This window comes from Polypterus senegalus, chromosome 6 (genome assembly GCF_016835505.1).
Source record: "Polypterus senegalus isolate Bchr_013 chromosome 6, ASM1683550v1, whole genome shotgun sequence".
Lineage (NCBI taxonomy): Eukaryota > Metazoa > Chordata > Cladistia > Polypteriformes > Polypteridae > Polypterus > Polypterus senegalus.
The window spans coordinates 129559001-129773068 of NC_053159.1; the positions used below are offsets into that span (position 1 = coordinate 129559001).

Genomic DNA, 214068 nt, shown 5'->3' on the forward strand with positions numbered 1-214068 from the left:
CCCTTCTCCCCACCATCTCACTAAAATATAAAACACTAATGCCAGTTATTCAGGAGATGTTGTACCAAAGCGTTTCTATTTGCAGAAACACATGTTTATGCTGCAGGAAATCATTGCATCTAATTTCCCAAATGACAAGCTTCTGTGAAAAAACATCATTTGAAGACGGCTGCTCAAGTGATGGTTAGTTTTTGAAACAGGTGATTTTCTGATTTTGGCTCCCTCCTTCATTTTTTGTTTCTATTTCATTTCTATTTTCTCCCTGCTCCCAGACCCCTAGGCCACAGACGGCATAGATTTATATTTAGTATCCCCTGGGGTAAATGAAGTCGGGATAAATGACTTAAGGGCACGAGGTCTTCTGAAGCCCAAGAGAATAAGACTCCATCTGGTCCACAAAGCAAACAGAAACACTGCCGCAGTCGCAATAGACAGAGCACCCGATCGGCGTGACATGTTTGATCAACGGTACCTAACTGGCATCCCTGCTGGGGATGCCGCAGTGTTAGTGGTGTCCTAACATCAAACCTCCAAGCCCCCCTAACCCCTCCATCCCCCCAACTGGGCCGTGAAATGTTAATAAACACAGAGTGTGTCGTGAAGTGATTATTAAATACAGTGTCTGTTTTTACTATTTTTTTTTTCTTTCTTCTTTTTGGGACACATTTAATTCTGTTCTGCTCATGTGGTTAGCGCTATTTTACAACTTGAGCTTTCTCCACTTTTCCCTATTTCCTGTTACGGTCCCATAACAGAAAAGCCTTTATATAGATCCGAATCCAGAAATGGTTTCTGCGTTTTGCACTGGATTATAAAAATGTTCCAAGGAATACCTTGGAAAGTAGATTCTGAAAACAGTTGGATGAATGAATCTGTTGTTTTTTAAAGCTTTTAGTACTGGTCCATGTCATTAACAATAATAGATGTAATAAACGTGCTTGGTGAGATATTTGAAATCATTGATCATAAAACGAAAAAGTAACTGTAAATTTAAGCCAAGAAAAGTATCTTTTGGGTCTCCTGATTCCGTCGATGCGCAGGCGTAATTGTGAACATTGCTAGCGTCAGTCTATCCATTTGCTAACCAGTTTAGTCTTTTTCAAGGTAATAGTGTCCAAAACGTAATTCTGGTGCATCTGACGGAATGCAGGAACAAAACCTGGCTGGCAACGGCAATGGTCCAGCCGCACTCACGCCCTCAACGTTCTCATTCAGGGCCATTTTAACGTTGCGAATTAACCCAACTGTAACTAATTATGATTATATTTCTTGAAAAGGATGGAAATATTACAGACATATCTGATGTCCACTTGCACTATAAAGTAAATTCTCTTGCGTGATAGGCATTATATACTGCAAAGTACAGCTTCACCAATTCACCAATTCTGCAGTTTTCCTGGTTTGGAAATAAAGGACAATGGCTTCGCAAGAGTTAAACCCAAGTTGACAGCTCAACAGTGCACGCATGCGCATTTAACACCCTGCGCTTCCCGGCTATGAGCTGGAAGTGAGCCGCGCGACAGAGAGGTTCGTCGCCGAAGATGATGCGCCTGCTATAGCGCGCTGCTCCTAAATGGCGTTAGTCACCGTACAGAGGTCTCCTACCCCCAGCGCCACTTCAAGCCCCAGCGTGTCGGTGAGTCCAGACGACTGGTTTCTTAATGTTTACTCCCTCTTCCATTTTTTTTTTATCTTTGGGTGGATTTCTCAGGGTTTGTATGTCTGTAAGGACTTTGCATAATAGTGTCCCGCCTTAGGTTTACTGCGCAGGCGCTTGACTGCGAGACCCTGGTCTGGTGATAAAATGTCTGATAGCAACTAAAATAATTTCGTTATCAGAATCTGAAGTGATGGAGTGGTAGAATAGCGTTTCAATAGTAAAAGCCGCGCTGGCTCCGTGAAGAGCGTTTCCGTTTCTACACAAATCGAAGCATTGTGGGTCCGGCAAATTACTGATGTACAGACTTGATTTTAAATGCAGTATCGATCTCTTAATCTTATAGAGTGCAGTGTTGCTCTTCAGCAAGCACTCAGTGTAATGCCTAAACTTGGTCATCAGTATGGTCTGATGGCAGAGGAGATGAGCTTGAAACCACACGTTTGAAGACTAAAATCACAGCTCTGTTTCATATCGTTTGTCCCCTGCGATCACATTAATCTACCAGAGCGTAAACTGTAAGACTCGTATCTGATATCTTATTGTGGCTCCTTTTAAAAATCGTTTTATAAAAGTTAATTTGGTTAATAACGATTGGCATGCTGCACTCCGTGTATCTCCGGATGTAGACTTTGCCAGTGTACGTGTAGAGCTTTGGTGTTTTTTCACTTTGATTCTCACAGTTTTCAAGGTATTTTACTGCTTTGCTAATTTTCAAACTGTTCAGCGTTGGGGTTTTCTTCTCGGGTCTTCACATTTGCCATCATCTTGAGTTTGCATCATTCTCACCTTGCATTTATCTGAATTCCAGTGCTCTATTCCAGGCCCTCTCACTTTCAGCATCACGAGTTGTCATTATTTTTGGCCTTCTGTGTAGAGTGGGTGTCTACATTTCTCTTCCCGTCTTTTCTGTAAAGCTTACTTGTAGCCACATTTACTATAATGACACACTAATTTGTTAAGTGAACCATTTATAATGTACACAATATTTAGGTACATTAGATATTTTTAACCAGTTTCATTTTAAAAGTATCCGTTGAAAGAGAGAACTCTTGAAATTTTTAATCCAAATTAACATAAATGCTGTGAAACAATATTAGCAGAGAATAAGAGTTGAATTCACAAAACTAACCACAGGAGCTGAATAAAGTGAACCCCCTTTTAAAGTTTTGACATTTATTTGACCACAAAGGTTTTTTCCCCAGAGCATAACATTAAAAACAGAGCAGCTTTGAATACCTGATCGCTACCTTTATCATGTACCATCTAGTATGTCTGTATACTAGATGATGATACAGAGACTGTTTAGTTAGGATTAAATACACAAAACTGTTTTTTTTTTTATAAAATGTATCAAGGATTCTTGTGGACAATAGTTGTTGCCATGTGTGTTGTCACTCTTTGTGTATCTATCAATCAATAAATGAGTGTTTTATTTTAACCAGTGAATTTGGACACATTTGTATCACTATGAATATGCATTATGCTCCATTTTCCCTTGGGTATGATACCAGCATGTTTCTTTTCTTTACAAAGACATACGGGATGTTCTTTATATATTGAGCAGCTACCTGCCATACTTGTATGAACCTTGATGCTCTGTTTCATCTTTTTCTTATATTGTCATTATGGGCAATCACTATTTTTGCATTCTGGGCCAGGTAGGAGAAGAACTTCTCCATGCCTCAACAGTGAGTCCTCACTTTGTTCCATCTCTTGACATTAGCTATTGAACTATATCTTGTACTTTGCTCCTCTTTCACTCTTTACTAATACTGACTCTTAAGTTTTTGTGACCACACATGTGATCTTGAACTCTCACCTTCCTTTACATTGCACTATCCATTTGAAAAGTGGATCCTTGATTTCATTGCACTCCCTCCTTTGATTGCAGTACCTGGTCCTCAATTGTATCAACTAATGTTATAGTCTGTTGACATGCATTTAATTTTAGTTGTGGCACATAACAATGATATTAAACATTCTGAATTTTTCAACCAACCTAGTTGCAGTAAGCACTCCAGTCACTTAATTTTCAATCAATGTAATTTGTAAGAGTGAACTGTGATATTAAATGTACTGATTTAAATTTTAATTGTATTTAAAACCATGGTGGTAATTCTTCTTTATTTAATACCATTTTGTATTGTTTTGCCAAGTATCTTGTGATGTTGCATTATAAAAGATAAATGGAAAATAAAAATGAAATTACCTTTTTAAACATTGTGCTGGCATTAAGACTTATTAAGGTTAGTCTCCTAGCTAATTATTGTTAGTGACTCTTGATAGGCTTGACCATAATGCAAGATGAAAAAGAAATGCATCAGTAGTTAAAAATAATTGTGAGAAAATAATGGGAGGATGTGGTTGTGGCATTTTTTTATCTTTCTGTCCAGATTAAATAAGTCTCATCTTGTCATCTCACTGCTGCTCTCTGACAGTGAGCAAATGGTGTGGACTAAGCCCTGTATTTGCTCAGTAACTTTAGAGGATGCTGCAGTATCATTTTCTATTTTTAAGAAACGGTTTTGTCCAAGAATGGAAGAAAACCTATTTATTTACACCTGGAATCTGCATTTTTTGTTTTTGAAAGGGACTGACAAGAAAGTAAACATTATCTTGAACATTAATGATGCATTATTACACTTAAGAGTGGGCCCATAGTACTTTGATTAGTGTTGCAGCCTTATAGCTCAGGGGACCCAGATTTAATTCCCAGCTTAGTTATGGTCTGTTTGGAATTTGAACTCTTTCCACGGCCCAAAGTTATGCATGCTATGTTAATCAATACTTTGAAATTGTCCTGGCTTTCCCCTAGTGTGGATGTTAGTATTAGTTTAGTTTTGGTTTCCTGTGATTCTTTAATGGACTAAGCAGGTTTACAAAACAGATGAAAGTATCCTATCTATCTATCTATCTATCTATCTATCTATCTATCTATCTATCTATCTATCTATCTATCTATCTATCTATCTATCTATCTATCTATCTATCTATCTATCTATCTATCTATCTATCTATCTATCTATCTATCTATCTATCTAATTTGGCTTTTAATGCATTTGTTACTGGCTGAGGAGCAAAGGGAACTTTAAGTGGAGTAGGAAATATCACAACATGAAGTAACATGACATTCTCAAACCCAATTAACCCAATGAAGTATATGTCTGGTTGTCAGAGCCAATCCTTGGAACACTGGGTGCAAAACTGCATTAGACTGGGGGGCAGTTGATGTTTAAATAAAGAGAATTAATCAGGTGTAGAAACAGATATTTAGTTCCCAGTTTAGCAAGTAATATCCTGTTTAGTGAAATTATAACAATATACAAAATTACATTTTTTTTTGTCTCACATTTTCTCACATCCTGTCCATCAACAGTAACTACTGTCATATTTTCCATTATATAAATTCATGCTGATTGGCTAAATTCCCTTCCTCTGCTTTCCGTGTGATTAGGCATTCCCAAGAGTGAGACCCTTTCTTTAGATTTCATCTTCCTCCACTTCCATCCTGTTCTGTGACTGTTGTAAATAGTCATAGGAAATTGGCATCAAGCCCTAAAAGTTTGTTTTCCGATAAAACTGAAAATGAGTACTTCAAATGCTGTAAACTAGTCATCACCACAATCCTCTGTATTAAAAGAAGTAACAGGTGTAATAATTAATTTCAAACAATTTCTTGTTTTTGGGGTTTGGGGTAGTACTACACACAAGACTCATCAAAGGTAAAGCACACTGTTGCTTTGATGGTTTCTTTCTTAGTCTCTGTAAGTTTGTAGGAACCACATTCATTTAAAACACCTTTTTAGAAGTGGACTCAATGTGATGCTTCATATGTCGAAGTAATATACAGTATGTAAAGATGTTAGTATAGAGCAGTAACTGAATAAGCAAAAGGAACTACAGCCATGCTGGCAGGATTTAGGTAGCCTTTAAAACACCTTTAGTGCTTACATTGTACTCTGAACCCACTTTTATTAGTTTGTTGACCTTGAGAGTCTTCTTTCTTAGAGAAACAAAGTGTACAAATGTTTTAGTGTCTTATTCTGTAGTCTTCATTTCCTTTCAACTGCAACAATAATGTGTGAAAGGTTGTTGTGACAGAAAAGAAGTTTGCAGTGCTCTCTTAAAGCACAAGAAGAATTACTAGTTTGGAATTACAACCTGCTCCCTTTATGTGTGTTTTCTTCTTCTGTCTGAATGTGTTTTCCTCCACTCCAAAACTCTAAAGACACATTTTTGTTATGGGCTACTTGGTAACTCTAAAGTGGAGCCTTTTGCGTGTGTAGTAATGGATTGGTGCAACTTCCAGGGTTAATCATTAGCTTGAACTACATGCAGTTTAGAGAGGCAGTAGCTCAAAACGACCCAGGGTTTAGGAAATGAATGGAAGTTTTGTTGAGAGAAGGCATACAAGATACACATATAAAAATAAATTAATTATTTTTTTAACAGATTCAGAGCATGCTCGTGTCGTTTTGCATATTTTATTGCAATTCATAAAGTTGTCAGTATTTTCTGTAAGACGCATATGCGTGCTGATCGGTTTATGATGCGCTTCAATTTTAACAATTAAGATAAGCGCATAATAAAGGGAACAAACGGGTAGTTTAGACGGCCTCATACGGGAATCGGCAACCACATTTTAGCAGGTGGTTGTCTGCAGCAACTTCCTGTTAGTACTTCTTTGTTTTTAATCATTTATTTTTAGTGGTTACTGTACGATTTTAGCGATCACTTCATGTGATTCCGTGCCGAGGTTCACTTCACTTTCGCACAATTATCGTCTCTGCTTTTTCGATGGGAGGCCGCTCTGCCAGCCTCGGGCTGCCGTAGCAACGCGTCCCCGAGACAATGTGTCTTTTTGCTTGCTGCGAGATTTCGGTGTATGACGATTACATTCTTGCTTTTTTGGAATATGTAGATTACCTAAAATATCGTTTCCCCTTTTATGCATTTTTTTTTCCATAAACGGTACAATGAATTGCGTTTTGCATATAGATTTAAACATTAATTTGCCTAAAGGTAGTTAACTTGTTCAGCAGGAAAATCGTGCAAAAAATAAGCTTTACTTTATTTAAGGATTTTTCCCATGTATGCATTTTTTCCATAAATGGTGCAATGAATTGCATTTTGTGTATATATTTAAGCTTACATTTTGCCTAAAGGCAGGGAACTTGTTCAGCTGGAAAATCGTTAAAAAAATAAGTTAAAATTTGTACGGAAGGGAGCAGTTATCCATTAAACAATGAAAAGTGCTCAGATTTCATTCCTTTCATTACCCTTATTTTTGTTTTGTGATTAAAAAAAACTGTGTGATCTAATACCATAACAGCGAAAATAGAATACTGTATTGACAATTCAGCTCCAGTTTTTCAGATGGGTTAATCCTTTTTCTTGCTTCGTCCTTCACCACTGGTCTATTTCATGGACTGGATTCCGCCTATGCATCCTTCTAATTTTTGGGATGTCCAAAATTTGCCAGAATATTCAAGCGCTGATTGGACAGCACAGACATACTAATTGGATGTCCCATGTGGGAAGATCCAGATTTTCAGTGGTATCATTTAAGTGAGGTGAATTTCATTCAGCAAACTGAATTTAATCAATAAATTAATATTGGGTGGGTTGAGAAAAACAGAGAGGAGGTAAATGGCTTAAAAAAATTGGCATCTGATCTGCTCCCTAATGGTGACCGTTTATTCTTATATTCTGTATATGCTGTCATCATGCTGTGTTCCTGAAGATTTCACTGCTCAGAGTGGTCACATGTTGGTTGATGGGTATTTTTAATTTGTACTTGTATGTGTGCACCTTGGTGACTTGCTAATGCTGCATCCAGGATTTCATACTAATAATTGCATAAAAGTAGGTCCCTTTTATAGAGATAATCTAGTTTACTATTATCTTCTGGTTTCACATCTACATTGTGGATCATTGATAGATACTGTATTTGACATTTATAAAAGTTATAGCTGTTAGTTTGAATCACTCATATGTCTTCTTGTGGCCGAGATTAATATCTGGTTATTTAGTGCATGTTTCTTACATTTTTAAGAGACAGTCCCGTTGTGTAGAAGACTTTGTCCTTTATGATGGTGGCAGATTCAGTTCATTTTGAGCAGCTGTTGCTGTAAGTTTTTGCTCTAACCAGTTTCTTGCTTAGTAGTTAATTCTTGCAATTAGTTTAATTACATTACTTGTTAAGGCTCTCATTCTACTACATCAGACATTTTTAAAATTGTAGCCTTTCCTTTTGTGGAAAATGTTTCGAGGACTGGAGCAGATCAGCATTCTTCACTTCCATTTATTTCAAGCTGCTTCTTATAAACAGATTTTTTAAGATGAACACATAAATTTGCACAATTAGATGGTTAGCATTGTTTTTATTTTTTACATCTTATTCTTGGCTTTAGGCTGGTTAAAAAGAAAATAATGTGTATTTTTATTTACATCGTTATTATTGTTTTTTTGTTATTTCAGTAGCCTCTTACTAATATCTGTTTTCATCTTTTAAATGTATTAATAGCAAATGATATTGTCATTTTGTGTGTAAAACATTGAGCTAAGTTCTGTGTATATAATGTTTATAAACTGTAAATAAAATTTATATTTACCATTATTAGACATTACCACTGCTTAAGAGTAAAATAAGCAATGGTGAATTATGTTATTTAATAAGTGAGTGAACAAAAAGTAAACCAAATAGTGTATTTAATTTTAGCAACAGTGATTGAATTCTAATTATGATATTAGTTGGAATAAAAACCTGCAGTAAATTTGGCACTCTCGGAGCTGGTGTACAAGGTGTAGAGCGTTAGTGTGGGCTGTGGTGTACATTGTAGCTTAATACAAGCACACTACATACAAACCGGATGCAAAATCCTTGGTAATTTATCAAAATTATTATTGAATAAAAATATGTATTAAGGCAGAAGCAGAAATCACACCATATCCTCATCTTTCTGTGGTTTATGTTTCAGCTCGTCAACAAAATTATTTTCAGTTTAAAAAAAAAAAACTAACTAAATATATCTCATAAAATTCAATAAAGTTTTATGTTTCTTAATCTCCCCAGGAACCAGAACTGGATAGGTATGTTAACAAATGTATGGGTGTTTTTTAAACATCGCCTTAGTTGGTACTTAAGTCTGATCACCTCCATGTAAAATACTGTGTAGAAAATTTAATTGTTTATTTTTTAATGACTTCTGTTTCCACTTGGTGTTTAGGTAACTTCGTATTCTTGTTATAGATGTACACATTGGTCTTTAAACTGTTTAGGTTAGATTTCCATTAGTTTCTAATTTTGCTTAAGGTGGTTGTTACCATTTATACTCTGGATTTGATGTTCATTATGCTCAAGGTTAATGTACCTCTGTTGATGTTAAGGTATGAAAATGATTAACTTTGCTTCTGTAGCATTCCTTTGATTATTGTTTGGTGTACTCTAAAGATAAGAGGGAAACATTTGGTGGAAATAAAGTTTAGGCTGAAGCAACTAGATTTCTGGAAAAGTCAGTATAGTGAAATTGTTTATTCACTGTGATATCAATGTGTTAATGAGAAGTGTAATTTTGGTTTTTATGTAACAAAGCATTTTCATTTTATAAGTCACTTAGATTGTGTACTCATCTCTTTTACTTCCATGTGGTGTACAGGGAATTATGGTATTCTCTATAAGTATGACTGCAGAGGGTCTGACCATAAATGCTGCATCCACATTTTAATCGACTACCTGGATTAATTTTGTTTTGTCACATATGACAGTGAAGTTTGATATGAAACATGCAATTTATAAGAATTGTGATAGGAAAATGAAGAACTCCCACAGCACTACAAATATAAAAGTTCATCTCACATGGCATCACTGAAAACTAATTTTAGACAGTGTATTGATGTTATTTTCTAACTCACTTAATCTAGACCAGGGTCACGGGGGTGCTGGAACCTATCCCAGCAGGCACAGGGCGCAATGCAGGAACAAACCCTGGACAGGGTGCCAATCCATTGCAGGACGAGTGTATGGATGCATTTCATGTATTTTAATTGAATATTCTCCATCATGTAGACAATTCCGATATTTTAGTTAGTTTTTCAAAAAATAAATGTAAAAAATGTGATAAAAATTTTTAAAAATGTATCTTATTAGAGGTAACAGATTTGACACAATTTTGCTCCAGGGTTACAGTTTGAACTTTAATTTTAGTAACATGAAAATAGGGGTACAAGTTGCGATGTAGCTCCAATTGCAGTAACAATACATGAGATATCAATAAATGTAAAAACAAAAACCTTATGATTACATTATGACCCAGATATCGTGATACAGTGGTGTGCAAAAGTATTCAATCTCCTTGAAAGTCATCATGATTTTTTGTATAACAAAAGATTTGTAGAAATATTTATACTTTCAGTATTTTTAATGTTAACTCTTATACTAAACAGTACATTTCCAAAGTCAAAATAAACTATTTTCTGTAGATATCTAACTGAAGAAGAAAAACTTCAAAAGTTAGTGTTTGCATAAATATTTAAACCTCTTTGATCTAGAAGCTCCAGGTTTATACAAATGACACAAGATGGCAGCCATTTGACCATAATTAAACATAATTAGGTACTACTTGTGAGTCCTTCATATGTCTGGATATAAAAAACACCCTTTATAAGGGCCGTAGTCTTTGTTGTATATATAATCACTGCAATAATGAAGACAAAGGAGCATTTGGCTGATGTTATAAACAAAGTTATTGAAATGCACAAGGCCGGAAATGGCTGCAAAATATCGAAGAGTTTGAATGTCCTGTTAAGCACTGTTGGATTCATCAGAAAGTGTAAGGTTAAACACAGCAGAAGAACAGGACGTCGCTCAAAAGTAAACATCAGAGCAAGACGTGGACTGGTGAGAGAGTCCTCTAAAAATTCATCTGTCTCTTCTAAAAAGTTTGCAGTGCTCTTCGGCTGAAACTAGAGTGAAGGTGCATGGGTAACAAGAAAGAAGCCCTTCTTTAAGAAGGTCCACATAAAAGCATGTATGACATTTGCTACATAGCATGAGGAAACCCAGTTAAGATGTGGGAGAAGGTTTTAAGGTCAAATAAGCCCAAAATCGAACCTTTTGGCTAGACTTCAAAGTAGGATGTGTTGCATAAAACTAACACTGCCCATACCTCAAGAAACACAACACCTACAGTGAAATGTGGTGGTGGGAGCATCATGCCATAGAAATGCTTTTCATGTGCTGGGACTGGGAATCTTGTCAGAGTTGAAACGGCAATAGATGGACACAAATACTGCACAATATTGCAGGAGAATGTGTTCCAGTCTGTTACGAATTTACAGCTCATGAGCAAATTCATCTCTCAGCATGATAATGACCCTAATCTTAAGGTCAAATTGACACTGGAATGGCTCAAAAACAGAAAGGTGAATGTTTTGGAATGGCAAAGTCAAAGCCCTAAGCTTAACCCTATTGAGAATCTGTGGCGCTATTTGAAAATTGCTGTTCAAAGGTGCCGTTCCACCAACCTACAGGATCTCTATAAATTCCGAACAATATGCAAAATTGGTACATACTTACCCGAAAAGAATTGAGGCTGTTATTGCAGCAAAAGGGTTCTTGACAAAGTATTAATGTGTAGGGCTTCAATGCTTATGCAAACACTAACTTCTTCTAACTTTTCCTTCTCCAGTTAAATATCTGCAGAAAATGGTTTATTTTGATTTTGGAGATGTATTGTTACATCATAAGAGTTCACATTAAAAATACTGAATGGATAAATATGTGTGGGAAAATCTTTTGTCATGCAGAAAGTTATCATGACTTTCAATGGGGTTGAATACATCTGCACACCACTGTATCATATTATGGTGTCAATGGCAATTCCAACCTATAAAAAATTACATTCAGATTCCTTGTAGAAGAAGTAATAAGTGTAATGAGTATATTCAGGATATTGCATGACGAAATTATGATTCAATGTAGGTTGGTAAAAGTTTGTCAATAAAGATCATATGTAGTGGAGCTTTTCATTCTGTATAGTTTAATTATATGTAATGAAAAGATATAAAACCACCAGCCACACCCTTTCTGTTTGTTCTTTTTGTTGTTTGGTATCTAAGACGCTACTTATTCTGTCACAGAGACCTTTACAAGACCTTCCTTAGAATTGTTCATAAGTGTTTCTCCACTCCACTTGTCAAAGTTTCCAAGAGTTTCATTATTATGGGTGTTCCTCACTTCTTTAGTTTAGAATTTGTTCAAATAGATCAGTCAGTGCCTTTTTTACAAGTTCAAGTTTAGCTTCGAGCATCTCAGATTGAATACAGTTGATGCCCTGTGGATTTGTTATTCTGTCTGACATAATAGCTTCCATCCTCTGTGTTTTGAAGGATTTATCTTAATTTGTAGTGATGGAAGGTTTATTATGCCTTTCAAGGAAGTGGTAGGTGGGGATCTGTTAACAGTTTTAAAATGTTTGACCTATCATTTAGCTTCGGTTGACTCAGTGGCCTGTAGCTGCTAATTTCATATGTGACAAATACTTTCAATGGCTTTGTAAATATTTCTTATTTCCTTGTAGCTGCTGCCTTCTCAATACATCCTGCCTTATTTACAACTTAGTTTTAACTTGGTGAACTTGGAAAAGCTTCATTAAGTAATAAATCCGTTATCTGCTGTTACCCTCTTCTTTAGTACTTTAAGTGTACTGTAGATGAATGTTTTATTTTGCTTTTGACGTGTAGATTTAGGGGATTGTTTCGTCTCAGCTCTCTTTTCAATGGCTTTTCACGTGTAGTCAGTTAACCATTGTTTGGAGGTTTCATTTTGATACCTATTACCCTTTCTGTAGTTTCATTATGTGATTTTTTTTTTTTTTTATGTTCCACAGGGCTGTTTGATCATGGTTTTCATTTCTTGTTTCTAAGCTTTATATACTATTTTACATCAGTTCCTGAGCTACAAAGAAATGTTTTGTTTTACTTGTTTCAGTGGTATACATTTGTACCTCTGTATTTTCTTGACTTATGTTAATTATGAAATATTTAATTAGTTAGGTGTTGATTTCTTTTGTTTGTTGAAATTAAAATGCCAATTTTAGCTTATGTTTGGGTTTAAAGAGTGTAACAGTTACTTCCATCCATCCATTTTCTAACCCGCTGAATCCGAATACAGGGTCACGGGGGTCTGCTGGAGCCAATCCCAGCCAACACATGGCACAAGGCAGGAACCAATCCTGGGCAGGTTGCCAACCCACCACAGGACACACACAAACACACCCACACACCAAGGCCAATTTAGAATCCTGCATGTCTTTGGATTGTGGGAGGAAACTGGAGCGCCCGAAGGAAACCCACGCAGACACGGGGAGGACATGCAAACCCCATGCAGGGAGGACCCAGGAAGCGAACCGGGTCTCCTAACTGCGAGGCGGCAGCGCTACCACTGTGCCACCGTGCCGCCCGTAACAGTTACTTAGTTGAAGTTATTTAGCTTCTCACCATTTTAATTTATGTTCCCCCATCCAATTCCCATTTTTGTGATTGTATTTGGTATTTATCAATTAAACAATTTGGTAAGCATTCCCCAGTGGCATGTCTTCTTCTGGAACTAAGTAAAAGGGTGTTTTTCAGGGGATTGTAGCAGAAATCCTTAGATTTAATCTACACATTTTTAGCTGGAACACAGTATTGTTAGTTTGCAAATATACATTTGAAATGTTATTGAGTCTTTTGTTAATTGCATTCTACTTTGTGAGAGATATAAAAGTGAAAGTAATGACTACTCCCTCCAAATACTGAGCTGTCTGTTCTTGAACAGTATAAACTTATGTATCTCTTGTGTTTTCGTCCTTCCTGTGGCTGCATGGTAACTTTATTTCATTTTTTAAGATTATGATTTGGTACTGTTTCCTCTCTTGACTAGTCTGATCTGTCTTGGAATATACAATACATGATCCACATACTAAATCTACATGTTTTGACCAAGGAGGTCTCTCATCATGTTTACAGCTTTGACTGACTTTGAATGGTAGATAATAATTATGTTAGTTACAGTATTGTGCATACTGACCCACTAGGAGATTTTAGGCTATATTTAGAATAAAGGGTTCTTAACCTTTTTTAATCTGAGGACTCAAATAAGAAAATCAGTACTGTAATGTAACCCCAAAAGAGGATTATTATTATAACAACAGCAGAGTCCTAAAGGGGCACATAACTCTGACCATATAATAAACTAAAACAAAGGTTTTTGTTTCCTTTTAAACATATTTCTCATATGACTATTGCTAAAAGAGAAAAGTGGGAAACAAATGTAATGTTTACACAATACTCCATCTATCCATTTTCCAAAGCAACTTACCCTGGACTTGGCAACAGTCTATCACAAGGTGAACACACACAAAAACTCCCTTCACATCATGGCCTATTTACCAATGGCAACCCACCTCACTTGCTTTTTTTTGGACTGTGGGTGGAAAAAAGAACACCTGGAGGAAACCCACTTACACACAGGGAGAACTTGCAGGCAGCACCTGAGGTTTAAAACTAAAACAATTAATATCACTCAAACAGGAAATAGACATATGAGGCACATTACTGCCAGATGAAATGCTCGGTAAAGCTGGGAGATGTACGTAAATTCTTTGGGTGTGGGACAAGGATGTGTTGATTGTGAAAAGGATAGTATTGAAGATCATTTAACTTAGTCACTTGACTCATTGTCCCAATTAAGGAACTAAGTAGTTTAAAAATTAATTAATCAATACACTTTATTTACTATGTCTTAAAATACTCTCTTTTTTTAAATAAAGTTTTTCCATTAACAATATTTTTTTCTGAATGAGTTCGGAAATAGTTTAACATTCCCCCAGTTACATTTAACAATTTAATTCACTGAGTAAAGCATAAAATGATAAATTGTAAACAAAAAACCCCCCTGCATTATTTGTATTTTATATATGTGATAGAATAAATCTTGCTGAAGATTTTCACAAACAGTCCAGCTTGAAATCTTTAACTCTGCTAACTGACATCATTCTGAATGCTTACAGCCTGTCTCACACCTTTGATATTTTCTAATATTCTTTCCATTTTCAGGCCAACAAATTCATCTTAGCAATACTAGCAATTAATGGCCATTTATTGAGCTACTTTTAAATAGTCAAGAATTCTTCTTTACCAAGGCATGTTAAACTTAATACAGATATAGATTCAATATATGCCATAATGGTGAACATATGATGAGGCACCAAGAGCTTGTTCATGTCCAATGAAACTGCATTTAGCGTGCAATACTGCCATCACACCATTGGTACTCCTACCCAATTCACTTACCCTTCATAACACCCAGAAAATCATCACTTTTTTGTTACTGACCTGTTTTTTCATTTTGACATTTGAGTTTAGGGCCACTGTCTCTTCACATTGCATGTCTGTCTGTCATTTCCTTCTCTCTTTTCCTTTTCTTATATGTGTCTTTGCTGTCAGTAATAATAATAATAATAATAATGTTATTATTATTATTATTATTTCAAGGAGCCTTTGTAAACACCCAAGGACACTGTATAAACAATGCAATCGTAAAGCTAACAGTAAGCAAACATGCATGTAAACATACACACATTATGTGTATATATGTGTATATGTGTATATATATGTGTATATAATATATATATATATATATAAAATTGAAAATAAACAAACCAAATAAGAATACAGTCTAAGGACATGTAGTGTAAGCTAATCTAAATTGGTGAGTCTTAAAACAGGATTTGAAAATGGATAGGGAATCAATATCCCAAATGTTTTGTGATAGTGAGTTCTAGAGATGAGGAGCACTATGACTAAATGCCCTGGAATCCATGGTCATCAGGTGTGGAGGGATGGGTGATGAGGAGACCAGACCAGATATGGAGGATGTAAGACTGTGGTTGGGGGTATAAACATATATGAGGTCATAGAGGTATAATGGAGCAAGGTTATGAAGTGCTTTGAAGGTAAGTAAAAGGATTTTAAAATCAATGTGAAATTTTATCGGAAGCCAATGAAGCTGCTTAAGAATGGACTAATATATTGTATGGAAGAGGTCTGAGTTATAATACGGGCAGCAGAGTTCTGAACAAGCTGGAGTTTATGGGGAAGTTTATGCAGGAGACCAAAGAGAAGAGAATTACAATAACCAATGCGGGATGTGACTAAAGCGTATTAAGGATAGTGCTGCTATTTAATGTGAATGAGGGTCACAGGTGTGCAATGCTATTTAGTATTCTCAGACTGATTGTTTAATAGGTTGTGAGGTGGGAGGTGGGAAATACTGATTACATTTTCATGCCACAGAAATGAAAGCTCTCAGTGATACATTAACAGCTTGTTTCACATACTACTACAATAGACACAGAATATTGTATACACAAAATGTACACTTGGATGAACTTAGCAGTTTTACTACACAATTGAGTGGTCACCCACCATAAACAAGTCTGTGACCTAATTTGGGTTGTGGCCCATAGTTTAAGAAACATTGATTTAGAGTCTTTTAAAATGTAAATTGGCCTTTTATTACTTTAACTGCTTTTCCCATGTAGGAATGATCACTACATGGTCTTTTCTTGTGTCTTTTTATGGTTTGATAAAAATGTCTGTCTGTATCAGATTCTTGAGGCAGCGCGTGATTTGACTGAGAGATCTCATGGCTTCTGTGTGATTGTGCTTGAGCCTGAATGCATGTTACAGTCACCTGATTTTTTTTTTTTTTCTTTCTTTCTTTAAATGGTTTGTCTGGTGACGCCATTAGCTATTGGTCTTTGTAGAGTTTAACATTATGGAGGAGTATGTCTGATTTCTGTGTTTAAGGCACTGAGAGTTTGACTGAGGCCATTGTTATAAAAGTGTTTTTGGTACCACATTAGCCATTGTTAACTCAAGCAAACAACGAGTTTGGTTTATTTCTTAGTAGTCCTGAGGAAGATAAGTTTTCTTATTTTTTAATAAAGAAGACTCATTGATGTTCAGAGGTAGAATCTGGATCTGTGGGAAAAAAAAGTTGATAAAGATTTTCAAATTAAGTGTTCTTGCTTATGCAGTTGTCTGGTAACAGTTGAAGTATTAGGAAAATTCAAGTTTTCTAGTGTATATTCCATTGAAACCTTGAATTGATATAATTTAAATTTTTCAAAAATTATCAGTTAAATAATTTTAAAGTGATTGTTTTATATATTTAAACACAATAAATGATGAGCATGATTAATGAGGATGTTGACAAAATGTTGCACTGTCAAATATTATCCCAGATGCATCCCACAATTCTTTATGAGTCTTGGAAAAAAATGAATGCGGAGAGTAAATTACTACAGGAATTGCAGAGAAAAGTGACTTATTGTAATACCTTTACTCCTAGTTGTGAATGAATCACATGCTTAGTCTGTATATAAAATATTCAGTAGATCTTCTTTCTTGATGTGCTATAGTGGTGAATTTTAAGATAATTTGTTATTCAGAACAGATTTAAGATTAAGCTTTCCCGATTATTTATTACACCAGCAAGACCAAGGAACTGGTGGTGGATTTTAGGAGGCCCAGGCCCCTTATGGACCCCATGATCATCAGAGGAGACTGTGTGCAGAGGGTACAGACCTATAAATACCTGGGAGTGCCGCTGGATGACAAATTGGACTGGACTGCCAATACTGATGCTCTGTGTAAGAAAGGACCGAGCCGACTATACTTTCTTAGAAGGTTGGCTTCCTTCAACATCTGCAATAAGATGCTGCAGATGTTCTACCAGACAGTTGTGGCGAGTGCCCTCTTCTACGCGGTGGTGTGCTGGGGAGGCAGCATAAAGATGAAGGACGCCTCACGCCTGGACAAACTTGTTAAGAAGCCAGGCTCTATTGTAGGAGTAAAGTTGGACAGTTTAACATCTGTAACAGAGCGACGGGCATTAAGCAAACTCCTGTCAATCATGAAGAATCCACTGCATCCACTGAACAGTGTCATCTCCAGGCAGAGGAATGCTTCAGTGACAGACTTTTGTCACTGTCCTGCTCCACTGACAGACTGAGGAGATCGTTCCTCCCCCACACTATGAGACTCTTCAGTTCCACCTGGGGGAGTAAATGCTAACATTACTCAAAGTTATTGTCTGTTTTTACATGCATTTTTTATTACTCTTTAATTTAACATTGTTTTTTGTATCAGTATACTGCTGCTAGATTATGTGAATTTCCCCTTGGGATTAATAAAGTATATCTATCTATCTATCTATCTATCTATCTATCTATCTATCTATCTATCTATCTATCTATCTATCTATCTATCTATCTATCTATTATAAAACTCTGTCTCACAATTTGTCTAAGAGTTTGCACTTCTATAATGTTAAAATTTTAATCTTAAAACCCACTTTTTCCTTTCTAATTTTAGGTCTGCTTTCTTTGCAGTACTATTGTAGTACTCTTCTTGCATGAATATTAGAGCTGCCATTTAAGTTTATTCATTTTTAAAATACAGTATATTGTCAGTATATTGTTTGTATAATAAAGTGTAGGCCCTACTATATTCATAGAGGCATCTGAAGTCCTGATGTTGAAGTAACACTGCACCACCCACCTCTACTTACCTTGGACAACAAACATGATTAAATAAACAAAAAAAAACAGGCTTACCTTAGAAATGAAGGCTTGGACCACAGATAAATAAAAGATAGAGCACAGTTTGCAATCAGCCGTTAGTTTTGTGTCTTAAATAGATTTTTCACAAGCAACTGCAGTCATGTCATTTAAATAAATGCTTAAAATACACATATCTCCAAACCTACTTTATTAAGTTTAGGGTGTAGATGGTGTGGAACTGGACCTGGACACAGACAGGCGGACATAGTTGTTTCACGCAACACACTCGTTTATTTACAATATTTACAGAGTAGTTCAGTGCACAAACCCAGTGCCTCCAGCACCGATCCCCCAAAGTCCAGGCCTCACAGTCACAAATTGCCTTTCTTCTGGCCGCCTCCATTCCTCTCCTCGAGCTCCGTCCTCTTCCACCCGACTCTTGCTAATGAACAGAGGGAGGCGGCCCCTTTGATCCCAACCCGGATGGGCTTCAGCTGCTTCCCGGCAACCCCCTGCACACCCGGAAGCCCTCCAGGTGTCCCCAGTCTTCTTCCCCCCAGCACTTCCTGGTGTGGCGGAAGTGTTGAGGTCCAGGGTTCTTCAGGCACCTGGGCACCGCCTGGTGGTGGCCATGGGCCCCTACAGGGTTGAGCTTCCATGCCCTCTACCCATGGCCCCCAACACAACCAGGGCGGTCGCCCCCTTGTGGTCTGGAGGAGGCACAAGCCCTCTTGCGGTCCTCCTGGGCATCCTGGCTGGGCTCCACCCCCAGCCGCATGCTACAATGGCTAAAACTCCTCATGGCAACCTCAGGTGTAAGGCATGAACCAACTATAGCTGGTGAACCTATACATTCTAGTGCCCACACATGCCTATTAATTTAGAGTCACCAGTTAGCCTAACATGTACATAGGAGAGAACATATAATTCCCCCTCCACACAGATGTCTGGCCCACACTTGCACTTGTAATTTTTATACAAAATTCTGGAGCTATGAGGCAGCAGTCCTTAACTCTAGGAAAGAAAACAATGTTATTCTGGTAGACTGGAATATAGTAGATGAATCCTTAAATACAGCTGAAAGTGCAGATATAACCCATACGAAGAAATATACAGTAAGATGAACCAGTTCTTATTTTAATCAAACAGTGTTCATTATAGGTTTGCAGGAGTTCATATTTCAATAAAAGAAATTATGTTATTTAAAGTTGAGAGAAACAATTTGAAATCAAGACTTGAAACGCAAGTGTGATTTTTGGCAAAGTCCCGTTGCACAGCTGCACTTGGGTCCTAATGCAGGTGGTTTGTCATGTGGTTGATGTAGCAATACGCTGTATCAGCACATGCTTCCAACCCCAGCCCCCCATTAATTACAGAGTATTATAGATGAAAATATATGAAAATCATTAAGTAATATGAAAACATTTTCAAACTCCCTTAATCCATTTCAGGGTTGTGGGAAGCTGGTGCCTGTCCCAGCAATAGTGGGCACACGGCAGGAAACACACTTAAACAGGGCTTAAGCCCAACACAAGACTGGTTATGTGTGTTTTGTAATTTAGAGGTTGCTGTGCAATATGCTGTATGGTATAATTCAGGCTTGTTGACAAAGTTGTGTGGACGTTTTTCAAAGAACAATATGTTTTCAAAATGTAGAAATTGTACAGAGAATTTTAAGTGTTGACATCATTCTTTAATAGGCTTCATTGTGAACCTTTTGTAGAAGTACTAATTTTCCATGCATGGCCCAGCAGATCCATGATTTTTTTTTATATATTATTTTATCAAATGCAGAAGTTATTTTGTTATACAAGCATTTCTAGCACCTAATAAATACAGTAAACTTGTGCCTGTTGGTCACTGTGACAGGGAAATCATTTATTAATCCAGTGATGTTTGTGTTGGAGTTGTCACATTTCATTTAGTTTATTCACTGTTTCTAGTCTTCTGATTTTATAACCAGTGATTTGGGCTCTGAGCATGGATATATTTAAAAAATCTCAGTTTAAATTATAGTGACTGATATAGAGCATGTAATTTGAACCCCAATGCTCAACAAATAATGCTCATTTACAGTCACATTGAATTAAATATTGTACAAGATAAGTTGTTGTGATTACATTAGTTTTTTGTGTTAATAAAATGTAACAATAAGTGATTTTTGAAGTATACTGTATGAAAAGAATAAAGGAATCTGCCCCACACAAAATTGATCACATATATACCAGTTGAGTATACATGTCTATAAGGGAATTAGGCTTATAAACCCCAGTGGAGCATTAATTATTGTTCTTATTGTTGGAATGTACCTACTAATTAGATATTAAATATCTTGAATTTCATTTTTTTGATCTTTTAATATAAATTAAAGACATATGCATTATACTTAAGAGTAAATCTGTGAATCCAACCATTTTTTTTTAAATCTTCTTTCCCACTACAAAGTTACAGATAGGAAGAGACTATTCTGTTAGTTGTGAAAGTTACCTGGGCACAGACAGGCAGACATGTTGTAATCCACCACCACACGTTTATTTACAAGTACTATTTACAGAGTCAGTGCACACAAACCCCTGTACCCCAAAGTCCTGGCCTCTCAATGCCCTCTTCTTCGGGCCGCCTCCACACTCTCTTCTTCTGCCTTGTCCTGCCTCCACCCGACTCCAGCCTCGAATGAAGGGAGGCGGCCCCTTTTATTAGCACCTGGATGTGCTCCAGGTGGGTTCCGGCAATCACCCGCCGACATGCCCCTGTGTGGTGGAAGTGCCGGCTGTACTCCCGGAAGCTCTTCGGGTGTCCCTGCTTCTCTTCCCCACACTTCCTGGTGTGGCGGAAGTGCTGAGGTCCAGGGTTCCCAAGGCATTGGGGCGCCCCCTGGCGGTGACCACGGCCCCTACAGGGTTGGGCTTCCAAGCCCTCTACCTGTGGCCCCCAAAGCAACCAGGGTGGTGGCCCCCACGTGATCCAAGGCGGGCGCACACCCTCTTCCGGTCCTTCATGGCGTCCCGGCCGGGTTGTCGCCCCTGGCATCCCTGACATAGTATTAAGCGTAAGACAGGAATGAACACTAAATATCACAAGACACACTCATGGACACATCACTTTTGTTGAAATTAGGCCAACACTGTTCGCATTGTGAAGGCGGTGCGGCTGGGGTGGATCATCTTTTCTTGCTGCTGGCGAGCTGCCTGTTATGTTTGTTGTGCTGCGTGTCGATCATTTAAAAGCCTGCCCTTTTGCCACTTCGTGTCTCTGCCTCTCGTGTTGTAATGGGGGTTTCGGGGGTTGGGGTTAGGGATGAACGAACACTAAGGAGAAGCACTTGGATCATCTGCTGGCTTGCTGCTGCTGGCGACCTGCGTGTTCTGCTTGTTGCTTCTCGTTGTTTTAAGAGCAAGTGCCTCTGCCAAAAGCATTCCAACAACTGCTAGGCTAGATGTCCGTGAACTTGTTTTAAATGTTGTCTCACGGACCGTCAAATCGTCTTCCGAGAAGATCACGTCTCGTCTCCCTAATTTTCCTCCCAAGATTTTTTTATAATAAAGAGATGTGTTTTCTGATTATTGTATTGAGTGGAAAAAGTATAATTGTTTAGTTATTTCTTTCTGTAAGCTCTGGCATTTCCTTTTCATTTTTTCATTACAAAAAATAAAAGTTATACATTGGAAATGTCTGTACAACTAATAAAAATAAACCTACACTGTATAAGCCGTGCCTTACTGTGTGCTCCTAAGTAAAGCCTCTTCACTGTGAAAACATATCTGTAAAGAGCCTCTTTAGGTAAAGATATCAGCCAAGCATTCAGGAGTAAAAATAGTAGAGAGAACAGTGAGCACTGTCTAATTTATGATGTTGCTATAAGTTCTTCAATTACTGCATTCTTTCAAATATTCAAATTATATTATTATAAACATATAAATAATGCATATCATTATAGTGTTGCTATGGTGCCTCGGCAGGGATAATATCTAGTGGTAACATGCAGCCCAGACTGGTCACACGTCACTGGGTATTGGAGCCATCCTGCATATGAGCTATAATATCAGACCCATCTAACTTTAAATGCCATTCGGCAAATTTCAAGTGGGCTGTCATATGTTCCTTAATTAAGAGTGGCTTTTCTCTAGCCACCCTACCATAAATACTTTAATTGATGGAGTCCTGCTGACATGATTGTCATTCTGATAGGTTCTTTCATCTCAACAGATGACTTCTGAATCTCTGCTAGAGTGACCATTGGGTTCTTGGTCACCTCCCTGACCAAGGCTGTTCTTGCCTTTTTGTTCAGTTTAGAAAGACTGCCAACCCTAAGAAGAGTCCTGGTTTTTCCAAACCTCTTCCATTTCACAGTTATTGAGGTCACTGTGCTAAAGAGAACACCCAAAGCTTTGAAAATAGTTACATACCCTTGCTCTGATCTATGCTTCATCACAGTTTTATCAGAGAGATCCCTGAACGTCATGGCCTGAGTTTTGTCCTGACATACATTTTGAATTGTGCTACTTTATATACACAGGTTTATGCCTTTCAAAATCATATCCAGTCAATTTAGCCTGCCACATGTGGACTCTAATCAGGTTCTGGCCACACCTCATGGATAATTAAAGCAAGCAAGCTGCATCTGACCACAATTTGGAGTGACACTGCAAAGAGCCTATATATATATATATATATATATATATATATATATATATATAAATGAGAGATTTCATTTTTTGATTTTAATAAGTTTGCAGACCTTTAAAAGCACATTTTCACTTTATTGTTATGGGTAATTGCAGATTGATGGGCAGAAAATGGCAAATGTATCCATTTAAAAATTAAATCTACCAAATAAAGTGTGGAAAAAGTGAAGGGGTCCATATATAAAGAGTATTATTCTATTATTCATTGTACAGTATATTAAATAAGAAAGTGCATTGGAAAGTATATTGCAAGCAGAAGTACTGTGCTTTTTATAATGTTGTATTAATTTAACAGCTAGTATCTTCTTTTTTCCTTCTTTGCTAGTCTATAGTGGCACATTCGAACATTCAACAGTAATTTTGAGAAGAAGAGCTTGGGTGATCAAATCAGCCTGACAAAGGGGCCTAAATTTGGAACATCTGATGAGCTGAAGTTAAATTACACCAGTTAAAATGTCAACTGGTTTATTGTTACAGTTTGCGATGCAAACACAAATTGTATCTGTATGTTTGAGAAAATTAAAATGTTGTTGTTATTTTTAATGCCTACATGTTTTAATTTTAAAGCCATTTAAAAATCTGCTTCCCTGATTTTTGCATAGTGATAGCCCTGCTGAGCCTGATGGTGATTGGTTGCAGCAGTGTCGTCTATGTGGAGTAGCACTGTTGCCATAGATACATGCCAGTATATTGAAAATGCATCAGTGGCTTGGGGTCACTGGTGGTCCTAGTCTATTGCTTACTGACAGGCAACATCTGCCACTGAAGGGGTTTGTGTCTGTGTGCATCTTGAACGGAGCCAGTACACACAAATCATTGTGCTAAACAGAGGGTTATGCATGCTGGAAGCCTTCGGCAGCTGTCAGGAACAGAATGTTTTTCTGCCTCTCTCTCTCTCGCTCTTGGTTTCTCTGGGGAGTGACAGAATTCAATTTTTTTATCCATGATACAGAATTGAATTCTCCTTTTTATCTTTATCAATAGGAAATCAATATTAATATCCGGTAAAACATATCCTTTTAGTTTACTCAGTGAAGAGGTAATGCCTCAGCCACCATAAATTTATTAATGGGGAATTCTGCTTAATCACACTATTCATTTATGAAATAAGCTTTATGAATACTCTAAATAATAGGAATTCTTATTTTTATCTAAAATGCATCCTAATAATAGATAACAAATATCTGATTAAAAACTGCATGAAAAATTACACTTTGAATACAGTACTTATACATAATGTACCTATTTTACACTCTGTGTTTGTTTGGAACAAAATATACATATCATCGGATTTGGTAACTGGAGATGTCTGATGTAGCAGTAATGGCTTAAAGCAGACATTTCCTGTACCTGTTGATCAGTGCTGCACATTTGGAGGGTATTTTGATCCCTGTCACTTTATAGAACTGCATCATCTTGGTCTGTTTTTCACAAATTCCTCAGTTCAAGTCATGTTGTAACATTTTATTTAGGTTAAGGTCATTACAAAAACATCATGTTTAGTTCACTTTAATAATTCTGTTGACAACTATAGTTTATTATAGTTGTGCTGCATGGCCTTAACTCTATTGAGTTACAGGTCACAACTGAAACATCCAGGACTCATTGTTCCCCTAGTGATTACAGGAACCCAAGGCAACATTGCTGCCCCATACCATTATATTTCCAACGCTACACTTCATATTTGTGATGAGGTTCTTAGTTAAAGTGTACTGTTTTCATTTTCTAGAAATATAATGTGACTCAATTTTTGTGTAAAAATACTCAACTTTGGTTTCTTTGTTGCACACGATAGTCTTCTGGATTATTCAGGTTGTCTATACCAAACTCAAAATGGATGGCAAGGTTCTTTATGGAGAGCAGTGGTTTAATTTAATTTGCTTATTCATATTTTTCTATCCTTGTTATTCCAAAATAGGTTCATTGGGGTTGCAATTAGTGGAATAAGAATGTTATCCTAAAATGAATACCACTTTTTGTCTGACTGAGGGAGGGTTGATATAGGCCAAAATATAGGCTAGACGACATTTGGAATGATCTCATATTACCTTCCTAAACCTTCCTACTTTTACATTCAGAATTGATCCTGATTGTGTCAGTGTCTCTAAATGTGTCTTCTGGTGCATGTTCCTGTCATTTGTAACTCATCTAAGTTATTTTCTGATTGCAGCATTTAGATTCAAACTTTATCTTGCTTGGGGAAAGAGATAAATACAATTTAGCTTAACTTTTAATGCTGTTAAATTTGAACAAACAGCAAGGAGCTCAGGCACCTCATCAACATCATGAAATGCATCTTTTTGATAGCAGTAACTAGGGCAAGATTTTTGTCTGAATACACACTTTATCTCTTAAACTGTATCCAGGTGGCTAGGCTTGGAGAAATGGTCAAAAACCTGGATGGTTCAAAGCCTTCAGTACTCAGATGTTAAACCATTGACGACACAATACATTGCTACAAGAAGCTGTTGTAGCTCATACCCTTTTATTTATTTATTGAAATATTATTTTAAAAATTTGACCAATAAGTGATACACCATTTTTCTTAGTCTAGAATATTCTGGCAGTTTCTAGATCTACAGCTGTCATTTTTTTTAATAACTTCTTTCTCTCTCTTTACATTTCAGTAGGAACCTTGCTCTGCAGCTCATATAGCATTCCATATTCTCATTATTAAGAGCTAAAATATTTATGTGATGTAAGCTAAATTGTACTTGTATAATATGAACATACAGCAAAAAAATATATATGCATGTCTGCATAACCATTTAAAGCCTTCACTGCATTTGAAGGTAGCTTGGAATCAAAAATTTCGAATCGGCTCTTTTATTAAGGACTTTGTAAACACAACCAGAACAGTGTTTTAGTTTATTTTAAAGTTTACATGCATTTCTGTGATCGTCTACCTATTTTTCTAGCAAGTGATTTTTCTGAAAAAAACAAGTGAGAATGAATACCCACAACTAAACATTAAAAAAAGTGTGCACTTATGTCCCCAATGAATATAAAAGGAAGTGAAAGATCAGAATAGGATTTATTATTCATTTATTTAATTTTATTCTGTTGTTCATTTCAGATCAATAGTCTGCTTGAAATCATGATAGAAAAACTGTGCAGCAAAGTCTTTTTTAGATTTTAAGTTGATCTATTTAGTCTAGCCGAGGTTTAGCCAAAAGGCCATTTTTTCTGTTTCTCCCCATGACCCTACATCCGCTGCCAAGTCAAGCTGATCTTAACACTGACAGAGACCATCTGGTTATCCACTGTTTTTTGAGTATGGCTTATTGTTGCAGATAGATATTAGGTGGATATCTCTGACATTTATTCATGTATTATAGCTGAGACATTTGATTTAGGCATTGACTGCATAATAGTAACATTTCAATATGTCTCTTTGCCGAGTTTATAGTAGAATTGTCAATTCTGACATTTTACTGAATATAAATTATATTTTCATTGAGTTATTTTACCTATTTTCATTTTTAACATTCTATAACTGCCCATATTCCTTAAATCGTAATTCATAGGTGATTGTCACCATCATAATTTTCAGCAGCCATTGTACATTACTAGTTGCACCTCGATTCCCTACTGAAATCACCTTCTGCATAAACATAGAAACCGTGGTGTTGATTTAGCTCCTGGAGATTTAGACCTTTACATTTTTTGGGGGGGCTGGGCAAGGCGGAGGTTTATTCCAGTTTCCACCAACTAACAAATGATGTACATTGGCATTCTATTGTCTATGTAGTATCTTTACACATAGAAGGTCTTCCTGCAGTCGTGTACCCAAACATTTATTTATAGTGATATTTGCTGTTTGTTACTGCTAAATTTGTAAAATACAGTCCGCACATGCTGCTTTCCTCCAAGATCTTTCAACATATCTAAATGGAAAATTAGTTCTAATTTTGATGGCTTTTATAATTTGTATTTGGTTTGTTCACCTTGTGATCTTTAGGGTGTGTTTCTGAAAAAACTGAATCCAGAAAGACATAGCTATGACCTTAATAACAATGAAGAATGACTTTTATTGTGAAACAGTAAGTGCACACCGGTAAAGTTATACACAAAGAGTGACAATACAGTGCAACACAATACACACAAGTAACTAACATCTGCCTGCCTCTGGTCCTTTCTAAACACAATAAAGACTATTTGGACCCCATGGGATGGCTGGTCCACTTTTCCACTTGAGCACATTTCTCAACTTTCTTTTTTACCTCCCTGTTTTCCTCTAAACGATAATTCACACTCAACTCCAAGTTCCCTTGAACTACGATGAGGAGATCTTTTTAAACCCCTGCCCTGATGCAGTTTTAAGCCAACCTGAGAATTATCTACAGGAGTAGTATTATCATGATATAATTCCTGGGGGCTGATCTCCCCCATTGGTGGGCACAGGCATCCCTAAAACCTCATTAGCCCTTTTATCAATACTATCCACTTCCAGAGCCACAGCGCCATACGTCACCGCAGTTGTAGACCTGCAGTTACAGACGTCTCTGTCGTTTCAGGACTGACTTCGTAAAATTATTTTTGGAAGGTTTCGGCAGGTCTCAGGAAAGCCCGGAAAGTAATGTCAATGTCAATTTATTTATATAGCACATTTAAAACAACATAGGAATGCTGTGGCCAAAGTGCTTTACAATAATAGAATAAAAGAAAACAAACAAATAACATAAAATGGCAATACATATTCTACACTGAATTATGCTATATATTAATTGCATTATATAGAAGTACTCTAGTTTTTGTCACTTATTATTATAAACGATCGGCCATCAAAAGAAAAAAATAAAAATACTAATAAGAACACAATTTATTTATATAGCACCCTTCCTTCCATCCATCCATCCATTATCCAAGCCGCTATATCCTAACTACAGGGTCGTGGGGGTCTGCTGGAGCCAATCCCAGCAAACACAGGGCGCAAGGCAGGAAACAGACCCCGGGCAGGGCGCCAGCCCACTGCAGGGCATGCACACACACACCAAGCTCACCCTTCCTATGCCCAAAATTCAGAAAGAACAACAGGACCTACGAGGTGTGGCAGAAAAGTAATGAGACTGATTTTTATTTACCAAAGTTTTTATTTTTTTCAAACATCAATGTTATCCCCTTCAAGGTAGTTCCCTTGGGCAGCTACACACCGATGGTGACGTTGTTCCCACTGTTGGTAGCAGCGCTGGAAGTCTTCAACCAGTATGGTCTTCAGCATGTCCGTTACACTCTTTTTTGGATGTTTTCTAAAGTCACGAAATGACGTCCTTTGAGGACATTTTTCAGTTTAGGAAAAAGTCACACGGACTGAGGTCAGGTGAATAAGGGGGCTGGGGAACCACAGGATAGGTTTTTTCGATTGTCCTTCTGCTCAATTGTGAGGTTTTTCGGCACCATTTTGGCACAGACCTTTTGCATGTGCAAATGTTCAGTCAAAATTTGATGAACGGTAAATCTGTTCAAATTTAATTGTTCACTCAACATTCTTAATGTTAAACGACGGTCTGATCTCACAAGAGTGTTCACACGTTCGATGTTTTTATTGGTTTTCGAAGTTGAAGGCCTCCCTGAAAAACTTGAGCTCGGGATAAAGAATGTTCCCCATAGGCCTGTTTTAACTTTTCAAACGTCACATTTGCCGATTCTCCAAGCTTAACACAAAATTTAATGGCACAACGTTGCTCCAAATTCGCTGTTCCATTTTGCGCGACGACAACCAAAACACAACTTCGCTAATAGCAGTCACAAAAATCACGTAGTTAACGGAAGGAGTTGAAACTCGCACTGAGCTATGGGAGGGTACTGATACACGTGCTCTATCAAGGACAACAGCGCAGCATTGCCAAATCGCTTGCAGTGTTGCCAGTCTCATTACTTTTCTGCCACACCTTGTATATAACATTGGCTACAAATAATATCTTCACTAAATGAAGATAAATACAGGATATACAAAACATTTAAATAGAATAAAATACAATAATGCAGACTAAAATACAACATATAATACTACAAAAAATTATTGAACAAATGACATAAATTGTGACAAAAATTCAAATCTTGTTGAAGTCCTGTTGTTCTTTCTGAATTTTGGGCATAGGAAGGGTGTTTTATAAATAAATTGTATCCTTATTAGTATTTTTTTTTCTTTTGATGGCCCATCATTTGTAATAATAAGTGACAAAAACAAAAACTAGAGCAGTTCTGTATAAGGCAATTAATATATAGCATAATTCAGTGTAGAATATGTATTGCTGTTTTCTTCACATACATGTTTAAAGATATTAGATTGGCTTAAATGTTTATTCTAAATTGGTTTAGAACAATATTGCATGCATGCATAGTACATTTTAAAAAACGTAATCACTTTTATTATTAACGTTTTACTTAACTCTAACGTGGTGCAAACATTGTAATTATATTGTATATTTAGTTTCATGAATGTAAATGAAAAACTGTTTTCAATTAACATAGATCTTGATGATTTTAATTTTGCCGACATGTTAAATGGTTCCCACAGACCCGAACACAACGTAAATGTTAATGGTGTATTTCATCCGTGTTGTTTAGTTTGATGTATGACACGACATGATGGCAGAAACCCTCTGAACTTTACAATGATAACAACAATGATACGTATTATTTGGTTTGATGTACTTTTTTCCTTTCTCATTTTTATCGGTAAATTTCTGAACGGGTCCTTCACCCGACGTTACTTTCTGGGCTTTGCCGAGACTTGCCGAAACCTTCCAAAAGTAATTTTACGAAGTCAGTCCTGAAACAACAGAGACGTCACTTCCGGGTCTACAACTGCGGTGATGTATGGTGCTGTGGCTCTGCGAGTGAATGCTACTCCCTTTTATACTAAAAGGGTCAGGCATTCCTGTAAGAATGTAAAATACTTAGGCAACTGTGCTCTTTTACTGACACTTTCTCTACTTTAGGTTTATTTTAATAAATATGTTTGAAGGAAATTTCAAATTAAAGGAAAAATTATATAAAATTTCAGCATTTTATTTTAAAACTACATTATAATCAATAATATGTAATAATATAATAATATGTAATAATATGTGTCTAGCCATAGAGAAACCTCATTCCTCCTGGAGAAGATGTAGCATGCACACACTCACTATGTTATTTTTGCATAACTGAATTCCATTTCCTACACAGTATATCTGGGTTATTTTTAGTCTTCTGTTTAAAGTCATTGTAGAATGAGAGCTGGACAAAGCAGTGACTCGCCTCCACCCCAAAGTGTTCAGATTGGTCTAAAATAGTTTTGATTGCATTACATCCATCCATTATCCAACCCATTATCCTAGCATATTACATCAAGTAATAACTTTTCCATGTAGTCCTCAAGACATATCGATATTCATAGAATGTGTGTTAAATTCTCAGATTTCCAGCTCCATATTTTTTACTTCCCAATTTTCTTTGAATTTGCAAGTGACAGAGACTCGTAACTTTGTCAAATCAGTTATGTCATTGCTTATCACAGCCACCATATTTCCTGTATTATTCTTTACATCATTTCAAGTTATAAGACAACAGCTTTTCATAGCGTACTGAGGCTCAAAATGCCATTAACCTGTGAAATCCATTGGCCTCAACAAATTAATGATTGTCCTTTCCTCAACATAGCTTGCTGTGCTAGATTACCCATGCATTCTGTGGGAGCACCCAGATGCATTTTGAACCACTGTCAGTAGAGTGTATTTGGTTCCTTTTAACCATCATAATGCCAGGATGGTAAATGAAAATAAATCTTGATATTGAAAATAACTAATATTAAGGATAATTTGTGCCCTCCACTGAAGGAAATGTTTGAAGTGATCTGTTATGTGGCTAATTATTTTCAGTAGTTCTTGTTATGTCATGAAAAATTCTGAATATGATCTATATATCTAAAGTATTGCCTGTAGTAAATTTAGCCCACATGGCGCCTACCCTCATATACTGCAAAGCACTGTTAAAACTCATGACGTGACCACATTTTTACTTTCAAAGTGAAAAACAGCTATGTTATTGCTTGAATGTGATAAACATATATACAAGTATATACAGTATACTGTATGTACCTTGACTCAAGGTCACATAAATTGTTCTTATAAATCTTATTTCTTTGTATATGAATAGTTTTTTGCAGTCAAGTTCTGTGATTTGGAACACCCGAGAAGAAAAGTTGTTTTTTTTTCTTTTTCAAATGACATATTGAGTTTACAGTCATATTTTATTTCATTTAAAACAGTGAATGATAATAGAAATAAGGTGTAATGTGGAAGTGTTTAATGACAGACCCGTAGCTCACTTACACAAGAAGAAAATAATGTATAAATGTAAAGTGTTAAGGTCTCTTTCTACTAGTCTTTCCTCTCAACTGTCTTTCTGCTAAAGTTGCTGCAGTCATGCATTCTGCTATTCTTAGCACTTAGGGCTAGTTCCTACAAAAATGCCTTTTCCTGGTTCATATATCAGATATCATCTGACAGCCCAGGTGTTTCATCGGCCCTGAATGCCCAGTGTAATGATGTATACTCTTTTGTACAGGCATTTTCAGGTCAGCCTTATCTTCTGTTTTAATTTCTTGCATTAAAAGAGTCTCTTTTTTTCCATTTGTAGATTACCTTGTGGGAGTGAATTGAAAGTTCATTTCTTACAATTTATAGCATGGGACTTATATTTTAGTTACAAGAAGTCATTTGAATCTGTAATGTAATACATTTGGAGCTTTTGTTTGCAGAGCAAGTTTTGTTTTTTTAAACATCTTAAAGTCTTCAGAAGAAAAATTTTCAGTTCACTTTTCTCTCTTGCACAGCGCTGAAACAAAATTAGTTGAATCATATTTTGTTTAGACGCAGTGCTCATCATCAAGTAATTATAAACTGGAAAAAATGTTGCTGAAGAAACAGTAAAAAAATTGCACTTGATTTTTTATAAATACTGTATAGTATAATTAAGTAACCAAATGAATAAAAATAAACAAATGAAAAACAATGCTGCCAAAGTGGAATTGTGATAAGAGCTATCTCAAAATATTTTTAGTTTGTTTATTTATTATTCCTAATGCATTGCAGAGCTATTCAGTTGTCAAGCATATACATTAGGTTGGTTTTAATAACTTGTATATATTTGGAGTTGGTACTGTGCAAATGTATTATCTAGTAAAATACAAGTTGGGAACGGGACTTGGTATTAGCAGATATTAAATATTAAATGACTTGAATTGAGATATCCCTAATTCAAGGAATCTATTCCATATGTTATTGATAATTTGGAATATACAATAGATAGAATGCAAAAGTTAAAAAAGAAGTTCAAATTTATTGTTATGTTTGCACAGTACAATGCGATTTTTTTTACTTGCAGTCTAATAACAATAGTATAATAAAAATAATGGACAGTGAATACAACACAATAAATTCAACAGAGGGTAATACTTCAAAACACAGACCAGGTATTTTAATGAAGTAATCTGTTTCCTTATAACAAAAAAATGTATCAGAATTTGTTAGTTTGAGTACTAGTAGTCCTGGACTTTTTGTCAGAATGGAAAATAGAGAAAACTGACTGTGAAATGGCTAAGGTCTTTATTATAATTATTTGCCTTATTGTAACACTGAGTGTTGTAAACGTCCTAGAAGAGAAGGCAGCTGTTTACCAGTAATATTCTGAATTGTCTCCATCACCTTTGCGGTTCTAATCAGAGCCGATGCCATACCAGAATGTTATGCAGGGGATTCCACTTTTCAACTTCATAAGTTGGTAAGAATAGACAGAGACAAGTTGGCTTTCTTCAGGCATCTGAAGAAATAAAGTCATTTATGAGCATTTTTAAAGATGGCTAAGATATCTTACGTCTACTTTAGGTCATCAGTGAGAGAGACGGCAGAAAACTTGAAACTGCTGACCCTCTTCACAGAATCCCTCCTGATTTCAATGGGAGTGTGGTCTGCTTCCTGCTTCTTGAAGTCTAGCTCCTTAGTTTTACTAAAGAGAGATTGTTGTCCTGGCAACACAGTAACAGAAAGCAAATCTCTCCTCTGGAAAAATCTCATTATTGTTGATAATAAGGCTTATAATGGTGATGTCAATACAAATAGTGATGAGGTGTTTGAGGATCAGTACATTGCCAATCTGCATGTAATATGATCTGCCAGTTAGAAAGGTAAAAATCCAGAGAGCGACACTTAGTCCAAAACTGAAGGGCTTAGTCACAATTCTTGGTGTTAAATGCTGAGCTATTCTCCATATACTATAGATTGCCATACCAGTTTTTTTATATTTCCCAGGCATTCCTGGAAATTAATGAAGTGCTATACAGACAGGTTGCAGTATCATGCAAAGTAGAGGTGGTCCAAACTATCTGGAGTATTAAATTAAATTAAATTAAATATGTAAATTAAATTTAATGTGTAACAGTAGTAGTCTCACAAAGTATTTTATATTTACTAAAAAATTATTTAATAAATCATTTTTAATAAAAAATAGCACCACTGGTCAGTAATTATTGAGACAGTCCACTTTTGTTTTCTTTGCCTGTATTGGCATAATTTCTGGGTTTTTTAAAGCAGATTGGAACTCTAGATTTTCTCAGTGAAGCATTAAATATGCCACTAAAACTTCTTAATAGCTATAGGTTTTTAAAACCTGCCCCAACACTCCATTCTGTCCTTCTGCTTTAACGTTGTGGAATCATTTAAAAATCCTTCTTGCAAATTCCACAGAAACAGGGAAGGCAGAATTATTAGTGCTGGAAGAACTTTTTTGTAGTGATCATGTAGAAAGCAATACTTTAATCCAGAATTGTTGATGGGACTGGATGAGCCTTTAGTTTGTAATCTTTAGGCATTTGTATTCTTTGCCACTTCTTAAGTAGATCACATTTACTGCTGTGTCCTGTTTCTAGCTTATCCTGATATTGACTTTTAGCAACTGTAATTGCTTTCCTGAGCTCTTAGCTGCACTAAAATGTATGTAAAGGAAAGACCAAATGATAAGAGTGAACCAGAAATCTAAATAGCTTCCTACCACTGTCTAAAGGCATGCTGTTAACTTTAATGGTAACTCTAAACTGGCACCATGTGATTGTGTTGTTTGTGTCATCCAAAGGGCTGACATCACATCCAGTGTTGGTTCCTGTCTAGTGCCTGTTACAGCCAGGATAGACTTCAGCAACGACCCAATACACAAAAAACTTGTAAAAATGGATGTATTGCTTGAGAGTTTAAACATTAATATTTCCATGCAATATTGAAGTAACGTCTTTGTTTTGAGTTTAAATGTGGATACCCAGGAAGCTTCAGAATCAGAAATGGAGCATGAGTTTTAGTGTAGGTACTCCAATATTGAATTAGATTTTATTTTGAGAAATGGGAATTGTAGACCTCACTTTGGCATTTGCACAAGCTTGCTGATAAAATGATGTGGGTATTAATATATATTAACTACCTTTCTTACTGGATCAGTTGTGCAAAATTGACTAAGCTCACTTAGCCACAGTGCCTGAGAAGGACTTGATAAATGCTTCTTCTTTGAGCTTCGCTGAACCATGCACCTTTCAATTTGCTTCCACTCATGGCCTTCATTTGCATAAACAGAGACGTCCCACTTTTTAGTGCAATTGATGTCAGCAGTCTGGTGAAACAGGGGACGTGATACGTTAGAATGTCTCACTTGCTAAAACCTTATTAGTAACTAATATCAATAAATAAAAATGTGTTGACCAATTTTCTTTTTTGTGCAGCATAATCAAAATTTACTCAAATCCATCAAGGCATTTTGAGTTTTTGGAGCATTTAGTTTATCTATTGTGTTTTTGTTTTTTGTTTTTTTTAACCCATTAATATTGATATGTCAAATTGTCCTTTCTTAGTGGATACCTACTGCCCTAGGTGTACAATCCTGCAAAATATCTGCTCTTTTGGTAAATGGAAAATAGTCTTTTTGTTGTTGAGTGAGTCAACTTTGGATATATATATAATATTAAATTAAAGCGGCATGGTGGTGCAGTGGGTAGCGCTGCTGCCTCGCAGTTAGGAGACCCGGGTTCTCCCCGTGTCTGCGTGGGTTTCCTCCAGGTGTTCCGGTTTCCTCCCACAGTCCAAAGACATGCAGGTTAGGTGCATTGGCGATTCTAAATTGTCTCTAGTGTGTGCTTAGTGTGTGTGTGTGCGCCCTGCGGTGGGCTGGCACCCTGCCTGGGGTTTGTTTCCTGCCTTGCGCCCTGTGTTGGCTGGGATTGGCTCCAGCAGACCCCCCGTGACCCTCTAGTTGGGATATAGCAGGTTGGATAATGGATGGATGGATATATATAAATTATGTATGAGTTTATTTAACATTAAGTAAATTTGTGTTGCAAATTAAGTCTTTATTGTTTCTCTTTAACAGACATTTTAAAAATATTTGCATTTAATACTTCATGATTATGTTTGTTTCGGAAAGATAATAGTTCATGTTATTTGAGAAAAGTTCCATTCAAGATTTACTGTAACTCTTATGCATATTTGTACAGCAAATATGGCATTATTAGTTAGGGATGTTCAACTGGTGGTCTTTGATTGCTTTGTGCCACATCAGCAGTAATTTAGCCCACCATGTTTGAATATCGTATATACTTGCGGATAAGTCGGGACTTAATTTTACTGTATAATTTCTGGTATTTTATAATGTCGGTCATATAAGTCGAATGTGGAAAATTCATGCTATTGGTCCAAGAGATTATGATATGCTAACGCCCACCTGAGAGAGTAACCACGGAGCACGCTGCCTTTTTTTTCTGTGTGGGTGCGGCATTGCGCTGTATCAGCGCGTGCTCCTAACCTTCCTCTCTTTCTCTCTCTATTGTGCCTACGTGACCACGCTGTAATACCTGAACTATTCTGAAGCGATGTTTGCACTGTTTTGTTTTTAGTATCTCACAACTTCATACACCTTTATAGTAAGAGCATCCCTTATCTACGATGGAGCGTTCGTTCAGGAGAAAATATGAAGTTGGTTTTAAATTAAACGTCATTGAAGTAGCGAAAGAAATTGGTAACTGCGTTGCTGCAACAAAATTCGATGCGTCTGAGAAACTGATGCGCTTTTGAACAGGTGTATAAATCGGGGTCTGATTTTATGATCGATTTTTCGGGTTTCAAGACCCGACTTATATGTGAGTATATACGGTAAGTGGTAAAATGCTGTTCTTTTTGTATTTACTCACACTTATCAGGACAACCCTGTAATTTCCTGACTTGATAGAAGTCACAGATGACAGTCTCATTTATTTGGTTGGGGCTCAAGATTGCCGTAAAATGACTATTGACCAATTATATCACCCTTTTTTTTATGTAAAGGAAAATTTATCTGATTTGCAAAAGTGACACACTGTTTTTTTTTATTTCTCCTTATTTAAATATAAAAATAAATGCATTAAGAGAATGTGAAAAATAATAGCAAAGGCAAATATAAAGCAGCAAGGATCCAAAGCCATGTACTATTTCTTGCACCCTTTGCTGTTCATGAAAGTTGTATAAACCCTAGTTTTGTCATCTGCTTCCTTGCATCATTAAAAGTGAAAAATGCTACCATTACTTAACTGCTTTTCTCCTCTGTCTGAGAGTAGCCTCCTTATTTTAGAGTTATATTCTTGTTTGTGAGAACTATTGTGATAGTTGAACACTTACGTCCACAAAGGTTCATATTATTGTCTGTATTGCCGTAAATTGAAAATTTTATCATTTTGCTAACACGTGAAAAGAGGCCACAGACTTCCAAGAAATAACATTTTTTACCTTTGAAATTACCCATATCAGTATGGCCATTCTTTATCCCCTACTTAATAATAAATAGTTTTTTTGTTGTTATTAAGTTTTGAAGAACAGACTGCTTTACAAAGATTGTAATTGATGAGGGTGATGGTGCTTGTAGAAATTTATAACACCCTGTCATTTTTAATACATCTGATTTACAACATATCACTATTTTGATATGAAATTAGACTATATGGAGAAAGAAGCTCCAGATCTGACTTGGCTACCGACAGTGCGACTAAATAGACTTGATGTGTTTTTTTTTGTTTTTTTTTTATCGTTTTTATTAATTTAAGTTACCACAGGTAGGTTCCAAAGGATGTAATTTGAAACATTCTTGAAAACCAGTTAATACAGGTAGTTTTAAAATACATTCTGAAAATGTTTAAAATCTTAATTTTCCTTTTTCATTACAGAACAATGGGAGAAGATAAGTTACTACTACTCTTTTTATGTATTTAATGTTTAGTTTGCACTTATTCTTTGAAAAAATATTATAAACCAAGACACCATTCTACTTTATCAAAAGATAAATATATGTGAACTGTCACTTTTGAATTAACAGACATTTTACTAAAGGAAACCAGTAGATAGTCCTTAGCCTTTGAATGCATGAATTTAAATTTAAGATTCAAATTTAAGACTTTAAAGTCTAAGATAGAGTAGCTTCTGTTATTTATGTGATTGCTTGCTAATGACAATGAAGTAACTACTTAGGGTGTAAAACTGTCCTAGTGAACCTTATGGTTTACACAGCGTGCCTAAAGAGAGCATTTTTCTTTAAGTGTGTTGTTATAATAATCTACAAAATAAAATAATAAAACATTAAACCTGTACCTCTGTGCTAATACTAAATGTCTGCAATTTCAAATTAATTTAAAGTGTAGCGCTAACATACTGTAATGGAATGTGTGAATTAAGCCTGTAACTTATTTGACCTGGTCTGCCCTGCCCTCCAGTGGCTAAAAAATACTTTGTTAATCTTTCTTCAGCATAAATTTATTTTGTTGGTGCCACAAAGGGGAAACAATTTTTGCCATAGATCAGGCAGAAAAAGAGATCTCACAGCTACCCAGTGTCAGCTACAAATAATTTAGCTGTACTGTACTTATTTTGACTGCAGTTTTGATGGCGATTCCTCATAAAGTGTTAGAAAGATTCCAGACCACAATCACATTTGATGAAAGTCACACCCTTTTACTGTAGCTGTGCTGAGTTAAATGTGAAAGAAATGTTATAGAAAGTATTGTTTCTAATGCAGTTTATTGGGACATGTGGGTTTGGTTGTTTAGGCATTTCTCTTGAATTTGGAGATTAGCTGTGGCTCCATGTTTTTGTTACAATAATTTTTTTTTCATAATCTTCCTTTCATGAAATTTGCCTACACCGGTATGTTGCCTTTTACAATTTTGATCAGCTAAATCAGAATTCCCCTATCATGCGATATTCGATTTATGAAAGTTTTAGAAAATTATTTATCAGAATTACAACTTTCATTTTGTTCATTAATTCATTCATATGAATTAATGTATGTAAAGGGAGAAGTACTGCTCAGATTAAATAGGCTGAAATCAAACAAACCACCAGGACCATATAATATTTATTTTCATGTTCTTAAGGAGGTTAGCTAATACATATATAAACTTTTGTCACATATTTTTAGGAAGTAACTGCCCATTGGGGAAATTCAGAAGGACTGAAGAATAGCAAATATCCTGTTATATAAAAAGGGTAATCGGAGAGATACAAGCAAATATCGGCCACTAAGCTTAAGGTGCATCACAGGTAAATTAATGGAAGGAATTGTTAAGGAAAAGATTGAGCAACACATGGCAAGAGCAGGGGTTTTTAGTAAAAATATTAGGTTTGAATACACAATGGGAGGTTTGAAAATCGAAGGTGCATCTTATGAGAAGCATTTGAGATTCATAAAGGACTCATCACTATCAACTGCCAGACAATGTTTGGAAGCCGTTAAGAAGGCTAACAAAATGTTAGGTTATGTAGCATGATATGCAGAGTACAGATTCAAGGAGGTTATGCTCAAGATTTATAACACACTGGTGAGGCCTTATCTGGAGTACTATGTGCAGTGCTGGTCTCCATATTACAAAACTGACAAAAAGAACAAAGCAGCATTAGATAGTCTAGAGAAGAACAACTATGCTGATTCCAGTGCTACAGGGGATGAGTTATGAAGAAAGATTAAAAGAGCCAAGCCTTTTTCAGCTTAAGCCAAAGGAGATTAAGGGGAGGCTGTTACTTTAAAATGTGTTCAACAAGAACACTGGAACATCAATGAAAAATTGTTAAGGGTAAATTTTGCACGAATGTAAGAAAATTTTTCTTCACATGGAGAACCATAGACACATAGAATAAGTTACAAAGGAGTGTAGTTGACAGTAGAACTGTAGGACCTTTCAAAATTAGACTCGAAATTATTTTAGAAGAATTAAGTGGATAGGACTGGAGAGCTTTGCTTGGTTGAATGGCCTGTTCTCATTGTTCTAATATTATTTGAACTGAATTCTTCTAAATTGTTCCAGTCTTGTATTTATTCATTCTACAAGACAGCAAAACATTTAATTATTAGTGGAAAAAATCTTATGGAGGAAGAGGTAAATGTGTCCAACACTAATAAAATTAATAAATCTAACAATTTAATTAGCAATAGATACCATCCTAAGTGTGAAGTATATTTTATGTTACATGTTCCTTTGCACAAAACAAAAATGACCACTGCTGAGGCCTCCTCAAACTAAATGCTCAGATTAGCAGGAAAACAACTAATTAAATAAAGAATCTTATTTAAGGCAAATATTGGTTTTTATTAAGAGATTGCTTGAAACAACAAATGGCCACTGGGGAAATCGACAGGCTTAATTTTAAGAGTTCCTGACCCTGTAGGCCTGACACAAAAGGAAATGCTGAACTTGTAGTTTGAGAAAAATTACAGCAGTATATTAAAACCATTTAAACCCATAATCTTTGAAGACTAGATCTCACAGTTTGACAGAACAAGTGACATGACTCTCTTTGAAGTGAAGTTTACTTAGCATGACTTATTTGGCTTTAACTTCCATTTTTAATTAAATTATTGAAGCTTTTAGCTTAATTTTCCATGAAGTAAAAAGAGATTGATGATTTTGTTTTCTTTTTTAGGAGGCAGACAGTGGGGAGGAGGAGCGACGGTGTCAGCCCAGGAGGTGGGTTTAATTGTTTTAATAGAGTGTATCAGTTAACCAAATTTTATTTCAATTTTATTTTTCACAATTTAAAACATCTTTGAGAGAATTACAATATTTTAGTACAGTACAAAATATAGAGATACATTATCTGTCATTGGTGGGTTTTATGACTGTGATTTTATGTTTTTAGAAGTATGCTCTATTATGTTGTGCGTAGCTGTAAGCAATTAATTTCAGTGATCAGTATATGTAGAAAAAAAGTTAAACCTTAGTACAAAAGTACACACAGACCTCAGAAGAGACTCTTTAATCAATTATTGTCAACTTAAAACAGCATGGACATGAAAGAAAATGCCTTTATCTCTTATGCTGTACATGAGTGCCTGTCCCTATTGATGCATATTGTGTTAGTTAATACATTGAACACTATGAGACTTAAGGGTAAGAGTATACTATTTTTACTTCTACAGGGCTAAATGCTCTTCTCACACAGTCAACACATATATTATTAATTAATTAAATATTAATATGTGAATAATGTCTTTTTAAATCCATTTTATAAAGTTTTATCATTTGTTTTTATCTTTAAAAAGATTGGGAGCTTACATTTTCAGTTAGATTCCATAAAATGGTCATTTATTTTTTAACCATAGTATTGAACTGTTGGTTCTTTGTAAAACTAATTTGTATGCTATTTTCCATAATACCAAAATATAGTACCCACTGATCAGAATGATTTTTTCTCCAATACTAGGATTCATTGATAAAGTTAAATACTACCACAATGCTTGTTAGTTATTTAAAGGAATACATTATTTATCAAATAAGCAGAATGTGTTCATAATTAATCATGATTGAGAATTTATGCACAAAAAATATTAACACTGATATTTACTATTAATAGTGTGGACTGTTTCTTTTTACTAAGAACAAGAGTCCTGATATACTTCCAACTATTGATAAGACAGAGCAGATTTAGAAAATTGTCCAATCGATGTATTAATGAATGAATTAATAAATGAAGAAGGAAGGTATGGTGTGAAGGGGTATATTGTGAAATGTGTTGGTTTATCTTAAAACTCCTGGGACATACACTAGTTAGTCTAGTGTACTAGTTATTGATTGTATAGAGGTGTTATTGTTCCTCACATTTTTAAACATGTCCATATGAATGAGAAAAGATAAATGAATATATCATTTTCAATAGTAAATGCAGAAAAATAAGGAATTTAGAGTGTAATATAATGGCAAAGTATTTAAAACTTTGGGCTCACATGTCTAGCGATCTTGGTTTGATTCTTACCTTAATCACTGCTGTTTGCTGAGTTTATATTTTCTCCTGATATGTGCATTTGTAGTTTTCTACCACATGCATTTTTTGGCAACTCCAAATTTATTGAGGGTGGATAGTTTAATTTTGAATGTATTGTATTACTGGATTAGAATTGTATCTAGTATTGCATCTTACTATGAGGGTATCCTCATGAGTCCTTTGGCCCTATAAATGGAAAAATGGTTGTAGAAAAGGATGGATTACCCAAAAGACCGTGTATTTATAGACACAATTAAAGGTTGTGACGGGACACTTTTAATTAAAAATAAAAAGGAAAAGTGCTGTGGTGATCCTGGGTACTGAACTTAATATTTTTGATATTTAGTAGGGGCACATAATAAAGCATACACTACCAGCCTGTAGATACAAATCTTGTAATTACCCAAAGATGTTTTGGAACTGGACAATTGGAGGCAGTGCTAGATCTTAAAAGTAGGTCACATCCTTCTTTGCGGATAACAAGAATGGAGAGCCTGCTTGTACGCTGAAGTGAACACACTTTTATCATGCCAAGACTTGAGTGAGGAAAGAATATGAGCTGTGATGTGCAAGTCATGTGATGTAGAGGAATGTACTGTGAGTTCAACACACATACTTAAGCCTGTTTATTTGGATATGTTGTCTCTCCAAATATGTCTTCTGGCTTTCTGGAAATACAGGAACCTCATGTTCATCTGTGATCCCATTACATCAGTCATCTGACTGACCTCACATCTGGACCACAGAAAGCATGGCCAGGCTCCTTAAGAATCCTTCTGATGTTTCCTGAATCCATTATTTTCTTTTTTTATCTGATAAAATTAAACACCCAGACAAAATGAAGCATCATAATGGGGCTTTTATTTAGTAAATAACCAAAAGGCAATCAATCTGTATAATTAAGAGGTTTCTCTTTAATTGAAAGAATGCGGTAACAACTAGAAATATATTAATGCATGCTTAAAGAGAGAATCATTTTAATGTTGCTTGTTTATTTAAATTATAATTACTTTTAGTTTGTATTTAACATGTAATGTGTCATACATACAGTACACTTTAACTATCCATCTGTCAATTGAATAGTTGAAACTCCTTTATCTGTAAAAGATATGGTATACATTAAGTAACTTAACCATTATCTTGATTTTTTTTCCTCTTATCATTTTATATATAAAGTAGTGAGAAAGATAAAGATGGGCACCAGTGGGGAATTCCACTGGCTGCTAGTTAGATGACACAACAGGAAGTCTCCTTGCCTTGCAGGAATCAGAGCTGTGGTCAAAGATTGATCCCAGGGAGAAAGTCTTATTTTAACTATGCAGACTCAAAATACCTGTGTTTGAAATTGAAGGTATGCACAATTACAGTAGAAGTCATGTCACGAAGAGATAAAAATTAGGTGCAATACAGACACACCCAGCTTCTACAAAAAGTATTTCCTTATAATACACTGGCTTAACATGTTTTAGTCAGTGTTTTTCTAGTTTTAAGATTTTTTTTTAAGTTTTAGTTCTTATTTAGTTTTAGCTTTTCACCATTTTGTAATTTTAGGTTTTACTTAGTTTTTTGGTTCTTCTTTTTTAGTTTTTATTTAGTTTTAGACTTTTTTAGCAATTAACTTTTAATTTTTGTCACATTTTATTAGTTTTTTATTACTCAGTCCACATACACATGAGGAGAAAAACAAAACTCCACACAGGCACTGACCAGGTTAGCAATCAAAAATAAACTCATGCCACAAAGTAATAATAATATATTTAAATGTAGTGCCTTCCCCCTGCTCAAAGCATTTCACATATAGTCAAAGCCATGCAATACGAATAAAAACAAGGATTACACTAATAGCACAGAATACAAACTAATATCAAACATTAAACACCAAATAACAGATAAATATTTGAAAGTCAAAGTTTTAAGTTAGATTTAAAAATAAAGAGGGCAAAAAGAAGAAAGCCAGGAACAAATAACACAATTTTTGTACATTTACCTGTATGAATGTAAATATAGGTTTTACAGTCACAGTAAAAAGGAACAATGAAAAAAGTTAAGAGCAGATTTCGTTGTCAGTTTCACAGCCAAACTCTGAAAGACATTGACCACTTAAAGGCTATCCACTTACACTGTTCAGTACAGATCTAACAGTATCAGCCAGATCTCTATGCAGCTATAAAGTGAACAGACCAGAGAAAGTGCTGCAAATTCCTCAAGATGTTTTTTTTTTTTTTTTGCATGACATATCAAGATTGCAGTCTGCAATTAATTCAGTGGTTCTAGGTTTTACAGTTGATGAGCTGCACAGTATGTTACAGCATAACATACTGTACAAGCCATAGTAATGTTAGTTAAAGAAAGTTCACTGCACACAGATTCATCGCTGGAGTTTATTTTAGTATAGAACAGTGCTGATGAGCTCCCAATCCTTGTAATACTGTGTAATTCTAAATATATTAAGATAATTGCAGACAATTCCATTTGCTATCAATGAAGCATTTAACATATAGAAGTTCATCACCCCAGTTTGATAGGAATACATTCTGCGACACCGCACCCCCACTTTTCAACATCAGTACTAATAACCTGATTAAAACAAAATGCATACATGTAGCATTGGCTTGATTGATAAAATTGATTAAATGCTATGCTGCACTGAACTGGTACCCTTCACAAACAAGTAATATATATGCAAATTAAGTGTGAAATTGCTGAAATTCCTACCACGTTTGGCATATAAAGCTAATATTTTTAGCTTAAATACTGACTGAATCTGAAGTGCGGGGATGGCTATTTGAGCTGGACAAATCCTCCATTGCTCTAATTTTTAAACTATGTAGCTGTATCTTCCAAAATAACGTGTGGCATGTTTGAATTTATGCACCTGTCATTGAAGTTTGGTGAAAGCACCCTGACATTCACTTTTAGTAGGGCATCTATGACTGTCGGTCAATTATGGCTAATGAAATCCAGAGAATAAGTCATTGACAAGTGATTAGGCTTTGGTAGTCACTCTTAAATAATATTTAATAAATATACCAGCAACTGCATGTTCGTATATATGTTATGGACAAAAACTAGAGTGCTGAAAATCTAAATTACGATTACGAAAACTAGTTTTGTTTTTGTTTTTATTTTCTCATTTTCAGAATTTCTTTTTTGTTTTAATTAAAAAAACATTTTTTACTCATTAGTGACAGGTTTTATTTTAGATTTTGTTAAGGGGAATAACACTGGGTTTGATCAAGTAAACACTTTTTAATAATACATTTAAAAAAGTGTTTTCTTTATGATTACAGTGATAGTTTTATTATTAAAGTACACTTTTCGTTTATGGAATTATTATTCATTTATTTTACCTGTTTTTTGAAGTGTATGTACCAATATATATTAGAGCTACATTTCATTTTATTTTGCTGTAATTTCCTGGAACACAATATGGGGTAGTGCCTTGCTGCTATAATGAATTACCTAGCAATTGCCAAGTCACTGATTATACTACAGTCTGGAATGGATTACTATATTATTTTAGGTTGGGATATTTTTTTTACATTCTTAAATTGTGAAGCTGCATCTCACTAAGTTAGAAATGCAAATCATTGCTAGGTTTAAGTGAGTTGTTCCTCTATTTGAGATGCATAAGTATGGTAGTAGATGTTGCCACCTACTTAAGACCCACAGCAGTTCTTAGATATAATTTGGGTAATAAATTATTTTAAATAATAAATTATTTGGTTTTTGAAAATGTTCACTATTGACACTTTTTTGAACAGTTACTGATCTCTTTTGTTTCTGCAGTAACCACGTCTGTGGTTAGCACCTGGAATACTTACAGTAGTTATAGTTTCCTGCTGAGTTAAGAAGAAGCTAGACATAGCATATGTATTGTTCTGTGCTTTCTAAAAAAGCTGTAATGGAAGTATAGTATCAACAAAGATCTTTCCTTTGTCTTGCATTTCATCATAGGCAGTGAATGCGTATTTACTCATGCAAGCTCAAACTGATAATGCATGTCGTTAGAATGTGAGAGGAAAACCAAAGTACCCAGAACAAAAACTGTGCAGACATGAGAGAATATGCAGTCTCCACACAGATGGTTACATATATAAATTCCAGTATCTCACTTCTCTCTTGTAAAGTTGTGTATCTTGAATCTCAAGTAAATCTGCTGTATTTAATGAGTCATGCTTTTTGTCATTGAAAATTCTTGTTTTATTCATCACTTGAACATGAGTTTGACTTGTTTGATGTTCATTCTCTTTCTTAATGTAGTATCATTTACAAACTTCATTAATTTACTTACTGTTGCTGAATCTGTTCTAGCACCAACCCAAGAGCTAATCCACAATTGACTTCATACTATGCTGAATACTTTTTTTTTTTAAGTTTCCTTGTAGTTACCTGTCGATCAATTACAGTACTGTTTTGTATTTAGTAACTGTTGCCCATGGTATAACAGACAGGAATAATTGTTTTTGCATTTGTGGATCTATAACAAAGACTGAAGACTATTCAGTGAACATTAATGAGGGTTAGCTAGAGAAAGAGCACAAATATGGAGTCACTGGAGTTTAGAAGTTATTAAAAAGTTCTGGCTACAAATTATTTAGTATGTTTCAGAGGAAACTGAGAAAGTGCCATCATATAAAAACGGGAGAATGTTTCAAAGTAAGTAAATGGCAGTATTGTATATTTAGATTGAGAAACACCACATAAAAGCAGTTGATTGTTTTCTAAATTTGTATCTATCTTCCATTGTATTTTTATCTAAACTTGCTTTATCATTGGACTCCTCTATTGTTTAAAAATAAACATCCAGAATATATTATTTGATTATGGTGAGATTCATTTCTGCATCTACATAGTTGTAATTTATTATTAAGAATATTACAGATAAACAGTGCATACTACACGTGGCTGAGTGCTATATAAACAAACAACTATTTGTATTTTTACTTAACATTTGTTTATCATGAAACAATTTTGTATGAGGCTGTACACTTTGCAGAATTTAATAACTGACTGCTTCTGTACCCATGAGCAAAATAAAAAAAAACAAGAATAGTTATTTCCACTTTTAAAATCTATGTTTTCATCACACCTCGTATCTTATTGTTAAAAAACAATTTGTGTAAAATTAAAATAATCAGGTTTTTTTTAATTGAATATAGGATTAAGATAGTTACCCAAGGTAATTTACAAAACATACAATGCATTAGAGTATTTTATAAGTGAAAATTATCAACATGAAATTATTTACCTGATATGTGCTTTCTTGGTAAAGCACCTTGAAGAGAGACCCACCTCTTATATTATAAATAATGCATGAAATTAAGAAAAAATACATGGAGGATGTAGGCACAAATTTTACAACCCCTAATAAAAATACTTAGAATAAAGATTCCTCCAAAACATAAAAGTGATATGAAAATCACTCCTATTCCAATTTTAGCAGTACCAGGTAATAATATGCCTTTGATAAGTTCTTTATATAAATGTTTAAATACAAGCACTTTGTCAACAGATGACTATAGTCTGGCTCTGAATCAAGTGAAGCTTGGTTTCAAGGTAACACAGGAGATAACTTTGTTGCATGGCAGTATGTGGACTCCAGTGGCTTTGATAGTGGAGTCTGCATTTTTCCTCATTCATTTTCTGAGGGGTTTTTGGTTTCCTGGTATGGCCCAAAGGCAGGCTTTTAGGTGTATTGTTGAATCAATGAGTGAGGCTAGTTAATGGATTTGAATACTATGCAGGGGTTGGTTCCTGTCTCATGTCAGATACTGCAGGTATGTGCTGTGCTAACCTTACTACCACAGCCTTGAACACTTAACCCAGACTTGATCTGGCAGTCTAAAAATAAGTATATTTTTCAGATATGTATATTAAGTTGTGGATTACAAACGACAAAGGTGATGAAGTTTGTGGTATTTCACACTCAAGGAGCAAGAGCTGTTTTTGAAGGAATAACAAAATTAAAAAAAATGTTAATTCTCCTGAGATTATTCAGGTGAGGATGGCAGATGTTTTGAGGTGAGGTAGGTATTTAAGGTTAGGAATAGGTAAAATAATTATACTCCTTAATCATGGTATGGCATTGTGTTGCATGTTAAACAGAGCATGCAAGTAAGAATTTCACTGTACTATGTACACATGAAAATAATGACCCTTTGAACCTAATTACAAGTTATTTCATAATTAGCAAATGGTTTTTCCTATCTTTTTAGATATGCCTCACCATTAAGGTTATTTTGACACTATGGTCACTTATTATTTTCATTTCCTAAATGTTTAGTTTCACAAGAATCATACAAGTGTGCAAAAGTATAGATCAAAAAATAATTTCTAACACTTTTTTTATATTAAACCTATTTTATTGTACTGCCTATGTTATACAGTCATATCACTATGAGTTTTTTATTTATTGAAATAAAATTTTTGAATAAATGTGTTTTGTGCTATTTACCAAGCTTACCATTTTTTATTCTGTTTATCTGTTTCTCCAGCTGATTTTTTTCAGTTGAGAGCTTACATATTTACAAGAGATGCAAAACGTAATGAATTTTTCTTCAGGATACTGTAGGCTTCATAATAAAATGGCTTTTTGAACAATAAAGCTTTGCTGAAGGTAAATGAGGATATGGAAATTATTGAGTCAAGCCCAATTACTGTTCATTCCCTTATTCTTGTGACAGTGTGTCCCAGTGTGTTCTGATGCAACACTTTTTATAACTGGTGATCATGTGAAGGGTACAAAGTTCATACCTACTTTTTATAAATTTAAATCATGCCAGAGAATGCTTGGCAACGTTACCAGGCCGCAGTGTAAACACAGCTGGTCTGGAGTGTTGTTGAGCAGCTGAGGAAATAAATGGGGGGGTACATTATTAGCCTGCAAGCAGCTTCTGAAATCACCGTCTAGAAACAAAATATTGAACCTTGGAATGCAATGTCCTTGATAAGGTCAGAAATGTCACAATAGTTTATTTACTAACTTACCAGGTATTTTTGAACTTCAGATCTATCAGACTAGTAACAATACTGTATATGTTACATGTATATATAAGTATAAAAAGATATATGTGCACAAACAAATTAGTATAAACAAACACATAGTTCCATCTGTATCTATAAACATTACCCACACACACAAAGTTATTTTCATATACTGTACTAACACACTTGTTTGTACCAGATAATATAGAGATACAGTGCATACGTGTTCATGGCTAAACTGTAAAATAGAAACACCAGAATTGCATAGGATATAGTTTTACCAGATGCCAATTAATAATACAGCAATTAAGAAATATGTGTCGAAGATAAATTCACCAATCATTAACAAATTTCTCTTCAAATCTAAAAGATATTAAAAAATGAGTAGTTTCTGTGGTCAAGGAATAATTTAGCTAGGTATTAATTCAGAACTGTTATAAAAATATATTAAACAAGATGTTTAATCAGAAAAACTATCTACAGTGTTCTTGATAAAATTTGATTACAGTAATTTGGCTAGGTAAACTGGGGCCTCATGTATAATTGGTGTGTACACACAGAAATGTTGTGTAAGAACGTTTCCATGTTCAAATTGCAATGTATAAAACCTAAACTTGGCGTAAAGCCACGCACATTTCCACGGTACCTCATACCCTGTCATACGCAATTTCTCCGCTTGGTTTTGCAGACTGACGGCATCCAGCGTCAAAGCAGTGCTACTGTTCCTGTGTGGTTATTCTTTCTTTTCCTGATGCGGTTTTATAAATGCACTGATATTAACCACATATCGTTTATTGATTTAATGCATCTGATTGTAATTAACCAGTAAAAGTATAATGGTCCACAGAATGGTCAAACTATTCCAAATACCATAGCTGCTTTAGCTTTGTTACTCTCACTGCACTTTCTTCTTCTTCTTTCAGCTGCTCCCGTTAGGGGTTGCCACAACGGATCATCTTTTTCCATATTACTCTGACTGCACCACTCGGAGCAGCTGATCAGAAAGAGAATTATCGATATACAGTATCAAGCAAACGCTGCCTCAGATATGCTTCCTTTTTGAACTGCTTCTCACATGGCAAACGTTTCAAACCTTTCCTGTACGGACCTCGCATTTCAGAAAGAGTTTCTAAACGCACTTAATCAGTCCATCAGCTGCTCCTTGTAGAACTGTTTGTACTTTAAGTACAATCACCTCACTGTAAACTTGCACTACAGTTATAATATTGCACAACCTGAGCCACTTTATAAAGAGTGTACTTGCATATGATGACAATATAATTTTTAAGATGAAATGCAGCAAAATATGTTGTTTATATTATACAGATAAAACTTTAACTTCATTTAAATAATCTATATTTTTAATAATTAAAGAACATGGAGTTGCTACGCTAGCAAGGATCTGCCGCTCTGTTTATGGATGGTTCCTGCCTCGCACTGTATGCTTCACTGGGACTGGCGTGAAGGATAGAATAATTAAACATGTACTATGACGATATTTCAATGTTCCTTAAAAGTTTTGAAGAATCGATGTTATAAGCTTACAGATTGCTTAACGTCCATTACAGAGCTGATTGTGTGGCGATCGGTTACTTGGAGAAAGAAAAGGAAGGACAGGAATTGGAGGTTAGTACGTTTGAAAGAGACAGTACTGCAGGGGTGGCCTTAGGCATGTGTAAACTGTGCACCTGCACAGGGCCGCCAAATCCCAGGGGCAGCCACACCAATATATATTGAATATAAAACAGAAAGAGAAAATAATGACACAGCTAAAAACGCAGCTGCAAATTTCGGCAAAAGTTAAACGTTTGTGTCAACAGCACGAGGCGGCTATGCAGTGTCCACAACAGACGTGGCCATCTGCTGTGCATAAGATACCATATTGACATTGGCGGGCAAAGGAGCCACCGATTCTTTCTCTGCCCAGGACCGCCTTGAGCCTAGAGCCGCCCCTGAGTACTGCTGCAATAAATTATTTCATCGAAGGTCACGCACAATCACTGGGCCATAAAAATGATATCACATATACATCTCAGTATTTTAGTTATTCAGAGAGCTGTAATATCACAAATGTAATGGATTCTGTGTCCTGTCAGAGTTAGAGAAAGCCCGTTTAAGGAGCATGTAGTTATTCACACACATAAAGCACATAAAAGAACACATACAAAACAAAGCATTTAACGTGCTACTTTACTTACGATGTGATTTGAGAAACTAGTTAAACGATTTTAAGATGAAGTTTATGATGTTCTACTTTAATGACAAAATAAACTACATGATTAAAGTGGAAATTTCAAGATTGAAGTTAACATTTCATGCTTTTTACCCATTGTATGCCTTTTTTTTTTCTCTGTACCCTAATAAGCTTTTATGACACTCAGATGGTGGGCTACGGCTCGCCTTTTGACTTTGATATCTGACTTCTTTTTTATTTCGGGCACTGTGCGACTTTGTGAACTTGAGCTTTTGAGTTTCTCCAACACGCTATGTCACTCGATCAGCTTCCTTTTGTAGTTTATACCACTGTTTAAGCCAACAAATTAGTACATTTTTCCTTGCCTCTACTTGGTATTCGCTGAAATTCTTCCATTTTCCCTCTTGCTTTTCCTATTGTCTTTTCACAGAATGCTGAGCTTAAGGGCTATTTATATTGATTTGCATATTCAAAGAGGTGTAATTCTGGGAGGAGTTGCGGCGGGACAGCAGGCGCGCGCACGAGCGTTATGTTTCACGCTGACAGGGATTTATGTAGAGGAAGAATGCGGAAGTTGATGAACGCACAGATTCCTGCATCTGGATTTTTCTGTGCATAAGCACATTTCTGCTTTTGTGCTTACGTCATGTTATAGTGCGAATTCTACGCAAGGTGTTATGCATGAGGCCCCAGGTGTTCTTGTAATCTTTATTTTGTAAAATAATTCTTAGTATAACTTTTTAAAATGTATGTAAGTAAACAAATGATACTTGATGTTACTTGATGTGTTATTGACTGAGGGGATGAGCTTGAGTTGAAAGTTCAGAAATTAGGTAGTCATATTTTACAAAAATCTATGGCAGTAATTATCTTTGAGGACCTTGATTTTAACTATATTTAGCTACTATATTCCAGTCTTTTTAGAGATGCATGCAGCCAAATATACAGTAGTAACACAGTATACAGTAATAATAATGAGTGCACCTGTAGATATTGACCTGTAGAGCTCAGGTGTCTTGGGCACATTTGAGGAAACAAGAAATTCCAGAGAATATCCATGTAGTTGTGGGGAAATCATGTAAACTTGACAAAGAAATTAACCTTTCTTGAAATTGAGGCTTGAGTATTATGAAGAAGTAGTAACAACCGCCAAGTTGCTGGTCTGCACAACTGAGTGAATACTTGCAGCATACTGTATATGTGAAACATTTGTAAATGGTATTATGTAAAATAAAGACTGTCTCATTGTTTCCAAGGTGCAACAGCACATCTATACTAATAAAAGGCAAAGCCCTCACTGACTGACTGACTGACTCACTCACTAACTCATCACTAATTCTCCAAGTTCCCGTGTAGGTAGAAGGCTGAAATTTGGCAGGCTCATTCCTTACAGCTTCCTTACAAAAGTTGGGCAGGTTTCATTTCTAAATTCTACGTGTAATGGTCATAACTGGAAGCTATTTTTCTCCATTTACTGTAATGGAGTTGAGCTCGAAAGCCGTGGGGGGGCGGAGTTTCGTGTGACATCATCACGCCTCCCACATAATCACATGAACTGACTGTCCACACAGTACCTAGAAAACAAGGAAGAGCTCCAAAAAGCGCTGAAGAAAACATGCATTATACAATTGAGAAGGCAGCGAAACAATAAGAAGCGAGCGAGTCTCTCATAGAACCATATTCATGAGTGCAGCTACTTCGGAAACAAAGCACGGTGTAAACCTAAACTTTAAATTAAGTTCATAGACAGGCTGCCGCTGGCGTTTGTCATGCCCACGGCTAATGCGGGATACAAGTTTAATGAGAGGACGCAGGATATAAACGAGAGTTTTGATCACTCTGTAAGTAAGTTAAAATTACTGTTGAAGGGCTGTGCTTATGCAAATTCCGAAAGACTGTCTTTGTGGGGGGATTGACAGTTAAGGCGGGTGGGAGAGTCACGTCATCATCTCCCCTCCCATTCACCTCATTTCGCTGTGATGTAGATGTATATGTATATATACTGTATATATGTGTGTATATGTATATATATGTTTATGTGTGTGTGTGTGTATATATATATATGACAGCAACACTCATGACAATGTCAATCATGTTACGTTATTATTAAAATGTTTCCTTTTCTTTTTCATTACTTCTTTAACACACTACTTTACTTGTGAGGCACAGGTATTTTGCTATATATATATATATATATATATATATATATATATATATATATACTAGCAGAATACCGGCTTCAGCGAGCAGTAGTGTGTTAAAGAAGTTATGAAAAAGAAAAGCAAACATTTTAAAAATAACGTAAGATGATTGTTAATGTAATTGTTTTGTCATTGATATGAGTGTTGTTGTCATATCTATCTATTTATATTATATATAGCAAAATACCCACGCTTCGCAGCGGAGAAGTAGTGTGTTAAAGAAGCAATGAAAAAGAAAAGGAAACATTTTGAAAATAACGTAACATGATTGTCAATGTTATTGTTTTGTCACTGTTGTGAGTGATGAGTGTTGTTGTCATATATATATATTTACACACACACACACAAACATATATATATACATATCTATACATATACACATACATATACATACACACATACATACACACACACATATATACACACAAATACATATATATATATATATACATACACACATACATATATACATACACATATATACACACAAATACATATATATATATACATACATACACACATATATAAACATATATATACATATACATACATATCTACATATATACACACACAGCTATTTCGTATCAGTGCAATACGCTGTTTGTTAAAACGGATGACACCCGCTCTTACGTGCAAGTCTGCGTGGATATTATGAACTATCGTATTTGTTCAAGTTCTATTTAAATTTTAAATAGAAGGAATTTTTATTTAGTCGACAGAAATATCTTTGGTAGGAATGGTAAAAACAGACAGGAATATTATTCCTGAATAAATCAACTCAAACCTTAAACAACTTATAATATTTTGCTCTCCATAAAAATATATCCTGTCTAAATTATACAAGTTAGAAATAAAGTAAACATTAAAAGAACAAACATTCAAATTTCTTTACTCTTATGTAATTTTATATAAAAATAAACTTAGATTTTAAATATCCCAAAAGATTTTGCTCTCCATAAAAATATATCCTGTCAAAATTATACAAATTCAAATATGAACATGCTGCATAACAAAACCTAGAAATATAAATAAAATGTGTTCCTTTCAGCAATAACAAATCAAATCATTCAGTTGTCTTTGCTCATATGTCATTTTAGAGCTGGACGCCTGGCATCTTTTTTTGGCAACAGGTTCGTTTCTGTTTGGTGTGAGGTTCTGTGTTGTGGAGATTCTCAGGATGGATTGCAGGTGCTCATCAGTGAGGCGACTGCTGTGTGCTGTTTTGTTAGTCTTTATCACTGAGAAGAGCTTCTCACACAGATATGTGCTACCAAACATGCACAAGGTTCGAGCCGCATGTAGACGGACTTTTTTTGTTCTTCAAAGTCACCAAAGCGCCGTGCAAACTCAGTGCGCAGTGCGCTCAGTTTATCAGCAAAGTGCGTATTTGGGAACACCGTAGTGACGACTTGGTTTAACATTACTTGGTAATAGGGAAAGTGGGGCAAGTGGTTGTGTCTCCCATAAAAGCAGCCTCAATTGAAATCACTTTGTGATTGTGCACGGTAAAACGTCCGCTGAAGTGTCAGATTCTTATTTAATTCTTCTGCTTTCTGTATCTTATGCATTGCATTCAGGTCTTTCAGGTTACCCTGATGTTTTGTTTAATTGTGCCGTCTTAGATTAAATTCTGTAATTACAGCCACATTAGCTCCACAAATGAGACACACGGGTTCAGTAAACATATACTCAGCCTCCCATCGGTTTTTAAAGGCTCTATTTTCAGAATCAACTTTTCTCTTCAGCATCGTGTGAGCTAGCTTCGCAATAACTTGCAGCATCTTAAGGTAGACTTGATTAACGCGGTAACTGTTCGGCAAGGCAGCTGAAGCGCTGCATTATGGGATCTGTAGTTTATTGTGTTACCAGCGCTTCATATACCGGGCTTTAATAACAATAATACAGTATATAAAATGATCTCGGGCGGATATAATTACACGCCGGGCGGATGTGGCCCGCCCTTGAGTTTGACACATATGGACTAAATAGAACTTGAAAAGATATATTTTTCAAATGTGATCGCGCAATTCAGATAGAGTTGACGCGCACTACAGCCTGCATGCCTCAATAAGTCATCCTCCCTTGCCCTTACTTTTTTACCGTTCATCTAATGAATACACTGAGTATGGCTTTACCAAAACAATCACTGATGGCGAATAAAGTATCCATTATTCGAGTATGTAGATCGGGTTATATATATATATACATATATATATACCCGCGTATCAGCGGAGAAGTAGTGTGTTAAAAAAGCTAGAAAAAGAAAAGGGAACATTTTAAAAATAACGTAACATGACTGTCAATATACAGTATTTGTTTTGTGAGTGTTACTGAGTGTTGCTGTCATCAAGGATTTGATTATCATTATTTCTTTCAATCAGGTTCGTATTTGTAGGATGTGTTGTGTTCAAGTTACATTCCGTGTTTGTCAATCGTTGTAAAGATGACAGGTTTCATTCATCGATTCGTTTCTTACTGCATCAATAAACAGCTCGTCTTCTTCTTTATCTGAGACCTGACACACTGCATGCACGGGTTTTTTTTACAGTCTTCCTTTAGCGGGACATTGACTTTTTCCAACGTGTGCTTTGTTTCCGCAGTAGTTGGATTTATGAATATGCTTGTATGTATGAGACGCTATATATTTTTTGCTGCCTTTTCAATTGTGTAATTCGGTTTTTGTTCAGCTCTTTGGAACTGTTGCTTTTTATCTGTGCACTGCGTCAGTTCACGTGAGCCACTCGGTGTACATTCATCGAAGGTTCCCAGCTGTGCTGGTGCCATCTCGCTATGTCCATGGCTGTATTTAATGTTACCTTAGTCCTGGCACTTAAAACTTTCTCTCGCAGTTTCGCTGAGTTTGTGTCAAACACCACCCTGACCATCTCATCTTCCTCTCCATAAGCACAGTCCTTCACCCGTGAATATTTAGTGGCAGTTTGCTATTGGATTGCCGCTGACGGACGGCCTTATATGGGCAGGCACTAAATTACAAACGCCAGCGGCAGCCTGTCTATGAACTTAATTTAAAGTGTAGGTTTACATCGTGCTTTGTTTCCGAATTAGCAGAACTCATGAATATGGTTGTATATGCCACTCGCTCGCTTCTTATTGTTTCGCTGCCTTCTCAATTATATAATGCATGTTTTCTTCAGCGCTTTTTGAGGTCTTCCTGGTTTTCTATGTACTGCGTGATTACGTGGGAGGCGTGATGATGTCACACGAAACTCCGCCCCACGGCGTTGAAGCTCATCTCCATTACAGTAAATGGAGAAAACTGCTTCCAGTTATGACCATTACGCGTAGAATTTCGATATAAAACCTGCCCAACTTTTGTAAGGAAGCTGTAAGGAATGAACCTGCCAAATTTCAGCCTTCCACCCACACGGGAAGTTGGAGAATTAGTGATGAGTGAGTGAGTGAGTGAGTGAGTGAGGGCTTTGCCTTTTATTAGTATAGATATATATATATATATTGTGGTCCCCGGCCGGGGCTGGAGCCCGGCTGGGATGCCCAGGAGGACGAGAGGAGGGCTTGTGCCTCCTCCAGACCACGAGGGGGCGTCCGTCCTGGTTATGTTGGGGGCCTCGGGTAAAGGGCTTGGAAGCCCAGCCCTGTAGGGACCCATGGCCACCGCCAGCAGCGCCCCAGTGCCTGATTATCCCGGGAGCCCGGCACTTCCGCCACACCAGGAAGTGCCGGGGGGAAGACGACAGGGGACACCCGGACGGCTTCCGGGTGCGCAGCCGGCACTTCCGCCACACAGGGGTGTGTCCGCAGGAGATTGCCGGGAAGCAGCTGGAGCCCATCCGGGTTCCTATAAAAGGGGCCGCCTCCCTCCAGTCATTAGCAGAAGTCGGGTGTGAGAGGACGGAGCTGGAGTGAGGACTGGAGGCGGCCAGGAGAAAGAGAGGCACAGGACTGTGTGGCCTGGACATTGGGGGAATCGGTGCTCGAAGCACTGGGGTTTTTGAGTGCACCAATTGTAAATATTGTACAAATAAACGTGTGTTGGGTGGAACTATGTTGTCCGTCTGTGTGTGTCCGGGCCAGCATTCGCAATATATATATGAATGACCTCTAAAGAGCGCGGAGACTTTTGATCATGTGAACGTGTCTGCAAAAAGTGGCGTCTCCTGCAAAAGTCGAGCAGCCAGCGTGCGCGCATAGTTGTGCTGGCCTTTGAGACGCTGACTGCGCTTCTGCCTTAAATCAAAGTGAGCACTTTTAATTTTTTTCATCCTCTCCCTGAGCTATAGCCCAGACAAGTGCAAACACGGGACCCCTTTTCTATACCGCAGCAAAATAATATTAAGGCGCTTCGCAGTTTCTTTTGCACGTATACGATTATGAGGTCGTCGGCTCGGATTATGAAGACACTCACAGGAGTGGAGAACTGACAGTGCCACCACAGCCGATTAATAGCTGGGACGTCTCACCAGTCTACACAAGACCCACCACGACTGTCCCCAAAAGGCGCTCATATCGTCAGCGAAAACATCTCTCTACACTATATAAAAGAAAAAGGCAACTTTCCTTTCTTTACACTTTTTTCCTTTTATCCCAAACCAAAGTCTTTCTCTCTTAACACTGCAGAGGACACAAAACTAATTTTCTTTAATTGCTGGTAATGCCGGTAAGGCACATTACCAGAGGCAGAAATTTGGACGTTCACATAGAAAATGTAATTTCTATACCACAGCCGTCGTGTAGCGCCTTTCAAAAGGGATCTACTACTGAGAGATGATCCATATATATTTTAGCTGCTGTTACTTACCTGTTCTGTTACACCGTCTTTAAAATGTAGTTTACCCGCAACCACTCCAGTAGTGCTCAATGTACCTTTACTTCTTAAAATGTTAGTGTTTTACTGTTTAATAACTTATAGACTACATTTTATTATTTTTCCCTTGCACTCAGTGACCAAAGCTATACACACACATACAGACACATACATATATATACACATATATATACCTGTGTGTATGTTTGTATGTATGTGTGTGTATATATATATGTATATATATATACATACACACACACACACACACACACACACATATATATAATTTGTATGTGTGTGTGTATATATGATGTAGATAGGTGTGTGTGTGTATGTAGATATGTATATAGATATGAAGATATGTATGTGTGTATATATATACCTGTATATGTGTGTGTATATATATATATGTAGACTCAAACCCATTATGACAGCAGCAATCCAAGCTGTGAGAAAACAGTAAAAAGGAGGCGTGTCAGACGTTGTGGTACATTTTCTGATGCAGCTAGACGAAAACAACTTTGTGACGCTGCCGCTAAATACACAAAACAATTACTTTGACAATCATGTTACGTTATTTTTAAAATGTTTCCTTTTAGTCTCTATCTATCTATCTATCTATCTATCTATCTATCTATCTATCTATCTTTTTCATAACTTCTTTAACACACGACATCGCTGCGAAGCGCGGGTATTTTGATATATATATATATATATATATATATATATATATATATATATATATATATATATATATATATATATGACAGCAACACTCATAACAGTGACAAAACAATTACAATGCCAATCATGTTACGTTATTTTTAAAATGTTTTCTTTTCTTTTTCCTTGTTTAACATGCTACTTCTCTGCTGCGAAGCGCGGGTATTTTGCTATACTTGATATATGTTACATTTCCTTTAGCCCATCTTTTTGGTGTCTAGGTGCTTTGAACTCTCAACTTCTATAAATGACATTAACTTGTTGAGTCAGTAGATTTGCATTTCAAAATGTAGATGAAACTGAATGTTGTGTACATATGAGTGTGACTTTTGCACATTTTGTAAGCAGTCTTCTCTTGAAGAAAGAGTAGGTAAAGAAATATAATTTTCTTTTCTTTATCATGCACAGGATTGACAGGTGTGGCTGTCAGTGGCATACCTAGACCTGTATTTTTAGGAGTGTTAAACACTGTATGTGTCATTTTGAGAGGTTATTTGATGAGGCCTGCTTTCATTTTATTTTCTTCAGCAGGTTTTATGTTGTTTTGTGCTTCTTCATTGACAACCTGTGTGTATGCATCTTTCTGTTTTTGAGTGTCTGCAAGTCACATGAGATTGGCAGGAGGAAGCTTAGGAGGTTTCAGCTGTGACATTTACTCAACAAAATGAGCTGAGGTTTGGTTTGAGGGAGATATCACTTTGAACCTCTAAGGCTATTTCTTGAAATCAGTTTTTTTTAGGTTACAGACTATTCTCACCTTGGCACACCACTGATTGATAGTGTGATGTATTTTAATATGGACATTCAGCTGTATAACACTGAGTTGTTAAGTGCTCCCAAGTAAGTGCCAAATGGAAAGTTAGCAAAGAAATTATCTCTTGTGGATGTTGGATTGGAGAATAAAAATTCTAAACTTATAGGGTTTGTGAACATTGGGGAACAAAGTTAGGCAAGTGAAACAAGTAGGTTCAGCATTACTTTGGTAACTTGTATGTGCCCATTTGCCTGGGGTAAGTTATGTGTATAACTTTATACAAACCTCAGATTTGCAAATAGAGTTTAGTACATACAAACATGGAAAGTTTGTTATTGCAGATATTAGCATGTACATACAAAAGCCAAAACACATTAAAGTAGATATCTTGTGGGTGCTGAAAACCTCAAGTAAGGACTTTGTGACAAAGTACTTGACTCATTCACTGACAAGTAGAGCAGTGTGACGTAGTTCAACAACAGCCCTCTAAAATAAACAGCAATAAAAACCTGCCAGTTTCCTGGTTACTATTTAGAGTGTATTGCAGGGTATGATAACTCATGACACTTTAGCTTGAAGGTTCAAGAAGGGTTGTTTACAGTTAATTTTTCCTTTGGTACTTTTGTGCACTCTGCCTTGAAACCTTCACAACTAAGCCCTCAGGAACACTGTGGAGTTAATAGAATCTAGGACTGATTTAGTGGAACTCAGTGCTGTAGTCTGTCAGCATATAAACAGGAAAAGGAGTGACAAGCTCAAAGGTGTGTGATTGATAAGTATGCTTCATGGTTCACTTTATAGATTTACAAACTGTGGTTAAGGTATGAAAAAAACTATAACATGTCATAGATTTTGTTTTCTAATATGTGAGTATTACAGCTTGCTACAGGTTTATTTATAGCGGAACTGCCCCACCTCATTGTTTACTACTGATCAAAACACCAGGCATGTTGGTTTATAGAAATTCAATCTCGAACACTTTCATCTTTGAACTAATGGCAATGAAAAGAGACAGACCTTCTTTTCTAGTGGTACTGGCTAGAACTTGCTGTTCAGCTGGGGCAGTAGTAAACAAAACTCAATCTTCAGTAGTAGAAGTTAAACACTTGCTTTCTGAGATACATTGAATGCTCTATAATCTGAAATTTATTTCAACCCTGCTCACCCCACCTCCTTTAATAAAGGGTCCATCTACTACCATCCACAAGCACCTTTTCCACAATTGTATTTACTTATAATACCTAAGTAAAGAACTACTCCTGGAGAAAGAAGGTGGAATTATTCTGAGACGATACGTAAATTTGACAGTTGCCTTTAGGTATTTGGAAGTAATGAACCTTACACTCTTATGAAACAGCCTAGGCGTTTTCAACGGATAAAGAAACCTGTCTTGTTAGTAGTGAGATGAATTGATTTAGTATAGATTTGATGTTGTATTTTAATGTTAAATTATTTTTCAAAGTAAAATTGTACTGCTCTGTCTAAAACAATTTTGTAAAATAAATAAAGGTAGGCAAAGGTTTTTGGAAAGGACTGATATATTACAGTAACTGAGAGATGAATTAAATGTACTGGAAGGGGTGTCACTGTTAGCTAGCTAATTGGCCAGAGGTGTGAGGCGTGTCTTTTGTCAGACAGGTTTAGTATTTGCCTCACTGACTGGGCTCTCAAGGTTTCCAACCAAACTAATACATATCATGTTTCTAATCATTTGGCACAAGGTTATTTATCCTCTTACCTGTTTAAAGAGTTTTTTGCCCTCTTGCTTTTGCTTCTTGAAGGTCATCTCATATTAATTTCTAGTTTTAAGTGCATCACAGTTTCTCCTCCCTTTAAAATTGATTACATTTAAACTTTCACATTTTGATATGGTGCATTTTTCAGAGACAGCTCATAAACAGCTGGTTCATTTGGGGCCTTTCAGGGAGATTCTTGTTAGGGCTTTCACTGTACTTTCTCTGAAAATGAAGATTTGAAAACAAGTGCCCTCACCACCATAATATACTGTAATATTGTTAGGTCTTTTAAGAATTATTCTGGAACAGTTAGTTGTTTTAATTTGTTCAGGTAGCAGAAAATAAATTTAATGCAGCCCTACACCATGAATGTTCCAGTTCTGCTTTTTAAAATGTTATTTCACACAGGAACAATTTTTTTCTGTATATATGCTGTACTTCACAAGGATTAGCCAGGTGTAACTCTAGTGCTACAGATGGAAAACAACCTATAATCCTGTTGAAACAAATGTAGCCTGTAAGCACTAGTTTGCAGTTTCACAAGTGAAATTCTGTTCAGCTCAAGATTCTGTTTAAAGTAATAGAACAAACGAATGAAGACTCTTTGCTTGTCCCAAGAGGAAATTTTGCTTATGTTAAGTATTAAGGCAAAACAACTTTTCACAGTAGTGATAATATAAAATGAGATTTCTAACCCTTGAAATATTTTAACATCACCTTTTTTTTTGTGAGTTGGACATAAACACACTTCAATGAATATATAATAGCATCTCTTCAGTTCTATTGCAGGTGGTAGTTCAGTGATTTCTTAGAGCAGTGGTTCTCAACCATTATGGTCTCAGGGCCCAGTTTTACTTATGTAAGGTCACTGGCAACTCACATACAGAAATCAAAAGAGGGTGGCAGTTGGTTCCCGCCTTGGTGAAAAGAGCACAGTTTCAAGAGCAGGGGATGATGTTGGTTTTCCCCATGGTGGACATGCTTCCCTATGCTGAGACAAGCTCAATTATAAGAGCAAAAGTTGTGTTACCATGAGCAAGTCAATACCTAAAATGGCATTTTGCCCAAAGACAGTGACTTGCGACCCACTGACATTGACCCAAAAGTGGGTCGCCACAAAGTGGTTGAGAAACAGTGTCTTAGGGTATTATGCTGTTCACACCTGAAGTGGAAGGACTCGGTGCCCTAGTGTGTCATGTTCAAGACCAGAAGCTTCTCAAAGGTTCCATTGTCTAGTCCATGCATCCTTTCAGTCTGAAATACTCTGATTCACTGAGTTCTTATGTCTTCTGGTAGGACGGATTTGCCCTTCTACTTAATATATAATATCAGTAATGGCGCACTGCACGATAATGTGCAGTGAATACACTTGACTTGAACATTCATAGTTTTCATACTCTTTCTCTGTACGTTTAGCATTTGTTTGCTCAGAGGTTGATACACTTGCTGCTTCCAGAGCAGCTCTTCTTTTGTCCACCCTAGCAGCCTGCTTCCTCTCTTCTTTCGTCAGCATCTTTTCGTGTTAAAAGTGATTAAGTCAGTGTTTATGTTGCAATTAGTTTGTACGTTTTCCTTCATTTTTCACTTAAGCTGGCACTTAAGTCTTCAATCTGCTTCAAGAATGATTTAAGATATGAAGAGGTTGGGGTAGTGACAGCAAAAGTGGTAGGGATGAGAACGGTGCCCTTATGCATATGCTGCCCTGCTGGCCGCTGCTGAGAGTTGATTCTAAAATTAAATAAAAAAGGAATAACCTTGGAGGTCAATCATCACCCCGAAAACTGATAGTAGACATCATGTAGTATATGTGTACCAAATTTCAGGTCAATAGGTCAAACGGTTTACTTGCTACAGGTGATTTAAAATCCTGGACAGGCAAACAGACAGCCACGGTAGTGTATTATTTAAGAAGATATTGTGGTCTTATTTGTATAATTTCTTGATATTTTTCATACAAAGAAACAAACATTTCAGTATTAAATATATTACACTTTTCAATTGCCTTCCTTCTGCTGGGCAGTGACCTCTCCACTCTCCAGAGGTGTGCTCCTTTAATAAAGAGTAAATTAATTAGCACTCACACACTTACCATAATTGTCTCTAATCCAATAAAGCCCTAAATGCTTTTGATTAAAGGTCACTGATTGCTGTAAGATGAAACATGTAAATTACCCTGCAAACCCTGAGTTCTTTGAATTGTGTCATGTTATTTATGTCTGTGATTGATTAGTGGTTTGCCTTCAGAATAATAATCTAATCAATGCCTAAGTAGTGCATTCTTGCAGAGGCTATGGGTGACATGAAGATGAGAAACAGGAAATAGACTGGAAGCTGTTAATAACACAAGATTTAATCATTTGTCTGCTTGACCTAACAATTACTGTTAATTCTCTGTGATATTTAAAAAAAATCTTACTAATAAATATGGACAAATAGCCAAGCTGTAATTTATAATATGTGTGCTGCACAGCATTTGTAGTGAGCAGCGTGCAGAATTAGCATTTGGGCTCCGGGGTCTGTTTCCTGAAAGGAGTTACAGTTTACACCAAAAGGTCAAAGAGCAGCTATCAGGTTTATTATTGTCCTGAAATGCTTTGGGTTGAGTGTTTATGTGGATCTGCTCTGTAATTAGCTGGTATACAAACCTGGGTGTGATACAACCTTGTTTCTTCTACTGTAAGCTACATAAGTGAACTGGATTAGGTGCATATTAAAATAAATAGAAGGTAGCAAAGTAAGTGGTGTGCTGCTTCACACTTCCAGCAACCTTAGCTTTGTTCCCAGACAAGTCTCTTTCTGGGTGGTGTTTAAACGATGGCCTAGTGTCTATATGACTTTTCTGGAAGGCTAGGGGTTGGGCTATTTATTTCCCATACCAAACAAAGTATATCTGTGTTAGACTGCCCAACAACTGTAAATTGGCCCAATATGAGTGAGTGGTTATGTACATAGGTGGACTCATATCTCATCTAGGGTTGCTCCATACTTTGCTGTCATGTCTGTCAAGAAAGGCTCAAGCTTTCTACTTAATTGTAATGAAAAGATGAACTTTGAAAAATGTGTGAATGAATGGAAAAAGGTTAAAGAAAATGCAAGATGGACAAATCACAAAATTAAATATTGAATGCCAAAATACAAAAATATGTTGAGGTCAGCAGTAAAGAAAAAAATATTTGGGTCTTGTTCAAAAAGCAAACACCGCCAATTTATTTCATGGTCCCTAAAGTTAAAAATTAGATTGGGTGCCTGACCTTAAATTTTAAAAGGTGCCTAATCTTAAAATTGTCCTTATTGTTGTTTGTTTTAGACTGGCCTGCCCTTACTACAAAACCCGAACTTAAGGTTCCTGGGGATAAGGCCAAATATACCAGGATCTGCTTTTGGCATTCGCTTTTTGAACAAGAGCCAAATATTTATTGCTATATTAAAGATTGTTGTAATTTGAAAAAATAAGCAATTAATTACATTTTTTTATTTAACAGGCACCTTTATCTAGTTAACTTTAAAAATTCAGAATACATTCAAAATATTTCAGTGTTTGGAAAAGCAGTAGAAAGTTAACAGGCTATTTTAGGATAGCACTAAAGTTAGTGCTAGTTCTAGATGGTGAATTATCATAATATCAACAGGAGCACAGTAAAGGAAGGGTTTATAAGGTCAGCAGAAGTTGCAGATAACCGGAATGGTAATTAAAATTAAATAGTTACATGATGCTGTGTTAATCTTCAAGATAGGAACATAAGAAATTTGACAAACAAGAGGAAACAATTCAGTTCATCTAACTATTTTGTTTAATTAATAGCCAAGACGTTCAAATATCTCACTCAGATATTTGCTAAAGGCTGCCAAGGTTTTTGGGTTTCAACAACATGACTCGGTAGTTTGTTCCAGATTCATTTAGCTTTTTGAGTAAAGAAGTATTTCCTGGCTTCAGTCTTAAATGTGCTTCTCCTTTACTTTTGCTGGATTGGGCATTTAGTCAAACAAATTCAGCTGGACCTACTTTATCAGTGTCTTTGATATGGTGCATCTTGAATGTCAGTAGACCAAGCGCTGATGTATCTGTAGTGAAATGGCGGTGTATCGGTCAACAGTGCAGACTTTGTATGCTTTGAATGCTTTGAAATGGAATGACCTCCTTCCAGTGATTGGTTCCTGCCTCATGCATGTGCTTAGATTTTATTCTGAGCCTGTTTTTTTATTATTATTATTATTATTTTCTGTGCCATGTGCACACACAGAAGTGCAAAATCACATATGTTTACTTATTACATGTACTGTATTCATTGAGCAATCGCTATAAACCTGTTCTTCCCTGTTCATGTAATTCCACAGTCGGTGATGGTATCATATCTGAAGAAAATGCTATTTAAACCCAGGTTATTACAAAGCAGCTGGTGTTTGTAAGCCTTTAAAGTAACAATGGATAAGAGTAAAAGAGGTGCATGGCTTTGATCATGAATCTTGGACTAGGCACTGCCTGTATGAAATTTAAAAGTTTTCCCGAAGTCAGCTTGAGGTGAGGGTTCTCAGTGTATTCTGGTTTTCTTCTTATATCCCAAAGAATGTTAAGGTTAATTGACATCTCTAAATTAGTATGTTCATGAGCATTCCTTGTGATGGATTGATGCTGTTTTCAAGAATGGATCCCACCTTGTGTCCATTGCTGCCAGGATATGTGGCTACCTCCACCTCTCACAACCATTCTTCTTTAACAACCTTCAATTGAACAGGTCAGAAAATAGATGCATGAATGGATGGAAAATAAAATTTCTATTGTATTATCATACATTACATCATGAAATGTGCTGTAACCCAGTATTTCATGTCATAAATGCTGTAACTCTGCATTATCATGAAACATGCTTTATTGGGGTGTGCATCATTGCTGTTATAACAGTGTAACCTGTATATGCTAAAATAACAAAACTTAAAACCTTTATCCTCTCAGGCCTTTTTTTTTTAGCTAAATACAGTTCCTTGTCATTGTAGTGGGTGTTTAATATACAGTATTAGCCTTTAACAGCTTCCAACACTACTCAGCTCCCTTCTGTTTTATTACTGACTAGCCACATTGCCTTTCGAAGACAGGTAACAAAGTATATTTAAAATAATTCATATCTCTTGTCTGACATGTACTTTCAGCACCATTCATCTGTATCTCCTTGTGCCTGAACCTCTCTGAACGAGTTCTTCCTCTGTAAAGTGCTTTCCTGTGAAGTGTACTTCTCAGACTGTTATTTCGAGGTTCCTTGTTTGCCCCGCATCTTGCTTTTGCACCCTCTGTCTTTTGAAGGTGACTTTCAGCATAGCTCATATGCCTTTACTACTCCTTGTGTCATACTTGCACTTCCACTTTTTTCACTAAAGCTTAATTGGTCAGTTTACTCAGAGGGATTGGACACAAACATAGACCTTGGCATTTTATTATATAGTAGTAGATATGAAACGTTTTTGTTGAATTCATTACTTCAAATGAAACTGTTTTCCATCCATCCATCCATTATCCAACCCACTATATCCTAACCACAGGGTCACGGGGATCTGCTGGAGCCAATCCCAGCCAACACAGTGCGCAAGGCAGGAAACAAATCCCGGGCAGGGTGCCAGTCCACCGCAGGAAACTGTTTTCTTATAACTAAAAAACCTTAGAAACTATATCATTCAGACTGGTCACTTTATTTATGTGTCAGTCATATCATATCACGTATATGCTGAGTTTTTCGGAAGTACTAATATATTTTAGCTAAAACTTAAATAAATAAATACAAAGGAATTGTACTAAACATGCTATTTGTATTCATGTTTTGTTTTATGACTGACTAATCCTAGACCATCAACCAATCAATGGTTATTTTTATATCACAAAAATAGAAATAATTTTAAGAAAATTATTATATTAATATATGGTGGATAAATGTTTTCTCCTTATAATTTTCTTGATTTTGTAGTATACTAATAATGTTTTCTCAAGTTGAGTGGCTGCTTCTTTCAAGTTTTAAATCAGAGTTTATGTCACAAGTACAGTTTGCAGTGAATTCTTGCTTGTCTGACAAGTATACATGTTGCTGCTAGAGTCCATCATGATTACTTTAATCATTAGAAATAGTTACTTTATAAGAATATTAAATGCTGTGAAAGAGTTAACTTCTGAATTTCTGCCAACATACTGTTTTTTTACTGCAAAACTAAAAGTCTTATGCCCAGGCTTTGCCTGTCTATTGTTAATATTCCATACCTCTTCTTCCTTTATGTGTTTTTTTTTTTCATTAGTAAAAAGTAAAAAGTATCTGGTCTTTCTCTGGTTTTCCTTCCACATATCCAAAGATTTACATGTTAAGTTGTGTGTTGATTCTGTATTGGTTCTGTGTGAGTGCAACAGTGTATGTATGTTTAAAAGTGCCCTGCAATGGACTGGCATTCCAGTGCTGTTTCCTAACTTTTACCCTAAGATTGGCACTCTTTTTTCAATTCTGAATTCTGAAAGTATGTTTGAGAATATTTTGTTGCTTATGTACAGAGGTTCTGACAAAAACTATTCACAAAACAATTAGCAAAAAAGAATAGCTTACAAAAGTAATGCCATGAATGACAGAATTGAAAGTAATTGTAAGCTAAAATCAGAATAATTTTCGTGGTATTTAAAATAAAATAGCAATACTAGAACACGTTGTTTTAATTTGTGTTACTTATACCATAAAGCCGTTGTAAATATAAATCCAGCAGAATCATAGTAACAAACATGATAAAAGAGATTTTGTTACTTCCACGTCTCCTATTAAGTGGTACGGGATGTCATTTTAAGGAAGAACGATTAGGAAAAGCAGAATATTTCCTGCGAATGCCAGTCCACACAAAATGATGTAAAAGCCAATTTATGAAAACTGTGAGAAAATAATTCATAAAAATACATTAAGAAAATTATGGCCATGCTTTAGGGTTTGTGTTGCCTGTCAGAGTATAATGAAACAGCCGGAAATATATTTCCAAATTGCGGATTGCTCTTTACGTCACGCCTTGTGGTAGGTGTGGTTAGGGAATGTATATTGTACCACGCCCTCCTCCATTTTGCCGGGTGAGCATGTTCAGCAAGCACCGCCTCTCCTTTTTTCTTTTTGCCCTTATCGGCTGCTCAAGTGACTTGTTTTAAGAAGACGTTTGCTTAGCGCAGCTGTGTAGTCGGCGAGACCGGATGGGAGTTAGGAGAATGAAAAAGTCGCTCTGATTTGCGTGTGAGGTACGAGACGCTAGTGGCTTGAACAATTCATCACCTTAATTATAAATAACAATTATCATAAGACAATGGAGACACTTAATAGGCACTCTGAAATTGGACGCGATTATGTTTTTTTTCTGTTATAAAAAACATATCTAAACGGAAACAAAGCTAAACTGCTTGTACAACTATACCGAGTGGCTGTTTTTATTTACCATTTCAAACTTTTATGGACGTTTGTCTCGTGTGAGCAAAAAATGGAAACTATACGGGATAACTGTGGAAGACTCTGTTAAGCAGATCTTTAATGAAGCTGTCCAAGTTGCCCCGATGACTCTGGGCAGCGTCTCCGACGGTGGGAGGTGTGAAGCCGGACACATCTGCTCTTGCTGCGGGGAGAAAATGATGCCCTACTTCTCTGAAAATGCAGTAATTTCCCAAAACACCATCAACCAGATGTAAGTACAGGAAACGCACATAAACTACAAGTATTCGAACGTTATAAACGTGTGTAGCTGTACCGGTTGCGTATATTGTGGAGCCAGTTTGACTGTGAATCATCTCAGCAGAAAGTCGAGATTCTCGAGTCATATAACAAAGTTAAAGCCGGTGTTTACCTCGCGCAGCACAATGTGAGATTTATATATAAACACGCGAAACTTTAGTAGTGTTTCATTATGTAAGGTTTTTTTTTTTTTTTTACTTTATTTTTCGCAAGCATTAACTCATTACTTAATACACAGGGCTGTTCTTATTAAATACATGAAGGCGATAGAAGGCTTATATGCCAATTTGATTGGGGTCATGACTAATATTGTCAGTTTACGATTCCCAGAATACAGTTAGCCACTGGCTTCCAGCATTTCTGTGGGCCAGAGGGCAAATGGTTTTATTCAGTTTTCAATTGGATTGTAACACATGTATAAATGCGCAATTACAGAAAACTTAATAAAAGTAGTGTTTTTGTAGCTTACACTAAATGGAGTTTCCTTTGTCCTGCAAATATTCCATTTTAATATCATGTTGCTTTGTAATATTGTAACATTTACCCTGCATTAATTGCATCATTTAATTCTCAAATGTCTCACAGTTATAAAAAAAAAAAATCTTGAATGACATGTTGCATGTGTTGATATATTAAATCAAGTTGATACAGAGAGTTTGATTTTTTTGTTTCCCTTTTTTTCCTGTGGACCATATAAACTGTTAGTGTTGAACATGCACACGTTTTCATAATGCTACTGTATTTTATTATCATTGACATATAAAGGTCAACCTGAATTCTGTGTTTATTACTGTCCAAAATACTTTGTAATATTCTTTATTGTGTGGTTAAAAAAAATTCTCTAGGCAAGGGAAAGGTTCTATGTAGTACATCAAATGCAGTATTATTGTCATTGTTCATTTGTATTGTAGATATTTTCAAAATATTCTTTTTGTTTGCAGTTTTATAACTGGCTGTAGTTTAGCAGCGTTATTTACTATACAGTGTACTTTATTTTAAGTATCTAAGGTATTGTGAATTTGCTGCTGACTAAATTCTGCATAAGGTATCCTATTTGATTTTCTGTACCTTCCTTCATTTAGCTGAGTAGATCAATGCATTTTTTCCTTTAAACACAAAATAGATGGAACAAAGGGCAGCTACTAGAGAACTTAAGATTGCACTACTCTTTTCCAAACTTTTAGAATGTACACAACAGGTGTGCATTCTAAGCACAAACATTTAATGAATCATAGTCCGATTCATCATAGTCAAGGGCAGTTTTTGTACTGAACGCCTTACATAGGTTTGTGGAACATTATGGCATTGAAATTAAATTTTACTCTGTTAGCCCTGTATGCTCAGTATATTTCATTGAGCATTTTATATGGTTGCATTTTCTGTTTTAAAATTTGAATGTGGTCAAGAATTATATTTGGTTCTTGTACAAGGGAAACATTTCTATTACCTTCTGTATAGAAATGTATTCTAGCTGTTTTATTTTGGGTCATGTAATACAGTATCCATATATAGCATTTACTAACTGAAATTAAGGTAATTGAAGAGCAAAAAAGTGATCAGCATTTATTCTTTTCATTAAACTGTCTTTCAAATTATATGTAATCAGCCAATCTGAAACTGTAGGATAATTAAGTGTTGAGACAATTAAGCAAATTCATCTTAATTAGAAAGTCTCTAGTAGATTCTTTGGTAGATATTGTACTTATTTTGTTAAGCGGTGCGATTGTTTTATTAACTTAGTTTATATTGCCCCCGTTTTTTAGATGGTGCTGAACCTCAAAATTTATGCTTCCTGGTTGTTTGAGCTGTGCACCAGGAGAAAGGTAGCAACTGCATGCTGTGACAGTATGGTTAGTTTGTTTATTTTGGTATGCTTATGAAGTATTTTCCACCTAGAATAAAACTACATTTACTACAGTAAAATGGAAAATTTCACCATGTCTACATTTTGCCTGATTTTTATGTTTGTGATTTTAGGGGAAAAGAGTTGATGCTTGGTAGGAATGCAGTTATTGCTGACTTTTATTTTAGTAAAGGTAATAAGGTTCAGGGGCAGAACTCCCAAATGCAGACCAGAGAGATTTGCTTGGCTTGCTGTATTTTGTTTGATTCATTTACTGCTTAATGGAAAGCATTGTTTGTGTTATGCTAGTGGTCTGATTCTGCTCAAAATTGTGCTCACATGGCAAGTGTAACTATGTTTCTGCTTTGATTTTTCCTGGAAGGGTTAATCTTCCAAGAAGATTCTCATTTTATAATATTTAGAATATTAAATCATCCATGGTGAGCATAACATTGCCTAACGATTACTGTGGCTTAATGCTAGTGCAACTTATCAAACAATTCTCTTTGGATGAAGTTTAGTGTAAATGAAATCATTATTGTAGTGCTAAGTCACCTGTGTTCATCTAAATGCTCTCAGTTTTTTAATTATCCTGTCATCGTTGTCATCCACTAAGCTGCTTGTTTGTCTTGCAGCAGCCTAACATTATATCTGAGTTTGTTTCAATACTTTCTGTGATAACTGAAAAATATTATTTTGACTGTATACAGTAGACAGGCTATTGGTTTTACCTTGCATTTTCCTGTACTTTTTAATTTGTGAACTCTGAAAGGCTGTGTGTCTTCCTTCTCTTCCCTCATGCTTCAAATTAGTAAACTAACTTTCCAAAACCACTTTGTCTGTGCACAAGCTGTTGAATGACTGGGCTTTGTGGTCCATGCTAAATCCTTGTTCTTCTTTCAGAGATTCTGGTGCTTGGATGTCCGAGGGAAAAAAAAGACATGTCTTCAAAATGTCAATAAAATGGAACAGTTTCTATTGTAATTTCCATATCCTGGTAGAGTTGTCATTCTTGTGTTGAAATTGGCCATAAACATAACTGTTTAAGCAACATGTTAAACACTTAAACTGGACTTGATCTTCTGGTCTTGAAAATAGATAGACAGACAAATGAAACTTGATTTGTCCCCATGATGCATTCACTTCTAGAAGTTCACTTCCCTGTCATTAGTTTAGATGCATGGATGTCATCATCAAATAAATATACAAAAGTGTTTTTTTTTTTCTTAAGACTGCTTTTTTTAAGTTCCAGTTTCTGTCTTGTAGATTACCCTGAGTGTATTTCTAGCCTTTATATTCCAAAGCATTAATTGAATATTGATCATAAATAGTGCTGCAGGTTTTTGACCTCTGGTATTTTAATCTATTTTCTTTCTTTGCTTTAACTGAGAAGCTATTTCAGGATTCACATTCACATACAAGTGAATCCCATTTCTTGTTGTAGTTTAAAAAAAAAAAAAAAACATTCTATTGAACTTTGACTGATTGTGCGTCCTTATACTTCCATCTTCTTTGTTCTTTTTAAATTTGTGATATTATTGGTTTACATCCTGTTTACTCTTTCTATTTAAGCTTACTATGTTGCACTATTGGTTATTAACCATTTTTAAAACTCATTTTAATAGTACTGTACTCATTAGGGAACAAAATGTAGTAATTATGCTTCCTGAGGTAAAACACACATTTTGTTTTATTTTTTTTATTGCTGTTTTGTTTATATTTTGTCATTTGCCTTTGGTACACTGTAAAGACATTTTAATAGACGCATGTGCCTCACTGCCAGATAGGACATCTGTGTGCATCATTGAAAGGGTCCTATTGTTTCAACGAGGAACTACAAATGAATATTACGTCAGAGTGACATGCATCTTTTATTTTGACATTAAGTTAGTTATTTTCAGCATATTGCATTTGCATACACTAGTTCTCCTAATCAGTTTCTCCACCTTGACTACTTTTAAACCTACATTGCAGTCCTACAATCTTAACATTTCCAACTATATCCCACTGTTAATGTTGGTAGGCTTTTAAGTTGCACTCTTTATATCAATACTGCTTATATGATTGCTAAAGATCACCAGTTGTCACAGATATAAAATGTGTAAGAAGTATGGTATGAATTAAAACATTTTATCTAACTGTTGTTGCACTTGAGTATTTTATTTGGATTGGGAAGTAATCTATAATTTCTTAATTTTTAATAAAAATCTATTGTGTAGATGTACATCTGTTTTTATACCTAATTGATGGCTGTGTTTTCATTTTAACAGTAAAACAATGTGTCAGTTGATATTATCAACTTCACATCCTTTATCTAAAATCTGGTCTGCTGTCAGTCTAGGAAAATGATGGGATCTAAAGGCAAAATAACAATGACAGTGACTCCTCTACTGAAAAAAGAAAGGAAAAAAAGGAGATAAAATGTTCTTCGTGATAAGAATCGTCAAGATCCCATCTACAGTATCAATCTGTTAATTAGGAAAGTTAATATTCCTTATTCTTTTTCTAATTCTGTTTCCATGTATAATTTTTCTTTCCCGTCAGTTTCCATTGTGGGATATGGCCTGCCACATGCTGAATAATATTTATTACGTTTCTCCTTGTGTTATTAGTATGTTGTTTGTATTTTCTTGCGAATGTGACTGTCTGGGTAATGAGTTGAAGTTTAAGATAAGCAGTTTTTGAAATTTCAGTTGATAGTGTGCAAGGGAGGAGTGAAAAGTACTTGAGGCTAACACTGTCCGCTCTATAAGCGTTTTTTTTTTTTTTTAACCTTTCTTTAGTCTTCTACAGACTGCACTATCACAAAGATAAGCTATTATTTGCCAGAATGCTAAATGTGGTTCCTTAGTTTCTAACTGTTGAATCGTTTTTGATGGTATTGTGGAAATTGTATTTTATTCTTCCTCCATGCTTCTATTCATTTATTTAACTTAAAACACTGATTATTTAAGTGCAGTATGTAACATAAAATGGATTTAATGAGGGAGAGCAGAAGTGAGTCTGTCTGTCAGGGCCTCCCAGTGGGTTCTTCCTCTCTCCTGTAATTTTGTAGTGAATGCACTTCAGATAGTAAGTCTAGAGCATGCCAGAACTGACTATATGAATGGCCTTTGGGGTCCGCTATTAGGCTAATCCACTTCTGACTTTCTGCTTTGTCGTGCTGAATCTGTAAAGCAAGATTTCAGCTATGTTTTGTTTGGTTCCTGTCTGCTGCTAATTTAAAGATGGCTATTGAACTATTTTCTAAGTGGTCCCCTAGTGTATAAAAAATATGATCCAGCTCACTAGCACCTTTGTTTTGGACAAGATTTTGATTATTCAGTTTTCTTTTAGGAGGGCTGCATCTACGTCTTTAATCCCAGCCCATATTCAACTGCTACAGTTTTAAACCATTTTATATTACACTTGGAGGTCTGCATATTAGTAATTGAGCTTATGGAGCCTATTTTGCCTGAGACTGCAATCATGTCCTTTTGTGGAGGACAGAGCAGTCTTTGTTACAGATGGTCACTGTTTCGGTGTGTAAGGGATCATTTATCTTTACAGTCTCATTTTTATGCTTCCTGATGCTATCTATTTACAATTGTTTTATTACCTGTGTTTATAACCTAAAAAAAAGAAGAAACTTTAAAAAGCTGCCCTCTTGAAACCAACCTGTTAATTCCTGTGTTACTTTATAAATTCATTACAGTATAAAGGAACGCCCCCGTTTTTGTGAAAGTGTTAATGCAACGTAGCAAACTTTTTTTTTTTTGTTTTTTTGTAAAATGCATGTAAACCTTTGTGGCTCTAATAAGGTGACTGAGATTCTTGTGTAATCCTGACATTAAGTCAACACCCCCATTAAATCCACCATGTTAATTAAATTCATTTCCAGATTCTGAATGTGTAGTTTGGTTGTATGGCTGTGAAACATGCTAAAGTTTTGTTGATAAAAGGGAACTGCTTTGCAGTTACACTAACTTGTTCTCATTCTTTTATAGTAGATGGCAAACCGTTTAATATTAGTCTACTCTATTCACCTATAAGAAATTCTGGATGTGTTCACCCGAAACAAAATTATACATGTGTGCATAAACCACTTTTTACAGAGAACATCTTCTTAATGTATTTTTCTACTCCACAGAGTTTGTAAGATCTTGGTTTGCATTTTTGCATTGTGGCTATATAAGCCAGGATGTCCAAGTGGCTCATTGCATAACCCCTTTTTTTGGTCATATGTTAAACCTGTTTTTTAGTATATTAAGTTGGCACATTTGAGGTCAAATATTTGTCAGTAAATAGTGTAAATCTTTAATGACCCTTTTAATATGTACAGTAGAGTGTGATGGTTAACATTAAAAAAACATATGGCAGGTACAGTTACTTTTGAGTGCACATACTGTGATTACTATTTTTTGTATATTCTGCTAGATTTTACCTGACAATAGCATCAAGCTAATATTATATGACATCTTAAGAGCATAACATATATTTTATATGTGATTGTGGTAGTCATCCATATTTTCTGTGTTATACTTTTTTTTTCTTTTTTTTTTTTTCTTGTTTGCTTTCATGAAGACCATTGGTGCATTGGTGAAAAAACATTTTGAGATGTGCAACAATAAACCAACTAACCAAATTTAGAACTTCTTTTTAAAAGTGATTGTGATTTCTTGAGCTGATTTTCCCATAACTCTGGATCAGCTGCTGTATGTTATGAAAGGGAAAAAAACAAATTCTCCTTAGATTTGCATTTGCGAGAAGTATTAAACTGAAACTTTTTTTTTTTTCACTTTGTTGCATACATAGTATAAAGAAAGTATAGGAATCATGAAAAAACTCAACCTCAAGATTTTGATCAATCTTGGATGTTTTAGATCTTCCTGGGTCCAAAAATACTATTTTTGAAAATATCTGTCCGTGTGTAAACACAATAACTCGGAACGCTTTGTCCTAGGTCAATGAAAGTTTTGTACACATGCTTTATATCAAAAATAAAGAATCCTATCAAATTTTGGGGCACTTCCAACAACTAGAAGTCGTACTTTACTTGAAAATTCGCCAAAGTATTCAGTTAAGGTATGATAGATGATTCAAATTTTCTACAGATATTTACAATGATAAAAAATAACTCGACTGGAAGTAGTATTTTATTTAAAGAACCATCCGAATTTTTTGTATCATGGAAATATAAATGCGTACACGATATTAAACTGTATTCAATATGACACATTCTTTCAGTGACTATTATTAATTTTATTTTAAATTATACATCATCACATGTAAATATAAAGATGTAATGGGAACAACGAGCTGCCGTGTTCCTGGTAATTTTAGGATTTTGTTTTTTCCGCCATCATTATCATAATTAAATGTAGCTAAATGCAGTTTTACCTATAGCAATTTATTGCAACAAATATTGTATAATACTAACACTTTGCCAACATTTTGCATTTCTTTTAACTAAATAAGCTGAATCTCTTTGCCTGCATCCAGAAGTGATATAGCATCTGTGTTGACAAAGGGTGTCTAAAATGTGCCTATTAATTAATTTCTCTTCAGTTAGAAATAAAATATGGCTACACAGATATTCAAGAAGAGAGTCTTGTTGTATTGTTAGGTTGATGTGGTAAACGTGTTTGTATTTTAATTTGCTTGATTTTTATTGAACTCGAAGGTACACACCAAAATTGGGGTTGGGATGGATACCACATTTCGTATCCTTATTGTTGATATGCTGTAATAATCGGCAATGTTTTTTTGTTTTCTGAATTGGCAAGGCCTCTTTGCTGTCCTGTTATAGACTACTTGGTTTGCTGAACATGCTAACTTGAGCCAAGACCTCTGCAATTAGTCTATTGCTTTTGAACATTTTCTTTCTAATGTCTTTCTATACAAGAATAGCCATGTCTGCCTGGACACTGAAAAATCCCCTTCATCTTTCCAAGGCAGATCAGTTACTAGCCGTGCTGGCTGAGCTTATTCATGATTTGTAATATTAGCTCGGTCAGAAGTGTCTGTGCTTCAGCTTGCTGTCAATAGTTTTCCTATAGCAGATCTTAAAATGTAAGAGGAAAGTGATTTAGAAAAGTTTAAGAGTATAGATATAGTTGTGTGTCATGAGGAATATACAGTAACATACAACATCAGATTAGAAGAATTCTTCTTTTTTTTTTTTTTAAATTGTGGAAACCATTATAATTAAGTACATTAACTACTGGAACAGAATTAAAATAAGTTATAATGTAGTAGGTGATATCTTTATTTGTGCTCATGTCACAAAAGATTAGCAACCCTTTGCCTCCTAAAATATGATTCATTAATAACTGTATATTAATACATATGTTTGAGAGTTGTTTTGTGTCCTATTAAGCCACATCATTAATTTCTTGATCTAGACTTTCATAATGGATTTTATATATCTGTGTGTAAAAAAGGTAGTATGCTACTTTATTGCACACAAACACACGCAGAGCTAAACATAGTGATTGGCTGTGCTTAGCTCTATAATTATCATTCATAGTCCAAGCAGGCCAGTAGCACTTACTAATATGGAGAAGGGCAGATGGGGTCACCTTAGCAGTACTTATGGAGTAGTTCAAAGTGCCAGGAGCTTGCTACTTCTGCCTCCTGTATTCTGGCAGGATTGAATCCATTCTCTACTTTACAGATATTAATTACTGTACTAATCTCCATGCTGTAAGCTTTGCTGGATGATGGCCATGTGGTTTTGGGTACTTACATACATGTACCCACAAGCAGATTTGCTTCCTTCTTCATCCAGATCACTGTTTTTAGAAGTTGATGTTATTTTTGGGGTTTTATTTTCCAGGTTAATACATTTCTTGCATGTGCCTGGTTTGGAAAGTGCTTTGTAACAAATAGTTTTAAAGGAAAGTGGAAATGTCTTCAAAGTAAACTAATACAGGTGCAGAGAAGACATTGCCTATTTTTCCTACATTGTAATGGTTGCCATACACATACCATATGCTGGTGTACATCTCTGTGTACTTCTAGAAGCATATTGGAGTTAATCTGAGCTAAAGAGTTTTCCAGTGTTAAGATTCGAACTGGTTCCTGCTTGGGTTTGTAATTAACGTTTATGCAGAAGGCACTATTTATCCATTTTCTGAATCTGTGTTCCCTATCCATAAGGTAACCGTGAACCAAAGCCTATACTAGCAGCACATTTGGCAGGAACAAAGCCAGATGACACACAAGTATACCACAGAGTACACACTTTCACTTGTACTAGGCTCAGTTGAAGTTTGCAGATTAAATTATTTTTCACATCTTTGAGTTGAGGAAGAAAGCAATATGAACATGTGGGGGAAGGGACCTCCACCCAGACAATGATTGTTTTTTGAGTTTTTAAGCAGCAGCATTAATATGCCATCCTACCACCCTCTACTATGTTGCAGTTGCAAGTGTTCGCTGATGGGGTTCTGAAAGTTCACCTAAAATAAATATGAATGTCTTGAGTAACTTGTGATCCTTTTCATTTTATTTTGCTCAAGACTTTACTATAACTTTTTTCTCAGCTAATTGTTTCTGCATGTTTCTGGGAAACTGTTCTTAAGAAACATTTTCGTTTGAGTCTAAGAAGAGGAAGTGACCTCTCTTCTGTTGTCTCAAACCTTGGACTCTTCCAGGCAGACAGTTTTCAAGAAGCTCGCAGTTTAATTGTGAAATGATGCTATGTATTTCTGTAGCTGAATGAGAACAGAGTTACTACCCATTGACCTCTCGGAAGGTTGCACCATATCTTCATTTAGTCCAGTCCTGCCTGTATGTGGAAAGGGATGATTAGTAAAATTGAGTATTCAGCATAACTAAATAAAATTTCATGAAATATTGCGAAACTTGATTAAGTCAGTAGCTGGCATTTTGAGGCAGGTTAGTAAGAACAAAGAAGTACTAGGTGCTTCCTGTTTAGCAATACTCCGTTTCCCCTTTCTTTGCCATGCTGCAAACCACAGCTCAACTTTCTCATGCTGTACCGGTAGATATACAGTTGCTTCATTTGGACCCGCCTTTGCTAACAGCTGTGCCACTACTTGTTTTATTATGCATGTTTGGCCATCATTTGATTGGTTATGCATCACTCCTTATGACTCAGTCCTGTGCTTGAAATCTCATTTTTACACATGTGTGGCTGACCATGTGACTTGAAGATATAACCCCTACTACTTCCTCTGTATCTAAACTACCAGGTGTGGCTGATATTAGCTGGGAGATATTTTTTTTCTTCTCTTTAACCCTACATCTGAAGTAACAGTGTATCGCAGTGTTTAACTGGAAGACATTTCCTCTTAATTTCCTGCTTATCTGAGTTTACCGGTTCTAGACATGTATATAACTGGAAGGTCTTACCTCTCCAGTTTCCTGTATGTAAGCTGACTAGTCTAAGGTTTAGCTGGAAGGCATTTCCTTTGTATGCTTGTACTTGTAACTGAGATGAACATTCTGCCACACCCTAGTTTCACATCACAATTCTGACCACATTGTGGTAAGTAGGTCCTATGTGATGCTTTTTGTAGTCAATAGCAGAGCTACTTTTTTCCTTAAGAAGCTAGAAACTTAATCATGCTACATCTTTATTATTGACCTATTATTATAAATAATAAAATATGGTTGAGTATATTTAACAAAACCAAACCATGCCAACCCATGCTGTTTTTGTATGTTTTTATTATTATAATTTTATTTTAAACGAGTAGTGATACTGTATCTGTTTTTCTGACTGCCAGAAAATGTAAATTTGCATGGTGGGCTTATTTGGGAGCTCTAGGGAGGTATTTTACTTTAGCTTCCCATCCTTAACGCCAAATATAAAAGAGCTTAATGCATATCTATCATAGGGTCCTGTTAATTGTAATGGTTTTTAGGGACTGCTGTTTTGCTTCCATGCGAGAAATGCTTGCATCTACTTACTACCATTTATTGTGTCACCACAGGAAGTGACTTGTCTGAATAGCTCTTTGGACTGTAACGTAAGCAGAGAATAGTAAGGAAGTGGCCTGCATGGGGGAATAGGTTAAGAGGTTACGGGAGAATGCTGCAGACTTTAGATTTTTTTTTTAATTCCTTTTATTTGTTGTTTCTAAAAATGGGGAGCATGTCGGAAAATATTTTGATATTTCATAGGATACCTCTGTATCTGTAAATTGTCATATTTCTACACAATCAAACATGTTATCTGTTTAGTATTCATTTGAATCCATGTTGCTATTGTTTTTTTATTTTTTAATTAGCAAGATATTAAAAATGTTTTTTATGAGTTGATCATTGTTTATTCTTTAACTGCCCATTCAATGAGAGGTATAGTTAAGGTTTGAAAGTGGATTTCATCTGTGACCTAAGTTTGTTTTATCCTTTGCAGCATCAGTGAAAGCTTCCTTACTGTGAAAGGAGCTGCCCTATTTCTTCCCAGAGGCAATGGTTCCACAACACCAAGGATCAGCCAACGACGCAACAAACACGCTGGTAAGCTGGCAAACTGGGATTCAAGGTATATTGGGGTCACAGTTTAAACAAGAGCTGCTTTCTCACAATCCATGCCAAGTATGAATGGGTCCAATGGTACTGTATCCAAATTGAACTAGAAAATCAGCTGCAGTCTTTATTTCTACACAAGTTGGTTGCAGTTTCTCTCCTTTAGACATGTAAAATGCTCTATTACCTGCCTTTCACCTTTTGCAACACAAATCATACCTTGAGGAAAAAGTTGCATCCTAAAAGAGTTGTTCAGTTTGCTTGAAATTTGATTTTGGATGGTTAGATATGCAGGTAATTGACTGCATGTCCATTATACTTACTGCTGCTACTAAAGCAGTGCTTCTCAATTATTTTCTGTCATGCCCCCCCTAGGAAGAAGAAAACATCTCGTGCCCCCCCCCCGCGCGACTATAAATAGTATCATTTGTCTATAAAATTGTTATAAGTACACCTCTGCATAACACTATTATATCCTTATTAACGTATAAGAGAATAAAAAAAGAAAGAAATATGGACCAATTTACAACAAAGAATAGCTTTATTAAATGTAACAGAAAAGATTTAAAGTGCATTCTAAATTCAAAAAAAATTTAAAAGAAAAATAAAAAAGCATGTTCCCCGAGGTCAAATGCGTCCCCCTTGACGGGGGGGCACACCCCACTATTTGAGAAACACTGTACTAAAGGGACGCTTTTTGATTTCTCCATAAACTTGTAATAAGTAGATAGGGTTAGATTATGAACCTTATGCTAGAGCATACCAAGAATTCCTTAACTATTTGTTATTTGAATTATTCAAACAGCATAGTTTGATTGGAGATGAATTGTTGGCCTTTGTGAGGTATGGTACTCAAAATATATAGTGTGATGTATTTTGTAGTCTGTAGTGGGATGTTAATGGTGAAGAAAGAATTCCAAGGCTCAGAAGGACACAACACCAATAAAAAGGGCATATTTATAACACTGTGTCGCAATACATTTATCGATACTTTATCTTTGTATCACTCTCCACTTTTTGTTAAATAAATCGTTTGGTCAAGGGCTTGTGATTCGTAAAAAGAGGACTCCATTATCATTTGCTGTTGACTGCTTACTGCTTTTAATTGCTTGTTGAAATCTGAGGGGCCATATTACTGATGATTGTTGCTTCTTTCCTGAGAGTTATGACAATCAGAATTGTATGTCAAAAGATTTATCACTGTGATTCTGCCTAGAAAGGTTCCAGAACTACAAAATTCTAGAATAGAAGATCTCACTCTGCATCTGAGTGGGGTGCCAACACCTGTGATAACCATTTGGCCACCTGTCATGCATTGCATGACTTTTCGTTAGAGGCTTGCATTGTTTAATTTTTCATTGGGACCTCACCTGAACAGTGACAGCTGTTGTCTTCTTAGAAAACTTTAATCACCCTTGTATTTTTCCCTACCCAGAAATGTAATAGTACTTGATGGCGAAACAGCTAGTGTAGGTCATTTTGGGCCACCAACTGCTCCACATATTCTGAAAATCATTGTTTCTCTGGAGAAGTGGTTAAGTAATGCTTAGTTAGATGTGGAGCCAGATAATATTTAGCACCTGTTTGATTATATACTACAATCCCTAACCATTTCTATTACAGACTGTAAGGGCTTTTTCAGATATTCATGACCATAATGTATAGCTCGATTTTTGTAGATATAATAATTTATTATTCTAAAACAATTTTCTACCCATGTGTTGTTAACTATTACATATGATTTCTTGCACATTGAATGGTTGCTTTTGCCAGAAACTGTATGATGTCTTACAAACTAGTTTTAGCTGAACCACTGTGGAAAGAAGGGACCCTAATATCCTACCCATTCTATTATGGAAAGAAAATTAGGAGAAAAGTGAAGGTTCATCCTGTGCTCACTTGAACTACAGTACATTTACCATTCTCACTCTGCCAACTTGGCTGAATATGGTTCTACATATCAGACAGCTTCTCTTTAATTCCCGGAGTGTCTTTTAATATCCTGACTTTTTTTTCCATTAGGAACATCATTTTAATGTTCTGTTTTGAAAAGTATCATTTTTGACAGGAATTCAAGATGAGTGTCAGAAATTGATAAATATTATTCTCAGAAGGGAGGCAATTAGTAGGAGAACTTAAAATTCTGCTTCATCATCTTATTAAATCTAGAGTATCTGTACTTATCTGTATTTGTATTTTATGAAATAGGACAGAAGCCCTTTTCAAAACATGGGAAATCTTACAGGAAATCATTTTGAGATATTTTGAAATGCATATGAAGCTATTTTGAGATATTTTAAAACTCATTCGAGATATCTGAAAGTGTTTTCCTGGTTTCGTAACACATAAAGGAGCTTATTCAGAATGAGGTTGCAATGAGTTTGATATGTGAAAAGCAGAACTGCATTATAAGATATTTGAAATTCATATATACACTGTATATAAAAATATGTGTTCGGCCTTGATTTACTGTTTTTCTTCTATATATTAATTTGAAAACTAGTCTATTCTTGATTGTTTCAGTTCCTTATTTTGCCTACTGTGCTTTTTTTGAGAATCTTTTCCTAATTTTGTGTTGTATTTTTTATTCTGTTTTAATATTTTTGTCACTATTTTTCTGCCAACATTTTATTCCTCCACCTTTTAGTATACTCCGTGAAAGATACTGTATAAATTTGTAATTGCAAAAAAGAAATGTGTTTAAAACCATCTACATCAGACGAGATTTGCACAGTACTTCTATTTTCTCTTAGTGCAAGGGATTTATTTACGTATTTATTTTTTGGTAAATGAGCACGTACGTACTTCTCCTCAGAGGACCTGTCCCCTGCAGCAGCACTCCAAAGCAGTCAAACCTGTTTCCTTGATTTTTATTTTGTTCCTTTCCTTTTTTTGTTGTACATAGATAGAGGGTGGCTCCTGCAGCTAATACAGACTGCTGTTGCTCCAGGGACATTCTTTGACCAAATTTTAGCACAATCTAGTAGCAGATACATTTATAGCTTAAACGTCACTTGATGGAAATTCTGTAGTGTGAGAATGCCTGTGTGTAATAAGTGAACTCTGAAAACCTCTGACCTTTTATCAGCTTTTTTTTTTTTTTTAAAATAATAAGTGACACTGATTAGAAAGGCAAACTCTCTTAAATTTCCTCATAAGCTACAGGCCATATGATCAGTAAATGTATTGCTTTAAGCGGGTAAACTAAAGGCATTACTTTTAAAAATCTTCAGCCAACAAAGAGTTTTGGTTACCGTATATACTCGCGTATAAGTCGGGTCTTGAAACCTGAAAAATTGATCACAAAATCAGACTCCGACTTATACACCCATTCAAAAATGCGACACTTCATTTATTTTTATTTTTTTTAACATCTTCTTGCCTCCTCAAATCTCGCATCAGTTTCTCAGACACATCGAATTTTGCTGCAGCAGCACAGTTACCAATTTCTTTTCCTACTTCAATGACGTTTAATTTAAAACCAGCTTCATATTTTCTTCTGATCGAACGCTGCATCATAGATAAGGGATGCTCTTACTATAAAGATGTATGAGGGTGTGAGATACAAAAAACACATAGTACAAACGTTGCTGTGGAATAGTTCAGGTATTACCATATAATCACATAGGCACAATAGAGAGAGAGTTTAAGAGCACACGCTGATACAGCGCATTGCCGCACCCACATAGAAAAAAGGCAGTATGCTCCGTGGTTACTCTCTCGGGTGGGCGTTAGCATGTCATAATCCCTTGTACCAATAGCGCAAGTTTTCTGCATTCGACTTATACAAGCGACATTATAAAATACCAAAAATTATACAGTAAAATCAAGTCCCTACTTAACTGCAGGAGAACTTATCCGTGAGTACCGTATATATGGTAATTGGGCATGAGCAGTATTATTTAAATTAGGTATGTCAGTAGTGTGGGGCATTTTGCTTTAGCAATTAACATTAAAAAGTTTATAATTTCATCTTTTTGTCTGTGCAGTCAGAAGGAAAGCTACACTGTTAAAACAGTGTTTGCTAATATCAGGAGTTAATCTGTATGTTGGTGTGAACATATATATTTTTAGTTTTTCAACAAGTGTTGAATGAAAGAAAAGCTTATCATTTTTGTTGTGAAGAAAAAATTTTTTTTTTCCACTGTGCTTTTTTTCAGGAGACCTTCAGCAACACTTGCAGGCCATGTTTTTGCTGCTACGACCTGAAGACAACATTAGATTGGTGAGTTCCTTCTATGGTTTGCTTTGACATAATTGTTTCATGTGTGCTTGAATGTGAGCAGACTGTCTTCCATTTTCTCAGTAGCTACTTGTGCTGTTTTGCATTTCTGGCTGTATGATTAGTACTCATTTTCTGTCTACAGCTTTTTCAACCATGCAAGAGGCGATTCTAAGTAGGTGTGAAAACAATTGGAACATCATAATGGCACTGGCTAAAGGAGGAGTAAAAAAGTATTAGTGCTAGATCAGTTGATTAGATTTTTTTCCAGTAAACTAGATTAATATGATGATGCTTTTCATTAGTATTATTTTTCACATACCGCTAAAAATAAATTCTTATTGAATCTAATCTAATAAGATCACAGATTGTCTCTTGTGATACCACCCCATTTCCAAAACAATTTGCTATGGTGTGTAAAATACAAAGTAAAGCAGAATGCATTGATTTCTTGATTATATACACCCTATATGTAATAGAAAAAAGTACAAACAAAATTCCTGAAACTGAGAAATTTCATTGTATTTTGAAAAATATAGGCTAATTTTGAATTTGATGGCAGCAACATGTTTCATAACAGTTGGGACAGAGGTATGTTTACCACTGGAACTGAGGAGAACAATTACTTTAGTTTTGAATGTGAACTGTTGTTCTATTCTTGCCTGATACAGGATTTCAGCTGCTCAACAGTTTTACGGTCTCCTTTGTCATATTTTTCGATTTCAAAATGTGTCAAATCTTCTGAATGGGTCTCGACTGCAGGCTGGCCAGTTTAGCACTTTAACTCTATTACTCTGGAGTCATATTATTGTAATATATGCAGAATGCAGTTTAGAATCATTGTCTTGCTGAAATAAGCAAGGTCTTCCCTGAAAAGGGCATCATCTGGATGGCAGCATATTTTGTTGCAAAAAACATGTATGTATCATTCAGTCATAATGGTGCCTTTCCAGATGTGTAGGCTACCCATGCTATGTGTGTTAATGCACCCCCATACCATCTCAGATGTTGAGTTTTGAAAATAATCACTGATAACAAGCTGGATGGTCCTTCTCCTGCTTAGCCTGGAGGATGTGGCATCCATGATTTCCATAAAGAACTTTAAAATTTGATTCGTCAGATCATAGGACAGTTTTTCACTTCTCCTCAGTCCATCTTAAATGAGCTTGGGCCCAGAAGGCGACAGTATTTCTGGGTGATTTTTTTGCATAGTAGAGTTTAAACATGCATGTGTCGATGCAGCAGCAAAATATTCACAAACTATGGTTTTCCTGAGCCCATGTGGTGATTTTCACTACAGAATCATGTCTATTTTTAATGTAGTGCCACCTGATGGCCCAAAGATCAAAGCCCATCCAGTATTGGTTTTCAGCCTTTTCCCTTGCATACAGAGAATTTTGTGGATTCTGTGAATCTTTTAATGATATTTTTGTACTGTAGATTATGAAATCCTCAAATTCTTTGCAAATTAACATTAAAAACATTATTGGTGTATTGTTGCACTATTTGCCCTCGTAGTCTTTCACAGAGTGGTGAGCTCCTCCCATCATCATTTCTGAGGGACTTTGCCTCTATGGGATTTTTTTTTTTACCCAGTAATGTTACTGCCCTGTTGCTGGTTAACCTAATTAGTTGTGAGATGTTCCACCAGGTGTTTTGTGTATGCTTATTATATATATATATATATATATATATATATATATATATAATATATATATATGCTTTTGTTGTGGCTCATCAACTGTTTTCAGGTTTATCTGTATTAGGTTTTATTCAAAACTACCCATACTAAGTTATAGTTAGCAGTTCCCTTTTTGTTATACTATCTCGATTTGTAGTGAATTGGATGTTTAGATTGCATTTGTGGTACTGCAGAAAATATGCCTTATCCATTCTCAGTCTAGAATTTATTCTGTTCTATAGGCTGTGAGGTTGGAAAGTGCCTATCAGAGCTGCACACGCTACATGGTGGTGGTTTCTACCAATGGACGGCAGGACACTGAAGAGAGCATAGTACTGGGGATGGACTTTAAGAACAAAGAAAGGTATTTATATACTTGAATATTATTTGATTGTATTAGAGGTTTAATATGATACTAAACTGACCCCTTTCTTAGTATGGTATTTTCTGGAGATGCCCTTCATACTGCATGAGGACAGTAATATGACATACTAGGAAGCCCATAACAAAACGTAACCATTTATATTTTTTCCTTTGCAGTAGCTGTTGTACTATGGGTCTTGTCCTACCTCTTTGGAGTGACACCCTTATCCACTTGGATGGTGATGGGTAAGTTCAGAATAATTAATCTGGAGTGTAGTGTTCTGTGACTTTAGAAGAAAATGTTTGCAAGGACAAGATGGATATTATGGGAGATTGACAAGCTTTGAAGCTGAAAAATTACAGAAACTAAAAGAATGTTTTAAAATGTTAAGCAATCCAGTAAATATTTACGAGTTAACTAGAGTCTGTTTTTGTTTCTAGCGGTTTTAGTGTGTCCACAGTCAACAGAGTCCACATCTTCAAGCCGGTTTCCGTCCAGGCCATGTGGTAAGAAATTGTATATAAAATAGTCAATGTTTTATGCAAGTTACTCTTGAACAGGTACAAGGGATCAGACAGCTTCAATTTTCCTTTTCTTGTAGTCACAAGTAACCGCATGAGAGTGAAGTGCTTTGATTTATCCATGCCATTTGATCTCCATATTAAAGTCTGGCATTTTGAAGTTGTTTTAGTCATTATCTAGAATTTAGTTATGTAGAATTTATTTTCCATTCTTTTTGAATGTAAAGTAGTATTTTTTTTTTAATACCTTACATTTGAAAAATGAGCCATGGTTCTGGCCAAGTTAGTAATTCTTTGGCAATACACATTACTTTGAAAACTGATATTTGCTACTTGCAAATGAGTATTAAGAAACATTTTAAAATGTAAAATAGGAAATAAAATAAATATTTTTTATAAGTAAAAGAAGTAATTAATTTGACTTTCAATGATGGTTTCTGTTTATTTCCATAATAAACAATAATGAACCGAAAAACTATGGAAAACCTTCAGGAAGACCGAAGATGTTTTAAGATATTAGATGTGAAAATTGGGGAAATCATATCTCCTTATTAGTGTTTTAGTTTTTTTAGGTTTGCTTTGCAGCACTGAAATTATTTTTTTGTGGTGAATTTATAATGTGGAGGTCCCTCAGTCAGTGCAGTTTATTAATAAGGGAGGCCCAATATGTAACTCGGCTCGGAGAGATGCCCCACCCTTCTAGTTTTTTTAAAACAAAGTATAAAGATAGTGGCATATTTGTTCTATATTAGGAATACAGGTCAGACTGGCGCTAGAGTTATAATTTAATTTTTCAGTTCATAAAGAGTTTGCCATGTGTGATCAGCAGTGTGTTTCTTACTTTTCGACTGAATCTCACTTTACTATTTTTGGTGGTGTCTTTCTTTTGTAAGTTAAGACTTGCAGTATCGCCAATCAGAATAAAATCGGCTGCTTATGTCAACTTTAGATGCCACAGTTAATTTTTGTCTTATAAATCCATCCATAATCCAACCTGCTATATCCTAACTACAGGGTCACAGGGGTCTGCTGGAGCCATTCCCAGCCAGCACAGGGCGCAAGGCAGGAACAAATCCCGGGCAGGGCGCCAGCCCACCTCAGGGCACACACACCCACACACCAAGCGCACACTAGGGACAATTTAGGATCGCCAATGCACCTAACCTGCATGTCTTTGGACTGTGGGAGGAAACCCATGCAAACTCCACCCAGGGAGGACCCGGGGAGCGAACCCAGGTCTCCTTACTGCGAGGCAGCAGCCCCTGGCTTATAAATGCTTTTTAAAAAATATATACACATAGCACATACTATTACTAAATTGTCTTCATCAAATTATAATACAGTCATTGTACAGTACAATATAAAATATGCTTTTTTTTATTTTATTTTTTAATTAAGCATGTGGTGTTTTTAGTGTGTGTGTGTGTGTGTGTTTTTTTTTTTTTTCCCCCCCCTTGATTCTCCTCATCATTGGTTCCCAATATTTGTTCTATACAGGTCAGCTCTGCAGAGTTTGCATAAGGCATGTGAAGTGGCTCGTTGCCACAATTACTATCCTGGCAGCCTGTTCCTTACGTGGACCAGCTACTATGAGAGCCGTATCAGCTCAGACCAAGTGTGCATCAATGAGTGGAATGCCATGCAGGATGTGCAATCTCACCGGGCTGACTCCCCTGTTTTATTCACTGATGTGTAAGTATTCTGCATTGTTTCTGCTAATTGACTGTATTCTGATTTTTTTTTTTCTTTTCTTTAGTTAGTTTTGTAGTATATGCTGAACAGGTATAAGTCTCGCTCTTACTTCTTTTATCTTTCCATTTATTGATGTATATTTAATGATGCACAGCTGTGGATTGTCCATATTCAAGGCTTTGGTTCTAGCACTACATGACATTGACCAAGATAAGGTTGGTGTGGATTTTAGGTGGATAGCATGTACTTTTTTTATATATGAATCTTGTAGGCCAATATAAAGATCAGGCTTAGTTGAGCCATGACTTTGATGTGAAAGGTAGGGGGAGATGATTGCAACCAGCGAGTGTTGAGTGAGGGAACTATTTTTACACTGTGAGATAAGGCAACAGACACTGGATCCCACTTTCCTTATTAGGTCTGCCTCTTGTAATACCTTTCTAGGAAAAGCAAGAGATCATTTTGAGCCTCCAGCCATAGAGGACAAGCAAGGAATATGAAGTTCAGAGAGAAAAGCATATATAGCTTTTCTATATTGCTGCCCACATATGCAAAATGCATACATAGAAAATGTCATTTTAGGTTTCACATTGTCTGAATTTGATTCCTTACTTTTCCTCATGCAGAATCACAAAGTAGATAATGGTTAGTGAGTTCATTTGTTCAATGGGGTTCATTTGGCTTTTGTAACTTTTCTCTCTGGTGTTTCATTGGCCATATTTTTCTTGGCATGCTTCCAAAATGCAGATTGGCCTACAGTAGATTAAAAGAACTAGCACTGTTCATTCTTCATGCTGTTGGCAATTTCCAGTTTTGCTAATACTATGTCATAACTTGTTGAAGTGATAAAAGAGTTAATTAATAGCCAGAATACTGCATAAACATAGCTTCTCCCACATTACCATTTCACAGTAACTGTTACTGTCTTTCTTGCTTGCTGAAAGTGCTATAAACAGTCTGGCATTTTCAGATCGTGGAGTTCAGTTAATCTTTTTCCAAAGGTTCACTCATGTAACTCGTGGAAATCACATTAACACATTCCATTTAAGCAACTAAACTTGTGAGGACCGTGAGTCATTTTTAAAAGCAGGTGCTCCATCTTGTGTTTTCTGTGGAGATTCATCCGTTAATCCATTTTACGTTCTAGACCAGCTGCTGAGATTAGGTTATTACATTGATTTACCTTGGTCTTGTCCACAACATAGCATCAATGCTGGAAGCAATATTTAAATATAATCGATTAAAACAGTCTGTCTTCAGGAGGTACATGACATTCTCTAAAGGAGCCAAAAAGCCAGTGTGATCTAGTTGAAACACTCAGAAAGGTGTCATTCATTTGAAGGTCTAGAGAGGTTTTTGTTAAGTAGAAATTGTGTTACTGCAAATGAAGGGGGTAAACATTTGATGTAGCAATAGCATCTGATTTTTTTTTTTTGGGACAAATGTTTCTAGGTAATAAAACTCAAGTATAATCATGTCCATTTTCTATGTCTTTACATCATCCTGAAGCAATCTTTTTATATATTTAAGTATTTCCTACTGCTTCATGTTTGGGTCTAACTTCAGTTTCTACTTTTTCCCCTTATGCTCAAAAGTCCAACAGAGAGGGAGCGTACAGAGAGACTTATTAAATCTAAGCTGAGAGAGATCATGATGCAGAAAGATTTGGAAAACATCACTTCAAAAGAGGTCAGAAGCTTGTATCTACCCTGTATTTTTTATTATTTTGGAGAAAATTAGATTCCCACGTCATACTTGGAAACCTTCATACAATTTTAAATTATCCAGACAGAGAATGAGATTCAGATTTTATTACAACAGTGTGGCCTTTGGAAACACTTAATATATTTTTGAATAGAAATTGAAGGTATGACTAAAAAATTAAATATGTAATGCTATGTATGCTATTGTAGGAAAAGTATTGTTATCGTCCGCTTTGATATAGACGGTTCCCTCCTGCTAATCCTGTTGCTTTCTCTTGGTCATATTTGCATATACTAGAGCATTAATTGGTAGCAAAGGACAAAAGAGAATATAGTTTTTTATTAACTTTTTTATTATTATGTAATTGTAAGTGAAAAAATGTAATATTTTGAGAAAATAACACTAAACCACATGAAAATCAATGGGTGGAAAATAAAATAATACAGTCTATGGCAATAAGGATGCTAAAAAATATGAAACGTTACATTAAGTAATTTTACATTTACATAAAAGTAATGGCATGTAGCCACCTGTGTAAAATATACTCTGTATTCTCTTGTCGACAATTTTTCCTGTATGTATAACATCATCTGTGATGGCATTTTTTGTACTGGATATTCATGAATATTTTGGACATGTTTTTATATTATTGAAAGACCCTCTTATTCTAGGACTGGTGGCATCCTTTCAATCATGCCTTCCTGTTAGATCGTCATTTATAGTCACTTGGCAGACCCTCTTTCATGTAGATTTGGATGATAACAAATGGTTAAAAATCTTGTCTGCTTCTGAAATTAATCCCATTGAACACCCAGTGTAGCCATCAAATAATGACTAGAACAGTGTCCTAAAGTGAAACAATTATAAACTTGTGCATAATTTAGATATTTTAAAATAGCCAAGACTGAGACTTCAATGGCTACAGCTTGTTGCCTTACCTTAAATTTCACAAGTGTGCAACCCCCAGTCTAGTTCTTACAGCAGTGTCATATTTTTTAAACTTAAATGGATAACCCATATAGCTTGTTGCGTTTTGGTCTGTTTAGTGGCAACATCACTTTACCTCAACATTATTATAAATATGTGTATGTAATATCTAATAGTGTTTATGTGTGTTATGTATGAATGTGTGTATGCATATAATAAAAGTTCTACAATACTTAATCTTTTTTTTTTTTTTTATTGGCAAACCTATCAGCTCAGCCTTGTCTTATAGCGCACATGTCTCTTGTTAGGATTGACGCATATATATTTTTTTTTTTTGCATGTTTATTAGCTTTTTTTTAAACTTTGGTTCAGGTGTGTTCAACCACTGATACCACAGTATTACACAGTAATAGATTTAAGAATGAGTACTTGTAATTTTCGTTAGAGAAACCAAGTGAAAAATCCAAGTCCGTGGTTCTCAGTTTCAGTTTTTTTGCAAATGTGGCTGCACATTTTTTTCCAAACATTTTCACACTCAGCGACTCATTTTATCTCTAATTAATCACATTGTTTTAATTAGCTAATTATTGTTTTCTTCTGTTATTTGGCATTCACAAAAGTGCAGTAACAAAGTTGCAGAAAAAGGCCTTATAGTCTACTAGCTGTGTCCCATGGCTCTGCCCACGTAGTAGTGAAAAAGGACCGTGAGGAGGGCCTTGCCTGTCTCCGCTCGACCCGCAGCCTCTGCCTCAGATTAGCATGAATATATTGTTCCTGCGATCAAACCATGATTCTTAGCTTGGTTGTAGAAGTTGCAAAATCAATCTGAATATTCAAGCAAATTATAGAAAAAGACCCGATCTAAATGCGTTAAATAGTTCTCTCGTTCGTTAGCTAGAGGTAAGGAACACGCCCCAAGGCTGACGTGTCGGCCCACTGTGTGCCTTTCGCATTTGCACAAATAACTTGGTACAGCAAGCGAACTATGACAGCACAATGAGAGAAGTTTCAAAGTCAACCGGAATGTTCAAGCAAATTATAGAAAAAAAACAATCTAAATCTGTTAAGTAGTTCTCTCGTGAAAAGCAGACAGACGGATAGACGTTGGATTTTATATGGTGTAAAATTTAGATTAGGGAAGCTTTGGTTCCACCTAGTGGTCAGTAGGTTAATGATAAGGTGCAACATTAAGCAGCAGTTAGCCTTTCTGCAGTTTGATGACAAAACTTTCTGGTTTCAAGAACATTTTCAAACATCAGTGCTCCCCACACAAATTCCTTCAGTTTGTTATTTCAACTTATCTGCCTCCTTTTGCCTACTTTTACAGATCCGCACTGAGCTTGAGATGCAGATGGTCTGCAACCTGCGCGAATTCAAGGAATTTATTGACAATGAAATGATTGTCATTCTTGGACAAATGGATAGCCCTACTGAGATATTTGACCATGTCTTCCTAGTGAGTTAAATTCTCTTTGACCAGTTCCTTTTTTTTTTTTTTTTTTTTATATAAATAATGTACATACTTGAGTTGGGTAACATACTGGTTGATCTGGTATTCTGGATGTAATTCTCCTTCTGGTATGGATTTTCATTAAAAACATGTTACTGCTATGCTAAAAATTAAAGGAAAACTTGTGAAGACATTTAACCATGCAAATCTGTACTTGCAAAAGGAGACATGAAATGTGCTTTTTTTTGTGTGTATGTCTTTAAAAGTTATGTCTCACACAGATAGGAAGAAGTCTTTTGTTGTTTTTTGCTTGGCAGCAGCAGCAAGCATAGAACAAATAACGGGTGAAAAAAAGCCTATGCTTTATTGGTTTGAGAGAGGTGAATACCTGCTATCAAATCTGCTTTGAGTAGCAGAGCACTAAAAAACAACAAGATGGATTAGATACGCAGCAGTGTGCACAATTATTCAGCACTACATTTTGTTTTTTGTTAAAAAGCCTGTTCTAGTCTGAAAAGAATACAAAGATGCATCATAACAGTATCATATGACACATACTGGTGTGCACCTGAAATGTACAACACTTAAGATATCCATTAGGTATATTTTATTGGCATGGATTGTCTAAAATTATTTTCAAAGTAACCTGTGAGGTTGAAGTTGATGCTTTTGGGTTTGTTCAGACCATTAATTACCAGAATTGATATTGCTGATTTAAAAGCAATTCTGGTTAGGTTTGAAGTGATTCTAAAGCTTTTCTTGTGTCTTTCTCTCTATTGGCTCCAGATAACTTGAAAGTTTGTAAAACATCTGAAACAGCTGAAATTGAAAAAATGTTCCAAGTTGTTCATCAGTTTATAGTAGCTCTGGTCAAAGGAAAAGCTTAAGTGCTAATGTGCTTAGAGGCACGTGTCGATGCAACCCCCACTTAACTTTATCCTATGCTTGAATTGTGCTCATTTGTAGGCCCAGCGTCTCAGCAGCTGGCTGTCAATTCCAGATGCCCTCACACTAACCACCCACCCCCACCCCATCTTCCCTCACACCTCCCCCGTTCATCTTTCTCCAGAACGTTTGCTTATGTTCCTGTGCTGCTTTTTCTGCTGGACTTCCTGCCAAATGAACTGGTTAGATACTGATGCTGTCTATTATAGCTTTGTTCATTGTTTGGAAAATTAGCTTTGGTTCATTTGTTTGGTACAAAACCACAAGTGTTTCTGTTTTGTTGTTTTTTTTTAAGGGTTGATATTTCTGTTGATGCCAGAAAATTGTCACTTAAATGAAGATAAATGCTTGCAGTTCTGCAAATTGATCACCCCTTCTGTTTTTGTTAGATACTTCAGTGTATTCAAATTAAAACCCTTCACAAATTCTTTTCAGCATACACACATCTTTCTTCCCAGTTCTTTTCCTTTACATGTTATTTGTTTCTGCAAGCTTTTTAAACACCACATTATTTCATCTGATAACTGTATGTCATCATATAGGGAATGGATAAATACAATGAAATCTATATATCTTATTCCTTGAACTTCAGGATTTGTTTTCTTTGTGGGGGCAATACAAGAATAAATTAAAAGTAAAAATCATTAAGGTCAACATTTTTATAGCTTCCTGATTATTGTCTCTGTGCTACTATAAGTGATTAATAGAGGTGTTACCTGGTAAGCACTGCTACTTCACACCTCCAACATTCAAATCCTAGGCCACCCACACTATGGAATGACACATTTTCCCCATTACTGTATGGGGTTTTTCTAAGGGCTCTACCAGTTTTCTGTCCACATTCCAAAGATGTACACATTTTGTGAGTTGGTGACCCCAACGTATCCCAGTGTAAGGGAGTGTGGGTATGCACCCGAGTATGTGGTGCACTGGCATACTAGCAAGGGTTGGTTACTTCTTTGTGCCTGATACAACAACAACAACATTTATTTATAAAGCACATTTTCATACAAAAAAATGTAGCTCAAAGTGCTTTACATAATGAAGAATAGAAAAATAAGAGAAACAGTAAGAAAATAAAATAAGTCAACATTAATTAACATAGAATAAGAGTAAGGTCCAATGGCCAGGGGGGACAGAAAAAACAAAAAAAAAACTCCAGACGGCCGGAGAAAAAAAATTAAATCTGCAGGGATTCCAGGCCATGAGACCGCCCAGTCCCCTCTGATGCTACAAACATAATGCCAAGCCTGTGTTGTATGAAAAATGAATAAAATAATGGAGTAGGTGGTGTTAATCAGTTTAAAATCTTTTTTTTTTTTTTTTTACTCCTGTGAAATTTTGTCCTGATATCCAGATCTCTTTTCTAAGAATTTCATTTAGTTATAATTATGAACCCTGTGTACCTTATTTGCATATTGTTATTGGATCTAATAATAAATCAGTAGTTGAACTAGGCCTTTTTGAGAGGAGCACAGCTTTATGGCTCTGCAGTAGATGCCAAGGTAAATTCTTCTGTTGAGCAATGTCCAAAGGTCTGATATCTGAAATTTACATTTGAGTAATTGCTAATTTAAGTTAATGCTGCTAAAATGGCAGAGCAGCTAAGCAAAACGTAGGTACATCTTGAACAAGCTACGAACGTTAGCTATGATGTTAAAATTCTTTTTGATCCTTTTGTAGGGCTCAGAGTGGAATGCCTCCAATCTTGAAGACTTGCAGAATAGAGGGTATGTCTTAAAAGTAATTTAATACCTCTTAAGGTTTTGACGAGTGGTATTTTTAAATTATTGGTTGGTGAGATAGCTGCACGTTTTCTATTGGCATAATCTATTTGGCTATATCCTGTAAGTATTTAAGTTGGAAGGAATTTATCTAGTCTTTGCCTTTCCTCCAGTTTTCTCATTTTAATTATTTTTGTAACCCTTTTCTTTTTTTAGTTCTCTGGTCCATGTGTGTCCTATTGATAACTGATGAGCTCCCATATCCTTAGACCATTATAGAAATGTTTTGCTGTTTTAATTGTTGGTAAACAGGGATTAATTAAGTGTTCTTATTTGTGTTCCAAACATATCTGACTTTGTAAAACCATTAATTAGAAATGTATCCTAAATTGGCTTGGCTTTTGTGAACCTTGTTTTAATCATCTTGTTGTATCCCTATTATCAGCAATTTGTGTGATATTCACAAAATCTCATAATAGTCTCTCTGCATGTTTTAATTATTTTACCTTTAGCAAGTGCTGCTGTTTTTTCAGCTATTTTGTCTTTTTTTTTTTCTTTTTTCTTATCATGCAGGGTTCGTTACATCCTGAATGTCACACGGGAGATTGATAACTTTTTCCCAGGCCTCTTTGAATATCACAACATTCGGGTCTATGATGAAGAGGCTACAGATTTACTGGCTTACTGGAATGATGCTTACAAATTCATCTCTAAGGCAAAGTAAGTCATGAATGCAAAGGCATATTTTTGCAGCATAAGGATCACATCCTAGATAGTGTAAACAGTACTTTTTTTAGTCTGCATAAATCCTTATATTTGTTTGAATTTTGGAATCATTCTTTCTTTTCCCTATTACATGAATGCATTTAGCAGGTCAGCAACTTTTCCATTTAGTTCAGAGTATCTGAATTGAGTTGTCATGTAAAAAGTCTGTCACCTTCTAGTGTGTACTTCTGTTTGCATTGACCTTTCTTTTGTAGAGGTGCTGTAGAGAGTGGTAATTTGTTTGTTTTGTAATTCATGTATTAATTTTGTACTTCTATGTCTTCTTCTGTTCAGGAAAACTGGCTCCAAATGCCTTGTCCATTGTAAGATGGGTGTGAGCCGCTCTGCCTCAACTGTTATTGCCTATGCAATGAAGGAATATGGCTGGAATCTGGAAGATGCTTATAGCTATGTCAAGGAACGCCGCACAGTCACCAAACCGAATCCCTCTTTTATGAGGCAGCTTGAGGAGTATCAGGGCATACTCTTGGCAAGGTAAACATTATGTTAAAGAAATATTAATCCTCAATTAACAGTGAATCATTATGGTCCATTAACACATGGAGAGAGGAGTTGCAACCCTGAAAGTTGCTTCCTTGGCTTCTATACACAAGGCATGCAATGAATATGTGATTCATCTGGCATCGATCTGGACCTTTTTTGAAGTTTTAGTTAACCATTCTCTGCTTCAGTAGAGCCTTGGCATGATGGAAAACCAAATTGTTATATTTTGCTTGCAAGTGCCCAGTCTAGCAGTTTACCACTTGATTTACATCGGTAGCTGTTACTACTACCTATGATTTGAATTGATGAGTCTGTAATGAAAAATACCTAGTGCACAATTCGATTGCACAAACCCCACGATAAATGTCACCTACTTTGAAACTCTGTGACTGAAATGTGTCAGTTGTGCAAGATTATCTGGGAGTGTGTTGATTGTTTGTGGTCACTTCATTGTTTGGATTAACACTTGGTATTACTAACCCCATTTATAAGACTGTAATATTTAATCTGATTATTCCTCCATCTTTCCTTTTGCGTTTTTTTAGTAAACAGCGGCACAACAAGCTTTGGCGATCCCACTCTGACAGTGATCTTTCAGATCATCATGATCCCATCAACAAGACTCCTCTTAACATGAACCTCAACCAGAAAGATGCAGATAATAATCCTTCACTGGAACATTTCTTGGGAATGGCAGTCCTACAAGCACTTGCAACTATGCCTTCAAGTATTGATGAAGATCCACCCACACCATGTGAGGACCATGACAGTCTGCAGTTGGATTTCCAGCCATGTACAAACGAAGAAAGTTTAGAGCAATCTGCTTCAAATGGCCTCTCAGAGTGTCCAGATTCACCCGAGACTACCACTGTAGTCTTCCCTTGTGTAGGAGACATGCCACTCCAGGAGGTTTCTTTAATTATGCCAACCTCACTGGTTGACTTGAGAGGAGATAAGCCATTGCTAGAACCAAAGCTTAATACACAAGAAAAGAATGCAATTCCAACAGTACAGTCTTCTCCCTCATTGTCCTTAACCACCAATACTAGGACATCAGATGTAGATGTCTCCCTTGATTTGAACACTGATTTTTTGGAGGATACAGGTGGTCAGCACAACAGCAATAATAACCCAATGTCCCCTTCTCATACTGTTCAATCTCCTAGCCTAAGTACAGATAGCATTGACTTCTTCAGTGCACGAGAAAAATTCCTGGAATTATCCCAAGAGGGTCGTGCTAGAGCACTGTCTCAGTCTAAAAATGAGGACTTGGTAACGCCAAAATTACTTCAGTCCAGAAGTCCTGGCCAGGACCTGCTTGATACAGAGGACAGTGTACACCCTGTTGAAGAACACACAAAAGTAAGTTGACTGTTTGATAATTTTATCTAGCCCAGTTCAGGTAGAGGGGTTTAGACATTTGGGAAGCCAGTGTGTTGAAAATGTAAGCACTTGGGAATAAAAAGGTATCACAGCCAGCAATTTTTAATTAATATATTTATTTACCCTCGTCTACCTCTTTTGAAGGCTTGCTTCATTTATACTTAAAAAAACCTCTGTATTTTATAATGTTAGATTTGTTTGCTTTATCATCTGCTGGTACGTGTTCATTAATATTCTTTTTGGGTTGGTCTGTTTTTCCATTCAATTAAGTGTAAAGTTACCAAATACTCCTCACATTATAAGCAGAGGCATTTAATTTTTAAATAACAGAAGATATAGAGCACCTTGAAGATATATTTAAAGTGACCTTTCAGAGTTTCAGATGATGTTGGTTTACAAAATTCATTTTCACATATTATTGAAATCTGTGTTTCTATTGCAAACACATGATCAAGAATTGCCTTCTGCTTCCCTAAGACCAGAAATGCAGTGCTTGTCTAAGTGTTTTGACACTGGACATGACCCCAAGAAAAAATTAATGTGCAGAATAATAGTGAGAAATAGCAGAGAAAAAACCAAGGATAACTTCCAAAGCAACACAAGCTGGACTCAAAGGTCAAGATCCATCAATGTCTTATCCCACCATGTGTCGCTTTTTCAGTGACAGTGGGCTAAATGAAAAGAAACAGGAGGACTCCCACTGTTAAAAGAAAAGAAAAAAAAAAAAAGCCAGACTGGAATTTGCTAAAATGCAGATTGATGAGCCACAATGCATCTGGGAGAATTTTCCTTTGGGCAGAGGAGACAAAACTGGAGCTTTTTTGCAAGTCACATTATCTCTATGTCCACAAAGAAAAAAACATCAAGCTTTCAAAGAAAAGAACGCCATACCTACTGTGAAACCTGGAGGAAGGCTCCATTATGTTTTGGAGCTGCTTTTCTGTGTCTGGCATGGCCTTGCGTCTGTACAAAGAATAGTGAAATCTCAAGACTATCGAGACATTCTGGAATGAAAGTTACTGACGACTGTCAGAAAGCTCCATCTCATTTGCAGATCACAGATCCTCCAGCAAGATAATGACCCAAAACACACAGCCAAAAGCACCCAAGAATGCCTAAGAACAAACAGGTTCTGAAGTGCCCTTCTTTCAGCCCTGATTTTAACCCTGTTGGGCATCTATGGAAAAAAACTAAAACATGCAGCCTGGAGAAAACAACTTTCTAATAGCTGGAGCTGTTTCTTCAAGAAGAGTGAGACAAACAACCTGTTGAGAGGTGCAGAAGTCTCATCATAAGTGACAGGAACCACTTGTTTGCAGCAATTGCCTCTAAAGGTTGTGCAAAACAATATTTGAAAAATTCAGTTGAGTCAAAACTGTAAAGCATAGTTTTTTTTTGTTTGTTTTTTTTTAATATATATAATTAAATACAGATTAAGCAATGATGGGTGCCAATTACTTTCATTAGTTTGAAGTTATTTCAATTAAAGGTTCTTTATTTGGTGGATTAGTACCAACACATTTGTCTGTCTGTAGTATTATCCCTGACCACTACCTAGGCAACATGAAAGTTACTACAGTATTTTATGAACAACAACTTTAAATCTATTTAAATATTTTCGGTCACATAATAAATCTGATGTATAATAATACAATGAATAATTAAAGGTAGTAATAAAATCTGAGGTAGATTAGTAAAATGCATGCATTAGGATTGAGGTGTAATTTGTATTAAATTGTTTAATCTCCTTCTGAGCAATTTTGGCCTAATATTTAAGAAACATATGTTTTCTTTTTACTGCCTAAATACAATAATAAAAAAATATATATTTTGAGCAAGTCACTCTGAGCCCACCTTGGGAAAACCTGCAAAGTTATATTGCTATTGTCTGTTGGCTATGGAAACCACCCATACACACTTCTTTGCACATTTTGCCAGAAAGTAAAATCATTCAGTTTTTTGGGAGGTCTTTTGGACAGAAGAGACCAGAAATTAACTGTTTGGCTGAAATTCAAAGTGTTACTGTGTGACACCCACTTAACACTGCCCATACTGTTTAGACACCATCCTTACAGTAACATATGGTGGCATCAACCACAAGCTGTGTGTGTGTGTGTTTTTTATGATGTAAAGGGATAATTAATGGACCATAGTATACGAAAACAATTTATATATAAAAAGCTTCAGAGAACAGACTAGTCAAATTAAGGTTACAACTCCATGATATGAAAATGATGGTCCACAAGCACTGTCCTAAAAATGAGCAAAATGGGTCAAAACTGACGAGAGGAAGGGACCGTCACTCCCTTATGTTGCATGTTGTTGGGACATAAAAGTAAGAATTTCACTGTACTTTATGCATACAACAATGCTGCTGCTACTGGTAATACTACTACATGTGTGCAAAGCTGGTAAGGTTGGTAATATGGGTCTAAGAATGGCTCAACAAAATATCTTTTCTTGCACAAGTGGCATATTACAGTTTTTGACTTGAAGATACCGTCTGAATTTTAATGAAAAAGTAGTGTTTCTTCTTTAGGGTTTGAATGTGCAATACAAATGGAAACTGGAAACATATAAACTGTCTACATACTTTGTAAGACAATGTGTATAGCTCACAATTGACCATCTTAGAAGGGTTAGTTCAAATGCCTAACTTGTTTAAACTTCTTTGTTTTCTCTGTCCCACTGATGGGTGATAATACCTCACATTGCAAAGGGAAAACTCACTGACCACTTATTCTTGCCCAGTATCTTACTGGTTCATATGTATGCATAATGGGTAACACCCAGTGTGCATTTTTAATGTACTTAAAGACTTGCTGCATTAACTACCTTTCACAGTATTTTTCTGTTTTGTTCACACTGTATTTATTTATTTCTCTCTCCTCTTAGGAGCAGTGCCTGGACATAACAGTGGGTGTCCCAAGATCGCAGTCTGAGAATGGAATCTCTGTTAAAGATATTGTAATAGAGCTGGAGTCCATCAACCAGAGCAGTGGACCGACCCCCTGCAAGACTGATTCCTCCACCACAGTCTCCTCTCCAGCCACAATGAAAAAGGCTGTGGTTCACAGTTTGCAAAGTGAACCTCCGGGAGACTTAGAACCCAAATCAATATGTGAATATCCCTCAGATGAGCTAAGAGACTTTTCCACAAGCCACTGCGAGGCCTCCCAAGACAGCCTCACACCCAAGCTGGAGACAAAAAAATGGTTGTCTGGTTCTGTGAGACGAGCCACTAATAAACTGGAACAGCGACTGCGGCAGGAGCAAGAGCCAGGTAACTGTTTAGGGATCAGAAAGAACTCCCGCCATGATGAGGTGCCTTCAATTGAGGTACATCCCCAAGAATGTGGAGACAATCAGCTGCACAATCCCCTACTGGAAGAGGGAACTATGCTTCCATTGCAAAAGCTGCCTAAGACCAGGGACATATCTGACAGTTCTGACAAAGAGGAAGCTGGCTCTTGTCACAGTGATTCAGCAGAGAAATTCTGGAAACCTTTGGAGTCAAAGCCCAAAGAAAAGGAAGCACCCATTTCTTCCACTGTGAAAGCTCCTTTTTTGTCTTGCAGAGTGGAGATTACTGAATTTGCCTCAAATCATTCACCATTAGAAACAGGAGGGAGTTGCCCAGTGTTTCCTTTAAATGAGAGAGAGTATCAGACTTCTTCAGATCATTCTAACCATGTGTATGTTTCAGATAAGGAAAGGAAGGATCCTAGTAGTGACCTCTGTGAATTTATCTTGCAAGAACCTGGGATGGGGACAAAGCAAACTGTTGATGACCTTTGCTACATCTCTCATCTGCAGAACCCTCCTCTGCTCACAGGGTCATTGAGCCCAAAAGCTTGCCTGCTTCTGGAGGGAGCCACTGAGAGCAGCAGCGACACAGATACACTGCCAGACAGGCCGACTGAGAGTTCTACTCTGCAGCGGAGTACAGAAGAGCTTCTAAAAATTCAAGAGACACTCAGTGATTTGCAGGCCTTCTTGAATCGTGTCACACCAACTGTATCCAGACCACCGAACTGGACAGGTCTACCTCACAGCTCAAGTAGCAGTAGTGTGTCTGAGCTGACTGTTGTTACCAAGGGCCATTCAGGTATGGTAAAGCAACGTGCTCAGGAGATTGAGGCTAGGATTCGTCAGGCTGGCCTGACCACTCCATCTCTCATGAAACGGTCTGCTTCCCTGGCCAAACTGGGATGTCTTGAGCTATCAACAGATGATTTATCAGAGGTGGGAAAAGCTGAATCAGGCCCAGCTAGCCCAGCATGCTCCTTTAGACTTCTGCATCCCGAGTCATGTAGGGCCCATCTAATGGCAGAGGATCCTTCAAAAAAATTCTGTATGGCATCTGAATCAACCCTGCCTGGGGAACAATCATGTCATTCAGACTGTGGCTCCTTAAACCAACCTGTCGAGCTGCCTTCCATCCTGCATACCAGTACATTCAGGGAAAGCAATGAGGGATGTCTGGAAAGCTGTCCGTCACTGTTACAGGCAACTGAACAGACAGTCCCTTTCTCTGGCGTAGCTCCAAGACAGCAGTATGGCAGGACACATCCACTCCGTAAGTTGAGAAAAGCTAATGAAAAGAAAAGGACAGCAAGCTTCCAATACAATACCATGTGACTCCGCCCTCCAGGAGGGGGAGGTGCAGACTGCCTTTGTATTTGTTTGGGGGCTGACTTCAAACATGCACTTTATCCGCCTTGCTTGTGGTGTTCTCTTAGAATTTTATCCTGTGGGTGGTGGTGTTTTTGTTTCCTTTTTTTTGTATTTTTTAAAACTGTTATATTAAAAAAAGGCCTTGTAAATGTTAGAGATTTTACCTTGTTCTCTAGCCGTCATAATTTGTCATATTTGTACAGTATATTATAAGTGCATTTAGTTTTTACGTTCACCTAGAATCCTTTTAAATTTTAAAGAAGGGCACAGATGCTGTGTGGATGGCAGGCATGGTCTGGCTTTGCGCTCACAATCAAAACTAAGGGTGTTTATTTTTATTGCATGTTCTTGTGGTTTTTCATCTCTTCCCCTAGTAGCAACCACCAGGTTAATGCTTCACCTTAATATCTTATGCAGATTCTATGGCTCCTACTTCATTCACCCTTTAGCATTTGCCATATTCTTTACAATTTTTCAAACTGCAAACATTAGGAGGTTAACTGTTGGCAGAAATTTCCTCCTTCACCTTTTGCGCTAAGTGCCACCTATACCCTTTGTATTTTAAAACTTGGATCAGGTGGACTTTTCTTGACTTTCCACCATCCTTTTTGGTTTGAAGATCTGGGCTACATTTTCAATATATATATACATATTCTGCAATAAAGTTTTACCTTAGACTGTCAAAATTGCTTACCCTATGTGCAGTACTCTATTTTATAAAGTGATGAACAAAATTGGCAAATAAGTAAAGAAGATATCAAGGTTACAAACTCATTTTGAACCCAGAGAAGGAAACCTCCATGCAATAATTGACCCTTTTCAGTACTTTTAAGATGTGTTTGCAAGCAGTTATTTTGTTAATTTCATTTAACAAACCAGTGCATTTTTAGTGTGATGGTGTGAGGACAAATATGCTAACACCTTGCCTTCCGTTCTTCTATTTGTGCCTTTCTTTAAAAGGGTACATCACGTTAACTGCACAAACTTGATTGTTACTTGAATAGCCCTGCTGGCCTTGAAAGAAAATTAAAAAAAGCATATCAAGCGCAGGAATTGTGGAGACAAGCATAAAATGAACATTGTAATTATTATTACTATTTAATAACTCTTGCTGCCTGTGGCTGCTTGGGAATATAGATTTCCAGCGATGCTGTTACCTGTTTTGTTTTAAATGAGCCTTTAATTATGAAGTGAAATGGAAGGCAGTTAAATTTTATTTCATTTCCACACCTGAATTTTTACTGTGTGTTTTTTTTTTTTGTGTCAAGAGCCACATTATTTGCATTGCTGCTGGATTGTCGATGTGTTTTATTCTGTTTTTTTTTTGTGTGCAGAGTGCACACGGTTAAAATGCAAAACATACATAAACCCAACTGGAAATAAATGTGGAGGGGGTGAGTGGTTCTAGAAGGTGCATCCATGTAGATCTCGAAAGTCTTCTTCCAGAGTAATCAAGTGTGTTTGTTATGCTCGGTGCCAAAGTATTGCCACCAACAACTGGAATGTTAGAGAGTTTAAAACACTTGAGGAGCTACCATGGTGCTATAAATATAACCCTTCTTGTCTCATCTGGATGTTAGGCAGCTGACCAGATGTATATGGCATTGCTGCTGCTACAAGGCAATGGTGTAGAATTTCCAACCACAAATTTTGAGCAAAAAGATAGTGTCATGTTAACCAAAAAGTGTGGAACAGCAGCTAGTTGAAGAAGTTACTACGTTGTTTTGCCGTCTGCCTTTCTCAGTTAGTCTCAGACAGTGTATATCAGACTTGTTAAAGTAGCATTGCGTGGCCGAATGCTGGCTGACTGCCTTCTTTGCTTTTGAGCTTTCAGCCCCAAGGGTTTTCGGAGATTAGGAGAAAGTCTAGAATGTTTGATTCACCATTAATAAAGATGCATACTCTCTGTTGCCTTGATAGAAAATGAATGGATGGAATGCTACATTCTTTTAACTTGGAGCTTTGTAGCCGTCAGCCTCAACTTTGTTGGCAACAGGAGATTTCCTGGCATTCACGCTTGACCGACTCCTGTTGGTGCTGGTCTTCTGTTCCAACACAATATCACTTCATTTTTCTTAGTCCTCACTCCTGGTTGTCCACCTCATCTTCAAAGATCAACAATTTTCCTCTAAAGAGCGTTTGGACTTCTTCTTTCTGCATCTCATGTAAATGTGTCAGCCTTGAAACCTAACGATCATTGGCGTACTTGTTGCTACCATGGTGTCTTGAATCCCCTAGAAAGCCTTGCTTGATTTCCTTTGTGCATTTCTAGAAGTAGGTGATGAAAATAGTGCATCATTACAAGTGGAATAGAGGGACAAATATGAGCCAATTCTATCTGAAGGTCTGTTATAAGTGATCTTTTTTTTTATTTATTTATTATGTGCCATTTTGGTTCAGTTGAACCCACTAAAAGAGAATTTTCAATGTTTTTTTTTTTTTTTATGTGACGAGTGCTTAAAGAAGGGAGAGGCAGTCAACCCATTTTGTTGGATCTACCAGCGATCTTGACCCTTATAGGAGTTGCCAATCCTTTTTTTGCACGTCGCTCGGAAATATCCCTTTACTGGCAAGTGATCCTACGGATTGCCCACCAGACAGTACTGCCCCTAGAGGATTTACAAGTTGACAGACCAATTTGTATTCCTGCTTTAAGCATTATGTGAACTACCTCTTCCAGGTTGGCTGTGTGGGACTGTTTTTGTCAGTGCTGCCATTGTTGCTTACGAGAAGGATTGATTCTGCCATGTGCACAAGTGTCATACCAGCTCCCGGGACCAGCAGAAATGGCAAAATGGGAGAAAAACCTGCAGATTATATGGATGTTCATAGGCATAGAAAATACCAGAAATGAGTGTTGAGATATCATGTTCATTCTGGTAGCGTACAGGGGTGGTACAGTTAGCACCATAGTGTGGGGATTTGTTTGATGGGGGATTCTTACTGTAAAAAAAAAAAAAAAATTCATTTTCAGTTTCTTTTGACCTGTTTACTAAGTAACTGCCTTTCCTCTTTCAACGTGATATTTGTTATTTCAGTTCCATGTGGCACCTTTTGCTTTTCTTCACATCAACCAAAGACTTCCAGTCAGGAGTTACCACATCAGGTGACCCTGCCCATCTCTGAGCAGAAAGGTGGGGAAGCAACCCTCCAGATGTGTTGAAAATTAAGAAAAAAATGAAACCACCTTCACCAAAACCCCCTCACCCCCTCTTTGGAACTTGGCAGTCCCCTAGGGATTCTACTATACAGATGTGTGTGTGTGTGTGTGTGCGTGTGTGTGTGTATGAGTGTGTGTGTGTTGTATACAGGAATGCTTTTAAGTTGTATTTTTCTTGTCTGTGGTGTAAGACAATACTGTTTACAATGTGAATATAAAAAATGTACAGAATCTGTTTTATGAACCTTCTAGTTCTCCGGTGGTGTTTCCTTTACATATCGCTAGACAACTTAAAAAGAAAAGAGAACAGTTGTCAAGATATTTTAGTATTTAGATGTTGAGTAAGTTGCCTGTTTGATAACTGAATTTTCATTGAGCCTGCAAAGAAAAAGCCATAAACTCTTGTTAAGAGTTTGCTGTTGCCCAAGGCCGATGTACAGTTGGAGAAGTGCAAATACAAAATGTGCAAAATTGATATCCACTGTGTAAATTTGGAAAAATTTAAGGGTCAAACTCTGTGTGGGTGTTTTTTTATATGAATAAATATTTAAGAAATTTTAAATGTTAATATTTTGTGTTTGTTCTCTTTTAATTAGAACAGAGCTTGTTCTTTGTGTGTGAAAGTTATTACAGGATCTATAAAGGATATTTACTGTTCTGAAGAGTTGTCTCATTTTATTGAGTTAATAAAGGGAATTTGGATGTTAGATAATATATAGTGAGTAAGTTAATTTTAAATGAATGCTGTTTGTTTTAATAGTTTTCTATAGAAATGTCCATAAACCTATTAAATTATATTCATAAAACAAACAATACAGTAAAATGAATAGATTAAGATAGTGTTATGTGGCAAAAGAAATTAAGAAAAAGACCATCTTGTCTACGAGTGCAGGTAACATTAGAGGAACTCTGAGTGTGTCTTGTGGTGGTGGACTGTTTATGGGTGGCCACCATCCTATGTGTGATGCTGCTAGCGTAGACTCGGGTACCACGTGACCTTGGAGTGGATTAATTGGGATTGAGGGTATTCTGTTTTGAAGGTCTGATGAAGATGTGTCTACTATAAGAACTCCTTTCAACATCTGTGACAGTTAACATAATCAAAAATTCCATCGGTGAAGTGGTGGCTCGGAGGCTAGGGATCTGCACTGGCAATCGGAAGGCTGCCAGTTCGAATCCCATAAATGCCAATAGGGACTCTGCTGTGTTGGGCTCTTGAGCAAGGCCCTTAACCTGCAATTGCTGAACACTTTGAGTAGTGAGAAAAGCACTATATAAAAGCAAAGAATTATTATTATTCTTATCAAATGTTACTGTGAGACAAAAGGATTTGGTTCTTGCCCTACGCTCTACCATATTTAACACTGGTAAGAATGAGTGACTGTCATCAGACTTCACTGTGTGTTAATACCAAGAGAAACCACCCAGGATAGGGGTGGGCAAAGTCAGGTCTGCAGGGCCTCCGTGGCTGCAGGTTTTTGTTCCAACACATTTGCTTAATTAGAAAACGATCCTGGCCAATAATGTCATTTTATGGATTGTTAATACTCGCGTCATTCTGATATCCTGGATTTTTTTTTTTTTTCCTTTCTAAGGATATCCTCCAAATGATTTAAAGTCTAAAACGGATAAGTAATTCTCAGTCCTTCACTTTTTTTTTTCTCTTCACTTTCCTTCCAAGTATTTAATTAGAGTGTGATAAATACACACAGGTATAAATGGAAACGAGCTAAATGGAGAAATGCTGGTTTCTTTTATCATTTGAATCTTATTGCTAATAAGGAACCATTAAAAACAGAGAATACAGCTGTTTAAGGCTAAAATAAGCCATAAGGGTTCAAAATCTTAACGAGCAAGACAACAAAAGTGAAGTAGAAGTGTTACTTGAGAAACAAGTGCTTCCTAATTAAGCAATTGAGTTGGGGCAAAGACCTGCAGCCACTGCGGCCCTCCAAGAGCAGCTTTGCCCACCCTGACCTAGGAGCAATGGCCCAGTTAAATTCACTGGCCTGTGCAACAGGCTGCTATTATGTTGGATGTGGCCACCAGGGGGCGCTTCAGCTCCCCAAACCCCTGACACAGACAGGCTCCAGACACAAATGCAGTAATAAAGGGGATTTTTACTTGTTTCTTCCAAGCGTTTCCCACAGCACCAACTTAGTATATCCAACGCAATCTGTACACACAGCAGCTCTTGGGCTTCTCTCTCCTCAGCCCCTATTGGCAGGATTTGTCCTCCTCCCTACTTCTGGTGTCCCAAAGGCTTGGCCAGGGAGCACTTCAGGTAAGGTGGGAGCCTCATGAATTAGGGCTTTACTGATCCCTGCTGCACCCCCTGGCAGCATTTACAGAATCCAACAGGGTTGAGTCAAAGAGCTCCAATTCCCATGGTGCTCTGTGGGAATCCATGGCCCCGCCTTAACCCAGGGGGGCTGCCACCTGGTGGTCCAGGGGAGATAACGTCCTGTGTATGCTATCTCCCCTTGTTCTCCTTTAGCATTCGAGGTGAGCAAGACTAGCGGCCATTGCTAACTTGGGCTTAACTGTAAAAATGGAACGATTATTGTATGGCTTGTATTTGAACATACTGGACTTTATGATCTTTCTGTGTTGCAACTGAAGTTACTCGTGTGGACTTTAAAAAGGTATGCATTACAGAAGGCTAAGGCTCCCCTTTTTGAACATGGCTACCCTCTGTGTGCTAAGTGTTTGACCTTTCCTTTTGCTTTTAGAACATCATAACAATTGTGTTCATCCAGAGCACTGTGAAATTGTTATATTATGAGCATTAGATCCTAATAGCACAATCGCATCTGTCTCCTGAATTGTATCTAGATCTGTGTATAGAATACTAAATCTAGATCTGCTTCAACATATTGTGGTAAAAAGTAACCATTTATTACCTACAAAAGCTACTGTTCTTGTGCTCTGATATTTATAAGGCTAGTCCTTTTAATATTCGGGTAATTGAAGTCCCCCAGAACTATAATATCTCTTTCTAAATTTGCCTTTTTAATAATATTAAAATGTGTCAACTGAAGTTATTTTCAGCGTTAAGGGGATCTATTATGCACTTAATATAAAGCCTCAATCTCTATTATTGTCTAATTGAAACACAACATCTGCAATAGAGTGCAGCTCACCATCAAATTGAAGATGATGTGTATTCAAGTTCTGTTCTACTTTAACGGTGACTCCCCTACCTTTTCCTTAATAATGTGTACCCATCTTCATTGTTTAGCCATTTTTCTGTTATTCGCCATAGTTATGTGCATCTGCATACAGGGTGAGCCAAAAAGAAGTACCAAATTTCAAATGTTTATTCTACAAAAGCGCTACAAGATAAAACAAATTACAGTATGACACAAGAAATTGTATCCATCCATTCTCCAACCCGCTATATCCTAACTACAGGGTCACGTCTGCTGGAGCCATTCCCAGCCAACACAGGGCGCAAGGCAGGAACAAATCTTGGGCAGGGCGCCAGCCCACCACAGGACACACACACACTAGGGACGATTTAGGATCGCCAATGCACCTCACCTGCTTGTCTTTGGACTGTGGGAGGAAACTTACGCAGACACGGGGAGAAGCCGGGACGCGAACCGAGGTCTCCTTACTGCGAGGCAGCAGCGCTACCACTGCACCACCGTGTACAAGAAAGGGTATACAAAATAAGATTTTTTTTTCCAATGTGTTTTAGAAATGATGTCTTCATGGTGATCATCATTAACGACACACTCTTTTCTGTACACTCGCATGAGTCGTTCAACAATTTAATAGTACCCTTGAGGGCTTCAAAGTTTTGAGGCTGGTGTGTGTATACAATTGACTTGTGATAGCCTCCACAAGAACAAATCGCACAGCGCGAGATCAGGTGAACATGAACGCCACCTGACATCAGCTTCTCTGGAAACATCTCCCGCAAAACTCGCGTGGATCTCTGTGACGTATGAGCTGTTGCTCCATCCTGTTGAAACTAGGCATCCACCACAATCATTTCTTCTAGTGGGGGCCGCAATTTCAATGTAACATTCTGAAGCGACGGCGACTGTGCGAGACCCCGCCCCCAAGTAAGTAAGGGCCTACAATAGCAAAATCTGCAATGACGCACCAAACCACAACACACTCACTGTGCAGGGGTCTCTGAAGTTCACGAGGGTTGGTTTCAGCCCAATAGTGAAAGTTTTGCTTATTTATGCAACCATTCAAATGGAAATGTGACTCACCGCTGCACATGACGATGGCTTCTCGATGAATGGTTTGCAGAATGTTTGCAATCAACTCTCTATGGCTCTCCTAGTCTCTCTCAGCGAGTTCCTGCACTGCCATCATTTTGTATGGATGGAAATTACGGTCCTCTTGCAAAATCCTCCTCAAAGACATGTTGGAAGTGCCTAAGGCTGATGCAACGTCCAGGAGACTGCAGAATCGATGCCCTTACAGCCTGGATGTTTTCAGGCGTTCGTACAGTCCGAAGACGGCCTGGAGATTTTCTTTTCAATGTTGTACCCGTCTGTCTAAATTTAGCTTCCCACTGAAGAATTGTTTTCCGATTTGGGGATGTCACCATTAGAAGGAGTACTGAAGTGCGTTCGGGTGGCGCGTTGCGTAGTGATGATGGATTCATTGTTTTTGAAGGACACTTCGACAGCAAAAGCATCTTGCGAACCGGACTAAGGCATGTTGCTGACTGAAAACTACAAGGGATCGCCTATCAAAGGACCCCCACCCCAACCTACTCGGCTGCCTCTACCTCACGGAATGACCTTGAGAAATGTGGCACTTCATGTTGGTTCACCTTGTATAAACCTGACTTTATTTTATTCTTAATAATCCTAGCCTTATCGCATGCAGTGTTTAATGTATTACAAGGGGCGTTCCGTTATGAACAGGAATTTTCCTGCTCTACTCTTCTAAAGAGTGCAAGGTAGACCTGACTCGCGCATGTTTGAAGTTGACGTTAGTAGTGCTAGCTGCTCTTTCCCCCCTTCCTGTCAGTTGTAATCAACATGTTGGAGTAGGAGGTACACAGTAGTGTTGCACAGCAAATTATTATTCAATTTTTGACAAATGAAGGAGTTATTCCATCTTAGATTTGAAAATGAGTTTGGGGATGCGTGTCTCCCTCTCTCAGTCCAGAGTGTATGATTGATGCCAGTCATTCTGAGAAGGGCTATCATCTCTTCATCTTTTCGGCCCACTTAAGGAAATTTTTTAGGAAGGAAGAAATTCCAGTCGAATGAGGAGGTTATTGGCGCTGTGCAAAAATGGTTCACCATGCAGTCCGAAGACTTAAAGCCTCCTGCGATTAAGGAGAGCGCTGGAACAAGTGTACGGCAGTGGCAGGAGACTGCACAGGAAAACGGTGTGTACAGTAAGCCGTTTCATTGTATTCAATAAAGAAAGTGTAGCTCATAAATTCCTGTCTATATTTGAACGCACTTTGTACTTACTTTATTATGTGTTTTCCACAGTTCACTGGAACTTTCAGAGGTACTTAGAATGAGCAGCCGCAGGTATGCTGTCAACACTTTTTTTTATCCCCACTGCAATTAGACCACCCAATAGACATTTTTGGAGGAAGATATTTTTTTATTCTTTGCATCTATTTTTTTTTTTTTTTACTTTGATATCCCTTGCTTGTGTTTAGCATTGTTTTTTGTGTGTCTGTGTTGTGGTTTTATACTGCAACCAAGATGCCCCCTGGGGCGATAATAAAATCCTTCAGATTGGAGGAGGATAGTTGGTGAATAACAAAAAGCATGGAAAGCTGATGTTGATTTCTCCCTTTGGCACATTAATGTTGACTTTTATTAACATTGAGTTAACACATCTCATTATTCACAAAATTGGGTTCTATCATTGTTTGAAATGCTGCTGAAATTCCAAAGGAAAAGAGATTTTGTGCTGTTCAGTTGCCTATGGCAGGGGTGGGCAAATTCGGTCCTGGAGGGCTTGCAGGTTTTTGTTCCAACCCAGTTGCTTAATTAAAAAGCAATCCTTGTTAATTATTTAATTTCATGGCTTGCTAGTGCTTTAACTCTGCCATGTCAAGTTATTCTCATATCCTAGATTTTTTTTTCCTTTCTAAGGATATCATCCAAATGATTTGAAGTCTAAAACAGTCGAGTTATTCTCAGTGCTTCACTTTTTTCTCTCCACTTTCCTTCCAAGTATTTAATTAAACCCAATAGTGCATGATAAATAAATACAGAGTTGTAAATGGAAACAAGCTAAATGGAGAAATGCTGGTCTCTTTTGTCATTTGCCTATTATTGCTAATAAGGAGCCATTAAAAACCAAGACTACAGTTGTTTAAGACTAAAATAAGCAATAAGAGTTCAAGATCGTAATGAGTGAGACATCTAAAGTGAAGCAGAAGGGTTACTTGAGCAATAAGTGCTTCTTATTAAGCAACTGGATTGGAACAAAAATCTGCAACCACTGCGGCCCTCCAGGACTGAATCTGCCCACCCCTGGCCTATGGTATTACGCTGATCTGTTCAACAACCTGAGCAGCTCCATGGGGTTTGTTACATTCTGGGCGCAGCAGGCTGGCATGGATGTCGCACACATGGAGTTAAGCCAGTGCAGCTTTGATAGGCAGCGTCCTCTTTTATGAAGATGAGACACGGCCAGAGGACCCCAACTCACACCTGGTGGGCAGCACTTAGCTGCAACGCCGAAGAACGCACAGCGAAGTCCTCAGCACAGACGCACGTTGACACCCCTGTCATCATGATTTGACTCTCATTTTAATTTTTTCTGAACAGCTCCTGGGTATCAAAAAATATTTTATACATTGTTTTTATTTTTTGATATCCAAGAATCCAATGGTTAGATTTATCTTTTACTAGCAAAATACCCGCGCTTCGCAGCGGAGAAGTAGTGTGTTAAAGAAGCAATGAAAAGAAAAGGAAACATTTTGAAAATAACGTAACATGATTGTCAATGTAATTGTTTTGTCACTGTTGTGAGTGATGAGTGTTGTTGTCATATATATATATATATATATATATATTTACACACACACATAAACATATATATATATATACATATCTATACATATACACATATATACATATCTATACATATACACATATATACATACATACACACACACATATATAAACATATATATATATACATATACATACATATCTACATATATACACACACAGCTATTTCGTATCAGTGCAATACGCTGTTTGTTAAAACGGTTGACTCCGCTCTTACGTGCAATAACAAATCAAATCATTCAGTTGTCTTTGCTCATATGTCATTTTAGAGCTGGACGCTGGCATCTTTTTGGCCACAAGTTCGTTTCTGTTTGGTGTGAGGTTCTGTGTTGTGGAGATTCTCAGGATGGATTGCAGGTGCTCATCAGTGAGGCGACTCTGTGTGCTGTTTTGTTAGTCTTTATCACTGAGAAGAGCTTCTCACACAGATATGTGCTACCAAACATGCACAAGGTTCGAGCCGCATGTAGACGGACTTTTTTTGTTCTTCAAAGTCACCAAAGCGCCGTGCAAACTCAGTGCGCAATAACTCTAGCTTCGCAATAACTTGCAGCATCATAAGGTAGACTTGATTAACGCGGTAAGTGTTCGGCAAGGCAGCTGAAGCGCTGCATTATGGGATCTGTAGTTTATTGTGTTACCAGCGCTTCATATACCGGGCCATTAATAACAATAATACAGTATATAAAATGATCTCGCGGGCCGGATATAATTACACGCCGGGCCGGATGTGGCCCACGGCCCTTGAGTTTGACACATATGGACTAAATAGAACTTGAAAAGATATATTTTTCAAATGTGATCGCGCAATTCAGATAGAGTTGACGCGCACTACAGCCTGCATGCCTCAATGAGTCATCCTCCCTCGCTCTTACTTTTTACCGTTCATCTAATGAATACACTGAGTATGGCTTTACCAAAACAATCATTGATGGCGAATAAAGTATCCATTATTCGAGTATGTAGATCGGTATATATATATATATATATATATATATACCAGCGTATCGCAGCGAGAAGTAGTGTGTTAAAAAGGTAGAAAAGAAAAGGGAACATTTTAAAAATAACGTAACATGACTGTCAATATACAGTATTTGTTTTGTGAGTGTTACTGAGTGTTGCTGTCATCAAGGATTTGATTATCATTATTTCTTTCAATCAGGTTCGTATTTGTAGGATGTGTTGTGTTCAAGTTACATTCCGTGTTTGTCAATCGTTGTAAAGATGACAGGTTTCATTCATCGATTCGTTTCTTACTGCATCAATAAACAGCTCGTCTTCTTCTTTATCTGAGACCTGACACACTGCATGCACGTTTTTTTACACTGTCTTCCTTTAGCGGGACATTGACTTTTTCCACCGTGTGCTTTGTTTCCACAGTAGCTGGATTTATGAATATGCTTATCAGACGCTTCATATTTTTGCTGCCTTTTCAATTGTGTAATTCGGTTTTGTTCAGCTCTTTGGAACTGTTGCTTTTATCTGTGCACTGCGTCAGTTCACGTGAGCCACTCGGTGTACATGCATCGAAGGTTCCCAGCTGTGCTGGTGCCATCTCGTGCTATGTCCATGGCTGTATTTAATGTTACCTTAGTCCTGGCACTTAAAACTTTCTCTCGCAGTTTCGCTGAGTTTGTGTCAAACACCACCCTGACCATCTCATCTTCCTCTCCATAAGCACAGTCCTTCACCCGTGAATATTTACCCGTGGCAGTTTGCTATTGGATTGCCGCTGACGGACGGCCTTATATGGGTGGGCACTAAATTACAAACGCCAGCGGCAGCCTGTCTATGAACTTAATTTAAAGTGTAGGTTTACATCGTGCTTTGTTTCAAGTAGCAGAACTCATGAATATGGTTGTATATGTCACTCGCTCGCTTCTTATTGTTTCGCTGCCTTCTCAATTATACAATGCATGTTTTCTTGAGCGCTTTTTTGAGGTCTTCCTGGTTTTCTATGTACTGCGTGATTACGTGGGAGGCGTGATGATGTCACACGAAACTCCGCCCCCACGGCGTTGAAGCTCATCTCCATTACAGTAAATGGAGAAAAACTGCTTCCAGTTATGACCATTACGCGTAGAATTTCGATATAAAACCTGCCCAACTTTTTAAGGAAGCTGTAAGGAATGAACCTGCCAAATTTCAGCCTTCCACCCACACGGGAAGTTGGAGAATTAGTGATGAGTCAGTGAGTGAGTGAGTGAGTGAGTGAGTGAGGGCTTTGCCTTTTATTAGTATAGATTTCTATTCATCTTTACTTACGTTAATTATTTTTTGCGTCATCCTACTCTGCCATCTTGCTTTTTTTTCTTCAATGGGCACCTCTATTTTGGGACTTAAGTGTTGACAGTTGCTTTGTGGTTGTTAGGGGTGACGTCCATAAGGGGTCAAAGGCTGAAAACACTCTGGCAAAATGAATGGCTCTCTGGGTAGAAATTCCTTTTTTTGTGTTCCGACTACAAATAATGTGTCTTGCGTCTTAGCTCTTAAAACATGAACTTTTGGTGTCTGGTCCATTCTTGCCATTTCTTGACTACAATTCTTGTTTCATGTTCTGATCCTTGCGTATCAGACGCTTAGACTCCAGGTTATGAACCTGACTTGTTTATTCGTACCCAGAATTCCAAATCCTCAATTCAACTGCCATCTGGTGCAGTTCAGTACAGTCATGACGTGGTGTAGGCTGAGCTTCTGGACCTCTGGGAATGGAGACCATTGGATTAAACTTCAGCAAGAGCCACGAGCCCTGGTGCTGTTCCCTTAAATTTCTTCTCCATGGGAGTAGACGACTTTTGATTGGACTTGTGACAATTTAAAATGACTTTGATTGGGATACCTAGTGTAACGAGCACTCAGAGGGTTGTAATGGACAAAGTATCCAAAAAACAAGTCTGCTCTCTTTGTCTATTATTTTATTATTATTTTAATTCCTTTTTATGTAATTACATGCCTTGGGCAGCTGATGTTGCAAGATTATTTTTTTTTGTCTGTTCTGGACTGTCGATATTTCAGATATTGTCCAACCCCCTGTGTCTCCTCACCCCAAAGAATGTTCTCATCTGAACACTTTTGGAGTCGACTGTGCGTTGTTCATTCAGTGAACTGCTTTTGTCTTTTTTTTTTTTTTGATATTTCACAAACAAGACAGCTCAGCTTGTCAAGTGTGTTAGATCAGGTAACAGTTTGGCTACCCTAGTATCTCATCCATTTAAAAGTTGACAGGGTTTCTACTTGAACACCTCTAGACTCTTCTGTCTTTGACATCTTTAGACCTAATTTCTAATCTGCCTTTCAAGTAAAATTCTAAACAAAGTGTTTTTTTTTATCAAATATTTGAATAAATATTCTGTTCTTGCTACGTTTTATTGAGAGTTTAGAACAAATCATAGTACAGAAACTGCACTGGTTCAAGTAGTCAATGACTTGTAGGTTAATGCTAACATCTACCACGTACAGTATCAGCTCTTCTTCTCTTAGACTTAAGTGCAGCACTTGACACCATTGACCACATTATTCTTATAAATCACCTTAAACAATGCGTGGGCCTCTCCAGCAGTGTCTCAAACTTGCTTCAGTCTTACTTGAAGAGAGAGAGGAGAGGTTAGGATACAGCACATTGCTGCACCCACCACATGACAAACCAACTCAGGATCCCAGATTAGGACCCGAGTGTAGCCATGCAACGGGTGACACCTCAGCACCACACTAGTTCAGATGGAGTGGAACAGTGGGAGTTTTTTTATGGTGGCTGGAGTGCCAGTTCTGCCACCAACCCCCAAGTTTTCCCCAGCAGGTTGGAGGGCCTACATGCAGGGTTGGATGCAGATTAACGTCCTACCCAGGACAGAGCAATTGCAGGTTAAGTGCCTTGCTCAAGGGCCCAACGAAATAGAGTCACTCTTGATGTTTATGGGATTCGAAGCTGAAAAATTCTTTGTTAATTACGATGACCGTAGTTCTGAGGTCCATGACATTCTATATGCGTACCACATGGGCCTACTGTTATTTTCAATCTGCATTCTTCCATTAGGTCAGATTTTCTCGAAGCACAAGGTGAACCACGAGAGTGCTACACAGATGACACGCAGCTTTACTCATCTATAACACCTGATGAGCCTGATGCTCTTGGCCCTCTCATCCAATGTCTGTCTTATATTTTTGAATGGATGAGTACTAATTTCAAGCTTAATAAGGAAAAAACGGAAATCTTAGTTGTTGGCAAAGCTGAAAATAATGAAGGTCTTAAAAATAAATTCGATCCCTTAGAACTAAAGGACAAGATGGAAGTAACAAAATTTATAAGTAAGCATGGACTCTGACCTAAACTTTACCTGCACATTAACCAGATTATTAGGACTGTATTTTTCCGTTTGTTAAACACTGGAAATGTTAGACCTCTTAGGACACTGCAAGATGCGAAGAAATAAATTTACGCCTTTGTTTTTCATCAGCTAGATTGCTGTGATACATTGCTAACAGGTCTACCTTTACCCAAGAAAGGCGTCAGTTGACTTCAGGCAGTTCAGAATGCAGTAACATGAATCTTATCCAGAAAAAGAAAATCTCAACGCATCTCATCAGTTTGTGCCAAAATAGATGTCATTCAGAATTGACTACTAATGGCGTATAAAGCCTTAAATAAACTCTCTTCATCCTATATTTTGGAATGCCTGTCTCCTACACTCCAAGACATGACCTTAGATCTTCTAATAGCGATATGCTTACAGCAGGGGTGCCCAATGCGTCGATTGTAATCGACCGGTAGATCGCAAAGGTAGTGCAGGTAGACTGCGTTGCATTCAAAAGTTTTTTTTTTAAACGTTAGTCTATCATATATCCTCCTTATGGCATTTCCCACTTGATTGACATACAAGGCGGCCAGTCTGAGATCTTTCTTCTAACACACTGGTCATCCCGCACGCACGATCAAACACGCGAGCTACTGCAAAACTCCGGCTGTGAACTAGTTAGCCTTCCAATTTATATCGACTAAAGAAGAGATTTTTTAAAAATTGTTTGGGGAGGGTATGGGCTGGATGTGGAATTGGACGAAGTGCATTTGTCTGATCTGTCAATCTATCATTGCTATTCCAAAGAAGGAAAATATGGAAAGGCACTTTCGAACTGTTCATAAAAACTATGAAACTGACTTCCTTCCAAAAAGCGATCTGAGAAAGATAAAGGATAGGGAACTAAAATCGCAGTTAATCGGACAGCCGTCATTTTTCACTCGGCCGAATTCCAAAGCTCCTTGACTGCGTTATTCGGCTCTACTTGTTTATGCGAGTCAGCCTTTTCCCACATGACGATTATTAAATCCAAATACTGTAGCGACCATAAATGTATTGAATTGTTATTGTGCCATAAAGGTTATTCAGTTATGCAAGGTACGACAACATAAATTTTATGTATAAAGTATACACATGAGCATTATCCTCTGAAGACCCCTGGCAGGGGTTGAAAGCTCAGGAATAAAAACCTACTTTTGATACGTGATTCATTTTCTCCCTTTGTGGATCTCCAGCTGCAAATATATATATTTTTAATGTAGGTAAATCATTTCGTCCTGGTCATTTTAAAAGTAGCTCGCAAGCCGAAAAAGTGTGGGCACCCCTGGCTTACAGTATTGCAAGACTTAAGCAAAAACAAAGTGGTGAGGTTACGTTCTGCTGTTACACACCAGCTTCCTGCTCCTGACCTCATATCCACCCGTCCACAGCCCGTGAGACACTCCTCTTCCTCCCCTCCATCTATAAAGCCAGCTCATTCCTTTCCCAATCAGTCCTGTCCCGGACTCAGTCGTTTGAGACAACTGAAGTGAAATTCATTGCGTCCTTTTTTCAAAGCTGTTGTTAATATACAGGGTGGAACCTCAAACCTTCTACTTTGTGTTTCTTTCGCATGTATATTGCAGTATATGATGTATAAATTTAAAGAAAAGTGAACATTACATGAAAATGTTGTACAGTTTCATTAATCTTTTTATATACTATTAGGCTTCGCTCGCCAACTCCCCGGCCAGCGCTACACGCCAGCCACTTTGCGTCTCTGCTGCTTGCGTATGTGGATTTCACTTTCACCAAACAACACATCTTTTAATTCTCGCGGATAGGTCTCTTCATTGGGAAGAAATACCACTTTCCCTGATGGCAACACGAATTAGACGATCTACAAGTCTCTGACTTTAAGCTTAAATCTGACCAAATATTTGAGCTCTTTTTGCTGTCCTGTTATTTCACCGAGTAATAATTTCCATTTGTTAACACTAATGCGATCTTTACTATCAGTTTTTTGAGACTTTCGAATTTTAGTACTTTCATTATCTCTAACCTGCTCTGCATGTGTATCGCGGCAACATTTTTGAACCTCCTTACAACGTCGTTCTACTTTGTCTTCTACTCTTTGTCTTTTATTTCCGACCCTGCTTGAAGCTGAGAGCACAGGAACTGTGATCTGACAACAGCATTGACACAAATGAGAAGTGAGTGGACCGTGAGTGTGGTTGTAAATGTTTGAGAGGAGGGCTGGACCAGTTTAAATATGTTGGCAAAAAGTCTCGCCCCGCGCAACCTAAATTTATCTCTCGCAGGACTTTAAATTATCTCACAGAAAGTCTTTTCGCAACATTTCCTTTTATAAAAGATATATATATATATATTTATATATATATATATTTATATATATATATATATATATATATATATATATATATTTATATATATATATATATTTATATTTATATATATACAGTATATCGAGAGAGAGAAGATTTTATTTAAGTGCATATTGATTTGTTTTTTGTATTCTTATCTAATTTGTAAAGCACTTTGAGCAAGTGTTGGAAAATCTGCTATAGAAATAAATGCTGTTTTTGCTGCTGTTCCAAATCCCCTCATCTCTTTATATGCATGAGTTCCTCCTGATTTCATTCTTCAGTCGACTCCCCCTCATGTCCTCTAGTATGTGCTTTGCTATTTAACTGAGAGAATGATCCTGCAGTGCTCTTTGAGAGTTTTGGATACTTGGATTTGGGTCTCCAGATGTCTCCTCTGCACAGGTCCAAAGAGATTCAGCCCCCTGGGTTTGTCTCCATAAGACGTGTCATCCAGTCCTTAGATGTTCAGTTTCAGCACGGCATTTTAAAATTTGTGCTCAATAGTTAGTATCCATCCATCCATCCATCCATTTTCTAACCCGCTGAATCCGAATACAGGGTCACGGGGGTCTGCTGGAGCCAATCCCAGCCAACACAGGGCACAAGGCAGGAACCAATCCTGGGCAGAGTGCCAATCAATAGTTAGTATGCTATATTTTATTCGCCTTTGCAACTGGTGCTGTAATTAGATCTTTGTGTCAACTTAAGTCCCCAAGTCCTTTTTAATGGTGGCTTTCTGTAAGATCGCATCTTCCGTCTTGTATTTAGAATTAATGTTCCTTTTGCCTGTGGGTGCCACTTTGTAGTCTCCTACATTAAACGCCATTGCTCTGCCCGGTTTTGAAGACTGTCCAGGTCTTGCTGAACTGGTTTTGAGGCTTATTCGGTATATCCTGGTCATTGCCTGGAGCTGTGTATGCAGTAACGCTTTTGTACCACCAGAGGGCACCTACCACATCATACAGTGCTGTAAATGTATTTGTATGTACTGTATTTGGCTATTTTGATTAATTTGTTAGGTGAGAATGAAGTGGTTTGGGTTGTAGCGTTCAATCTGCAGCGGTCTGGGTGCATCTTCGGGATTAAATTACGAAAAGCATGCAAGAAGGGCTTACTTTAATAGTTCACATTTTCCATACTGTTACGCCTTTTGCTGTTCAGCTATTTTTACTTTTCGGGTGGAGTTTGCACCTTTATGCTGTTTGATGGAAAAGGAACAGGCATGCAGATGGTGATTGCGTGCGGCGGCAGAGCGTAGCCACCCTGCGGGAAACTTTTCACGTCTCAGTGCCCCGTCCTGTACGAGTCCTTGTGCAAGTGTGGCCTGTCCCCACCAGGTGGCGGTGTTCGTTACGCTGCCTGTTGCCTCAGCAGGTGGGACTGCCCAGCTGTCGCCTTACTTTGCGGAGCCGCACAAGAAGGGGGGTTGATGGGGGTTTACTGCAGCACCGCCAGAGCCGCAGTCTCGGACGCTCCAGAGAGAGGAGCTGCTCGCCGCATCCCAAGGAACTGTGGGGACGACAGCGCAAGACACGCGTCACCTGCGGCGTCCAACTAGCGGAGCAGTGCGCAGCACATGTGGCCCAGCCTGACAGCTGTCGACTGATTGGATCCGGGACTTTTAAACCCAAAGTCCTCAGAGGGGAGCCCAGTGAGACGCGGATCAAGGTGAGCACCGGGTTCTGGGCTCTGCCACTCCGTTTGACATTGCGTATCGGGCCGAAACGCGCAGTTAGCTGGAGGAACGAATGGGGCGCGATTTGGAGGAGAACGGCGGGGCTGCTACTATATTAGGAAAATGACCTCGGCTGCCAGCTTCTCCTGTCTTGTTCTGCCGGACAGTTAAACCTCCGCCGCTACCACCAGCACGGGACACTTAATGGAGGTAATCTGGATAGCTAGTTTTATGCTTTTTAGGGCAAGCCTGTATCTCGGAGAATAGTAAAAAATAATTGCTCATATTCATAAGCATATCCTGACAGAAATACCCGTTTGTACTTCAAAAGTAAGACGAAATAAGCTCGTGTTATTAAGGAAGATCACGAAAGATCATAAAAAGCAAAAACCCGCCGCTCGCCCCCCATCAGGGACCGAACCGACTTACTGACGTTTAAAAATAGGAGAAGCGCGTGAGGCCAAAGGACAGGCAGCCGTCGCGGGTTTGAGTGCCGCGGACTGAACCGTCACGTGGCGCCTCCCGAATCGGGGATCTCATGTCTCGTGAGCCGACCCGCTTGAAACGGTGAGCAGGTTTCATAAGAGGGCCTGGCTGAGATGAGGACAACTTGAATATAAGTGCCGCATCCACATCATGCGTGTGCACGCCCGCGGTTTGCCGACCCGCCGCCTCATTTAACGATTTGATCGCCGGTCCGACTCCCTGTTTTTTGTGCAGTTTGCATGTTCTCCACGTAAAAGCGTCTTCTGATAAGTAAAGCGAAGACTTGAGAGCGACAGTCCGCCCTGGGACTCAGCATTGCGTGTGCTGGGCTCAGAAAACAGCCGGGTGTCAGGATGAAGGAGTGCAAATATGGAGAATGCAGAATGAGGACCCAAAAACAGATCTTGCATGTCCTTCTCCAAACAGCTTGTCGCGCCCCTGCAAGGATGGACGGCGGTGTTCCTGTTATCAGTGGTGCAGTTTGGCAATCCTTATATAGCAAGAGCCCAGGAACTGTGTGGGACACAGAAGTGACCATTAAGATTCAATCCCCTGACGTATCAAAAGTAAACGAGTATCATTATAATAGATGCCAGCTAATTACACCGATCGATGTGTTTAAAAAAAAAACAAAAACTGGAAAGTAGTTGAAAAGACTTGAAGGGAAAAGATGCTTGTAGCGCCTCAGAAGTAAAGAAGTTGAAGCCCTATGTTGCACCACCATGTGTTTTTAGATGGATAGATAGAGCTTTATTTGTCCCCAGGGACATTTTTATATTTTACAGAAGCTCTTTAAATAAATAAATAGAAAGATAAATGAATAACTATGCACACACAGTATGGTCTGAACACACACCAGAATGACTACAAAGCACAAAACTTCAAAAGAAAGAAAACTTCCTACTTGGCTGTCTCATTCCCAGTGAGGTATTATGCAGTTGGTATAAAGAAGAAGCCCCCATAGTGTTTCTTGACACACCTCTGCTGAATAATTAATTGGCTGAAAGTCCTCAGTGTTAGTGTGTCAAAGAGAGGATGTAAAGCATTGTTCATAATGGCACTTAGATTTGTTTTAATTCTCCTTTTTGCTTCAGACTTCAGGGGGTCCTGAGTGTGTCCTATAACCACGCTTGCCCTTTTATTTAACTTATTGATCGGTGGGCCTCTCTTGAAGTGAAATCTCTTATGAGATCTCCTCCAGTTGTTGTCTATGTCGAGTCGGCGTGTTCTCCAGGTGTCTACAGGGGGTCTGGTGTTCCAAAGATGTGCAGTTTAAGTCAATTGAGGCATCAGAACTGGCCCTTGGTGTCTGAGTGTGCCCTTCACTGGACTGGCACCACATCCAGGACTGGCTCCTCCAAGTTGAGCTCAACTACCTGCAGACACAAATCCGGATTAGGCAATGTCAGTACAACAATGAGTGGATGAACAGCACATTACTGTGCTACAGTTTTATTAGCCTACACACTTAATGGGCTTCATGGCGTAGAAGTTGCTCTTTGGAGATTTCAGTGTTCTACCAACCTGGAACACTGGCCAACGTGAGAGCTTCTGACTTAGGGTTTGCACAGCCCTGTTGATGGATTACAGGCTTCTGACTTCAGATCTCTGTACCCGCGCTAGGACTGCTATTGACATGAAGAAGAGCTTAACGTGTCGTCCACTCAACATGGAGCATTGGGCGCTTTGGCTATTTAGGGTTATACAGTGTGATTGTCGTCCTTGTGCAAGGACGTAAGAGCAGAGCCCAGGATTTGCAGGTAATGGCTGCCATGCGTGACAAGTTCTTTGATGGCCATTGCTTGCCAAATCAAGGCTCAGGTTGTCCTGAGTGGACAAATAGCACTTATTAGAGATATGAAGGTCAGTTTCATGTTGTTTATTTGTACAATTCTATAGAAGTGTTCGTTTCCTTTTGGAATTTTTTGATCATTGCATTTTAGTCATATCTACTATTATCAAATATTTGTCCAATTTTTATAAATAATGGTGAGCAAAGGACAAAACCTATATTTGAGAGCTGGGTCTGTCTTGTGGCCAGTAGGGGTCGCATACAAAATCCCTGTAAATACCAGTAAAATGATAAATAAAGGTAATTCATTAATCAAAGATACACAAGCAGGGTAAAGTAACAACAGAGAATGAAAAATATACACACAATATTAAAACGTATAGAAAGCTCTAAGTCTCTGTGCCGCCTGCCTCGTGGTGGTCCAGTTTCCCAGAAAATAAAAACGGTTTCCAGTTTCTTATTGTACTCCCTGCTCCCAAGTCACCAAAACAATGACTGGAAACAACCTTTAAAGGAATACTCCAACCAAAAATATTTTTTATATCTTACTTACTCCATGTAGTTTGTAGTGATGGCCAAAAAAATGTAATCTCATGTTTTCATGCAGAATGGAGAGGCTAAAATCTGTGATATTTCAGAACCTAACGGTGAGCCGTGCTGTACAACGACAAACCATATCAGAAATTCCATGAAAAAAAATCTCCTGTTACTCGTGTTGCCCCCTGCTCACTTCGCTCGCCAACTCCCGGCTGTGCCGCTCATGCATGGTGAAGCGGATGTACAATTTAAACAGATTGTTATTTTCATGGGAATTGTTACATATGCATAATAGAACTAACTATTTTACATTACAGCGAGTAACAAACCATATTAGTAAATAGTAAAACGTAATAAATTGAAAGAAAATTGTTTCATGTTGTGTTAGAGTTATTCGTTGTGTTATACATTTTTGTTCTGTTTGGATTTGAAATTAACACGCAAATACTTTTTAAACCTACACTTTTACTGTAAAACTTCAGTACAAACAATATTTGGGATTAACTTTTCGTCAATATCGCATTGAATTTTGATTCCGTGTTTGGACTTACATCGTGACAATGCAACGTATAACTGCCTCGTGAGTGAATATCGTTTCTTTCTCTCTAATAAATAAACCAACTTTTTCGAATGTTTGTCCCTGTGATTTGTTGATTGTCATAGCAAAAGCTATTCTAATGGGAAACTGTAAACGTTTTAATACGAATGGCGTATCAAGATCTCCTTTGGTGTCTAATGTTATCCGCGGAAGATGTACTACATTACCTTTCTTGTCGCCTGTTAAAATTTTACATGTCAGAAATGTCCGACCAATTTTGAATACAACTAATCTTGTCGTATTGCATAGCCCATCACTCAGACATAAATTCCGCAATAACATTACGATACATCCTTCTTTCAACAGTAATTTGGCCGGTGGAAGACTGGACAGTTTTAACAGTTGTAGATATTCTTTGGGATATTGTAAGTTGATGTTTTCATCTTTTGTACCATCACCACCAACTGTTTCAGCATAGCCTATTGATGCACATTTAACCAATTTGCCGTGTAACCAACCGATCAATAATGTTTGTGTTAATTCGTTTGACTTCATCGTTTCTCAGTGCTAGGATTGCCCATGTACTCATTTTTTCTGTTGATAACCATTCGGGGTCAAATTCTTCAATAAGATTTGGACATAACAAGTCTTCTTTTATTGGGAACTTAAAGTGAGGAAAACGTAAAAAGTTATAAGAGCTGAGAGCGCAGGAACTGTGTCTGACAAGAGCATTCACACGAATGAGAGGTGAGAGGACCCTGGTTGAAAATGGTTGAGAGGAGGGCGGGACTTGAAAAAAATCTCTTGGCAATAGTCTTGTCTCAAGATTTTCTTTTAAAATAGAGAGGTATTGTTAAAAAATACTTCCAGAAAACACTGTTACGGATGAAAATGGAATGTGCTCAGATGTGAATGAGCTGCCATATTTGATTCTAAAGTAAGAAATGTAAGTATCGGGAGAAAAAAAAAGAAAAAACAATCTCCCATATAAAACACTGATTTTTCATATTTTCCCTACTTGCACCACGAGCAGCCATTGACTGTTTTAATAAATGCTGGCTACCGTTGTTAGAACGAACTGACCCCTTACTCCCTCGAACACGGCCTCACTCCGCTTTTCCACTCTCGCACATTACAACTGGCTTTTTCCAATGATGCTGCGCAGGTAGAACATTAGATCACTTGTGACAAGAACAGGCCTTTCAGTCCAGTAAGCTCATCCAAAATAACATCAAGTCCCTAAAGGTCCCTAAAGTTCTGCTGTCCACCGTACGACTTGGTAGCTTATCCATGTGTTTATAAGTGTTTGCAAGAGGAAAAATTTCCTAACATTTGTGCTATGTCTGACCTTAATAAATGTCCCTGTGTTTTTGTTGAACACATTTTAAGGTGACATCTGGAATCCAGTGTCCTAATTCCTTTTATAATGTTCAGCACTTCAGTCATTTTGCCACTTACTGTCATTTTGCTTAAATTGAAAAAGTTCAACGTCTTCAGTCGTTCCTCTTAATCAGCCTAGTTGATCTCCTCTGGACTTTCTCTAGTGCTGCTATGTCTGTTTTTATTGTAATGTGGAGACTAAGACTGCTCACCTTTCTCCAGATGAGGCCTCACCGGTGTGTTATACAACTTGGCTTGTACTCCACACCTCGTGCTACAACACCCTATTAACCTTCTTGATTGCTTCTGTACATTGCCTGGATGTTGATAGTGACAAGTCCACTGTGACTCTTTGGTCTTCGTATGCAGTACCCTCAAGTTTCAGACCTCCCATTGTGTATTCAAATCTAACATTTCTACTTCCTACACGGAATACTTTACATTTACTTACATCTGCCATGCCTGAATTCTGTCCAAGTCCCTTGGTTGTCCAAGTGTCTCAGCTGATTCTACATTATCTGTTCCTCCACCTAGCTTGGTATCATCAATAAACTTGACCATCTTGTTATTTATGTTCATATCCAGGTCATTTGTGTGTATTATGAAGAACAGCAGCCCCAGGACTGATCCCTGAGGGATGCTACTTTTCACATCATTTAATTATGACAAACCTCTCACCATCAGCCTCTGCTTCCTGTGTTTTAGCCATTTTTGTATCCACATACAGACCACCCCTTGAATTCCCAATTCTTTTTGTTAGGTCACTAACCTTTCATGTGGTACCTTATCTAAAGCTTTCTGAAAATTAAGACCAATAATATCATATGCACATCTCATCTCATGCTCTTGCTGTTTCCTCATGGAATTCCAGCATGTTTGTGAAATGCATCCTTCCCCATTTATCCCATGATGACTCCTATTCTAGACATGTGCTGTTTGTTTGTTTTTTTTCCTATATAATTCCTTCCGTCAATTTGCTTGGGATGCATACTGACCTTACTGGGCTGCGGTTACTTAAATCTGTCCAATTACCCTCTTCTTACAACAGGATAGTATTTGCTCACTTATTGTCTTTAGGGATTTTTGAAAAATATGCGTCAAGGGTTTATCTGCGCAGTTGCACTCACTAACTTCCTTAAGCACTTGAGCATGACTTGCTAACCCTACGTTCACAGCAGCTGGGAAGTTTGAAAAGTTGCATTTTATGACATCACACCTTTCTGCTCCATTCTGTGCCACCTGTTGGAGGTTTGGATGAAGTGTTGAGTTTGGATGTATTACTCTGCTATTTACTCAGCTTCTTCAAAAGTAAATTCACATTTGCTCTCATTTTTACATGTGATTGCATATAATAAGTACCTATTGTGATAGCCATGTCTGTCTGTGAGCCCACATGAAACAACTCGGCCTCCCCCGGACCAGTTTTGGTGAGATGTGGCACACTTATTCTTTAAAGAAATTTGTTGAGATAAATACATTTTTGCTCAGATATCTCGAGCAGATTACTCTGTACGAAGTTTTAAAACTTCAAAATTTCCCATTGAAAAGCATTGGCGAATTTGCAAACTCATCCACCTTAAAATGGAGAAACGTTTTGTGCTACTTCAACTAGGAATTAGTTTACTGTTTCAGTTTTACCTTGTGAGTGGTTGTGTGAATTTGTATATTTTGTACATTTTCCTCTTGTACTTGCCTGACAGCCACTAGGATGCCGTATATAAAAGTCAGTCTCACAGAGCAGCGCCTTCTCCTGCAGCTTTGAGTAAGTTAACTATACTCAGCAAAAAAAGAAACGTCCCTTTTTCAGGACTGTGTATTTCAACAATAATGTTTTAAAAATCCAAATAACTTTACAGATCTTCATTGTAAAGGGTTTAAACAATGTTTTCCATGCATGTTCAATTAACCATAATCAATTAATTAACATGCACCTGTGGAATGGTCGTTAAGACCTTAACAGCTTACAGAAAGTAGGCATTTAAGGTCACAGTTCTAAAAACGCAGGACACTAAAGAGACTTGTCTACCGACTGTGAAAAACACCCAAAGAAAGATGCCCAGGGTCCCTGCTCATCTGCGTGAACGTGCATTAGGCATGCTGCAGGGAGGCATGAGGACTGCTGATGTGGCTAAGGCAATAAATTGCCATGTCCGCACTGTGAGACGCCTAAGACGGCGCTACAGGGAGACAGGAAGGACAGTTGATCATCCTCGCAGTAGAAGACCATGTGTAACAACACCTGCACAGGATCGGTACATCTGAATATCACACCTGCGTGACAGGTACAAGATGGCCACAACAACTGCCCGAGTCACACCAGGAACACACAATCCCTCCATCAGTGCTCAGACTGTCCGCAATAGGCTGAGAGAGGCTGGACTGAGGGCTTGTAGGCCTGTTGTAAGGCAGGTCCTTACCAGACATCACCAGCAACAATGCCACCTATGGGCACAAACCCACCTTCGCTGGACCAGACAGGAGTGGCAAAAAGTGCTCTTCACTGATGAGTCACGGTTTTGTCTCACCAGGGGTGATGGACGGATTCGTGTTTATCGTCGAAGGAATTGAGCACGTCTGGGACCTGTTGGATCGCAGGGTGAGGGCTAGGGCCATTCCCCCCAGAAATGTCCAGGAACTTGCAGGTGCCTTGGTGGAAGAGTCGGGTGGCATCTCACAGCAAGAACTGACAAATCTGGTCCAGTCCATTAGGAGGAGATGCACTGCAGTACTTCAAGCAGCTGGTGGCCACACCAGATACTGACTGTTACTTTTGATTTTGAGCCTCCCTTCATTCAGGGACACATTGTGAAACATTTTTAGTTTATGTCTTATGGTGTTGACTGTTTTACTGTTCATACAAATATTTACACATTAAGTTTACTGAAAGTAAAAACAGTTGAAAGTCAGAGGACGTTTCTTTTTTTGCTGAGTATATAAAGAGTGCAAAAAAAGTCACTTCTCTGGTAATAAATGTAAGCACATATAAGAAGACTTAGTTGACTGAACCATACCATCTGCAGATTATTATTGTAAAGAACCGATGTTATCAACCTACAGCTAAAAGTAACACGGGAAGGCCGCAGCTGCCCTAACTGATGTAAACGGGTTTAGCCCTGGACCATTTAGCGTGTGTACGTTGTCTAACTTATTTATTTTGTGGCAGCTAAAACCATTGGAAACACATTGTTGGAAATCTGATTGATGTGAATACTGTGCCATCATCAAAAAATGTTTCATCTCAGCTGATACTTTTTTTAAATTTCATGTAATAAAATGGAATGAGAATTTGGGATTACATAACATCCCAACGAAACTGAGTTGCAAAATTGTTTCCCAGTTTTTCCACTGTTGGCTATCATGTGAAGCTCCTATTTCCTATCCATCACACACCCGGTGCACATCCACAAACACAAAACCTATGCAGTGATTGTGAGAAAGAGTGTGTGACAGAGTCGTGTGGATAACCTATGTATGCGAACGCTTCAAAAGTGAATGCAATGTTGTTCTCAAGGATAAAATGTGCTTAGTACAATTCAAATAGCAGTTGCTGTCATTTGTCCTCAGCCTGGCTGAGTGTGATTTTTAAGCAGATTCCCCTCCTTTTTTGTGTTTATGCCATGGTGGTTGAAGACCCCTTGTGTGAGATTTTCTGAAGGGAATAATGAGCAATGCTGCTCCTTGACATCTGTGACTTGTGTTTGCCCTCTTTTACTAGATTTTTTTTGTTGTAACATTTAACAATTATCTGTGAAAGATATTGGAGCAACATACCTCTTAGGAGTTTGGTTGACAGAATTGTTTCCTCTCATTTGTAGAACCTCTTAATGTTCTTATAGTGCCAGCCTGTGTCACAGAAGCTGTTAAGTGGACCGTCAAGTTGAGAGGGTCATGTACACTACACTTGAGTCGTCCCACACTCTGACCTCTGATTTCCGAGTTATTCATTGTGGATAATTTCAAAATAACAGATTCCTTAAAAACCTTTGGACTCGCCCTTAATCATCTCAAAGCTTCTTTTTCTGCTGCCATGTTTTTGTGCAGTTGCCATTTTTCTAAAACATTTCATTTCTTCTTCTTTAATCATTTTGTTGCAAATGTCCTTGTATTTGGAGTCATTGTCTTGCTGTGTGATGCAGATGATGAACCTCCTCCTGTCTGAGCCTGTCTCCTTTTGAATCTCTAACACAAGTCCATATTCATTATTACTTATTGATGTCTCAGAGAATGTCCCCTGGCTATGTCATCCCCATTAACGTTCATTCAGTGATGGCCCTCAGATGTCTTCTGATCATGTCACTTCTAATACTATGCCTAACAGCTGGGATGATGGAGCCTGCCACTGTGGGCTGTAGGCTTTACCAAGGGGCCCATAGAGCATAGAAAGGCTTGATTTGGAATTGTCTGTTGTCCAGATTTGAACCCAGGACTCCGGAGCAGCACTAACTATTGTGCCAACCCATTTCCATTACCCTTGGTCATTAGTTTTCAAGTTCAGTCCAGGAGACCTTCATTACTGCAGGTTTTTATTCCAACCAATTTCACAATTGGCCCGTCATCCTTACTTTCAATTGATCTCATCGTTGACTTAAGTGGAATTGAACCACCAGTTCTGTCTAAAGCCATGGCTGCCAGGCCATACTGCCTGTCTGCAACCGTGTGACCCAGGAAGTGAATGCCCTTATCATCCTGGAATCCTGGAGATGGCCATCTGGTTTGGGTGAAGGTTAGCTGTTGGGCAGTAGTGCAGCCATTACTGTTACTGAATGGGGATGTATTCCTGAGGTTTGGTAAGGGCACATGTGGACAGGAGTCTCTTTCTGGTCAGGTAGGATTGAGCCTTGTCTTTAGTTAGGCCCATTCGGTTACATTTGGGCCCCGACTTCACCAATTCCATTTCTTCAGCACTCCCTTACGTTGTTTTAAAAGGTGCTCTGCTCTGAATCAGATTGGCACCCAGAAGTTCTCCAGTTTCTCTGCTTTGTAGGGATTTAGCACAGCACAGTGACATACTGCCGACTCATAGTGCCACTTTGAAACCTGGGGAGTTTACACGTTCTCCCTGTGTTTGTGGAGGCTTCTTCTGGGCACTTGGCTGTGAATGTGTGGGACTTGAGTGTGCACTTCTTTGTTGTCATGCAGTGCCTCTCGGGTCCTGTGCGTCCTATAGAGTCCGCCAAGGGGTCTCAGTCTTCATTTATAGAGCACCTGTCATGACACTAACAGCGACGTTTATTTCAATAACAGGTTTTCATACAAAAAAATCACTCAAATTGCTTTAAAAGATGTCAACAAAAAGTATTTTAAAAAAAATATTAAAAATTGATAAGAATAGGAATGAACAAATGGCACAGTAAAATTAGTAAATAAGAATAAATCAATACACACTTACATAACACAGATATACAAGTGGTAGATAAAGCAGACTCCTTATTTGTAGATTTTTTTTTCTAAAGATGAGTCTGACGCTATGGTCAGATGGCTGGGGATGAAAGAAATATTTACAAAAAAAACCTCCAGAGGCAAGATGCTGAAGACAGGAAAAAAATCTGCAGAGGTCCCAAGGCCAAAAGACCACTCAGTCATCACTGGGAATTCTACCCAACATAAATGCGCCTTATTGTTTTCTAAGCTTTGTGTCCCAGAGGATTCATTGCAGTGGGTCTCGTACATAACAGACTACAGACTGACACTCGTCTCGCTCAACGTGATTCTCATCTGCAGCTCGACTTTCTGTACCACACGTCAGACTCTGTGCTACAGGAGCTCGAGCGTCTCTCATGGTGCTCCTCAACTTGGGAATTCTCTTCTCTCTCATATACATCAGCTCGATTCAATAACACATTTTAACGCTACCCTCAAAACTTCTCTTTTCAAACTGGCATACTAATTATGAATTTTGCACTGTTACTGCCAGTTATCTTTGTTTGTTTGCTAATTATTGCTTTTTAATTTATCATTCTCTTGTTTTTATTTTACTAATGTTGTTTGATTTTATTGTAAGGTGACCTTGAGTGCTAACAAAGGCATCTATTAAATAAAATGTGTTATTATTATTATTATTATTTATTATTATAACAGGCAGCTGCACAGGACTTTGATCAGGTGGTGGCACAAAATTTCACCACAGCAAAACAGAAAATAAAGTGGAGATTAATCATGATTGCAGATTAATGAAGAATATGATAGCTCTTCCTACCCCTTGATTAGCCTGGGGTATCTGTATCAGTAAAATACCCAAAGGTTTTGGTGCATAACAGCAAATGGCCATCCATTTTCCAACCCGCTGAATCCAAACACAGGGTCACGGGGGTCTGCTGGAGCCAATCCCAGCCAACACAGGGCACAAGGCAGGAACCAATCCAGGGCAGGACACACACAAACACACACTAGGGCCAATTTTGAATCGCCAATCCACCTAACCTGCATGTCTTTGGACTGTGGGAGGAAATCCATGCAGACACGGGGAGAACATGCAAACTCCACGCAGGGAGGACCCGGAAAGCGAACCCAGGTCTCCTTACTGCGAAGCAGCAGTGCTACCACTGCGCCACCGTGCTGCCCGCAACAGCAAATGGCCCACTTCTTTTATGGTTAACTCTTAGAATAATAAGCAGACCACTATTAGAAGATCAAAGGTTACAACTAGGAATATAAGGAGACAGCCATTACAAAATATCTATCCATCCATTATCCAACCCGCTATATCCTAACTACAGGGTCACGGGGGGGTCTGCTGGAGCCAATCCCAGCCAACACAGGGCGCAAGGCAGGAAGCAAAACCTGGGCAGGGCGCACACACACACCAAGCACACACTAGGGACAACGTAGGATCGCCAATGCACCTAACCTGCATGTCTTTGGATTGTGGGAGGAAACCCACGCAGACACGGGGAGAACATGCAAACTCCACGCAGGGAGGATCCGGGAAGCAAACCCAGGTCTCCTAATTGTGAGGTAGCAGAGCTACCCACTGCGCCACTGTGCCGCTCATTACAAGATATACAAAGCAAAATTATTCAGAGCTTTATATACCATTAGCAGTATTTTAAAATTAAATCTAAAGGACACTGGTAACCAGTGTAATGATGCCAAGACTGGTAAGAGGTGTTTAGGCTTTCTTTTTCTGGTTAAGATTGTTGCTGCTTCATTCTGAACTGTGCAGTAGATTGTTGTCTTTCTTAGGTGGTCCTGTTAGGAGAGTGCATTACACTACTCTAGTCCAGTGCTTCTCACATTATTTTCTTCCAAGGTCCCCTAAGCCAAAACAAAGATCCTCATGCCTCCCCCCAATAAATTAAACTTAAAACAAAACAAAATTATAGTAAAATGCTTTGGGAGTGTCAAGCAGCATTGGGTACCTGCTGGTGTAAAACTAATCCTGTCCAAATAGGGCTGTGAACACATTAATTCACTTTTACACTGAAATTAAGCCCAACTTTTAGTGAACTGCAAAACTAAACGGCAGACTCCTTCATGAAAAAGTTAGAGAACCACAGAGAGGAAAAGAGGGGACACTGCTAGGAGAGGAGACTAAAGAGGAGGTTTTTATAGCCTTCTAGGAACTCAATGTCCTCATATCCCCCATGACTATCACTTTCGGCCCTTAGAATTTTAAATCGAATAACTTATTCTATAGCCCCCCCATGGTGAGGTCCTGCTGTCCCACAGTTTGAAAAACACTGATCTAGTCAATTTCAAAAAAAGTAAGAATTAATTTCTCAGAAATGTTATAAGAGGTCTAACCTTTGCAGTGTTCCTTAAATGGAAAAATGCAGTCCTAGTAATGTGGTTAATGCGTGATATAGAGTGTAGGTCAGAGGCCATGACTACGCCTACATTCCTTACTTCCCCCTTGCCTTTTAATGCTAAGGGTTCAAGTTTATTTCTAAGACCCTGTCTATTGTCTGTTTTTTCCTTTCTAAGCTGGAGGAAATGACTACTCATCCATTTGGAAATGCAAGACAGACATCGGATCTGAGGGCCCAAAGCTTCAAGAGTAGTTCACTCTCTGTGAATTCCAAGCTAATTCTGACATTTACTAGGATGGCTTATTATACCCCAAACCATTGTAGGTTTGTATTGTGATGTCTCAGGCTGAAGCCTGCAGAACTATGAGGGCTGGGTGGGTGTGCCATTACTTGTGATTTCACCAAACAGTGTGACATTGGTAGGTGGTAAATAGTGGGGAGCACTGAAAGTGGCCTAAAACAACTGCCAGATCAAATTGATGTACTGTGCACTAAACAGAGAATGGCATGCCAACATGATTTTACAGCTAACAAAAGTGCTGCACCTTTTTAATGAAACAAAGACCATCATACAGTACCTGCATCAACCATCCACTTTCAGAAATATCAGATGAAAGTCTCTCTTCCTCCTAGAGCTCTCCCCAGCATGTCCAACACATTGGTGTCTCTTTACATCTGAAAATGTCAATAACATTGATAGCGGAATTCTGCAGAACCCCATTTTATAGCAGGAGAGGGGATTGTCTTTGAGGGGTACGTGTTGTGGGATTTAATAATCCAGGATGGCCTGTGGCATCAACACGGGTTCTGAGAAGTGAGTCCACCTGCCAGAAAAGGCAAACGCCACCTTGAAGTGCTGATATCCAGATATAAAAAAAAGGACGGGTCACAGAAACAGAAAATACAGACAAGATGGTACGGAATCAGCAGCACAAAATGATGTAAAAAGGATAACGTAAAACTAGCTATGCTACCCATCTAAGATGTGTTAAAATCTAGGTTATCAATGTAGACCCCATTGTTAACGTTTACAGTGCACCATGCATTGTGTATTTCCCTGTTATATGCCATTAGGTATGGGATTTGTAAAAGCAGTGTTAATGTTTGTGTTGTGCCCTCTGTTGGAATGACAAATACAATGCATTTTATTATAAAAAACATTTGTGATGCATCATCTTTGGAATAACGGAAACAGAGCAACACAACTGACACAAAGACGTTACATTATTATTTAGGTTAATGTGACTTGTGAAGAGCAGGCGTTCAGCCATGAAGGTGGTGTGTGTGTGTGTGTGTGGGTGTGCAGATTTGCACCCAGTGTGTGTCAAGTTCTGTGTTCTCTCCAGTACCCAGCATACTGTATGTATATATATATATATATTTTTATGTTTAATGAGATGCGTCACAGGAAATCATTAAAGTTCTAGAGGTCAGATTTATACTTCATGCTTATCTACAAGCAATGGCAGACAATAAGGCAACTTGATTCAGAGTAAATGAAAGAATGGATGGAAAAACTGGAGCAAATAGGTTTAACAGAAGTGGCACAGTGCATAAAGCTACTGCCTCACAGCTCTGGAGACTGATAACCCACCCTGGCCAGTGTCTGATTTTCATAAGGTACAAAGGCATGGTTGGCTGTATGCCGTGTTATCGCACAAGCTGTTTATTTTAGCTGCAAGATCAGATAGAAACAATGGTGTTATTTTTAGGCATCATGTTATTAAAGATCTCTGGCCAAGATATTTTCTTGGTGTGTCATTACAGGATGAGTCTCAGTAGAAAGGCATAACCCTTGTATCCTCAATGCCAAGTCTGTGCCATGTTGTCCTTTAAACCCATCAGCATGCCATCTGACCAGTCTGCAGCTCATATTGCTTGTGTCCCATTAAGCACCACTTTCATGTCCCCAGGCCGAGGTTTCATCCCTTTGTTGTGGTTTGTCTCCCCCCTGGAGGCTACCCATTGCATATCTCACACCTCCTTTTTTCCTGATAGTTCTAAGCCATCAAAGTTCTGTTAACTCTGTGGCTTTTGACTTTTGTGACCTCCAGATCTGATCTCTTCTTTGCTGCTGAACACTTTGTCCCAGTCTTTAGTGCAGCACGGTTACTGATGTGGCCCATTTCACGTTGGTCCCTCTCTGCAATTGCTGCCAACTGCCTGAAGTTTCACTAGAAAACACCTCTAACAACTTCTTTCTCTTTTTGTTCCTCCAGTGACTTTGCTGTGTCCCCACCCAAGCAGGCATGAGCCGTCGGGTTGTGCGCCAGAGTAAATTCCGGCATGTTTTTGGGCAGCCACTGAAAGCTGACCAATCCTATGAGGACATCCGGGTTTCCAAAGTGACATGGGACAGTTCCTTCTGTGCTGTGAACCCCAAATTCCTGGCCATCATTGTGGAGTCTGGAGGTGGGGGGGCCTTCCTAGTTGTGCCTCTTTCTAAGGTGAGTCTCTCACGCTGCTTCGTTTCATTTGTGTATGCTGGTCAAATTGGGCACTGCCAAGTTGGAACTAGTAATGTGCGCAGTTAAAGTATCTGCATGCTATGAATGTCATCAAAATGCTAAGTAATGGAAGTCTTCTGAGGAGTTCAAAGGGCACTGGAAACTTCCACCAAGATAGGGCTGATGGTTACATGACAAACAGCCTGCGCTGTAGTCAGGGTGCATTGAGCTTGGAGGAAGGTATAAACTTCATCTTCATCGTGGTGTTGGTTTCACTTTTTATTGTTAGTATTTTTCATTTTGTAAGACACATATCAATGAAGGACATTTCTGGAGTGCTTTTCCATCTCTCCACAACTGGGCCTCACTGAATGCCATTGCCAGTTTCAGGATATGTGGTTCAGATTTTCAGTTCTTTTGATGAATGTGCCACTCATCTGAATTTCTGCCTACTGTTGGTTCTCAGCTCCTTGTGAACTCGTGGTCTGAGTAAGTAGATGGTCTGAGTAAGTAGATGGTAGTTGGTTTGTTTGCCCTGTAGGTGTACCATGAGTTGTCTGGCCAGTGTCAGGGGCCAGCTTCTCAGCCTACTTTGATATGTTGCTGTTATCTAATGGCTCCTGTGTTTCAGATTTGATTCTGGGTGTGATAATGAGGATCACTGTGCAGATTATCTGTTGGCTCCATTTTCCTGTCTGGACACCGTGGGTGCTGGTGTTTGTATTTCATTGGGCATTTACCTCTGGGATCAGGCTTTCCTCCCTTACGTATCCATCTTTTGGGTGGCCAGAAGGTTTCTAATGGCTTATATTCTGTGTGCTCTTAGCCTCTTGTCTTCATGGCGTCTGCCACTACTGAGAAATTTCTCTGGTCCTGCAATCCTCACATCCAGGGTGGCTCTAGCTTTTCTAATGCACTCAAATCAGAGTCTTGAAGGCAATACATATTATTGCAGGTTGTAGAGCATTGTGGGATGGCTTTGATATTCCCACTTGGAGATTCACATGAGTGGTAGATCAAAGAATGTGGGCGAGTGGTGATGTTTCTGTTTGACGTTTCAAGCGTGTCACACAGAAACGTCAGACTAAGGAGTGGTGGGCAAGTCCCGATTGGAGATTTGTGTCAGCTGAACTCAGATGTCATACAGAAGAGTCTGCAAAAATATGGTCAAGATCACCCGAAACTACCACCTCCCAACTTCAACAACTAACAAAATGCCAGCCGCAGAACACTTTGCCATCGTAGGTGACCACCTAGTTAGCTGGCCCTGCTCAAATCTTCACACAGAGTGGCTGTCTATGAACTTGGGACATGCTTATCCAGTTAAGCCAAAGGGAGATCTCCACCGTAATAAGCGAAACAGTCGCCTGACTTGTAACAACTGTGAGGGCATCATATTTGTCAGACCATTGTCTCACTTCCTCTCTTTTTCCAGCTTTGCTGAACCTCACTACAGGATCCCTGTCTGGGCATGCATTCAGCACTTACTATGGGGTCTTGAGCTACTGCTTCATTACTTTAGAGTCATTTAGGCATCGTCTTCAGTCAGTCGTCAGCATTAAGATCTGATTTCCAGGTCAATGGTTTTATGAGTCTTGATGATATTAAAAAAATGTACAACTTGTTAATGTTGAAAGTCAACACTTCAGTAAAGAAAGCTGGCAAACTGAAGTTCATTCTACAACAATAATTCCATTCATACACACACTGTGCACATCATCAGTAGAATATTTAAAAGCTCCACATACTCCGGCAGATACACAGTACATACACCTGCATGTATACACCAAAGGCTATCCTTAAATAAGTTTGAGTTTGCATTTACTGCATATTTCATACATACAGTACATGTTTCTATTTAGTGGTTATGCAAGGCTACCCTTCTCGTAAGTTTACTTACCTGTCAGTTATTAGTGCGCTTCTTTAGCTTGCTTCAGATGTCAAGCTGGAGGTTTTATCTGATCTTACTAAATCAAGGAGTGATGCAAATTTGTGGAACTTCAAATTTATTCATAACAGCTGCAAGTACTCTGTACAAGTGATAATCCGTTCATTTTCTGCACCAGCTTATCCATGGCAGGGCTGTGGGAAAGTGAGAACCTAACCCAGCAAGCATTAGACGCATGGCAGGAACAGTCCCTGGACAGGTAGCCAGCCCATCACACCATGAACACACACACATATCTTTAATCAACCTAACCTGCATGTCTTTGAACCATGAGAGGAAAGTGAAGCACCTGGAGGAAACCCACAAGGATATGGGAGAGAACAGGCAAATTCCACAAAGGCACTATCCTGGATTTTAAATCCCAGTATCCTTGTTTAGGGGTAGCAGTGCTACCAGTGCAGCTAGCCAACAAGTGATAATATAATGAAGCAGTGCTTAAAGTGGGTTTTCAAATTTTGGTGTTCAACAGACCAGGAGTTCTTCCAGTTGTGAGGAAGAGAGCCAGTTGTTTCAAGCTGGTATATCAATGAAGTATATTCAGGACCATCTTAGCAGCATCATAGACCCCATAGGTGAAAGTGGTGTACTGGGGCCCCTGTTTTGATAGCAAAACACAAACTTATATAGGCATTGGAAACATCTTGGGCCTCTATGCACCTAGGGACGTTAAGATGGCCCTGTGAGTATATTTACCCGCATGATTTGCAAGTATAAAAGTATCCAACCTTCTGTTTTCCTACTTCACCAACATTACTCTGTCATTCAGAGGTCCTCCGCTCACCACACTTGAACATGAGCTCGAGCTCCTGGATGTTACGGGCACGCAAGTCCAAATCATTTCGCACAAGCGGATTATATATATATATATATATATATAGGCTCGGAATTGGTTTGGTTATCATATCGATTTATTAGAACACCGAACCGGGGCTCACGAGCGTTTCCCAAAAAACAACACTCTCAAATATAGTGGGTAGAAACAATTTGAAATCGCGTGCGATCGAGAGTGATTTATGTAGAGTAAGCAGGGGCTGCTCATCTGTTTAAAAGTTTCCAACCCCGGTAGGTTGTCGCTTTAAGGTTTGCGTTTTGTGTTTTATTTTTCTGATTTAAAGCATGTTAAAATGTTTCCAAAGAACTTGGATGCGCAAACAAATTATCATATTGTCCTTACTTCTTCACACGCTATCCACGACTGTACAACCGACTATCGTAACGGGACTGGACGCGGGATTGGGCGGGAACTGGTGTAGGCGGAGCCTTCCAGTCTTCCACTGTAGGATGTTGAAGTGCTAACATATGACGTAGGTATGCCGTTAAATGTGTATTTATTTAATCTTTTTGTTAGTAATTATATTTTGTTTATTCTGATATTTTAATAATTTATCTCCAGCATCACACTGGATTGTTATCAATAATAATATTTTTTATTTACTCATCACCTTGCGAGGTAAATGCCGTCATCTATCCCAATGCAGCATTATCATATACAGTATTTGTATTTGCTCAGCGGCAGCGCCTTCAAGTCCGTGCAGTTTTAATATGAAAATTAATGTTAGTCACTAGCATACTTGGAGTTTAGTAAGAACACCAAATAGTAACCCAGCGAGGACCCTCTCAGCTTTCGAACGATCATTCACAGCTTTCCATTTGTGGAATATCGAATAGAAAGAAAAAGTAGAATCCATCTTCAGCCCTGTCGGTTAGTACAGCGGTCATTTATTGACTCATTCAGAGTTTATTAATTACAAAACAAGTTCAGTGGCGATTTAAGTCGTGTTTTCTCACGGCCAGTAATCGTTGCGCCGTCACTCACCCGTCTCCTACTGTAAGTATAAAGATCGATGTGCAACAGACAGCATCAGAAAACTCACTAATAGATGCGTGTGACATTTATAAAAACTTGGCAGTTGTATTTAGTAAGCTGTTCAAATAAATGGCATTGCGTGTCTTTAAGGGTGGGGTTGTTGGGAAGTACTGTTTTTGTTATTACTGATTATAAAAAGTGTTCTTCTTTGGAATTTTTAGGAAGATTTAATAGAAAAAAGTTTTGTTTGGAGTCTGAAGTTTTGTTTTTTGTTTTTTCTGTCCTCCCTGGCCATCGGACCTTACTTTTATTCTATGTTAATTAGTGTTCCCTAATTTTAATTATTTATTTTGTCTTTTTTCTCTTTCTTCATCATGTCAGCACTTTGAGCTACATTGTTTGTATGAAAATGTGCTATAGAAATAAATGCTGCAGTTGTTGTTGTTGTTAGTGCCCTGTTGTTTTTATTGTGCAGCCCACTTAGCTTGATAAAAACAAGAGCTGCAACTCTAACTGAGAAAAAAAAAAAAGACTGGACTGTAAATCTGTAAACCCATTAATGACATCCCTGCTTATTTTAGCTTTCACAAACCAGCCTTACAAATACCATATCTCCAAATGCTTTGGCACTTGGATTTAGATTTCTGACTGCTAAATCTCTGGATGCCTCCCCTCCACGAATTATTTGAAAGATAAGCATCTTTATAATTTTTACAAAGAGAGTCCTAAAAGTGCATACAGCACTGAACTTCCCCACACGGTTGCACCTCATAAGTGTCCATGTATGCTTGTGTGTGTTTGTGTTTAATGTTTCTAGGTTTTTGTTAACAGTTGTTATTAGTTTTGCTCCTTTATTGAGTGTTTTCAGTTGACTTTACTTATTGTGTTGCTATTTTGTGGATCAGCAGCTGTGTTGCTGTTAGTCTTGCACTCCTATGGCAAGTAAGTAGGACGTCATGACATGATCACCCAGATTGTATTTTGGTAATGCGCTACACTTGAAATCCAAGATTTTGGATTGCAAACTAAAACTAGTGCTTTTGAAGTCTTCTTTCAAATTTGGACTTTGGAACGACTCTTTAGGCAAACAATTTTTGTGCTTCAGTGTGGCAGATATTTTTGGGTTTTGCTGGTTTTGACCTTTGCCTCTTTGCCGACTATTCTTGTGCCTTTCCATCTCCTGATATGCCTCTTTTCTCACACTGCCATGGCAGTACAGTGTAGGTGTCATTTGTAGCACAGGTACAGTTGATGTGGATATGTTGTTGCAGAGTTGTCTGATTGGATTGTGGTGAAAATTCCATCATTTTACCTACACGCACAAGCACAGATCTACATACATGGAAAATATAAATTGGCCTTAAGTGAAAGCCAGGACTTACAAGATAAGAAGTATGGCTTACAGAAAGACTCTTTGGATATGTGTGGCTGATGGTTGGTGTTCTGCAGTTGACCATGTAATTTCTTATTGCACTGAAAAACAAAGATTTTGCTTCCTGACCACTTTTGGGTATATCTTATGGATTTTGGCCTGCTTATATTTTCCTATCACATGCCCTTTTATCGCAATTGCCTATTTTGTTTCATATTATAAGTATACAAATATAGTACAACAACTACAACTGGAACATCTGTGGTGATCTAAAAGTAGTGGCACTGTTACTAAGAATGAAGGTCGGATATCTCAAATACTGTCATTTGCAATGCTAAAGAGTCTCATTACATTTAAAAGAACTGGCTGCTCAATAAGCAATTGGTTCCAGTGTGGCACATAAATGACTTGTCATCCCAATAAAGATTCTTTTGCTATATAAAACTTGGACTGAGGAAGAATACTGTGAAAGTGATGAACAGGCAAGGTGAAGGATTTTGATATTTGAGACAGATGCTTCCATGAATAACTGATTACGGAAGACATTTTTGTTGGCCCTCAAATCAGACACATCATCAATGACAAGTGGTTTAAAGATCTGCTACTGGGATGGAAGGAAATCACATGGAAGGCTTTCAGGATTGTTGGTGAGAATTTTCTTGGCAACTACAGAGCCCCAAACTGCGTCCAGCTGGTTGATGACATGCTTGAAGCAGACAAAATCATGAAGTACCACATGTCACTAATGTTTCATTTTCTGTATTCACCCTTGAGCTTCTTCCCATCTAATCTTGGTGCAGTCAGTGACATAAAGGTTTCACTAGGACAATGCAATGATGAAAAAGTGGCATCAGGACAGGTGGATTCTGTCAGTGCTGGCTGACTGTTGTTAGACATTGAAGCATGAAGCACAGATGCTTAATACAAATGGGAATCAGCAGCAAAACATTTTTTGCTTAGTTGAACTAATGCAATGTGTCCGCATGATTAAGTAATTAAACATCTTAAATTCAATAAGAGTAAATTTCATGTTTCTTCAAGTATGATGCAATCAATTTTGAAATATTATTTATATTCAGCTTGATGTTGTCTATCGCAATCACCACATTTTTTTTCAGAAAGCAAAACTTTTGAAAAAATCTGTTTCCAGTGTTATTTGAGTTATCGGACAGTGCCTAGTCCTGCTGCCTCATGGATTCATTGCCCTTGGTCTGAGCCCTGCTCCTGAATGTTGACTTCTTAGAGCTTGCAATTTCAGCCACTTATCTAGTTTTTGTACAACATTCCAAAGAGTTCTTTCGTACATAATAAAAAAGAGGTAACGTGTTAGTTCATTTTTGTGTTAAATATACTGTGATTGTTTCCTCGAAAAACAATGCCACAATTAAATAGAAATAAGATAACAGTGCAATCTGACGATGTTACCATTTAAAATTCACCTCATTAAACTGGTGAATTAATGTTTCGTAGACACGCATTGCAGAAAAGACAGAGCAACAAAACCTAATAACAAAGAAGAAGCGCTGTTTAAGGGTGTTAGACGTGCACTTCACTTCCACCTTCTAATCCTGTGTCCCTTCCACCTCCAGCCACAGGCCTCTGAATGACATCACAGGTTCAGGTCGACTGCTGGAGGTCTGCAGCCACACTCTTCGTGTGTGTGTGTGTGTGTGTGAGTGGGGTCTGTAATGTGCTGACACCTCCTCCACAGTTAGTTCTTAAGTGCTTGATGACAGATTTAGGATTGGATTAAGCAGGCCTGAGCGTATTTCATTAAGACCTGCTGGTTTCTCAATTACATTTCTGAGATTTTCTACAACCTGATATCAGTTTCTAGGTTTGTTTTTTTTAAATACTGTCAGTGTTAATTACTTGGTTGTATGTCTGAATACCTTTAGGCATTCACCATCTTCATTCTGAAGTTCTGGTATTGGAGTATGAACAGGGTGACAGACAGATGCCCATGATTCACAGATTATGTATGGATGGATTTACTCTATTATCATTGAAACCATACAACAAGGATTGCATGGCTGAACAAAATTGCGCTTCTCCAGGCTCAGTGTACAAACACTAACATGAAGACTAATGCATATTATACAACAACAGATTGATATAACTGACATAATATATGTATAATCCAATATACACATTGGTAAATAGTTATAAAGAGTTCAAGTGATGAAAAACATTAACACATGCACAGACATAACAGCATTTTAGGAGAGCTGAGATTCTGAATGTTTGTGTTGAAACATTCTGTGTGTGTGTACAGGAATTAACAGTCCCAATAGATCAGCGTTCTTACTGAAACTCTTACTGACCGTATACTGCAGTAGCGTCTGCCAGAGGGCAAAAGTTTGATCAGTGCATGGGCTGAATAGGTGGGGTCTCTGACTATCCTTAGTAATTCTCCTAAGGCAGCATGAAAAGCACACATCACGTATAGATGTTAGGGTGGTTCCGATGATTTCCTTCGCCGTCTTCACCACTCTCTCTTCACACTTCATAAACACCATCTAATACCAATGTGACTTGGAAACCAGTAATTAACACTGGTCTGTTTGCTACTGGGAACTTCAGACCAGCTCTTTATTAGGGTTTTTTACACTGATTCCATATGTGAAATCGGAATTAAGCTAGCACATCAGGTTTTTGAGATGCACATCATTGACATTTTGACACTTTTGAATATCAGTTTAATATACAAAGTATCAACACATAGTTCTGGAGTTTGAACGATTGCCCACCAAAATTCCTTTGTTGTGTTTATTCTGAAAACAAACCAGAAGACAATACCAGAGACACATTAAAACGTGTTTATGTTAATTTTCCTCAATATAAAAGTGAGGTTAGTGTGGTATAGCGGGTCTGCGGCTTCAAACAAAAAGGGGCCATGTTTTAAATCCGTAAAGCCATGTCAATCTTCGTGGGCGCGATTGTACGGCCGTGGGGAGTTAATTGAAGTGGTTGGAGCGAGTCGCACCTGTACGTTTGGGTGCGATCGTTTGCAATTACTTCATTGGCTTCCTGCGGCGTGTTATTAAGGTGCTGCGCCCACAGAGGTGAGGGTGTGTATATATATATATATATATATATATATATATACAGGCCATCACAAAGGATAGGGGGATCGATAGATGGATCGAGGAAAAGAGGAAGAAAAAGGAGGTTAAAGGACGTGAAAGAGCAGTCTTAACAGCTATGATCTGGCCGTCTAGAAGGAGGAGACAGCACAAGCTGGGGCCCCGCAAAGGAGCGTTAGGCTGTAGCTCTCTAGGGTCTAGTCCACTGAATGTTCGGGTGGAGTGGGGTGAGCAAGGCAGGTGTCCTCCCGAAGGATCTGAGGAGCGACTATGGGAGTGCGAAGAAAGAAGGGAGGAGAGCTGACCTCGGACGGCTTGCTGTGATGTCTTTAAGACAGACAAGATGGAGGTCGGCCGAAAGTAGCTCATGGCTGTTGGGTCTCCACCAGCTATGGGAGCAATGGGTGAGCCGGGGAGGATGAGATGGAGGTGTGCTGAGATCGGGATTAGAGAGACTGCATTTTAACTTCTGATTTTTAACCTCGGATTTTTAGGAATCATTCATTTTTTTTATCCCAACTTTTCACTGTTTTTATGGATTTATTTATTTACTAGAGCTGTGGAGCACTGCACTAACTGTTTTTGCTGGTTTTTAATAAAAGCACCTTTGCACTGAATGCACTATCCCCTGGCTTCATTAGAGAAATGTCCTCATTTGTCAGCTCATCTCATTGACATTACTGATGGTGTCGGGTTCAAGAGCTCCTAGAAGTCGGATGGGAGCATAGAGTGAACCCGCATCGTCACATTTGGCATGTTCAAAAATGTTTGAGACACTTGCTTTTGCTCTTGTACTGCAAATCTGTCTCTCTTTGTATGACCCAACAGTATTCACCCATCATGCTCAGAGTACATACTTCCTGATATCGAATTTCCATCACCTTTATACAGTATCTTGATGAAATCTTCAAAAAAAAAACAACATTTGTCATACAAAAATAACAATCTGAATGATGATTTGTACATTCCCACCACACCATGGGTGCAGTAAAAGTAATTTTCTTCTGCCGTTGTGTTAAACCTGAACAGCAAATAGTGCAGCACACTTGAGGTGCCCGTGCTTTATCTTGATCACCAAGTTTACAGCCAAAGTAATGCTTGTATGCAGTTTTAAGTCTGACGAAAATATTCTTTCTCTGGTCTTGTGGAGTAAATTGTGTGTAAACATTTCAGTAATTGTCAGGGTGGTTAACACAACTTCTTCTGCCCATGCCTGGAAACTAGTTTGAAAAGTTCACGGTAAACCAATCAGCAAAAACACTTTTTAACAACAATTTTCAAAGTAATGGTGAATCTCATAAACAAAATGTCCTGAAATGCAATGCTATGTTAAGGAAACAGTAAAACTGACTACCTAGTGCAGGGTCATGTCTGAGTTGTGTCATTATGCTTTAGAACAGGGGTCGCCAACCATTTTTCCCTGAAAGCTACTTTTAAAAAATGAAAATGACCGACAGCTACTCATGTTTTCTAATTTTTATTCTCATAGATTATTTCAACCCAAATAAACTGAATAAGCTTGTTTTGTCTGAACATTTACAAAATATTGGTGTCCACAACTCATATTTTGCATTAAAACGTCACAAAAAATATTTAGTTCACTTGCAAGTGCATTTTGTATGTCTGCATGCGTTTTCTAGTGTATCTCACACTATTGAATTAAAACATGAATGCTGTCCAAACAAAACAATGCATTTCCAAATACACAGATATTACTTATTCATTTGTCATTTTGTTCCATGTCACTGTTTCTCTTCACAAGAGTATTCACATGACCAGTTGCATGTGTGATGTGTTTTTTAGTTAGTCAGATGACTGGCACTGCATGGAGTCAACAAGAGAGGTGTATGGTGGAGTGTAGCCATTTAGGTTCACTCTTCTGGAGTCATTTAAGTGTTCATCTGTCAGTCTTGTTCTGAACTTTGATTTAATGACATTCATGTCAGACTCTCAGAGGTATGGAGACCCAAACAAAGCAGACATTTTCAGAGCTGTTTGGTGAAGATTCTTATAGTTATCTGGCTCTGCTAAACTCCAGAAATGCTGAGAATGATGTTGAGACTTTAACCGCACATTATTTTGAAGGTTCACTAATACATATTATATAAAATCCAGTGTCTGTGTGTCTGTCAGCTTTTCATGAGAGAACTACTTAACAGATTTAGATCAGGTTTTTTCTATAATTTGCTTGAACATTCTGGTTGATTTTTGCAACTTCTCTCATTGCGCTGTATCATAGTTCGCTTGCAGTACTGATTTATTTGCGCAAATCCATGAAACATGCAGCGGGCCGAGGAGACGGGCCTTCCTCACTCACTTGCCAGGTTTGGGGCATGTTCCTTAACTCCGTTTAGCTAGCGAATGAGAGAACAATTGAATTTAACTTTGATATTTTAAATAAAGTGTTACTTAGGTCTTGATGAGTTTGAGTCTGGATATTCTATTAAGTGTATGCCACATTGAAAAGATAGATTGCAATTCAGAATGTGGATCGTGATATGATTTTTTGGAAAGATTGCCCACCCCTAATTTGACTAATCAAGTTTTCAAATTTATGTACAATTCATTAACCCTTTGGGGAGCTACTTGGAAAGGGGTTGCGAGCTGCCGGTAGCTTGTGAGCGACATGTTGGAGATCCCTGCTTTAGAGTCATAAGATTTGGAAATTAGTAACAAATATTCTTTTCCGCTAATTAAAAATTAATAATTTTTAAATAAAATAAATAATGACCAGGAAACAACACATAGTTGTTAGTATTATAAAGCAACTTTGTTTATGTCAATGGCTTCCCTGGTGGAATTACCATTATTTATCAATACTAGTGGATGCCCGCCATAGCATACGGCGGTGTAAGAATAGGAATGGAAAACGGCGAGAAAGGAATTCAGGAATCAAGAAGAAAGAAATACTTCTTGAAAGATGCAGTTGTGAATAGGTGTTTTGCAGGAGACCACAGATAATGAGTCGAAAGATCTAATCTTGGAAAGAGCTTGAATTTCAGCTTCACTACCATAAACTGTAGATGTTGTCATGTATTGATAGTACTCATGACTTGTTGTGATAATTCAACTTGCATTGGAAAGAATAACAGGAAGAACGTCTCCAAATCTGTCCCAATGTGATGCAATTAAATCTACAGTCCTATGTTGTAGTGAGAGTGCATTACCTTCGTCAACCATTTGTGTCAAGAAATAACCCACTGATACACTGAACAGGCAGTTGCCAGATCCTGGAATACGGATGACGATGTACAAATACCCGTCGACAGAGAAGATACTGTCCTTCATTTTATAACAAAGGCTTAGGAAACAACCGTCGCAGTATAACGAAAATAGCAAGGTATATTGGAGGCTGTAGGCAGCGTGGGGAAGGGTTTGGAAGAGGACGAACAGGAATCAAGAAATGCCGTGTCGTCGGAGTGTGGGCAGGACCGGTTTTGAAGTGGAACCAGGACGAACCAGAAGAGAAATATATATAAGAGATGGTTATCTGCTTTTACTGTCTAGTCAACCTAGTTGTCCAAGACCTGGAATATCATAACTAAAAAATGGGACGTGCTAGAGGAAAACAGTTTTCAGATCTGGAGTCAGCAAATGAAATTTGTTAAAGTACAGGTGAAAGAATCCCAATAGCGAAATGCTTGTTGACCAGTGATCAATGTGGGGGAGTTTACTGAGTCTGTGATGGGATTCATATCCAAGTGTGTGGAAGATGTGACCGGCATCACGAATATCACCACATGTGCCAGTCAGAAACCCTGGCTCATCAGAGAGGTGCATGCACTTCTGAGAGCATGAAAGTTTGCGTTCAAGTCTGGGGACAAGTGTGCACAGGCTGAGGCACTGATTTCCTCTTGTCATTTTCCTTAAATTACTGGTTTCAACATCTAGAAACATTTGTAGGGGACATAGGGCTGTTTGAGTGCATTAGCATGCTGTTGATTGTCATTTATATACAGTATACTAGAAAGAAATGCGTACTTTTATGTCTCTCACAAACTAGTGAAGGTAGTAGTAGTTGTAGTGTTGCTATTGTCACATGTACAGAGCACAGTGAAAATTTTCTTTGCATTTTCAGCTTCATAGCAAATATGTAGCACATCACCACTGTCTGGCACCATGATAACAAGAGCGAAGTGCAAGAGTTACAGCTGACAAAAAAAGAGACAATAAATACGTTATGCACTAAATGCAGCTTACGGTGTATTAACAATTTATTCAAGATATGCAAAATATAATAATGTGTTATAGGTATGTGTGAGTAGTCTTATGATCTGTGGATTAAATCAAACTCTGCATCTAATGGGGTCCAGTCTTTAACAGAAGAGTTAGAAAAGTGACTGTGCGTTCTGACACAGAGAAAAATGAAAGCCAGAGAGAGAAACAAAAAAATATAAACAGTTTTTGTTTCTTTTAAATGGAAGACTGGAGAATTAGCGGATCACCTGGATTGCAGCTAATGTGAACCCCACCTGCTTTTTTAATCCAAATTTGGCTCCGCATTTTTAATCTAAAATAGGATCAGAGGGCAGATCATAAGTGGACCACCAAAGCAATCTTGTTAACTGAATATTCAAAGCTGTTACCATAACAAGGCAGCTAACCGGACTTAAAGTGACAGATCTATGCTGTCAGCTTATAAAGCGTTGTGCCAATGACATCACAGCTCGTGACTTCCACAACCATGCTTTCTAATACCTAGGGATGGCATCTTAAAAATGTGACCCTCAAAAATGCTGCATCCACAAGAAAAACAAAATGCCATTTCAATAGACACAAATGAAATTAAAAATCCACCTTATTAATTGGGTAAGTGTCTGTACATCCGGTTGCTATGGCTCTCATTCCATATCATAGTGCACCACCAACACGTTAAGTAATAAAATGCATTGCATTTACCATTGCAATAGGTGGTGCATCAAAAACATTAGCACTGCTTTTAAGAATCCCATACCAAATTGCGTATAACAGAGACTTGCATCATATGGTGCACTGCAAGCATTAATGCAGAGGTTTACTTTGATTACTTAGATTTCAACCCATCTTAGACAGATAGCACAGCTAGTAATTCTAGAAATCAAATAATGATATCAATTCTTTCTTAAATATTTAAAACTCCAATATATGCAGAGAGAGATTTTAAAAAAATTAGGGCTTAATCTAGCGACCTGGAAATGTAACCAAGGCAAGACAAAATAGTACATTTATGGCAACATTTGTGCCATTGACACAGGAAGAAATGTGTTTTTTTTATGTATAAAGATTTTTTCCTCTCTATATTGTAAATAAGGAGACAGAAACGTATAAAGGTTTGGGGTTTCCGGCCCCGTATACTGTACAGAAGTTGCAAAAAACAAAAAAAGTTTGGTCAGTGCTTTGACTTGCGGTCATTACAACACACCCCCTCGTAGTTGATGGGGGGAACTTAAATAATGAGGGACCGGAAATTAAAGACTGGAATGCTGGGAGGAACCGAAGTGTTGTATGGGAGTTGTGATGTCATCAAGGTGGGACCAGAGGAAGGGATGGAATGCGGAAGTGGCAGCATGTGGTTTAGTGCGTCCGGGGAAAGTTATGGCGGCGTTGTTTCTGTCTTTCTGCGGGAACAAGAGAAAGAAAGGTTAGCACCCCGCCTTGATCCCCTGGCACAATACGTTACGCTGCTCGTCGGGTCTTTTTGCGGCTCCCCTTGCGCACGTGCATGACAATATTTTCATCTCATCTCCAACCTTTTTCACTTTGTGCAAAAGCTTGGCAAAATCCTTTTCTGGTATGTACAAAACTGGATTAGTGAGGCTGCATTAGCAAAGCTCAGTTTTGCACCCCTATTTTCATCTTCTCTTATCAATAATCAATCAATTCTATCCGGAGTCACCATGCTTCTTTTTCCCATCACTCCTGTCCATGCCCCACAAAAAATGAGCCAAAGATCAAAACCAGAAGACAAGGAAAGCTTTCATCAAAGGCAAAAGGCAGCAATCAGAAACTTCAGAGTCAAAAACAGTAGGTCAGGTCAGGTTATGTTAGGGAGCATGCACTGGTACAGCACATTGCTGCACCCACCACATGATGAAACAGCTCAGAATCCCAGATGGCAACCCTCCAGGAAAACCCTCTGGAAATGACCCTCCATGGTCCAGCCACTCGGGTCCCCAACAATGAGGATCTTACGAGCCGGATCATCCTCGGGGAATCGCGTCACTTGGCTGTAGTGCTGTAACTGACGCTCCCTCACAATGCAGGTAATGTGTCTCATTTGGGACTCGGTCAGCAACCTTTCATTCAACACAAAGTCAAACCAGCGGTACCCAAGGATTCTCCAAAGAGACACAGTACAAAAGGAGTCCAGTCTTCGTCTTAGGTCACTGAATAGCGCCCATTTCTCACAACCCTTTAGCAAGACAAGAAGCACCAGGACTCTAAAGACTTGGGCCTTCGTCCTTTTGCAAAAATATTTTCTGGTCTTCAGCTGTCCAGTTTTGGTGAGCCTGTTGTCACTGCAGCCTCAATTTTCTGCTTTTGACCGACAGGTTTTCTGTTGTAGTCCATCTGCCACAGTTTGACATGTTGTGCATGTATTTCTTTTTTATTTTTTGTGCTGTTCTAAATAAACCTTAGGGACTGTTGTGCAGGAAAATCCCAGGAGATCAGCAGTTACAGAAACCAACAATCATACCACATTCAAAGTCACTGAGATCATATTTTTTTAATGTGAACTTTAAATTAAGCTCCTGACTTGTATCTGCATAATTTTATATGTTGTCCTGCTCTCACATAATTTGCTGATTAGAAGTATTTGCATGGGTAAGCAGGTGCATTTGCTCAGTGAGTGTAGATTTGTGTATTTACAGTCATTTTCATTGGGTGCTGGTTCCTTAGTGTGCACAGGTTGAGATAACAGTTTCAGCTCAAGTTAGGATTGAAATGTGCAAAAAAAGATTAAACAGATGTACAGTAAAAGCTGAGATCAGGGAGGAATGAATGTCATTGTCATTAAAACATTACGCTTTTGGGCTTTGCTAGGCGCCACATGACACTGCATAGAAGGAATTAGTCTTCCTTTGCCAAATTTCCCAGAGGGCATTTTACAGGTCATTTCTGATGAATGGAAGCTACTGAACATCAAAGAATTGTGGACAAGCAACCAAATAGTGCCAGTTTACAAGTCACTGGGCACGCCTGCTTTTTGGAAAGTACTTTGAGAGGAAGGAGTGTTGGCCGGAGCCTCCGGGCAGTGAGCAGTGGCTGTGCAGACACAGCTGAGGCTCTTCTCCCTGTGTGTTTGTCCTGTAGCTCTTAGCACTACCACTAGAGTCAGGTTGCAAAATCATGCCCATATTTAGGCATCGGGTGAGCGGCTGAGCAGGACGGCTGCAGACAGACGGCACAGCTGTAGAAGCACACATGGGCACAGCGTGACAAAGGCCTTTGTGTTGCTTGCCAAGTACCTGGTTCTTGAAAAGAGAACACTGTGCTGCAATTCACAGGGAATATAAAAGAATGTGAGGTGATGTGTTTTAAATCTATAGTGGGCTTTTAAAAAAGAACCCTGAAAACTGCCAGTGTGTCTAGGCCCACTGAGGTAAGTGCAGAATAGCTGCCACTGTAAATACCAGGTCCTCAGGAGCAGGTCAATCCGCATAAACGGGGATGGCATAAACAACTTTACCAAAAGCTAAACCCTTCAGGTGCCATCACCAGTGAGGAATGGGGTGTGCGCACACAATCCAAGGGTCTTTAAGTAACAATGTTCCTTCAACTGATAAATTATTAATCTCTATTTTTTTCTTTGGAAGCACCATTGAAAGGTGATTTGTAAAACTGATAAAATTCAAAGTAGAATAAGAGACGTTGGAGAACAATCCTCTAGTGATGGACGTAGCTGTCCTTGAAATATAGTTTGCTAATGGGTATGGGGTCTTAAAGGCTATTCAGTTCATAAAGGAGCCTCTGATGTACTTACGACAAGAAGCTTAAATGCAAGACTCCTGCCCTAGTGCCTATAGGGTACAGATGGAGCCCCTCCTCACAGATTTGAAATCCAGATGATGGGTGATCAGGGATGTCTTCTGAGTGAACGTATGGGGTGTATTCACTCACCTTTGTGCCCAACTCATCGCCTCATCACAGATCTTTGGTCACTGTGGCACTTTTGTCCATCCCCCCTCTCCCCCCCCCAGCCATAACTCAATGCCATTTATTCTTAGTAACATGGCTGCCCAGCTAATCCCTTGGGGAGTGCTAACAATCTCAACAGCTGTCAGGCTGCCGGCCTGCAAGTGACAGAGTCCTGCCTCCTGACAGCGGTCACAACACAGTCTACAACGTGGGAACAGGTCAGTGGGTCCAGGTTCAATCCAGACACATGTCATGTATAGTGGAGAGCAGTAATATACGTTCTTGATTATGTCACTAGTGAAACAGGGCTGCTGGAAGTACAATGCTGATTTCATCTTTTTAAGGTGCTATAAAGAGAGAAGGACCCTGTTGTGAGAAAATGTCAGCCTATTTACACAGAAAAAAGTGCTTCAATACAGATCTGGTGGCCACTATATTAAAACTGTCACCAAGACACACCACATTTACTGAATTTTGAGGCTCTGGAATCTGCCACGTGAGAGTCCAGACACCTATTCATCTTATGCCTCATATGTCACCTTGTAGTCCTTAATGTACCCCAATCTCATATGCGAAATGTTGCATCCTCGCGTTATGGAGTTCCACAGCCTAAGGACTAAAATCTTGCATACTGGAATACCACACCTTTAACTCTATCATTCTTTTGTCTTTATTCCTAAAAAGCTTTGTGGCTGAAAATGAATGTATTTGTGTCTAGCACAGAGCTCTAGGACACTAAAGCCTATGCGATGAAGCCTAATGATTTGGTATCACCATAATTCAAGTGCTGGTGCCTTTATATGGGAATTTGCATTATAAACACTGAACAATACACCCCTGCTAAACAAACTTAACAAACTGAGAGCCAACATCCTAGGTGGTGAATCCAAAGGTCCTGACTGTTCAAATGCCAGTCTCCAAGGACTCCACATCCCAAGTACTCTCTCCTTACATTGTGAGAACCAACATTCTAATGTAATGTGATCAGGATCAACAGAAAATTGTACCAGTGAAAAGTACATAAAACTATTTGAAAGCCTTTAAGAAACTGCCATACCTAGATCAAACGTGACAGGCAAATGTTGTGTACTGGGATTCTCCACGGATATCTGTTGATGCAGATTATTTAGCACAAAGTTGTGTTTGCCATTCTTACGGCATTCGCTGGCACTCTTGTGATATAGTCCAATGCTGAGTGGCATTTGCCTGACATGTTGCACATAGAAGCTCAGATTTTATAAATGCCAAAATGGATTAAAAAAAAAAAATCAGTTGTGGTGTTAAAATTAGTTCATTTTAGATAATCATGTTAGTATAAACTGTTAAAGTTGGCAAACTAGGTCTCCTCTACCTCACCTGTGAACACCACATTAATAGGAACCCCTACTGCAAAGTTCTGATGCCTAGTGTTTAGGAAAAGCATGCTGGTTCCCAATATGGAGGGCCTGTATGCCCTAGAATACTATCTGCACTTATACCAGTGGAGATTCATTCCTAATGTGCCATTTCTATATTCTTGAGGGCATTGACTCCCTTTATTCCTATAGTCACTGAGTCCTAATGTGTCAGCATCTTACATCCAAGGTTATGGACTCCTCTTGTAGCAGTGGATGCTGATTCCTCATATGCTGGCTTCGTATACCCAAGGACAGTAACTCCTAATGTGCTAGGCCTATATACCAGTGGGCACTGACTCCCCTTACAGCCATGGGCATAGACTTATAATGTGCCAGAACTATAATTCCTAGGGCACTGACTGCCCTATAGCAGTGGACATTGACTAATCATGTAGTGGCCTCATATACCTAGAGGCACTGACTCGTCTTATACCTTTAGATGTTGGCTTCAGGTGTGCTGGCTTCAAATCACCAAGAATACTGACTCCCCTTATACAAATGGATACTGAGTCCTGCAGGTGCCAGGCCTATATACCTTAGGGCAGGGGTCTCCAACACGTCGCTCACGAGCTACCAGCAGCTCGCAACCCCTTTCCAAGTAGCTCGCCAAAGGGTTAATGAATCCTACATAAATTTGAAAACTTGGTTAATCAAATCAGGGGTGGGTGATCTTTCCAAAAAATCATATCATGATCCACATTCTGAATTGCAATCTATCTTTTCAATGTGGCATACACTTAAGAGAATATCCGGATTCAAACTCAACAAGACCTAAGTGACATTTTATTTTAATTATCAAAGTTGAATTCAATTGTTCTCTCATTCGCTAGCTAAGTGGAGTTAAGGAACATGCCCCGAAGCTGGCAAGTGAGTGAGGAAAAGCCCCCCCACCCCGGCCCATTGCGTGGATCTCAGATTCACGCAAATAAATCGGTACCGCAAGCAAACTATCATACGTAGCAAATTGAGAGAAGTCGCAAAATCAGCCAGAATGTTCAAGCAAATTATAGAAAAAACCTGATCTACTGTAAATCTGTTAAGTAGTTCTCTCGTGAAAAGCGGACAGACATACAGACATTGAATTTAAATATAATATATATTAGTAAACCTTCAAAATAATGTGCGGTTAAAGTCTCAACATCATTCTCAGCATTTCTGGAGCTTAGCAGAGCCAGATAACTATAAGAATCTTCACCAAGCAGCTCTGAAAATGTCTGCTTTGTTTGGGTCTCCATACCTCTGTGAGTCTGACATGAATGTCATTAAATCAAAGTTCAGAACAAGACTGACAGATGAACACTTAAATGACTCCAGAAGAGTGAACCTAAATGGCTACACTCCACCATACACCTCTCTTGTTGACTCCATGAAGTGCCAGTCATCTGACCAACTAAAAAACACATCACACATGCAACTGGTCATGTGAATACTCTTGTGAAGAGAAACAGTGACATGGAACAAAATGACAAATGAAAAAGTAATATCTGTGTATTTGGAAATGCATTGTTTTGTTTGGACAGCATTCATGTTTTAATCTAATAGTGTGAGATACACTAGAAAACGCATGCAGACATACAAAATGCACTTGCTGGTGAACTAAAATATTTTTTGTGATGTTTTAATGCAAAATGTGAGTTGTGGACACCAACATTTTGTAAATGTTCAGACAAAACAAGCTTATTCAGTTTGTTTGGGTTGGAATAAGCTATGAGAATAAACATTAGAAAACATGAGAAGCTCTCGGCCATTTTCATTTTGTAAAAGTAGCTCTCAGGGGGTAAAAAGTTGGAGACCCCTGCCTTAGGGCATGGACTCCTCTTATATCCATAGACACTGACTCTTGATGTGCCAGTTAAATATACCCAGGGATACCGAATTCCTTTAAAGCCATGGACACTGACTTCTGAAGTGCCAGGCCAATATACTTGAGGGCGCAGTCTCCCCTTAACCTAGCATGTCTGTTGTGCCGGCTTTGTATATCTGAGGGCACCGACTCCCCTTATACCATTGGACACTGACCCCTGATGTGCTGGTTCATATACCCTTGAGACCTCTAATGTATTTAGCACACTGAGCAAGTGGCTACCCCAGGATGCTATAATCAACTTCTAAATCTGAACAACCTGCATACTGGCTGACACTCTTCTATCCTTTACCTAGAATTTCTGTGCCCTCAGTATCCTGTCCTTGATCCAAGTAGCCAGACTGAGTGCAGATCACCACCATTGTTGACCAAGGCCTCGTTCTCAGTTTAGCTCAGAATGGCCTGACTATCGGGGCATTACATTCCCTGTTAAAAATATCCTTTCCCACTCGCAACTTAGGTGGAGAAAACTGCCATTTCATCAGACACGTCACATCTCTATAAATACCATGACACTAAAGAGGGCTCACATCAGGAATAGTCAGCGCTCTGAGGAAGTGATGGCAGGAATAGGAGGCCAGCCAGGAAGATAAAAGACCTAGAGAGTGACACTCTGCTGGTACTTCATTTCTAAGTTGGACTGCAGATGCCGTAAGGGTGTCCTAATTCCAAAGTGTTCATCACAAAACTTGTATATAGTGCTCTACAGCTGAAGAGATTTTGCTTTTGTGGTCTGATAGACCTTCATTTGGCCCAGCACCATGGAGGAGGCACAGGAAATGCAGTGGCAAATGTGACTATTGGCCTTCACGTGTGAGTGAATGAGCCTGTCCTGCAATGGGCTGACACTTACTCCTTGATGGTACTAACCTTGAACCCAGTTCTTCCAAACCATTAGCATGTATTGCAATAAACAGGTTTAGAAAATAATGGATGCTACCATGATTCATCCCCACAGTGCCCTTATGTTAATATTATACAGTATATAGTAATAAACACACAAAATATCAACTTTATATTTGGTCAATACAGCAAATTATGCTATTGAGATCACTCACATTGGTTTATTCATCTTTATTTTCAGACAGGAAGAGTGGACAAGAATTACCCGCTGGTGGCTGGTCACACAGGCCCAGTCCTGGATATTGACTGGTGTCCTCACAATGACAACATTATTGCCAGTGGCTCTGAAGACTGCACCGCAATGGTAAGCTCAGTTGAATGTCCGGTGTCATGCAGTGCAAAGAGATCAAGTTTTTAACTAGTTTCAAATCTGGAAAAATCAATATAGGGTAATTCCCATCGGATACATTAAAATCTGCATTGCAAGAGCAGACGTCTGTGATGGAGCATGGAGATGGAGCATTCCGTTATATCAGATTAGGGCTTGTAGGTTCACTTGGACAACCTACTGGCTTGGGTCAAATGGGTCAAATCAGGAATTTGGTGTACCGTATAATATCTTATTTATTGTCTGTCAGGAGTAAAGTGTGACCTCCGAGTGTAAGTGTGGGCAAAAGGCCCAGGAATCAGTGTCAGATACAGGAGCTGGCACACAACATGATTATTAAACTAGGCATCTGTGGAGCAGGCGTGTAGTGTGCAGTGGGTGGTTATACCTAGATGAAGTGCTTTGTATACTGTGCTACGATTTAACGTCACACTGATGCTGCATTTAGGGTTGCACCTGTTGCAGCCTTGGTTAGCTCCAATCCTAGTGACTCCGTTTTGGTGGAGAGGTTAATGTCAGAAAGGTATAGAACTGGAGCAAGACTAAAGCTGGGACGAAGCAGCAATAACCACTGTGCTGCCCACCATTCTGAGGGTAATGGAGGATACAGCAGGAATTAGATGAGGCATCAGTCCAGTACGGGGCACAGACTTGAGGGTATCCATGCACACACATTTTGCCACCTGTGAAACAGTTTCTTTCAGCTTGAATGGATTGCACATCATGAACTCCACCCTTCCTAAGTTCATTTTCTGAAGTAGATGTAGTCAGAATGAATGAAACATGGTGGAAAGAAGATGTGGTCCACTCCATGTGGAGATGGGTGGGTGTGTCAACGGTCTGGCATATCCTAGCTGGAACAAACTTCTTTATGGAGGGGAATGCTGATAATGACAGAGTAAATGCACAACATCTGACTGCCAAAAAAACAGGTGGAGCCGAACACTTCACGATTTATAATTTTTTAGCTATCCAGTAATTGATAACTCTATTTTTCATTCTGGCATTTGTAAAAACTTCAAAAGTTCACAGACTTTTTTGGAAATTCTTCTGCATCTTTGAGACACTGAGATTGCTTTTTGTCCATTGAATGAATTCGGATTTATTTATTTTGTATGACACTTGTGAACTGAACGAAATAATATTGAATTACTCATTGAGTTGTTCATAATAACAACTACTGTACATTTGTTTTTTCTTTCAAAATGTCTTGTTGTTTCTACCACCATCAAGCATCACACAGGATGATGAGCAAGCAGGTGGCAGACCACAAATGTGCAAAGGTGAAGAACATTTGGCAAATAAATTAGCCTTTTTTTTTCTTGGCAGACAGCAGCCATTTATATTGTATCTCATTCTGGGATCACTAATAAGAACCAGTGAACACCCGATTCTCTAAAGAATCGGAAGTCCAAGAATGGCAATCACTTTCTGTTCCCTCCGATCTTTGGAGGGATGAAAAATCATGGAGGTTGGGAGCGTCCTGGGAAAGTTTTTATTTAATGAAATAAATATATTTGTACTAAAATTAACCAATTTATTAAAAGTAAAATTGACATTTAACTGTTATACCATTTAAGTCCAAAATGTGTTTGAGTTGCTGCACTGATAAGTAAAAAAAATATTGAAATGCAAAGGTTTAAATGAAGTAAATTGGAAATAAAAAATTCATGTTAGGAATCATAATTGAACTTACTTTTAACACTGAATTACCCTAATGTGATTCAAATAAGTCACACTGACTGCTGGCACTGTGGAGTGGAATAGCTGCTGGCACTTTGGAGTGGAGAACACTGACTGATGGCACTGTGGAGTGGAGTGACTCTGGGGCGCTGTGGCGCTGTGCGCATGCGTTTCCGGCGCAGCTTGCTTCTGGCGTTTGACATCCGTGCATACAGTATATATTCAACCTTTGGTGTGTTGTGTTGTTTACTGGTTGTGTTGTGTTGTTTGGGCGCCACCTACTGACTCTGGGAAACCACTCGGTTTGACTCTGGGGCTCTAAGGCACTGTGCACGTACGCTTTCTGCACAACTTGCTTCTGGCCTCTGGCATCCGTGCATATATACAACCTTCGTTTAGTACTATAGATAGGAGGTAATGCTAAAGTGTCCAACCCGCCAGATAACACTGCCACCTGGTGGCCTCTGGTGGGCCAGCACCCAGATTCCTGCCACTAGCAGGCTACATGCCAGAAGTACCGCCATCTGGTGGAGGCTCACTTCTGTAAGACAGTGTTGCACCATGTTAAAGGAACACTCCACCCAAAAAATATTTATTTAAATGTTTCTTACTCCAAGGAGTTTGTATTGAGGGCCAGGAGAAATGTTTATTCTCATGTTTTATGCAGAATAAGAGAAAACAGTTTATAATAGAATGTAATGTAATGTAATAGTGACTGCTGTCTCCAACAATTCTCACGTTATTTGTGTCACATAATCCAGTTGAGAGCTCAAAACATGCAAAATGCAAGCATTTTTGCTAAAATATTATTTATATTTCCAGAAAAATTAGTGTAGAACATAAACAGGAAAGATGCATTCACATAATTCTGTGCTTTTGAACTGAAGACCCATGCACCTTTCCTGTTTATGTACTATGTTGATTTTTTTCCAGGAGTAAATTTAAATACTATTTTGCAAAAATACATCATTTTGCACACTTTGAGCATTTGATTGGTTAACAAGTGGATTACACAATAGACATGTGGCAACACAAGTAATGTGAAAATGTATTTCTTTTTTCCATGGACATTTTTTACATTGTTTGCCACTGGACAGAAAAGGTCACTATTACTTTCTATTATATCATAAGCTGTTTTCTTTCACTCTGCATGAAAACATGACATGAAAAATGTTTCTCAGCCATCACTGCAAAATAGTTTGGGTAAGTGACATAAAAAAATACAGGTAGTTCTTTTAAGATTCAGATTGTTCCTTTTCCACTTTGGCCTGTTTTGATGAATTAGAACTGAAAGCCTCCTGTCTATGTTTGGGGCAGAGCAGTCCTGGATAACTTTTAAATCTCCTCTGGCCTGCATTTTCTATGGTTTGCTCCTCAATTTCACTTGTCTTGATCCTTTGTAAAGTGCTTGACTTCATGGGTTTCAATGGAATTGACTCCATAAATTTGACTTGATGTTAATTTGAAAAAGATATGTGTATAAGATTGGGCTGATTTTTTCTGTTTTTGTCAGAATTGATCTGAAGTTCTAATAAAATAACAGATTGACACCAACTTGCAATTCTTGTTCATTTTCTTCCTTAGGTGTGGCAGATTCCCGACTCAACTCCACTACGACCAATCATGGAACCAGTTGTAACACTAGAAGGACACTCCAAAAGAGTGGGCATCATCACTTGGCATCCCACAGCACGTAACATTTTACTAACAGCAGGTACTGGAGTGGCGCTCATGCCATGTCTCCTTTATGTCCTTCAGCATCTTCTGGTGCTGAACTATCATCCTCCCTCATGAGCTAACTGCAGATGTATCAAATGTGGTTTGTCACTGTATTTACATTTTCTCTTGTCCTTTCCAATCCCAGGGAGTGACAATGTGATAATAATCTGGAACGTTGGGACTGGAGAGCATCTGATTACAATTGACAACCATCCCGACCTAATCTATAACGTGAGCTGGAACCGCAATGGTAGTCTCTTCTGTACGACCTGTAAAGACAAGAAGGTGCGGGTTGTTGACCCCCGCAAGCAAGAGATTGTTGCGGTAAGAAAGGCATCTGGTAGTCACATCTTCTTTGGAATTTCATTACCATATGTGACACTTACCTCAAAATTCATGAGCTGCACAAGGTCCATGATGCATTGCGTGCAGACCAACATGTAACTGGAAGTCAGTCAAATGTTCTGCACTTGAGTTCATCAGTACTTTTTTGTAGTGCAGTCAACACCATCCCAAAATGCAGTCCGTTAGCTTTACATCACCCTGACACAGACCTCATAAGGAATTTAGGTTGAGTTTTTGGAATACTGAAGTAGTTTGTGTTGGGAAGGGGATCTTGAAGTGCAGATATCCAGCCTTGGATTGGTTTAATAGAGAAGGGGGTGGAGTTGGTCCTTCTTAAGCTGTTATAATGGGGATTAATGGGGAAAGATGGCGGGTTGGAGTCATCCTTTAGCAGTATAGGCACTGTTATTGAGAGCATTAATGACAGGCCACCTCTACTGCGCGTATATGCAGGAAACACTGAAATGTGCCAGCCTACAGGACACTTAAGGATGCAATTGAATTTTCAGGAGATCTTGAAGAGACCAACTTATGGAAATGTGAAGGATGGACAGGCAGGGTTAATATTGGTTGAAGCTCTATGATGCTTTATTTTCTCACAACACCTAGCGGAAGCTCATGTTTGAGTTTTGGAGCTAGGAATTTTTGGCTGTGGGGTGGTTACACATTCACTTAGGGTTCTGCACACTAACCATTGGATAGGGGGGTCAGGTGTATAGTTTACAGGATCTGCACATGATTTCTAGCCACCATTGGTTTATAATCAGAATAAGTAAGCGCACTCTATGCACTTCACTAAGTATGTCTCTGAAAATGTTCTAGTTTCATTCCTTCAATGCTCTTTATTTCTTCAAGAATCTTAACTGTTTAGGCCAGAAGTATAGAGGGTATTATGTGCTTTGCTCACTATGAGGTAACTCAGGACTTTGCACATGGATTCCTCTTATTCCTTTGTGCAGGAAATTACACACCAGACCCTGTTTGTGTTTATGTCCTATAATTTTCAGAGGGGACTTACACTTCAAGTATATACTTGTTTGCTGCCTGTGTACTCAGTGGTCCACTTGCTTTCATTTACATTATGGTGGGTACCTCTTCTGCCGAAAACATTGTGGTATCCTGCATATGCAAGGGAAATTTCTTTGTCTGCAGTTTGTGTCTATCTGTTTATTTAATGCTAACCCTTGGGACCAGGTGCAAGAGAGGGCCCACGAAGGCTCTCGGCCAATGAGAGGTCTATTTCTCCAAAATGGAAAAATCTTCACTACTGGTTTCAGCAGAATGAGTGAACGGCAACTCGCCCTGTGGGATCCGGTATGAGGTGGTGGGATTCTTTTCTTTAGTCTGTTGCCCGTGTCATTGTTTTATTGGGCTAAAGCCACAGACATCCAGCAACTCAGATGGTGGTCATTAGACCTTCCTGTCCCAGCAGATCAGTGTGAGACACATGTCATCCTGCGGTGTATATTTAAAAAAAAAAAGCCAGCAAAAATAGGATGAAATGAGAGTGTGCCAACATCCCAAAAAAGTGGGTTTGCTACAGATGTCTTCAGGATTAGATGTCTTGTACAGCATTGACCATGGGATGATATGATGTCTGACATGGGAGTGCAGAGGGTGCTGCTTCTCTGTAAGCTTAGCCCATATACCTAGCATTGGCCAAAGGAGGAAGCCAGAAGTGGAGAAGGGGGCTTCATGTTACGGGGAAAAAGTGACCATCATTCTGCAGGTTGAGTTGGGGTGCACAGGGTTGGCAACCAGGCAGAGTTGAATTTGTAACTCTGTGGCACCTGAGCAGACTTGTGGTCTGAAGGCAGCAACACATCTGATCATTTAAATATCACTGACATGCCCCTTTCGAAGTTTTGTGGCTTCCCATTTCAATTTCATCCTCATATGTCTTGACCTTTTCATTTTATAAGCGGATTCTTGGTTTGCTTGCATGTATGCATAATTTTTCTTCTTTATATTTGGTTTATTTTGCTCATCTATTGATGTTATTCTCACAGGAAAAATTAAGTCCCCATGAGGGGATTCGGCCAATGAGGGCCATCTTTACCCGTGATGGCAGCATCTTCACAACCGGCTTCACACGAATGAGCCAGAGGGAGCTGGGACTCTGGGACCCGGTAAAATGGACCAAGTGCTGACTATGGTCCTGGGCATGTCCATTGCTCTGCAACTCCCTGAGGCTTGGAGCTGAGTGGGAGTCACAGCAGAGCATTGAGATGCTCCATTGAGTCAGCCTGGGGTTTGCAGTGGTGTGGTTCCATGGCTCCTTGAAGACTAGCATGATGTGACCTGTGTGCTACCTAACTTCGGGCTCCTGCTTCAGCGCTCCTGGTAGCCAGCACTAATTCTGGCTGCTGAACATAGGTTCTGACTCAAAGCTGGGCATGGGCATGACTAACAAAAGAGAAAACAGTATGAACAGTGAAATCAGAATAAATAATCAAAGAACACCACAATATTTATATTGAAATAAGTAAATCAATAAAAATGAACTCAGGCAAAGCACATCCATTTAAATAGATGTGAATTATAAGATGAGTCTCTCTCTCTCTCTCTCTCTTTATATATTATGTAACAGTTTTATTGGCTGCATGTATCTGACTGCTGCTAAATGATAAATTGGAGACAGAAAATTCCCAGGCTGTGTAGGCAATCTCAGCAGCTTATCTGGAATGAAAACCAGGAGAGCTCTCCAGTGGACAGAAAATGGACCTGCTTAGCCATTTATGTACATTTGCATGACTCTTCAGGATGGAGATGTAAGTGTAGATAGCTTTTAAAAATGGACACAACAAGGCACTGAAAATTCAGAAGGGGGCATGTAAGGGCTCTGAAAATACAGTAGATTCTCTACATGAGGACATGTGCATTTACTGGGGCTATATGACTCTCATGTCTGTCATGAATTCTTAAGCTGAATAGTTCACATGGACATTAATGGACGAGAGCTGCCCTAAAGTCATCTAGCAGTCATTAAGCGAAAAGAAAACAACACCCAGAAACCTAACGGCAAAGACAGTTGTATATCTATCTATCTATCTATCTATCTATCTATCTATCTATCTATCTATCTATCTGTCTAATTATTAGAGATCACTATAGCATTATCACACTTAAAGCTATAAGGTGCTATTTAAGATGTAATTCATTCTTTAAAGTGTCCTCAGCATATAATGAGATGCATACACAGTATACTGAAGCAGGCATTCACTGTAGAAGGCATCCACTCCACAGTGAAAGGCAATTGCTGTATATTGAAACATGCATGGTTCATATTGCACAATAAATACCTTGAACCTTAAATAAATACAATTCTGGATAATTTGTAAATCTGCTTATCTTGTAAAATCCATGTATAAAATCTAAATCGTTGAAAAAAAATAAGTTTTTATTAATCATGTGCTTGTGTTTATTTAAGATTCATGATGAAGGCGTCATTAAACAGTGTTAGTGCAACTCCATACCAATGCTGCTGGTCACCTGTTGTGGGTGTTCTGTACTTACACACTGCTCATTGTGCTGCTCCGAAAAACCAAAGATCACAGGGCAGTCAGTGACACAACTTTGTCAATTCTTCCCATGTTCATGAAATTCCGATATCTGGTGAATTAAGACATTTTTCAGGACAAGAAAAGTTTGTTACATTCAGTTTGACAAATTCTTAATATTAAATAGATTCAGAAAATGTTCTTTTAAGAATGGCTTATATCCCAAGTCCATCTAAAATAGCACCTTTCATAATGGCCTGAATGCCGATTCTGAGCATCAATAGATAAACAGATGCAGATGTGTTTATTTAGTGTTATGCATGCTGAGCTCTTGCCTCAAGCTCTTGACCTGCATACATCTCACTCTTTGTGGCTGTGTCTGTATTTAGAGCACCAACACTCTAAATGCTTAGCCCAGGGTCACTAAGAGATATTGTCGGAATTTATACTGTACGCCAGCTTTCTACATTCAGGTCCAACTGCTCAGCCACAAAATAACATGTTGCATGATGTTTGCTTGGTTTTGTTGTGCTATGCTTTGCAATGTGAGTTAATGGGGGAGAAGACCCCAACGTCCGCTTTATTATGCTGATCCCCTCCTCTTTCTCTTAGGTGAATTTTGATGAGCCAATCGCCTTGCAGGAGATGGACACCAGCAATGGGGTCCTGCTGCCTTTCTATGATCCAGACACCAACATTGTCTACCTCTGTGGAAAGGTAAGTGCTCATCCATCATGACTATTTCTCCTTTTCCTCCTTTTTATGCGTCTCACTCTCTAACCTATAATGGAGGTTGCCTTCAAGCTGAAAGTGCAAAAGGAACAACAAGCATGGCTCCCAGATCTTTCTTCATTATGCTCCATTACATTAAGGAATGGCTGGTTAGCCCTCTCTCCGATTGCCCCCAGTGAGTGTAAACAGTGTTCCATGGCCACTCCCAACACGTCCACTGCCCAAGGCACAAAAAGAGACAGTAACATTGGTTTATTTTTATTATATCTACTTGTTAATATTCTGTACATTATTACCCAAATAAGATTCAGCAAGTTCGTGAACATTGTGTTGTTAGGTTAATATTTTCCAGTCAGCTTTTACTATTGTTCTGTATAACATCAAGGCCCTGTAATGACCAATTGGGGCCTCTTGTAAAAAGAATAAATGTCCCTTTCTTAAACTTTTTACATTTAAAATTGTTTCCTGTCTGACCAAATTATTTTGCTGTATGAAAATCATCAATATTCCCCTTCCATGACACAAGTGAACTGCTTTTTGGGCAGATGACCAGAACATTAAAGAGTTACATACCTGTCCTTTCTTATCCTCTCTCCAGTCCCAGTGTAACTGATGACCCAGCATACAGTTAAGCTGTTTAATGTCTTCTGGGGTTTTCAAGGGTGTTTGTTTCTTGGAATCCTTGCACATTTTAGCATTTCCCTGGTCAGAACCACAGGGACTAACATTGCATTCTTTGTACCCCGACTCTTTGCTGTGCAGGGGGACAGCAGCATCCGATACTTTGAGATCACTGACGAGCCACCGTACGTCCATTACCTCAGCACATTCAGCAGCAAAGAGCCGCAGAGAGGAATGGGATTCATGCCTAAGAGAGGCTTGGATGTCAGCAAGTGTGAGATCGCCAGGTCAGTTTGTCTTTCTTTCTTAGGCTGTAGCACAGGTCTGCCACTTTAGAATTGCTTTAGTAAATGATGGAGGTCACTTTTTTTCTTTTAGGATGAAGGCATAAACCTCTCTTTCTTTATACCCTCAATGAATTTTAAATTTATGTCTTAATCTTAAAAAAAAAACCTATGCGATTTATGGATACCTTAATGGAATACAATGAAATGGCATGTTAGACTCAATTATTTTTCGCACCCTTTATAGAGAAAATTTCTCCAAAGCACATTACCTGAAAAAACAATACTGGTACCACAAGTGTGGGCAAAGAACTTACTGCAGGTTATATATTGTGTCTTATTATTTTGCTGAGAGCAGAACTTGTATTGCCTTATCAGATTCTGGCAAGTAGAGGGTGGTCAAGAGGGAAGATAATGTTAGGCTTTTCATGCCTTGAGAGAATATAAAACCTTCACAGTGTATCTGTCTAATTGCACTCTGTAAGGCAATCAAGCTGAGTATACTAGAAAATATCTTGTTGATAATCTGTAGAAATACACCTAGCCAACACACATCTGAATGGTGGTTAACACTGCTGCTTCATAGCTCCAGACTGCTAGGTCTAAATCCCAAACACCATCAGCACGGAACTTATTGCACTTTAGTTTTCCTCCCATTGTCCTCATACAAGTTGGCATACCCTGCAATGGACCAATGTACTGCCAAGGCTGGTTCCTTCTCTGTGTCTGATGCTGCCAGGATAGGTTCTTGCCCTCTGCAGCTTTGGACAGGACTAACTACTGTTAGTAAATGTGGGATTAAACTTGTGTAATATTACACATGATCTTCCATACAAGTCTAAAAACACTCTAAAAACTTAACAAGATGAATGAGAACATGTTTGGCACCGATAGCAAACTATGCCTTATTAAAGACAAGAGTTAACCAGACATTCTATCCTAATTTGCCTGCTGCCTCTAAGCCTTGACTGACTGAGGATGCTCTAGAATTGAATTTTGGCCTCTTTTGCTTCTAAGGTTGTACAAACTTCATGAGAGAAAGTGTGAGCCAATCTCCATGACAGTCCCTCGGAAGGTATGTATGTGCAGTCATTGGGCCTGATCTTCTAGTGCCTGCTGACATCCCAATGGATAAATGCTAGGGCCCCCTACACTGTATATTGCAGCTGGAAGAACGTTCTCCTCCAGTATCTGACCTTAAGCTCAAATAGGAGGTAAGGCCTGTTGTTGTCAAGCTGTTAAATGGGAAAATTTCAATTCAGTATCTCACCATAAACTTAGCCAAGGTGAAAGTGACAGTGGACCTCCCTTTAGACCTTTCTCTTTAGCCTGGCTGAGACATTAGACAGCCACCACTGGCTTGCCAGTAGTATAGCTGGGAAGTGTGGTTATAATACAACTTACAATTATGCACTTAGTCATGCATTGGATAATCCCACTTTGGCCCTAGGATGATGTTGGACCAATATTTAACCACACGAGATATCCTATTAAGCTTGATGGTTTGGGGCATGTGTTGTTAATAATTTTCAGCTGGATGAGCATCAGCTTCTGCCAGGCCTTCCAAATGGCTCAGCTGGGGATCTGAATGAGGCCTAACTGTGAAAGCTGTTCTCTCCATCATGTACCCCATTTGGCACCACTGTAGAAGTAGTGGTGTAAACGTGAAGATGTAAGTGGAATGGGATTTCATTTGTGTATTTCCACTTTATCTCACTGGGACAGGTGTTTTGTATAGGAAGCTCCATCTCCATCAGTCTCTTCATTTTTAGCCAATGTATAAATAAACTGGACAACTCTCTTCATCACCCCTTTACATCTCCCTTAAAGATTAGATAGGAGATCTGCTTAAGGAGTAAATGGATGAGACCCCCATCCCCTCCCATCCCAGTGTCTTTTTTATAGCATTGTGAGGAGATCTGCCTAAGGTGTAACTACACAGTAGAGTGTTGTACCGTGTTAGCCATAGATTGATACAGGAGAAAGTAGGGTGAAATGATACCAAAATCACTTTGCTGTCCCAATATAAGCGAGAGTATTTTTCAGTTTCTTTGTTACACCTTGCCCAATGAAGGGGCCTTAGCTCCCTTGAAAGCTTGCATTTATAATATATTTAGTTAGCCAATAAAAGGTGTCATTTCACCCTACTTTCTCCTGTAAGGTGTAACTGGGAGACATTTCCCCATTTTTTTCCAAATTTCCTTCTCTGGACAGCCTGTTTAATTTTGGGATCAGCATTCAAGTGTCACTTGTCTTCCCTGTATCTATGCAGTCAGACCTCTTCCAAGATGACCTCTACCCTGACACTGCAGGTCCTGAGCCTGCTCTTGAGGCCCAGGATTGGCTTGAGGGCAAGAATGCTGACCCTTTGCTGGTATCTCTCCGAGATGGCTACATACCTCTCAAAAACCGAGAACTAAAGGTCGTCAAGAAGAACATCCTGGACAGTCGGCCGGCACCCCGGCGCAGCATGTCCACTTGCGACGGGAACTTTGCGGTACGTGTGTGTGTGCGTGTGTGTGTGTATGTGTGGGAAGGGGGGGGTCTAACCAGTAACTGAAGCTTGCACAGCCTTTCCATCATTGCTTTCCATGACTTGTTTCTTTTTCTTTTGTCCCTGTCTATCTTGTTCCTTTCCTCTACCATCTCTTTTTTATTCCCTGACTTATCTTGTCGTTTCTCCTTGCTTTTCCCTTCTCTCTCCACCTGTTTTTCTTGTATGCCATTCATAATTTCCTTAATTTTCCTTACACTTGTTCTTTCCTTTACTTCTCCCTCTTGTTATTTCTACCAATCTGTCCTACTCCACTTTTCTCATCCTTCACTTAATCTTAACCATTTCTTGTGCTCTCTTCTTTCACCATCCTTTCAATTTCTCTGCGCTGCACTCCTGTTCTTCCTTGTCTCATTTCTTAACTTCTTTAATCTACCCCACTCACTCCCCTTTCCTCTTTTTCCTTTACTCATCCCTTTCTCCTTTCCATCCCAATCTTTCCCCCTTTAATTTTCATACTTTTCCCTTTACTCCTTGCTTTTTCTTTCTACCTTATTTTTTCCCCTTTTCCCTTATCTCTTCTTCTCCCTGTCTATTTTTCTCCACTCTTTTTATTACTCACATTTTATCATCCCTATGTTGTACACCATCACCTTTTCCCTCCTTTTGTCTCAATGCTCTTTCTTTCTCCAATCCCTCTATCCCCACTAACTCCTTTTCTTCACTCTTCTCCATGTTCAACCTCTTCTGTTTGTCTCCCTCTTTTCTTCCCTCCATTTCTCCTGTTATCTCTTCTTCTCCACCAGCAGCACCAGGTCACCCTAGAGAAGCTGCTCGAGGAGATTCACTCCCTGAAGGTCACAGTTCAGTCTCAGGAAAAACGCATCTGCGATCTAGAGAACAAGCTCTCCAAATTTACCAATGGCACTGCCTAGGCTGACACTCCACCCCTTCCTGTCCCACCTCTCGTTTCATATCTCTCCGTCTCTCTTGCACCCTCAGGGTGGTTCACAAGTCTGGAAGGTGCAGGCTGTTGCAATCAGGTACAATCTGGGGCTCCGCCTCCATGATGACATCACAGGACATTTCCAGCCCACCAGAGGGCACTGCAGATTCATACTGTTTTGGCAGAAGGCCAGTTATAAAATTTCACCTTTTCATGGAGTTAGCAGACCTCTGACCTGCAGCCAATCAGGACACTGAGCCTCTCCTGACCCCAGCATAGTCCACCTTGAGAGGCGCCAAGAACATTCATCATAATGATTTCTCAGAGAGGACTTACACTTAGTGCTGAGCAGTAACAAAATAACACAAATTCAAACCCAATTGTTTGCACTTTTCCTGGAGATCAGAGTTGCAAGTTGTTCTTCCTTTCCATTTTTTTCTTTCTTCCCCTTTACTTTGGTTTGTGCCTTTTTTATTTTTTTCTTTAACGTTTCCCAGCCCGTTTCTGTTCCAGCATTCCTGGAAAAAGCAGAGAGTGTCAAAACGGGCAAAGAACCGGCACCTGCAGTCACTGTGTCTCTTTGCTGACTGCCACTGCCTGGGACTCAATCTGCTTGTTAGGCTTTTGGTTGGTTGGTTTTTATTTTATAGAAAAAATAAATATAAACAATAAATCATGTATGTAAAAAATATATTTATAAAAAAGAAAAACATTGAAAGGTTTTTGATTTTTTTTTTTTTGAAAAGTTGGGTCTTGTTTATCATACATCAAACTGGAATGTTCCAAAGTCAAGCCATCTGATCAGGCTGACCTGGTGTGGGTTTCTGCTCTGCAGCAGACTCACGTAGTGAGCCCGAGGATGGACAGGCAGTGTAGATAGGTAGGTAGGTAGGTAGATAGATATATAGATAGATAGATAGATAGATACTTTATTAATCCCAAGGGGAAATTCACAAAATAAACAGAGAAAAAGGTAGAAAGATAAGTCGTACACAGAGCTGCTGGAAAGGCTGCCACTCTCTGCGGCGCCTGAGTCATCAATGAAGTATGTGTGTGGCCTGCTGCAGACTTTAAAGTGTGCCTCATACTTCCATAACCAGGTGGTGTATGTCCTACAAAACAGTCTTCCTTGCCTTGCTTTGGATTGATAATATGAATCCTCCATGTTCTGATGGCTATGGTCTGGTGGTGTCTGACATGCCATGCAGTGGTAATGCATGACCTGTCACAGGCAGGTTGTGTGAGCTGTGCTATAGTCTAGTAGAGTCTACTTTGAACTGATGGTGTCTTCCCTACTGCTGATTGATGTCCCATCCAGAAAGATCTCCTCAAATGACGCTCCACATTGCCCCGAGTGTCCTGAGAGGTTAGTTAAAACTGGAAAGATGGATGGATGTGTGATTGTTCTAACAAAAAGGGACCTCCATTTTGGACTGTTATGTTCCCACCTTGTTATTGCAGTACCTGGCCTATTTTTAAAATAAAATAAATGTATGTGGATTTGATCACTTACTATATTACTCCATTATGTGATAAATGAATGAATACTCGTATATACAATTTGAAATTAAGAAAGCAATTATATCTTGATTTCACATATATAAAGCCAGTTGCTCTAAAAATCAAATTAGTGCTCCATAGTCCCTGCATTTCAAAAGAAAATCAGTACTTGTAAATCCTATGTTTGACTGTACTTGTCAGAGAAGAAAGTCTACCAAGTAAGATAAAGGAGTTTACAGTTCAACTTGTTTATCTATGGAGAAATATAAAAGTGATGCTAGAAGGATTGTCAAGTCAGTTAGTGGAAAAACTGATAATATCAAAATTTCTGGGGCCAGCCTTTGAAGAGGAGACCACTCAATCTGTGCATGTTTGGTAAGATAACTAACTTTAATGAACACTGTTCAGAGCTCCATGATTGACCAGGTGAAGAGTCTCTGTAGCCACTATGGAACAGTGGCCAGATACAAGTCAGTTTCTGAGAAAAGGCCACTCAGGGGTGCAGGTTGGGCGCTCAGACCTTGTGATCTGAAGACTTCGGCCTAAATAAGATATAAAAGCCTGGTGCAATGCAAACACATTTCATCAAACAATCTAAAACCATCTCTGCTGTGAAACAAGGTGGTGACACACATTACAGGGATAGGCACATCACTGAGTAATGTCAGGCAATCATAAACCGGGGCCAAGGTTCATATTTTAATTTTCTCTAGATCTGGGGTTCTACATTGAGCACAAACAGAAATGGGTGTTCTCCTCATGCCTGAGTGCCATTTCACCAGCACAATAGTGTGATGTAAATGGAAGTGTAACTTGTGATAGACTGAACTGCTGTCAAAGGTTTGTTTCTGGAAATAGGGTTTGGAAATGGATGAAGGGGTGGACAAGCACTGAAGCAGGTTTAGGACACAGAGGTCTAGGTCCTAAAAGCAGAACGGTCAAATTTAAGTCCCTTGAAAACAGCCATGGAAAGACTTGATGATTTTGGACCAGTAAAAGTCCAAAATAACACTGGTCAAGAAGCATTTTGTTACTGGGATTCTTTCACCTGTACTTTAAAAAAATTCACTTGCTGACTCCAAGTCTGAAAACCATTTTCGTGCCACACGTCCCATTTTTTAGTTATGATGTTCCAGGTCTTGGACAACTAGGGTGACTGGACAGTAAAGGCGATGCATTTCAGCATTTAAGAAATAAGTTTGGTCTCAAGAAAAGTGAAGCCAAAACTAAGGAAGGTGGTTTTGTTGGCCCTGAAATCCTTTAACTGATGTTTTGATGATGAGTTCAAAAAGGAAACTGAAGCCAACTGAATCAGCACCCTCATTCATGCAGGTTGTCCAGAATTTTCAGGACAATCGCAGAGCAGAGAATTATGCTGAGCTTGTGGAAAATATGCTGAAAGTATATTAGCTTACGGGAGCCAGAATATCACTGAAGACGCATTTTTTACATTGTCATCTTGACCTTTTTCCACCAAATCTAAGCGGTGTCAGAGATAAGCATGAATAAAAATTTCATCAAGATATAAAGGTGATGGAAAACCGATGTCGGGAAAAATTCACTCCGAGCTTAATGGGTGACTACTGTTGGTTCTTGCAAAGAGAGACGAATGTGCAGTGCAAGGGCAAAAGGAAGTGCCTCAAACATTTTTGGGCATGCTGACCTCACTTTTATATTCAGGTAAATTGACGTAAATATGCTTTAACGTGTCTCTGGTGTCGTCTTCTGGTTTGTTTTCAGAATAAACACATGAAAACAATTTTGGTGGAACATAGTCCAAACTCCAGATATCATGTTGATACATTATATTGATATTCAAAAGTGTCAAAACGTCAAGGATGTGTATTTCAAAAACCTGACGTAATCGCTTAATTCCGATTTCATATATGAAATCAATGTAAAAAACTTAATAAAGAGCTGCTCTGAAGTTCCAAGTAGCAAACAAAAAATATTTTTTGTATACCAGTGTAGTCCATCTTGAGATATCCCAAGATAATCTGTAAAAACTAGTGGGTGAAAATCCCCAAAGGGACAAGAGACAAGCTTCCATAATGTGTGTGTGTATGAAGGGAGTTTGAATATATAAATAAACAGGATATTTCAGAATTTCATTCTTCACTAATAAAGAAAAAGGTGTGACACTAAAGAAAGCAATCAATTTGAATTCCTTCACAACTCAAAATGGGCATTCTGGTCCTGGAGGTTTACCTTTTCCATGGACACTGTTAACAGCTGCAGTGTCTTATAAAGGCCAGCTTTCCTGGTGATCTTTTTTTGGTATATATATTTAGGGCTCTTGGATTTATTTCCAGACTTGTGTAAAATTAGGCTTCCAGAGAACACATTGACCATTAACTTGGCTAGGAAGCAGTGCATGACACCAGCCATTAACAAAAAAGTGTTTTATTGTTGTTTTGGATCGTCTCACACAGTTGCACCAAAAAAAAAAAGCCAGTCTTCATTGATACATTGGACTTGAACTGGATTAAAAACGGGTCGCTGACTGCACCTGCAGCCCTGTTGGTACAATATTATACAAGGTATGTTGCAGACCTTTAAAAAAAATTTAATTCATTCCATGTATTTTTTTTTCCCACGGACAACAAGTCTTGCAGACATGGCATTCCAAACACTTCAAAAACATGACACCTGGACAATGTTACATAGAGATTCAAAGAAAAAACTACACAAATATGGTGCATGTGGTCCCCTATAGAAGGAAAGAGAGAAAGAGAAAACAAATGGCACCCTCTGCAGGGTGTGACCAGGACTACTCTGGATGGGGATTATGCCAGCCTTAAATCTGCTCTTTTTACTGATGAGCTGCTTGTTAAGAAATGTTTTTTATGTTTCTTATTTAATGGAAGTTCATAGGATTCAAATTGGATACCCTAACTCACCAATTTAAAAACATGAAATCAAAACATTGCCTCAGTCATTCAAGCATTCAGGACCCTATTTACGGAACTGATGGCTTAGCAGTGCACAGTGAAGACAGCTGCTGGCCTGGGACATGGCTTTCAAGGCAGGCAAGCACCTCGAAATCAGCAGGCTGTTTGCGGGTGGGGGGGCTACACAGAACCTGGGCAGTCCACATTTAATAGTGTATGAATAAAACATAAAGAAGAAGCAGTCTCAGTGAATGATGCTACACAAAAATAAATTGAATTGGCCATGATACTAATAGACAACGGGGACACAACTACTTCATCTCCAGTGCGTTAGATGAGAAGCAGTATGTGTGCAGTAATGCTTGCACTATTTTGCGTTCATCACCATCTGTGTGGTGTTTTCATGTTGTCCTTGTGTGCATTTTCTTGGGGTATTCTTCTTTCACATCAATATCCATACCATCTTGTCATAAATGACTGTATATCTGTTAATATATTATTCAACAAATGAAGGAAACAGCAGACTAATTTCCTAAACACTCACACTAACTGCAATCATTTTTCCAACCTCCATATCCAGAACACTTTGAATTTGAGCAAACATAGCTTCCCATTCCTTAAATGTCATTAGTTTTTAATACTGTGCTGTTAGGTGCCTCTATTTTATAGTCCTTTAAGATGCCCGACCCTGAGGAAGGATGATGATCCCGAAACATGCTGACCTAAAGCACATAACTTAGATATGATCCGGTTATCGTTTTGAAGACACCCTGGCTTTAGTAGAATTTGCATATTAATTGTTAATAGTTTGTAATTTTTTCGAGCCCTACAAAATTGCTGTGAAAATAGAATTTTCAAAGCTGTTATGCTCATGCAAGAAAGACATGGAAAGCTATTATTGTTCAAATTTTAATTATTCTGTATATGGAGGTTGGCTAAACTATTAAGGTTATTGCACATTTTTAAGAAATTAGTCTGTTCCCTTTATTTGTTGTTCTCTTTTCCACCCACATTGCTGAAGTGTGTGTGTTGGTTTACACCAGGGGTGCCCAATGCGTCAATCGCGATCGACCAGTAGATCGCAAAGGTAGTGCAGGTAGATTGCGTTGCATCAAAAAAAAAAAAAATTAAAATGTTAGTCTATCATATATCCTCCTTATGGCATTTGCCACTTGATTGACATACAGGACGGCCAGTCTGAGATCTCTTTTCTTCTAACACACTGGTCATCCCGCACGCAAAATCAAACGTGCGAGCTACTGCAAAACGCCGGGTATCTAAGTGATCTAGTTAGCCTTCTGATTTATATCGACTAAAGAAGGGATTTAAAAAAATGTGTTGGTTATGGGCTGGATGTGGAATTGGAAGAGGATTTTTTTTCTCACAATGTCACAATCGAAGTGCGTTTGTCTGATCTGTCGATCTATCATTGTTATTCCATAGAAGGAAAATGTGGAAAGGCACTTTCAAACTGTTCATAAAAACTAAGAAACTGACTTCCTTCTGAAATGCAATCTGAGAAAGAGAAAGGAGAGGGAACTAAAATCGCAGTTAATCGGACAGCCGTCATTTTTCACGAGACTGAATTCAAAAGCAAAGACAGACACACCGAAGCATCGTTCTGGGTGAGTCACTCGATCATTAAGCATAAGAAGTCCTTCCAAGAGCTACCTCCTTGACTGCATTATTTGGCTCTACTTATTTATGCGAGTCAGCCTTTTCCCACATGAAGATTATTAAATCCAAATACTGTAGTGACCATAAACGTATTGAATTGTTATTGTGCCATAAAGGTTACTCAGTTATGTAAGGTACGACAACATATATTTTATGTATAAAGTACACTCAGTGTATATATATATATATATATATATATATATATATATATATATATATATATACACACTGTATATAGCATTTTTAATGTAGGTAGATCATTTTGACCTGGTCATTTTAAAAGTAGCTCACAAGCCAAAAAAGTGTGGGCACCCCTGGTTTACACAGTGAGCCCTGTGATGGATTAGCAGGTCGATCTTCCTTACCCTGTGTCGACTTAAACGAGTAGGTTTATGGAAACAATGAATGGATGTTTGCATCTGCTATTGCTTTTCTTTTTTAGAGATTAGAGTGTGCAAACCTGTGTGATAAATGCATTTTAAAAATCTGAGTGGACTGTCTCGTCCAGCAGCAATTCAATACTTCAGTCAGCCAGCTTACACTACTTAGAGGGGATATGGTGGACTGGAGGTGCCCAGGCCTGCAACATCTTACCAAGGAAAACAAATGGCACCCTCTGCACTCTGGATGAAGCAGCAGTGGTTCTTAACAAATGTTGACCTCAGGTGTCCAGTGGCACTCCAGAGGTACCGATTACCCCCGTGATCCTTAGGACGTTTATGCTAGAAAGGCCTTGAGGATTAGCAGCTGAACCACAGTACTAGCAGGTATGAAGGAAAATAAGAGCATGGTAGCTGGGGGACAGGGGGCTTTGGTTTAAGGCCCCTTCATGACTCTGTACCACCTCAGAAAGTTTGGTGACTATTTCTATACTAATGCCCCCTAGTGGCCACAAATCAGTACAACAATTTAAAAACTGCTGCCACAATTGGGGCTAGCAGAGTGAAAACTAAACAGTAGAAAGAAATCATGGCTCAGTGTTTTTCAGTCTCAAAAGAAGACGACCAAATCGCCTTGTGTGCCAAATACGAACCGCCACATGACCCCTTGTGGTCCACCTCACAGTTTTGTTATGGCTGGATTCTGCTACCAACCAAAATATAAGTGCTCAAAAGCTTATTGCAGGCACTGTCCATGCCACTGATGTGCAGGTCCACTGGGCTGCAGCACTAAGGCATATCAGATTTGAGCATGGAAGGGACCTGGGTTCAGGTTAGTCATGGGTGGCAATGTTGAAATGAAGTGTGTAGGCCATAATTACTTCACTCACAATTTCACCTCCACATCTGTCATTCACATCAATTTCCACTCGGCCCCCACATTACCCATCCATTCCTGATTCTGGTGTCAACCTTTAGCCCACACCTCTGCCCATCACATTGAAAGCATCGCCCAGAACAATCTCAATAGGTCCAGTCTCTGCTCTTAACCACAACCATATTTAATATGGACTCCACCTTATGTCTTGATCTTACTGAAATTCTACAACTCTACTTGTCCAAAATCAAACATGCCACCCGCTACTCTTGATCCCACTATTATTTCTTGGGTCCATCCACCATTCTCAGTCATAACCAAAGCTCTACCACACGTCAGCACTCATAGACACCTTCCACCAACATTTCACATGTCAGCCGGTAGTCAGCAGTTCCGCTCCACCCATAGTTGATACACCAATCACAGCTCCAGTTTCATGCCTTCCATTCAAACCCCTCCCATCTGCCCCAGTTTCATTTGTCCATCTTTATTTCTCCTCCCATTAATTTTGATGCCACCCATATTTCTCAAACCAGCCACCTCTCTCAGCCCTAGCCCTGTTAGCTCCACCTGCAAATTAGTGGCACTGAATTATTAGCTACTCCCATTCCAAAGCTCCACCCATAGTTTAAGACACACATCACACACAGCTCCAGGGTCTCAGTCCCAGTTTTTACCCCGTGTTTCACATCCCCATACATCTCTTGTTATTTTGAGCGGCTGAAGCGCACACATCATCTTTGGAACAGAGAGAAAAATTTGTTAGCCATTCTGTGCAACCATCACTGGAAAACTCTGAAAGCAGAGGTTGCTTGAGGCTCAGAGACCTCTGTGTATTCTCATGAAAGACCAGGCTTCTTCCAGTGTTCTGGGTGGAAAATGAAAGTCATAAGCGTTAGGACATCCTCAACTTTCTTGAACTTCCATCTTTCTTATGTGTAGTATGGTGGGGGTAAGGACAAGAAATAGATGTTGCCTTAACACATGACATGATCCTTGTGTAGCTTGTTTTTCCTTCTTAGAAGTTTTCAGTTTTGTTGAAATGTCTGTGTTTGTGCGGATGAGGACAATGTGAGATTGGCAATTCTTGATTCCATGTGCTTTTGGTAATGGCACAGGGACACTCCGGACTAAGGTCCACAGGATCAATGATGGCAGTGTTTTCCTTTTGCTGATGTGGTGTCAGCTGCCATTGGTGGAGCACAAACTACTATGGCTATTAAGGGCTCAGCTTGTCAAAGCAGTGTGACGTTAGAGGGGAGGGCAGAATGATACAGCAGTGCATTCTGTGTTACGACTGGAAGGGAGCACGTCCTGAGCCATAGGAGTTGAAGCATTCAGCACCTTGATGTCAAAGTCCTCCTGGTAGGAGACACTGATGGCCACACTTGGACAGCTTCTCTGATACTTTGGGGTGAGGCTTCCACTTTTTTTTGTTTTAACTTAAGGCTTTGTTATTTTTTACACTAGTGTCTCTGCACCTGAGCTTTATGGCTCAATGTCTTCTTTGTCTGAAGAAGGTTGGGAAGTAAATGAACAGAAGCACACAGTGGAGTGGAGGCAAGGAGCAGGATTTGTGTTGAATTCTTTAAGCCATTTGGCTTCACATATATTTCCTAGGTTTGGTCCTTTTTGGTGCTTCTGTCGCTTGTGCATTGGTGGGGTGGGGTGGATGGGTTTCCACTCATACCTATAATACGGCTGTTAGCGGCACTGCTGGGGCATCCCACGCTGGTCCCTAAGAATGTGAGGATATCAAGGAGTGAAGACCAAGGGTGATGTCCAGTCGCTGGTGACAGTGTCGGTAAGGCCACAGGGTCCTTTTCTCCACTCAGATATTATGTGGCTCCCGCCACCTGGAGTCAGTATGCTTGGCTGGCGCCCAAAGGAATGGCGTCTTGCTGCTAGGTAGGTGGGAGCTGGTCCACTGTGATCTAATATGTCCCCCTCCCTGCCGCGCCTGCACACACATTCCAGCTTGGCTACTTTTCCATAAGAGAGAGCTGAATGATGCGCTCCAGCTCCTCCTGCTCCTGACGCTGCCGCTGCTCTGCCTCCTCCTGCTCACGGGCTGAGAGCTCCATGGCCAGGCGCAGCTGCTCGTTGTAGCTTTGCAGAGCCGGGCTTGTCAAACTGGGTTGGGGGCTTGACTGGGGTCGTGACCTGTGACTTGGGGTCCTAGGAGGAGAAAGAGAGCAAAGCAGATATTTGTGCGCAAGATGCCACAGGGAGTAAGCTATATAAGTGCACTGCTACACAGTAGGGGTCTCATTGTGAGACAGACACGGTTACGCATTAACATTTAGGTAGTTTACGGTGTCTCTCCAAATTACACTTCGGCCAATCTCTGTGCAGAACTTTTACACTCGGAGGGATAACCACAATTATTGAAAGACTAGCACTGGTTTGATATTTTGGGACATTTCAATAATGTGTGATATATTCTGAAATTGTTCAGGTAAGGAAGACAGGAGTTCCAAGGTAAGTGTGTTGTAACCACTAATGGTGGTACTGGAGAATGGCCATGAGTTGCATGTGTTGATCAGACCCATAAATAAGAATTTCACTGTACCCTGTATCTATAATCAGAACAGTCTTATATAATATGTGACCTCAGTATGTGACCACTACACAACCTGAACAGGGTGTGCACACGTGTTTGTGTGTAGTTTTACACAAATTTGTCAGACATCAACCTGTCGGTGCCCCACACTGCACATCTTGCAGCAAATTACAGAGCAGGCAACATGTCTGTGCCAAGTTTGTACCACACTTAAGTGGCCAGCAGAGCAGTGCTGTCAACTTGGAGACCATATAGCTCAGGCAGAATGGCCAAGAATCATACACAGGAGATGCACAAGGTTTGGTGTACTTTCTCTTCTTTCTCTCAAAATCCTTATATGCTGATATTCACCACAGGCACAGATGAACAAATCTACTACCCTTTTTTCAGGGGACCCACCCAATGCATGCTGAGAGTTCCCCATCAAGCTGGAGGCTAAAAAGACCATAGAATCTGGGCCATTCCACTAGTCACCCCCTCCTCCCACCCCGGGCGTGGATTAAATAGAAATTAATGGCAATACTGACTGCGGACCTTTCGAGCCGGGTTCCATCACAGGTCAGGGGGCGTGTGCCAGGCTTGCTGTTGGTCAGGGCCTCCCAGATCGTCACCTGGTGGGGACAGAAAAAATCATTAGGACAACACACCTTCCTGCACCAAGTGGTTTTAATCTCTGGGGAATCCATCCATTATTCAACCCGCTATATCCTAACCACAGGGTCATGGGGATCCGCTGAAGCCAAACCCAGCCAACACAGGGCACAAGGCAGGAAACAAACCCTGGGCAGGACACACACACAGCAGGGACAATTTAGAATCGCCAATGCACCTGCATGTCTTTGGACTGTGGGAGGAAACCCACACAGACACGGGGAGAACATGCAAACTCCACGCAGGGAGGACCTGGGACGTGAACCCGGGTCTCCTAACTCCGAGGCAGCAGCGCTACCATTGCGCCACCGTGCCACCCTTCTCTGGGGAATGGGAGGCCAAAAATGTAACCCATAATGCATGTCCAGTCTTTAATAACTTAACACTTAGTTGTTTATTTATAAAAGAAACGCTTTTTTCTCCTTTCTACAGAAGCACAATATCTCCTTCCTACAATACACTACTATACCCCCTTGGCCAGAGAGGCTCATTTTCTCATTTCTGTATTTCATGGGCAGGTTCTAAAAATGGCCAGCCTCTCTCTCTCAAACAATGCTCTTGAAGTATCAGATGATTACAGGAATCCACCATCTCTTTCCCACAATGCTCTTTTATGTGACTCCTGGAGCAAACACATCTAATAACCACAGGAAACCACCACTTCTTTACCACTGTGCATTTTTCAGGTAGTACAGGAATGCACTATACGCCTCCTATAATGCTCCAGTCCCTAGTGACTATAGACACCCATAATGCTCTTCTATTCTCCAATGACTACAGCAGACCATTATCCCTATTCCCACGGTACTCTTCTAGGCTTCAGTAACTACAAGAGCCTGCAATCTCCTTCCCATAATAATTTTCTGGTGACCACAGAAGCTAACATGGTTGGATATGGTGGGCTAGAAACCAACTGGCATATCACCAAAGGAGAATGCCACGTTCAAGTGTATAACAAGAAGAGGAACTGAAGACTATCTCAATTATATAAAAAAATCCTGCAACGAGACTTTTTGGAAGATTTTTTTAAGTCCCGCGAGTTGAGACTTTGGCCATGAGATGTTTTCAAGTCACGCCTTCCTCTCAACCATTTTCAACCACGTAAACGGTAATCTCACCTCTCATTCGTGTAAATGCTTTTGACAGACACAGTTTCTGCACTCTCAGCTCTAATAAATTTTAATGTTTTCCCCACTTTAAGTTCCCAAGTGAAGAAGACGTATTATGTCCAAATCTTATTGAAGAATTTCATCACGAAGGATTATCAACAGAAGTAATGAGTACACAAGGCAATCCTAGCACTGAGAACCGATGACGTCAAACGAATTAATGGCAAAAATTAAGATCTGTTACACGGCAAATTGGTTAAATGCGTATCAATAGGCTATGTTGAAACAGTTGAAACAACTTACAATATCACGAAGAATATCTACAACCATTAACACCGTCCAGTCATCCACCGGCCAAATTACTATAGAAAGAAGGATGTATCCAAGAAAGGTAATGTAGTACATCTCCCGCGGATAACATCAGACACCAAAGGAGATCTTGATATGCCATTCGTATTAAAACGTTAACACTTTCCCGTTAGAATAGTTTTGCAAAGACAATTAATAAATCTAAGAGCCAAACATTGGAGAAAGTCATTTTATTTAATAGAGAGAAAGAAACGAAATTCAATCACGGGCAGTTATATGTTGCGTTGTCACAATGAAAGTCCAAACACAGAATCAAAATTCAATGCGATATTGACGAAAATATAATTCAAAAAATAGTTTTTACTGAAGTTTTACGGTAAAAGAGTAAGTTTAAAAAATGCTGGTAAAAAAAAAAAAAAAAGGAGGAGGCCAAAATCATAAAGTGTCACACCTTAAGTACAGTAATATATAAACATCAAAAATGTATTCTTAATGTGTAGTGGTCTTCAAATCTTATCTTAGTGACTGAGACTAAGTCACTAAGGCACTGAGACTGATGGAAGAGTCGAAAGCAGAACAGCAGGCCTACTACCACAGAAAATTTCAGAATGCGTACCACTTCACCTTCTTAACAGGGCCCTCAGGTGACGGAACGCACACAGTACTACAAGACTTCAATGACAACGCCCAGGCACCCCTCTGTGCACTTTACGGTCCCTAATTAATTTTTTTAGTTCGCATGCCCAAGTCGCCACTGGCTGGGAAAAAAGTGTTCTTTTTCCTTTGTCATTTCTTCTGGCAATAAATGATCATTTGATCTCAAACCACTGCCCATCCTAGGAATTGTTTCAAGCCATTTATGTTACTGAAATGGAGCCCACTCTGGACACCAAGACCCCCTCCAGTCGTCTAAGTCTAATAGTACAGACTGCCTGTTATGGACACTGAGGGGTGCTGTTTAACCTCCACCCCAGGCTCCAAATGCTTCATGATGCAACAAGTTAGAAAATGAATGCATGGTGTAACATTTAGGTGAGTTTGAGGGTTGTGTAAAAGTGGCCCTAAATGGAGTGAGTTCAGTAGGTCGGCTCTAGAACCTTCACGATGCATTTCAAGGTGGCAGAGGTCAAAGACTATCTAACCAGGATTGGGCAAAATGCTGAAAGCAGGCCTGAACAAGACTCTAGTCTATCACAGGGCCCATTCTTATTCAGGCACATATAAAACACACACATGCCATATTCACACACAGTGAAAATTTGCAATTGCCAATTAATATAATCTGCATTCAAAAAACTAAAATTTTTACAATTAATTCTTGCTCAGCTTGGGCATGTCCGGCCGTTGCCATTTTCATGAAATAGACTTACAAAATTATTCGGTTCTGGCAAATGTTGGGCAATAGCATAAGTAAAAGGCAATCTTTATTACGGCGAGTGACCGTTATGGATATCAGATGAATGTGGCAATCTGATGGTAAATTAAAGAGTGATCAGATTTTCAAAGTGCCAGACTCAGACACCTGAAGAGCATAACGCCCATCCTCACTTGTCTAATGCCTCTTTTATCTCATCATTAGCAGAGAGGGTTCAGGGCACGAAAAAAAAAAACAAACTTTCATAAATGAACACACGCTGCTGCGTTGTCGGCCGTGTGACGTCGTTGCTATTTAACACAAGTTCTTTATCAAGCCTTTCCCGTCGGACTTAGGGGTCGCCTTTGGAGTGTCGTACGTACATTCTTTTCTAAACATATTGTGAAGATCGTTGTTTCGGCGAAGTTAATGTTTCACTAGATTGCCAGTCTGTTAAAAACGGGACATTTTTATATTTTTCGGTTATTTAAACATTGCCTGAAATCGGGTCTGCCCGTGTCACGAGGACGTCTGGTCCCCCTAGCAAATTATTGTTACAGTGAAACTGTGAATCGTTCTGATGACGGTGCAGCGAGTTTTTGGTATCGTGTAAGGTAAATATTAGTGACAAAATGTTTGTTTGCTCTGTGCACAACGGCTTTCACACCATATAATCTTTTTTTTTCTAAATTTGACAACCCATTGTTTTTCTTTCTTGCAGCTTACACTTTTACGGTTAGTATGATCAGTTCCCTTATCTGTTACGACTTAAAGCGTGGAGAGGAGGGAGACGGGTGCAGAGGTTTCTGAGCGAGATTTGGCGGGTTGTCGTCCCGCGCGTGCGCAATCAGCCTGCGACTGTGAGTTCCTACCACGCCACGCCACGCCACGCGTGCACAGTCCATTGGTGCTTCGTTAACTTGTATTCAGGAACTATTCGGCATCAGTAACGACTATTGAAGGTGAAAAAATTGAATATCTACAAAAATATACAAATTGGTGTATGCGATGTCAAGGTAAAATTAAAACATTAAACTAATTTGTAGTTAATGTCGTATAGAACGTTTCTCCGTTTTAAGAATGGCGAGTTCAAGAAATCTGCCAATGCTTTTCAGTGTGAGATTTTGAAATTTCGCATTTCAACAAAATCGGTCCACGGGGGGCCGAGTTGTTTCATGTGGCAATTGCAAATGCTGCTTCGCGTATTAAATGCGAATGCACCTAAAATGGCCAGGAAGGCCAGTATTGGGACCCCTGGGATCTACGCCAAAAGAAAGTACAATTCATATTTGCATATGTGAATAGAGAGAGCGGTTAGGAGACCCGGGTTCGCTTCCCGGGTCCTCCCTGCGTGGAGTTTGCATGTTCTCCCCGTGTCTGCGTGGGTTTCCTCCGGGCGCTTAGGTGGATTGGCGATTCTAAATTGGCCCTAGTGTGTTTGTGGGTGTCCTGCGGTGGGTTGGCACCCTGCCCTGGATTGGTTCCTGCCTTGTGCCCTGTGTTGGCTGGGATTGGCTCCAGCAGACCCCGTGACCCTGTGTTCGGATTCAGCGGGTTGGAAAATGGATGGATGGATGGATGGATGGAATAGAGAGAGCTTTAAATGTGTTTTTACTAATGTTTTTTTTTTTTTTTATCAAAAATGACTTTAAAGGGAAAGAAAAAATCAAAACCTTGTAAAGTTTCTCTTTACAAACTTGGAGGGATATATACTCAGCAAAAAAAGAAAACGCCCTCTGACTTTCAACTGTTTTTACTTTCAGTAAACTTAATGTGTAAATATTTGTATGAACACTAAAAGAGTCAACACCATAAGACATAAACTAAAAATGTTTCACAATGTGTCCCTGAATGAAGGGAGCCTCAAAATCAAAAGTACCAGTCAGTATCTGGTGTGGCCACCAGCTGCTTGAAGTACTGCAGTGCATCTCCTCCTCATGGACTGGACCAGATTTGTCAGTTCTTGCTGTGAGATGTTACCCCACTCTTCCACCAAGGCACCTGCAAGTTCCTGGACATTTCTGGGGAATGGCCCTAGCCCTCACCCTGCGATCCAACAGGTCCCAGACGTGCTCATTTCCTTCGACGATAAACACGAATCCGTCCATCACCCCTGGTGAGACAAAACCGTGACTCATCAGTGAAGAGCACTTTTTGCCACTCCTGTCTGGTCCAGCGAAGGTGGGTTTGTGCCCATAGGCGGCGTTGTTGCTGGTGATGTCTGGTAAGGACCTGCCTTACAACAGGCCTACAAGCCCTCAGTCCAGACTCTCTCAGCCTATTGCGGACAGTCTGAGCACTGATGGAGGGATTGTGTGTTCCTGGTGTGACTCGGGCAGTTGTTGTGGCCATCTTGTACCTGTCACGCAGGTGTGATATTCGGATGTACTGATCCTGTGCAGGTGTTGTTACACTATCTTCCACTGCAAGGATGATCAGCTGTCCTTCCTGTCTCCCTGTAGCGCCGTCTTAGGCGTCTCACAGTGCGGACATGGCAATTTATTGCCTTAGCCACATCAGCAGTCCTCATGCCTCCCTGCAGCATGCCTAATGCACGTTCACGCAGATGAGCAGGGACCCTGGGCATCTTTCTTTGGGTGTTTTTCACAGTCGGTAGACAAGTCTCTTTAGTGTCCTGCGTTTTTAGAACTGTGACCTTAAATGCTACTTTCTGTAAGCTGTTAAGGTCTTAACGACCATTCCACAGGTGCATGTTAATTAATTGATTATGGTTAATTGAACATGCATGGAAAACATTGTTTAAACCCTTTACAATGAAGATCTGTAAAGTTATTTGGATTTTTAAAACATTATTGTTGAAATACACAGTCCTGAAAAAGGGACGTTTCTTTTTTTGCTGAGTATATAATTAGTAAGTGTACATTACCTGACTTTTTCAGTTATAGCCAAGGCCGGCTCAACTATTAAGGCGAATTAGGCATTGGTCTAGGGCGCAGATCATAAGGCCGCATGATACCGAACAGTCTGTTGGCGCATTAACAAGCTTGGCCTAGGGCGCAAAATAACACGGCACTGGCCCTGGTTATAGCCTCCGTTTACATAATCTGAGCGATTCAGAGGCGTTCGGTGGTGAGATCCATCGACATAGAATTACTAGACGCCGCATGACCAGCAGCATCGTATGTCAACGTCAATGCCATATTGCGAGTGGCACTGCTGTGGAGTCAAGTAATGGATAAAGATGCCTCACGCATGTGCTGCTTGGGGTTGTGCAAACCAGATCCCGGGGAATTACATTTCATAGGTAAGGATGAACAATTATTTTGGTTATATTTGGCCATTAAAAAATCCCGTTTTGTAATCTTAGCACTCAAGGTCACCTTACAATAAAATTAAACGGCATTAGTAAAGTTAAAACAAGAAAATGATAAATCAAAAAGCAATAATTAGCAAACAAACAAAGATAACTGGCAGTAACAGTGCAAAATTCACAATTAGTATGCCAGTTTGAAAAGATAAGTTTTGAGGGTAGCGTTAAAATGTGTTATTGAATCGAGCTGATGTATATGAGAGAGATATGAGAGCACTGGGTTTGATGTGTGGTACAGAAAGTACAGCTGCAGATGAGAATCAGAGTGAGCGAGACGAGTGTCAGTCTGTAGGAGATCAGTGAGGTTGTGGAGAGCTTTAAATGTTAAGAGCGGTATTTAGTATTGTATTCTGTAGTTAACAGGGAGCCAGTGAAGCTGAGAGAGAGCAGATGTAATATATTCAGTGGATTTAGAACAGCAGGTTATTATCCTGGCAGCAGAATTTTGAAGAAGTTGTAAGCGATGGATACGTTTCTGTGGGATGCCAGATAGCATGTAATAGCATTACAGTAATCTATAGGTGAGGTGACTCGGGCATTAACCAATACTTCAGTACTGTGTTGTGTTAAGAACAGGACGAAGTCTAGAAATGTTTCGGAGATGGAAGAAGGCAGTCCGAGAAATGTTACTTATATGGAAGGAATTATTTAATAATTATTATTATTATTTAATAATTGCCATTATTAGTGTATATAAATGGATATAAATTATTGTATTTGAACAATTCGCCAAAATATGTTGTATGTAAACAATACTGTTTTAAACGTTAAGAGTTTTTTCATCAGAAAACCTGGCGTCCAATGGGCATCCTGACTGGATGCCCGAGCCACCTCATCTGACTCCTCTCAATGCGGAGGAGCAGCGTCTGTACTCCGAGTCTCTCCCGGATAACTGAACTCCTCACCCTATCTCTAAGGGAAAGTCCAGCCACTCTGCGGAGAAAACTCATTTCGGCCGCTTGTATCGACCGATCTTGCTCTTTCGGTCACTACCCAAAGCTCGTGGCCATAGGGGAGGGTAGAAACGTAAATCGACAGCGTCGCCTTTTGGCTCCGCTCCCTCTTCACCACGCCGGACTGTTGCAGAGCCCGCATTACTGCAGATGCCTCACCCCTCTGTCTGTCAACCTCCCGCTCCATTCTTCCCACCCTCGTGAACAAGACCCGTAGATCCTTGGAACTCCTCCACTTGAGGCAGTAACGTGTTCCCAACACGGAGAGAGCAATCCACCCTTTTCCGACTGAGAACCATGGCCTCGGATTTAGAAACGCATGAAACTAAGAAGGGAAAAGAGAATGCACGAAAATGTCCTATATGCACAAACAACAATTCTTCATATAAATCATAGAAAACAGGATTCAAAATGCACAGAAAACCTGGAAAAAAATAATAAACCTCGTAGAATGGGATGTTAACAAGGAAAGAAAATAAAAATGTAGTCCATGCCCAAGAATCTTTTAAGCAAGGAGCACACAGAGGCTGAAGGCCGTACTGAGACAGCAAAGAAGAGCAAAGACGGAAAAAAACCCCATCACAACCAAAGCAACCCCTTCCTAGTGACAAATCAGCAGACTAGGGAAATACAATAAAGAGGAAGATAGGAAAGGAAAAAGTGAAAAGCGGTACATAACTAGATAAAATGAAAATAGTACGCATTAATGTAAGAAGAATTAATAGTAAAAAAAGAGAGGTAATTTTAATGTCATCTACTGGAAACGTGTTGTAAATCCGAAGAGGGTTCTTTTTAGGATTCATTTCCAAGAAAAACAAAAGAGATGGACACTTAAAGGAAATCACATCAATATCAAAAATTTTGAATTAGACATGGCCATTTATCAAGCACTGATATAGAACATAAAGTAAAACAGCAGAACATCATAAGAATACAGCCATTTGCTGAGGAAAAAAAGTGCCGGAATTTAATTTAGTGAACGTTTAATACAATGATGAAAAGGATCCCCAAAAATGGCCACAGCTTTTCCTGCCAGAGCGGTCCAAATCAAGATGTGTCTAACTTAATCCTCGCCTACGACAGTTTATACTGATGTATGGATGGGTGCCACTTTTACATAAAGTAGAGCTATAAATTGAAGAGTACGGGTGCCCTTTAATCACGTTTTACTTGCTTTATGTCGAGCATTCCTTCTCCCATTTTTAGGTTTTATTTTGACAGAAGTAAAATCACAATTTATAAGACGCTTATACATCGTAAATGAATTATATTTATATGTGTACTGTATATATAATTATGGATTCTGAATATGATCATTCTGGCTCAATGTACTTTGTGTTTTTATATTTTCAATAAGCTATGAAGCAAGATTTGCAGTTCTAGATGTTGTGCGTTGGTCAAGCCTGCAGATGAGCTTATTGTACTCAAAGGACAATACAGTACATCTGAACCGCTCTGATTACGCCGCATTACACATTTTGTCAGATGCAAACGTTGGCCACAGTAAACGTAAACTGTGAGGAAACAGAAAAAGTCCCAGAGAATAATCATTGATTTTTTTTTTTTCAATAGTCCACAACACTTTAAATCATGAGCTGCTATGGAAGGTCTTGAATGAATCAAAAATATCAAAACCAGTCATATAAACAATCAGTGCTGCTAATCTGTGTGACAAGGAAGATTTTTAGTAATAACATTTGAAGGAAAAAATAAAAATGCACGGGACTTTGGAGGTCCATGAAGGATGTCCTTTATCAAAAAATGTTATTTGTTTTTATTATTAAACATTTTGCAGGAATAGGAAGAGACAAAAAAAAATCCAATGCACTGAGATACCAGGATGGGATGTGAAAATGGCACAATGTCCATTCTATACAAATGGTATAACTGTAAATTAACTGAAGATGCAGAATCTGTAAGATTCTCGTTAAAGCACATGCACCAACTCTACGCAGCTTCAGGAACCTACACAATCATGAAGGAGTGCTGACGACAAGCCAAAAGGCCAGGCAGCATTCACCCGGCAATACAACTGAAATAAAATAGTTCTGTGAAGTCTTAGCGGTGAGATTCATAGAGGAAAAAAGAAGGGAAATCGGAGAGGAAATTCATAAAAAAGAGAATAATGATAGTTACTATCCTTTTGAAAAGGAGGAAAATCTTTCTAGTAAAGACAATTATATCATCTAAACTAATGCTTTAATGATTTACCTTAAATTAACTTAAAATTATTAACAAAATGGAAAGTTAATGTTTAAAGAGAGAGAGAATAACAAAAGAAAAAAGTCTCCATTAGTGTTATCTGTCCTAATTGGGGGTGTTTTATAAGAAAGGTAATGATTTAAACAAGAATAGTTGAGTCAGATAAATGAAATATTAAAATGTGTGCTTGAATATAAATGTTTAAAGTTTAAATATTCTCAATTGTAATAGACATTTGTAATTTTTCACCCTCTGATAGAGGTCCATAGGGAGCTAGATCCCTAGTGAGGGAACATAAATCATAAATGACATCATATTCATAATCACCGATCTTGAAAAGTACTCCACATGCTTATGTTTGAAATTTGTAACCTTCTGGGTGTGGCCAAGGCGAGGACCACTGGTACAGAGTCAAATATCAGGACCGGCAACCTGGAAACACCATAAAGTGACACTCCACATGCCTATATTAGTGATCACCAGTTTTCCGAAGTTTTGTAAAAAGGAGTAACTTTGAACCCTTGGGATCGGTTAATGAGGCCACCACAACTTCAAGTCCTTCTGATCATTTTTACCCTTCATCATATCATAAGGGTGTAATTTCCCATACAAAATATGGTCCCAAATTGTATAATAATTTGGTCTAAAGCGCCAAAAATGGGGGGTGTGGGCCCAGAAAAACTTATAATAATTATAAGTTATATGTTATAATAATATTTTCTCATAATGGTGAGTCAGGAGGTGCTTGGAAAAAAAAAATTAAGTCATTTTAAAGTGTCTAGAAGTAATCCTTATGAATACAATATTAAAAATGTTAAAAAAAGTAAAATACACAGCTACATACATAAAAATAGTTATGAACAGAAAGGACAAAGCAGAAATAGTGAACTGGCACATGTTAGGAATAAATGTAAGGAAATCTGAATTATAAAAAAAATCCAGTAAGAAGCCAAAGACTTTAGAAATACACACATTTATAAAAAATATTGTCAAAATTATTTTAAAATATGCGTATGCAGAGGAATAAATGATCATTGGAATGAAAGTAGGGCAGCACGGTGGCGTAGAGGGTAGTGCTGCTGCCTCACAGTTAGGAGGTTCGCTTCCCGGGTCCTCCCTGCATGGAGTTTGCATGTTCTTCCCGTGTCTGCCTGGGTTTCCCCCCACAGTCCAAAGACATGCAGGTTTGGTGGGTTGGCGCCCTGCCCGGGATTTGTTCCTGCCTTGTGCCCTGTGCTGGCTGGGATTGGCTCCAGCAGACCCCCGTGACCCTGTGTTAGGATATAGTGGGTTGAACAATGACTGACTGGAATGAAAGGAAATTATTGATAAACTATAGTAAAGGTAAAGAAGAGGCCATCTTGTTTAAACAAATGATTTTAAGAGAAAACCGGAGAAAAGCAGCTTCCAAATAATTTCTCAGACTTTGTCAGGTAGAGTTATTCACAGAAAGCTATATACATAAATACTAATGTTAATCAAATAGAGACAGCAAAACGTGTTAAGTTAATGTGAGTTTGCTAAGCTGATGTGAAGGCGTGTAAAAGAAAGCGCCTCCCTGAAGCGACTGTAAATAAAGAGAAATGTCAAGTAGCAGGTGTAGCCAAGACAGTCTCAAAAAGAACTTGCTCGACAAAGATAAACTACGTTACACAAGCTCCATGGAAAGTCAAATGGGTTTTTAACAAATCAAACTTTGACAAATGGGAGAAAAAAACATTTCAATCAAAATAGATTTTTTGAGGTAAAATCCTCTCTAAGCTCCTTTTATTTCTTTTATCTTCTAAATAAACAATATGTTTCATTTGAGATTTTAAGACAGTTACCTTCAAAAAGTAAACTATGTACATTATAAACAGCTTGGTTTATTTAAGAGAACCCAAAGAGTAGACATCTAACTTTAAATGTAAAATAAAATAAAATTAGAAACAAAAGGGTATAAACTTCCCATAATGCTCCTCTATTCTTCAGTGAGCCACAGGAACCCACAATCCCTTTTCTGTGTTTTACTGACTACAGGAGCCTTCCGTCTCCTTCACTCAATGCTCTTTGGGTGACCACAGATGGCCACTCACTTTTTCCCACAAAGCATTGTTGAGGGCCATACGCAGAACACTGTTTCACGACATGTTAGGTTAACTGGAGATTCCAAACTGGTCTCTGTGTGAATGTGAGTGGATGCTTGTGTGGCCCCCAAGAGGAGCCCATGTCCAGTGATGTTTTCTCAGCTCTGGCGTTCCACAACTCTGAGTTGGCGTCAGTGGGTTAGAGAATGCTCTCTTCCAACATGTGGAGGTATGCAGTGTGTACACCGAACACTAAAAATAACTTTAGTGCCAAGGAGTTTTTCAAATGTCATATGATGAGAAAAAATAATCAGAAGCAAAATTTCTCTGTCAGGATAGAGAAGTTCTTGCATAAGACCATGCAACATTGTATAATACGAGCTACGGACACTTTGGACAAAACAAACATGGAAAAATATTAAAATCAAGCCTGTGTTTTCCAGTAAGTTCCTGAACTAATTTGGTTTCCTTTTTCCATGGTGCCGGATTGCTGATGGCTACTGAACCTCCATTGCTAGTCTAGTTGTGACACACTTACTTTTTCCTGACCGTGTGAAGAAGGTTCCCTGAGCATTTGGCCCCCTTCTTCCCTACACAATCCACTCTGCTTCTCACCTGGTCATACTCGCTCCCAGCTTCTAGAAGGCTCTGTTGGATGGCAAACTGTAGCAGATCGTCCTCCTCCTCCTCTCGCAGGTTGTCCCGGTGATTACCTATCACTGTGTACCCACGGGGCACCTCAAACAGGCCAGCGGGGATCTCACAGCCACGACATGAGGCTGAGTTTGAAAATGAAACGGCAAACATAGAAAACAGTTAGAAAAGGAGTCAACAGGCAAGAGGAAAAAGACAGGTATAAGAAGAGTGAGCAGCATTCATATTACCGTTACGTGTTAAAAGTGCAAAGCAGAGCTGTGTGGAGGACAGGCAAGGGGCAACCAGGGATTATATTGTGTTATCAGTCATTCTGGTGACAAGGCAGTGAACACAAGTCACCAGAGGTCGGCATGCCATTCACTTAAAACGTAATTGTGTTAGAAGGCTCTGAATTCGGGGTTATGTATTTGCTTAAATAATCCTGACTTCAGAACCTTCTAACAAATCTCCATTTAAATTATTTTCGGGATTATTTATCTTTTTCTAAATGTCTGTTCCGTACACGGTGTCTAAAAATTGACAGAATATTCTAACTGTAAAGCAGTATGGTTAATAGACTGCAACTCTAAGCTTGGCCACTGTATGTGTTAGGGATGTCCAGTTATACAAACATTAGGGTTTGAATACTTATGTTAAAAATATTCAAATATATTCAAACATAGATTAAAAGTTCTAAGTGCCACTACATGTACAGCACATTTGTACTTATTGTGTGTTAGTATGCTTTATTATTATTATTATTATTATTATTATTATTTTTATTATTATTTTTTTTTTTTGCATGCAGTGCATCTGGATAGCATGCAGTACTTACAGTATGAGCTTTTCCTTGGAAAACATGTCCCGTTGCAAAAATTGGATTTTTTTGTGCATGGAAAGTGACGTGACCAAAGAGAAAAGTGTAACCAGGCACTTCATTTGCCTGTAATGTATATATGAAACCCGTACAAAATCACCAAGCACAATGTTTACTTTAGCCTCCTGCATCCTACCCCCATTCCAGCCCTCAGCTCCACTATGCAATAGACACAAAGTCAGTGTCCGTCAATATTTATTTATATAAATCGAGGCACGGTGAGTCTATTTGTGTTTCACAGATGGAGTTGCTGCATGGACTATATTGTAATGAAGTATTTCTTCCTTACTATATCTTTTATTTGGTGAACATTTTTCATTAACAACAACTTGAAATTTAGCTAATAAGTAAAAAAAATAGCACAAAAACGAAAACAAATCACAATAAGCAATGGTTATCTATATATTGTCACGCACGCGCGAGTAGGAGGCCGCGGATTGATTCGACAGCACCTGGGAAACCACTCGCCGCCAGGGAATGGTGGGGTATTAACTTTCTCCCTCTGCTTCCTCATAGGAAAAAAGACCGTCCTGCACCATAGGCATGGATGACCGCAGTGCGATACTTCCGCCCTTCCTCCGCCATCTTGCCCTGACGTCATCCTTCCCATCCTCCCTTGCGGTCCTTCCCGACATTCCTCCACTTCCGGCTCCTCCCCAATAAAATGGCGCGACGCCAGGAGGCGTCGCGCATATGAACTGTTTGTTTATGATTTTGACCTGTTTTTTGTTTATCTGTACAATATACGGGGCCGGAAAAACCCCAACCCTTGCTACTGTCTCTCGGTCCTTTACAACTGGCGTAGTCGGCAGGATAAAGATCCCGGAATGACGGAGGGACAGGACCTGAACACCGTGCTGCAGGGAATGAACGCCCAGCTCCAGGCCCTGCAGCAAGCGCAAGCCGCTACCACCCGGGAGCTGGAGGCCACGAAGGCCAGGTTAGTGGAAGCCCAACGGGCGAGACCAGACCCGCCCAGGCAGCCGCCTCCTCCTATGGTACCGATGGGCCCTTCGGAGGACGTCGATGCCTACCTGGGCATGTTTGAGAGGACGGCCACCCGGAACGAGTGGCAGCGGTCAGTGGCGTCCATCTTGGCGCCATACCTAAAGGGACCCGCGCTGCGGGCCTATTATGACCTCCCTGAGGAGGAGGCCGCTAATTACGACCTCCTCAAGCCCGAAATATTGGCCCGCTACGGCATTAGCCGGGCCAGCAGGCGGCGAATGGCGGAACTGGGTCTTTGACCCGAAAAGCCCTTCGCGCCCAGGCGTTGAGTTCTGGGGCAAGATGGGCGCTGGCTACGGCCAGAGAGCCCGACGGGCGGAAAGTCGTCGGCGGGTGGCCTGTGAAGGCCTGGTCAATGCAATGCCCAGTTCCCTCGCCCAGCAGGTCGGGGCACGCCTATCAAACATGTCGGGCCTCCTCGGCGTCCTGGAGCGTCAGTTGGCGGTCCTCCGACTTGGGGGTGCAGAAAAGCCTGCTCGCGGGAACCGGCAGGGACGGGGGGCCACCCCGAGCCCCTCGGCGCTGCAGAAGCGCCAGCCAGAGCCAAAGAGAGGCGGGTCCGCGCTGTTTCAAGTGTGGCGAGACCGCCACCTGCTGCCAAACTGCCCCCATCACATCGCCCGGAGCCTATGGACTGCAGCTGGACATCAGCGGAGAGGTATTGTACCCGCCGCATCCCTTGGCGAGTCGAATCACGGGAGTGGTGTTGCTAAATGGGCGCGCCGTGGTGGCTTTGTTTGATTCCGGCAGCAACATTACCATTGTTGCTCGCCGTTTCGTCTTACCGCAACAGTGGTTAAAGCAACATTTGTTGGTTACCTGTGTACATGGGGGGACTAGGTCATATCGTTCCGCTCACTGCTATCTTACCTGGAAGGGGAACCAATCAAATGGCGGTCGCTGTGTTACCTGACCCCCTTCCCAGTGATCCTGGGACAAGACTGGTCTAAAAGAATCAGCGGTAAGCCATTCGCGCTCCGGGGCCTCGTTGGATCTTGTCATGAGGGGAAAAGGCAACCCTCCCGCGGCCTCCACGCCGTGCACAAGGGCAGGCCCTATGGGCGCTGGTGTCTCGGGGACCTTTACGTGGCTACGGACCTTGACCCGGAAGATTCCGCGGAGAAGGGACTAGCCAGGAACTCTCCCCGGGCCCAGGCCCCAAGACCCTCTCGGCGGCCTGGACCATCAATTTCGGTCCACGCCGGCCTCCTTTAAGAGGGAGCAGTGGAATGATGACTCCCTGCGCTTTGCCGAACGCGATTGTTCTGCCTAACAGCTCGACAGCGGACGGATCCACACCGGGAACCCTTCTTTGTCCTTGAAATGATCTGTTGTACCGGTGGCTACCCATGAGGGCGAGGTGCGAAGTTGTTGCTAATTCAGCGTACCTTCCGGCGGGAGATATGCGAGTTGGCACATGCTCACCTCCTAGGCCCACCTCGGGGCGAAAAACACTGGAGAGGATTAAGCTCCGCTTTTACTGGCCTGGGATCAATGAGGAGGTCGGCGGTTCTGTCAATCCTGTCCGGTGCCAGACCCGCCAGATTCCTAGGAGGGACCGTGCTCCTCTAGTCCCTATTCCCCTCGTGGACATCCCCTTTGAAAGGATAGGGGTCGATTTGGTGGGACCCTGGAGCCCTCAACCCGTGGCCATAAGTATATCCTAGTCATGGTGGACTATGCCACCCGGTACCCAGAGGCGGTTCCCCTGCGCTCCGCTAATACTAAAAGCATCGCACGGGAACTGGTTAACTTGTTTTCACGCGGGGCATACCCAAGGAGGTCCTCACGGACCAGGGTACGCCCTTCACTTCGGATACGTTCAAGGAGGTGGCCAAATTACTGCAGATAAAGCACCTGAAAGCGTCAGTCTATCACCCGCAAACTGGCGGGTTGGTGAGCGATTTAATCAGGCGCTTAAGCAGATGCTCCGCAAGGTAGTCAGCGCGGACGGCAGGAACTGGGACCAGCTCCTCCCGCTCGTGCTTTTTGCCTACCGGGAGGTACCCCAGGCCTCTACGGGCTTCTCCCCTTTTGAATTACTATACGGGCGACAACCCCGGGGAATCCTCGACATCCTAAAAGAAGGCTGGGAGGCCGAGGCTCTTCCCTCCTCTAATATTTTGAGTACGTGGCGCAACTGCGACCGACTCACAAAGATCAGGCCCCTCCTAAAAGAGCACGTGACTGCGCGCAAGCAGCGCAGGCCGGTGTTACAACCGCAACTCCGTCCTCAGGGAGTTCCGCCCGGGGGACCGAGTTATGGTGCTCGTCCCCACCTCCCACTCGAAGCTGCTCGCTCACTGGCAAGGGCCTTACGAGGTTAAGGAGAGAAAGGACTCGTCGACTATTTGGTAAAACAGCCCAACCGTCGACCGAAAGTGAGAGGATCTATCATGTCAACCTGTTAAAGCCCTGGAGATAGAGAGGAGCTTCCCAGCTCCGTAGGTCACTCTCCCTTTTAGCAAGCACAACTGCCCTTAACCTCGGTGAAGAGCTGACCCCAAGCAGCGGCAGGAGTTAGCCCAAACACTCCGAGCCATCCCGAGGTAGTGGCGAGTCACCCGGCGGACCGCTGATTGAGCCGATATAGTCACGGAGCCGGGGTAATCGTCCGGGAGAGGCCCTACCGACTCCGGAGGCAAAGCAGCGCAGAGGTCGAACTGGAGGTGAAACGTATGTTGGACATGGACATAATTGAAGAGAGCCATAGTCCCTGGTCCAGCCCTATTGTCCTCGTCTCCAAGCCAGGCGGCTCCTGGAGGTTCTGTAATGACTTTAGGCGTCTGAATCAGATCTCCAAGTTCGATGCCTACCCCATGCCCGCATTGGCGACCTCCTTGGCGGCTGGAGTGCGGCTCGATATCTGACTACCCTTGACATGACAAAGGGTATTGGCAAATTCCCTTTAACGGCATCCGCAAAGGAGAAAACGGCCTTTAGCACCCCTAGCGGGCACTGGCAGTACAAGGTCCTCCCATTTGGGCTGCACGGGGCCCGGCGACCTTCCAACGTCTGGTAGATAGAGTGCTGGCCCTCACCAGTCCTATAGTGCCGCCTACCTGGATGGCGTTGTCATCTATTCCGGCACCTGGGAGGAGCATCTACTGCAGGTCGCAGCTGTCCTCCGAACACTGGCTAAAGCCGGCCTCCGCATAAACCCCGGAAGTGTTTTTGGATTAAAGGAGGCCAAATATTTAGGCTACCTCGTGGGACAAGGACAGGTGCGGCCACAGAGCTCCAAAGTGAAAGACATCTTAGAATGGCCCCGTCCGAGTACCAAGAAACAGGTGCAGGCTTTCTTGGGGCTTGCGGTTACTACCGCCGGTTTGTTCCCGTTTCTCGAAGAGCAGCACCCTTGACTGACCTGACAAAAGGGCGCCCCTATCGTGGTGTGGACCGACAAAGCAGAACAGCGTTCAGTGACCTAAAGAAGGCCCTAACGCCGGCACCTGTGTTACGGACGCCCGATTTTGGGCTCCGTTTATTCTCCAGACCGGCGCCGGACACAGGCCTGGGTGCCGTGCTGAGCCAAAGCGTCGATGGTGTCGAGCACCCTGTGATGTACCTTAGCGGAAACTGATGGCGGGGAGCCCCGGTACGCGGCAGTGGAGAGGGAGGCCTTGGCCATTAAGTGGGCAGTGACCCACCTCCGGTACTACCTGCTGGGTCGCGAGTTCGCTCTGGTGACTGATCACGCTGCACTTCAGTGGATGTCCCTGCACAAAGAGTCGAATCCGCGGGTCACCAGGTGGTTCCTGGACTTACAGCCGTATAAGTTCACTGTCACTTATCGGCGGGCACCCTTCAGGCCAATGCCGATGCCCTCTCTCGTATTCACGACCTCTCGGTTAGGTCCGCCCGACCTGGCGGTCCTGGGCTAAGGGGGGGATCGTGTCACGCGCCGCGAGTAGGAGGCCGCGGATTGATTCGACAGCACCTGGGAAACCACTCGCCGCCAGGGAATGGTGGGGTATTAACTTTCTCCCTCTGCTTCCTCATAGGAAAAAAGACCGTCCTGCACCATAGGCATGGATGACCGCAGTGCGATACTTCCGCCCTTCCTCCGCCATCTTGCCCTGACGTCATCCTTCCCATCCTCCCTTGCGGTCCTTCCGACATTCCTCCACTTCCGGCTCCTCCCCAATAAAATGGCGCGACGCCAGGAGTCGGCGCGCGATATGAACTGTTTAGTTTATGATTTTGACCTGTTTTTTGTTTATCTGTACAATATACGGGGCCGGAAAAACCCCAACCCTTGCTACTGTCTCTCTCGGTCCTTTACAATATATATATATAAAATTCTTTTCACGTTTGAAACGGAAATTACGTATGACCACGCGAAAAGGAAATTACGTATGACCACAGAACATATTATAATACAGGAACTAATCACTTCGTTTGTGGATGCCATGTTTATATCATCTTTACGAATTGTTATTATTTGTGTGAGAGCTATTTTACTGATATTGAAAAGAAGTAAACACAAACACGCCAATCTATCCCAGAGAAGTGTGCCCTGTGTCGCCCTCTCCCAGCCCTCCTCTCTGGACTTCAGCGCTGAGCCCTCCACCACCAGGCGCATTCTGACAGAGAAGTTTTATTTATTCGTCCACGTGACTGTCATGGAAACTGCCACATTATAACCTTTTTTTGTTATTGGCAGTACTTGATAGTAGAAGAGACGAGGAAAACAGCTTTGCGTCTTTCTACTTTTTAACTGCGCCGAGCTGTAAACAATATGAAGACGACACCGCCTTCCGCGGCGAGGGGTCGTAACAACAAAATGGACACTGAAAGGAGTGGAATGTCAGGCTCCTCCACCGGGTCGAGAGCTTCGCAGTTTCGGGCACTGTCCTCTCTTCTCTCACTGTTTGTGACACTTCAAGTCACGCCTCGGGTCCTGGGATACTGTAAATCTTTGCGAATGAGTGTGATCGCTGCAATAGAAGCAAAACTCTCTAGGTAAATTGTGCTTCACGACTACTTACTGTCCCTTAAGGTGAGTTTGGGTCACTAAAACCCCACAACATTCAAGGTTGCTTTTGTGATAAATTCTTTTAAGACGATGGAGTGTTTACATCTAAGAAGATATACCGACCTCTTCATGTAAAGTTTTGGACTTGTTTGGACCTTCTGCCCGTTAAGCACGGAAGGGCAGCGTTCACATTTCTCAGAATCATTTTTCTCTTAAATCACAGGCACATAGTGCAATGTTGTCAGGCAGAAATTTGCAGGATCGCATAGAAAATGTATATTTGATACCACAGCGGTCATGTAGCGCCTTTCACAAGGGATCTGCTACCGAGAGATGATCCAAATATATTTAAGCTGCTGTTAGTGCTACTTATCTGTTGTGTTATAGCGCCTTTAGAATGTACTTCACCCGAAAGCACTCCAGTACTGCTCAATGTATCTTTACTTCTTACATGTTAATTTTTTACTGTTTAATAATTTATATACTACATTTTATTTTTTTCCCTTGCATTCAGTGAGTGAAGCCACTGGGTAATCAGCTAGTAGTTTATAAAAAAAGCACCTTGTGGAAGGTAAATCAACTGTTTAGAAAAGCCAGATTTGATCATTTGTAAAGAGGGGTGTCAGTTGAGTGCTGTGGCAGAGGTCCAGTGGCTAAAGAATAATTTACAGGATTCAACTAAATGGAATTATTTTCTCCTTTTACAAATTTCATCGAAAACATAACACATATAGCCTTAATACTTATTTTTCGTGATGCCTTTGTTATAGGAATTATGTGTTTAACCAGTAGCCCCCAAAAGACAGGTATTGGTTGAGGTAGCTAAGTGTGAATGAGAGGAAAACTAAAGGACTGTTCTTTTACAATGAAATGTCAGCAAACCTTCAAATAAGAATTTTTTTATCTGTATTTGAGTTACATTCAAAGAGCGATATTTGACAGCTGTAGTCTGTGCAGTCTGTATATTCTCCAGGGAGTTTCTGTTTGTTTTTTATTTATTTTTGTAATAAACTCCCTCTCTGGCTACTCCAAATTGGACACCATACAATTGAGTGTGGGTGTGTGATTGAGTGTGCCCAGTGATGGACTTGCAACTTGAATTGATCTTTGTGGGTTTGAAGAAAGCTGGGTACTGACTTGTCAGAGGTACCTTCACAAACATCCCACTGGAGTAGGGTTACCAGACGTCCCTTATATACAGGACATGTCCCATATTTGATAATTTTGTCCCTTGTACTGTACTGTCCTGTGTGTTGTTACTACTTGCCACGGCCCACTTTTTTTCTAACTGCCTGTATTAAATAATTAATAATATTTCTCTGTTGTCTGTATTAAATAATTTTCAAATGATTTTACTTTTGTTTTCCTCATAACCCATTAAAATCCTTACTTTATTTTTTTAACTTATGCCTGTACTTTTATATAATATATTGGTCTGGGTGTGTAGGGGGCATATATACAATATATATATATATATATATATATATATATATATATATATATAATATTGTGGTCTATCACGGCCAATACCCCCAGGCTGCAAGATGGAGCTCTCTCTGCAGCATGGAGGTGCCCCGGATGCCAGCAGGGAATCATGGACCATGGAGTTTTCCCTTACAAACCTGCTGGATACTCCAGGGGCCAACAGAGGATGCTGCATGGGAGGCATAGAGAGTCATATGTAACCTATAACCCAGAGGTGCGTCATAGGCAGAGTGACAGCAGAAGTGACGTACTTCCGGGATAAAGAAAAGGACTTTTTATCTGACCCGGAAGTGATAAGGATCACATGAACTGGGGATTGGAACACTTCCGGGTCAGGGACTATAAAAAGACTGGGACAGCTCCCAGACGGCGAGCTGAGCTGGGTGGTAGGAGGGCAACGCGTCTGGGAGTGGTGGAGTGTATTATTGTATGTATTTATAAGTATTGTGGAGGAGAGGGTGCTTTGTGCACTGAGCTGTGTTAATAAAGTCAACATTTGGACTTTTATCTGGTGTCTGTAGTCTTGGACAGGGGTTCAAGGGAGCGATAGCGCCCACGATCTGTCACAATATATAGATAGATAGTAATATAGAGAGAGATTTTAAGAGTGTCCCATATTTCTCATTTTCTAATATGGCAACCCTACACTGGAGGCAAGAGCATAATGTTAAAAATGGACCTGGTTATTGAGGTAGGGCTAAAGGACAACCACTCACTGATATAAAATACACTTAAAATGCAAAAAAAATGTATTTATTGTCCATGAGGCTCTAGCTCATTTTGGCATCAAAGGGTCTACATGCTCTTATACCAATTTGTGATGCCAATGAATGTTTTCAATAATGTGCTCGAAGTTGGGAGAAGTTGAATTTAGGGTATGCAGTTTCTGAGGGGGTGGAGGGTGGCGGGAGTTGAACAAGTGATGAGTGTGCTTTCTGAGACCTCTTACTCATTGAGCTGGAGCTGCTGACACTGGAAGAGTCACTGCCAGGGGATGGTGCTTCTCCACTGGGGCTGGCACGCACAGTGCTAGAGGCCTCATCACAGCCATTGAGGTTTCCAAAGGTGATACGAGCATTCAGGATATGATAGATTGGAATTTCTGTGGGCGACAGAGACACATGTCACTAAAAACAGGAATACAGAGGTAGTGATTATCTACATGAGGGTCACCTTATTTGTGGAAGCCAGCTTTATGAGTTTTCTAGCATAGAGTTTCTATACTGGCAGAGATTGTTAAATCTCTCTATTATGAATCTTGAAAAGAAAAGTATAGACTGCATTTAGCAATGGAGGCATTCATCCCAGTAAGATATCATGTTCATTAAAAAGTCAAGCCACTGGTCACAAGTGACAGCGTTTTGAATTTGTTAGGGACATGCTTTGGTAAAGCTCATCCAAACAGAGTGTGAGCACAAGGACTAATAGTCCAAATCACAGGAGCCTACTGGAATAAACCTAGTCCAACTTAGAACTGTCAATCAAGACTCAAGTGGTATAGGAGTTTGCAGTAAATAATTATACAGAAGAATAAATCTGAACTAACAGTCTTAAAGAAGAATCAACATTTAGGACTAATTCTGCTTCAGAAGACCCACCAATAAGAATTTAGACTAAAGTCCTAACTGAACAGATCCAACATTCACAATATAATTGGGATGAATACAGTAATATCCAATAGGGGATCAATCATCCAGGGTTAAATAATATATTCTTAAAATTAGCTGCCTGATTAAGAAGAATGTACATTAGATATGGCCTAATAATCAAAATAGGATGCAGTCTCATTCAAGACTTTGCCTAATCTAATATTCTGCACTTAGGCTACATTTACTTCTGAATATGAGCTAATCTAAAACTCAAAATAAGAAGAGACAGCATCCATCCACAGATTTTCTTAACCTGTTTATACAGGGGAGGGTCCGTGAGGGCAGCTGGAGACAGTGGCAGGATGAACATCTGGAGAGGGTGCCAGTCCATTGCAGGGCAAAGAGTCAAAATTAAGGGTCAATTCTAATCTAATAATAAATATGCCACACTTTAGCATAAATTTGGCCTAATACCCTAAATAAAATCAACTTTAATAATTTTGAAGTCTAAGAAGTGTCAATATGCAGGCCTAAACTGGACCTAAATACATTTAATTAGAACATTCTAAATAAAACAAGCCCATATCCATGGGTAGATCTCCTAGTGTAAAAGAAGCCCATATGCTCGGTTTCACGCTCTAAACAAAATGCTAACAATTAAATCTCATTTAACACTAAAAGATCCAACATTTGAAAACCAACTGGGTGCTTGAAATATGGTGAGCTCTTGTTCAGAATGAAGCATTGTCACTTATGGAAATGATGATGCCCTTTAAAGGGAAAGCAGATGGACTGTTCAAGTGGGAATCATTGTAATCGATATTGTGAATTGTGAGTATTGGATTTTATGCTTTTCTGATTATTACTGCTGCTATTATAAGGATTTTGATTGTCAAGCTGTGTTTTTGGGAATTGTTCACTGCGTGTAACTTTTTAGGCAACTCCTTAAATGCCCCATTTGCTCTGTGGAGTGTAATAAGTGGTCTGTTTTTTTAAATAAATAATGGTGTGCAGGGCTCCAATCAGGTGCAGGTTTGCTCCATGGCTAATTGGAGTACTTGGCTGATCACGCCGCACACGTGTGAAGGCAGGCAGATTAGTCGGGCACCTCAATTGTACTTTGGAGGAAGTGGCTTGTTGTATCTGCACCCAATGAGAGAGTATAGTTTAAAAGAAGCCTGCGCAGAAGGAGGGGTGGGGGCTGACATAGACTTGAAAGTGACAGAGAAGAGAGAAAGACAAAGGAGAGAATGATGTTAAAAGGAGAGGAGAAAAAAAAAGAAAAGAAAGTGAGTGCCCGTGTAAAATGGAGTGAGAAAATTGGTTGGGTGTGAGCTTTGCCGCTGTAGAGGCAGGAGGCTATGGAAGGATTGCTCCTACTGAGTGCTTACCTGGGAGTAGGAGCGGCCTGATGTATGGCCAAGGGACTGGCAGCGGGACATATATGTGGCTCAGCAAAGCTCTCCATGGTGCAGATGCCCCAGCAATGGGGACCAGAGCCCTGATTTGAAGGTTAACTGCACCTGTCAGCAGGCATATACTACTTCTGCAAGGTTCGGACAGGATAAGGGGAGAAGATACCAGGTTTAAAGGGAATTATTGGGGCTCATGGGTTTTATGGACTGTCTGTGACTTTTAACCCCATTGATGTTTGTTGGATTATTTATTATATCTGTTTTTAGCCTTCATCTTCACACTGTTTTTATGGATTATTTATTTATTTATTTAAGAGATAAAAGATTGTACTGTACTGCTGGGCCTCATTTTGAGTCTTAAATCTTTTTTGGATCTGCTAGGCCTTACGCACGCAGTCCTGTGAGGTTAGGAGTTTAAAGCATTTGGAGTGGAGCCTAAACCAGGCAGGTGTAAGAGACCTGGCCTGGCTTGTGAAGGCTTATGTGGGCCTCGTAGCCTTTTTGCTTTTTTGGAGGCTCCACTTCATGACAAGCAGTCTAAGAGATGCCTATATGCAGCACTAAACCTGGTTTATTATTCTGCATAGGAAGAGCACGGATTAAGGATTAAATCCAGTCCAACACTAAAATCTAACAATCTAACGTGACTAAACCTGATCTAACATACTAAATAGGTTCATCATTCATAACTAAATCTTATCTAGCTGTCCAAATGAAACCTACTGTATATTCAGAGCTACACCTCTCCTAATACCCTAAATAAGAAAGGTCTCATTAAGGATTACATCTGGGCTCATACTACAGTCCAATGCTTAATACTAAGCCTGATATAACGTTAAACCAAGATCCAACAATCAGGGCTGAGCTGAGACCTTACACCCTAAAGAGGATGAATCATCATTCAAAACTAAACCCAGTCTATAATTCAAATAGAGGCCAACATTCACTGATACTCTAAATGAAAATGTTTTTTGTTAAGGATTTAATCTGATCAAAGACCAAGAGTCAACATTCAAGACTAAACTGGAGCTAACACCCTAAATAAGGTGAGCCCTCATAGTAAACACAGTCTTTATATAAGATAGACTACAATCACATAAACCTACTTTACCCATCACAGTAGGTTGGAGGGCCTACATGCAAGGTTGGCTGCAGATTAACGTCATACCCAGGACGGAGCAATTGCAAGTTAACGGCCCAACGAAGTAGAGTCACTTTTGGCATTTACGGGAATCGAACTAGCAACCTTCCAATTGCCAGTGCAAATCCCTAGCCTCAGAGCCCCCACTCCGCAACATATAATGAGAGAATACTAAAAACTAATGTCTTCATTCACTCATCAATACATTTTTTTCATACATTTTTCCCAACTGACATTCTAAATATCAAGATTACAGGCTCAATAATAACTTTATAACAGTCAAAGAAAGTCACATATTCTAGATACACACACAGCACACAGGTGCTCCAAAAATGAAGAGTGTCATGGGTTATCTAGCTAGATCCAATGTTACGACTTTGTGCCAGACAGCTGTGAAGTTGTGCATCACCCCAAGTTTCCAGTATCCTGTAGTCAGAAGCAACATTATGTGCTCTTACCTATCTTGACTGGGAACCCAGGAGGGAGCCGTAATGTTATGAAGTCCTGCAGCTTTGCAAAGAGGGCATTGCTAATTGCCATGAGGTCAATGATAGGGGCCACCTGCTCACACAGTGACAGAGGGTGATCCTCACAGAGCCACAGTTTTGCTTTGAACCTAAGAGGAACAGAGAGAGACCTTCAGATTTAGAAAATGATTTCCTTTCTGGTGAATCTGGAACACAAACAACACATGACTATGTAGCTGTTAAATTTAGAGGGAAGATGAGAATCAGAAGTGCAGAGAAAAATACTAAGGGGGGGGGATAATCCTGGGTGTCAATGGTGTGTGAAGATGACAAGCTCTGTGCAATAGCTGCTCTGAAAATCTATTTTGCATTTAGTAGGTCAGTTGACCTGGCAAGGTACATGTCCATTGCAATGTAAACATCTGATTAGTTTTCAGTACTGAACAGTCTGGTGGGGCACCCATGTCTCCTAGGTCAAAGGGCACCACAGGAAGATGAATGCAACCTGTTGCTGCAGCTGGAATAAAGGTAGTGCTTTAGTGGGAAATGACTTGAAATTATATTGAACTGAATTGCAGTGTATTAACAAGGTAGTTAGCAGCAACTGTAGGGCAGATGAGTGTGGTCCCCTAATACATAAAGTCAGCTTCAACACACTTATGCCCTCCATCCTTGTCTTTCTATAATTGATTCTCCCTGGCACACTCAGATCACATGCCTGTTATTTATTAACCTTCTTGTAGTTAAATTTCTGTGTTTGATACCCTTACCTTTGTGTCTTCGTAGTGAGTTCCATTGGATGGCCAATGTCCCGAGTCCCCAATTCGAATGAGGGATTGAAGTACTCTTCAGCGGTGATGGCTGTAGGATTAGTGTGGCTACTTGTCTGGGTGATCAGTGTCTAAAGTGTCAAAGGCAAAAAGGAGGATGAGCTTTCAAGGTAAGGTTCCCTCAGCACCGCGTTTTAAAATAATTAAAATTATTATAGTTTGTATTTCACTACTAGATGATCCAGAGGTACAGTAGTGTTTGTGTGGGGCGCTGAATAAAACAGACTGTGCCTCTCAACACGAAGGGGTTTGATTACAAAGAGTAGCAAGGACATCTAAATGGAAACCCCATGGGCGCAGGATTCAATATCAACCGATTCCTTCCAGGAGCAGAGGACAATAATTCATGTTATTGTTTAAGCAACAGCACATCTAGCCACTAGGTGGTGCACAAAAGAGTGCTGACATGGAGATTTAAATAAAGCTGATTTTGTATCTTGCTGCTAGAGGGTTCAATGGCAGAAACAAATAAGGGGTTATGGTCACTGAACATCTTATCACTTTCTCACTTGGAGGTGCTCACTTCACCTGCCTGAACTCTAATTTCAAAAAACAACACAAGATTCACAATGAATGGGATGCTATAATGTAAAATTTGCTTATTGTTTCTCTGTTTCATTCTAAGTGTCGGTTGTGTAAATAATAGGTACGCTTTAGTGCTGCTTTTCACTTCAACCGGCCTGTTCATCAGAAACAAGTCATCACCTTTGCCTCTTTGCTGTATGAGACTTGATAAATATCTTGTCTTTCAGGTTTCTCTGTGGTTTTAAAATTTTTAATTCAAGTTCTGAGTCTATTGTGCTGAAAATATGTGACTTATCTTGTGCAGGAGTGTGATAGCACTTCTCAGTCTACTTGATTGCTTTTATTATTAGCTTTTTATAGCCAGCATTATGTGACAGTCATACGTGTAAATGACACTGAATTTGCCACATTGAGCAAAGGATAGTTAAATATAACTGTTCGCAGAAGTAAAACACACACTCACACACACTATGTCTTCAACAACAGCTTCCAAGTAAATTACCTACTACCAAAGGAAGAAACTGGATAATGTCTAACTCAAAAATCAGAGGACTGACAATTAGTAGCCATATGCTGCCCGTTGAGAAACAGTTGTAGGCCTTACTAGCCATATCTATGACACTGGCAGGTTTTGAGTACAAAATAACCCACACTCTATGAAGATGTGTGGACAACTGCAACTGTGCTGTCATGTTTGTTTTTAACCAATAGGGGGAGGAAATCCGGAGTATGCTTGGTTTTACCTTCATTGGAGGAGAGACGGCAAGTAGAATATGCATTTCAATGTACAGACAACAAGAACTGGCCTTCCAGGAGACATGTTATGTGTGTCATGTTAAATGAGCAGAGCATGTTTGACTCCTGGCCTGGTCCCTGACAATCTGGAGAGTGTTTATTCTCCTTCTCAAAAAAATGAGTGTTGTTGACTGTCATTTTCTAACTTACTTAGTCCTGAACAGGGTCACGGGGGTGCTGGAGTCTATCTCAACTAGCACAGGGTGCAAGGCAGGAACAAACTCTGGACAGTGCATCAGTCCGTTGCAGGGCAAACACACAAATACACATACCTACTCCCCCACCACACATAAGGGTATTGCCAATCCACCTAACCTGCATGTCTTAGGACTGTGGGAGGAAACTGGGGCACCTGGAGGAAATCCAAGCAGACATGGGGAGAACAAGCAAACTCCACACAGGGAGGACCCGGGACATGAACCCTTACTGTGAGGTAGAAGTGCTACCATTTCACCACTATGCCACCTGTGTTATTTACTGGTATCGGTAAATGGGCCAAGCTAGAGTGTATGAGTGTGAGTGAATGATTACATTAGTGTTTTCTGAGAAAGACTGGCAGTCTTTGCTGGTTTGGTTCCTGTCTAGATAGGCTGCATTTCTCCTTAGCACTGTAAAGATCTAAGAGAGTTCAGAAAATTGTCATGTGGTTTGTATTGTACCACCAGAGGGTGGTGATGAGCCCTAGACTTGATGGCTGGTAGGAATGTGATTAGTGGAACTGTACAAAATCTGATCTTTAAACGAAAGAATAATGCACAACTTCAGTTTTACCTCCAGAGGGCAGTAACACACAGTCATTTATTTTTTAAATCCCACTTATTCCAGAAGAGAGTCAGGGTGAGTCAAAGTTCATTCTGGCAGCATCACTTTGGTCAATTACACGTTACCATTCACTCTGATCTTCACTTTTCTGGGATTTGCGAGGAATTCGTGAAATCCCATATGGACACACAGATAACATATCTCCAGTGGGAAGTCCAGGATCTGAACCCCAGACTGTGGAGTTATAAGCAACAGGACTATGTCACCAATACAAATAATATTTTTAAAAACGCTTAATCCATTTCAGGGTCAGAATCTAACATGGCAGTCATAACATTTAGTTTTCAGCTCAGAGATCTTAAGTGTGCAGCACAGCTTGTGTTTCCACCTGGAACTGGAGCAATAATAGAAAGGTTGGGTTTCACCTCTAGTGTTTGTATTCAAGAGAGTAGATGTGTTCTGGGTGTTTGAGTATCACAACCGAACTAAATGAATGAAGTGGACTTTGTACTTAACAGCTATACAAAGAATTCCACAGACTCTTGCTGTGTAAAAGCTGGAAAGCATGAGATGATGAGATGGCCAAAGTATCTTCCTGCAGTTGTAGCATGATGAATGTATTTACCTATTTATTCATTTATATATACCTTAGGCTTTATGGAAGCCTTTGACCCAACCCTCCCTTGCCATGTACAATCCAACTCACTCCATTATTTGGTCCAATGTGCTGTTCGGCAATGCCAAGGAAGGACTGCAATGGAGTTTTACTGCCTACAAAAGAAAGAAAAATGAAGAAGTTATAAGTGCTCAGTGATTTCTGTCCTCAGCATCTTCCTACCACACATGCTGAACTGGTGAAAATTCAAAATAAATTGAACTAATTATTATCCCTTTTTCTGTAACTTTAGGTTTAGAAGCTCCTGGACTGTCATATTAACCTCCTGACCACAGCATGCTAGTCTCCTGCAGAGGCTTTATTGTCCAGCACAAAGAACCACTTAAGGGTGTGTAAATACAGCTCAGTTCCCAAATACCCTGTTAGTGTCTCTCCAGAGGTGGTAGTATTTGTCTTTGTCTTTGCCTTCAGATTATTCAAAACAATGACCAGTTAATAAACTCCTGGCCATTGTGTGTCTCACTTTATGTGACAGAGCATTTCAAAATGGCCTTATAAGAAAAACCAAAGATAGACAGAGACAATTAGAAAATCAGTCACCTAAATCCTACAGAAGCTTTTTTTCCCCATTTCTGTTCATCTTTGCGTCGGTCTGGGTGGGTTTCAGAGCAGCTGATAGAGAGGCAAGTTTAAATTAAATTTGGATGTAATGTATTGTGAACGTGGCCCGGACACAGACAGGCAGACATGTTGCAAAGTCACCACCACACGTTTATTTACAACTATTTACAAAAGTCAGTGCACACAAATCCCCCAAAGTCCTGGCCACACAACACCTTTCTTCGGGCCGCCTCTACTCTCTCTTCTCTTGCCTTGTCCTGCTCCACCCGACTCCAGCCTCGAATGAAGGGAGGCGGCCCATTTTATTAGCACCCGGATGTGCTCCCGGTGAATTCTGGCAATCACCCACCGACACTCCCCTGTGTGGCGGAAGTGCCGTCTGTCCTCCCGGAAGCTCTCCGGGTGTCCCTTCTTCTCTTCCCCCCAGCACTTCCTGGTGTGGCAGAAGTGCTGAGGTCCAGGGCTCCAAAGGCATCGGGGCGCCCCCTGGCGGTGACCACGGGCCCCTAAAGGGTTGGGCTTCCAAGCCCTCTACCCGTGGCCCCCAAAGCAACTAGGGTGGTGGCCCCCACGTGATCCAGGGCGGGCGTAGACCCTCTTCCGGTCCTTCAGGGCGCTCCGGCCGGGTCGTCGCCCCTGGCATCCCTGACAGTATATGTGTGCACAGCTGTAGCGGTGACGCTAGGTGCATATGCTTTTATTCACGTAACCTAACATCCTAACTCATCACATTCAAAATCCTGTTTTATCCATTTCAGGACTGCAGAAGGCAGGAGCCTATCAGGTGCAAGAGGTGAAACCCAAACATGTATTGGGTGTAAGACCACAGCAGGGTTCATTAATGAAAATACCAGTACTCGCATGGGGCCATTTTAGAATTACCAGTTGACCTAATAGGCTTATCTACGGAGATTTGAAAAAGAGAAATACCCAGGGGAAAATCCATCCAGACATGGGGAGAACCTTGTCCCCACATGCTTTTATGTACCTATAATTATGTATGTGTATGCATACAAATGTTTACATGTCTATCTTAATATGGTAATATTGTAATATTAAGGTGTGTACTACTTTCTGTGTGTATATGTTCCACTTTTGAATATGTTTATAAATACAGAGGTGTAAGGGTGGTAGTGGGCACATCTGCATGAATGCATGCCTTTGCGTATTTTGGGATGTACATGTATCCTCATATATAATTTGATACAATCCGTATGTATGGTGTTCGCGTCAATACTTTGACTGAATACAAGTTAGAACCATGCAATGGGACTCTACCTCTGTAGTTAGAACATAACGTGGCAAACGCGGATGCAGTATTGCATGATTGGCTCAGAATGTTCGAAAGCTTCAGTGACGCCGCTGGGCGGCCGAGTTTAGTAAGTCGGTGTTGGTTTGAGCAGATAACAGTAAGTTCGGTTGTTTTTGGAACGTTGGTTTGGTGGGGCGTACTTTCCAGGACTAACATCGTCGACTGACTTAAACCCTTCGACAGCTCAGGAACCGTAAGTAATTTAGAATGTATTGGCATTTGCTTGGTACGTCGAAATCTATCTTTGGGCAGTTCAGTTTTGGCATCCGTCCTCCGACACTCCAAACTGAATAATGATGGCTGGGTATTAACAGTGGTCATTGTTTAAATTTTAGCCGATCTCAGATCTAAAATGAACACGCCAACATAATTATTACTCCGACTCTGATTAGAGTCATAAAATACGGTTTGTTTTGAAAATTGAGGTGCGCCAAAGAGCTGAGTTCACGTCTCGCAGCTCCATTTAAACAGGAAGCTCTTCATTACATCGGCCGAAAAGGTCTATTTTAAGCATAGATCAGTGCCATGATAAAATCATTTCAAGGACTTAAAAAAACAAATAATTCTTTGCAGAGAAAGTATGGATTTCATAAACGTAGAATTTGTAGCCTGATTCGATCGGGCTCCTAGTCGCTAGTACTGATTTTTATGCACATGTGTCTATGCAAATGAATGTGAGATTGCATGTACTTACATATGTATATAATTTGTGCAGCAAAGCATGTGGTTATTTTTTAAGTTTATAAATTGTATGTGTGCCATGCCTATTTTCAGGCGTTCGTCTGTGTTTCTCTCAGTGCACATATATAATGACAAAGCCTGCTGTGTGGTTGGACAAGTCCTTTAAACCGATGAGTTTCATACATTCAGCCCCACCTTCTTGCTTAGTATATATATGCAAGTTAAATATGTACACTGCCATATCCTCCATCAGATCTTCACCCCTTTTAGGTACCTTTGATTTTGTTTTTGTGCTGGTCAGAGAGGTGATCTGTTCGGGTCCGTGTGATAAGTTCTACATTTGAGGCCCCATATACCTGTTGACAGAGAAAGGATACAATGTTGTTAACGGAGTAGCATTCAAGCAAATGCAGCAGTGTTCCTCGTTGTATGCTGCGTCCCTGTCACCTCCCTGAACAGAGACTGTGAATTATATAGTTTCAACTGTGTGCCTGAATCAGAGCATGGTGAGCAGAGATGTTAAACAAATGTTGCAAGAAACACAGGATAGATAATAATCTTCAAGCAGAAACTTAAATTAGCAAGGCAAAAGAACCCTAATGCCATATCACAAACAAGCCAAGGTAGTGTCCAAACTAAAAACGAAAAGGGGGTTTAACAATCAACTATGCCTCATTAACACAAATGCTTACGCCTGGTGGTACAGACTGGAAGTGTTCTACAAATCCTTTAAAATTAAACTGATTAAACAAACTAAAGGTGGTAAACAGAAGTGATCCTATTGCTGTTTACTGTACAATGTCTCTTAAGTTTGAATAACATGTTGAACTGAACAACAGAATAACTGTACATTTTATAATCATTGCCTATAAAAAGAAAGAACAACAAATAAACCTTAGTCTCATATCCATTGACCAGCTCTGTTTTCTCACTTCTCCAGCCAAGTATTCCAGTCTTGTTCCTACAAGAGAGTGAGTTAAATAGAGTAAAAGTAAGAGAGTGAGTGGCTTCCAGACAATGAGCAGCTTAACTTGTACTTTGCCCGCTCTTTACATTACATGAGACCCTGGATAAAACCTGACCCCATTGTCTGATGGCATCAGTGTGATTGTCTTCAAGTTACATCTTCTTGACTTTTTTTTCCTGCATATTCCTGAAGGTTTTCTCCAACACTGCAGCATTCAGTTGACTGGTAACTCTAATCAGAGTGATCTTAGTTGTGTGAATGTGGTTGGTTCCAGCCATGCATGTACCCATGTATATTGTTAAAGATTTTTGCCTCAACAAATGGGTTCTGAAAATGGATGGATAGATTGATGGTAATGTTGGATTTTATGCAGAAAACAGGCAGATCACAGCCTACCTAGGTGCCTGCTGCCACACACTGATTCTCCTCCTGGCCTCCAGGGGAAGCAAGTGAATATGCTGTCTGGTGCTTTTATTTTGGTCAGAACTGATTCACTGAGGATGTCTATATTCTTTTTTGAATCAGAGTTAACTGTGACCATTGATGAGACATTGGAATGGCCTCTGTGACCATACATTCAATGTGCTTCTTTTCTGAGAAAATCAGAAATGGATCCATGTAGCAGTAAAGTGCTCTCAAGGGCACCTTGTCTATCCGACTGTCAGGTCTGTAACAGTAACCAAAAACCAAAAGCGCCATCTGGAAAATTTTGCAAATATCTTGTAAGTGAGGGGTAGCAAGGTTGCAACAACAAGTATTGCTGCTCACGGTTTCTCACGGTTACAGAAGCCACAGTTTAAAAGCTCGCCTCTCCTTCTCCCAGGAAAACTGTCATGTTCTTTCTGTTCTCTGTTTAGGTTATTCTCCAACATCCCTCAAATGTTAAATCTGGTTAATCTAATTTCTTACTGTATGACTAAGGTTTGTCCTGCAGCGAAGTGGCTCCATATTCAGGACTGTTTGTCTTTGTATTAAATGATGTAGCTCTAGCCCATGCAACCTTGAAGTGTAACAAGTGGATTTAGTGAAGGATTGATGGATCATGTTAGTGAGGACTGAGCTCTAAACAAGCATGTGGGTTTGACCGAAACACAGGAGCCTCCGTGGGCACTTCTTTGGGAGATTTGTGGGCCCTTTTAAAATTTCATTCCAAGAATTGGAAAGACTTTTGCAATGTATCACTTATACCTTTATCAGGAATGGGTTGTTTATCAGTCTTGACAGATCACATCATTTTGTATTAAGTGGCAGCAACTTTACATTCCTTAAAAATGAATAAGGCTGCCACATATGCCAGGAAGCAAACCCGCCATGGTGGAATCCATCCATATAAGAAATGTAATCTCCTTCCCCAGCTCAATCGCTTTCTCATTATCTTTACAGCCATTTTCTAGCAGCTTGTTTATGTCAGTTCATTTCAAGGTTTTGATGTTAAATGACAGATCTAAATGAGCTGCCCCCACTCCCCCACCACACAGTAGCTCATCACAAACCCAAGAAAGGGAAATGAAATGAGCATAAAAGGCAGGGCTTTACATTATTTATAATACATCTCAGATCCACTGAGAGGGGAGAAGCAAGGGAAATGGTATGGTGCTAGTGGGGGTGGTGGTTGGGTACATGTAGATCTCTAATGGCTGTGCTGCGAACCACAGCACTAGGATACGACATCACACTGCCTGGAACCGTGTTTCATTTATTTTTAGTTTGCAGGATATGAAATATTTACAGAGATGCTCTTTGGTGCATCTGGGGGGGCCGGGGCAGGACGACAGAGTGGCTCAGGAAAAAAGGGTGGTAGGCTGGGGGATGGGGCACTGACTGCACATACAAGATGAGAGAATGAGTTTAACCTGAAAGGGGGCATTGCATCCATGTTTGGTTGGGGTTGCCTGGGAAACAGTTTAAAATTGCCGTTGAGTCACAATAAAGCAGACACCTACTCATGTATGTACAGTATGGTGGGTGGGGCAGATCCTGAGAAAATGTACAGTGCATCTGGAAAGTATTCACAGCGCATCACTTTATTTTTAATAAATTTGCAAAAAACCTCAAGTAAACTTTTTTCACGCTGTCATTGGGGTGTTGTGTGTAGAATTCTGAGGAAAAAAATGAATTTAATCCATTTTGGAATAAGGCTGTAACATAACAAAATGTGGAAAAAGTGATACACTGTGAATACTTTCCGGATGCACTGTACGCCTGAGTGCTGTTACATTCAGAAAATGCACTGTTCTCCCTGCATAACTCTCAGTTAGTCACTACAAGAGCAAAGCAGAGCTTCCAAAAATCTATTTCTCCACACAGCAGACCTTCCAAAAAAGAGCAGAACGGTAAAGCAGTGTACCTCCATCTAGAAAGGGGCAACTACACTTTTGTTAAGCATGCTTTCCACACTAGAAAGGTAGGTCCGTATGGCATGCTTCTTTGATAAATGGAGAAAATATTGCGGCCTTGAATTTAGCTCTTGCAATGGAACAGCAAATTGACCGGACATTTGGACAATGGCTGGTCCATGCTGTGTCAAATAGAAGTCTGTGATAGCAGAGCTTTACCTCTCAAATGAAATGTTCTTCGTGTCCAGTTGGGTAGTGACCACTGCAGCAGTCAGACGACTGGTCACTTGATCATCAGAAGGCTGTACAGTACTCAGTAGGGCTTCTCGGTCATGTTCA

General features: G+C 39.1%; 3 protein-coding genes across 8 annotated transcripts in view; 2 read left to right on the forward strand and 1 right to left on the reverse strand.

The window, feature by feature from the left end:
• The first annotated feature begins 1496 nt into the window (after window positions 1-1496).
• Window positions 1497-105963, forward strand: LOC120531608 (protein phosphatase Slingshot homolog 2-like). Of its 5 annotated transcripts, none has more exons than XM_039757178.1 (15): window positions 1497-1636; window positions 39917-39960; window positions 79564-79667; window positions 83837-83901; window positions 85822-85943; window positions 86120-86188; window positions 86384-86449; window positions 87962-88156; window positions 89752-89845; window positions 92115-92243; window positions 94866-94912; window positions 95480-95626; window positions 95966-96166; window positions 96721-97537; window positions 100454-105963. In XM_039757178.1, the coding sequence occupies exons 1-15, from the start codon at window positions 1574-1576 to the stop codon at window positions 102197-102199; spliced, it is 3909 nt and encodes a 1302-aa protein (XP_039613112.1). In that variant the 5' UTR covers window positions 1497-1573; the 3' UTR covers window positions 102200-105963. The 5 variants fall into 5 exon arrangements, with proteins under 5 accessions (XP_039613112.1, XP_039613111.1, XP_039613113.1 ...); XM_039757179.1 differs by lacking the exons at window positions 1497-1636; window positions 39917-39960 and adding exons at window positions 68218-68306; window positions 70117-70176; XM_039757177.1 differs by lacking the exons at window positions 1497-1636; window positions 39917-39960 and adding an exon at window positions 67744-68306.
• A 14540-nt stretch (window positions 105964-120503) lies between these two features.
• Window positions 120504-169516, forward strand: coro6 (coronin 6). The gene is made up of 11 exons (XM_039757182.1): window positions 120504-120743; window positions 135451-135678; window positions 156355-156477; window positions 159769-159898; window positions 160049-160227; window positions 162258-162377; window positions 164361-164465; window positions 165243-165388; window positions 166403-166460; window positions 167658-167882; window positions 168689-169516. Exons 2-11 carry the CDS (start codon window positions 135481-135483, stop codon window positions 168812-168814), a joined length of 1410 nt encoding a protein of 469 aa, XP_039613116.1. The 5' UTR covers window positions 120504-120743; window positions 135451-135480; the 3' UTR covers window positions 168815-169516.
• A 5644-nt stretch (window positions 169517-175160) lies between these two features.
• Window positions 175161-214068, reverse strand: part of ankrd13b (ankyrin repeat domain 13B) — a 167731-nt gene continuing 128823 nt past the window's right edge. The window contains exons 6-15 of one of the 2 annotated variants that reach the window (XM_039757189.1): window positions 213949-214068; window positions 211321-211387; window positions 210701-210782; window positions 207903-207967; window positions 205055-205185; window positions 204276-204433; window positions 200622-200774; window positions 191304-191467; window positions 179248-179324; window positions 175161-178328 (exon numbers count right to left, since the gene is read on the reverse strand). The exon at window positions 213949-214068 is cut by the window's right edge and continues 70 nt beyond it. In XM_039757189.1, coding sequence (XP_039613123.1) covers window positions 178133-178328; window positions 179248-179324; window positions 191304-191467; window positions 200622-200774; window positions 204276-204433; window positions 205055-205185; window positions 207903-207967; window positions 210701-210782; window positions 211321-211387; window positions 213949-214068 — 1213 coding nt within the window. In that variant the 3' untranslated portion in view covers window positions 175161-178132. Of the gene's footprint in view, window positions 178329-179240; window positions 179325-191303; window positions 191468-200621; window positions 200775-204275; window positions 204434-205054; window positions 205186-207902; window positions 207968-210700; window positions 210783-211320; window positions 211388-213948 lie in introns of both variants that reach the window. The other variant, XM_039757190.1, reaches the window with a different exon arrangement.

Excerpts from the sequence above, each read along its gene's own strand:
- LOC120531608 (XM_039757177.1), top strand. The coding sequence starts at position 68,179 with ATGACTCTGGGCAGCGTCTCCGACGGTGGGAGGTGTGAAGCCGGACAC. Across the intron at positions 68,307-79,563 it reads CAAAACACCATCAACCAGAT|CATCAGTGAAAGCTTCCTTA; the intron begins GTAAGTACAGGA and ends TATCCTTTGCAG. Across the intron at positions 86,189-86,383 it reads ATCCACTTGGATGGTGATGG|CGGTTTTAGTGTGTCCACAG; the intron begins GTAAGTTCAGAA and ends TTTTGTTTCTAG.
- coro6 (XM_039757182.1), top strand. The coding sequence starts at position 135,481 with ATGAGCCGTCGGGTTGTGCGCCAGAGTAAATTCCGGCATGTTTTTGGG. Across the intron at positions 135,679-156,354 it reads TAGTTGTGCCTCTTTCTAAG|ACAGGAAGAGTGGACAAGAA; the intron begins GTGAGTCTCTCA and ends CTTTATTTTCAG. Across the intron at positions 165,389-166,402 it reads AGCAAGTGTGAGATCGCCAG|GTTGTACAAACTTCATGAGA; the intron begins GTCAGTTTGTCT and ends TTTGCTTCTAAG.